The sequence below is a fragment of the Mus caroli genome, unplaced genomic scaffold (assembly GCF_978045245.1).
Source record: "Mus caroli unplaced genomic scaffold, Mus_caroli_1 scaffold_18, whole genome shotgun sequence".
Taxonomy (NCBI): Eukaryota; Metazoa; Chordata; class Mammalia; order Rodentia; family Muridae; genus Mus; species Mus caroli.
In genome coordinates, this window is record NW_028227273.1 from 14,135,824 (window position 1) to 14,379,616 (window position 243,793).

Below are 243,793 nucleotides of genomic sequence, written 5' to 3' on the forward strand. Positions count from 1 at the left end.
TTCTCTGAAGCATCAAGCTTCCATAGGACCAAGCGCCTCCCCTCCCACTGATGCCAGATGAAGCAGCTCTCGGCTACATGTGTAGCGGGATAATGGACCAGCCTGTGTATACTCTTTGGTTGGTGGCTTAGTCCACTTAAAGGTGTTACTAATTCACAGAAATGTTTTTGATATGGAGACAGATATAGGCCCCCTATATGCAAGATCATGCTTATATCTAAGAAAGGCTATTGACACATTTCAAAGATTTATTTACATTTATTTTAAGCCAAGTTCTTACTATGGTGCCCTGCCTGGTCTAGAACTTGCTGTGTAGATCAAATTGGCTTGGAGCTCACAGAGATCTGCCTGCTTCTGTTTCCTGGGTCCTGGGATTAAAGGCATGTGGCACCACAACCAGCTAATCCTTTTTCCTTGAAATTAAATGTATGTCTGTGTGTGTGTGTGTGTGTGTACACACACATGTGTACTTTTGTAAGTTTATAACGCAGTGTATATCTGCAGGAACCTGTGGAGATCAGAAAAGGTTATCCGATGCCTTGGAACTCAATGTTCAGGGGTTTGTGAGCTGTCATGTGGGTTCTGGAAACAGAACCTAGGTCCTCATTGAGACTGTGGAGCCACCTGTCCAGTCCGGACTGACACAGTTTACACAGGAGCTTATCCATTTGTCGACTAACACAAAGCACCAGGGGTGTTCTCATGAAACCCCTTCCTTTCATTCCTAGTTACCATGAGAACACTTACTATACCATCTCAAGCTGAAACTGTTCTGATCATATCAGGTCCTCAGTGGGAAAGTCCATACTACCGGATGAGTCCTCATTGAACACAGTGTGTCTTTAAGAAACTGGAGGATTAGAGACCAAACTGAAAGTCTGGCTCTGATCCCAAGAGGCATGCCTTAGCCTGGACGGGCTTTGCTAGGAGCTCAAGCCCAGCAAATTGGATCAGTTTCCTAAGACAGAGATCTGGGTCAGTTTGAGAAATGGATTACCTTCTCACTCCCCTTGCTCCATTAAGCAGGGAGGAGGAAGAACAGAAAAATGCCTGGGATGATATTCGAATCACGTACCTGCACATTCATAGAAACTCCAATCCCGATGGGAACTGAGTGAATGGGCTTCTTTACGATCTATGTATCGCTTGCTCTGCTATGGGTGTGTGCATGTATGAGTATGCATGAATGCATGGACACATGCATCCTGAGGGATTAACAGCCGTAAGCACAGCTTCTGTGGTAAGCACAGCAGAAGCTCATGCTGAGGCACAAGGTGAGATAATTTATTCTGGAAACATCATTTTGTAACTAACTGTATTTGTTTGCACTCAGCTTGGTGTAGCCCAGCTTATCTGCCTGTGGGTGGCAATCCTTTGGGGGGAGGGTCAAAAGTTTTTTAAATAAGATTGTCTTGGACATCATCCTTCAGGCTCTCTCTTACCCAGTCTGTGATATATCAACACTTTCCAGTTTTTGTTCTCAATTTTCTACACAGCCTTCATCCTCAAGGCATAATTGCTTCCAAAAGAGTTATCAGTTACCCACCATGTGGGCCAACAAGGATCCCTTGAAATCTTGGATTTGCAAAAAGGCAGGTGGCTCTTGTCTAGGCAATTGACCCAGAGCTTCATGCATGCTAGGCAGACATTCTACCGTTGAGATTTACCCCAGCCCTGGAGCTTCTTTCGTGATTGGGAACAGGGACCAGGTTATAATTGAGAATGACATTAGGAATGGTTACTATTAGATACAATGGTATTAATAGATACAATGTAATACAGTGTAATAATACAATAGATACTAATAGGTACAATGAATAACAATTTATAGGGTACATGAGTTGGGCACTATCAGGCTCAGTTTATGGAGGCTAGAAAACAAAGGCATTAAAAATCAAAGCTACAATGTATCAGTTAGATAATAGGTAGTGATCATACTGAATGATAAGCATTGCCCAGAATGAATGTTCAATTCTTAGTCCCAGAGTTTTAGAGAGATAATAACTAACTAAATGTGTCCAGCCGGCGTGTGCTGGTGCATGGGCACCATGAGGCAAGAGAGGGCTGAAAGGGATCTCAGAGAAGGCAGTTACGGAGCACATAATCGAGTATGAGCATCAATGAAGGCAGTATTGACCTCCAAAGACAAATGTTAGGATATGCTTCCACCTTCTTCTTTCTTGGTCTCTCTCTGATATAGCATGTTGGCTTTATCTGTTTTGGTTTTTACTTTTTTACTTTCTTTTTCTTTTTCTCTTTTTCTTTTCTTTTCTTTCTCTTCTTTCTTTCTTTCTTTCTTTCTTTCTTTCTTTCTTTCTTTCTTTCTTTCTTTCTTTCTTTCTTTCTTTTGAGACAATCTAATGTAGCTCAGCCTCGGACTCACTCTGTGGCTGCAGATGCCGGTGAACAACGAATCCACCTGCCTCTACTTCCCAAGCACAGGGATTATAGGAGTGTGCCAGCACACCCAGCACATTGGTATCATTTGCACCACTACAGAAGGTGGTAAAGTTGAATTAGCAGTGCAAGATGCTTATCTGCACCAATGCTGAGAAAGGGATGAGAACTGGGCAGGAATGGGCATGCTCAGTCACTGGCTGGGAGCAGAGAGACCTCTTCATAGCTGCTATGATGGATGGCCAAAACATGGTGGCTGGAGGCTGTGAGCTAGGCTACTCCTCAAAGCAGATGCTTCTCTAAAAGGAGCCCTGAACAGTGCACAGCAATGGGCTGCCACACTGCTTCAGGCCCACATCTACAGGAACCAAACTTCCTGGCCTTCTTCAGTGAATTCTCGAAGGTTCTCCAGGAGCCTATTTTCTGTTCGTACTGTAAAATTTTACTATGAGGATTCATAATAAATCACTATTTGAAAGGCTCTCATTTGGGATAGGTTGATACACCACACATTAATTCAGCCATCATTTTCCTGGACCTGGCCTACAACAGTGACCTCCAAGTTATTACCCTATCATATCTCCACTCTTGCTATCTGCCTTCAATTCATTCTCCAGGCTTGGATGGGCGCAAACCAAATTATGCTATGGCTATGTTAAAACTCATTAGTAATTCCTTTTAGTTCTCAGAAAACCCAAATTATTCTTCATGACTCACATTTTTATTTTTATTTTTAATTTTTACTTCTGAGCTTCTTGTCTTGACCTTGTAAGTTCTTGGCTTATGAGCCTGAGTCATCCTGTTTTGTGCAATGCAGAAGCCTGAACCCCAGGGCTTTGCAGCAGGCAAGCATTTTACCCAGCTTTCACTATGAAGTCTGAAACCCAAGGCTTTGTGGCAGGCAAGTATTTTAAACAACCAGCTTTCGCTCCATTCCCTGCCTTTGCCTTTTCATACACGGTTCCTGCCTTGCACTCCTACCTTATCTGCCACCTCAAACAGAACAACTCTGGGCTCTTTCAATGTAGCCATTCCATTAGTTTTCCAATACTATAACAAAATACCCAAACCAGGAAAACTTCATAAAGGAAATAGATTTATTGAGCTTGGGGTATAGGGGGTGGGAAATTCAAACACTACAGTGCTTGCTCTGGTGAGGGCCCCATGGCAGACAGTGGGAACGGAACCTGTGTAGGGAGAAGTGATCACTGTTTCAAAATGTGAAGCCGGATAATAAAGCATATGGGATTTGAAAGCAAAACAGAGGCTATCACTAAGGAGAGGAAGGGGGACCAGCCAGAGTAGGGGAGGAGTCGAGGGGTGGTGGGGAGAAGGACCAACAGAAACAGTATGCATGAAAACATCATAACAAAAGCCACTACTTTTTATGCTGATTAACAACAATGAGAAAGAAAGAAGAAAAAAATGCATTTTTGTCACTTATGATGTTACCTGCCTGTAGCCCCAACACCCAGGAAGCAGAGACAGGTGGGTCCATAATTTGATCCAGCCTGGCTTCTACAATGAGTCCTTGTCGTTCACAAACAGATAAAGGAGACTATCCTTCTAACATATTGTTTATAATAAGCTACCTACCAAATACACTAGCTATAACAAAGAAGGAATTAAAGTGTAACTGTCTCCTTTGATTAAACCCCAAAAGCAGGGTGTCAGAGAGGCTAGTGTCCCTCCAGGTTTCTGTGGAGTACCCTTTAAATATCCTAAGGACCTTGTGCTGGAGCCCAGATCTTATATAAGGGTCTGTCACTACTCACACCCCTTTCCTCAAGAGCAAGTCTCCAATGCAAGGCTCTTTGGGGAAACACACCACACCCAAACCATAGCACTCCAGTGGACTGGATGCACGTGGTTAAGTCTCTCATTGTCTTTTAAGTGCCCGCTTATAGATATATTCCTCCCTCTCTGAAGACTTCTGTAACTGGCCAAGACCAGAGTCAGTGGTCTCCTATGTGCCCCCCAGGAACCATGTGATAAAGGGCAAGTGAATCTTGGATATAATTTACAGATACCACAGAAACATTACCTGGGTGGTAAATATTGGAAAGATGATAAGGGACACTACTTTACATATCAGAACTTTTCCCAGGGAATATATAAGATAGAGAACTCTGCTAAGCAGTTTGGTGTGGGTGATAATTCTCCCAAGAGAAACAATAGATAAGCATTCTCAATGAGGATACACGTTCTCTTCGGTGAAACCCTAGGCATTTGGAAACAGGTTTGGGTGTGATGTCACTATGCCTGAGAGCACCACTGTGGGATGCAGGGCTGCTATAATACCTGGGGACTAACCCACACAGGGAAACTGTTCCACCCCAAACACTAACAAAACCTTCATTGAGGTCCACTGGGTTAGGAGATATGTAAATCTGGGAGCAGAGCTGCACTGCTTAAACTCACACACCAAAGGCTGAGAAACTCCCAGCCCCACCCACTCTTAGGTAGAGGTCTGCCTCATCTGCAAAGAAAGACTGTTTTTTCCCCACTTTGGTTTTGAGATAAGGTCTCACTCAGTTCCCTGGCTGGCCTAAAACCATACAGCCCAAGTTGGCTTTGACCTCGTCGTGGCTGATTTTTCTGCCTCAGTCCTCCGGAGTGTTAGGATTGCAAGAATGAGCCACCAAGTCCAGGCTGGTAATTTTGTCAGTGTTATCAACAGAACAAAGAGCTGCATGCATAGTAAAGCAAGTTTTTCTACCACTGAGCCACACGCTATCACCTGTAAATAAATGCTAAGCATAATGCTTTAAGGAAAAAAAATTTAAAGCGTACCAGTTTGAAAAAGAACTATGTTCACTTGTTAAAGAGTTTGGCCCACTATGTCTTCCTGATGTTCAGTGTCTTTCTAAGTGACTCCCAATCTCGTCAGAGATCTTTTCTATGTATCAGACCCACATATTTCTCACGCATCATTTCCAGTTGAGCACCTCCAGCTCAACAGATAGGGAGCACAATCACCCACTTTGATCTGGTGTTAGAGCCCTCCCCCAAACACCAGTTCCTCTTGTCACGGCAAGTGTCAATACTTCCTCATCACCCAAGCCAGAAACCTGCATCTACCCAAGCTCTGCCTGCCCTCTCTTCTCCCCAAGCCTGTGAATTCTAGCTCTGGCCTCAACACTCTAGGCCTTAACTCAGGGTCCCTGATATGTCCTAAATATGTCCTGATATGTGTGCCCTAAATCACATCTCTAACCCCATCTTCTTGGCTGTCATCTTTCACTATTCATCCATCCATCCATCACTTTTGTGGCTGGTCTTATTATGTAGCTCAGCCTTATCACACCCTGGATACTTTTCTGCTTCTGCCTCCTAAGGACCAGGATTCTGGATCCCACATCTTGCTATCACTATTATGTTTTTTTTTAACTTTGTAAGTCAATTTAAAATGTATTTTATAGAAAAGAGGACAGTTCAGCAGTTATAAGGACTGGGTAATCTTTCAAAGGACCCAGGTTCAATTCTTGGTGGCTTAATTAATAAATTAATATTAAATTAATAAATTAATATTAACTGGCTTATTAATAAAAATGTTCTATTAATTCTTTGAGAATCCCATACAAGCAGAAGTGTTATATTCACTTCCTGCTCATTCTGTAATACACTCCCTCTCCCTCCCAACTTCATGTCCTGTTTTTTCTTAGTAACCCATCCAGTCCAATCTGTGCTGCCCATACACTCACGGGTGTGGAGCCATCCAAGGAAGCGGAGTCGACCTACCACTTAAGAAAAACTGACTCTTGGCCTTTAATCCCAGCACTCGGGAGGCAGAGGCAGGCGGATTTCTGAGTTCGAGGCCAGCCTGGTCTACAGAGTGAGTTCCAGGACAGCCAGGGCTATACAGAGAAACCCTGTCTCGAAAAACCAAAAAAGAAAGAAAAAAGAAAAAGAAAAACTGACTCTCTTCCAGAAGCATCAGATGTCAATAGCTCTTCAGCTGGGGATGAGGTCTTATGAGCTATCCACCCCACCCCTCCCTTCATGCTAAACCATCGTGGTTTTTTTTTTTTTTTTTCCTCCAGGTGCTGTACAGGTGACCACAGATGCTATCAGCTCAGGAAAGTGGTGGTCTTGGCATGTCATGCCTAGAAGACGTTGCTTTGCTCTAGTACTCTCTAATGCCTGGCTTTTAAAACTGTCTCCTCTTCATGAACGGTCTCTATTTGAGCATTGAGCGGGGAGAAGTGTCAAAGATGCCCTGCTTGCGGTTCGGAGCATGCAGAGGCGCTTGTTCTCTGCACTTTGGACAGTGGTGAATTTCTGTGTTAACCATGGTCTGTCCCACAAAGAAACTTCCCTGGTGAGTCTGAGACAATGTATGAGACAAGAGATGGGAATTAAAGGGCAATTTGATATTATTTCTATTAGCAAAATAATGGTAGTAGGTTCATCCCTGTGGCCTAAGAGTGTTCTGACTACAGATACTGAGCCTCGTTCCCAGTGCTAGGCCTGTTTGTTGTAGAGCAGGCTTTACAACCAATCAGAATGCAGGCTTTACAGCCAATCAGAATGTGTTTGGTTTCCCGTTCATGTCACTATTGCCCCCATGAGCAAATCTTGCCATGTCACCAGTTGCACAGTTTACCGAGTTCACAGTTGGGTAACATTGATGTTTCCCCCAGCTCCACTCCTCAGCAGCCCGCGTAGCACCTTCCAGTACTATGACAGCATCAACTTGATTTCTCTATATTCTGTGACCAAAGTGTATAGTGTCTTGGGCAATAGAGTTCTACCACCAATTTCTGGTGGAAAGACATTCTTACATATGCCCTTAAATAATGGACTTAGTGCTTTGTGGACTTACTCTGGTACTAGACATTGGGTTTATGTTTATCTTCTCTTTAACACTCCCTAACAGTCTTAATTAGGCAATCATTTCCTGAGATCCTTCAAGAATGGAGACAGAAACAAGGTGCAAAGGCAGGTTGTATGGGTCAGCCAGAGTAGAGCTAAGCCACCCCTCCTGGACTTCTCTGCTGCTACAAAAGCTAGTGAGACCCTAATAGCCTCTTCACCAAGTGGTTCCTTATCTTAAAACAAAACCTTTTCCAGCTGGTCTGTGATAATTATCTATCTATCATATCATGCACTGTAAACATACATATTTATTGCTAATTATACTTCAGGAAGACTTAAAAACTATAAGGGTTTTTTTGTTGTTGCTTTAGTTACAAAAGTAAGCTGGGGTTGTTACTGAGTGAAGTGCTTGCCAAGCACATCAAAGCCCTGTCTGCATTCCCGAGCACCTCATGAAACTGGTTAATATGGTACAAGCTTATAGTTCCTGCACTTGTGGTGAGGGTGGGAGGATTAAAAGTTCAAGGTTATTCTCAGCCACAGAGTGGGTACGAAGCCAGCTTGGGCTACATGAGAACCTACCTCACAAATACAGTTCACCAAAGCAATCAGACTTTTCACTCACTGCCCTTGGCTCTTCCTATCCCCATCCTGGAAACATACCGTTCAGCTGGATAGATGGCTCAGTCGTTCAGAGACTATCCTGGGCTTCAAAAGGACCTAAGTTTGGTTCCCAGCATCCACATCAGGTGGTTCACAACTACCTGGAACTCCAGCTTAAAGGGGAATCTAGCACCCTTTTCGGGCCTCCCCAGGCAAGCATGCATGCACATAAGCTTACTTGTATCATATTATTTCACATACAAGTCTGATTTTCCTCTCCAGCGTATGGCCGGGTTACGGTCTCTGAAAATAACTTAAACATGCAGACCTGTGTATGAGTATGTTCACATGGATGTATCAGGTTCTCTGGAGTCAGAGAGACACGTTTGAGAGCCATCCTGTATGAGTGGGGGAGCTGGATTAGAATCCCCTGCAAGACACTATGGATTCTTAATCCCTGGGGCATCTCTCCAGCCTCAGCAGTCTTTTTTAATCTACGATTTGCTAAGTGTTCCTTTTGCAGAGTCACTAGTGTATCGAATGTGAGCGGTCCTTACGGCAAATTGGCAGGCTGTAATTAGTAAGCCACAAAAATAGACCAGTGAAAATGGGAACTGGTACGGAGATCAAGAAATTTCTAAGACAGGGCCCCAGGAGAGCCTGGCTACTCGTCTGGATATGCTGGCGATGACACATGTTGCACAGGGCAGCTTTTTCACATAGCTCTGCTGTGTGCTGCTTACAAAGATAGCGATTTAAGAGCCTGGGGCTGCTGGAGGACACCATCTCCCCTCCTTTGCCTGATTACCCTCAATACATTCTTCAAACTTCAATTTTCGCATCAGTCCCCAACCTTCCAGAGTGTATTTATGCTGGTCCCCTGTGCTTCTATGCTTCTGGTTGTTTTGTTTTTCTATGGCTATATACTGTATGGCAAGTGTATACCACCTTATTACCCCCCCTTCCCTTTTCTTGCCCCTCCCCTTCCTAATCCTCAACTTTCCCCTAGACAACTTCACTTCCACTCTCATTTAATAAATGATTTTCCACATGATTTTCCATGACTATATATAATGCAGGAACTGCAAACAAGAGAACATATACTGTCTGCCTGAGACTGGCTTTCTGTCTCCAGTTGTATCTATTTTCCCACAAATGACCTAACTTCAGTCTTCATTATGGCTGAGACCAATTCAATTGTGTATATAGGCTACATTCTCCTTACCCATTTCTCTCTTGACGGACAGGTGCCATAACTTAGCTATTGTGAGTTGCGCTGCAATAATCAATAAAAATAAAGTATGGAGCCATCTCTGTGATTATGCTGATTTGGAATCTTTGGGTCACATGGTAGACCTACGTCTAGATTCTTGAGAAACCTCCGTACCAATTTTGAGAGGTTGGACTACGCTTACATTCCCACAGCACACAAGGGCTCCCTTGGTGCACATTCAGGCCAGTACGTGCTGTTTCTTTTCTTGCTGACTGACATCTGACTGGGGTAAGATGGAATCTCCATGTAATTTGGACTTGCACTTCTCTGATGACCGGTGAGGGCGGGCGGCCATTTTCTTTCCCATATGTTTATTGGCTATCTGTATTTCTTTGGTCTGTTCATTTCTTAGACCACTTATTGACTGGGTTGTTTGTGATGTTCCACACTGCTGGATGGCAGGTGCTTTGGCTTTTCTTTTCTGTGTTCTTTTACCACCAGAATCGCATATCTATTGCCTAAGTCATTACAGATCAATTTAATTTAAAAAAAAAAGCATCACACAGATTATATATGGTTTATTGTAAGAAGAAAGAGAATATGGTGGAATGTGTTATGGAAACAGAACAGACTGCTGGCTAGGGACCTAGCCTTTGCTATTAAGCAGCCTCTGTGACAGCTGAGCTTTCTTATGTGACCTTGAGTAGCTTAATTAGCCTGGGATGTTATAAAAAGGAGATAATACGCTCTCAGCTATCAGGCTGCTCTGTGAATTAAATGAGATAATATGTGGAAAGTTCTTGGCTCCTCGTAAGCACTCAGTACTGGAAGATACTGTTTCTTTCATGTTGTGAACTTCCACTCACCATATTAATCTACTGATAAGGTGAACGCCTCTACGCAAGCAACAGTAAATCTAAGAGTGAAACCAAGACGGTTTCTAAGAATGTTTCTAATCACAGAAGTGGGAAGCCCTTTCTCTCATTCAAAGCAAGTGTCTGATCATGAGTGATAACTTGTAGCCAAGTAGAGGCCAGGTAGATTGGGGGAAGGGTAAGAGAGCACTGTATTTACCTGTATGGATAGATCCAAAGGAACAAATTATTTTTATTCCTTGTGAGCAGTTAATTACAAAAGACCTTTTTATTTATGGCCTAACCCATATGGCAAATTGAGCCCTTACAAGAAAATCTGTCTCTCTGGAAAAGAAAAAAGAAAAAAGAAGCAGTTAAGCCCTGCCAAAATGGAACAAACAAAACGTGAAAGCCCGTTCCAACCCCAGTGAAATGTCCTTTCCCTTTGAAAGAAGCCTATTAGTGATGCAAACACTCGGTTATCTGCAGAGATGATAATCCCAGCAAACAAAACAGTGAAACCATTAGAACTTTCTGGTGCAAGCCATTCAGTCCTGGAAACTTGGCTTTTTTTTTTTTTTTTTTCTCCAGAAAAGGGCAGAGAAAGCAAGCAGAGCAGGTCCTGCTTTGAGAGACTTCCATTTCCTTATCTGAATCCAGAATTATCTGCCTGTTTAGCCTAAAGAAGACAAACAGTTCTCCGCCCACAGCACAGGCAGAAGGCAGGCCTGCTCCTCAGCCCCTGCAAGTGCCTTCCACTGGGAGGAAGAAGCGGGGAAAACCATGCCTCGTCCCAAGGAGCTCAAGATAGCACAGCCTTAAGGTTTATCCTCAATTAATCCTGTGACGTGCACTCCTGGGGCAGAATTGCAACCCTGTCACAATCTGATGCTTTGGGATAACTAAACACCGTACAATTGGGAGGCTGTGTATGTGGTACAGAAGGGGGCCGTTTCCCAACAGCTTTTAGTCAATTACTCCAGTAAACACACCCGTCCCGACTCTGAAGTCAAGGGTGCCGTTGCACTTGCAGGGGTGCCCCAGCTCAGCTTCCCAAGTGCTTGGATGACACCACGTATGGTTTGGAGCACACAATTTGGGAATTTAGTCAGTAGGTAAGTTTACTGTAAGTAACATGATAGAAAGGTTTTAAGGTTTGATGAGACCAAGTTTCTGAGAAGGAATCAGGCATTAAGGCACATTAGTCTTTAGGTGTGGTCCCTAAAGAGATTAGAAAAGCATTTTTGAAGCAAAATATCCAACAGAACGCCGGAGCGGTCCTCACTGACTCGGCTACAGCTTTTGGAAATGCGTAGTAGTTAAGTTTACTGAGAACCCAACATGACCCTTCCATTGCCTAAGTTCTTTCTTAGATAACTTTTAGCAGTCTGGACGTAATGCTGGCTATCTGGATCTTGTGCTGGGTGGAGCTCTGGGCAGGTAAAGTCGCGGCTACGTAGTTTCCGGGTGGTCACGTGTTTACATTTCAGGTGTGGGAATAGATCCCTGTCCAGACCACACCCTCTGCAACCACCCTCGTCTCAGGGTTGTCAGACAGCTTGCGAAGTCCCCGCCCCGGGCTTTGAAAAATCCAGCCTTCTCCCTGGACAGAGGTCAATCACGGCTTTGGTTCTGCACGGCTTCCCGCCCACTCCCTCCACGGATTTCTCCCCGCCCCTTGTTCTCTCTGCACCCCTGTCAAGCCAACCCCAAGAGCCCAAGTGTCACTGTCCCCCGAGGGTCTTTCTCACCTTTCTGATGGGGACCTCCTCCCCTAAACCTAGAAGAAAGGGTCGGGGCTCTCGGTTGTACTTGCTCTTAGAAAGTTGGGGAATACCGTCTTGTGCGTGGCAACTACTACCTGCTGGGGCTGGGGCCACAAGCAGCGAGTCCAACTTTGTTACCCAGAGTCTGGCGCGTCCCGCGCGTCCCAACCGGGCGCGCGAGCCGGGGGCGCGCAGGGCCCGCCGGGAGCGCGCGGCCTCCGGGATGGCGGCTGCGCAGTGGCGAGCGGGGCCGGGAACCGGAGGGAGGGCGTGCGGGCGGGCGGAGCGGAGCGGCGGGCGGAAGCCATGTTGGAGCTGCACCCCGAGCGAGGGGCTGCGGGCGCGCTCCTCTCCTGGTGGGTGTGACCCGGCTCGGCGCGGCGGCGGGGGGCGGGGACGCCGGGCGGCTCGTCGTGGTCGGCGGCGGCCGCGGCGTGCAGCCGGGCGATTGTGACCGGCGGCGGAGCCGGGCCGGCCGCGGGCGCTCCCTCCGTGCGGCCCCCGTGAGCGCCCCCCCTCCCCGGGCCGGGAGGGAGGCGGGGGGCACCCGGGGCCCGCCATGAACCCGGGCTTCGATCTGTCCCGCCGGAACCCGCAGGAGGACTTCGAGCTGATCCAGCGCATCGGCAGCGGCACCTACGGCGACGTCTACAAGGTGAGGGCAGGGGCGGCCGAGCCGGGGCCTGCGCCGCGGGGGACGGAACAAAGAGGCAGGCGTGGGGACCTCAGCCCTCGGCGTCCTCGCCGGAGCTGTGCCCCGGACGCACGGATCTCTGACCCCCCCCACCCCAGGCTCTCCTGCGTGCAGTCCCGGGAAGGGCTGCGGCCGGAGCCGCTGCGTTCCTGGGAGGGTGGAGCGGGGCTGGACGCTTGTTGCCTGGGCAGGGTCTAGGTGTCGAACCCCGGTGCTGGGGCTTGGCGTTTGACAAACCTACGTGCCTCTCCGGGACCTGGGATCATAGGCCCCGGTGGCTGGCAGCTACTGTCCGCCCGGGCCTGCTGGATCTGCCCTAACGCTGGGCAGCCTCCATCGACAGCTTAGCCTTTAGCCTCTTAACATCTGCCCGTGCTTTAGCCTTTAGCCTCTTAACATCTGCTTGTCAGTTCCTTGTAATTTTCCAAGTAGTCATGTTTTGTAAAAAGAGAGGGGTTTTTGGAGGCAAGACAGCAACTTCGGGTTTTTGGTTTTTTTCCTCCAAAAAGAATTGGATAGTGGTGCTTTTTTTTTTTTTTTTGTCAGTGACACATAGGAATCAGATATTTTTCCTTTTCTTTTTCTTTCTTTTGTGTGTGTGCGTGTGAATCGAGTATCTAGGGAGAGTATTGGTTTGACAAGGTTAGAATTCAGAGCTCCTTAGCAGGACAGAGTTTCTGTTGCAGAGGGATCACTTCTAAATGTGGGAGGATAAATCGTTCTTCCCTGGCCAGCAAAACTCTTGGCCTCGCGGAGTCTGCCAAGAAGGGAGGCGGATAGTGCCAAAGGTGGCAGCAGTCTTGATTTAGTTGCCTATCTACTTACATGGTAACTGAAGTTGGGCTCCTGTTTTCCAGAACACCTGAGGATGCCCAGAGTATGACTTTGGAAAGTTTAGTTTTCACTTTATTCTTGCCCACGCTAAAGCAATGGGCTTTTTATTCTTGCCTCGATGGAAGCCAATACCTCAGGTCTTTTGTGAGTGATCTACTTGGCTTTTGTGAATGATCACATAGCACCACACTTTCCTCTATTGACAAAGGTGTGTGGAGCATAACTCCAGTGTATAACTTAGCAGCCACGTGTTGATGAACTAAAGACAGGAATGGACCCAGATTTATTTGAAGTCTTTTTTTTTTTTTTTTCTCCTGGACAAGAACAGCATTAAACAGCAGTTTCACTTCATTCCAGTTGTATTCTGTGTAGCGAGGACGTCAAGGGTCTGGCAAAGGTTGCTAGCACAGAACAAGAGGGCTGGGTTTGTCCCCCCTCCAGTCTGGCAGCTTCTAGCCAAGATCTGGAAGATGATAAGGCCCTGCTCAGGGCAATGATGAGAGGGGACGAAGCCACATAGAGGGATTGTGATCCGAAGGCCACAGACACCAGTGTGAAGCTGAGAAAGATGGAACCTGAGCAGCCATAGGGATCCTGGATGTGGACTGTGGTTCCTATAGACCTTCTAGCTGTGGGACTTAAGGGAGTCCTGCCAGGGAGGTGAAATTAGATATGGATTTTCCCTTTCTTTCTTAAAAGTGTGTGTGTGTGTGTGTGTTCACACAGAGATGTCCCTGGAGGCCAGAAGAGGGCATCAGATCTCTTAGAGCTGAATTTGCAGGCAGTTGAGAGCCGTCTGACATGGGTGCTGGGAACCAAGTTGGAGTCATGGAAGAACAGCCCGAGCTCACAGCTGCTGAGCTGTCTTTCCAGGCCCCATTTCTTTTTTTCCTTTTTGTTGTATTTTTTTTTAGTATACAGGATTTTGCTATGTATCTCAGACTGACCCGAAAGTCATAATCCTCCACCAGTGTCCCCTGAGTGGGAGAGGTGTAGACACGCCTGACTGCATCCAATTTAGATTTGGACTTCCGGGCTGAGGCTCAGGCTTGCTTGAGTTAGATCTGCAGAACACACGAAAAGTGTAATGAGGATACGGACTTCAGAGTTGTCCTCTGGCCTCCACAGGTGTTAGATGACATGTATCACACACACACACACACACACACACACACACACACACACGCGCACATGAATATTCGGACTTTAAAAAGTTTCCTATCATGATGTCCAGATTGTAGTGGAGGGAGGGAGCAGTTAGGAGGCTTGGGGTATTCCTGGGAATAATAGTGGTCTTGACTAAGACGGTAGAAATATACCCTAATCCAAGAGCTAGAAACTGGGGGAACTCTGATTATTATAGTAGATGAAAAGTTAAATTTTCTGTCTCATAAGTGTCAGTGTGTACAGTTAAGTTTTGGCACACGTGCCTCTGTGTGTGTGTGTGCGCGCGCATGTTTTTCTAGTTCTTGAGAGAGGTCTCATGTTGCCCAGACTGACTTGCAAGTGGTGATATAGCCAAGAACGATGTTTTGCTGAGGTTATAGGTAGGTTCCTGATAGGAATAATTAGCCATGTGTTTACTATATTTAAAAACAAACCTAAACAACAGCAAAACCAAGAAGACAGCTTGGTAGCACATGCCTGTAATCTCAGCCCTTGGGAAGCTAAGGCAGGAGAATGCTGGTTCAGGGCCAGCCTGGCCTACGTGGTATGAGTAATAGAATAAGACTGCCTCAAAGCAAACTCCTTAAATATAGGTGGTAACTTACCTGATTAAAAAGAAAAAAATTAAAGTCTGTAATTCTTCTATCTGAATGTGACAGAAGTCTGGCAAGTTGATGAATCTTGTCAGCCATTAATGCTGGAGTAGCTAACATTTCTGGGGTTCTTGCTATCTGGCACATACTTACTGAAAGTTTCCTCCCTCCTCCTACAACTGTCTTGTGAGGCAGGTGCAGTTGAAGAAGCAGGTATAGGGAGGTTTAAATAACTTTCTAAAGTTGGTAGATGGCAGAGGTAAAAGCTGACTAGTTTGTAGGCTGGGTTCTCCATCAGTGGGAGGCACTGTTTCTGTAAACATGGGCTGGGACAGATTGTCATGCTGAATTTCCCAGGGAGGAAACTGAGGCACGCTTGCCTTGGGCATTTGGACTGTCGCACTTCTGAGTTTTGAGTGGCTCTTTTGGCCGCTCCTTCCTTGATTGTGTAGCCGGCCAGTGCACATCAGACATGAGAAGCTCGATTCTGGCCAGACTCATCACCAGAGACCCTGGTGATGTCTCTGTCCCTGAGAGTCACTGTATGGTGTCTGCATCACACCTCCTGCTGCTTCATCGCCCAGAGCTGAACCTGCCTTCCTTTTTACAGCCAAGTCATGCTGTTAAGACACACCTTTTCCACATGTGTTTGCTGTTCGATGTTTCTGACACGCATGCTCCTGATGAGCTGGAGAAAAGTGATTCTTGTTTGTAAAAGCCAGTGTATGAGCGCTGCTCCTTAAGCTGTCAGTGAGTAGGTGCTAAAAATGGAATGGGTCTATTAAGTAAGTAAGTTAGTCCTAATTATAGTAATTCTTGGAAGGTTGGTGTTTCAAGGGATTTTTATTTTGAAAACTCTCCACCCACTGCAGTGACACAGTTACTGTATTTGTAGCTTGGTTATAGAGCGCTGATCTGGGATGTTGAGGATCTGGGATCCAGCAGCTATGCAGCTTGTAAAACATACTTAGCATCACAGGACTACCTTGTCTGGGACTGTTCTTGCCCTCATAGGTCCTTTCAGTTGGTGCTAAGTGAACGACTTGAGTTTTACCCCCCCCCCATAAGTTTTTCCCCTTTCTTTTCTTTTTCGTTTATTCCTCCCTCCCTTCCTGCCAGTGTGATCCATTTCATCGACACTGTCGGAGAGTACTTGAATATACACTTTTAAAAAGAGAACTGTGCCCAGTCTTTATCAGCCATTGAACATTTGTACAAGGGTTACCTGGGTACTGTGAGACAGACACATGAAGCTATGATTGGGCCCCGAGAGGATCATGAAGTACTCTGAAATTAAGAAACTTTATGTTGTGTGTGTTTGTTCTTTATTTTGCATGTGGAATGGCTCGGCAAGCATGCCTAGTCGTGGGCCCCATTTGACTCAGGAGAGTATGAATGCAGCCCAAACTCAAAATCATATATTTACCTAATAGGTGAGGGGGTGAGGGGGGGAATAGAGAGAGAGATTTTTAGTTCAATTCCATGGTTCTTAAGTGTGAACCTTTTAGATGAATATGCTGCATCACATGTTAAAAGGTAACATGGATGTAATGTAAACATTCTTTATGTTCTCCTCGGTGAGAATGTAGTGAGCATAAATTTGTCATTGGAAGACTGTATTGGAGAAATTGGAAAGTTTTATATAGTTCATACTGTCCACATATAATATCTGCATGTGTTGTACTGACTTTTCATACACAGGACACTTTTCCAGTTTAGTTTAAATTATTCCTAAAGTCTTTGCTTTTCCAGGTTTATTTCAGGAAACCCATTATGTAGTCTCGTTGCTGTCCCCAGCTCTAGCCAAACCCTGTGTTCTCTGGAGTTCTGTCCCTTTTCCTTGCACTGATCTTGTCGCCCACTAGGCGGGCCTTAGTGTGCTATGGCCAGAGTCCTTGGAGTCATCCCAGGTTCTAGATGAAATTCTCAGGCATTAGTCACAGCTCGTACACAGGTGATCTCTAAGCATTGGTGGACGCTTTAGGGAAAGCTACACCGTGGGTTTATTAAAGACACAAGAGAGATCAGCGGGTGAAAAGAGCTTTCTCTAAAGCTTCACAGTCTGCAGTTGATGCCAAATAGTGGTGGAAGGAGGAACCTGACTCCATAGAGCTGCCCTTTGACCCCCCACAAGCATGCCTTACAAAAACAACAACAGCAACAACAACGACGACAGTAAACGGTTAGAAGTCCTGTGTTAAGCCTGCCAAACTCTGTGACCCAGCAAACTTCAAGCTTAGCTTGGTTATGGTGCTCCTTGAACTTCTCCTTGAACTAGTGTTACTTTGGAAATGTTGACAATATATTATTTTTAATCTACGTATGTTTGAAAGTCATTGTCTCAGAAGTAAAGGCTATAGTGTAGTTAAGCTCCAAAGCCCCACTTATGTGGCCGTCTATATCATAGATTTGAAATAGATGGGAAATTGGGCAGGAGAAAACATTGAGACATAGGGTAATAGAGTCAGAAAATCAATGTGTAGTATTTAGAGAAATGTGTGTTAGCTTCCTTGTGACTACGTCTTTATAGGTATCCAGATGTCAACAAAGACTGGTTTTCCCATTATAGTTAGCATTCACCACAATAAAGCTTTGTAAAGCTCTCGGGGTTTTGCTGGTAGATTGTTTGTTCACTTGTTGTTCTTGAGGCAGGTACTCTCTTAGCCATAGCTGCCTCCGGTGTACTAGGACTGCAGGCTCTGCTACCACATCTGGTGGAACTGTTGTTAATTCTCACTTCTGATGGAGAATGAAGACTCGAAGCACTCGAGAACAGCTGGGCTATAGCTGGCTGGGTTCCTGCTCACATCTACTTGTGTGGACAGCAAAGCCTACCACAATAGTTCTCATCTTGTGGGTTGTGACCTCCTTTGTGGGGGATGTCTAATGACCCTCTTATGGAGTCACCTACGACCATCAGAAAACACAGATAATTACATTGCAATTCCTAGCAGTTTGCCTTCAATCTTGTCTCATGTAGTGTCTGTAAATGCCCATCAACTACATGGTTTGTATTGAGATGAGTGATTGGTCAATTGTCTTGTGAGAAAGGATTGGACAGCCACCATACACTGAACAGCTCTGATACAAAGCTGACATAGTAGGAACAGCGAGCGAGTGGTAAAAACGGCAGGGTTTGGCACATAGCATTTATAGGAAAGTAAAGCATGTGTCCACTTTTAGTTATCAAAGTTCGAGACCAAAACCTTCCTGGTTTCCTCATTCAAGATTCCCTCGATGCCTCAGACTCTCCACAGCTGAGCTGTCTGTATCACCACGGCAACCTAAAGAGCAGGTTCTAGAGCCAGGCTCCCTGTGTAATCACCCACTGACCCCCGGCTCCTCAGTGTGCCGGTGATGCCTGCGAAGGTGTTAGGACTGTCATGGCCAATTGCTGCTAGTGTGACTACATCTTTTGTTCTGCTACCCTCACACTCATCTTTGTTTCTTCTGTACTTCCTGTCTCTACTTAGACTCTCTGCCTCCTTTCCTGGCGTCTAGATGGATTGTCTTTCCATTTCCAGCATGTCTCAGGGCATGTGGTTAGTATAATAGAAAAATGTACTTGCAAGTTCTAATATCACTTTTAATAAGTGTGTCTGTGACCCTCCACCCACTGTCTGTCTGTCTTTCTGGAATATTTGTGGGGAGGAGCTTCATTAGAAATACAAGTAAGTTAGAATTAAACAATTTGCCACCAAAAGTGGATGCATATTTATAATGAGAAAAGATATTCCAACAAAGTATTATCAACTAACTTAGAGGAAGGACCCTTTCTCCTGGGGTTTAAGCCTCTGATGAGAATGCTCATGTAAAATGTTCCTGATAGCAAGCTGGCACTGTGCACACAGACCACTCCGTGTGCCCCAGCAGCTCTCAGCAGCCAGAGAAGCCGTTCAAGCACCAGGCTCTCTTTTGGTTACATTTGTAGAGAATTCAGCTCTCCTCATTTTTTCTGAGTTTCTCATTATTGCATGTGTCACTACCTGTCATGTCTTACCAGAGTGTAAATCCAGAGTGATTTTGCTTGATTCAGTGCTGTATCTTGAGGGCCTAGAAGAGTGACTGATAGTAGAGTCTCGAGGACTATCTGGAATGAAGAAGATGGCAACACAGGAGAGTGGCAGCTATGTGGGTGGAGGACAGACCATAGTTTCCGACGGGCAGGGCTTACAGCACAGTACTGCTGGGCCAGTCCTAAGGCTCTGGCATTAGTGGGCACAGAATGTAAAGTTGGGCATTCGGATCTGAAGGCCTAAGCAAGGCTCAGAATTAAATGCACGAGAAGTCACTGTTGTTTTATGCTGAAGATTTAATGGCTATAAGTGGGTTTGATAACCCCCTAACCCAACAGTCTAAATTACAAAATAGTCCTAAATCAAAACATTGTAGTGCTGACTGATGTCCAGTGGGAGATTCAGTCCTGGTCTCAGCAGCCCTGACACAGGTATGCTGAGAAAGCATTAGTAGCATTCTCCTAAGCAGTCTGAGCAGGGCGCATGAAGCAGGTGAACTTCACCTTTAGACTTGGTCCTGAACCCAGATCTCACTGTGCATATGTGATAGCTAAGTGTTTGGAGAAATCAGGAAAGAGTTTGGTTCAAAGTACTTGCTAAGGTCTCGCCTCTAATAAGTGCACCGCGAGGCTCTTCTTCAAATGGTGCTGTTTGAAAATACGATTGCATTTTTAGGAAAAGGACTTTGCTCAGCAATAGGAAAAAAAAAACCCTTAAATTCAAGAAATGGAATTGTGTTTTCTTTTTGCTGTTTGGTTTTTACAGTTCTTTTTTATAATCTGGAAGAGGCTGTGTTTCTGTTGCAACTACCTCAACCGGAGATTCTAGATTAGGGTTCCCAGTGCAACAGTGCTGGCTGCCTTTGTCCTGTAACTATGTGATGGTTTTCAGTAAGACATTCTTGTTGTTATTGATGCTTAAACTCTTCTTAGGAATTTGAAGTAGTAAGTTTTTTGTTTTGTTTTGTTTTGTTTTGTTTTCTGTGTAAATCTTCCACCTGTCTTTGCCTGAACACTCTCTTGGCTGCTTATAGGTTAAAAGATACATGCTTAAACCTAATTCTCAAGGCTCAGTGGTCCCAAAGGACCAGTAAGATTTCGGTAGCGTGGAGGAGGCAGGGAAGAGAGTGGGCAGCCATCCAGGTGAAGTGTAATGATGGGTAAAGGTCTGAGACCTAAGGGAGAGATTGACAAGCATGGAAGGCATGCGAGGTGGAATATGGAAGAAAGGATTTGCTGGATAAAGCAGGGCCAGACCTGTTGAAAGCCAGGGGATGTGGGTTAGAGACAATAGCATGGGCTCCAGGAGGGAGCTCAGAAGGCTTTCCTGTGGGAGTAATGGTGCTAGAAGTGTCCTGTAGTATTCTGACAGTCACAACAGTGGATCTGAGGGGAAGGGCAAAAACACTTGCCAGAGACACACACACACACTGACATTGTGGATGTTAGTGACAGCCATTGCTCTTCACCACAGTAACAAATATATCTGCGAAATAAAAACACTGCTAGTAATAAACCGGTCATATTAGAATAAATCACATTTTAATGAAAAATAACTTTTCTAAACAAAAAATCGAATGAGGGTGGCCTTGCTGTTGTTTTGAAATGTGTTTACTCTCTGTTTAAAGAGACCAGAGTCTCAGTTCTACTTTTCTAGCCTGTGGCAATGTTTGGCTGAAATACATGAAGAAGATCTGGCCTCACAAATATGGAGTTGGAGAAGAGATAGAGATTTTAGGTATTTGTGGCTATTCTTCTCTGATTGCCTGCCTCTTGAGAAGTGGTGACTTCTTTAGGATTAATTGCATGTGGAGCTAGAGTGGGGGCCAGTCTGCTTGCTGTCATGGTCCAGTTGCCAACCCAACACTCCAGCTCTGTCATCCCTGCATGATTGTGCATCATCGTGCTTTGGCCATTTGGAAAAATGCAGGTTTCCTATGTTATCTGGGTCTTCTTCAAATTCCCCAAACAGGCTTTTTATGTTCTCAAATTAGAAAGGTCTTGAACTGTGTTTCCCCGGAGTCTGATTCTGCTTAAAGTGCTAGCTGGATGTATGGCTGCCACAAATGCTGTCTATCAATTGTTTTATTGATGTGACAGATACATTTAATTCATTTTCAAGAAAATGTCTGTAATATACCCAGTCATGAGCAACCCAGGTTATCTGTAGTCATTTTGAGTAAACCTGACATGCCGTGGAGAAGTGGCTAGCTTGGCTTGCAACCCGGGCGAGGAAGAGCTGTGTGGTACTGCAGGTGTGTCTCGTGTATCACATAATGTCATCACATAGGATATGAGATGGCATGTTACAGGGTCAAGATTTAATGAAAATAGTTAATGTCGTACTCCAACAAAGACACGCGTTGGTAAAAACAAGTTTCCCCCTCTGAATCTGGGGCAGTGAAGAACACATGAGTGCTAGTTACTGTGTGTCTACTTCCTTGGTTTGTGCCAAGGCTTAGTCATGGTGGCAAATAGCACTTTTTGTATTGTTCTGAAAATAGTTTTGACTTCCTGGACCAAAAAGAATCTCAGGAAGTTTCAGGGATCCTGGGACTGTGCTCCAAGGTTATCTGAAGAAAGCTAGGGATAAGTGTTTAAGCCTTGTCACTATAACAAAACGCCTGAGAAAACCAGCTTAATGAAAAAGAAGGCTTAAGCGTGGCTCATAGCTTAAAAGGTTTCCATGCCTGGGCACTCAGCCTGGTTCCTCTGGGCCTGTGGAGGTGCAGTCTATCTATCGTGGCTGTGGTAGTGTGTGATAGGAGCCACCAAAGCAGCTCAGAGGCAAGGAGTAGCAGGAAGCCACTGGGCCACAGTCCCTTTGAAGGCTTTGTACAAGGACTGAGGAAATCAGTTTCTTTTGAGGACTGAAGCATTATTAGGAAGACATGTAAAGCCCCTACCTCTTTTCAAAGTACTACAGATTCAGATAGCAATGTCTAAAAGGATTAGTGGACCAGCATATATATCTTATAAAAATTAAACAATAAGAAAAAATAATATTTTAAAATAGATAAATACTTTTAATGTGGCGATATATTTTCTTCCAGTTTTTAGACACAATTATTTTACAAATTTGTTTACTATTGTATATTTTAAAAAATTACAGAGGGCTGGAGAGATGGCTCATCGGGTAAGAGCAGGCACTGCTCTGGCAGATTCCCAGGTTCAGTTCCAGGACCACATCAGGCCGTAGTTTGTCATCTCCGGTCCTGCTTCCGGGTGATCTCACACTCTGGGCACCCAGGGCACCTGCATGTGCACGGCACACGTAAATAGGCAGGCACCCTAAGTAAATACATAGATGACTCTTTTAAAACTTACAGTGAAATACAGATTATATGTTTCAGTTATGTGGTCCTTGACAATATATACAGCTGTATGACCCAGTTTCTTAGTAAGACGGATGGTTCCATACATTTCAGTACATTTCAGGAAGTCCCCTCTTTTGCTCCCCGGCTGAACCACACAGTGGTGCTGCCCCACTTCATCCCATCGTCACTCTTGTGATTTCTGTCACTGTGAAGTGTCTTCTGAACTGAGTGTGCGTGGATCACAGATGAGTGCTTGGCAGCTGGGGAACCACCTAGCTGCACACACTGGACCCTTGCAGGCTTGCCCTCCTCTGCTGGTGTGCACTGTACTTTCATGGCTCCTTCACTGTCGTGGTCACTGTAGTTTTGAAAGTTGAAATCAGATAATGTATGTCTTCTAGCATTGTTATGTTTTTCACAATTGACTTTTCTATTTACAGCCTGGGCTTTTTTATACATATTTTAGGATTAGTTTTCAACATAAATACAGATGCTTGCTGGAATTTTTTTTAAATTAACAATGATTGTAAACTTTGGAATGTGGCAAGAAGTATAGAGCAGTCTCGGGGTGCAGAACTCAACCATCCTAATGGTCAGATCCTATCTGCACAGCTGACTACCGCTCAGGCTGCTTTTACCAGCTTGGGCTTGCACTCATTAAAAAAAAAATCTTTGAGAATCATTATCGTTTTGCAGTATTTTATCACATACATAGCCAGCTGGGATTTTGATTGGAGTTGTATGGGATCTGCAGATCAATTTATGAAGAATTAAGGTCTTACCAACATTGAATCTTCTCATCTCTGGGTGTAATATATCTATTTATTTAGATCTTTTAAAGACCACATCAATATTTTTTGTTTTTTAAAAATTCATAATTTCATAAATTCATTTATCCCTAGCTTATTCTGCCGATACTACAGCAAAAAGGTAATCATGGGATACCCAACGCAGCACATCAACCATTTTTGTGAGCCACGTTTTTATGTCTTACGAGAGTCTTCACTGTGCTAGTGATAGCTGACCTCCCAACCTTGTTCAGTTTTAACCCAGAGCATATGGACTCCTCTTAAGAAATGAGGAGACTAGAAAAATGACTATTTAAGCAAACCTACTTCAGTAATGTCAAAGATGAAAACAATGGCCTTATACCCCCAGCTTATTTTTATAAGTGAGATATTGTTATATTTATATGTGAACATTCTGCAGAATGCATCTTCTTTGACTTTAGAAGGAAAAATGCACTTGAAGGTTGTTTCATATTGACAGGAAAAGCAAGCAGAGAGCAGCACTGGGTTGTTTAGAAGAGCTCACCATGTTCCTTTCTGATATCCAGCAGTTTATGCTCTAATGGAAGGAAACAGGCTACGGACAGAGAGCACAGCTAAGCAGCCTTCCTAAGGTAGAAGTTGAACACTTCAGGGTAACAATGAGGCTTTAGACGAGAAATTTAAGACTTCCTGGAAACACTGATCTTGCTTTAGTGCTTAAAGAAAAATTGGGTCTCTATGTAAAGAATCCCTAGGTCACTCAGAAGGATGTGTGGGCTGGGTAGAGTTGGTAAATTGTTTGTTTGCCAAGTGAGCATGAGGGTCTGAGTTCAGATTCCTCCAGTACCCACACAAAGCCAAGTGCAGTGGCGCACGCCTGTGAGCCAGTGTTGGGCAGGCTGAGATAGAGGATCCCTGGGGCTGGGAGGCCAGTCGGTCTAACCCAGTCAGGGAGCTCTGCAGTGATAGACCCTGTCTCAAAAAGCTGAGGGCAAGAGCGACCGAGGGAGACATACATGCACATGCGATATAAACATATGTATACATATACTGCACACACAGTCACTCCTGTGGGATTGAAGTGGACAGAAATAATCAGTAACTTTTCTTAGTCATAGGCATATGGGGAAATGAGATAGATGATGCTTCAGAAATCTAAGATGCAGGTGAGTACCACTTTAGAATTTGCAGGGCTTGTCAGATGGCTTAGCAGGTAAAGGCTTGTATCACCAGCCTGATGACTTGACTTTGATCCCTGAAATCCCCATGGTGGAGAGAACGGGCCTCTGGCAAGCTGCCTTCCACATCCATAATCATACCACGGCATGCGCCCTCCTCCCACAGTAAATAAGTGGAATGCGTTTTTGAAAAGAACTAGGAACACATTATTTATTTTGTTGTGATTTTCATTAGTGCCAATCTTGTCTTTCTGATGTTTGGAAGCTGTTGGTTGGTATTTGGTGACATTTCTTACCAAATCTCTCCTTCCTACCCACTCAAAGGTTTTGTAGTTTTGAGGCTGCCCATAGAATGCCCGGATGCATGGTGACTCTGGATACTCCCTCTGTTCTGGTTGGCTGTGCTGTCTTACTTTGGCTCATGAATGCTGCAGGTTGCCGTGTGGACCTTTCCTGTCTACCGATGGCTGTCTCTGGTGGCCATCCTCGTGCTGGCACAGTTTCTTGGCTTGCTGACCCTCCTGGCGTCTTACTCCTTTCTGTACTACCCGCTGTTGAAGGAATGTTTGGTGGGGTTTTTTTTTTCTTTAGTTTCTAAAGTGAGGAACCATGTGAGGTAAAGGTGATTCTATCCACAAATCTCCTTCGTTTATCTTTGCTGCCTTTTTGTAGTTGCTGGGACTGAGGTTTGCAGTCAGTTGCCCTGCAGCGTCTAACGCATCTGTCTGTCTGTCTGTTCTCTGATTGACTTGGACATGTCCCCCTTCGCCATAGGTGTCCCGAGGCTTCACAGTAGTGTGTGCACTCGGAAGTGGAAGTGTGGTTCTTCTCTAAGCTTAAGTGTTTGTTTCCTCTTTCTGTTCCTGTACCTCACCTCTCTTTATTATTCTATAGCCTTTGTTTTTTCCTATATTTTAGTTTAACTTTATTATCATGTGTATGAGTGTTTTGTCTGCATATATGTCTATGGACCACGAGCTTTGTGTGCTTGCTCTTTGAGGGTTCCGGAAGGGGCTGTTCCGAGTCCCTCCCTCCACAGCTACAGGAGGTTGTGAGCTGCCATATGTGTTCTGGGACTCAAACCCAAGGCCCTGAGGAAGAGCAGCCAGTGCTCCTAACCACTGAGCCAGGCTTCATTCTCATCGCCACATATTTTGAATTATTGCTTCAACGAAGGATCCTGGAGGGACATGGTATATAGACCATTGCTTTTTACATTGTAATTATTAATGTTTCTAGAAGCTCCTTTTTTTAAAAAAAACTTTTTCAAGTCTATGTATACCTTTTGCATAATTTCTTCAATTTTGACTTTTATGTTTTGTTTTTTAAAAATTAGTCTTTAACATTTTCTTTTGAAGTGTCATTGTATAATTTTAATCTTTGGTAGGTTTAATCTTTGTACTGTGTACTGTGTTTCTGTGTACTGGCTTTTAATCATGGTAGATTTTATTTTATTTCATTTTTTCCCCCGTAAGAATCTGTGACTCAGGTTGGTGGAACACGTATGTTTGTAACAGCTTTGCCTTGCCTTCTGCAGAAACCTCTGTTCTGTTCCTGCTGAGAATGGCTTCGATGTTGGTTTTACAGTGTGGGATTTCTCAGACCTAGTGCTGTCGGGGACTGGAGCTCCAGGTCACAGTGAGCAGTAAGCTCACTACAGGATCTCACTGCATGTGCAGGCTGGGTTATATATGCATCTCAGGCTCTCAAGTGCTGGCATTGTAGACGTGTATCACAATGCCTGGCTTCATTTTAATTCTAAAAAGCCCCTTCACTCCACCCACCTCATGTTCTTAAAAACCCAAGCAGGTTAGCTACCTGTGCTTATGAGTAGCCTTTAAAAAAACCTCTGGTTTTATTGTAATAAGGGTGTGGTCTCTTCTGGGGACCTTTATTTAAGGACTCTGTTCCCTAAATATGGCCTTCTAGACTGGATTTTTTCCGCTTAGCTGGGTGACTTGGATATTCATCTCTGTGTTTTTGTGATGTGGTTTTGGGTGTTCACTTGAGTGGCTTTAATACCTCGGGCCCCTCACTTACCATGTTCATCCAACACAGCATTGGACTGGTTCATTCCGCTCTAGTCGTGCAGTTCCCACCTTGCATTAGTGTGATGCTTGTTAAAACAGATGAATAAGGTTGCAACATTGTTATTACTAACGTCCACAGTTTACCTGGGAGGGACTGTGTTACAGCACAGTTCTGTGACAGACTGTCCCTATCTTACAGAATAGTTTCACTGTCCTAAAAGTGACCAACTCATGGATTAATTTTGCCCTCCCCTCCCTCACAATCCAGTTCCTGGTCTGTATACAGGTATATAAACACACATGTGTATATTCTATATTACGCATTTTTGTATATACATTTTCCCTTCCAAGATGTCATATAACTAGAATTATCTAACATTTGGCTTTCTAGACTGGCTTCTTTCACTTAGCTATGTGACTTGGATTCATCCTTGTCTTTTTGTGACATGATAACTCATTTCTTATATTGATGATTACTAGTCCCATTCAACCTGGACGATTTACTCTTTCACCCGTTTGAAAACTATTTTCGTGCTCTCCAAGCTTTCGCATTGTAAGTAGAAATGCAATGAATAATCATATACAGGTTCTTACACAAAACTTTCATCACGCTTGAGTAACTAGCAAGGACCCAACTATTGTGGGATTGATTATATGGTAAGCCTGTCCTTAGCTTTGTAAGGAGCCGCAGTACCTTCCAGAGGGGCTGTATGCATTCCCACCAGCAGTGACTGAGAGGTCCGGTACTTGACATCTTCATCAGCACTTGGTGTTTCCCGTGTCTTGGATTTGGGCCACTCTACGGTATGCATGCTGATACCCATTTTAATGTGCAAATCCTAACATTATGAAGTATTGAACATAATTTCTACTGTATGCTTTGTTATAGCTATGTCTTTTCTGGTAAGATACCCTATCTAAAGCTTTTTAGAAATTTAATTGTGAGCCAGGCATGGACTTAAGTCTACATTTTAAGATTATATCATAATCTTAGCACTCAGTAGATTGAAGCAGGAAGATTTCAACTTGCAGGCCAGTTTGGGCTTACATAGCAAAACCCCATTTCAAATAAACAATAAAAAATTGGATTGCTTGCTTTTGCTTTGCTGTTGTTAATTTTAAGAGTTTAATTTTGGGTCCATGTCTGTTACTAAGTAGTATTTGCAAAGGTCTCCCCCTTTGTCTTGTCTTTTCATTCTCATAATGTCTATGTCAGACCCGGATTTTCTAGTATGTTATCTCTGTAGCTTTGCATTTTTATCTCTGTAATCTACTTTGAATGGAGGTATAAGATCTGGGTGTGCATTGGTGGGTGGGCCTGGTGTGAGAGTTCTAGGTCCAGAACCATTTGATGCAAAGACTCTCTCTTTGTGTAGCTTTTGTTCCTTTGTGAAGGCCAGCTGGCTGTATTGGTGTGGATCTATTTCTGGGTACATATATTAGTGTGCAACCATGTAACAAATACCAGTGACAAAGTAGCCATGCTTTGATTGAATTGATTGAATGGCTTAAGCAACAGAAAATTATTTCTGGCCAGAATTCCAGAGATGACCTCTTCATAGGGTGGTTTCTTGTGTGGAGTCTTTTGCAGGCATACAGAAGGTCCTTCTCCTGGTGTCTTTGTGTGGCAAAGGGGTAGTGATGTGGAGTTAGATGTAGCCAGACTGAGGAGGTAATGACTGGGAGAAGCCCTTGAGTTTAGTCAAGAGTGTTGTCGCTACTGCCGCCTGTGGAGTTATTTTCTTGGACTGGTTAGCACTGAATAATCAATCATTTGATGGTGATAGGAGGAGATGACACCTTCTGTAGTTGATTGCCAAGGAGTTTGGCCCTGCTGTTTCCTTCCAGTTCCAAGTTGTTTTGTCTTTCTGTTGGTCCCTAAGGTTTTTGTTGAACAATTAAACCTTACCGTCGTTGATTCCAGCTAGATCCCAAGGAGGCCAGGTAAAAGCGGTTATAGGACTTACTCATTTAATCACAGCATTAGGTAATAGGGAACATTTTTTGAATAAGTATTACATTATGTGACTCTCAGTAAACATAAACGATTCTTACAGTCCATGACCATATAAGAAAGGCTCTTTAGGGGAGAGAAGGTGAAGTTGTTTTAAAGTATGGTTTAGATTTAGTGGGTAAGCAGAACATTGTATTAGAGGTAAGCATTGCAGGTGAGGGCCCTCCCTATGAGCAGTGAGCAAGAAGGGCTTGCGCTGGTTGGTACTGGTCAGAGCGTCTTGCAGAGAGTGGATGTGAAGGGCTTGTTTGAGTATGGGTCAAACTAAAGGAAATTATTTGTTTTAGAGAATGGTGACATAAACTGAATATTAATAAGGAAAGTCATAGCAAATACATGTACTGAATACTTAACTGTGTGTCAGGTGTGACTTCATAGGTGTTCTTGCTCTAATGTGCTCCTTAAAGCTAGGGAAGGTGAAGTTGGTGACTAGAGGTCAGGTAGGCGTAAGGTCTCAATGAGAGCAAAGTTGAGCTCCGAGTGAACTTCAGGTCCTCTTTGCTGCAGATCTTAGGTTTTCTTGTGTTGAGCTAGACCAGAATACAGCTTGCCATATAGTTTGCAGGGTATAAATTAGACATGATAAAGAAAGGGACCATTGAAGATGGTTCAACAGAATTGAAGGGAGAGAGCTACTGATAGGCAGGGCCTGTTTATTTCTTAGCTCCTTGGGAGAATGGGTATAGGTGGCAGCCTCTAGTCTTTCAGATAAATTCCATGTTTCCTGGAAGGTGGCACAGCAGGCCAAGAGTTAGATCAATGACAGAGCATTGTTGTCTGATTGAGGCCCTAAGGACCTGGATGGAGAGAGAAACTAAATGAAGAAGATGTGGAGTTAGACTTCCATAGATTGAGGTATGTCTCTGGTAGAAAGCTGCCCTCTTGGGCCGTTTCTCAGGAAGTGCTGTGTGGAGTTGGAAGAGCGGTGAGATGACAGCAGAGAAGACACAGCAAGGGAGGGAAGACACATCTTTGGCCTGAGTTGTCAAGCCTTGGGCCTTTCCTAGCCTTTTTATTTTGAGCGTCCAAAGGAATTTATGACTCATGGATTGAGGTGCCCGTTGCAGTTTTATGTTTGTACCCTGTGCTGTGGGTACACCTGCTTGTGGAAGCTGTAGTGCTAGGTTTGCTATTGCAGGTCACTGTTTCCTGATCAAACAGGGAAGAGAGCGCTGCGTATCCAAGGGAAGTGAGTACAGATTGTGTATCGATGCAGTGCCTGAGGGATGGGTGCTTCACGCTTGTAGAAGGCTGTCCCCTGAACATAGCAGCCAGTAAACTCTGTCTCCTTAGGAAGAAGCTGGGACTGCTTGGGAGTAACCATGGAGCTTGGGCCTGTTGACCTCCCCTCATGAAAAGAGTGGGTCGTACCTGAGGCCTCAGCTACCCCACACTGCACACCTCATGCAGCAGCCGGGTGTGTTTCAGCCTGAATTGCTCAGAGCATAGAGTTAGACAGAGCCAGAGTCCGTAGAGGGGAGCTGAGGAGGAGGCTCCATCTGCTCGGCTCCTGCAGTCCATGCTGTGCTGAGGCTTTGCTGACCGCCCACACTGCTGTAAATGAGTTAGCCCAGTAAACTGGCTGGCTTGCAGAGCTGCGCTGCGGTTGGTGCTTGTTTAGGTCTCCTGTCTGTCTCCTCTCTCCCTTACTCCTGGGAGCCAGTTAAAGTGTGGGCAGCACAGACCCCAGAATTACGATGCTCTCTCCCCTCTCTGCTCCTTGGGGTGTTGGTTTGTTTGCTCGTTTTTGTCCCTCACCCCCATCCCAGTCCTCTGGTCCTCCCATTGCTGAGAACCGAGCAAGAGCGGAAGGCCTGCCGCAGAGCTGTGCTTGCTTTCCAGGCTGTCAGCACTGTCATTTCTCTTCCCCAGCGCTCTGCCGATTCTGAGGACTGTGGCTCTGGTTAGTGCTGGCACATAGTCCACATGCCAGGAATCCGGTAATCATGGAACATGCTTTGATTTTGGATGCAAAGATTTTTTTTTTCTTTTTCCAGTAAAACTGTGGCTACAGGAGGTTTGACAATCTATTTTTTTCTCCCAAAACCCAAAATTGAATGTTTCGGTAAATTGCTGGGCAGGGCTGCTATTTTTGCTTTTTGTTTTATTGTTTGTGTTGAGTTTCTTAAACACTTTCTGTCATATTATGAGGCAATGTTTGAATCAAACTTAGGAAATATTTCCATAACAATTTACATTATTTTTATGAAAAGTGATATAAAAGACCCTTTAGGCAATGTTTTTTATGAATAAAGTTTTGCCACTTTTGGCAGGCTTTGGGGCAGTATCAGGGAAGTAACATTTCACTTCCTGGAGTAAAGATGTATATTTTTTGCAACATTCTCTGCAAAAACTATGCATTTCAGGCACTGTACTTGATCCCAAGGTCTAGCGTGATGCGAGCTAGGCCCCTGGTCTACTGTACCCTGAGCCTCAGAACTCAGGGAAGACTTTGGTGTTTATCTGGCTAAGATTTAAAACATTAAAATTTAAATAGTTTAATTAGGATTAAGACAAGAGATTTTTTTAAAAATCTCTTTTGAATTGTACAGATTGAGTCGCATGTAAGAGATGCTCACTTTATCCGGTGCTCCCTCTCCGGGATTCTTCTTTTGTCACGTTCCCATAATACAGTCCTTACGACCGAGTCCTCACGCTGCTCCTCACTGTTGCCCTGCCCATGCCTCTCTGCCATGCTAGGGTCCCAGCTCCCATACCGATTACAGTTCACTAGCAGGTTTGGTTACATGGACTGCTCTGGCCTGTAACAGTTTTGCAGACTTTTTCTTCTCTGTGTTTTAATGACCTTGACAGATGGCAGGTAAGATGGAAGTCATGGAGCTAGGGTGCCCGCCCGCCCGGTCAGCAGGGGCTTGTCACTCACAGTGTTTACATTTGTCACCTGGCACCCAGTGTTTGCCCAGCCTGTGCATAGCTGTGATTCCAAGGGCGTGCCTTTCACACCCCTTGAAGAAAGTCTCATACTGGGGATGGGCAGTTAGGCTTCAGCCACCACTTTTAGGCCGGGGTGGGGTGGGGGGGTAACTATGTATAGCTGTGCCTTTGCCCCTGTTAATTGTATTTGTTGTTGATGCTGGGGCTGTGCCTCAGATGTCACCTATGCTAAATACATATTCCTGCTGTGCTATTTAGTCCCCAGTTTGCTTATTCAGTTTCTTTATTAGTGTGGATTGATGGCTACAGTGCACGGCTACATACTTCATTGGAATTTAACTGCATCTGTTTGTTCTCTGTCTTTTTATAGGTCCACACCATATTGTTTTTAACACATTCTGGCATTTTATTTTTTTAATATTTTTAGGCATGACAACATACTTAGGCTCATCTGTAAATGCTTTGCTGTGGCCTAGAATCAGGCGTTTCTCAATAAGCCATGGTTCTTCTTACTGGTATCAGACAACCAAGGTCTGCGAGCAATGTTAGAGCGCTTGCCTTCCTTTCATGACGCCCAGGTCTGCGTTACCCCTCCACAAAACAAGCAAGACAAAAACCTTGAAAGTTGTGCTCTGGGTCTGTTCCTTGCTGTTGGACTGCCTTGCTTCTAGGTGCTCTCTCTCAGCAGATTGTGTGTGTGTGTGTGTGTGTGTGTGTGTGTGTGTGTGTGTGTGTGTGTATGAAGTGTCTGAGCCATATAAATACAGGTACCTGTAAACTTTTTGGTTTTTTGAGACAGGGTCTTGCTATGTACACAAGACTGGCTTTGAACTTACAGAGCTCTACCTGCCTCTGCCTCCTGAGTGCTGGATTCAAAGGTGTGCTCTACCATGTCCAGCTATATAAATAGTTCTATATCCATCTCTGTGTATTTTAGCCTAACTGAGTTCATAATAGTCTCTTTATTCTAGTACCTGATGGTTCCTGCCAGCCTTCCCTTTGCTATCTGTCACCCCCATCTTCAGTAGGGAGAAACCTGGCTCCCATATTTGTTCAGTTCCAGTATACATATTCTATATATAACATACAGTTTCCATATAGTAGCTGATTTTAGTGTTAATTCATTGCTGTGAAGTGAGTACTTCATTCTAATTTACAGATAGAGGGATTTGTGGGCAATGTAAGTGACTTCCCCAAGGCCCCACAGTCAGTAAGGAAGTGCACTAGAGTTGAGCCCAGACAGCCAGACTGACGGGAGTGGGTGTGTAGACAGTGGACCTCTGCGACCTGCAGTGTTGCTTCTTGTATATATTTTTTAAAAGGTCTTTGTTTTTCTAAGGAATTGGGGGTTTGGAAACGACCTAGACAGTTCAAGATCCCCCCGGAAGTGAGGCAGAATGGCAGTTAGGAACGGTAGGCAGACAGAAGAAAACTTTTGAAGAGAGGAAAAGTGAGATTGTACTTGCAAGAACAGGAGTTTATGCTTTTGAAAATGTTCTGGAGTGAAAATATAGCCAGTGTTTCTTTTTCTCTCTCTCTCTCTGAACCATTCCACGCTGATTGCCAGATCACTGCTTCTTCCTGGTGGAAGCATGTGGCTGGCACCTTCCTCACGGATGCCTCTTCACAGCGGGAAAGGAGAAGGTCAGCACTGCAGTTAGCAAAGGCATCAGATTGGTGGCTAGTCAAAACCAAATTATTTGAAGGGATTTCGTTATTAATGTACAAGAGCCATCTTATCTATATTCTGTGTACTTGTTTAGTGTTTAGTTTTATTAGCTTTTATATAGAAGACCTTAGTCACTCTGGAGTTTGTTTTCAAACTCTGGAGTTTTGCCCCCTCCCTTCACCTCTTGCAGCATCTGACTTATATTTAATAGTTTTGTTGAGGATACAGCTCAACTCAATGAGTATAATTCAGTGTTGCATCTAAAGACCAAGTGTTGTTCATCTGTAATTCTATTTTTATATTAATTCCTCCTAATTAACACCAACAGTGACCATCATGTCTCATAGTTATGTCTGGGGTGGTGGCTCAGTGGTAGAATGCCTGATTGTGAACATTCCTAGGTCCTTACTCTGAACAGAAACTTAAAAGCAAGGGAGGGCCGGGCAGTGGTGGCGCACGCCTTTAATCCCAGCACTTGGGAGGCAGAGGCAGGCGGATTTCTGAGTTCGAGGCCAGCCTGGTCTACAAAGTGAGTTCCAGGACAGCCAGGGCTATACAGAGAAACCCTGTCTCGAAAAACCAAAAAAAAAAAAAAAAAAAAAAAAGCAAGGGAGAAGAGGGAGGGAGAGGAAAAAGGAGGGCAGGAGGGAAGAAAAGAGAGGAGGAGGAAGAGAAGGAAGGAGGAGGGAGGGAGTGACTGGACTGTGGCTCTGTTGAGTCCCCAGTGGAAGGATGCACACAGTGGAAGGGAGGATGCACACAGTGGAAGGGAGGATGCACACAGTGGAAGGGAGGATGCACACAGTGGAAGGGAGGATGCACACAGTGAAAGGGAGGATGCACACAGTGGAAGGGAGGATGCACACAGTGGAAGAGAGGATGCACACAGTGGAAGGGAGGATGCACACAGTGGAAGGGAGGATGCACACAGTGGAAGGGAGGATGCACACAGTGGAAGGGAGGATGCACACAGTGGAAGGATGCACACAGTGGAAGGGATGCACACAGTGGAAGGGAGGATGCACACAGTGGAAGGGAGGATGCACACAGTGGAAGGGAGGATGCACACAGTGGAAGGGAGGATGCACACAGTGGAAGGGAGGATGCACACAGTGGAAGGGAGGATGCACACAGTGAAAGGGAGGATGCACACAGTGGAAGGGAGGATGCACACAGTGGAAGGGAGGATGCACACAGTGGAAGGGAGGATGCACACAGTGGAAGGGAGGATGCACACAGTGGAAGGGAGGATGCACACAGTGGAAGGGAGGATGCACACAGTGGAAGGGAGGATGCACACAGTGGAAGGATGCACACAGTGGAAGGGAGGATGCACACAGTGGAAGGGAGGATGCACACAGTGGAAGGGAGGATGCACACAGTAGAAGGGAGGATGCACACAGTGGAAGGGAGGATGCACACAGTGGAAGGATGCACACAGTGGAAGGGATGCACACAGTGGAAGGGAGGATGCACACAGTGGAAGGGAGGATGCACACAGTGGAAGGGAGGATGCACACAGTGGAAGGGAGGATGCACACAGTGGAAGGGAGGATGCACACAGTGGAAGGGAGGATGCACACAGTGGAAGGGAGGATGCACACAGTGGAAGGGAGGATGCACACAGTGGAAGGGAGGATGCACACAGTGGAAGGGAGGATGCACACAGTGGAAGGGAGGATGCACACAGTGGAAGGGAGGATGCACACAGTGGAAGGGAGGATGCACACAGTGGAAGGGAGGATGCACACAGTGGAAGGGAGGATGCACACAGTGGAAGGGAGGATGCACACAGCTGCCATCTCACCATCGTACCTTTTCCTTCCTCCTCTTGCCGGCTGCTTTTCTCCCACAGACTTTGTAGCAGCTCTGCTCCCATAGCCTGCTTCCACTACGTCATAATTAAATAGAAGCAAGATGTTGCGTATCTCCTTGTCTGCAAATAGATGAAAGTTCCTTGTATGTACTGAGTGTGGAAGGGGTTAGACTTCTTCTACTGCTTCAATTTTGAAGGAAGCTGACCATACATCCTGATTTTTGTCCACTGTTCTACTGTGAGCAAGTGGCCTATTCTTTGGAGCTCTGAGGGCCACAGCTATCAGATCACCTCTCACTCTGAGGTGTGTCATTTACAGAAAAGAAAACCTGGCTATCAACTATATTTAAGTTATGGATCGTTGCAAGTAGCTCACAGGGTCATAGTCTCTTGAATGTCTCAATAAAAGAAGGAAAATGACGTGGTGAGGGTACATAAGATTACGTTTGAAGCTGCTGTTTAATTTTGGATGAATTACTCCTTATGGGGTGCGTCAGAATTCCCACAGTGCTCGCTTTTCATCAGAAGCGTCTAAGGGTCAGGCTGGTGCCCAGTGTGAAAGAGCTGAGGTGCATTAGATAGGGCAGGAAGAGCAGGGCGGGCTCTGGGCATAGGTTCTAAGAAGCGTTGTGGAGGGGCTGCAGGGATGCTATGGCTGACTAATTGAGTGCTTGCTGTACAGTCGTGAAGACTGCAGTCAGATCCCTGCACCCACAGAGCAAGCTACATGTCCCTCAAACACCGGTAACTCCAACTTCAGTGACAGTGACATCCTCCTTTAGCCTCTGGAGTACACCTACACATACATGGCTACACGTCACACACATGCATGCAGAAATAAATAACATCTTTTTAAACATTACTGAAGCGTTCTGAAGAAAGCGCAATGTTGAAATGTTTGCCTAGCATTTTACAAGCAAAGGTGTTTCTGAAATGTGCGTTTATTTTCCCAGAGTAGTTTCTGCAGAGAGGACGCTAGATTCCAGTCTAAAGTCTAAAACAGTGCTTAGGATGGGCAGGGAGGTGTCATTTAAAGTAGCGGTGGGATATCTTCTCCATCATTTGCTGTACAGATGTTCAAAGAATTATGCTGCCTCTCTCTGCACCTTGGCTTTAGGTGGGGAAGTTGAAGATCTGTTCCTGTCTTTGAGGCTTGCCTGTTTCTGTAGTGGTTAGGATGGAGTCCCTGATGTAAAGAATAAAGGCAGAGGTACAAAGCTGTGTTTACCTCTGACAGTGCTTTGGCACTTGTCCCCTAGTGAGTTTGCCTTGACCCACTTTTCTGAGGGGTTCCCCTTGGGAGAGGGCAGGAGTCTGTGAGTCCCTGTGTTTACTCTTACCTAAAGAGTGGATGCTGTCAGCAGGGGAAGGAATTGTGGGACTGCATCAGTCTAAACCACGGCCTGTAGGAAGCGAGCGATGGAGTGCGCTATGCAGTGACCCACACTGGACACCTTCACAGCAGGCAGGGCTGATGGAGCACTCTCTAGACAGCTCTGAGAAGACAGTTTGCACGTCACCATGGTGGCACAGGTGGGTAGGCTCCTGATCCCCTGATTTGCTTTTCCTGTGACTGTGAATAAGTTTACTTTTCACCTGATCCCACACCTCAGCCATCGACTGTGCTGCTGTTCTGTGAGGAGCCAGGGGAAAGTGGAGCTTATCTTTGTGGTCCCTGGCCAGAACCCATGTTTTGGCTCTGCGTGTTTATTATTTTTTATACTTTTCTCTATTATGGGGGAAGATCTGCCTCTGTGCCCACGTGGAGGGCAGAGGGCAACTCTCATGGAGTCGTATCCTTCCTTCCATACTTAGGTGGGTTCTGCAGATAAAAGCCAGCTCTCCAGATGTGGTGTAAGAACCCTATCTGCTGAGCTCGCACACTGGCCTATTGAGTCTCTCTGGTTCCGCTGCAGCCACACCAGCTTCTAGAGCTAGATGTCCCTTCCAAGTCCTCCTTAGCGTCAGGGTTGGAGCTTGGGTGATCCTATGGTCCAAGGACTTTAGTCCTTTGAAATTTTCTTTATGTGGAAACAAGATTATGTACACACACACACACACACACACACACACGTGTACACTAAGAATGGATCCTGGGAGGAAGGAGGAAGGAAAGGAGGATGGGAGCAAGAGAGGCTGATGGGAAAGAAAAAGAAATGCTGTATACATACATTGTTATATATGACAGTGTTTGACATATACAGCATGAAAGTAGATGAGGAGGATTGTAGGAGGAAAGTGGGTACGAGAAGGAGGGGCGAGCAAAGCGTGAGAGAGGCAAGTGAGCAAGTACTGTGACGTGCGTGTGAAACGTTATAAACGATGTCACCGCGTAGCATGTGTGTGGAGATCAGAGAACACACTGTGGGAGTTAGTTTTGTCTCCCAACCATGTAGGTTTCAGGCATTGAACTTGGGTGGTAAGTGCCCTAACCTGCTGAGCCTTGCTGGCACAAGAAAGCCATTGTTTTACACACTAGCTAAAAACTTAACATCCTTCTTTTATTCTTTGTTTATTTATTTACTTACACATTGCTATTTATTTTTTTAACTATGATGGAGTCTTGTGCTTACAGAGATATTTGACATAGCAGAATTGAGTGAATGACAAAATGTTCGTCAAATAAAAGCTTATTGGTTCGAACCATCAGCTTGAGGCGGCACTCGGAGGAGGGTCGGAGCTGCAGTTGTAGTGTTATAGTCTTACCACATAATGGAGAGGCGTAAAACATACAAGAAACAGCAGGTCTGGTTTTCACAGAATACCTGGCATATCATTGGCTCCTGTAGTGACCAAGCAGACCCTGCAGCCATCTGCTGCTCTCTTCCCTTATGCCATGAAGTAGGCTCTGGTTAGAGAGAATGGAAGTTAGTGCACTCAGCTAGGAATGTGTACTACAAGTTTGTAGTATAATTTCAGTAAGGAAAACATCAGAATTTGTGTACACAGGAGGGAGGGAATGTACTGGCCCTCTCTAGGCTTCCTTTGAACTGGATCTTAAACAGGTTTAACTAAAAATAGAGCCTAGGAAAGCACTCCTGACACAGATGCTCAGTGCCTGCACCCAGATGTAAGGAGCATATGAAATACAGTTAGCAAGATACTCACACATGTGTACTTATGCACACGAACAAACCAAAAAATAAATTTAAAAATAAAAGTTTGGTGAGATGGCTCAGCAGTAAAGGCACTTGCCCCCAAATCCGATGGCCTGAGTTCTATCCTTGGGACTTCCCATGGTAGACAAATAAAACCTGATTCCCATAAATTGTCCTCCGATTTCCACCTAAGCTCTGTGTGTCACACACAGGAATAAATACATGTAAAAAAGATCCTTCTCACCGGGCAGTGGTGGTGCATGCCTTTAGCTTTTAATCCCAGCACTCAGGAGGCAGAGGCAGGCGGATTTCTGAGTTTGAGGCCAGCCTGGTCTACATAGTGAGTTCCAGGACAGCCAGGGCTACACAGAGAAATCCTGTCTTAAAAAAACCAACCAACCAACCAACCAACCAACCAACCAACTAAACAACCAAACAACAAAAAAACATCCTTTTCTAAAAAAAAAAAACGTGTAGTGCTTTAGTTCTAATATGTGAACAGAAACTCACAAATGAAGTAACTGGTGAATTTATAAAAATAAAAACTAAAGTAGACTATTCGGGGCTTTGGATCCCTGGCGCCAGCCACAAAGGGTATGAGTGGAGGAGCTGAACCCTAGCGCACTCCACGTTTCCGGTTCCTTTGTGGAGGCAGACATACATGTCTCTGGCCTCATATGTGTTCATGTGTCTTCTCATCTCCACAGTACCACACATGTGCGTGTTCACTCACACTGTGCACACACACACTCATCTCCACAGTACCACACTCACACTGTGCACGCACACACTCGTTCTTTACACGTACAAACTGATATGCTGTGTTTCAGAACATTGGATCCTGTTGTTTAATACACTTAAAACAGCAGATAGAAGATTAAAATCTTTGGTTTTTCTAAACACCTTGTAATATTTCTAAAAATTCCATGTAGATTGTATGGTATGGATGTGTTTCATGTGAATGAGAAAATAATATGTAGAGAGACCTTTTTAGAGTTCCACAAACAGAAACTACGATAAATGTATTTATACATGTGATGTCCTGCGACATAATGCTTTATACGTTTTGATAAGTTTCGTTTTTGAGAAACTAGCAAACTTTTCAAAATTTGAAAAAATGTCTTTATCCTTCATATTTCTAAAAGTATCTTTAATCAACCATTCAGATTTCTTAAAAATAATCCTTTAAGTGCTGTTTTCATTATAAATAGTTTAACATTTCTCAACACAGCTTTCTTCATACACTTGCATATTTGTTCCAAAAGTATGTAACAAGATCCTTGGCTGTTACAGCAAAGTGATTATAATGGTTTTCACTAGAGTTTGAAATTATTATGTGTGCTCAGAGAACCAAAATTTCCACAGATAGATAGCTTTGCAAAACTGTGGAGATCTTTGCTGTGTTACCCGTTGCTTTGTTATTAGAATGATCTATTATGCCAAGCTTCTAGAACCCTGAATTGTCTGCATTATTTATGTGGTGCAGATTGTTGATAAATATGAGGAGCTGTGAACTCTCAGTGCAGGCTGTGTGTGGTGCAGCCCACCAATCTGTCATGCATTCAGTGCCTGCTAGATAATACAGTGGCCTCTTCCTAGCCCAGAGTCGGTCTGGACAGGTGTGTAGCCCCCCACCCCCTCCGTCTAGACCAGCGTGCTCCTGTTCAGACTTGTGTATAATAGAAACCACTGGAGTCAGGGCTTACACCTGTCCAAGCCAGGCGCATCTCTAGACTCTGCTGTGGGTGTGGGTGCTGGGTGTGGAATGTGTGTGGTTATTTTTAGTCTGTTTGTTTCCACAGTTTCGAGTTTTCTTGTTTGTTTGTTTGTTTGTTTTGTTTTTCTTTTGAGTTTATCTCAGGATCTACTATACTCGATTTTTTTTCTTTTCTTTTCTTTTTTCTCTTCTTCTCTCTACCTACTAGATTGTCCTGAAAAAGCTTGTCGACTGGCTTAGTTTTACTCCTCTGATTCCTTCATGTTCCTAGTCAGCACTTATTCCAAACCTGAAAATAACAACTGTGTATTTGTTGGTTGGTTGTTTTCATTTTAACATTAACATTTAACATTTTATTAACAGAAGGAGGCTGTAGAGATGGTCCTCTATTGACTCAGATTAGATCTCAGGACCCAAAATAAGTAGCTCACAGGCACCTGTTCTAGCTCCAGGGCATCTGTCACCCTCTTCTAGCCTCCAAGGTGTACCCATTTACTTATGTATATACTATACATAAGTAAATATTTTAAAAATTAAACATTAAAATTAAACAATGAATTGAACATATACTTTCTGTAAGCATGACTGCATTTTCTGGGTATGAAAATCCAATAAGACAGTCCAGGACCTCACAGCTTTAACCAGCATTTAGTAAACATAATAAAAGTTACTTTGATGCAGTGTAAATATAGATACCGAGGGTCCTAAGAAAAATTACATTGTGGAAATTCTTTGTAAGTTTGTTTGGTTTTGCTCAAAAAGTTTTTCTAAATTGCTTTTTTGACCTCCAGTAACTTCTATGTAAATGATTGGTATAACCAAATATGGGGCTCATACATGACTTCAATCCCAGCACTCTGGAGGGTGAGATTGGAGAATTTCCACTTTGGGATACCAAAAAATATAAATATATTGTATGACTTGCTAAGTGTGACACATGGACATAGCTGTGAGACCATCAGAGCAATAATAAATAGATCCACGATTCTCTTAAGTTTTTTTTTTTTTTTAGTCCTGTATAATTACCCTTCATTTCTCCACTCACCTCTTCTTTCTTTTTGATTTCTTAAAATTTTCATACAGACATAGTACCTTAGGCATCTCCCTTCCTCCTCCTCCCTTTTCTCACCCCTCTCAATTATTCCTTTTGTTCTGCTAGATACTTCGACCTTATTTTTGTTTTCTACACACACACACACACACACACACACACACATTCTTTTATAAACAGTTCTTTACCTGTCCCTCTGTTGTTAGACACTTAATGAGTTCCTGATGTGTTGACTTGGAGTCCTTTCACAAAATACCAGGAGTGGCATGTGTGGGTCATGTGTGGGTCATAGATATATTTTGTTTTCTGTTTATTTCATGTTGTATGAATGTTTCGGCTGCATGTGTATCTATGCACCGTGTGTGCACAGGTTCCCCTGGAAGACAACCTGGGGTCATCAGGTCTCCTGGAACTGGACTTACAGACGATGATGAGCTGCAGTGTGGGTGCTGGATCCTCTGGAGGAGCAGAAAGTTCTCCTTACCACTGTGCCATCTCTCCAGTCCTGTGATAAACCTCCATTCAGATTCTCATAGAATCTGGACTGGCTCACACTCCCATCCCACCCTGTTGTGCACATTCTGCCAGCGTCGGATTCCCGTGTTCGTAGCTGGCGCTTAGACTGCTGATAAACTCTCACCCAGGGTAGTTTTCACTTGCATTTCTCCGATGGCTGGTGAAGATAGACTTTTTTTTTTTCATGATTTTTTATTTGTAATTTTGAGTACTACCTGTTCATTTGGTTAGCCTACTTATTAAGTGGGTTATTGATTTCTTGTTTTTTTTTTTTTTTTTTTTTTTACATCTTCGTGTGTCCTAGTTTTACCTTCTGTCAGTATAGCTAACAAAGTTTTGTTCGATTCTATAGATCATCTCTTCTTCTATAATTTGCCTTTTCAGCTCCTGAGTCTCATGTTGGATATGGCTCAGCCCCCTTCTCTGCCTGGGCCCTGAGGTATTTCTGCTGCTTTCCCCCACTGCTTCAGAGTTTTAGGGCTCTTGGGTCTTAGAGTCTTTGGCTTTGATTTTTGTGCACAGTGAGTGATATCTTCTATACCTTGAAGAATCTGTCTTTTTTATGATGTGTATTTTTCACTTCTTTGTAGAGAATCTTGTTTGTCACTATATGAGTTTATATCTGAGAAGGAGAGAGCCATCAATAAAACCTAAACTAGCTATCTGAAAAGATATATAACAGAAAGACAGACCTCTGCCAAGATCAGTCAAGAAATAAAAGACATAAGTAGTATTTATTGGTTAATATCGATAATGAAAAGAGGACATACTCGCCAATATAGCAGATACTTAAAAACACCCAAGAGAATATTATGAACAATTTGTGCTAATAAAAAGAAAGCCTGAGAGATAGCTGGCAGAGTTGAGACGTTGCGATATCCCAGAGAAGAGACTGGGACTCCTGTGTGTTGGGAATCAAAGCAGAGGGAAGGACTTAGCAGGCACCTGTAATTCCTTGAATGGAGGGGTGGGCGTGGCAGGCATGTCCAGCCTCTGACATGGCTGCCAGTTGTCATCTATAAAGTTCATGCTGGAGAGCCCCGCAGTCAACTGCAGAATAAGTTAATGATCTTGTGTTGGGCTTCATCCTGGGCTGCACGTGGGATGTGCCTGGAGGGATTTGGCTCCAGTTACTGCCAGTGAATTGCAGTTGGGGGTTGGTGCTGTGTGAACCCCTTGCGCTGATGCAAATCTAGAGCACCTAGAAGTCTCCTCCGCTTGTGTTAAAACAGGCTTGAGTTCCTGTTTTTAAACTCAGCAGCTTGGTTCTGTTTAAGAGTGTGTCTTTCAATGTTTCCAGAAACATAAAGTACCATTAAAAAATCAGATTAAACTCCTCCTCATATACTTATTAGTTATTAGATGGGTCTGAGGTGTGAACAAAGGCCCCACAGTGAGAGGTCTCTTGTAACACACTACAGTGTGTGCTTGTAACAACAGTGCTAAGGTTCTTGGCACAGATTACTTTGAGTGGTAAAGCTGTAGCTTAGCTTCAGATCTCTAGAAGTTCTTGCCAAGCTTGTCTGTGCCCTTAGGCAGCAGGGCAGCCCTCTCTAGAATATGGCCCCGGGTATCCCTCGTTCATGGTGTATTAGGTCCCTAAAGGTCTTAAAAATGATCTGGTGAGGTGCTAGGTGTAGACAGCTCTCCTCCCCACCCATCTCAAACGAGCCCACAGTACAGAAGGAAGGAGGTCAGAGCGTTCTGGGTTTTTGTTCTTTTTAGCAGACAGCTGAGGAGCTGGAGAGATGGCTGAGAGGTGAAGAGCCTTGCTGCTCTCTCAGAACCCACAGTGGGCAGCTCACAGAAGCCTGTTTACTCCAGCTCCGTGGGATCCGATGTCCTCTCTAGTCCTGCACACACAGAAACAGAAACAGAAAGACCTTTGGGAGCCAGTGCTGCAGAAGTGGACCAGCTTTCCCTGTGGTTGCCTTCCCGGGGTAGCTTGATGACCATTGCTTACCCCCCAGGCCTGCACCTGACCATGGGGTTATTACTGAAACTGCCATCCACACGATTTGCCACTTGTCAGGAATTCCTGTTCTTGTTGGCATATAACATAGTTATATCATTTGTTTGTTTATTGTGTGAGACCAGGGATGGGACCCAAGTATTCTACCCCTTCAGTTCCAGCCAAACACAGCTGTGTGCTGAGCAAAGCAAATATTGTGGCTTTTTATTAGTAGTGCAGTCGGCAGCTCCAAAGCACACCGCCTCTTCTAGCGTTAGTGGATTTCTTAGGAATGTGGTGTGATGGGGAAGTAAGTATGATTGTGTTTCTCGTGCAGAGAGTTCACAGTCACTCGTGCAGTTTTGGTTAGTTTAGTGATGAGTACATGAGGTCTTATTCTGCTCTTCCTGCCACCTTTCATTTATGTCTTTTCTAGGGTCTGTCCTGAAATTCCCTCACAGGCAGACAGGAAGAGTCATCTGGAGGTGCGTTCCAGGGGCTGCTGTAGTGCAGCATGTCTGGGTTGCTCATGCTGTGGAACAATTAAATAAACCATCACAGTGGATTTTAGTAAACAGTATTGTGCCTCAGTACCAAACAATGGTGCAAATATTTTATATTTATTCCTCTGGTGACTGTTTCCAGGAATTCTACAGATACCAGTGTCCAGTGATGTTCATAGTCTTTTATGTAAAATAGCATAGTCTTGGCCCAGATTTCTTTGAGTGATGCACCTGTAGCTTAGCTGTGCCTGTTGTCTTCCTGAGCTTTTGAAATTGGCCTAGGTAACATAATACTAAGTTTAGTATTATTTAGTATTTAGTAGGTGTAAGTGTAGCCCCACATTGCTTAGAAACTATGTGCTCAGTGCAGCATTTTCCTCCAGATATATTCAGCCTGCAGATAAAGAGTAGAAGGCCAACTGCAAATTTATTCTAAAGTAACAATGAGAACTGGAAAATGCAGTTTAGTACTGCCCAGCGTGCACAGGCCCTGGGGTCAGCACTGTCCAGCATGCACAGGCCCTGGGGTCAGCACTGTCCAGTACGTACAGGCCCTGGGGTCAGCACTGTCCAGCACATACAGGCCCTGGGGTCAGCACTGTCCAGCATGCACAGGCCCTGGAGTCAGCACTGTCCAGCATGCATAGGCCCTGGGGTCTGCACTGTGCAGTACATACAGGCCCTGGGGTCAGCACTGTCCAGTATGCACAGGCCCTGGGGTCAGCACTGTCCAGCATGCACAGGCCCTGGGGTCAGCACTGTCCAGCATGCACAGGCCCTGGGGTCAGCACTGTCCAGCATGCACAGGCCCTGGGGTCAGCACTGTCCAGCATGCACAGGCCCTGGGGTCAGCACTGTCCAGCATGCACAGGCCCTGGGGTCAGCACTGTCCAGCATGCACAGGCCCTGGGGTCAGCACTGTCCAGCATGCACAGGCCCTGGGGTCAGCACTGTCCAGCATGCACAGGCCCTGGGGTCAGCACTGTCCAGCATGCACAGGCCCTGGGGTCAGCACTGTCCAGCATGCACAGGCCCTGGGGTCAGCCTGGAACCACATAAAAACAAAGGGAAAGTCAGTAAACTGTTGCCCCAATGCATCCTGGGGTCCACACTCAACTCCTCACACTTATGCAGTCCGCACCTTTCCATCTGAGCTGTCTCCTCGATCCCATTGAGCCACTCTGTATCATGCTAGATTCATTTATAATCTTAAAATTCTGCAAAGCTGAAGTCAGTAATGCATCCGCTTTAATCACTGTGACAACATACCTGAGATAATCAAGTTAGTAGGCGAAGGGCTCATTTTGAACCAGTTTCAGAGGTTTCTGTGAATTGTTACTTTGAACTACGGCAACACAATATATCATGGGTAGTAGGGAAAATTCCCATCATAGTACGGCATGATAGCTGAGAAGCAGGCAGAAAGCAGAAGGACCATGGGCCCTGCCCTCTACTTGAGGGCATCTGTTAGTGGCCTCACTTTCATCAGGCCCCAGCTCTTAAAGGTTCCCCACCTTCAGACAGTGCTGTGGCCTAGAGCAAACCTTCAGTACCTGGGACTCCGAACTGAAGCCTGCTCTCCAATCTGGTCTCATTGCTTAGCATTTCTTTTGAGATGTCTGCATGTGGCAGTGGCAGTCTGATCATGTCTAACTCCCAAGCAGCATTTCATTGTGACTATTTCACATTGGGTTTAACCTTCACTTGTAGAAGACACTGGCAGGATTCCACCAGTAGAAGCAATGGCAGTTGATCTCTGATTGGGAAGTTATTGAATTCGCTAGTGAATATCTGAGCTACCAGCATTACACACACCCTGAAACTATTAGTTCCACTATTAGTGATAACAGACTCTGATTTTCACCCAGAGGTTTGTGCTGGGAATTGAACCTAGAACCTCTTGTGAGTTATACAAGTAGTCAATCTACTATTGGTCTCTATCCCCAACCACTCTTCATTTTTAAAATTTTATTTATTTATTTTATATATGTGAGCACACTGTTGCTGTCTTCAGACACACCAGAAGAGGGCATCGGATCCCATTACAGATGGTTGTGTGCCACCATGTGGTTGCTGGGAATTGAACTCAGGACCTCTGGAAGAGCAGTCAGTGTCTTAACCACTGAGTCATCTCTCCAGTCACTTTTCATTTTTTTTAATTTGAGATGGTCTTATTAAAGGTTAACCAAACTAGTCTTGAACTCACCCTGTAGTCAGGACAGCCTGAACTTGGAGTTTGTCCTGCCTCAGCCTCCTAACCCTAAGTAAAGGCCTGATCTTGATTGTCCTCCCCAAGTGTGTTGCCCCGCTTCCTGTATCTGGTGACCCCCACCCTGAGCAGCATCTTTCACAGAGCCTGGCACTTATTGCATGGTTGTGGAGGTGCCTGAGGAAGAGGCACACGTCTGTCTCATGCTTGCTGCCCTGTGCTCTCTGCATCCCTGAACCAGGGAAAACACTCTTGGGTAGAAGTGTGTAAAGCCATGCAGAACTGGCGCCCCGTGGTGTTAGGGTTCATGTCTCACGGAAGATGTGAGAGCTCCATTACTAAGATGCTAACTCTCGGTTAGCATTTGTAATTGTCAGACATAGCACAAAGAGATTGCTGTTTTTCATCTGCTTCCCACATACATTCTTGCTAGAGTGGAAGCAAAGATCACTGAGAGGAGCCCACCTGGTATCAGTGCTGTGAGGCTGATGGGGATGGACCACGGCCTGAAAGCAGTGTTCTGCAGTCACCTGATCCTCCTCCAGTCGCATGAGTATGTGCCTTAAAATACTTGAAATGCTTGCTTCAAAGTTTCAAGACCACTGACCAGGGCAGATGCCATTTATCAAGTTGCATTCTTCATGTAAATATTACAATCTTGTAATTAGAAGTCTTCAGGACCCTGCCCTTTCCATGGAAAACCACAACCCTGAAACTACTTTGACTTTGCTGTGCCAGTTATAGCGTGCATGAAGCTTCTGGAGATTTGGAATCTGCCTGCTCTTAGAATAATGTGACTTGCCTTGTTGGTAGAGTGCATCATGGGTTTCTCTTGTTCACAGGCACATGCACTGAATAATGCCTAAAAAACGTACAGGTTGTCAGAACAACTTGTTTACACAGTTGCTCCCCTTCCTCCAATAATGCTTTTAAAATTAAGTAATAATAATTTAAAAGTGAGGGGCTAGAGAGATGGCTAGCAGTTAAGTGCTCTTGTTGCTCTTCCAGAGGACCTGAGTTTGGCTCACCATGCCCATGTCTACCAACGCATAGCCCCTATAACTCTAGCTTCGAGATGTCAGACGCCTCCTCAGACTCTCAGGCATCCACACACATTGGCATGCATTCATACACACACAGACATAAAGAATAATACACCTTTTTCAAAAATTAGAGAAGCGAGTCCCTTTCTTCTATACAACGTTTCCTCATGACCCATATTTAGCTTCTAGTTACCAGTCTGTTTCTTAATCTGTTTTATTTTTGCACTTCCATGGTGTACATAATTGGATATGTGTGTTCGAGTACATGTGGGAACATGTGCAGGTGTGTGTGGAAGCCTGCATGGTTGTTCTCTACTGAGGTAGGTCCACTGAACTGCAGAGTAGACTCTGGCTAGTCCGGCTAGCTGGCTGGCCCCAGGGATCCGCCTCCTCCTCTGCCTCCCAGGCTCTAGGTTTCCAGGCAGCCCTGAAGCTTTGTTTTTAGATGGGCGCTCGGGTTCCAGACTCTGGTCCTCAAGCTTGTGTGGCCAGTGCTTCAGCCACCGTGCCACATCTGCTGCCCAGTGTGTGTCGCTTTAGAGCGTTTCCGAGCACGCGTGATCTCTTGTATAGCTTGTATGTGCTGCTTTTACTTATGTCACCGTGCAGCTTCCACTTCTAGTCCAGTGCCATGTTGAGGTATCTGCTCTAGGCATGTGACTGTCAAAGTGGACCCTACTATCTTCCCTGGCCATGTTCACGTTGTCCTGAGATCACAGTGGGCAGAACCAGAGCAAGTGAGCCGCCGCACAGTTGGAAGCAGGAGGACTGTGAGAGAGTGGGTTGTACCCCTGCTGGCCGGCCATCCTCCTGTAAAGGTGACAGCAGGAGGCGGGGTCGAAACCCTTGCATGCTACACCAAGAGCATCTCTGTTCTTCCTAGGAGTTTGTCAGATTAGTGCTCATTGGCTTTGACTTTAAAGCTTTGTGTCATGGAAGCACCTACGTATTCCATTGTTTGCAATAAGGGTAGGCATAACTTCAATAGGTTTTAAAAAAACCCTAGATCTAAGAAGGGATTTACAATTAAAAACTGAAGTTTGCTGTTCTATAAACTTTTATGAAAATAGAATTCTTAGTTACTGACAAGAACAGGATTCTGAGATGTGTAGGTGCTAGATTTTATAAAACACGTTTTACCTCTTTATTTGCTGAGTTGTGTTTCAAGATCCCGAGGGGGCGTCAGAACTCTCAAATAGTGTCAGAGCAGTGTGTGAGCGCGGGGAGTGTGTGCAGGGACCCGCCATCCAGTCATAGAGCTGGATCTTACTTTTTCCTAGATATGCATACCTCTAATAAGGTTCAATTTGACACACTAATTACAATATGGAAACATAGAATAATTGTACCAGTGTACAATAATGAAGATTGCCTGATGCATCATTCATTATTTCTGGAGTGTTGCATTTAATATTTTCTGACCATAGTTGACCAGTTGTAACTGAAGCTGCATAAAGTCACTGTGTTGGTGACACTGCTGTCGTTTTTATTTCCATGTTGGTGAAGCCCTCTGATTGAAATGAATGGCTTTTCCAGTGTACTTTCCAGTTTCTCTAGCTGGAGCAAGTGAGCAAGTGGAGGTGGCCCGGGGAAGTGATCTAATAGCTTGATGAGAGAGCAGCAGACCCAGACTTTAAATCAACAAGCAGAAGATCCTGGACCTATTTAGAGAAGTGGTTCTTAAAGATACACTATTAATTTTTAAATTATGCGTATGGAGATACAAAAGGCTGGACATATTGGATGCCCTGGAGCTAGAGTACTGGTGGGTTTGGGTCACTAGTAAAGTGTGTTGGACCATCTCTTCAGCCCACACAGAAGTGGCTTGTTTTATGTTTGAGTGTTTGCCTGTGTATATGTATGCATAGATATCACGTGTATTCCTGGTGCCCAGGGAGTCAGAAGCGGATGCTAGATTCCCTGGGACTGGAGTTACAGATGGTTGTGAGCTGCAGTGTGGGTGCTGGGAACTAAAGCTGGCTCCCCTGGAAGAGCCGCAGGTATTGTAATCACTGAGCCGTCTCCAACCGGATCCTATAGCACCTCTGTTGTTGTTGTGCATAATCTATAGGAAGAAGAACCAGGGTACATTATTTGCAGTGTTTCCGGAACACAGGAAATCCTCCCTGTATAGTTCTATGATGGCTATCTCCCAGTTGCAGGCATTGGTGGAGGAAGGGCGTTGCTCGAGGGAAGAAGGTCAGTGTGGACCGAGTTTTTGCCGTGTCCATGTGTGATGGATTGTAGGCTGCGGGTTGGATTACCTCATTAGTGCAGCTAACAGAAAAGCACTCTGCTGCTGTGCTGTCGGCCTTGAGAAGAGCTCTTCCTGCTCACCTGCAGCTTCTGATTGAGAGTGGCTGATAATGGTCACAAGGACATGATTCCTGAGCCCTGACACCTGTCCCCAGAGCCCTGCCCTTGCTGCGGTCTCTTGGACCCCATTCAGTGCCTAACTGGTGAGCTGTCAATCAAATCAGTCACCTGGGTGACATTAAGATCATGGGTCCTGGAACTCAGCTCACACTACCAGTTCAGGATCTGTGTATGTGCAGTGGAGGTGAGAGCAGCAAGTCATTTTATAGAGTTAACGTCTGTTGTTGAGTTGTTTACCTTCTACTTGTTGGTAGATGCATAGTATTTCCCACTGTAGGACTAGTATTAGCCCATTTCCTACTACTGTAAGGAAATACCTGAGACAGGCCAATATTATAAGAAAGTAAGTTTATTTGATCTCACATTCAGAAGCTAAAATTCAAGACTAGAGGCCTAGGTGACTGTGTTGGCAATGGCCTGACAGCAGCATGGGAAAGGTTTGCAAACCGCAGTGGAAGCCAGAGAACCTGGGCTTTCTTATGTGGACACCCTCCTCCGAGTTAAGGACCTTCCCTGGGCCCACCTCTTACCCTCCACTACTCCCACCCTGAGCATTAAGCCTACAACACATCAGATTTGGGGTATATAGCCAAACATATCCAAACCATTTGCATGCTTTTGACATTTTGCTGAGAGCTGTCATTGTGCAGCATTTGGCAGACTTAGTAGAATGTGTGACATCTTTCCTTTACCTTCTGAATGCCATCCTGTCCTCCAGTTACAAGAGAGCTGAAATGCTCCCGTCTACTACATGGAATGAGGTCCCTCTCAGTGAAAGACCACGCAGTGTATGTGCACGAACGTGGGTGCTACCTATGCCTGTGTGTATTCATGTGGAGGTCACAGAAGGATGTATGGTGTCCTGCTCCGTGACTTTTCTCCACCCTGTGCCTCAGCAATGACCAAACCTGGAGTTAAGCAGGCACCCAACAAGCCCCAGAGCCTCCTGATTGTAACCACCTCACAATTGTTGGGGGGTGGGCGGGTGTAACACGTGGAAATGACCATGCCCAGACCCTCATGCAACCAAATAAGCGCTCCTACCCACAGAGCCATTTCTCCCACCTCAGTCTGTTGTCTTCATCATTCAGTAAGCAGCACCTTTGTACAAGATGGCAGCTTTGTTACTCTGCACGTCCCACATAGCATAAGGTCCTTAAAATGATTTAACTTCATTCCCTACTTTCCACTCATTTTCATAACATATTGCTTATGTTTTAGTCCATCTTTTTTTTAGTTGTAAAAATTAGACATCATTATTATTGTTTTCTGTAGTTATCAGTATTGATTATATTTACCCAAGATTGCTAATTTTTGTTGGAATTTCTTTTATTTTAAATTTTCCTTCTTAGTCTTTTATGAGATATATATTCTAGAATTCATGTTAAGCATCATTTGGTGGTAAACTCAAATTCTACTAGAAAATACTAGTTTTGTCCTATTTCATGAGTACAGTTTTTGCTGAGAATGTAATTCTAGGTAGATGTAATTTTTGTTAATGCACAGTGTCATTCAGCAGCCCAAGTGTGTGTGTGTGTGTGTATGTGTGTGTGTGTGTGTGAGAGTGTGTGCCTATGTGCTTGAGTGTGTGAGTGAGCGTGTGAGAGTGTATATGAGTGTGTATGTGAGTGAGTGTGTGAGAGTGTATGTGTGTGTGTGTTGGCACATATATGGAGGTCAGAGGACCACTCTGGAAGTCATTCAGTCTTTTCGTCTGTAGAAGGGTTCCAGGTTCAAACTCAGATCCACATGCATCTTAGGCGGCAGACATCTCTACCTGTTTAGCATCCCACTAGTCCCTTATTTAGGTGTTTGTAATGGCAGGACTTTTTATATCTTATCTAACATGCTTCCAAGAGACAAGTCTTCAGTGATTCTTGTTGTTTGTTTGTTTGTTTGTTTTATGTGGGCCTTATTCACACCATGCAAGAATGCTACCGAGCTACAGTTCCTGCCTGCGCCTACAGGAGTGGTTGTCACACACACTGGAGTCTGAACACCACTTGGCCACAGATACTGTTGTTTCTGTAATAGGAAGCTGGGGTTTGATAACTGGGTCCCTTATCCTCTCCTAGCCTTGGTACCACTTAAGTTTTATCCTCATTATTAGTTGACACTTAGGATCTGGCAGTTAGCAGGGACTGGAGAGATGGCTGAGCAGTGAAGAGCACTGACTGCTCTTCCAGAGACCTGAGTTTGATTCCCAGCACCCATACTAGATGGCACACAACCACCTGTAACTCCAGTTCCAGGGCATCTGGAGGCAAACCTTTGTCCTCTGCAGGCACACACATAAAAATAAATTTAAAAGCAAGATTCATGATCATGCTGGTTGATTCATGATCATGGGTTGTTTGGATAGAAAACTTCTATTTTTTTTTAAGTGTTGTTGATATGACTCAATTCCATTTTGAATTCCAGAATTCAAAGAAAGTCTTTGAACTTGATCATGCCTGCTGGCTTGTTTCGTCATCTGCAAATGATTTTCCAGGACTACATCCAATCATTATCTGCTAACTGCATTTTTTTTAAAGTTGTTTCGATCATCTCTGTTTTCTCTCTCTTTTTGAAGATCATATGTCTTAGAAACTTTGATCTTTAATTACCTAGTTTCAAGAAGTGAAGAGCCAAAGAGCCATTGCAATCAACTCTAGAAAAGAGAGGCTGTGAAAGAGGCATGCATGACACAGGGCAGAAAGGCCTCAGGGATCAAGGCAGTTTGGAGTTGTGTTCTTTTCTGAAATCTGTTTCCTGTGCACCTCTCCTCTCTTGTCTGAGATTGTTTCTTCAGAACCCTTCCCCCCCTTGCCCTCCTCCCTGTGCCCCACCACCTTCCCAGTCCTGTACTGGCCCAGCCTGATGGCATCGTCACACGGAGTCACTAGGTTACTTGGGGGTGCTTCTCAGCATTTCCAGTGTCACGCTGGCATAAAAAAACAAAAAAACAAAAAAACAAACAACCTTTATTAGCCTTATGTGGCTATTAAAATCTAAACCAGAGGGACCTAGAGAGATGGCTCAGCAGTTAAGAGCACTGGCTGCTCTTCCAGAGGTCCTGAGTTCAATTCCCAGCAACCACATGGTGGCTCACAATCATTTGTAATGGGATCCAATGCCCTTTTCTGATGTGTCTGAGGACAACTACGGTGAGTGTACTCATATAAATAAAATTTAAAAAAACTTTAAAAAAAAAATCTAAAGTAGAATACCGTAGCATCTCTCTGCTGATGTGGTAGAACACTGATGAGAGCCCAGAGGAAACCTAAACATAGCTGCCTGTAGTACTCATGGGTTAGAAGACAGCCTGTAAAAGATATTACAGCCAAATTAATCAGGAGATCAAATATACTTTACATTAAAAAGTCAGTGCGTGTATGTGTATAAAAAAGCTGATTTAAAAATTGTCATGGGAAGCAAAACACTTAATATAAAGAATTCTGAAAAAATTAAAGGAATCAAAACTAGGCTATGTGACATTAGTAAGGGTCACCACAAAGCAAAGGACCCACATAGTGTGCGGTATGAAACTGCACATGGAGAGACCAGCTGCTCACAAGGGCAGTAATGTGGAGGAAGACTGTCTTTTTAATAAGCACAGTTGGGACAGTTCAACAAAAGTGAACTCAAATGTGTCATAAGATAAATGCAAGTAGAGCTGCAAAACTCAAAGCCAGCTGCAGAAGTAAGATGCAGGAGGAGACCTTTGGATAAGGGCTTAAGCAGTAAGGTCTTGGATGACATCAGAAGCACAGTCCACTAAAGGACATTCGACAAATTGGACAAACCCGAAAGGTGCGCAGCTCCTTAGCTTGCTGGACCTGCCACAGCAGAGCAGCATAGGCCAGGCAGACAGGGTCCTCTGCCAGAATGCTGGCGGGGTTGGTTCCCAGCTTGCTGAGAGCTGGCTGCCTTCTTGCTGTGTTTTCATGGGCCTTAGACCTTAGTGTCCCTTCCTCTTTCTGAAAAGGTGTCAATTATATTAATTAGAACTGACCCGAACAGTCTCGTTTAACCTTAGTTATGTGTTTAAACTACTCATCTCCAAATATGGTCATTTTCTAAGGTACTATGAGTGAGGAGTGGGTGGGGATGCAGAAGTTAGTCCAAACTGTATCTAGAATATATAGAGAACACTCAGATGTCAGTGAGAAAATAACTTGGTTAAAACATGGGCAAAGGACTAGAAGACAGACCCTTTACCAAAGGATGGCAGATGGGGGCTTAAATAGGTATTCGGTGTCATAGGCAATTATGAAAATGCAAACTGAGGGCTCCGTGAGACGTGGCTGCATCTGTTAGCCGTCTATTATGATGACTGATGTGAAGACAGGCATCTGAATCCTCATTAGCTGCTGGGCATGCGCAGTGGTCCCTTCACTCTAGAAATAGTATGTCAGTTTCTTAGAAGCTAAACATGTACCTTCTGTGGCTGAGCTCGCCCCACACCTTCGTTTTTGTGTAACTTGCGTACAGTGTAGGAGCTCTGGTCATATTTGCCGAAAGTTGAAAGCATCCCTAATGGCCTTCAGACTGTGGGTGCTGCATATTTGAGGCCCCAAGTTCAGTCCTTGGGTCTGGAGGGGTGTGTGTGTGTGTGGGCACACTCAAGAAAACAACAAAAACACGACTTATTCATGTCAGGAAGTACTCTGACATGGGTAAACAGACAGAATGTAAATTCCAGCAGGAAGGAATGAACTACTAGTGTGTGCAAGAGACAGCTCGAGAGACTGCATCCTGAGTGATTTATATGGCTTTCCAAAAAACCAGGCCTGCAGTGGCACCCAGGGAGGGTAACTTCTCTAGTGGGTTTTGAGGCAGTGGAGCTTTGCCGTGGCCTGATGGTCACGAAAGCAACGATGTATATTTTAAAGCTATATTCTACCTACCACAATTCATGTTACTGTTTGATTTTAAAAATTTAGAACCCCTAGTCTTAAGTGTTTATTGCATATGTACATATAATTGGAAAGTTCACCTTTTCATGTTATTAGCTTACAGTTGAACATAGATACAGGTAGCACAGTGTTCTTCTATTAGACCATGAAGATGCAACATCAGTGCTGTGGAGCAGCAAAAGGTATGATCTGTTTCAGCTATTTATTAGTTCTGCCATTGTATTGAGAAAGCAGCCTTTGACAGTGTTTAAATAAGTGAGCATGACTGTGTACTAATAAAACTTTATTTATAAAAACACGCATTCTTACTTATCCTTAGAGAATCTGGCTATACTGAGGCCTTTGATTATGCTAATTCAAGGTTTTCAAGCAGAATGACCTTAAAATATATCATCAAAATTAAATAAAAATTTAATTCTAAAAGTATGGAAGCACATTGTTAGAAATGATAGACAGTAGACATGCAGGAAGAACGCCCTGAGCAAGCCAGGGATATTTGCCACCCTGTCATTCTCCTGTGAACTGGGTTCCTTTGCGGTGGGTGTGTACCTGGTGCAGTTAGCTGTGGAAAAGCAAACAAGATACTCATTCAGGGTGAGTATGGATCATCCATTTCCTTCTGACAGGGTGTGGGGGCCACGCCCAGTGCTTATCCTCCCCCAGTGCGCAGAATAGCCTGGTGTTTGCCTTGTTTTCCCCGTGGGCCTTTAAGCCTCACTTTCCTCTCTGTGTCCTTTCCCCTCATCCCTTCCCTATGTTAGACACTTCCTGTCTTTCAGGTCTCAGCATGGATGGTGTCATCATCAGGAAGCCATCAGACCCAGAAGCTAAGTGGAACAGGTGTCTGTGGCCACATCCTTAGACCTGGCTGTGCCTCAGAAGTGGCTTGGTGTTAGGGACAGGTTCCTGGGTTCCACTTGGAATCCTTTGATTCAGGGCTAATGCGAATGTTTTGTTTGTTTTCTATTTCAGCATACTGTTTTTGTATACCCCGCCAGCTGGGTCACTATTTGGCAGCTATTTAGAATACATTTGTTGTATACGTTGTTTTAGGAGGAATCTTAGGAATCAATAGTCTCTTCTATCTTGTTTTTGCAGAGTAGAGGGGTCAGGAAAAGGATGCAGTGGCCATTGCTTGCTCAGATCCACCCTGCGGCTTATTGCAATCTTGGCTGTCATTTCACACCCCATTTCCATGTCCACAGTGAACATCCTCTTCTACAGGATAAGTGTTGAAAGCTCTAGGTGCTCAGTACCCAGCAAGGGTCAGTTTTTACAAAGACGGTTGTCTCACTGTGGTACCTGGCCTGCCCCTGGGTGCTTGGTGATGCCTCTTGATTGGGCTGCTTACTTACCTGTATTCCGATGTGCAGAGGACGTTCCTCATACCTGAGCGTGCTCAGCAGTGTGAAGTCAGCTCAGGAAAACAACTTGTCTATACTAGTCTAATCTGTCTGAAAGCCTCACAGGGCTCATTCAAACAAAATCTCAAGCAGATCTGAAATCAAGAATTGTCAATGGGCTCGAGAGATGGCTCAGCTGTTAAAAGCTAGGGTCACAACCAAAAATATAAGAATTTTCAAGAGCGTTTGTAAACTGAGATTATTTCTAAATCTGTAGGATTTTCATCAGGCCCTCTTCAGTTTGAGAAAGATTGCCTAGGGTCTGTGGGAATGTGGGGGTGCTGGGAAGTGCCTAAGTGAAAATAGGTTAAGGGCACAGAGGCAGGATAACCTAAGCCTAGCTCTTAAGCTTAGGACCTAGTGATATGAGGTCTGGGATCCAGGCCCAGGCCTGGGCGCTGTGGTAGAAGTGTGGCTGGTGCTGAGGAACCACAACTTGTTTGGTTTGGCGAAAGCATAAAGTAAAACTTTGGGAGTAACTAGGCAGATAGGTGGGAGCCACATAATAAAGGGGTTTATTGAAGTTAAAAATACTGTATTTCACAACTTCATATTCACATGCACAAGAATGAAATGGGAAACTCCCTATGGTGCAACATCATACAGAAAGTTACTAAAAGTGGATCATTGACCTTAATATAAGGGTGGAAAGTAAAGACCTGTTGGCAAAGAGCTCCGGCACGCTAGCTTTCTCAACTGTCGAGAAACACAGAGGGACAAAACAAGCCACGTTGGACTGCATCAAAATAAATACATTAATGCATCAAGGAGATGAAGACGGGCACTAAGGTGTAGCCCCAAGCTGATGTGCTTGCCTGCTAGGCCAGTGAGATGGGAGGGGAAATGAGAAGAGCTCCTAATGGGAGAGAAAGCGTGCATAGTGTGCAGCTTAAGGTCTAAACATCTGGTGGCATTTTAAGTGGATGCGCTAGGAGTGATGGCGCACACCTAAAATTGGGTTCTAGAGGCGGGTGGGCATCCCCATGGGAGAGCCAAAGGAAACCACAAAGGAACAGATTTCCAAGGCTGTGGGGAACTGAAGCTGTATGTGTTGGTTGCGATAATACAAGACACTAGAGCTGCTTTGGAAAACAATTTGGCAGCTCTTCAGACAGCTTTTCCATTCTAGTGATCCATCTTCAAAGTCATAGGCCTGGAATATTATACAGCCAGCGTTTCTTAGTACATTTAAGGTCTATGTTTGAGAGAATTAGAAACAGGTTTACCCAGACATTTATATGGCTTCATATATAGTAGTAAGTAGTATTTATAACTCACGAATGTAAAAAGAACCCATGTGTTACACGTATTATTCTTGTCACTCTGAGCAAACACCTGAAAAGAAGCACCTTGAGGGGAAGAGGAAAGCTTTATTTTGGCTCCTGGTCGGATGGGGCGTGATTCCTTACGGCTGCGAATGGCTGCGAAGGGAGCTCCGTCATGTTGGAAGTGTGGACCTGTGACTCCTCATGGCATGCCTCAGAACAGCAGGGATTGCTAAGCCGGCTTCCCTCTCCCCTGAGTCTGGGCTGGGGCCTCAGCTCATGGGATGATGCCAGCTACAGTCAGCGGTGGTCTTCTTCCTCACTTCATAATCTCTGCAAACACAGATATGCGCAGAAACTTGTTTCCTCAGGGATCCTAAGGCCAGTTGAGTTGACACTGAGAATTAACTGCCTCCTTCTATATCCTTCAGCGATGAGTAGAAAACCCGATTGTATTTCTCTGCAATGTGATAGTATTTATGAATAAGAACATTCTGAGCAGAAGGAGCACTTACCAGCGACCCCGTGTTGCTCAGTTCCATTTAGTGAAACATCCATACTACTCAAGACCCCAGGGAGAGTGGGGATGATCGCTGTGGGCTTTAGGGGGTTGCTTTTGTTCTGGTGCTATGGTGAAATATTCTAAAATTCAGCAGTGATGGTGCTCCACTAACTCTAATCTATGAAGTGACCGCAGTGAGGCCCTCAGTGAAAGGGAAACTGATGTGGATTCTTCTGAGGGCTGTCAACAACAAGGTGTAGATGCTCATGGCAGGCCACTTCAGTGTCCGCCTTTAAGAAGTATGAAAATTCTATTGCAATACTGACTTTGTTTTTTTTTTAAAAGTTCATACATGCTTAGAATCTTAGAATGTTAACCTTGCTCATTTGAAAACTAAATTGCTTGAGCTGAATCAAAACTGATAAATCCAGAATAAATATTAGAGATAATATTGACTTAATCCTGAAATAAGTGATTTTTTTTTTAAAGGCAGGGTTTTGCTACATAGTCTTGATTGGCATTGCACTCTCATACCTCGTTACTAAAATCCCATGTCTGCAGCCACCCGTGTGCCGCACGATCATAATGTGTTCAAAACTCCATGGTTTCTGATGAGGAAAGGCTCTGAAATAGAAGTCCCCTGACTTCCTTTGGACCCCTACCCCACCCTCACAGAGTGAAATGCCTCAGTATTACCAAGTAAGATACACTGAGTAGCATTTCAGAAAGCAGGAGGAGGAGGAGCTCTCAAGCCGCCTGGCTTCAGCCTCTGGAGAGAGAGAGAGCACCGGAAATTAATTATTCATCCCAAAGAGACTGGGGTTTGGAACTGTTACCTTGTAGCAAGTTTTTGACGACCTTTTGAATTATATTAATAAGTCAAAGAGTAGTGACAGACCCTCTGAAAGCATAGTGACTAGTGGCTTATTTCACCTGCTCACTAGGAGTTTACTGTCATGATTTCTCAGCTGAATATGGCTAATGAGAACTCTGAGTAAATCAGCTCTTAGCCAAGTATTTTGAGTGCAGCAGCCATTTTGAAAAGACATTTGTGACTTTGTCCGTAAAGAGTGTGCCCTCCTGTGGCCTCTGGGAGCAAATTTTCAGCTCTGATCAATCAGCTTCACGTTGTGATGTCACACAGTGGAGTCACCATACTTCTTTTCAATAAACAAGTGAGACTTTTTAACAGGTCTGATTTGAAGATGCACTGAGTCAGGAGTAGCATCTTGTTTTATTTGAGATGCCCTGTGTTTCCCCAGGTCACCATGTCCCTGTTTGCAGATGTTCCACAGCGACATTCTGGGTTCATTGTTTATGTGATGTCTCATCCTGGAGAAAGGAACAGAATTTATTCAGTGCTGTTGGGAGGTTTGTCACACTTAAAAGAAAGGAACTTTGGCTTGCAGTACTCAGATTGGTTTTCTGTTGTCTCCATATGGGCATCTTGAGGATTTGTTAGCGATGAAGATTATAAGTTGAAGAATTTTAAAAGACTTTTTTATATGTATATTTGCCTGGATGTTTGTGTTGTGTGTGCCTGGTGCCCATGGGGGCCAGGAGAGGGCATTGAATCCCCTGGAATAGGAATGGTGGAGAGCCGTCATGTGGGTGCTGGGATAGGAATGGTGGAGAGCCATCATGTGGGTGCTGGGATAGGAATGGTGGAGAGCCATCATGTGGGTGCTGGAATAGCATCCGGTGCTTTTAACAACTTCACCATTGCCTTCAGCCCTAAAGATAAGATTTTTAAATGAGTTTTCCCTGCATTTTAAAAATTTTTAACTTTCTATAGGGAATATATTAGTTACTTTCCCATTGCTTTGTTAAAACACTGTGACTTAAGGAACTTAAAGAAGAAAGTGTTTATTGGTTTGGCTTTTCCAGATGTTGGAGTTTATGAGGAGGGAGCGAAGGCATGGGGTAGAAACAGCTGAGAGACCGTGAGCAGGAGGCACTGAGGGCGCTGGAGATGACCAGAGGCTTTGAAACCTCAACCTCCCCGCACCCATGATACACTCTCCAACAAGGTCATTCCCCGTAACCCTTCCCAGCCAACCAACTGGGGAGCAAGTATTCAAACAACTTAGGCTTACAGGGGGTGGGAATCACACTCAAATACCACAAAAAGAATCTTTTGGATTTAAAAAAAAAAAAAGATTAAGGCAGAGTCTCCCTTTGTGACCTTGGCTGACCTGGAACTAACTTTGTAAACCAGGCTAGCCTTGAACTCGCTTCGACTGACACACCTGCCTCTCCCTCTCATCAAATGAAGTGCTAAGATTAAAGGTCTGTGCCACCACGATGACTCTAAAAAAATAGTGTGTGGCATATGTATATGTGTGTTTGTGCATGTTTGTGTGTGTTGAGGTCAGAAGTTGGCATCAGTGTCACCTATCAACTGCCAACATACTTTCTGGAGCAGAGATCATCCGGATGCTGGGACTACAGGCATGGTAGCCATACTCGATATCTGTGCCCTGCTTTTCTGTGGCTGCCGAGGACTTAAACTCAGGCTCTATTGCCTGTTCAGCAAGCACATTACCAAGGGAACCTTCTCCCGGCCCTTGGAGAATCTTAAGTGGATATTTTTAGTGATAGCTTAACTTTTTTTTCTACTTTCTTGTGTACTTCCCTAGTTTGCTTATGTGTGTTAGTGGAGGGAAGGAGTATCTTTGTTGGTGTGTGAATGCTGCATATGCATGCTTTTGTGTATGGGGACTCAGGTGTGTGCAGGTGTTGAGAGGACATGTATGCAGATGTGTTCAGCGACCCAAGTTTGACGGCTGGAGGCATCTTCAGTGCTCTCATCTTACACGTTGAGGCAGGGTCCCTAACTGAATCCAGAGCTTGCTGTTCCTGCTAGTCTCCATAGCCAGCTTGCTGTGGGGACTCCCTGCCTGGGCCTCCAGAGAGCTGGGTTTTACATGAATGTTGCGAAGCTGAATTCCATTCTGACCCTCAACATCAGCACAACAAGTGCTTTACCCTTGAGCCCGCCCCAGTCCCTCTGCTGGTATCTTAATGCCCTGGTACTCTCATGTTAATTGTCAGATTTTCCCATCTATTACTAAGGGGGTATTGCAGCTAAATCTAATCCTGGCCATATGATAATATCTTCCTATAATCGTGGGATTGCATATGTTTTTCCCTTTAGACTGATATAAAAATAAAAATTAAATGTAAACACTAAAATACTTTGAAAATCCTTATCCAGTTTTATAGCATCTTAAATTGTTAAAGATTTACTGCCATTTTTAAAACTCAAGTTCATAGATATTTTCTACTTAGATAAACAGTTGTAAACACTCAGAGTCTAATATCTGATTGATTTTTGAGGCAGAAAGGAGGGTTGTGTAGCTCAAGATGGTCTCTGATTTTGAACAGTCCTCCTGACTCTTCCTAAGTGCTAGGATTGGCAGGCATGCCCTCATACCCAGCTTATGAATTGGCTAGCTTCTTCTGTCCACCCCTCCCTTTTTTAGATTAAAGATGTCATATAGCCCAGGCTATCCTTCAATTTCTGTAGTAACTGAGAATTATCTTGAGCTTCGGATTCTCCCGTCTCTACCAGTGGATTATAGTGCTGCGGTTAAAGATGTGTGCCATCATGCCTGGTTTTACCAAGTTGGGGGCAGAACTCAGGGCTTCAGGCTGCCATGCAAGTATTCCACCAACTGAGCCACATCCCTAGCTCCATGAATTGATTTTTAAATTAATTTTATTTTTCATGAGTGACTTATTTTGAATACATTGATTTTTATTGGCATCATGTGGATTTGAAGTGACATAAGGGGGCTGCTTTCATAATTAGACTCTAATTAAAGATTTCAGTGCCAATCCACTCTGTAGTTTTCCCAGCCTTTGCATGAAGAGCTCTGTAGTATAATGCTTGAAGGAATTCACTAGGAAGTCTGGAGAAGACTTCCTGGCTTTGAGTCCCAGTGCTTCCACGTAGCCAGTGGTGTGATCAAGCAGGTTTTTCACTTCATTTTCTTATTTGCAACACGGAACAGTACTGGTTTTTACCTTACAGGTCCTGTAAGAATCAAGTGAGTATCAAGCCGCTTAGAACAGTGCCCAGTTAGTGTGGCAGTAAGTTTATACTTAGTGCTGGGATTCATTATGAAGGACTTGGTGCTGGCTGTCTGTAAATTAGATTTAATTTACAGACAAATTTAATTATAATGTAAATTAGATACTGTTAAAATATTTCTGTATGGTTGAAAATAAACAATAAACTGATAAGCTTATTATTATAGCTTTTTTTTTTCATGATCTTTCCTCTTCTTCTTTTAGGCACGGAATGTCAACACTGGAGAATTAGCAGCAATTAAAGTGATAAAATTGGAACCAGGTAAATTATTTGAAATTTGATTTTTTTTATTGCTAGAAAGTCATTGTATATCATAGAGTAATTTTTTTATAGTTCATTTTTAAAAAATGGTCTTTGTAGTTCAGGTTGATCTTAAACTATTGATCTTCATACCCCAGCATCCTACGTCCTGCAATTGTAGGCATGCCTGGCTAATGCTTATTTTGATGTTTGATTACCATTCGCTGGTTTGCTCAGTGTCTCTCCTTCCTTCTTCCTCTCTGAGCCCAGCATAGGCTTTGCTCAGGTTTTCCTAGAGAAATAGTTGGTAGCTCTGGGATGGAGAGTAGGTCCGCAGGGGATGTGACATCAGAACTCCCCAGACTAACTGTGGCAAGTTTATACTAGCTTATTTATTTCCAGATGACATTGCCCTGTTATGAGAGGCAAGTGTGGTCCACTGGGAAAGACCGGCCTAACATTTGGGAAGCTGTATGTAGTCTGGGTGTTTGTGTCCTGTCCTCTTGCCCTGTGTCCTGAGTTTCTCAACAGACCTCATCAGCTCTTAGCACCTGTGTGTCATTAATATCTAAATAGTCCTTCCAACTTGATCAGCCCATTATAAAGCCTCTCAGAGCTGTGCGTCATCGCGTCTGCTCTACTCTGTTCTCCTTTGTGTTCCCCTAAAACCTCCATCTTCCTGAGCCTACTGCTCTCTCATATCCTCCCTCAGAACCGCCTCGCTCTCTCCTTGCTACAGTAAGCAAGCCATCATGCTGATGGGTAGATGCAACCCCCAGTACTTTAGGTTTTAGCTTCAGAGGGAACAGAAATCTATTCAGAGACTTTTTTGTTTTTTTTTTTTTTTAGGGATGGGCCATCTTTTCTCTGAATGACCAATAATATTCTAGATGCTTCAGGCTGAAATATAAAGTAACATTCTGCGCTGCAAAAAACCAGACCACCTTCTGTTAGAGTTGCCCTACCCTTGACTTAGCTCATTGGTAAATTCCTTAGAAGTACCATTGAGATGAAACTTGGAGGATGTGTTGCTTGCTTGTGTAAACCACAGGAAAATACCATGAGCACAGAACACATTTTCAGTTAGATGCAGTTACTGATTCCCTATACTGTAATTTCCTTCCAATACCACCAGTAGGAACTGTTTGCTTCTCTGCTATTCAGTTTGTAAGACCAATGTTTGATGTTGGTGAAATCTGGACAAGAGTGGAGGATCTGGCACGTTCACCAGACCTTTTATTTTTCCTCAGTGAGTAGAAGTTACTTGGTGATCTGGCCAGGAGTCCAAAGTCACCGGGACTTAACGCCGTTCTCCCACATAGGCTGCCTGTCTTCACAGACTTCTACAGCTCGGAGGGGATGAGCCTGCTCTTTCATATTTCCACATTTTAATAAAACATTTTCTCAGCTCTGAGCTAAAGTCCTGGCACAGAATCTACTCAGTGTATCTTAAAATCTCCTTAAAAATCAGACTGGAAACTTAGAAAACTGTCATCCACTCAGTTGTTTTCTGATGTGTGTAGTGGGTGACTTGTGATACTATTTATTGGTCTTCAACATTGCTGTGTATTAGAAGATGCACAGTTAAAGAAAGACGAGGAGGCCGTTCCTTTGCCCTATGCGCCCGTCTTGGGGAATGTGTTCTCTCTGAGTTTGGCTGCGCAGTTGAAATCACAGACTCTGAAAGCAGCTCTTTCCCTGCTGCGCAGGGCTTGGTCCCATTCCCTATGGTTTAAGGGTCTGTTTTCTATTCTCTAAAGGGGATAGTAACAGTAGCTTCGTTTTTAGATTTGTTATGGGAGTTAAGCAGGGCGTGTCTAAAGTAAAGTACTTGAGTAGAGCCTGGCATTCTGCACTGAGTACGGACTGTAAGGAAACGGTTGCTATTGCCACTGTGCTGAAGTTCCCAAAGTGTGACCAGCCTTGTTCTGTCCATTCCTGGTTACCCTCCAAGCGCGCACACACACACACACCACACCACACCACACCAGTTTGTGTTGAATCAGATCTGAAGCATCAAATCATCTCTAAAAATATGTCAGTGTATAAAGGGAATAAAAAATGAAAAGTGACAAAACCCTTGTGTCTACTTCTGGTGGGAGCGTGAGACAGTGCTGCCACTCTGGAAAACATTGAGTTCTGTGGGGTTTTGTTACTGTGCTTGGTTTGTTTGTGTTTGTTTTGGAGATAGGGTCTCACTATGTAGCCCTGGCTGTCCTGGAACTCACTGTGTAGACCAGGCCACCCTTGAACTCAGAGATCCGCCTGCCTCTGCCTCCAAGGTACTGGGGTTAAAGACTTGTGCCATTGTGTCTGCTCTAGTTCTTTCTTTAAAAGTGCCTGTAGATTTGCCACAGTGACTCGGCAGTCACGCTGTCATGTCTAGCCCCACAGCTTGCACACGAGTGTCAGTATTCATAGTGCCCCTATTCTGGAGTCATCGTGACCCTGGCCTGTGACCCGCTGCTGTGGAGTGCAGAGATGGAAGGGTCCCTGGGGCTGCCTGCTCTTCACAACCTTGTCCACTGAGAGACCCTGTCTCGAGGGAATAAGGCCAAGAGTAAAAACCAGAAAAGGCAATGCCCTCCTCTGGCCTCTGTATATATGCATGGGCTTGCACTTGGATACACACAGGCATGTGTATATCACATATGAAATTTCTTTAAAGTGCTCAATATATAACCAAGAGACAACTAACAATATTAATAAGTTTCTTACTAATAAAGTCCCCATATTGGAAATAGTTGATATGTCTTAACTGTCATTTATGTCTGTGTCTCTTTCCTTTTGTCTTTTTTTTTTCTGCAGTTTTTTTTTAATAAGCTAGATAATCTGTCCTATAATTTGTCATCAGGATGCACTGTGCTGGTTTGCCCCTCTGTGTTAAATACCATGTTGTGAATTCTTAGCTGTGAAAGCTGAAGAATCGGGCTTTGCTTGGTGTGGAAAGGGTCTGTCTTCTTGGGCGGTGTAGTACGCACGCCTTTTCAGAATTCTGGTGGTCGATCTCCTTTGTAAAAATAAAAGTTAACTCTGCACCAGTCAAATGCAATGAATGGGATATAGACTTTAAGAATTTGTACTTTGATTTAGTTATTTCCTTTTTTCTTTTTTAATAGCTGGTAACCGTTTTGAAACTAAAGCTAAGTGAAAACTTGAGATACCTTGGCAAAATTGTTTACACGTGAGGTCAGTTGAAAGTGTCTCACTGTGACTTCTAATCTTGTTCACATGACTTTAATTTATATTTCCTTTTCTCAAGTGTTTTGTTTTGATTTTTGCTTAACTATAAGTCTGTCCTTTTTTTGGACTTAAATTGCAAAACCCATTTTGATCATTGTAATGAAAGTAGGAAAATAGAATTAAAGCAGAGGTAGAAATTAAAGCCATTCATCATTTTGACTTGTAAATCCATTGTCAACTTTATTTTCTCTAGATTTTTTGATATTTACATAGACACACTCATACATACACGTGATTATGTTTACAGTGCACTAAGCAGATTGTGAGAGGCTGGTCAAAGGTCAAAGGTAGGCAAGACCCAGCGTAATGTGCTGTTTTCCTCCTAGCCCCAAGTTCCCTGGATAGCAACTCAGACTCAAAATATATCCACAAATACCTAGGCCATATATATAACTAGGCTTTCCCCCTGACTAGCTAATAATTTAAGATAACCCGATTATTAATCCACATTGTGCCACACGGCTGGTTACCTGTCCTCAGCTCAGGCACTATGCTTCTGTGTCTTTACATCTGTCCCAGTAACGCCTCCTGCCTGCCTCTATCCCGGAAGTCTTTCTGCCTGCCTGCCTCCCAGATGTCCCACTTTCTAGTCTACCCTTTCCTGTAGGCCATAGGCTTTTTAATTGACAGGTTATGCATCCATACAATACATGGGTATTCTCTCTACAGGTCAGCTGACTGTTAGCATGATGCATGTAATGGGCACAGTTCTGAGATCTCTGTAGTGCTTGCAGAAGTGGCTCACAAGGGTGCTCAGTACTGTCAGTAATCTCTCTACTGCAAGCGTCAGGTTGGGTAGGGGGAAAGACAGCATCACACTCAGCAGCAGGAATAAGTTCTGTGAGAAAAGATGACGATTTCTGGTATTTTCCCTGTACATCCATGTTTCTTTTTACTGCAGTTCTGGGAATCAGGCCACGGGCCTTGTTCATTGCTAAGTAAGAGTTCTGCCACTGGTCCTCAGCCTGGCTCCATTGCTGACTATGTTCTCAGGCTTGAAGTGGCCATGCCTATCACAGATACCAAACATGTATATTTTTATGGATATGATAATGTATCATGAGTATTTTTCTATGTTTCTATTTCTAAACTGCTATCTTTTCTTTCTTTTTCTTTTTTTTAAAATATTTCATGTGTATGGATGCTTTATCCACATATATGTCTTTGGAGTGCCTGAAATTGGAGTTACAAGTGATTGGTAGCAGCTTATCAGTCCCCAAGTCCCCTAAAGAGCAGCAGGTGCTCAGTAGTAACACAGGGCTGGCTCTCTAGTCCTTAACGAGCCACTAGGGATTTTGTCTGCTTGTTTGTTTTTGTGGGGTTTATTGTTTTTGTTGTTTTGTTTGAGGGAGGGTGTGTTTGTTTTCTTGTCTAAGACAAGGTCTCGATATGTAGAGCAGGCTGGCCTGGAACGCATAGAGCTCTGCCTGCTTGTGGCACCTGAATGCTGGCATTAAAGGCCTGCACACCACACCTGGCTACAAGGACACACTCTGTTTTGTCACCAGTTTTAGAACTGACTGATGGCAGTCTTATTAGGAACATGTATATTAGGGATATCATAGTCAGAAAGGTTGACCTTAATGTTTTCAGGATTTCTTTTTCCTTTTTTAAAAAAGAATTTTATTTGTTTGCTTGTTTATGTACACTGAAGCTGTCTTCAGACATACCAGAAGAGGGCATCGGTTCCCATTATAGATGGTTGAGAGCCACCATTTGGTTCCTGGGAATTGAAGGCAGGACTTCTGGAAGAGCAGTTAGTGTTCTTAACCACTCTAAGCCCACGATTTCTTTTTCTTAAGCCTTTGTGAAAATCATAGTATATTTATTACTGAGCTAAAATTGTTCTCCTATTGGTAATTACCATTCCTTTGGGGCTAGTGGTTGGCTATTTATTCTACCTTTTGGCTTTGTATTCTGTGAAAAATCATTGCTGTCAATCATTTGATTAGTACCTGTTTATTGTCTAGCCAATGCCAGACATAGTAGCTGAGGCAAATGAGCCTGACCCTTGAGAAGCTTAGATTTTATTAACACTGACAGAAACTATGGAATGTATAAATAAGTAAGCTCGTTTCATGAGCCAAAGTGAGATGTCACGGTTGAAAGTGATTGAGGACTACTTCAGCCAGTATCACAGTGTCAGGAGACTGCTCAAAGCTGATGACACTGGCTTGAGATTTGAATGGTAACAGTCACAGGATACTCTTGGGGAAGACCATGCCAGGTAGTCGCAAGCAAGGCCAGTGCTCTGAAGTAAGAACAGGCACCAAAATGAAGAGTAGGGACAGCTGCCATGACTCCATCAGTGTGAACCAATTCCCATTGGAATGAAATGAGCTTCCAAATTAGGACTGGATCATAGATGTCCCAAGGACTGTGATAAAGAGGACCCTATTTATCTTTTAGAGGGCAGTCTACCTGGGGAACCAGATTGTAGAGCCAATAACTGGGATTGACAGTGTATGTTTTGCATGTCTGAGCATGCCTGTGTTGACTAAACAGTGGCCATGCATCTGCAGTTCCAGAAATCAGGCTAGTGGTGCAGTTTCAAGATCCTTAGGATATAACTAGTTCTTAAAGCAAGATATGAATGATAATGTTACCCAGGAAGAAGATAATGATAGAGGAGAAAGGGCTGACGTTGGAGCCGGAGGTTAAATTCTAATGTTAGAGGTCTACTAGAGAAGGAGAACTCAGCAAAGAAAGCTTGAGCATGAGCACCAAAGTCATCCAGCTACTATACAACGTGGAAATATTCTGTCAGACCCCAGGAAAAAGTCTTGGAGGAATGTGGGGATGAAAACCGGCATGATGCTAAGAGGTGTGTGCATCACAGTGAGAACTGTGGGAGGTGTGTGCATCACAGTGAGAACTGTGGGAAGTGTGTGCATCACAGTGAGAACTGTGGGAGGTGTGTGCATCACAGTGAGAACTGTGGGAGGTGTGTGCATCACAGTGAGAACTGTGGGAAGTGTGTGCATCACAGTGAGTACTGTGGGAGGTGTGTGCATCACAGTGAGTACTGTGGGAGGTGTGTGCATCACAGTGAGTACTGTGGGAGGTGTGTGCATCACAGTGAGTACTGTGGGAGGCGTGTGCATCACAGTGAGTACTGTGGGAGGTGTGTGCATCATAATGAATACTGTGGGAGGTGTGTGCATCACAGTGAGTACTGTGGGAGGTGTGTGCATCACAGTGAGTACTGTGGGAGGCGTGTGCATCACAGTGAGTACTGTGGGAGGCGTGTGCATCACAGTGAGTACTGTGGGAGGTGTGTGCATCATAATGAATACTGTGGGAGGTGTGTGCATCACAGTGAGTACTGTGGGAGGTGTGTGCATCACAGTGAGTACTGTGGGAGGTGTGTGCATCACAGTGAGTACTGTGGGAGGTGTGTGCATCACAGTGAGAACTGTGGGAGGTGTGTGCATCACAGTGAGAACTGTGGGAGGTGTGTGCATCACAGTGAGAACTGTGGGAGGTGTGTTCATCACAGTGAGTACTGTGGGAGGTGTGTGCATCACAGTGAGAACTGTGGGAGGTGTGTGCATCACAGTGAGAACTGTGGGAGGTGTGTGCATCACAGTGAGTACTGTGGGAGGCGTGTGCATCACAGTGAGAACTGTGGGAGGTGTGTTCATCACAGTGAGTACTGTGGGAGGTGTGTGCATCACAGTGAGAACTGTGGGAGGTGTGTGCATCACAGTGAGAACTGTGGGAGGTGTGTGCATCACAGTGAGTACTGTGGGAGGCGTGTGCATCACAGTGAGTACTGCTAAGAGGTATGTGCATCGCAGTGCACTGCAGGCTGAACATCTATCTGTTCAGGGAGGTTCAGTGGGTGGGAGGAGCTGTGTGAGAGAATGAGGGGAAATGAGGGGCAGTAAAGTCTTCTCTCAAGGCCTCCTATGAAAAGGAGCAGGCAAGACCCTTCGCTAGAGGGACTTGTAAATTATGGTGGATTCTTGTAGGGTACACAGCCATAGCAAGAAGTGCAGAGAGTATGATGCTTATGCGTCTAGGTTGGGGTAACTGAAGAAGAAGTGAGTTCTGGTCAAAGTGGGGCTGTTTCTTTTTGAACCCATAAGATGTAGTTACCAGCCCAGAATGAGAACTGCAGTATGTGTTGGATATCCAGTGACAGAGATGAACATGTGAAACAGTATGGAGAATGAGAATTGGGGTTTTTTGTTTCTCTCTCCCCCTACATACATGGCTGTATATATGGATATCTGTATGAATTTCTATGGATATGTATGTATACTATCTGACACTGATATGTGGCCAGTAGAAAATCAGATGTGGAAATAAATACATAAGTTTAGTATGTAGCTGTTCCTCACATACAAGTGTGGAGAACTTAGCTCTAAATGTCATTGTGTTGTGCTGCGTGTGTGTGTACATTTATGTATGTCTATGCTAATACTCTTCCCACCTCCAATGAGCACACACACACATGCACACACGCATGCACACACTGGTCAGAGAGAGAAAGGTGCTTTCTCTCTGAGTGGTAAGTGACAAAATGCCAAGCACTGAGCTGGGCCTGCAGTCTGGCCTTGGACACATGGCTGGGTGTGCAATGGAGTTTTGGGGTTTGTACGGTGAGTTCCTAAGAAGTTGGAGAGTTTGGTTGACCTTTATTTTCCCTGTATGTAGCGAGTTGTTTCTATAACGCCATCTGCTGTAAATTGGTGACAGTTTCATTGGCTTTTGCTTAAGATTTTCCTGGTTTTAGAGCTAAAAGCGCTGAATTGCAAAGATCAGCCCTTAGCCGTTATTTGTTTGATAACGGCTGTTTTTGTTGCACACGTGTGGATCAGAAGAATATGAAAGCAAGACATATGAATATATTATGCCAACTATAAATGCCAAGAATTTTAAAAATGCTACAAATACTGAGTGTTGGATTAATACTCTTTCTGGTTAGTATTGGAGTTTTCGATAACAAAACATGATATTGTCCCAAAAGCATGCACTGTCTTGTCGCATGTCATTGAGGAGCATAATAAGTCCATATTCTTAGCATTAAAACCCTTTCACATTAAAAAGAAGAGTATGGGGGCTAGAGAGATGGCTCAGCGGTTAAGAGCACTGACTGCTCTTCCAAAGGTCCTGAGTTGAAATTCCAGCAACCACATGGTGGCTCACAACCACCTGTAATGAGATCCGATGCCCTCTTCTGGTGTGTCTGAAGACTGTAGTGTACTCATATAAATAACAAAAAGAAATCTTTTTTAAAAAGGACAAAGAAAGATACTTATTTTTAAAAAAATTAAAAATAAAAAAATAAAGAGTGTGGTGCCGCAGGTTTCACTAGACTGTCATTACTATGAGGATGACCTTGGTTTTCACGGGATTCCCAGTGTCTCCTAGGCACTCAATAAATACTTGCTAGATAAATCAAGTTAGTGAGGAAGGTATAGAGATAAGCATGGAAGACAGAGATGGGTTAGTGTAAGCCATGGCATTCATAACATTTATTTAAACTTAATCTGTGCCAGCCACTGTACTAAGCGAAGTACATGCGTTGACTCATTTAATCGTTATGTTGTTATCTCTATTTCTTATTGTTACAGAAACTGAAGTACTTTGGCTAATTAATGAAGAGTTAGGATTTTGAATCCTAGAAGTCCAGTTCCACGGCTGGGGCTCTCTAACATTCTCTGGGGTCAGCGGTTGTTACAGAGGACTGGGCTTCACTTACCAGATCCCACTAACTTGCCCATAGTCATCTACAGTTGTAGTTCCCAAGGGACGATGGCTTAGACGTCTTGGCCTCCGCAGACATCAGGAACAAACCATAGAACACACGCAGATTGAAATGAACCTTAAAAGTACCATGGTGCTTGATGACACAGCAGCCATGTCTGTTGTAACTTCATGATCCAAAAGAGAGGACCTTGCCTTTGGTTTGCAGCCCAGTGCGTGGCTTTGTTCTAAGCTTGTCAAAACACTGCTTTGTTTGGACTTCACCTCAGCTCCACTTTTGTCCAAACAGTGTTATCCTGTAATAACGGTTTTGTGCTGCACTTGCTGAGCTAGTCTTACTGTTCCTCCACTTTCCCTCGTTGGCAGTGAGTGCGTCAGTGAGCCCAGTTCTGTGAGATTAAAGGTCTGTTTCTTTGCTCTTAGATTTGCTTAGGCTAGAACACTGCCAACTCTTGAGACCCAGTTTGAACAAATGTAAAGATGGGTCAAGATAACTGCTTCCATTGAGGCTGGCGAGCGGCGTAGAGCTCAGTGCTCGTACACTTGGGCCTTATGCTCAGAACCTGATAAGGGGTGTTCTTTCTGCTACAGGCCTTCTGAGTCTTCCTTCTTTAGCGACTTAAAGTCAATCTCTAAAATTGCGTATAACTACTTGTCATCTATAGCACCAATTACTGTAGTAGGATTAAGTACAGACAGATACATGATTAGCTATCAGCTATAGGGGAAAGTCTCCAAAATGAGAACATTTATCCCTTTCCAACACAGTGAAAGATACTGACAGTGATGAGTCGAGACATTAATGGGGGAGGGGTTAGATTTTTTTTTTTTTTTTTTAATTTTCCTGTGAGAGCAGCACTCATTAAACTGTGGTACAGTACTTGAAAGTGATAGGATTCTGGTAAGACCTCATCTACTTATTTTTCCACAGTGGTATTTTATGAGCATTTCTTCCCTGTCATTTAGTTCTCTATCTCTACAGGTTGTGAGGCACTCTGCGTCCTTATGTTTCATCATAGAGGGACAAGTCTTTAGGGAAAGGACCTACTTGCCACCTGTGTACTTGAGTAGATCCCTGGCCACCACTTGTTTGCCCTGCACTGCCTTGAGTTTATTGTCATTATAAGTAGAGTTGTCATGACATCATTTATGATAACACTATTCAAAGGATGTGCTGTTGCCTAGCAACTCTACTGTCTTAGACCATGTTATAAACTCCAGGCAGACAGTACTGGACAGATGAGGTATTTCCCCCTGATGCTTAGAAGTAAAGTAACTCAGGGGGTTCCTCTTCCACTTCTGATCAGTGGATCATTACTTATTAGCACCTTATTTTCTTTTAAAGATTTATTTTATATGTATGAGTACACTGTAGCTGTCTTGAGACCCACCAGAAGAGGGCATCAGATCTCAATACAGATGGTTGTGAGCCACCATGTGGTTTCTGGGAATTGAACTCAGGATCTCTGGAAGAACAATCAGTGCTCTTAACCACAGAGCCATCTCTCCTGCAGCCCTTTATTTTTTAATGTGACAACTTTGGGGGAAAAAAATAAACAAAAAAACCTTGTTTGTTCTCTACAGTCCATGTTTAAACTTGTGAGTCCGTAGGACCCTCTCTTAGTATAATATATAGCCTGATGCCTGCCCTCTTAACAACTTTAGGCATAAAATTGTTGCTATAAGAAGAATATTATACAACAGAGTTTGTGATCTTGTATGATTGAAGTTTGTACTCTCTGAACAGCCATTCTCCATCCCACCCCCTCCTGTAGTCTTCAGTAGTAACTATTCTGTTTTCTATTAGATTGTCTATGTTAAATTCCATATGTACGTTAGAATTATGTAGAATTTTTCTTTGTGTCACTAGCTTTGCCTTTAGCATATTAGCCTTCAGTTCCAGTCATGTTGGAGCCATTGACATAAAACACAGTTCTCATCTTAAAAGGATTAGATGATAGTTTATTCTGGAGCCATTTGTAGTGACCATGGCTCAGGAACACAAATGGAGGTTACCCCAGTTTCCAACATGGAAGCAGTTTTATAGAACAAAGAAATTCATAAATCAAGACAAGTTTAAAATATTTTAGCATTGGTGAGTACACCAAAGAGGAGGTTACAACAGGATCGGGAGCAATTCTATAGGTCTAAGATGCTATCTATTCTATAGGTTTAAGAGGCTATCTACTCTTTTATAGGTCTAAAATGCTATCTATTCTATAGGTCTAAGATCATATCTATTCTATAGGTCTAAGATCATATCTATTCTATAGGTCTAAGATCCTATCTATTCTATAGGTCTAAGATCATATCTATTCTATAGGTCTAAGATCATATCTATTCTATAGGTCTATCTGATGACATTCCTGGCTTTTTGGCAGAAGCTAGTGGTCTGCTAAGTTGGTAGATTCTGAAAGGTATTTATTACCACAGGATGTTAGTTCTGATATAGAATATGGAGTGATGTTCCAAAACTAGGCCAAGATAAGGGAATTATCCTCTAATCCTATAAAATTCCAATCTCTCCACAGGACTGAATGGCCATTTGGTCCATCAGTCTCTGCGCACAGACTCCTTCCAGTAGTTTTTCATTCACATCCAGACAGAGCTTCTTTTCAGGAATTTTCACTAACAAGGCACACACCAAGGTCTCCTTTTTATTTTATGACTGCATGATACCTGTGTGTGTGTGTGTGTGTGTGTGTGTGTGTGTGTGTGTGTGTGTGTGTAATGCTGTGTATGTGTCGCATCTCCCTCGCCATTTATTTGGCAGCTGATATTAGGATGGTTGCTACCTCGTAGTTACTGTGAACGCTACTGCAGTAAAGAGGAGGCTGTGCATGTACTCAGAACATGTTCCCTATCTTCTGAGTATTTCCTAAAAAGCAGGATTGCAGTATCCTATGGATCTAATGTGGGGAAACCTTAGAATTGTTTTCCATAGTGTTGCAGGGAGCCTACCAGAGATGACCTCAGACACAATTTATAGCAATTGAAAATCTTTATTCCAGGTGACTTGGACTTCACTCAGGTGTTCGGGTCCTCAAAAAAAAAAAAAAAAAAAAAAAGGCCAAAAAGCGTGTCCGGACATCTCGCTCGGCAGCTTCCGAGGGCCTCCGCAGAAGCTGGTAGTTTGCAGAGGCTAAGATAAGTGGTTAGCAGGAGGGGGCTCTGCACAGGCAGTTTAGCAGAAGCTACCTCAGCTGGGGCATCTTGACCTCCAGTTCCTAGAGAGCTTGGTAATTCTCTGTGCAGGAGCCTCTGCACTGTCTTGCCCTGTCACATTCCCCATTGGTTCTATAGCACTGAGTCATGTTCTAGCAGGGATAGGGGACCAGTAGCTTAACTGAGTTTATTCTCTGTGATGTAGTTGGCCATGCAGTTGGGGATGCAGGGTCCATGGTTAGCCCAGTCAGAGTAAGAATCAACCCTTAGGCTAGTATTGGCAGTAAGGTGAGGTCAGCCAAGACTGATAGCTTTTCATGCCAGCTTAAGTGGCCAGATACTCCCTGGTGAGGAAAACATTCCCTGTGGTGGGCAGGCACTCCCCTTGTAAACTTTGTATACTTTATGAACTGTAAACCTTTTAAACTATCAAGGCGCACACATAGCTGTGTGTGTGTGTGTCTCCCCCAAAACCCCCAGACCTCCCTAACAGCTTTAACTGCTGTTCCCAGCCCCAAGGCATGAGAGTAGCCAAGTCCCACCCTACAGGAAAAAATCCCACCAATCCCCAAATTGGCCTCAACATCAGGCCAACATAATCCCTCTAATCCCAAACCACACTGGAAAGTTCCACCCACCCCCACCCCCAACAAAGAAGCCTGATATAAACCCTGTGTTCTGCCTAGTTCTCTTCTGCTGCTTAAATGGAGCACAGGTAGCCAGCAAGCCTTGTGTGAGGTTTGTTGTTTGATGTGACTTTATGGTATTCCTTGGTTCCCAACTACCAGGATGCTTTTTCATCCAAGCTATAGCTCTTAAAATGGGGACCAAGTACATAGAGACTAATACCAAACACCCAAATACCTGAGTGTCGCCCACCCAGCTGGAATGAAGGCTTTCAGTTGACTATAAACTACGTCCGAGTATCTTCTCTTGTGGGCTCCCCTTACCCCATAGCAGCTGTACAGTTTCATATGTTTATCAACCATGCCCAAGGGGTCCAATTTCTTGATATTCTTAGCTTATTTGTAATTTCAAACATTAAAAAATGATAAGTGAAAATTGTATGTATTTTTAGATCACATAAAATGTTTGACTTCTGTACATCATATGAAGATAACATGACCCCTTCACTCTTGATTCAGTTTTAATGGAGTTGTTTGTTTGCTTCTTGTATTTTAGACAGTAACCCCTTACCAGGCGGGTAGACTACAGATCTTTTCCTCTTAGCAGCTGGATTGTCTGCCAGTGTTTGCCTCCACAGTCTAGGAAGCCCTTTCTGTCTCTGTTTCACACAGAGGTTGGATGTGACCTACTCTCACTGGTTGTTGTTGTTGTTGTTGTTGTTTGTGTTTTGGGTCTTGTTCCTGATATCATTTGCTAAGACCAGTGTTACAAATGTTTTTCCTTGTTTGTCAGAGGAACTTGATAGTTTCTGGTCTTGCATTTAAGTTTTAAGCCTTTTCTGAGTCATTTTTGTCTCTATCCATGCAGAGTGCTGTTTCATTTTTGGCATGTGGATATCCAGTTCTCTCAGAACCATTTGCTGTAAAGACTGTCATTTCCCTCTTGTGTAACGTTGGCATCCCTGTGAAAGGGCCTTTGATTAGATGTGTGTGGTTTTTTTCCCCCCTAGCTGTCCCATGGTTTGTATGTCAGTCCTGATTTTCTAAAGGCAAATCTGCTTTCTTGCCTTTTCCAGCTTCTGGAGCAACATCCCAAACTCTTGACCCCTCGCTCCACTCCAGATCCTGTGGTGTGGTGCCCTGCTGCAGGTGTCATGTTGTCTCCAGTGTGACTCACCTGAATGGTCAGGATGCTCTTCCATCTTAGGGTCATTGCTTGTATCATACCTGCAAGCCCTTTTGTCATGTAACATTCACCAGTTTCTGGGACAAAAATCCCCAGGGACTATCACTGAATTTTCATCTGTTAACTATAGTTAACATTTATTGACTACTTCAGGCATACTGTATTCTGAGAACCTCACATGACCTTTTTTCTCCTAATTCTTTTTTTAAAGATTTATTTATTACTATAAATAAGTACATTGTAGCTGTCTTCAGACACACCAGCAGAGGGTGTCAGATCTCATTACAGATGAGATTACAGATGAGATCTCATTACATGATGGTGAGCCACCATGTGGTTGCTGGGAATTGAACTCAGGACCTTTGGAAGAGCAGTCAGTGCTCTTAACCACTAAGCCATCTCTCCAGCCGCTTTTCCCCTAATCCTCAATTCATTCATATATACTCTACTTGTCGACTTGCCTGTTTATCTCAGAGGTTTTGGGGAGGGGTGCACCTTCTGAATGTAAATTCAATTAATAGCTAAAAATGTTATTCAAAACTAGTGTAGAATTGAAAGCGTTTTAGAAGGCTATCTGATTTAACTATGTACTCTTTGGTGCCACAGCTAAGTGCATTAGGAATTTCTCCTTGTTCTTGTATCTTTGGACTTTCATACAAACTGAGGAAAGCCTTCTGAGTCAGCTACTCAACTCCTTTGGGTTACTAATGTATTAATCTGTATTTCCTTTCTTCCTACCTAAATTTACTCACTCCAGTTACCTCTAGAAAGTGAATGTATGGACGCTTTTTTGGGATTTTGAAATGTAGGAGTTAACTTGTTGCTCACAATTGACTTGGAGGTTGACTTGGAGGAGAGGAAATCTATGGTTGGATCAATAGTACTTCCTAGGAAACATTGCTGAAAGCTTAAAGCCACTGATAGAAAAGGAAGAGTAAATGGCTCAGTGTAGAAGCCATGGCAGTTGTTACTAAAACCTAACCCTGGTGCTGGTGTTCAACTGATATGAGGGTCATATGCACTCAGGGGTCAGATGCTGAGGACATGGAAATGAGTTAGGCCTGGTCCTGTCCTAGAGGACTGTGTCCTGGTGAAAATGGAAGCAGGTGTGATGTATGTGGAGATGACTGCACAGGAAGCTTGTTATAGTTAGTAGAGAAGAGAAGGCCTTGCTAAGGTGGCTCTATGATCCAGGAGACCTGGTCTTACACAGGTATATGTGCATCTTAGCAGAGGAGGTAAGGCTCACTTGTCCTTCAGTTATTCCACAAGTACCATCCCTGTACAGATCAGCATTCTTCTGTGATGACCACTAATGACTCTTAGGCTACCCCAGAAAAAGAGCTTCAGCTACTAAAAGTCACATGCTCTGCTGACTAGCTCAACCTTGACCATGTATAGCTCTTGCATTTGACTGCAGTCAGTAATATTCTAGGACAGGTGAAAAAGCAGTGGACAGATCCTGCAAAGTATTTCACGTATCCATGGATCTCGGTTCCAGTCCCATAGTCTTATGATGACTATTTCAGTTTCCTCTTGGGATCCCATAGAGTGTGAAGGGAACTTAAGGAGACTCAGTCGTGTGTAGTTTTGAGACTTCCCTCTCCTCCTTCCAGGGACTTGTGGTTTTGCACACACAAGCTAAATTAAGGTCTTGAGAACTCTGTCTTCCCCACTACTTCTCCCATTGTAATTAGGACTCCGGTGGGGTGCAGTTGAGTCGGGGTTGGCATGGTTCCTGACTAGGCCACTTCAGGTCTCAGCTGCATTTACAATAGGAAGACGCCACAGCCGGAAATGTCAGGACTTCTTACTCTGACAGCTACATGCGTCACTAATTGAGCTGTCTGTGGTTGTAATACTACAAATTGAGTTGCTTTGGCTTCATGGTGAGCACTCACTCCCCTTTGTTCCTTTCTACTGTGTCTCTGGTTCACAACCCCTCGCTGCACTTCTGTGTCTCCCTGACAGGTTACTCTTTGAACATCCCACCCTGTGATGGCACCCTAAGGTTGCCAGGTTTTATTTTGAAGAATTTGGCCAAGAAGGGGGTAGGGCGGATGACTGACCAATAGCCTGGCCGGGTATAGATGGAATGTTTCCTAGCCTGACGCCGTTGGGAAAGGCCAAGTGGAGATGCTTACGTACAGGACTCACCTTAACTCACGCTGTGTGGGCCTTCCAGCGCTGCAGAGCTCACACACTGGCTGGCCAATGGTCTTTCTCTAACTTTAAAAAGGATCACGTCTTTATGTTGAATTTTTATTCAGCGTTATTTAATGATTCTCTTGCCTCTTCCTTTCCAGCCTATACACAGGTGTGTGCCACCACAACCAGCCAAATGTTGTTTAGTAACAGAGGGAAGCAATGGGTATTCCTAGTGAGGACCGTTTTTGTAATGTGTATTTCCTATAACAATGCCCTAAGGTGTGCTGTATTAGCAGGAAATGTTCATATGGAAATTACCCTGCCGGCCATTTTGAAGGTAGTAACTCATTCATTCCTGTGAGGTTATTTTACTGAGCAGGAAATTAGGACAGAGCTAAGTAATTTGTCCAGTGCTTTGTGAGAACAGACTCAGGGCTCAGAAGTTGCATCTGTACTTCTTTCTCACCGAGGTACAGTGCTCCTCAAGCCGGGGCTGAAATGGTTGTTAAAAGTAATGCCATTAAGGCATTGGTTGTGCTGGATATAAGATTCATTAGCTGTGTCATAGTTAATTGTAAGTATAATTACTTTCACGTGCTTTAAAGTAAATGAACATTTTACCTATTGACTGTCCAACATGCTTGCTTTGTGTCCTAGGAGAAGACTTTGCGGTTGTACAGCAAGAAATCATTATGATGAAAGACTGCAAACACCCAAACATTGTTGCTTATTTTGGAAGCTATCTCAGGTACACTGTTCATTTCCCTTTTGAAAAACAATAGTGGTTCCATCACCTAACCATAAAATTGACTCGCGCCTTGCAGTGATTCATGATTCTTGCTTAGAAGACAGAATCTTTTCACACGTGACCTATCATGGTACTTCTGTAACAGTGTCATCCGCATGTGACTTGGGAATTCTGGGTGTGGTTTCATTGAGGAAGCTGCCTCTAAATACACAAGCTGCTGCCCCTTTCTCTTGGGCTTAAAAGAATTCAGTCAGGAGCATCTCTCCCCCGAGAATTTTTTTCTTAATGTTTTGTTTATTTGTTTTTAGTGTTTTGTGCTTCTGGCCTCTTTCTTTTGCTTCATTTTGTTCAAAAGACTAGAACTATAATTATTTCCATGACAGGCTTTTCCAGATTCCAAAGTGAACCTCTGGCTATGTTCTTAGTGCTGTGGAAGATTCCCCTAGACCTGCCTGGCTCCTCTCACTTCTGTGACACCGTGACCTCATTGCTTCTTAAAGTCCTCTACCAGGAAGAGTAGAGAATGTTTGCCGATGTTACTGGGGGAGGCCAGGATGCCTGTTACAGGCTCTGTTCTCACATGACCCACATGCAGAACACTGCTGAGCAGAAGAGATAGAGGAGCCTGGAGTTCTGTTCCTGTATCCTCAGTTTATGCAACAAACCAGACCAGCCCTTCTCCTCACTGTAGTTGTGAGAGGCACGGTAGGTTAGACGCGATGGCAGAGGAACAGGGGTGGGTCAGTGCACAGTCCTGCTTGCATTCTTAACTGTCATGTGATGGTACTTTTAACAAGGAGTGGTTCATTAGCAGCGCAGGAAGTCTGTCTCAGCACCTGTCCATCTGGTGGGGAGTAGGCTCAGCAGGGCAGTTACTGTATGGGCCTGAGAAACAGTCTCCTAAAATCAGTTAAGTTTATGGTACTTAGTGATTGATTCCAGATACAGTAAAAAGCGCCAATCCAAAACGCCTTTTTTGCCTGTTGCTTCCTAGGGCAGGCTAGTCTTGTAAGGAGAGCTGTTGTGCTTCCCTGGGACATGGGTCTTAAATCCTGTTTGTCAAGCAGTGTACAACATACGAAGCCAAAGCTACTTATTCAATACCCTTAGTGGAAAGGTCAGAATCCTGGCTTCCATCGGTAGTTAACATGTGAGTTATGGCAGATTTTTTAGTCACTTAGTGTCCCCATTTCCTCCTCAGTAACATGGAGGTGACAACACCTGTGGAATGGGTACCGATGAGGACTAGACCTAAGAACAGGTGGAATGGAAAGTATGACATTCACTGAATGTTAACGCCGCTGCCAGCACTGTCCTCAGACCATATCAGTGCCTCGGTGATCATTTTAACACCTTAAGCAGCGAGCCTTAGTACATGTTATGTCCAGCTTACCAACAAGGTGCTTGGAAAGGTCTAGCACCAAGTTTGCTTCTGTTTTATTCCTATCCAAATGTAAAGATTATAGTGAATTCTGCCCCACCCTGGACCAAATTTAAAATAAAGTTAGGGTCATTTTAAAAAATACAACTATGTTCCTTTAATGCTGTGGGAATGTAATGTGAGGATGCTGCTTTAGACAGGTGACAGTTCCACCATTGGCATTGCTAATGTCGATGCAACGACGACCTGAAAGCAGACAGAAGAGTAAAAGAACAACAGCCCTTCCTTCCTTTCTGTAGTCTTTATTCCTGATTAAGTATGGACTTGGACCAAAGAGGAGCCATGGAATCCTAAGAATTAGGTTTATATTGTGTTCAAGCTGGAAAGCACAGAGAGATCTTGTCGTGCAGCCCGCTCTTTCAGAGATGAGAAATCAGGACGTAATAGAATCCTTTCTTCTTGAGGCTCAGTTGCTTGTTCCTGGCAGGATGTAAGCCTGGCTCTGCCTGTTCCCTCACTGAGGCCTCTTTGGCCCGCAGTACTACCCAGCTCCAAATGCAGCCAGCTCATTTTATAAAGGTCAAGCAAAGGGGTTTGGATGCACCCCCCTCCCAAATATTGTCACAGGTTCTTCTGGTGTTGCTATTACTGTGTATTATAACAGTATTTGACAAAAAGATGCAGAAGTGAGATGTGGTTTAACGACCTGCCCCGAGGGATCAGGAGCGGCCCACCAGTTTTCTTAGTAGATGCGTAGTGAATATTTAAGGTCTAGAACCCACTTTATAGCAGGCTGTCTACACTCACTTCATGAAGAGATCCTGACTGAGTTCCCCGTAGTGCTGAGTACTTGATGTTCTCAACAAGATGAAGCATTGGTGCGAAGTCCAACAAGGTCCACACAGGCTAAGCTTTCCTCTGGTGACTTAGATTAACTAATAGCATGCTGCATATTTAATGCATATTTTCTGAATATTTGTGTTTCTCTTTAAAAAAAAAAAAAAAACACCAAAGACTTATCCTTTAACCCCATTAGAGCCAAGGATAATTTAACTCCCAGGTCCTTCTAACTTTTTTTTAGACATAAAAAGACTAAAGTTGTCACTGTTAGTCTACAGTTACCTTTGATTTTGAAACTTACTAGATACCGGAGAGTGGAGAAGGCAATAGAGTTCTTTGTGTAGATCCTTCCCTCGCCTGTCCCCAGTGTGAACACAGCCACACCGTATCACTGAGATCAGCCCTGAGCGTCAGACTGATGCCTTGGCACGCCTTACACTTCATTTGGGTCTCATCGGTTTTCTGCTTGTGTGTTCAGATTGCAAGGGCATTGGGACTTTGGAGAACTTGAGGCTGTACTGAGGGATGCTAGAGTAAACGGATCGCTTTCTAGTCCCTAAGGAAAGGACACTGGGTGGGACACCTGCCCTTATGCTTTTGAGCATCTATTTTAAAATGAATCAGGATTTCAAATTTGACTCTGAGTGAATTAGCCCATATGAAAATATCTAGTGCTCGTTGACCTTTGTAGTTTCACACTGGTGACTTAAGATGAAGTTGAATCACTTTGTGAATGCAGTGGTGCAGGGATTGCTGGACAGAGGCCTCTCCCAGGGAGAAGCAGCTGAGTGTGCTGTTCCAGCAGCAGGACCACGTCCAAGTGGTTCTGGTCACACTTTTATTTTCCTGTGTGAACAATGTATAAACCACACAGAGTTTATTGTTGTTAAATCTGTGGTATGTGGGAAGATGAAAAAATATGTTTTAGGAATAAGACTTTGAGATCAATGTAATAGTTGTTAGAACATTGTTTCCCTATAAATTCTTATAAACATCAGCCTGGAGATTAAAGTAGTGGCACACATTTACTTTTATTTTATTTATTTATTTATTTATTTATTTATTTATTTATTTTTGAGTAAGGAAATTTTACAAAATAAGAGAAGGCTTCTAAACATTTATTGAGGCAAGACATCAATACTGGCTCATTTAACATTGATCTTGTGGTTACTTTTATTTTAATTTAGATGCCTAGCCACAAAGACCCATATAATTTGTTGACCTGAGTCAAATGGGCCCATTGGCTTAGCCCCAGTCCTGTTGAACAGATGGCTCAGCGGTGACCTGCTGCACTGCAGAGTTATCATCACAATGGAGACATTTGCGAGCAGATGGAGTCATTTTTCTAAGACATTCTGACTATTCAAGCTTTATTTATTTTTATAATAACGGATTTTAACCAAATGGAGTGTGATAAATGTTAAGCATGTTTAGCATCTTTAAGTAGTATCAGCATATATGGTCCATATTTTTTCTTTGCCTGTATAAACTAAAAAGTCACTGCATAAAGTAAATTAACACTGTATTTAAGTAAGATGAAACAGAGAATGTAGCCTTTTAAGTGGAAGACAGTGGCAGTGAACTGGAAAGACAGCAGACAACTGGTCTCCAGTTCATTTCTCTGCTGTGGAGAACTGTTTTCACACTGGACAGGGCAGGAAAAGCATTACTGCAATGGAGCTGCAGCATTGACAGGTGAGTAGGTGATTACAAGGCAGCTCGACGCCTTCAGTGAATCTAAGCTTTAGATTTACGTAAGCTCGCCCTGAACACTCGGCAGACGTGATTGTCATCCACTGTCCGTAGATGTCCTTTCTCAAATAGAGGGGACATTGAAGATTAGAGATAATGATTAACTTACAAAAGGAAGAAAGATGACTTCTAAAAACTACAATCAAATCAAATGTCAGCTTTTCCTCAGCAAACGTCGTGAATAAATTATTAATTGTGTCATCAGCGAGCACTTAAAAGTGGCAGCCAACCTGGCCTTTGTGGAAAGCAAAACCAAATCAGCCCATCTCATTGGGATGTTCTTATTCTTACAAAAGAAAAGGTAATGACTTCACATTTTATAGTTTACATTGAGTTCTTGGAATAATTTAAGGTGATTTAAATGACTGTAAATTATAATATAAGTAAAGATCAACCTGCAGATAGAGACATCTTTGTTAGATATTGATCCAACAAAGAATTGATAATCAGAATATATCTGGAAGTCCAGGAATGGCAGAATAACTCAGTTGGCTTGCAATCACAATGACCTGACTCCAGCCCTTGAGACAGACATAAAAATACCAGGCCTGTTAGCTAACTTATACTTTCAGTGATAAGGATTCAGAGACAGGAGAATCGCCTGGGCTTTCTAGTTAATTGGAAGCTCAAGGTCAATGAGAGACCCTGTCTCAAATGACGTTGACCTTATCCCCAAGGCTTACACCCACGTTTGTCCTCTGGTCTTCACATACTTGTTCAACGTACCTGCATTAATAAAGGAAACGGAATATGGTGTTTCATTGACGCTGATAGGTGTTGGGTTCCATGGAGAATTTAAAACATGTTAGTGTAGTGACTTCTAGTTGGAAGTGCCCCTCTCACTTTTTTTAATTTTTAAATCTTATTATTTAACATGCTTGAGTACTTTGCCTGTATGTATGTATGTGTACCACATACGTGTCCAGTGCCCTCAGAGGTCATAGATCCCCTGGGACTGGAATTATAGACAGTTGTGACCCGATAGATACATGGGTGCTGGGAATTGAACCTGTGCTCTCAATTAGGCACAAGTGCTTTTAACCACTGAGCCAATTGCCTCCTGCATTTTGAATAAGAGCATAGTCAACTATGCTCTAAAAACATGGCTACTGGGCAGCAGTTGATATTTCTGTGGGTATATATATTTGTTGACATGTACTGTATCAGAAACAACAGAAGGAATATATACATTAGCCATGGTGCTAGTCTACCCATTTTATTCATAAGGCACATGGTAAACTGTCAGTCTTAAGTGGTTTCTGATCTCTTTGGGGCTTTCCTTTCTTCAGCCATACCTTAGAACATGGAACCTTGCTACTCCACACTGTCAGCCTATCTGATGTTTCCATCCTGGTAGCTCATGAGGTTGCTGTATGCCACATGGTCTATCGTACATAACCAAGCCAATGCTTAGGTCTGCCTAACCCACCCACCCCTGCTGGTCCGTTTACTGGTGCATAGCAAGCCAGAAACTCCTTAGCCTGGCTTGGGGAATAAAAGATCTCGTGGGGCTTGGGCATGGCCAGAATGACCAAGGTACCTGCATTAATAAAAGAAATGGTATATGGTGTTTCATTGACCGTGTTACGGTCAATGAAAGTGGTACGCCGCCCTACCCCCAGAGTTGGTGACAGGTGGCCAGATGCTTACACAATGCCTCTGAGAGAAAACTGTTCCCTGGACTGTTACAGTTCAGTAAGACAGGCACCCTCAGATGATCTTTGGTGAAATAACTCATCACTTTATTCCCTGTGGAGAAGAACCTTATAAACATTTTTGGGATGGGGTGGGATCTAGTAGATCTTCCCATTGGCTCAGCCTGAGAAGTTAGGAACCCCCGTTTGCATGGGGAAGGACTTGAGATGTTGTCCCTACATGACTGATTGTCATGGTCCTCCTAGTGGGGTGTTGTTGTCACAAGCTCCTGGATAGAAACCTGACTGGGAGCTCAAGCTCTTGCCGTTCTTAATTATGAGTTTTATTGGGGTTCTGAGCTTTTGCTACAACTTTACCAGTTCTGCCTGGTGGCAGGGTCTGCTGCCCCACACACCACCATATTTGACTCCCTATTCATACCAACAGCTTTGCTTTTTAATGCACTGTTCATGTAGCATCAGAACAGCGCTTGGTTTTAATTTTCTAAGAGATGTTGATAAACTAAAAATTATCCAGGTACTGAGGGGTCCATACCCAAGAATTGCTTTACAGTGTGACCCCAGCCTATTCTAGCTCCATCTGTGGTCATTGTCTCTTCAGGTAGCATGTGTTTTATTAGCCGGTCTCTCAAATGTGGTATCTTCTTTCCAGTTTCATTCTTTTGCCCAGGCTCATCTCTGTCTCTCCCTGGTGAATTCCTACTTGAACGGCAAGACCCAATTTAAATGTTGTCTCCTTACAAGACCTTCCTTGATTTGCCAAGACATTTTCATCCCAGATGTCTCATACTACATAATCCAAATTCAGCAAGTTTTTCTTTATAAATTAGATGCCTGTAACTATTACTAACTAAAAAATATAAATGTATATTACTATTTGTATAACTATTATTTAGTTGTAAAAGTTATAATTACAAATATAAATGTATATTATTTGTATAAATTATTAAGTTTCCCTGTTGTGCTGGCTAGTTTGATGTCAGTTTGACAGAAGCTAGAGTCCTTTGAGAGTAGGGAGTCTCGATTGAGGAAATAACCTCTATAGGATTAGGCTATAGGCAAGCCTGTAGGGTACTTTGTTAGTGATTAATGTGGGAAGGGAAGACCTGTAGCCTCTACATCAGCTCCTACCTCCAGTCCCTGCCTGTTTGAACTCCTGTCCTGACTTCCTTCAGTGATGAACAGTGATGTGAGATGGAAGCCAAACAAACCCTTTCCTCCCCAAGTTGCTTTGGGCGCAGTGTTTCATCACAGTGATGGTAGCCAGCTGTGATAAGACAGTTGTGATATTCCATGATACATGCACAAAGCTTGCGTAGGCCCTGCCCATCCTCACTATCCCCCCCCCCCCCCCCCCGCTCATCTCTGGATCTCTCACCTTCCCTAGCAGCCCCTACTGTAATTTCAAGTGCTTTCGTTTCTGCATGGGAGAAAATACCTGATACGAGCCTGTCAAGAACCCATGTAATGAAATTGGAGGCTTTGTGAGTGGTATGACCTCTGTCACAGCTACTCAAATTTTCTGTCCTGATATGAGGACAGCTTACACAGTGTGTAAGTGAACGAGTATAACTGGATTCTGATGAACTTTATGACGCTAAGTGTCCCACCATTGTCACATGTTAATATGTTCTCCTGCTCTCCCCCAGCCATTTAATTATTTATTGTTTCAGGACAGTGGACTAGATGTGGGTCAGGGGCCATATTTTCCTAGCCTCTGATCTAATTGGTTTGTTATTTCATTCAGTCATACATTCGTTCATCCTTAGAACAGTTAGAGTTTACCAAATCCAGAGACTCCCTATCCCATCTCTGCCCCAGACAACTGTACAACTTTGCTAACTATTTCTTCTATCATTGCATGATTATACCATCTTGGGCTGTGAGTGAGTAATACTATATGAGCAACAGTTTTATAGACTCTGGACATGTTATTCTGGAGTATTCATTGGAGGGTAACATCTACATCTGTTTGTTGGTTAAGAGTGCTGTCAAGCTGGGCAGTGATGGCACACCTTTTAATCTCAACACTTGGTAGGCAGGTGCAGGCAGATCTCTGAGTTCAAGGCCAAGCTGATCTGCAGAGTGAGTTCTAGGACAGCCAAGACTATACAGAAAACCCCTGTCTCAAAACAACAAACAAAAAGAGTGCTATCAAAGTGACATGTTTGGGACAGATTGGCATTTTCTGTGCTAAATCTGGGTAAATGGATGAAGGCTGGAACAGGAAGTTTTTAACTAAAGGGAGGCTCCTTCTGAGTGTGCCTAACGACAGCTTTCTATTCCATAAATGGTGTCTTAAGTAGTGAACCTGGGGTTGGATGACAGCGGTGAAGTGAATCATTCACTCAGGGACGCGTTGCTTTCTAAGAAGATAGCATGCTGCATTTGTAGCATTTCAGTATCATAGCTCATCGGTACTATCAAGAAGCATTTTCATCTGAAGACGTAATGCACGACTTGTCTTTTCACAGGCGAGATAAACTTTGGATTTGCATGGAATTCTGTGGAGGTGGCTCTTTACAGGACATATATCATGGTGAGTCCAGACTTGCTTTGTATACACAAATTAGAGGAACATATACTGAAACCATAGCAAATGCACACACAGGAGATAACTAGGTGTGTAGTTCTGTGCATCCAGAGACTAATCTATGACAGCTGTACTTTGGTTTTAGTGAGTGAAGTCATTAAGTATACAGCAAACAAAAGTAAAGAACAGGTAGCAAGTAGCAGGTAAATAGAAGCTTCAAGTAGACCGCATAGCATCAAATCACGACTTTACAGCATCCAACAGAAACACCTTGGGTAGCCTAATGACAGAGCAGAGACAGCACCATCAACCTGGAGACTTAACCAACACCAAGCAGAAACTGACCAGGGAAACTGCAGTCGCCTGGAAGTTTCAGTTGAACTTTGTCTGCGTGGAGCTTTCCTCCCATGGGCATTTGTATATGGGAGAGGAACAGCAGTGGCCTCTGTTGAAGATGCATCACCTTCCAGCTCTTCTCGGGTGCAGTGTGTTTAACCTCTTACTCTTGCCGGGTCTCTCTCTCCCCATTAAAGAGCTGGGGCCAGCCCAAGCCAGGACAGGAGGCGATCTCTCAGTGCAGTTTGCATTACAACTATGATAAAAATAATTAAGGTTTGTTATTGCTGTAGGGAAATGTCTGTGATTGTGAAGGGGCAGGTTTCAGAACCGTGTGTGTGCCGAGTTAGTTTTTGCACATTTGTATGTAGTACGTGTAAATCTACACTGGTTTAACTTACAGGCTTTTGACTTAGCAATGGAGTGGAAGGCTTATACACTCAGTGCATACCATATGCCAAATTTTGAATTTGAACTTTGACCAGGCTATCCATGTTTAGTTATCATATATGCACTGTTGCTCATATGATTAGACAGTAGTAGCAGGCTCCAGATCCCACTGAGCAACAAGACCCTGAAATAAAAACTGATACTTTATGGTGTCTATGGCTGCTTAGCTGTGATGTTGTATGTTGACATATGAAGTTCATTTTTGATCTAAAATATTGTCAGTGTAAAATGGATTTATCCAGAACATGACCCACAGTAAGTTGAAGATTGTGTATTAAATAAAATGTCTGTATAAAATCAACTTACAGATTAGAGACTAAACTTTTTATCTATGAATATCATATCAGCAAGGTATAAAATAAAAATATAATCATTTTAGTTGTTCAGTTGTTTATAAACATGATAGGCACTGTTCTAAACACTGGAGATACAACAGTGAGCATGTCACGTTTAGAAAGAATTATAATAAAATCTCTGCCTTTTTGGCATTGAGTTGAGTTGAATTGTTTAGGTATGTTGAGTCTATTCTTAATGGGATTTATAAACTTGGTCACTTACTGGAAAACACGTGCTACTTAACCATGCTAACAGTCATTTCTTTCTTCTCTTACAGTAACTGGACCCCTTTCAGAACTGCAGATTGCCTATGTTAGCAGAGAAACTCTACAGGCGAGTCAAACCTAAACTAATATTCTTTACTAAATGTTTACTTAGTATATATTACTGTTAAGAGACAAGATAATCTAGTTTGAAAGCTTTAATACGGTTTTATTCTTTTACTTAGGTGTATTTAGTTTCTGTGGTGCTAGGATTGAACCCATGGCCTCACACATGCTGAATAAGTGCTCTGTACTAACTTACATCTGGTCCTTAGTGCATTTAAGAATTGTTACAAATACAAGCTGCTTTTACAATTAAATACTATTAGTGTAATGATTATAGTATAACCTAGAATTCAAGCACTCTGGGTCTGTATAGTTCTCTTAATGACAGAGAAGGGCTTGCTCAGTAACTCAGAAGAATTGAAATTCATTCTGATTTTAGTGAAATATACCCTTTAAAAGTTCAAATTATTTACAGAGTTTACTAAATGTTATTTTAGAAATATCAGTGGTTCTACCTGAGCTTTCTTTATCTTTCTCTTGACTCTATTGCCTTCTGTAAAACTTTATTATAATGAGCCGACTCTTACTACCGGGTTCTCTATAGCGTGAATAAAGAGTGACTACTATTATTCAGTGTGCTGTGTGATAAATCTTGCTGATTTTTCTATTTTTATTTTGAAACTCTAGGGGTTGTATTACCTTCACAGTAAAGGAAAAATGCACAGAGATATAAAGGTACACATTCTAGTTTTGTCCTGTTTTTCCCTTTTAAATAACCTGCTTTTCACTTGTAAATTCTCTAGATTAATCGCTGAGCAGACTTCTTTAGCTCATTCTACATGATGAGTTTGCTACCTGAAATATAATAATGAACCTGAGTGATGTATGATAAGTTTCACTACATTTTTAGAGTAGCATTGTTGAGTCAGGGTCACATACAATAAAGTCTACCTTTCTAAAGTGTGCGGTTTCAGTGGGTTTTTTTGGAGTTGCTCATTTGGTTTTGGTTTGGAGGTGTTTTGAGACATGGTGTCACAGATCAGGCTGTCCTCAGACTCACCATGTAGCTGAGAATATACTTGAATTCCTTCTCCCTTTGTCTCTGTCTCCTGAGAGCTGGAATTAGAATTCATGAGCACTACCACACCTGGCTGGATTAGGGTTGTAATAGGTTTTTTAAAGCTCATTTGTAACTGTTCATCAAATACAAATTACATCCATAGATCCATGAGCTCACAGTGAATTGTGTGCTTACTGGATCTTCTACTAAGTTTGTCACTCCTCAGGAAATGTATCTCAGTGGTGATGTAAGATGATGTTAGCAATGTACCTGGGAGGCTGAGGTAAACCCTGACACCTTCTGTGCTCTCCTCTCGGGCTCTCGGAACAGAGCAGTGTGCTCTGGACAAGCTCAGTCAGGATTCTTGGTGGTGTTTCTAGCGACACTGCACTCTTCAGCTCTTCAATCAAATGGTTCGTTCTTTTATTGATTTTTCCCTCCCTTTATTTCCTTATTCAATTCTCTCCCTCTCTTATTTTCTCAAGTTTTTCTAGCACACAGCCTATTAGCCTTGTAAGGGGGGAGGTGATTCATGCTGCTTTCCTAGTTCCTGACGCAAGCCCTGGCCTCTGTCCTCAGAGAACCGCCTGTAAACCCGCACACTACTGTCCCCTGGGATGTGAGCAGACTCGCAGAACTGCCTTGGGTATTTTCTGTAAGCCACTTCAAAGGCAAAGGAAAGGGTTTGTACTTCAAAGGTAGATGAGCGTCTGTGGAGGTCAGGGTAGCCGAATGGGACTGGGAAGGACTGGTAGGTTTTGTCAGAAGTAAAGAGTGGCACGCTCTCCAAACTGAAGAGTATGAACAGAAATACGAAGTGAAGGATGAGGCCATTTTGGAGAATATAATATTTGTATTATATTATTAAGGAAGGTTTCATAGGTGATAGGATTGTCTGGGTAATTTTGTGCTCTGTTGTACAAGGACTCATGCCAGCCTTTAGTTTGAGTAAATTCTGGCCATCTGCTTAGCCTATCTCCACCCTTGTCTAAGCCTCCTCCCTCATGCTGTCTCACCTACATCTCTCTGGTAGCCTTCTTCCTGCTCTCACTGCTTCTGGTCTTGAGTGCTTCTATAGTTACCGTTGTGTTTGACAAACAGAGTGGCCTTTCAAAGTCACACCATGTTACTCCCCTGCTTATCAATCAGCTCCATTGATTTCCTGTAGTAGTCACTGAGAAATGCAGGTGCTTGCACCACGGCCAGCAAGGTTCTGCATACCCCAGCCCCTGCACGAGTTCTCTGAGCTTGCCTCCCATGTGTCCTCTTCTGACTTGCTCAGTATGTCTCAGCCACACTGAATTTTCTGTTGCTGGAAGTTTTTTAAGGTCTTTTCTGGTTCTAGGTCTTTGTGTTTGATGTCCCTTCTCCCTAGAGTGTCCCTGTCCTGGATTTCAGTGTGGCTGTCCATCCTTACTTCATTGGGACCTCAGCTTTCAGAGGACTTCCTTTCCATGCTCTGTCTTCAAGGTCCTGCCTGACTTTGAATCTTTTGTTGGGCCAGGGATAATCCTTTGTTCCTTCTTTCTCACCTACATCCACCAACAACCTGTTCACCACTGCACCAGAACCTAAGTGGCTGGCGGCAGTCAGTCGCCTCTCAGAGAGGGGTGAGTAGAGGAAAGAACAGATAGGTCAGGAGCTGTGATGTGTATGCGCAGTGACGGAAGTTGTAACTTCTAAGAATCATCCTGACAGTGGGGAGACAACATAGTAGAAGTCTGGCTAGGGAAAAGGTGACACGAAAAGCCCTGATGTGGCCCTGTAGAATTTCTCCCTTTCCCATGATCCCATAGGTCAGTGGTGTTATGTGTGGGTGCAGCTCATTGCATGGATGGCATTCTTGGTGTTTCGAATTCTCCTTCGTTTCCCTTCTACTCTGCTGCTAGTCTTTCTCTTGTTAGAGGTAGGGATTCCAAGAACTTTCCCCACATTGTAATCACACCAGACCTTGGCTTACTCACATAAAAGTTGTGTGGAGCAGTTCTGGACCCACAGCTGTGATTGAGGTGATAGCCGACTTAAACTCTTGACCAAGAAAGCCATTAGGGTAGAAAGCCTCGCCTCCCGAGAAGCAGGGCAGTCACATGCAAGCCCTGGTGAGTCCCAGAAAAAAAGCTTTTAAAGTATAATCAGAGCCATTGAAGGGCTGGTTTAAAATAACATTCTAATGTAGCAATGGTGTGCCATCAGCCAGGAAGTGGCATTTAGGAACTGTGTTAGCAGTCATACTGTGTTAGCAAGGAGCCCTTTAAAAGGCAGCACATCGGTGAAATGACCTAAAGAGTGGACAGCAGTGTTTCCTACAATTATGTAACGTTTTAATTGAACACTTTTTTTTTTATATTTAAGTATTTCTAAGTCTAAGGCTGTGGTTATTTAATATGTATTAAATATTATATGTTTCACCTAATAAAATGTCTGTTTCCCACTCAACTGAAATGTTCTCACTTTGAAGGGCGCTAACATTCTACTAACGGATAATGGTCATGTGAAACTAGGTAAGTTAATCAAAATTCCATCACACTTACACTCACAGGTCTTTTCTAAAATGTAGTTGGCTTGGGTTTGGTTTTGTTTTCCAGGACTACAAGTCGCAGGTCCTAGCTCATCCATCTCTAGGGATGACATATTTGTTTTTCAGTACAGATTTTATTGCTGAGCCAGTCTCTCTCTGACTTTCCTTACCCTAAGGAAGCATAAACTTACTTCATAATAAACAGATTTTTGCAAAGAAATCATGAAATAATATGCATTGGTAACTCTTTCACCTCTAAACCCAGAGATTGGGCTTCTAGTAGAAAATCTGTATAAAATTGAAATGAGGACCAAAAAAATTAAAAATGTAGAAACTCCAAAAAATCCTACATCATGTTTTCAGCTTTAAAAAGCAACCATGCTATTACTGATATAAGAGTATATTTTAGATGCTAACTGTTGCTTTATGTCAAACAGTAACTTGCAAGGTATGATTAAAACAAAGTGCAAAACCAGTAATGACTTAGCATGAGTTTAAACAGAACAAGTATTCAATAAAGTAACTTTAATAACTGGTGACAAGAAAGTAATGACACATGGAACAATTAGGACAAACCAAATTTCAGACATTCAATTCATTTGTTTTATAAAATGATAGTAGTGCTCTGGGTGTTAGCTCGGTGGGAGCCTTTGCCCAGAATGTACCAGGCTCTGGGTTTGGCCCCAGCTGCACGGTACAGACAGACAGACAGACAAATAAAACTGCTTTCAACTACGGCCTACTGTCAGGCTAATCAGATTGAAAACATGTATCTCATCATTGACATACGAGATAGTTTTCCTCCGCAGCCTGTCAGTGAGAGAAGCAGGAAGGGCTCAGTGCTGGCCCTCGGAGGCCTGCTTACTGAGCAGTTTCTATGAGCACCTGCGTCCGTAGCAGCGTTCTATACCTTCCTTCTCTTAGGATAGGTTTAGAAGGCTTAAATGCACTAGAGAGTATTGGATCTGAGCGTACTCAAGGAAGAGTACCAAGTCTCACTAGTGGTCATTGTTGGCTTCAGAGTGTGCCGCAGAGGGAAGGCTGTGGGGAGGCTGTGTTTTGTGTCTTTTCAGGATAGATAGGTTTACCAGTGTCCACTGAAGTCTGCAGGTGTCAGTCTGTCTGGCAGAGAGCGAGTAAACTATCCAGTTACTTAGAGGTCCATTCTAGTAAGACTCCTTGAAATAGAGGAGAACGAGAAATTAAAATATCAGTGTCAGTTTCAATTTTCCTAAGGCCTTTATTTTTCAATCACAATTATTTCACTTTAACCTTTATTGTTGTTTGAATTGTATGAGTTACGTGGGAATCCACTAGGCTATGCTACATACTACTTTGTGATATTTTAATAGTCCATCAAAGTTAAAAACTGTAACATGTTTGAGATTGTTCCATATTTGTGAAATTGATGAAAATAAGTATTGGAAGTTACTTTTGGTATTATCTTAAATGATTTTTTTTTCTCTCATTCTTTTAATAGCTGATTTTGGAGTTTCTGCACAGATAACAGCTACAATTGCCAAACGGAAGTCTTTCATTGGAACCCCATATTGGTAATTTTATTTAACTCAAATTTTTAACTTAAAATTTTTTTATTATCCTGTCATTATTGTATGCAGTGTTTCTTTTAAAAAAAAAAAAACATGTCAGAAATCTTACGCTTAGGACAAAGGGATTCCTCAAGCTTAGGTTTACCAGCATGTGCTAAATTAAGCATGTGTTCTTATGGACTACTTGTCAAAAAGTATCCTACACACCGGCTTTCATAAAACAGAAAAGGCTATAAAGTTTGATACAGTTGTTAGCTTCCTGATACTTAACACACATTTCAATATATGTTTTTATATCTATCTTTTTCATATCCATATTCTAATTATTATATTATTCACAGTTTTCAAAAACTTTGCAGGTTTTGGAGTTTACCGGGAATTGAACGTAGGGCCTCAATCATTCTAAGTAAACAGTTTCATCCAGTGTTTTTGCAGTCCTGATTGAGTGTGATAAAAAGCAGGTCTCTGGGCATGTGGAGTCTTTATGCCAACCCTCAGTTCAATTCTTTACCTTCTTTCTGGAAGTCTGATCCATAGACTTTCCTTTCTGGCCATACCTGTCCTCTCGGTAGTTTTTCCCGTCACAGAAAAACCATCCTAGCATTCATTGTTTATGCCTTCATTTTGGCCGCTGTGTGCTGGTGGCCTCACTGGCTGCGTGGTAGGCAGGGACAGCGCTGCTTTGGGTTTAATGCCCTGGAGTCTGGACCACACCTTCAGCTCAGTGCTACCCTCCCCAGACATCTCTAGTCTGACTCCTCAGTGCACAGCGGTGCTACTGGGGTTTTGTGTTGTTCTAAGCAGGGAGCATGATAAATACCATCTCTTATATTGATTTGTCTCCATCAAATATAATTTTTTAAAGGCAACTAGAGCTAAACCAGTTCCGTCTTTTGCTGGCCATTATTTGTAGACTTTGTTGTAAAAGTTGAAGATTCCAGCTCATTCACTTGTCTTGCAGTTGTCTTGTTCTTGCAGTGTTCTTGCTGAATCAGTTAATAGTCTGCCATCACTCTTCACTGTTTTCCTGAGTCGTCTTGTTTTTAAATTGCTTAAATCTTCTCTTAATCTCCTGTCAGACATCCCATTCCTCTTCACCTTGCCCAGTTCTGTAAGATGTGCCTGTATGATTTTCTATGCCTGTAAAACCTGCCAAGTTATTAGTCCTGTATGTGTGTGCACAGGAACTTAACTGCATGCCCGGCCAGCACTCTACAGTTGAGCTACATGGCCATGCTTTGCTTCCGGGTGCGATCCCTGGGAGCTCCTTTCTCATATTCTAAGTCTTCTTCTTTGACCTGCTTTGAATTATGTTTTAGTCTCTTTCCGTAAATGGTGTATGGGTGTAAGAGCTTTAGGACTTTGTATTTCTAGCTTCACATTTGACTGGGTTTAAAGCACTAGGTTAGAACATTTGAGGCATTGTCCATGGGCTTCTGTGATGCCATGTGAAGCCATCATGATGTAATGTAGTGCACCCCTCCTCCCATGGTGACGCCTCATATTTTCATATTCCGTGATGGTTCCTGGTGTTTCCATATCCTAGATACTGTGTTTGGTTTTGACCTTCATTCGTTCATGCTTGTCATTTGGTGTTTATTTCAGAGACAGACAGACATCTTTCCCATTCTAGACGGTCCTCCTGGGAGGTATTTCTCTGGTGTTGACATGGTTGTCTCTCTGCTGCGTTTCTTCCTGCTCTCTGGGATGTCTAAAGTCTTGCCTCAGGCCACTTGAATCAACCCACGAGTTTTCTCTTTTTCTCCCACTTCATTTTTTTGGAAGTTTGTTTTTGTTTTGTTTTTTGTTTGTTTGTTTTTCTTTGAGGTAGGATTTCATTATGAAGATCTGGCTGTCCTGAAACTGACTGAAACCAGGCTGGCCTTGAACTCACAGAGATCTGCCTGCCTCAGCTTCCCAAGTATTGGGATAAAAGGCATGACCCACTCCAAACTAACTCTCCCACTTAAAAAAAAAAATGCTATGTTCAAGATTAAGGTGAATCTCTGTGAGTCCAAGGCTAGCCTGGTGGTCTGCCTACACAAAAGATTGAGGTGAGTCCAAGGCTAGCCTGGTGGTCTGTCTACAGAGCAAATTGCAGGCCTGCCAGTGTTTCAGAGTTGAGAGAGACAAAAAAACCTTCATGTTTCTGTGGGAATTTCTCAGCATTTTAGGTTCATACTTGCATGATGGAGGCTTCATCAAAAGTTTAAAATCATGGTATGTTAGTTCATACCAAAGAGCAAGATGCTACAAGCCAGTTCTTGAACTGGGAATGATGTATTTCCTACAGTCCCGGTTTGGGGGAGACTGAGGCAGGAGACTGATTGGAGCCTGAGAGGTTGAGGACAGCCCGGAGCAAATTGAGCCTGTCTCAGACTATGAAAGCAAAGCAGACTGGCATCACAGGTGCAGTAAGCCGAGGCAGGGCCGCCTTCACCTAAGAATAGCGTCTCCCTTGCAAAGTGATGAAGAATTAGCCAGGAAAGCCTGCTGAGGCAGGAGAACTGAGAGTTAGTGGCAAGTGCCCTTGGACATCTCTTGTGTGGTGGTGGAGCTGGCCCTTACTCAGCAGCCTTTGTGGAGGGCCAAAGCCTTCCCTCCCTTTGTGCTGGTCACACTTTCCAGTGTACAGTTCTGTGATGGATGAACATCAAGATAAAACAGACCGCCACCATTGGGAAACATTTTCTGTTCCCTTCCCTCACTCTGGGGACTCCTGTGGCTCTGCTGCCCCTTCCCCAGACATCCTGCGTATGGGGTCCCAGCTTGTAGAGCTGTCACAGTTCTTTGTGACACTTGTGCTCTTGCCTTTGTTGAAGGCATTTGGTTGTCTTTATAAACTTGTCTTGAACAGTTTTCTAAAACTCACTTTCATTTTGGTCATAGCTTAGTCTTCTTACCTTTGTAATAAGGGTGTTCGTCAGATTCACTGTGTGTGTGTGTGTGTGTGTGTGTGTGTGTGTGTGTGTGTGTGTGTACGCACGCGCGCGCGCGCTCGAGTAGTAGCCAGCACACCTGACACATGGCTCTTAGGTGAGTGGGCACAGGTGGAAGGAGAAGCACCACCCGCACGCACTTTGGCTGCTGTGACGCTGGCTGGCAGGCTGTGCTGGGGTCAGGGGTTGAGTGCTGCCCACCCTGTAGGCTCCCCTCTCCTGTAGCCATGGTCGAGCTGCCTGTAGTTAAGCCCCAGCACTCTTTACATCACTGTCCTTGCCATGATTTGAATTTCCAGGAGGGAGATTTTGAGATCAAATTGCTTTTAAGACCAAGTGTTTTGAAAGTTGCCTGGCTTTTTAGTTTTATTGTAACTGAGCCGACTCCCCTGCGGTCGTGCGCATGTAAGGCGCCCACTCGATGCTCTTTGGAACTGGAAGACTCCCATGTTTTTCTCAGTTGTTTCCAAAACTGGTTTGGGATTTCAAAGTTTGTGCATTTGAAAACTGATCATTTAAACAAGTCATTACACTAAAACAGTAGCAAAGTTAAAAGGAATTAAAACGTTAACAAATTTGTAATTTCTCTTTGAACAAAATATTTTTAAAAAGAGGCACGCATTTTGATAACTTTTCCATTATTATAATGTAAACTTTTTAATTAAAAGCATTCAAAAATTTATAGTAAATATAAACTAAATGCTAAATGTGAAAATTCTTGGTGCCCCAAGAAATGGTGAACTGAGAACAGTGGCGAGGCTGCAGGGTAGAGCTGTAGGCGTCGTATGTTGGTTACAAAGGTTCTTTCCTTTATGGAATTTTGGGGAAGTCTCCTGATGAAAACAACTCCAGGGCAGATGACTGTCATCCTGGTAAATTTTCATCAACGTTGTAGTGTAGCTGACTGATGAAGCCGTCACTGGGGAGACTGAGGTGTCTTCCGGGAGACATCAAGAATTTGAGGAAAGTAGGTCTGTTATTATGGTATATCTATTTCAGACATCAAAGGACTAAACAGAATTCAGTGTAGCTGTTAGTGAGTGTGTGCCTCTGGTAAAGAGAGCACAGGAAAGCACACTGAACACAAGATCCGTGTGTCCTGGCTTCTTTCCTGCAGGATGGCCCCAGAAGTCGCGGCTGTTGAGAGGAAAGGCGGGTACAATCAACTGTGTGACCTCTGGGCGGTGGGCATCACTGCCATCGAGCTGGCGGAGCTCCAGCCACCCATGTTTGACCTTCATCCGATGAGGTCAGTGTGTCTACGCCAAGCCCATGCTGACTAAAGCTTATTTACTGTGTCCTGGGTCGGCTTTACCCTTACTGGGAGTATATAGAAGTGTGTTCCTTCCTATCCTGACAATGAATCGGAAGTGTTAACTCTGTGCAAAACGTTTTATGTGTTTTTCAGGGCCTTGTTTCTAATGACAAAAAGCAATTTCCAGCCTCCTAAACTAAAAGATAAGTTGAAGTGGTAAGTAACTTTGTCTATTGACTTTCATAGCAATGTGAGCAAAACGGAAATTAAAATGCAGGAGCCTAATTTCATCTTTCTTAGGTCAAATAGTTTCCATCATTTTGTGAAGATGGCTCTTACCAAAAATCCAAAAAAAAGACCCAATGCAGAAAAGCTATTACAGGTATTGTTTTACCCTGAAACATTCATTTTCTTTCACAAAGTCAGATGTTTAACAAATGTCTAAAGTGTTTTGTGTGTTTTATAGCATCCCTTTGTCACACAGCCTCTGACAAGGTCTTTGGCAATAGAGTTGCTGGACAAAGTGAATAATCCAGACCATTCCACATACCACGATTTTGATGATGATGACCCAGAGGTAGGAATTGTTTTCACTAACTAGTACACATAACTCTGTGTGTGTGTGTGTGTGTGTGTGTGTGTGTGTGTGTGTTTAAACAAACTATTATTTAGTGAGGGTGACCAATTCTTCATCCTGGGAAGTCATATTGGTCACTTGATGACATTTGTGGAAGAAGGCAAAGGCAAGCTCATTTAATACATATAAAGTCACTAGTTACTTCAGAGTGGTCCTGTAGGCTGCTTAGTTATCACATGAGAAGCAACACACTCCCTAGTCTTCTTGGAAGAACCCTTGTACCAGACTTCATAAGATACTGGGAGTTGGCTAAGATAGAATTGATGTGTTAGCAACGAAAACCATGATTCTCTACTGTGGAAATAAAAACAAGCCAGCATGTATGCAGATATAAAGTTACCCTAACATGACAGGAACACTGGTATTAGTGGAAACCCATCTCTGTTAGCTTAAGAAAGCTGTGTGCCTGATCCCAGCTCAGTATATGTGGCACAGCCAAATTCTCTTCCTGCCTTCAGTCTGACTGCAAGGAACTCACAATGGTGCGGGCTTGAAAGGTCATGGAAGGAAAAGAATTCTCTATAAACAGGTAGATGTCAGATTGTCCTCGGGACAGCCTTTGTCAATTCACCCTTGTCCTAGGTCACCATGTTGATACACTAATAATAGGCTCTCTCTTTTTAATAAGTTTTGAAAGGGATTTGGAAGTATGAAAGTTAGGTGTGAAGTATATTTGATCTAATACTTGGGAGGAAATTGGTTTCAGTTATTTTGTGTAATTTTAGGAAACTTGGCTTTATAAATTTAATTAGTCCGACATATGCAGGGTAGAGAGGCTATAAAAGTGACCTCTAGGCCAGGGTTGGGTACATGCTTGTAATCCCAGCACTTGGGGCTTGGGGCTGCTGAAGCAGGAAGACTGTAAGTTCAAGGACTGCCTACAGTACACACTGAGACCCTAGACCATGTAAGCTGAAATCCCGCAGTCTTAATAATCATGGGAATACTTGAGTTTTCCATGACATTTTAAATTTTTGTCAAAACATTAACTCTTAGTATCAATTATATATATATATATATATATATATATATATGTATATATATGGAAATAGATAATATTATGTAGTATTTAAGAATAATAGGAAGTAAAGCTAGTATTAGTGTATTTTATTTTCATTTTGAAAAATAATGTAGACCACTCAGCATCCAGCAGTCTGCTGACCAGTAGCTACCTAGTCTCACCTTGTCCTGTGACTTCATGACACAGAGCAAGAATTCTTTTATGCCATAGTCCTTTCTGCATCTCCTTTCTAGTCACAGTCATGTTGTGATCCTGTGGTTTACATAGCAGTTGATGAGCTGAAAGTTAGGGATGGGGTTTGTTCTTTGTGCAGTTATAGCTAGCATACTGTAGGAACCAAAATTTGAGCCACATTGTAAGGAGCTGGTATCATTAAGAGCATGGTCACTGGGAAGTCATGCATGTCAACCCTGCAGGGCAAGGACCATTGCTTACTGCAGTGCAGGGCATTTGTATTATTGTCTGAGCTCAGCCTACTTGTAACTCAGCATGTCTGTTTTAAACTGTGTCCAAAGACACAGGCACTATGCAGGAGGAGTATCCTAAGTGTACCATGCAGCAGCAAAGGGGGGTTGTGGCATTTCACTTCATGATATAGATGTTTTCTGCAGCAGTGCATAGACCTTTTTAATTTGAGACAAGGCTCCACGTATGTTCCAGGCTGCCTTGATCTCTCCCAGGCAAGCCTCAAGCCTGCAGTCCTTCTTTGGCCTCCTGAACAACTGTGATGACAAGGCTGTGCCACCAGCCTTGACTCGGATCCTATTTAGTCCAATAAGAACTTGAGCTTAGTGTTAATGAATTACATTTTCTTCTCAGAGCTGTCTCTAGCAGTGAGAGCCTCAAGGGGAGCCTTTCCCATATGGGAAACTTGCTAGGCATTGTTATCACCTGAGATGGATGCTACATCCTCTTCAGGTGGAGGATCGAGCTGCTGAGGGTTTCAAACATGGTCTCGTGAACCTCTCCGTTTGTGAGACCCCCGGGATTTCTGTAAGTGCAGGGGCTTATCCCCAGGATGCTTTTCTTAGGGGCAGTCGCTTAGGTTATCCTCAGTCCTTAGCTTTGTCTCAGTTCTAACAGAAGGGAAGAACAGAGGAAAACTGAGTCAAAAGGAGGAAATGTGTCCCCTGACAAACGGATTGTCACGCTGCTTCAGCATTACTTCATGCGTTGCTCTCTTGCTCACTTGGTGGAAAAGGCTGCAGCAGATTTTCTTTAATCACGGGTTTCCCCTCCACCACAGAGAAAGCTGGTCACAGCCTTTAAACAACCACTGGATTATGGAACTGTTCAGTTTTGAATGTTAGTTTATATTCGGCCCAGTGAACATTATTGGGAAGCTACTATGGATGAGATACATTCCCTAGTCTTTAAAAGGTCTGTCTGAGGAGTAAGGGAAGAGAGCAGCCAACTCTCTATTAAGGAAACCAGAAACAGTCTATTAAAGACCTCAGAGACATTTCCTGTGAGAGACCTCAGAGATGGTGTTTCAGAAAAACTGACACCGTTGGGCACAGTGTGATTTGAGGGGGGCATAGGAAAGGAACCTAATGGGGGACTTTTGGGATAGCATTGGAAATCTAAATGAAATAAATACCTAATTTTTAAAAAAAACAGAAAAAGAAAGGAACCTAAGATTAACCTCAGGACCTAGGGTTGGGGATTTAGCTCAGTGGTAGAGTGCTTGCCCAGCAAGCACAAGGCCCTGGGTTTGAGCCTCAGTTCTGAAGACAAAATAACAAAAAAACCCTCGGGACCATTCTTCTAATGATGTGTATGTATGCATGTCTGTGCCCAGAGGTGTCAGGTCCCCTTGGGGCTGGAGTTACAGGCAGTTGTTAGCCACCCAATATGGATGCCAGGAATGGAATTCCCATATCTAAATGCTTGAGTTCAGTGTTTAAATACTCTTTATCCTTGAATAATATCCATGAACAATGATTGCAATCAAGGCAAGCTTATAAGTGATTAAGAAGACATAGTGTGAACTAACACGATGGCCCTGAGGGTAAAGCACCCGACGCTCAAACCTGACCTCCTGAGTCCCATCCCACAACCCACCTGGGAGACCTGACTCCCAAACACATCATACATACACATACTCACATGCACGCAATAATAATAGTCAGCCTCATCACCACCATCATCATCATCTTAAAAGATAACTGTACATGTTTGTTCTTCCATTTGCTGAGTTCCTATGACAGTAGGGGGGCTTTTACATTAAATAACAGCATATAGTAGTACATCATATAAGTATATTTAGAATAAACTTTTAAAGGAAGCTTAAAGATTAATGTAATTGGGGGGTGTCTTAGTCAGGGTTTCTATTCCTGCACAAACATCAAGACCAAGAAGCAAGTTGGGGAGGAAAGGGTTTATTCGGCTTACACTTCCATACTGCTGTTCATCACCAAAGGAAGTCAGGACTGGAACTCAAGCAGGTCAGAAAGCAGGAGCTGATGCAGAGGCCATGGAGGGATGTTCTTTACTGGCTTGCCTCCCCTGGCTTGCTCAACCTGCTCTCTTATAGAACCCAAGACTACCAGCCCAGAGATGGCACCACCCACAAGGGGCCTTTCCCCCATGATCACTAATTGAGAAAAATGCCTTACAGTTGGAGCTCATGGAGGCATTTCCTCAACTGAAGCTCCTTTCTCTGTGATAACGCCAGCTGTGTCAAGTTGACACAAAATTAGCCAGTACAGGGGGCATATTTACTATTATTGCCCATGACCTAGTTTGTTTTTCACTACTGTGACAAAACAGGGACCAAAACCAACATAAGGGGGAAAGGGATTATTTGGCTTACAGTCACACTCATGGTTGATCACTGAGACAAGCCAAGGCAGGAACTCAAGAAGAGCAGAAACCTGGCAGCAGAAGCTGAAGCCGACACCATGGAGGAGCATTTGCTCACTGTCCTGCTCCTCCTGGCTTTCTTACACTGCTTTCTTGTACCACCCAGAAACACCTGCACAGACGTGACACTGCCCGCCCACATAGACTAAGCACTCCCATGTTAATTGTATTTTTTTTTTAAAATGCCCCATAAACTTAACTACTGGTCAGTCTGATGGAAGCATTGCTCTTAGCTTGTATCACGTTGACCAAAAACTAGCCAACACAGCCAGGACTTTTCTGAATGGGAGGGAGGGAGGGAGGGAGGGAGGGAGGGAGGGAGGGAGGGAGGGAGGAAGGGAGGAAGGGAGGAAGGGAGGAAGGGAGGAAGGGAGGAAGGAAAGATTATGCTTTTCATATTTTGTGGATTCCTAGAACCTAAAGGAAAGTATTATTGGGGTAGACACCAACAATTACGGTTGTGGTAAGATGTATGTGCCTTGCTATGTCTTAAAAGGCAGGACCTGAAAGTAAACTTAATGATGTCATAGTGCCAGAATTCACTTGTCTTAGATCAAGATGATCTAAGATGGGTTAGCTTGCACTCTCCCTAGAACTCCAGGCATCAGTGGATTTGACTTAATGACACATGGTCTGTTGGTGCCAGACGTTGCTAGTAAGTGAGCATGAGCAGGTATGGATAATTCATGAAGGGACTTGCTAATGCTCTGACCTTTTTCTAGAAACAGACTGTAGTGGGAATTGACCATGAGCCATAGTTACCGAATCCTTCAGCTAACAGGAGTGATCGGGGCCACCATTACTTGCTTTGTAGCAGGTCTTGTCAGACTGAGTTGCTTGTGAGCAGCCGTAGTGTGAGAGCAGAAGTCTGACATTATTCTTGGCCTCTTCCTTTAAGTTGCCAGTAGCACCCTTTGATTCCACTTGTGAAATCAGAAATGTCCAGTAATGTCATATGTCTCTTGATGTACAGGATTTCCCTCTGGTCACAAAACACTTTGCCAAGCATGGTGGCACTTGTCTATAATCCCAGCAGTAATAGGACCACAAGTTCAAAGTCAGTGTTGCTACATAATGAAATCCTATGTGTATATAAGTAAATAAACAAACTGGCCTATGTTAACTTCATAGTGCTTAGATTGTCTGTCTTTCCTTCATTCAGTATAAACTTCATTTTTATTTGGGTTCATATTTTAAAGGGCCTGTGTTTTGCATTTGTGTTATGTAATAATAGTCAAATAATAATAATAGTCATAGAACCTATGAATAATAATAACTTGAACCAATATGAAATGGCTTGTGAAGGGTAAGATTTTGTATATTTTTCAAGAAGTAATTTTTTAAAATGTCTGCCAAGCATGGTTGTGCAGATCTATAATCTGAGCAATGGGGAGACAGAAATAAGATTAAAGGTTCAACACTAGACACCAGCTACATAGAAAGTTTGAGGCTATTCTGAGTTACATTTAATCTTAAAATGAAATAGTTGGGCATGGTTACGCACATATGTAATGCCGACATTCAAGGCAGAGGCAAAGGAGTAAGGCAGCCAGCCATGGTAGATACTGTGAATGAGGAGACGGGGTTGGTGAGACAGCATAGTGATCTGGGTAAGAGCTTCTGCCTCCACACACATCCCATGACAGGAGGAGCGTCCACACACATAGCAAGCAGGCAAATAAGTAAATAAATATGATTGTTTTAAAGAAAGCAAGAAATAGTTTATTTAACAATAGTTAATACATATTATGTTATGTATTTTCATTCTCCAGGCCTTTTAAAAAGTAAAAAACAATAGCATGTCTTAATGCATGAAAAGTATTATTTAAAGAGAAAATTGGAAGTTACTCCTTGTTTATTTCAGTGCCATTTGGATGGTTCTCCGCCATTGCTTTTGTGAACTGTTTCCTCCTGTACTTACTGACTTGCCACAGCAGGTTTCTGTGGCTGGTACCTGTTACATGTTACATGTTACATGGATTGAGAACCATCATGCTGGTCAAGTTTAAGTGCTGTTCCTTGTTTGAGAATGTGTGCCTGTGGCCTCTGTTCCCCAGCAGCTGGCCTTCCTCAGATTCAGAACTCGTGCTGCCTGCCTGCCTGCCTGCCTGCCTGCCTGCCTGCCCCATCTCTTCCTTGTTGGCTTTAGAGCAGCTTGTGCCCAGTGTGGTCCCCTCCGCTTTTACTTCAGGAGCCATGTCAGGACAGTTCTTTCTCTCAGCAGTCTTTTTCTATGTGCATTATTGTGGGGGAGGCTCTCTTGTACAACCATCAGTCAGTACGTGTGAGTGGAAGATGCCATTGAGGCTTTGGTCCATCTCTATTCTCCATGCTGGGAATACTATGGCCTCTGGACTGTCTCTCTTCATCTAATCAAGTAATTTCTGGGGATCTGATTCCAGACATGCTGGAGATTTCATTCCCAAAGGGTTTCCTTAAGCCATAAGTTGTATTCTTTTGCTACTTTGAGCCTTCAGCAGCTCTCACACTAGGGTATACAGAGGAAGCTTACAAAAGCAGCATCTATGAACAACCCCTTTAAAATCACACCATTCTTATTGACTTATCATTTGCTAGTGGAAATGATAATGGCGTATCTAAAGTCCAGAGAGACTAAGATGGAATGAAGACCATGCTTTTAATGAACGTGGTGGGTGGGACGGTTCTGAGAGAGAAAAGCTAGAGTTGACAGAAACGTGAATGATATCATTGTGAACAGTCTTACTTCAGTCAGTCCAGTTCATATGAAAAATGAAACATGTCATTATCTCCTGTCATCTGCAAGTGAATGTGTACTTAATGTCATTTCAAAATTCTGTAAGTCAAAACATAAGCTGTAAAATCCACCTGAGGCCCAACTAGATGGACGGATGGCTCAGTGGGTACTCACTTGTCCCCCAGCGGACAGCCTGAGTTCCATCCCTGGAACCTGCATGGTGGAAGAAGAGAACTGACTCTCCTAAGCTGGCCTCTGACCTCTACACCAGTGTGTGCCTCCTCGGGCCCCGTTATTATGAAATGCTGTGCAGATCTTCATAGCTCTGCCTTTTCTTTTCTCTTCGTAATGTTTTATTTTCCTTTCATTCTTTCATTTCAAGGAAGTCTCACAAAACTATCCAGGCTGACCTTCATCACCTAGGGTCAATCTTTCTGCCTCAGCCCCCACCCCCAGACTAGCTGGGACTATAGGTGTGTCCCCCCACTGCTCTGGCTTCTCTGCCTGGGTATAACTTGTTCATTCTTATAAAATGGACTGTGCATGTCTATGGTGCAGCAAATAAACAGAACATGGCTTAATTCTATATTTTACTCAATCACAGGAACATGTTCTACCAGAATAAAAAACAATTTGCTTTGACTGGATAACTTAACGTATCCTTATTTGTGCCTTCATAGTTGGACTGGTACTGCGATTAACATTTTAAATGAAACTTTGCTTTAATTTTCATTTTTGTCAAACATTTCATTTATCCTTGCATAATTTTGTAGATAGAACTCTGACTTGATTATCAAGTGTTACATATCAATAGTTTTGTTTTGTTTTGTTTTTTAAGCCTCTTGTTGCCGTACCACATAGAATTCCTTCAACGAGTAGAAATGTGAGAGAAGAAAAAACGCGCTCAGAGATAAACTGTGAGTACAGACTCTTTACCATCTGTAAGTCAGTGACCAAAATGAGATTTTAAACTGTAGTTTAGTTAGAATTATTATCTTTTTAATTTTTAAGGTATATAAACACAGTTATATGTAAAGTTTAAAGAGGACTATATGAATTCTCTCTATCCCTCTGGAACTTTGGGTAACAAGAATTCTACATGTCACACTTGGAAGGAAAAGTAAGACTTCAGCCTAGGGAAGTGGATGGCATCATGGGAATGCACCTTTGCTGCTAAATCCTTGTAAGTGGCCTAGAGACCTTGCTAAGTGCAGCCTGAGGGTCAGTAGAGAGGGATAGAGTGAGTTCCTTCTGAATCACTCTCTCTGTGTGTGCATGCGCCTGTGCTAAAGGCCACTCTGGGTGTGAGCTGAAGAAAGAAGTCTGCAAACCAACTGAGAATCACTTGGGACTTAAAAGTAGTTTCTCAGGCTTCACCCATGCAGAACCTGCTTGAAGGACTGGTCTTGGCCCTGGATAATTAGATACCTGTAGCCTAGCTTTTCTGAGGCTTCTAATGTATTCTTTATGGGTAGGGACAGATAAAATTATCATATTCTTCCGGTGTTGAGGGAACAGCTGGATTGAAGCCTCCACTTTCAATCATTTGACTTTGAAGTCTGATTCACTGTTTTCTTGAATGTTTAAGGTGTGTCTTACTTGGGGTTTCTATTGTTGTGATAAAATACCATGGTGTGATTGTTTCTGGTGTGTCTTAATGGGAGCTTCTATTGTTGTGCTAAAATACCATGACCTGGAATGTTTCAGGTGTGTCTTACTTGGGGTTTCTTTTGTTGTGCTAAAATAACTTGACTTGAGTGTTTAGGGTGTGTCTTATGTGGGGTTTCTATTGCTGTGCTAAAACACTATGACATAAAGCAACTTGGAGAGGAAAGGGTTTATTTTTATTTCATCTTACAGTTTGTAGGCCATCATTTAAGAAAGGCACTTGACAAGACCTCCAGGTAGGGCAAAAGCTGATGCAGAGGCCATGGAGGTATACTGCTTACTGGCTTGCTCCTCAGGGCTTGCTCAGCCTGCTTTCTTGTGGAACCCAGGACCATTCTCTCAGGGTGATACCACTCACTGTGAGGTAGGCCCCCTCATCAATCATCAGTCCAGAAAATCTCCACATGCTTGCCCACAGGCCAGTCTGGTGGGGCATTTTCTTAATTAAGGTTCCCTCCCACCAGATGACTCTAGCTTATTCAAGTTGACAAAATACAATTGTGTAGGGTGTTTTATGATTGTGTATGAAGTTTGCTTTACAGGAGAGTGTTCCATGATGTTACTATAACGAGAGGCATTGGGACAATGATTAGGTAAATTTCTCCTTCATAATGTTATGTTTCCAGCTGCCTGGTTTTTCTTCGTATGACCAGTTCTTAAACGGTGTTCAGACAACAGTGTAGAAAGGCTGTATGTTGCCTTTGGTTTTAAGAAGCCCCCACTGCCTTAAGCTAAATGTCTTCTATCACCTTCCCAGACTCTTCGTAGCCGCCCCACATTATAGGATTGGCATTGACTTGTTAGTGGCTTTGGGGAGGGTCAGCTGTCTTGGAGAAACTAAGAATGTTTCCCCTGGATAATAAGATGGAAATTGGGGCTGGAGAGATGGCTCAATGGTTAAGAGCACTGACTGTTCTTCCGAAGGTCCTGAGTTCAAATCCCAGCAACCACATGGTGGCTCACAGCCATCTGTAATGAGATCTGATGCCCTCTTCTGGTGTGTCTGAAGACAGCCACAGTGTACTTATACTAAAAATAAATCTAAAAATAATAATAAGATAGAAACTTACAGAGAATGGCTTGTGTAAGTACAAGGAAGTGGTACAGGAAAACAGATGCGCCTGATAGACGGGTATAAGCAGAGACTTGGCATTAAAAATTTGTTGTATACCGGGATGGTCATCAGTCATTTAAACAGGAGCTGGAAGAGACAGGCAGAGGCATGTCTCAACATCATAACAGAAGAGCACCATCAGCGTTAGGTGTGAAGAATGAATCTCTGTGGAGACTTTGCTCCTCCTGGGAATATATTCCACTCCATAGAGTGCAGGGACAGGGAGGGATGCTGAATATTTTTAATACCTTGCTGAAAGTTATTTGTAATCTTTGATGTAAGATTGTGCGTGAGCCATAATAGAGGGTCCATTCTTGAGCAGTCTACTCCTCCAGAGGATCTTTTGGCATCTGCTCCATTAACAACCGCCAGTGCACACTAGTTAGTACTCAGATACACTCTTCACACAGAGCCACTGCACACTAGTTAGTACTCAGATACACTCTTCACACAGAGCCACTGCACACTAGTTAGTACTCAGATACACTCTTCACACAGAGCCACTGCACACTAGTTAGTACTCAGATACACTCTTCACACAGAGCCACTGCACACTAGTTAGTACTCAGATACACTCTTCACACAGAGCCGGTGCACACTAGTTAGTACTCAGATACACTCTTCACACAGAGCCACTGCACACTAGTTAGTACTCAGATACACTCTTCACACAGAGCTAGGATGCAGAGAACTGTTTCTCGTCACTTTAAAACCTATGCCTTCTATTGTCAAAGATTCAAATCTCTTGGTTTAGTTGTTACTAGAAAAGTTTAAAAGATGTATTTTTTGTTTTCTATATCTGGGTGTTGACCTGAATGCATGTGAGCCATGTGCATGCAGTGCCCTGCAGTGGGGGGAAAGGAACTAGCGTGTTCCCGCACTAGTGCCATTACCTGACAGGCCACAGGGCTCCCGCCAGGTGATCTCACTTGTGTCTCTCACCCTACAACTCTCTGCCCCATGGGGCCACAGGGCTCCTGCCAGGACATCTCTCTGGTGCTCCCCACCCTCCACCCAGTTCCTCTCACTACCACACCCCATGGTCATCCATCTCAAGACCTAATTACCCGGTAGAATTAAAACTCTTTAAGCTTTTAGTTAACCAATCAGATTTATGTATCAACAAAATCACAATTTACAAGATGCCAATACAATAATTTCAGAGCCAATTGAATATGATAAAAGCTTTATCCCAATATTTCTAACCTTGTGTAATCATATCTACTTGTGGCTGGTAATTGCCACGCGGGTTAACATGGGTTAACATCCGCAGCCATCTTCCTTCCCGCACCCTCTGAGCACTCTGTCTCTCTGCAACTCTTAGCCACACCTCCATTTACCCTGTCCAATCACAGACCTCCTCTGCACTAATGTAATAGGACAGGGAAAATCCTGCAACAGTGCCCATGGAGGCTAGAAGAGGGCATCAGATCCCCCTGGAACTGTCATTAACAGATGGTCATAAGCCACCCTGTGGGTGCTAGGAACCAAACCCAGGTCCACTGGAAGAGGAAACTATGCTCTTAATGACTCAGCCATCTTTCCTGCCCTATTATTTATACTTTATATGTAAAGTTAAAATCAAATTTTTTAGTAATTATGTTATGAGACCAGTTCTTTCCCTCACTTTAGTTGGCAATAATACCTGGTTTGGGCCAACATTCTTAATAGTTAGCTGTGGTATCTTTTTTCCTTTTGTTTTTCTCAGACAGGGTCTTGCTGTTAGCCTAGGTTGGCCTTGAGCCCTCTATATAACCCATGATGGAATTGATTCTTCTGCCTTAATCACCTCAGAAATCTTAACACTTGTGACTAATTTCATCTCCGTGGTCTTTGATACTTTACCCCGCTATAAAAGCAGAGAGCTCTAATGTAAAGGTGGTAAACCATTGTGTTCAGTAGAACATCAAAGAATAAAGATTCTGTACTGTACAGTTCATTGGACTGTAAAGCATACATTGTCTCACAGAGGTCTTGAAGGTCAGAAGTCTAGAACAGCATTTGTCGTAGTTACTGGTCTTCTATTGCTGTGAAGGACACCATGACCATGGTAAACCTTAGAAAAGAAAGTATGTACTTGGGGACTTGCTTACTGTCTCAGTCACTGTTCCATTGCTATGAAGAAACATCATGACCAAGGCAACTTTTATAAAAGAAAGCATTTCATCGGGGGCTTGCTTACAGTTTCAGAGGATCAGCCATTATCCTCGGGGCAGGAAGCATTGGCAGTATGGGTGGTGCCGGAGCAGTAAATGAGATTGTATCCTGTTCCATAGGCAGAGTGAGAGTGGGCCTGGTGTGGGCTTTCAGAGCCCATCCCCAGTGACACACTTCCTCCCACAAGGCTACACCTCCTAATCCCTCTCAAATAGTTCCATTCCCTGATGAGTAAGAATTCAAATATATGAGCCTATGGGAGCCATTGTATTCAAACCCCACGTTTACAGAGAGTCAGTTCCTTATGACCGTGGTGGGGGGCAGAATGGTGCACATGATGCTGGTGCAGTAACTGAGGTCTACATTGTGATCCACAGGCCACGAGGACCTGAGCCTTGCATGGACTTTGGAAACCTGAAAGCCCCTCCCAATGACACACTTCTTCCAGTGAGGCCACACCTACTCCATCAAGGCCACATGCCTAATCCTAATTTTTTCAAACAGTTCCACTCACCTGTGACTAAGAATTCAAATATATGAGCCTATGGGGGCCATTCTTATTCAAACCACCATATTCCAAAGTCTGTTCTGAGACACAGGGGAATCTCTTAACTCTAAGTCAAAATCAAGAAGCAGATTACATACTTCCAACATAAAATGCACAGACTACACCTTATGATATCAAAAGGAGAAAAGGGATCCTAGTGAGGGAATACTGGGCCAAAGCAAGACTGAAGCCCAAAAGGGCAAACATGCATCTCATGTTTCGTGTCCAACCACCCTTCAGATCTCCAACTTCTTTCAGCTTAGTGACTGACTCACTTCTCTCTCTTGAGCTGGTTCCATGCCCGGTCTTCAGCTTTCCTTGTCAGACATCCCAAGATTCTGGCATCTCAAACACAATCCAGAGTTCATCTTCACAGCTTCAGAGAAGTCCTCTCTGGGCGTGCATGCATGGACACCCCCGATACACACTTGGTCTCAAGGCTTCCTTAGCCACAGCTAGAGACTCCGCAGCCCCTGTCTTGTCTCCCCGACTCTAAAGCGAGAACCACGTGGCTGAAGCTTCCCAGTCTGCAGTTGGCTGGGGTCCAGCAAGGACGCACCTGCTCTAACATCTATGCACGCCTTGTAACGCAAATCGCTTCACTCCTGGTGACTAAGCATTGGGAGTTAGTTTTCTTCAAACCACCACAGTGTGGCAGAGTGTTTCAGACTCAGGGCCTCTGGTGACAGAGCTGTCAGGATGTTCCCAGCAACTATGGCCATGGAAGGCTTGGCTAGTAGGTTAGATGGTTTCGTCCACACTCACTTATATTACTGCTAGCTAAAGGCCCTCGCCTTAGGCAGCTCACAAAAGAGTTTCCTCCAAACTAGATGATCCAACAGAAAGACAGAGCCTCACCATGAAGGTCAGCCACTAGGTCTGCCATGTTTGCTTTGTCATCTCCACAAACTCTGATCTGGAATAAGAGAATTACATGGGAATTACTGGGGCTGTCTTGCATGTGATTCACACACCTACTGGCACCAGCTGATGTCTACCTGGCCAGATACCAAGCTCAAAAATCTCTTATGCTGGACCACAGCACATGAGCAAGTTATGTTCTGATTTTAACATGCCATTTTGCTTGGTTTTTTGGTTTTATTTTTTTTGTTTTCTTTTTACAGTAGAAAATAACTAATAAGCAAAGGATACAACTCGGTACAGAATAATTGCCCATGATGATCAAGGCCCTGGCTCAGCCCCCAGCACTGCATGCATAGATTAAAATATCACACCAATTAATATTTACAGGAAGTTCCTGTGTTCAAGGCTAACCTACGCTAAATAGTAAGACCCTGTCTCAAAAATACAAGGAAGGAAATATCCCATACCCTGATGTAACCTCTCTTTCTTCTCAGTTGGCCAGGTAAAATTTGATCCGCCCTTAAGGAAGGAGACAGAGCCACATCACGAACTTGTAAGTGCCATGCTCTTGGAACGTTAGCCTCTGAACATAGATCTTAAATTTGCCTTTGTCATATATTGGTACGGACTAGCTAGGACTTAATATTTTCATATTTGGAAGAAAAAATGGTAACTCTAAATACTGAATAAATAAATCTGTGTTGCTGAAAATGAGTATTTAAAATGACTTGAAGAGATAAGTTTTATCACTCTCTGATTAACTGTTTTACATGCTGGCTTTTTACCTTTGTTTGAGTTTGTGTTTGGTTTTGAGGTGCTTCTTTTGTATCCACTAGGGAAAGTGCCATGGCCTCTCAACATCCCAGCATGTAGAGCACTAACACTCAGGCAGAGCAGGCATGGAAGTAATAGAACACTTGGCAGTGTGCAAAGGCTCATGAGGCTCCAGTGGGGTTCCTGTGTGCTGCTGTTTAACTTGAGTGCTCTGGTCTAGTCTTGGAGACAGAGTGTTCTGCAAATATTTGAGACATTAATATTTTATGGAAGAATAAAGATGAGATTTAAAAATGATTTTAATAAAATTGCTTTGCCAAGGTCACAAATTATTAGTATGATGGGTTTTCCTTTCCCATTTGATAAATTAGAAGAAAATAATGATTAATACATACTGTAGGAGCTTTCTTATGAAGTTTAAATGCATATTTTCACCACTTGACTGGCATAAAGGAAGATATCAGCTTGTCTTCTGATTTCATTACAATGAAGGAAGGGAATGTTAAAATCTTAAAATGATCATATTTTTACATGAAAGCCTGCCATTCCTGTAGAAGGATGCGGAAGATTAGGAACTACAAGTAGTCATGATGTTTGTGAATGCTAATTGTGTTTTGTTAAGGCAGTCTGTAGAGTGGATCTGTCCTAACTTGATAACTGTGTTCTCAAGCACTTGGTGAGATGTTGCTTGTGTGCAAGCCACTTGCTATCATTTGATTTTGCATTTGCCTTAATAAAATTATGTTAGCAGGGCCCAGCTCCCTTGTGAACGTTTTCCTTGTGCATTTGTGGCTGTCAGTGTGAGTGTCAATAACCTGGGTTTCTTGGTCTCTGCTAAACAGCCCGACAGTGATGGTTTTTTCGACAGTTCAGAAGAAATATACTACACTGCAAGATCTAATCTGGTATTTCTCGTCTTCTGATTTTCTTGTCAGCACTGTTGTAGTCTTAACTCTCTTTAGCTCAGACATTGTGACCAGTTCTATTGTTTTATAAACTAAAGCTTGTCAATTAGCAAGCTTCCATATACTAAAAGATATAGAAACCTTTTCCCATTACAAGTCAGATCTACTCAAATGTAAAATTGCAGCAGTAAACAATTTTTTTCTTTTATGAAACAACATGAGTATTTAAATTTCTTACCAAATGTAAAGGTTTTTTTTCTTTTAGAAACACTATTTCCCTATAAAAAATGTCCAATTTTAGTGATATATCTTGTTTCAATGAATGATAAACCATATATATATAATACATATATATATGCATTCATATATATCTTGATGTTTTGTATATAATAGCATTATATGTTATATGTTTTATATTAATATATTTTGTATATATTATATATATTGCATGCATCATATGTAATTTATCCCTAAGTTAACAGTAGAGTAAGATGAAAATTTGAATTTGTTAGCATTATACAATGTCTGCTTTTCTCTCAGGGATGCTGTCATCCCTAAAGTTATACATAGTAAGACTATCTGTCCATTTCATAGGACATCTTCACCTAGTAAACGTGAGATAGCAAGTGCTCCCTAAAATACTAAGTAGTTCTTTCCATCTTTCCATTCACATGACTAGCCGGAACCCCGTTACCCCAACATTTACTCCCAGATTCTGCTGTTTTGCCTCTCCAATGGGATTTTCTTTCTCTTCCTCTCCATCTTGATAGGATATCTTTTTGAGTTCTGGTTAGTCTAAATATTTATATAAGCACTGAAATCCACATCTTATTTATAAAACAAAAGATTTAGACATCATTCTTTTGCTGAGAGAAGTTCTATCTCATTGGATAAAGCAATACTTAGATATAAATTCTTAGCTGTGCAAAAACCATAAGGTCTCTTACCAAAATATGGCCAACTGTCAACTGCTGACCAGTGGAGCAGACACAGTGGGTGTCATGGAGGTCAGGAAGCTTGTCTTGGACCAATGTGACCTAATTGGCTGGTATCAGTGTCATACAAGATCCATTGTGGACTCTCAAGGAAGGAAAGAGATAGCTGTGCCTGTGTATCATGGGAGTCAGTGTCACAGACCACACTTATAAGATCTAAAATTAAGACACTGTGAACACTACTGCTAGAAATGAGAGATAACTAAAAGAGTCGGAGCTGACTCCTCAAAGAGGAAATGATGGCGTCGTGAAGTTCCATGTGTTGCCTACAGTTAGTGTCTTGGGGTAGGAGCAGTTCAGCTGGGTCTGGTGGCTCATGTCTATAATTTCAGTACTTGGGAGGCTAAGACAGAAAGGTGACAGTGAATTCGTCAGCCTGAACTACATAGTGAATCCTAGGGCGTCCTGAACCTCAGAACGAGAGCCTGTAATAAAGAATGTAAAAACTGGCTGTCATACAGAGGCAGCATTAGAGGTCGGGAGGAGGCCGTGAAAAAGCCAAGTGGGTGAACAGTGTGACTCAACGCAGAAAGCACAGGTAAACAAAGGCTTCTTAAAGCAAGAGGAGCGAAGGGCCAGGTGAGAGGAATCCACAGCAAAGAGGGATTTCTGATCAATATTTCTTCAGAATTAGATATGCAGATTAGAATGACATTCGGTGGCTGTCACAAAGGAAACAGGCCACAGACTCAGAAGTTGAAACCAGCCCTACTGTTTACTAATACCCTCATGCAGAATGGATGACAGTAAAATATCAGACATTAGAATAAAACATACTTGACCATGAGGAACCAGTCCGAAACCTGACTGAGCTACCCGCATCCTGCCTCCTTTCCCTAGATGTGCTGAGGCCCCTGCTCCATCCCTGTCCTGGAGTCAGGAGCATCCTATGATGCAGGGGAGGACACATGACAGAGAAGGGCACTGGGGCCTGTAACCTCCAGCTGTGGAAAAAGGACAGATGAGACACTGTTAGAGTCTGCAGTATAGAGTCAGCTGTAAGAACCCATTCCTAGTGATAACAAAAAAAAACTACCATTTAAGTTGACAGTTTTACATGTCATATGTTATTTTAAACACTAAGTATGGTATTATCATCAGCAATGTAGAATATGTTTCTAACAGAGGCCCAGTGATTACATCACCTACTGATGTCACCATCATCTTGGCATCTGCCTCAGTCTCCCATGTGTTAAGATTGTAGGTGTGTTCCACTTCGTCCAGCTAAAGCCCCATGGTTATTGTCAGGAGAGGACATAAGAAGAATAATCCACTCGCCCTTGAGGGAGTCTCTCTAAGGATCAGCATGAAAGTCATGTTCTTCAGATCTGTCCCCTCAGTCTTTGCCAGTCAGCGGCATCACTCATCAAACCACATCTAACTCAGCCTGCTTCTGACTTCCAAAGGAATTCGTTTTGTATTCTCTCTGATTTGTTCCCAGTTTATTTCCACACATAATCATCCATATTAAAAAGGATTTATATTAACCATTCTTAATCTTGCCATAATTTTCTCATTTTCATTATGAAGAAAAAATATTCCCTCCTGCTCTTTTTCTCGTCTGTCTGTCTGTCTGTCTCAGTGTCCAGTGGTCTCAGACCTGTGACTTCCTGCTGTTTTCTCATCTGGTATAGACTGCAGTCTTCCAAAGTGACGTAACATAAAGAAACTACATACTTGTTGAGTATGTAATGTCCTTCCTTTCCAGTGTTTCACAGTGAGCTCTTTGTTCTTTCTTAGATCTTACCATTTTCTTAGAATTGTCACCCTAGATTTAGAATAATCTCCCTTGCCCCTCAGTGAAAGAACCCTGTGAGATCAGAACGTTTCACCATAAAGTTGCTTATACCCTTGGGTGGCTTTCTTGGATTGTTCTTTGAGTCCCAAGTTGAACCTTTCTGAGCTTACTGTATGTTTTCAGTACATTGTTCCTGCTTTGGTATTGCAGTGTAATTAAGCATTATCATTTATTAATTGTTTAATGCTGCTAAATTTTTTGATGTTTGCATGTTCAAGTGCATTCTGATTAATTTGTCACAGAGCCAGATGATGCCATCATCTTGGTTATGTTGAGTGCTTTCTGAACATAATCTTGGTAGCATTTTTCTAATGTAGAATGGCTTCTAAATACTATTTTAAACTTTGTAGTGCATGATGTGGGGGGAGAGGAATACCGTGTTGAGGGTGGAGGTCAGAAGACAATCTTTAAGCATCATTTCTCCTCCCTTGCCACCATGGTAGCCTCCTTGTGTTTTAGCTTTGCTTGCTGGATTGCTCATCAGACTTGGTGATTACCTACTCCACAGCTTACATACTGCACTGGCCTGAGTGCACATACATCTATGCTTGGTTTTTTTATTACAGTATCCCTTTAGTTATTTTAATTCCTGGGCTTGATAGATATTCATTTTCTGGTTATTGCTGTCACCTGCTCTCAATTGTCATCTCTCAGCTGAGTGGCCATTCCTATACATCAACAGAAGCCATATCCCTCTGCACACATGCATACTTATGAAGCTGTTGTTTAGTAAAAGTTTATTAGATTGTACTGACTGAAGCCATCACCTCTCTGGTTCCAGTGCTTGGTTATCTGTCCCTGACGACAAGTTTAAATCTAGAAGCGCCCATAGAGAAGAGTACACTGTTGGCTGAATTCTAGTGCATAAAGTTTAAAGTCGTGACCACTAAAAGTCAAAGTGATGCAATTGTTGCAAGCTTGTGACGTGGTACTGTGGTCCTATTAGAATATGTCACAATTTAAAGGGAACAGTCCTTTTCCTCTAGAATTCCATTTGATACCACTGTGACGGTCAAGTAATCTTTTCCACTTATGATGTGCTATCCTTGCCGTCACTGGTAAGAACAGTTACTGTATGCACGTCTGAACCTAAACATTGAAAGGGGCAAAGTTTGAGCCTTGTATAAATCAGTCTTTTGATTTTCACCGATATTTTTTTGGAAAGGTCTTGAAGTTAATTTTAAAGTACAGTGTGTTGTGTGGAATTGTATTGTAATACTAGACTTAACAGATTCCAGACTTGAGATGTCTGTGGTCCTGCATATCTGTACACTGGGGGAGTGTTTCTCTGTTTCCAGGAAATGAAACAGGTGACATATGAACAAGTGATTGTTACTCAGAGCAAGTGATTGTTACTCAGTCTGTGTGTCAGGTGCTGGGTTACAGATTTGCCTTTTTTGCTGTGTCTAAGGAGTTCATGGCCTGGCTGTTTTAAGAGACTTGTAGACAGATTAAAATTCAGTGTACATGCTACAGGAGATCTGGGTAACTGTGGAAACGTAAGAGCTATCTCTGACTTTGGGAGGTTCTTCCAAGGGGACCTCTGTCAGCCCTGCCTGCTGTGTTTTCATGGAAGATCCTTTTAGTGGTCGTTGGAGTACAGTGGCTTCTTTAAAAGAGGGGAAGGCAGCTTGGTTCTTACATGGTTGGTGAATAGTACATTTCCTCAAGAAGGTGTTTGAGTAGAGCCTGTGCATTGCTCATTCTTCTCAATTGTAATCCTTAGCTCTCTCCAGCGTGCACTATTCAGTCAAAATGTTTTTGTAGGCAAGGAACTCTCAATATTCATTTAAACGTCACTGTTTTAACCTTAAAGATCTTCCTAACACCTCCTTTAGTGCAGTGTCTGGGCTGGTACTAGTTCACTGCATACCTCACTTCTGCAGTAGTGCCCAGCCTTATGTCTTTAAAACATTGATTAATCACTTGCATGAAGAAGCAATAGAAATATGTGAATGTGTATATACACACACGGCCATTCTAGATGCCACACACAAGTCAAACCAAGATGGGTTTTGTTGATTATTCTGTTTGTTTGTTTGTTTGTTTGTTTGTTTTGCTTCATTGTAGCTTGACAATGCTTTATTTGAGCTTTTTTCTTTCTACAAGCTAATTTTTACAAATACTAATTACAATAGATAGCAACAGCCATAAATAAAACTTTTAGATGTCTTTTGGAAAAATTCCCAGAAAAATATTCAAATAATCAAGCTATCATATCTTGTATTGTTAGAAATGCCACCTTGTCTTCTTTTTAAGAGTATATAGCAATACAGATTTATTTGGGGCTTGGGGATTTTCTTTTTAAAAAGATAATATATATTAGCGTATAGTGATTGCTGGACTGTTGTGCTAAATCTTCTGCTTTCTGCCACTAGGATCTGCAATTAGAGTACGGACAAGGACACCAAAGCCATTACTTTTTAGGTGGGAACAAGTAAGTAAAGTTCTTTTGAAACTTAAATTCAAAGTAATTGTCTTCAATATTATATTCTATATTTAATATTTAAGGTAGTAAATTTTATTGAGCCAGTATATGTCGTGCAGCGTGCCCTTGACCTTCCCATAGTCTTTCCCTGGTCAGTAATTGTCATCTGGGACGATCAGCCTAAACAGTCCAACAATCCATGTTGACCTAACCTGCAGCTCTTTCGTTACAGTATACCCCAGCTGTGATGAATCTGTATCTCACCAGTTGATTTCTTTCTAGAGTAGACTTGCTTACCCTCTGCAAAACTTGCCTGATGCATCTCTCAGATATGCTGTCTACTAAGAGCAGCTAAAATTATTTAAAATCATTCACCTGCTTAGAAATCCATGTTTTAACTTTAGCTGTGCTGGTCTTTTTTGGTTTTTTTTTTTTTTTTTTTTTTTTTTTGGTTTTTTGAGACAGGGTTTCTCTGTGTAGCTCTGGCTGTCCTGGCACTCACTTTGTAGACCAGGCTGGCCTCGAACTCAGAAATCCGCCTGCCTCTGCCTCCCGAGTGCTGGGATTAAAGGCGTGCGCCACCACGCCCGGCAGTGTGCTGGTCTTTTAAAGAACACTGGTAAAATAAAATAAAATGCTAGTAAAATAAATAAAAGTAGACATGCATTCATGAAAGCTATTTCATGAGAAAAGTAGATTAAGACACCATGGTGGTGAGAGCATGATATATATATCATATAGATATATGATGAGCATGATATAGATATGTGAGTTCGTCATATGCCAGGGTTAAGAATCCAAGACTGCCCTTCCTTAATTCCTGATTCCATAGATGAATTTTCATTCTATAAGCCAATCGTTAAGGGAGTATTTGAATTACCAAAGTATTCTAAAAAAAAAGTATTCTGGGGACATATATATATATGTACAAAATTAGAACTCAAAATTTCAAACTATTGATTACACTAGAGACCTGAGACATCTATTGCCATACTTCAAATTAAGAAATAATGATTACTGACAGACACCTTAGTTTAATGGATAGTACTGTAAACCATGTCCTTCCCTTCTATAATCTGAACACTTCTTTTTTTTTTTTTTTTTACCTAACTACACTTTCTAGTATAGAGAAAGGGCTTTTAATGAAAAGCTAAAGAAGTATGCTAATTTTGTTTAATCTAAGTTTGTTAGATATAAAAGATTAGGAATTTGTCATTATTTATTAGCCTACCTTTCTTCTTTAATCTTTTTCATTGTTTGTTTATTCATGTATATATTTTGAGGTAAGGTCTCATTATGTAGCCCTGACTGGCCTCAGACTTACAGAGCTCCTCCTGCCTCTGCTTCTGCCTCTACTTCTGCCTCTGCCTCTCGAAGGCTGAAGTTAAAGATATGCACCATCCACAAAACTCTGTCTTTCTTAACCTGGAAGATACGTCTAAAACTCCCTGGTGGAAGATGTAGTTTTACCTGAGCAGTAGTTAATTGTCACTAATTAATTATTCTGATTTTGGTAGACAACAAAGAATAAATTATGTGTCACTGTGTCATGGTGATGTTAAAAATTGAGTGATGTTTTTCTAATGATGCCGTTGGCTTTTAAGGACTCCGTTGCAACCAAATTTTCATGTACCTGAAGAGGCTGAATATTTTGACTATATGTCGCTCACCCTTTCATTTAAAATTAATGTGCTTGCAAAGTAATATAGCCACAAATGCTTTTCTATATTTCCCAGCTCCCGTTGTCTGATTTTTTCCTATTGTTAGACCTTTTCTTAGTATGTATAGCTACTTTGGGTAAAATGTTAATAATTTGCCCACCCTTCATTTTTTGATGAATTGGATCCCTGCTTAAGGAACTGTATTCTATATAACGAGTCATTGGCAAGGTAGGTTGGCCAAAGTCTTAGCTCTGGCTGTTTCCTGTGTAGTTGTGCACATACATGTGATATGAGCACAGATGTAGCACTTCTCTTACTGTATGTTAAGTCTCCTTTATTCTCCAGGGAGGCAGCACTGGATTAAAACTCGGGATTTCCTGCTTTCTCTGTAGGTGAAGGTTGACAGATTCCATTAATGGGTTTCTGCCTCGTTCATATCCCACAGGAACCTTTAAATTAGATTTGTTGCATGGCCTTTGCTTTCCATAACAAAAACCCAACTAATACCTTTTCTTTTGAATTCTGGTATCTCTGGGGCTGGTTCTTCTGACCTTCTTTTATTTTTTAACCAAAGCAGTTATTTTGAAAAGGAAGCTGCACTGTGTCTGGTCTTCTCTGTCGTGTCGAGCGTAGTTGTAAGGATAACTAACTGTCCCTGGATAGGAGTAAAGCGTGAGTCAGACCACGGCTCCCATGGCAGCCAACTGCTGACAGGAATGAGTAGCCATTGTGAACTATCTAGTACCCATGGGACTTAGTGGGCACTTAACTGTTTTTACATGTAAGTAGCTACTTAGTAATTGTCAGTTATGTTAGGAAGTAGATAAACCGTTGTTTAATTTTAGAGAAATACCTGTTTCTTGCTTTTACATACAGTCAGGGAAGTGCATACACAAGTTGTTTTGAGTCAGCTTGGCCACTGTGTGAGCCTAGTAGCTTGCCGCATGGCTCCCTTTGCTAATTTAGATGTGCTGCGTGCTTGACAGTGGCTTCAGACTTTCCCACCTCAGTTTCCCTCCTTGTCACTTAAATCTGTGTTCATACACTGTGCCAATTTAGAATTTTTCTTGAGATTTTTTCCATCATTTCAATATAGTCATTCAGTTCTATTACCAAAAACCCCTTACCAGCCAAGTGCAAGTGGGTGTGAGAAGGTGGCTCTGTTCTTGTGTAGCCTGGAGCCACTTGTTCTCCAGCACTCTCTGCTGTGGGAGTGTAATGGCTCACTCAGCAAACTGAGCTGCATCTCATCTTCTCTGTTGTAAAGCCACAAAAGTCGGCCACATGTCCTTCATGCAACTTTACAGGCTGTATAACTTGTTAGCAAAATACCTTCATTCATAGAAAGACATGAGAAAGCACTGCCTATGCAGGGCTTCCTGTAGGACTCTCACTGCAGAAGCAGTGTGGGAGATGGGCTGTGGCTCCCCCTGCTGTGCACAGAGCCACAGTGCATCCCCAGTACCACGCCCACACAAAACCCAAAAATGTGCTGTTACCCCAGCACTCAGAGAGTGGAGGCAGGTGGATCACAATCCAAGGCCATCTTCAGCTACACAGCAAGTCTGAGGCCAGCCTGGGCCAGAGAAAATATCACACACACACACACACAAAGCCAAATGCCATGTAGATCCCGTTGGTTCTGGTAACAGAAAGTAAAACTATATGTAAACTATCTTCCTAATTATTTTCAAATATTAATGCCTAGAAAAAGCTGTCACGTGCTTAGGGAAAGTAGTTTTTACTTGTTTATGAAAGGCTTGCTCACTATATAGCCCAGGCTAATGACATGATCACAGGCCTTTGCTGCCACTGCTGGCTTATCTTCTGAGAGGATACAAAAGCCCACCATCCCCCAGAGACCATGCTTAACTTGGGAAAGCCACACACTTCTCAAATCTTGGGCCCCTTTGTACCATCACCATGCTAAGGCCTTCTTGTTGCTAGTATAGTATTTTAGGATGGAAAAGTAAACAAAAGGCTTTCCAAATATATTTATTTAATTATTTTTAAATAGTGATACATCTTCATCTTTAATAAAGTACATGTTTTATACCGTTTTTTAAAAAGTCTTGCCCTCGCCGAGCACTGGTGGTGCATGCCTTTAATCCCAGCACTTGGGAGGCAGAGGCAGGTAGGTTTCTGAGTTCAAGGCCAGCCTGGTCAGTGAGTTCCAGGACAACCAGGGCTACACAGAGAAACCCTGTCTCAAAAAAAAACCAACAAAAGTCTTGCTCTAAGGGACCAGCTCAAATGTCTCCTCTCTCTGACACAGTACCCATGTCTGTGTCACTCCAGCTACACCCGTGCAGTCCAGCAAACTGCTGGGGCAATAACAGGCAGTATTCTTATGGAAAGAGCTATTTTTTCCTCTGAGAAAATAATAATAGTAAGGAGGTGGCATTGTTTTCTTTTTTCATATTTTCTTTACTTTCTGCAAGATGGCTGGATTTTCATGTCTGCTACTTCATTTAATCTGTTATGTCATATAGCATATAGTTTCTAGAAAACCATGGGAGAAATGAGAGTAGAAAAAGTTATGTATTCTGCAAACAGTGGGGCCTAGCAGGCCCTCCCGCAGGCGACAGGTTTCTCCCGCTGTAATTTGGGCGAGCGCTTCCCACAGGTGTCCTTAAGAAGGTAGGGGTGCAGTGCTTGCTGTGCCCAGGCCTCTCAAGTGCTTTCCACAGCCACCTGTCACTGCAGGCACTTCCTCTACTGCTGCAATTCCCACTTGCATACCAAGAACTAAAGTGTGCCTGTTCACATTGAAATACCAAGGCGTGTGGTGACAGCAGGACTCCGCAGCCAGCCGGCTTTGTCTTCCTTTGCCATGCTGCTGCAGCCATAAACTCCTGTGGCTTACAGCCCTGGGAGAGCGTCACAGTCAACACGACTATGACACCTCAGTTGTTCTTTCTAGCTCTGGTACTTGGAATTGATTAATTGTTTTTCTGTGTCATTTACCATTTCCGATTCATAACTTGTCATTTGAAAACTTATCAGGCTGGCCTGCTTAATAAACTTGATAGCTAAGCGTTCTGCTCACTGTCTACAGTAGACAGCTAACAATGCCTTTGGGATTTCATGGTATGATAACTGTAAGAAAAGCAATTTAGAGGTACAACCTCACAAGCTTTAAGAAGAGTCCATCTCTCCTCGGGATTGCAGCAGCCTGGAGAAGGCTTTGAGTTTCAGCACATGCACAGTGGCTTAGTAATGTGCTTCCTGAATTGCTGTGTCCAAGAACACCCCAGTCCCTCACATTCCTGAAAATAAAAGCCTTTTAAAACTTAGCTCCTTACAGTGAAAGCCTCACAGCTGGTCTGACCCAGCCTTAGTCTCCCAAAAGTGTAAATGTGTTTGCCCATGCACCACCAGAGAGCAGCCCTCAGGTGAGCGAGTGTCCTCCGGGAAAGCAGGCTGCTCCTGCACTCATTTGTTCACAGCACATGCGTGCGTGCTTCTGCAGAGAGCCGACCGCCGAGTCCATTCTGCAGGATTGCCTGAGAGCATGAGTCTACCAAAGAATGTCAGCCTCCTTACTTTAAGAGAGAGAACTATAATTTCAAATGCCATGTGTAATATTCCAGGTAGGATGTGAGTCCTGGAAATCCCTGCTCTGCCCTGCAGCTGTCTTGTCAGTTCTGTCGTGGCTTTTCATGCTGAGCTGTCTCCTGTTTGAATTAGTCATTCTCAGTCCATATTAGAATGTGTTTCTTTTTTATTTGTTTAAGATATATATACAAAGACAGTAGCAACCAAAAATGGAGGTATCTCATTAAAATAGAAGCTTTGTGACACAGGAGTGGTCAGTATGGTAAATCTACTCAGGGAACTGATGGGTGAACAAGCAGCAACAGAAGCCCCGCACTCGGCCCCGCTTTCCTCATCGCGCTCCTCTGTCTGTCTTTTTAGGAGTCTTCTGAAGTCTGTTGAAGAGGAATTACATCAGCGGTAATTACAACTTTTAACTAAGCTTGAAGTACTTTATGTCAGAGATGAGATAAGCCGTTTTCCCTTGTCTGTCTGTCTGTCTGTCCCATGTGGTTTGTTAGTTTTAGTTGTCACTCTGTCCTGTAAAGATGCAGGCGTAAAGTCCTGTCGTGCAGTGGCCCTCTCCTGCATCACTGCGACTGCTGCAAGGCCCACGTCTAACCATGCTCCACTCTCTCTAGAGGACATGTGGCACACTTAGAAGATGACGAAGGCGACGATGACGACTCTAAGCAGTAAGCTCTTGTTTGACTGGGGTTGTAGTTCTAGCAGCTCAGTAATAGTTTTACATCAGGAACTTGCTGTGCAGGTTGGACCACATTCTCTGTGCTGTTGCTTTTCCATTCCACTTGACATAATCAGCTTCAGATTGGGGTAACAATCTGAGGGGGCTAGACAGAAACTTAGTTCAGGACTAAGCCCTACCTTTATATATAACACATCACATAGGGAATTCTCTCATCAATGTGTTAATTTAAGGCGGTAAAAGTCAGTCTGCAATGCTAATTGAAGATATAGTATTGGGAAAGAAAAAGTCATCAACAAATACCATTTTTAAATGTAGTTTAGACTGTTATTTCTCTCATCACTGTGATCTAAACACCAGACAGAAAAAAAAACAACGTAAGGAAAGAGGTCTGCTGCGGCTCATAGTTTGAGAGAATATGGTTGGTCATAGTGAGGGAGGGCATGGTAGCTCAAGCAGCCTGTTCTGTATCAGTAGGGGCTTGCAGCTTTGAATTCTCATGTGGTACTAACCAGGAAGCAGAGATGGGACTGGAGAGAAGATCCAGTTAGGCTGCGTTTAGCAACCTCCACCACCCAAGCATCATGTCCCAGAGTTTACAGCCTCCCCAGGCCTGATCAGCAGCTAGGGGTTAAGGGCTCAGCATGAGCCACTGGAGAAAGGTCCACGTAGAACCTTGTCAGTCAGCGTCAGTAACTGTTCTCATTAGTGCGTTACTAATTTCATCTGATGTGTTTGAAATAAAATAAATGCTTTGGATATAACTTTTTAAAGAGAGAACACATTTACAGAAGTTCATTGGAAGGGATGAGGCTCTGTGTGAACTGGTTCTGGTTAATAACGAAAGACAATGCAGTCCAACAGTAGACAGCAGCACCAGGCTGACAGGCACACAGCAGAGTTACTGTGATCCGCATCCAGTCACCTTGTCTCTGTGGGCCTCAGAAAAATGTTGTACTTGATCACCCTTTGTTTCTGAAGCGGATTCTGAATTATAGTGAATCTTAGCCTTATTGAGATTCTGCCTGTCACTTCATAGAATGTATGAATACACACACGCACGCGCGCGCACACACACACACACACAGTTTCATTAAAGATGTGTCGTATGTATTAGTAGCAAAAAAGAAAGGTTAGTATTACCACCATGACGGACCCAGAATTGAGTGTCAGACAGGCCTCTGGGTATGCCTATGGTAGGTTATCTTGATTGGCTTAACTGGTCTGAGAAGACCATCTAACTGGGGGTGAGAGGACTCTGGACTGTAAAATGGAGAGAGGAGGTGAACTTAGCTGAGCTCTGACTGAATTCTAGGGTGAACAGCAGTTTCAGGTTCACTGTTTGCTTCCCTGCTGTGATGGAAGGCACCTTGAGCTGTTGGTTTTGTTAGAACGCAATCATTATAGTAGGAGAGAGCACGGCTCTGCTGTGTGCAGTGTATATATACTCTTACCATCCCCAGCCAATGGCTGCCTAGATCCCGATCTACCTTCTGATGGAAATAAAAGGGAGTTGTGGCCATCTTTCCATTTGGATCTCTTACAGCATCGGAAACCAAGAAAATGCACATCTCCCCACTTGTAAATGGGTAGAATTCAATAGAATTTGGACAGTTTACAAAATACTCTGAAGAAAAAAAAAAAAAAACCCTCATGAACCCAGAAAACATTGTCTCTGAAGGCTTTTCTTTTTTGTCTTTGAAAAATAATTGTATTTAATAATTTATTTATCAAATGCGGAGTTCTGACTTTATATTTTCTGTGTTTTCAGTTCAACCATGAAAGCAAAAGTCCCGCCTCCTCTGCCACCAAAGGTAGACACGCCTACTTGCCTTGAGCTCTTGTGTGTGTATATGTGTGCGCGCGTGTGCGTTTTGAGAGTGCGCGCGCGCTCTCCCACCAGTGCTGTCTCGGTTACTATAGCAAATGGAGTTGACATTATTAGCTAAGAACATAATTTTACTTTTGCCTTTTTAAAAATGATAACTTGGTGCTCATTTAAGTAACACATTTTCAATGTTTATACTTTGAAATAATCTCTATCTAGATTGGTGTTGTTTCCACCTAGCTAGAAATCTTACATTTTATTTTCATAAGATTTTTTTTTTCTTGAAAAGTCTATAAACTTACCATTGATTGATTGCTGAGAGTAGACAAAGGATAAACTACCATCACAGACGTTTAATTTTCAGAAAATAATTGTAAATGAAAAATACAAAAATAAGACAGCAGCTTTGGAAAACAACTAAATGACAAAACCCCTCTCTTCCTTGGCTGCACTGGGGGGTTGAGCCTGCGGCCCTTGTGCATGTTAGGCACATGCTCTGCCTAACAGTCCTCATGAGTAGTAAAGTCATCCCAACATACAGGGTGCACACACACAGCATATGTGCACACTCTAAGGATAAAATGAGCCGGGACAGTAGCAGCGTGGCACAGTTATCTTACAGTTTATAGTCAGGACAAGTTTCAGTTATAAAATGAGTTGTATCGTAGTTTGAGTCAGAGCCTTGCCAGTCTTGCCTTCTAACTGTTTTATTTTCATTGTATTACTGAGAACATCTCAGTTCTGGACTTGCTTGTGAAGATTGCTTTGGTTGGCACCTTCAGGGCACACTTGGAAGAATGTATAAATTCTGCAAACCTTTAGCTATGGGAGGAATCGCCCCTGCCTCACAGAAGTTTCCCAGGCATCCTGTCTTACTGTGCTAGTGTGCGCCAATACATGAGCACTGCAGTTCCTTCCTTCCATTCTCCCTAATCTGAAAGATCACACTTTAACATAAACATGTAAGGGGCAGTTTAGAGATTAGCTTCAGTACTTAAAAGAGATGCTGTTAAGTTGTCAATCAGAAAGGTAAGGATGCTTTCACTAGGGAAGGGCTCTGAACCACTAATAGAAGGCAATACAAGCAATTCGTCACCCCATCCACAGCTGCAAAACTCAACACGTTTTCACGTACACTTTTAGGATAATGTTTAAGTAATAAGCTATCCTGAGTCTTAAATACCCTTAACACTCCTCTAGTGAACATAGTTTGAAAGTTGCTGATACATAATAATATTTACTTCAGGAAAGCAAGCTTATATTTAACTACTGATTCCCTTTTCTATGTTATTTCAGCCTAAATCCATCTTCATACCACAGGATACACATTCTGCTGAGGACGGTAATCAAGGAACAATCAAGAGATGTCCCTCATCAGGGAGCCCGGCAAAGCCATCCCACGTTCCACCTAGGCCACCTCCCCCCAGGTTACCACCACAGAAGCCCGCTGTTTTAGGTGAGGGTGGAGGACAGAGTGTCTGTTACAGGCTGTGTTCTATAAGAAGGGAAGGGTCCTGTCCAATCGAGGACTGACTGAAAGCCTTTGTGGGAGGAGCTGTCGAGGGCAGAGGCGTTCGACACGCTTTCTGCTTCCTGCCCCACAGTGCTTTCCGTGACAGGGCTTTCTCTTGTGCCCCAGCCTGGGACAGTTACCCCTCTTACATTCATGTATGTGTGCGTCATATGTATGCCTGATGCCAGTAGAGGCCAGAGGAGGTCATCAGATCTGGTGGAACTGATTGACAGTTGTGAGCAGCCATACATGTGCTGAGATGTGAACCTGGGTCCTTCACAAGAGCAGCAAGTACTCTTAACCACTGAGCCACCTCCACAGCCCTCACGCCATTTAGTCCCCACTTTTGAGACTGCTGTAGGTTATATTTCATCACTAGCTACAGTAGCTAAGTTGAAATCAGGCTTTGAACAAACAACTTGTAATGTAGGCTACTTCATTTTAGGAAAGATAAAGCTGTTTTTCTTTGACTCCTTAATTTTCATTAATCATTTTTAGAAAAATGATTGGTATTTATAGATATTGTCTATAAATTAGTAGTAGAAGGTTCCGTCCAATAACTGAAAGTTTCCTCTGTTGTCCAGGGAAACTTTTTGAAAGAGCTGTTACCTCTTCTTGATAACTATTTGTAATATGGATTGTCCATTCCTTAAAAGTAATTATGAGGGGCTGGTGAGATGGCTCAGTGGGTAAGAGCACCCGACTGCTCTTCCGAAGGTCCAGAGTTCAGATCCCAGCAACCACATGGTGGCTCACAACCATCCATAACAAGATCTGATGCCCTCTTCTGGAGTGTCTGAAGACAGCTACAGTGTACTTACATATAATAAATAAATAAAATCTTAAAAAAAAAAAAAAGTAATTATGAATTTTTCTCTTTTTAATGAAATAAATGTTAACTCAGATAAGAGCTGAATTTAAGTTTACCCAATATACCAAAAATGGGTTGAACTGGAAGAACATGGGATGGATGTTCTCAGTGGGAGATACCAAGTTCAGAATGAACCGCTTTCCGATCTAATAATTGTCCTAATGAAATCTTTCATTTAAAATCGGCCTTTCACAATATTCTAAAACCTATTTTATTGAAGGAAATGGAGTGAACTCCTTCCAGCTAAATGGTGAGCGAGACGGATCATTACATCAGCAGCAGAGTGAGCAAAGAGGCACGAACCTTTCAAGAAAGGAGAAGAAGGACGTCCCGGTGAGTGCTGCTGTCTGCACACTCACTGTGTGTGTTCGCATTGTGCTCTTTCTGCTGTGCAGCAAGAGTCACACTGAGAAGGACTGACAGCAGAGCAGCTGTGTAGTCCATAATTACTCTGTTGGTATTTCAGTCTGTACTGATGGTAGTGATAGTGTTTTATTTGAATCGTGGATGTGCCGTTGCTCTAGGAAGTAAACACTCACCTAGGTGTACATCGCAGGGTTTGGGGAGCAGTGATGGACTCTGGGAAGAATGTGGAAAAACTAAAAATAGCTATGTTTTATTTTCTGGTGATAGTCTGCTTGTGTATTTTATTCAAAGAAATGAATTTGAAAAACAGTATTTTCTTGCCAAATAACAGCAAAAAAATCATAACACTATATTCCTTTTCTAGAAACCAATTAGTAATGGCCTTCCCCCAACACCTAAAGTGCATGTAAGTACTCAGTATCAAATAACTGATTTTTCAAACTAAATACAGTGAGAATTGTTTCAGTGTATGTCTTAGATTGTGTCTGCCTGCTCCCCACCCCGCCCCCAGCACCGACATGATAACAGGCACATACACCGACATGATAACAGGCACATACACCGACATGATAACAGGCACATACACCGACATGATAACAGGCACATACACCGACATGGTAACAGGCACATACACCGACATGATAACAGGCACATACACCGACATGATAACAGGCACATACACCGACATGGTAACAGGCACATACACCGACATGATAACAGGCACATACACCGACATGATAACAGGCACATACACCGACATGATAACAGGCACATACACCGACATGATAACAGGCACATACACCGACATGATAACAGGCACATACACCGACATGATAACAGGCACATACACCAACATGGTAACAGGCACATACACCGACATGATAACAGGCACATACACCGACATGGTAACAGGCACATACACCGACATGGTAACAGGCACATACACCGACATGGTAACAGGCACATACACCGACATGGTAACAGGCACCATCACAGTCGCACTCAGCCTTTCCTGAGTGCCTTTCTTTTTATTTAAAAAGAAAACTTGATGTGTGTGTGTGTGTGTTCTCTGTGTGTATGTGTGCATGTGTGTTTCTCTGTGTGTGTGTGTTCTCTGTGTGTATGTGTGCATGTGTGTTTCTCTGTGTGTGTGTGTTCTCTGTGTGTATGTGTGCATGTGTATTTCTCTGTGTGTGTGTGTTCTCTGTGTGTATGTGTGCATGTGTGTTTCTCTGTGTGTGTGTGTTCTCTGTGTGTGTGTATGCATGTGTGTTTCTCTGTGTATGTGTGTTTCTCTGTGTGTATATTTGTGCATGTTTGCGCGTGCACGTGTGTGTGTGTGTGTTTACACTTCTGTCACAGCACATTTATGGTAGTCATAGAACCACTTTTTGGAATGAGTCTTCTCCCACCATGTGGGATGTAAGAATAAAACTCAGGTCGCACTTAAGTGCCTTTGTGCCTTAAGTGCCTTAAGTGCCTTTGCTTGCTGAGCCGTCTACCTATCCTCAGATTGCTCCTTTTTTTAAAGAGTCTGTATATTTTGATTTTGAAGTATGTGTGGATTTTAAATCAACCCTGCATTTTTTCAGTTTACAGTATGAAAGTCGAGATGATTTTTTGTTGTTGCTGAGGGTTTTTGGTAGACGTGGTGGGTTTTTGTTGTTTCGGTCTTTGGTTTGTGGTGGTTGTTGTTGATTTGTTTTGGGGGGTTGTCTTGCTGTTTGTTTTTGAGAGAGGGTCTCTCTGTGTAGCCCTGACTGTCCTAGAACTCCTTCTGTAGACTGTAGGCTGGCCTCAACTAACAACAAAGACCTGCCTGCCTCTGCCTCCCAAGTGCTAGAATTAAAGCAAGCCTGGCCTCAAAGATGGCATTTTTATCATAACAGCAGACGTTTCCTTTGTGGAGATTATTTTCTTCTTACCTAAGAACATCATGTTGTTTTGATAGAGGGTGCTGATCCTTATGGGCAAGATATTTATTACACAGAATTGATTATTAGGATTGAATTATTTATTGTGAAATGACATAGGAAATATGAGATTTTTTTCTCTCTTGAAAAATTATTGTTGTACCAGGAAACTTTGTGTGTGACTATCAAAAAGTTTATTTTGAGTGTCCAGAAAAAGCTAGTTGGCTGACTATCTGACACATTTATCTCTGTAAATTTGAAGTGATCTTAATTTTAGTGTACCCTCGGGTCTCCCATATAGTTAAGCCTTCCATGTTATGTTAGGGACCGTTGTCTGTCACTGTTGTGTTGACCAGTCCTTATTTTTTCAGATGGGAGCGTGTTTTTCAAAGGTTTTTAATGGATGTCCCTTGAAAATCCACTGTGCCACATCTTGGATAAATCCAGACACGAGAGGTATCACTTCAGTGCCTTCTGGGGTTTTGTTTTGTTTTGTTTTTTCATGTTTGTTGGTGTTTTGCTTATTGTTCTGTGTGGGGGTGTCGGACCCCCTAGAACTGGAGTTATAGACAGATGTAAGCTACTGTTTGGGTGCTGGGAACTGAATGCAGGGCCACTGGAAGAGCAGCGACAGTATTTTTAAACATATTTTATTGAAGGAAATGGAGCTCTTAATTGCTGAGCCATCTCTCCAGCCCCAGTTCCCTGGTTTCTAGCTGCCCTTCAGTGAAGCTCTGAATTTCATTTGACTCATTTTCTTCCTGTCTTTCTCTAAGAGTTTTGCTGTGGGCTGGTGAGATGGCTCAGTGGGTAAGAGCACCCGACTGCTCTTCTGAAGGTCCAGAGTTCAAATCCCAGCAACCACATGGTGGCTCACAACCATCTGTAATGAGATCTGACTCCCTCTTCTGGTGTGTCTGAAGAAGCTACAGTGTACTTACATATAATAAATAAATAAATATAAAAAAAAAGAGTTTTGCTATTTTCTGTAAATTTAAGGTAAATATATTTATCTATACTCTCCTTGTAGTTTGATGTAGCAGTTAGCTGCTCATTGGAATTGCCTGACAGTCATGGTGTCAGGCCTCCCTTACTTTCTGCAGAAATGGTTCCTCTACTACTGCCCAGTGTGCTTACCCTCACATTCATGACTGAAAGACTTGGCCACTAGATATCCAGTGCCTATTGACTGTTTTAGAAGAGCTCTAAGCTGTAAAGGGGTCGTATTCAGAGTAATTCGGAGCTGAGCAAGGGCCTGGTGTTCTCTGTGCACACCTCCTCCCAGCAGCTCCCTTTAGCTGTGTGACACACCCATAGAGTCCTCGCCACACATGCTTACGTGGGTGTGCATAAGAAGACACACATGTATGTATTCTTCTAAAAGTCCAAGTTCCGTACTTTGATTTGACACTGAGATTCACTGCTCCACAGGCAGCTGATGCTCAAGCACTTTGGTTTAAACCCACTGCTGTCTGACCACGGGCCTTACGCCAGCACCAGTCCTCACCAACCTAAACCAGAGCAACCAGCACCAAACCTGAAACAACCCTGCACAGCTTACGAGTTCTCCTACGTTCTAAGTTACTCTTAGCATACTGTAGCTCAGCTAGAGATCAAGATGGATTCCTTTTTATATCTTAAAAGCAATCAGATAAAATGCTCACTACATTTCTCTTATCGCCTAGAAGTAGCCTCACAGATACCCAGGGGTTTTTGGTTTGTTTTTTTTATAATTTTTTATATATTTTTATGTGCATTGGTGGTTTTGCTTGCATGTATGTGTGAGGATGTTGGATCCTTGGGACTGGAGCTACAGGCAGGTTAGCTACCATGTGGGTGCTGGGAACTGAACAGTGATCAGGTCCCAGTCTGGTTGGGTGGGTTTGGGTTTGTTTTAAACCAACTCTTTAGCCCAAGCTGGCTCCAACCTCCTATCTGGTCACTTACGATCACGAACTTCTGGTCCACTTGTGCTGTGGACCTCCCAAGTGTTGTGATGACACGCCTGTGCCATCATGTCTAGTTTGTGTGGTGCTGGATCAAACCCAGGGCCTCTCCTGTGACCTCCGTCCTCACCACCTATTTCATTTAATTTGTTCCTCTGCCTTTCAAGTCCTAGATCCTGTGTTTTAATGATGTTAGTGCTTAAAGTAATGGCCAAAAATATAGTAGACTCTGAGTCACCATTCTATTGCTGTGAAGAGACACTATGACCACAACAATTCTTATAAAAGAAAGCACCTAATTAGAGGCTTACTTACAGTTTCAGAAGTTTAGATCGTTACCACGGTGAGGAGCATGTCAGCAGGCAGGGCACTGGAGCAGTCGCTGAGAACTGCATCCTGATCTACAGGCCAGGAGAGAGTCTCTTAGTCCTCGTAGTCTAGCTCTCCAGTGGTGTGCTTCCTTCAACACGGCCACACCTCCTAATCCTTCTAATCCCTTCAAACATCCTCACCCCGGTGACGCATTGAAATATCGGAGCCTATGGAAACCATTCTAATTCAGATCACCACAGATGTAAAAACAAATTTTAATTTGAGTTCGTTCTTAGCTTTCATGTTGTGTTACTTGCATGATCCTCTCTTTAGAGGACTTTAGAAAAAGTCCCTGCAGACTCTGGCAGTGAGTCTAGCAGCCCACTCCTCCAGCCTCCCGGGCACTGCCTCCTCAGTGCTCTGAGAATAACATTTGTGTATAACTTAGGTTATGAGGGTCTAATTCCACTTTGTAGTAAAACTTTAAAAATCACAATCTTTTTCAAGGGTAACACATTATTGAATTTTAGTTGGTGTAAACCTTTAAAGTATCTTGTTTATTGAAGTCAATTAATAAAATCTCTGTTATTTCAGACCAGTACTTGATATTTGGCGCTGAAGAAGGCATTTATACCCTTAATCTCAATGAACTTCATGAAACATCAATGGAACAGGTAGGCTATTATCTATATTTCTCTCTTGTTGTTTAAGTAGATATTAGAAATAAATTTCAGTTATGATTGGCGCTTCTTTTTTTTTTTGTAAAATATCCACGGAGCATCCATTTGCTACACACTGAAGAAGGCCACAGTCTCCTTTCCTACCCTTAGGAAGCTTACATTATAGTGAAAGACTGCAGCACTCACACTTGGTCGCTCTCTAAAGTTGAGTGTGGAATGTAGGCCACAGAGGCAAGTGTTGCGGCTCCCAAAGGAAAGGCTCCTCTACAGAAATGTCACAGCTCTGCTGTGGTAAAGGGAGGTTTTCCCCAGCGAAAGGTCTGCTCAGAGAGGCATCCTAGCAATCAGGAGCCAAGGAAGACCACAGCACAGCAAACCTCACCCAAGAGATTTGTTGTGAGGAGAAAACCCAGAAGAGAGAGAGCAGGGAACTGAACAGAAGACACGGCTTATATAGGATTCGAGGGTGGGAGTGGGATTCCCAGGGGGTCCTTGGATTGGGGGGTTTATGTGACCTGGTTTTGAAGTTCAGGGACTGGTAGGTTTCTCTGGCAAGCTCAGAGATTTGTGGGTTTTCTTGACCCTTTTGTCCTCCAAGCAGAACCTCCTGTGAGAGGTGTAAACAGTATGTTGGGATGGACCTTAAGTGACAGCGGACAAGAGGGATGAGGATGGAGCTGTGAAATTGTGTGGCATCTGGAGAACAGTGATTGAACAGTTTGGAGTCTAGAATAGTAACAATAGACTGCCAAACCCCAGAGCTTTCTATACCCAGCTGATGGTCAGAACTGTTTTAGAAATATATGTTTGTGGAATAGTGGGAGATGATGAGACTGTACTCAAAGGGTGAAGATGTGTCAAGTTCATACAGAGGGCTCAGTGGTTAAGAGCAGTTGCTACACAGTTGTGAACACTAGAGTCCAGATCTGCACACCCACAGAAACCTCTCAAATAACCTGTGATTCCAGCCCCAAGGGATCTCTTCCGGCTTCTGTGCACACAACCAAATGCCCACGCTTATACATGCACATACACTTATTCAGACACATGACACACAAAAACATAACACATTAATTAATAAGATACTTTTTTAAAGGTGCAAGGCTTGGGATAAGAGCACTTGCTGATGTTGCAGAGGGCCTGGGATTGGTTCCAAGCACAGTCATGGTGGCTCACAATCATCTGTAATTCCAGTTCCATGGAAAACAGTGCCGTCTTCTGGCCTCCCCAGGCACTGGGCTTGCAAGTGGCATGCATACACGCATGCAAGCTGATTCTCCTAAACATAACATTTGTTAAATAATTTAAATAAAAGGATTGTTGCCACTACCATCCATGGTCAATCCCTGAAACCCTCATAGGGGTGAAAGGAGAGAACTGACTTAACAAACGAAGTTGTCTTGTCTTCTGACTTCCATGGGATGTGTACCATATACATGCACCACACACACACACACACACACACACACACACATATACACACACACACATACACACACACAGTATGACAGCAAATATATTTAAGAAGAAAAAATACAGAGATGGAAACATTTTGGACACAGGAGCAGTAAACAATATGCAGAACTTGTAGTAGTGCTGTTGATAATAATGAAGATCCATGTAAAGCTAATGTGAAGTCAGGGCCTTCACTGGTAGAGCTCTTGCCTAGCATGTTCAGGGCCTTGGGTTCAAACCTCAGTGCTGCCAAAAAAAGAGATGCTGGGCCAAACACGGTGCTTACACACATTGTTTCCTCTCTTCAAAAGTCTCTGAGAGGTACATGCTACTTATAATATTTTTTTCTTTTTTGAGGGGTCGTGACCTAAGGTACATCCTAGGCAGGGACTGACCACTGAACTATACCCTCAAAACTATTATATAAGTATGGGTGTCTTTGCTGTGTGTGTATCTGCTCTATGGGTGCCCGGTGCCCACAGAGGCCAGGGAAGGATGTTGGGTCCCTAACTGGAGGTACAGGTGGTTCTGAGTCCCCGTGTGGGAGTTAAGAATCCTGCCCAAGCCTCCTCAAGAGAAGCCAGCGCTCCTAACCACTGAGCCACCTCCTCAGCCCTACATACTCCATCTTCCAGATAAGAATACAATATTAAAGTTATATATTTTATTAAAAATAAGAAGAAGACCATAAAAAATACAAAAGTAAGCTAACTGAAGTCACATAGTATTCAGGAAAGTAGAGATCTAGGCAAAATATTGAATGTACCCTTCTTAACTGCTGTGTTCTTTTATAAAACTGAATATTTTATCTAGAACCTAGCTCACTCACTAAAGGAAGCATTGATGATCTAGAAAACCTTTAGTATTTTTCAAGCCATAAATGCCAGCCATTGCCCTGTGCTGACCATTATGAAAGGCTTTGTGCTTTTTCCTGGCACTCTATATGAGTTCATTGACAATTACAAAACACAGTCCTGGGTTTGACACTAAAAAAGTACTAAGTTTGTGCTTGTGTAAAAATTACCCAGATCAACACTGATGAAATAGCCAGCCTCCTGCTGCTGTCCTCTAGAAGTCATAGCCCATCCTGCCTTGTGTCCTCAAGGCAGTCAGTAAACCCCCACTTTGGTTACAGCTCTTTAATGAAAAGCATAAAGAAGAGATGTGAGTAAAACCTGAATTTAAGACATAGTTGGCTATAGGTTCAGGGTCTAACTTCACAAAGAGGGACAAAAGGGATTTTAGTGTTTCATGAATGTACATCCCAAATAAGAAAGCCTCTACTTTCTTTTGTTTATTTGAATCTTATTGATAAAGATGTTTCTTTGTTTCTCTCTTCTATTATTACATTTTGTTATGACTCGGTGTGTTAATAAAGTAGTCTCCTTAGAGTCTCAACTGTTTCATCATCTCTCCATTCTTCCTATTCCCTACCCTCATCCCAGTCCATCTTGGAAAGACCCATAGGAATTAGCAGAGCAGGCCCAGCAAACAAGCTTGTTACATGAGGATAGAGTTGCCAGCCAGTGGTTAGGTGCAGAGTTTGGCCCACATTCAGAACTGCTTTGCCGGGTGTGAGTAAGGTCTGGGAACTGGCATTTCTAACACTGACCCGGGTGCTGCTGAGGCTGCTGGCCCTGGAGCCACTCTGCTGAGCACTGGTGTTTGTAGGTGAAACGTCTCCATCAGACCTGCTGTTGTCTGTCTTTAAAGTACATTGATTGGTTTTCCTTTGCCCTAATACTCAAACATCAGGCTTCCTAAGCTGTTCCCCATTTCTCACACACTGCATGGACAGATGGGTTCTTACATTTCCTCTCAACTCAGCTTTTGCAGTTTGCAAGTCTTCGTCATGGTCCCTCTCACTCAGCCTTTCTCCTGTGCAGACCTAGCTGTCAGTGTCTCTTGTTCTTCTACACCATGTTCCTTTTTGTTCTACATTATATATCTGCATGTACTTGATAAGTGCATTTCAAGAAGAGTGCATAGGAAAGAGTTAGTCGTTTAACCCCAGGAGCAAAATAAAGGGATGCATGTTATTTAAAATGCTTTTATTCTCTTTGGGGTTATATGGCTCTTCATTACAGACTATGTTGGAAGTGTACTTCTATTGATGTAGTTGTGGGCTGGCCTCTGGACATTCAGCTTACATAGTTCCTGTGTACTTCTTTATATAGCTGTTCCTTCTGTAACTTTGTGTATTTTTGTCAGCTGTTCCCCCGCAGGTGTACGTGGCTATATGTGATGAACAACTGCCTGCTGTCAGTCTCGGGTAAGTCTTGCTTCTGTCATCCTAGTGCACCTTGTTGCTGGTGACTGCTCTCATGCGCTGCTTATCTCTTCACAGGCAAAGCCTCTCAGCTTTACTCCCATAACTTACCAGGGCTTTTTGATTATGCAAGACAGATGCAGAAGCTCCCTGTAGCCATCCCAGCACACAAGCTCCCTGACCGAATACTGCCCAGGTACAGTGCGTCTGTCCCTAGAGGTCGCATGCCTACACAAGCACTTAGTCAAGAGACCACCGGTGAGGGTTTGGGCTGATAGAAAGTTTTCATTAAAAGTTGCCTAATGTATTCTAACAGGACCTTATTCATCATATTTTTGTCCTAGAATTGTTTTAATCTGTTTTCTGATTACATAAACATTTTCTACCTCAACTTTTGTTTCTGTCTTTTCTGCAAAAATAAAACTAATTTTTCATGTAATTATACATTAGATATACTGCCTTTGCTCTTAACATGCTTTGTCAACTTACATAAAGTGAATTTTTTCAAAGCACAGTTTCTAAGCCTAGAAAATCAAACTGATTTGTGGAATTAATGTTGTTTTGCATAGGGAGATAACAAGAGGGGAGGAGTTTTGCTTTTATACTTTGGGCATTTTTAATCATACTGAGCTCTCACATTTGTTGTATTAGTGGTCCTCATCTGCTGACCAAGCAGCCTGTGAAGTCAGATGAGAATGCAGCCAGTCTTCCTTCCTTCTCAGGATAGGCTGTAGAGCCAATGCCGAAAACCCCTAGCTTTCAGGGACCTGAAGATCTGTTGTTAACTGCTACGTTTATAGCATTTGAAGATTTTTTGTTCATTTGTGTCTACACACAAGCGTGGACACAAATCCTGAGAGCACATTTGGCAGTAATGGAACTCACCAATACTGAGGTTTCTGAGGTAGAGGTTAGAGTTGGGAGGCAAGAAAAGGTCCTGTCAGTGGCCACAGTAACAAGACAACTTGAAATTTTTTTCTTTTAGGATTGATTTTCATTTATGAGTGTTGTGTGTGTGCCTGTGTGGGTATATGCACCTGAGTGCAGGTAGCTGCAGAGGCCAGAAGAGGGCGTCAGATCCTGTGGCGCTAGAGTTACAGGTAGCTGTGATGGATCTGACATGGGTGCTAGGATTGGAACTCAGATCCTCTGGAAGCGAGTACATGTTCTTAATTGCTGAGCAGCAGCCAACAAGGCAGCTTTTCACACAGCTGAAGCCATCACATGTGTGGGAAGACCCTCTCCCAGCTTCCAGTCTCTCCCCACTTCTGTCACTGTTCCTCTAGTAAAGCAGAGTTACTGATGCAGCTCACTGAATGCTGTCTGTCTGTAACCTGACACACTAGGGGTGTGCCATGAAGACTGCAGCTACTTCTGTGTATATGTGTAGTTTATTATGTATATACTTATGTGTATACTTGTAGTTTATTATATTATATATAAGATATATATTATATAATAAACTACATATAGCATATATATACTATATACACATATGTGTATATATGTGTATATAGTATATTTATCATATATATAGTTTATTGGCTCTGCATTTAAAAAAAAATCCTACGGTTGTATTCTTCTGAATTCAAAAAACTTCATTGTTTTGTTTTGTTTTTAACTAAAAATCTAATCCATTTGGAATTGATGGGGACCTAACAAAGGAATCCAATATATTTTAACTTTTTAAATATTTGTGTGTGTGTGTGTGTGTGTGTGTGTGTGTGTGTCTCCCATCAGACTTGGTAGTAAATACCTCTCTTTACCATTGAACCATTTCACCATCCTCCTTATTTCTACTTTAATGTGGACTTAACAGCACTCATGTTTACCTCATGCTTTCCCCAATGGCCTGTGGCAGCATCTTTGTGGTGAGCACTTTGCTTGCCTGTGTCTTATTATATTCTTCTCCATTTACATTTAGGAAATTTGCTGTATCAGCAAAGATTCCTGAAACCAAGTGGTGCCAGAAGTGCTGTGTGGGTAAGTAGACTCCAATGCCGTGTGGCTTTCCTGCGTGGCCGAGTGTAAGGAGCCCCTCAAGGCTCACGGTCTATAGGAGGATAGTTGATGGCTCTGATAAATGGAGAGAGACAGTGGGGTAACTTTCATCACAGGAAATAAGCACGCCATGTCCATGCCTTAAGGTTATGATGATAGCAGTGTCCCTGTGCACAGACCTCTCGAGTATATTGCTCTCCCACCTTTATAACAACTCGTTTTCTGTTTACACCTAACAACAACAAAAAGCCCACAGTGTTCCCTGCTGTTGTCAGAGGGAAGCCAGCACACCGGGTACCCTGCAGGTCTGTGGGAAGCACGCTAAACACGGGCGGCAGCTGAGAAGGGAGGGCACCTGGGCTGGGCCTGCCGAGGATTCCCTGTGAGTAACTGGAGAAGACACTGAGCAGGGTGACATAACTATGCAGGGAATGAATCTCAATGAATCGCAGCCGTGTAAGCTGAGTACCGACACTCACCTTAGCTGGATGCAGGCAGCAGAGAGATGGTGCGTCCATCTGAACATACAGGTTGGTAGATGAAGACTAATGTGGACGTGAACCATGTTCACTGTATCACAAGAGCAAGCCAAGCTCGACAGGAGCAGTGCAGAGCCAAGAAGAAGATGACATCAGAGACTGAGGCTGGGTGGAAAGCTCAGCAAAAATCAAAGCAGCTGGCTGGGACAGACGGGTCACAGGGCTGCTGCGGACTTGCTGCCGTGAGTGGCAGCTAACCAAGTACTTGGCCCTGTGTGAGGATCAGGACTTTCTTCTTCCTTGGGCCCACTTTACGATCTGGGCTTCTCTGTTGGCTTTGCCCGGGTAGCATTGTCCCTCTATGTCCCTCTGCCTCATAGCTCTTTAAAACCCAGGTGAAGTTAGGGGATTTTGTCATCGTCCTTTCCATGGTTTTCAGAAACCTCCTTACTCCTATGTATTTACATTAGATCTTAAATGTAAGAAAAGTTCAAACACTTGAGGCAGTTCAATTTTATTATTTGCAAGTTGTATTATAAAATCTTACTAGTGCCTGTAATATTTTCTAGTGTTATGAAAGGGATATAATAAAAAAAAGAGATAAGCAAATACTTTATTTTCAGAAGCCAAAAATATAGCTTCTGTACATTGCTGTGAAAAGCACTGTAACCACCTGAGTTTGCACAGCATCATTTGACAACTTCTCACCAGTCACCTTGGCCCTTTCCTTCAGGATGGTGCGGCCTCGGGTGCCGCTGTACACATGACCCCTGATAGTGACCAGCAGTCTCATTCGTGCATGTAAACAAAAGCTTTTTTTTTGGCTTTTTGAGACAGGGTTTCTCTGTGTAGCCCTGCCTGTCCTGGAACTCACTCTGTAGACCAGGCTGGCCTCGAACTTAGAAATCCGCCTGCCTCTGCCTCCCAAGTGCTGGGATTAAACAAAAGCCTTTAAGTGCTGGGACACTCTCACTATTTCCTGAAGCAGTCTTTCTCATTGACTATAATACCAGATTATTAAGACATGGCAGCCTGCATTTGACTTTTTGTAGTCTGTTTTTGGGCCATAAGAACTGTTATTGTACGGATTTATGTTCTAGGAAGGCTGACGTTTCCTTTTTGCCTTTTCAGTGAGAAATCCTTACACGGGCCATAAGTACCTGTGCGGGGCGCTTCAGACCAGCATTGTTCTATTAGAGTGGGTTGAGCCAATGCAGAAATTTATGTTAATTAAGGTAAGTATTCATGACATCTGTAGTACAAACCCTTTGTTAGACTTGCTCTTCTCTTATTTCCGCTAACTCTCAAGTGTGTGTAGACTGGAAGTTATGCGGTGGCTGCATGGAGGTTCTGAAAGAACCCAGGGATGGTGGTGAGGGACTGGAGCGAGCTCCCTGGCGTTCCCGTGACCTTCGGGAGACTGGGTTTTGTTGAATCTTCTCTAGGATCTTTCAAGGAGGATCTAGGTCTGATTTTGCATCCCTGCAATCCTAGCACTTGAGGGGAACAAGGCAAAGGGATCTAGAGTACACGAGACCCCAGCTCAAAAAAAAAAAAATCACTACACAAAAATGCTTTACTCCAAAGCCTGAAGGAAAGTAGCCTTGTTGATGATGCCTTGTGGAATGCAGCCTACTTATGGCAAAATCCATTTTTTCTCAGCTTCTCCTCTATCTTGCCTAGTGTGAAAAGTATGCCTTTCCCTGGTGGCGCGTGAATATCTATACAGTTGAGTTTTCCAGTCTCCTCCTGCCTTTCTTCCTTATTCTACTTGAGCTCCACCCTTACTGTTCCCTCCATTCTTGACCTCTATAAATCTGTGATGTCAGTTAGCCACACACATTGAAAGGATAGTTAAGCTTTAGCGTGAATAATCTCTGCAGGTCGTTTAATGTTACAGTGTGCAGGATGTCTGGGCTGTGGCTCAGCGAGGAAGATGCTTGCTGTTCAAGCTTGAGGCCCTGAGTGTGAATTACCACTTCCCCTCCCCCTGGCAAGGAAAAGCAGGACACAGCCATATGCAACTGTGTCTGCCCCCAGCACTGGGAGAGTCACCACCCACACACACAACACACACACACAACACACACATAACACATGCAGGAGGGAATGTGTGCTCCTAGATGCAGTAAGCCACAGGTTAGCCCTCTGTGGCTTCTCTTTCCTAAGTGGACAGCACTGGAGAGCCTGGCCTGACTGATTGCTGAGGCCTATGGCCAGCTTTCTGCAGCAGGAGTCAGTGCACACCCCGCTCTCCTCCAGGAGGGTCTCATGCCCCTTTCCTGACATTCTTGAATGTTCCTTGCTCTTTGTGCTTCATGACTTCTGTGCACTGTTCATTTTGTTTGTGGATTTGAATTTATTTAGCTTTCTTGGCGCTTCTATAGTGTGACTGCTTATTAGGTGCATTCAAATATATTCCTTTGCTTTCTATATCCTTTCATCCTCTTGGTGGCATGTTGGACAGTGTTTGCATCATTAGGCCACATTTTTTTTTATCATAAACAAGATTAAATTAAAGATCTCTCCAGCACCTATGTTCTTACTCTAAAGAAAGCTCAGTGCTGTTTGCTAGAGTAAGTCACATGTGAGGGCCACTCTCTAAATCAGGAGCCCATGCTGCTGTGACATTTGCACTCAGCCTAATCATTAGAGGAAGCCAAATGCACACGGAGACAAAACCTGTTGACTTCTTACATGCTAAGAAGAAAGAAAGAAAGAAAGAAAGAAAGAAAGAAAGAAAGAAAGAAAGAAAGAAAGAAAGAAAGAAAGAAAGAAGAAAGAAAGAAAGAAAGAAAGAAAGAAAGAAAGAAAGAAAGAAAGAAAGAAAGAAAAGAAAAAAGAAAGAGAAAAGACCCAGAAATATCATTCTGCCTACTTCATTGATCTTAACTTCATCTGGAAGATTCTTTAAGTTCTTTAAATTGCCTGATCATGAATATGAAACGTTGGGCTGAAGATGGCTCAGCCATTAAGGAGCTCCATGGAATCCAACACCTCTGCCTCCTCAGGCACATAATTAAAATTTAAATTTTTTAGAAAAATATGGTAGGTTAGGGTCTGAAGAAATAGATCAGTGGTTAGGAGCACTAGTTATTCTTCCAGGGGACCCATGTTCAATTCCTAGCACCTCTAGCCATCTGTCTTAGGGCTCTCTAGAGTCACAGGACTTATAGAATGTCTCTCTCCACATTGAGGGGATTTACTGTGACAACTTACACGTTCCAGCGGAAGGTGTGGCCCAGATTAAAGGTGAGTTCCTGAGTACCACCACTCTTGGATCTGGGACCAGTTTTTTATCTTTCCACTTCACATGTGTGTGGGTGGGTGTGTCCCTAAGTGTGACAGTTCATCTTCTGGTAACAGTAAGAAGTAGGATCAGAAAGTAGGTTCAGTGTAGTCTGCTCACGTGCAGCGTTGTGTTCAGTGGCTGCGTAGCTTGTTTGTTCCCTTTCCTTGCTCTTGTTTTATGTTTTGTGTGTTCTGTGTTTTATCCCTGTGGCTGCTGACAGCCAGTTGGATGTTTCTGAGTTCTTCTCACTTTGATGTAGCCTCCTGTGAGTGCCCACCCTTGTCCTGTAGATTAACTCAGGTATGGTGGAGTCATGTGTTCAACATTACTGGCAGCGAAGTGAACCAGAGTGGCTGTTGTGATGTCTGTTCCCACCATCCCTTGCTTGGCTCTCATACCACTCCACCTCAGCCATTCTGGTGTTTTGTTCCTGGCTATTAATGAAGTTCATCTTTTCTTTTCTCTTCTCTTCTCTTCTTTTCTTTTTTTTTTTTTTTTACGTGAGAAAGTCTTATTATGGGGGAAGGGGGCAAAGGAAATGACAGAGACGAAGGGAGAAAAGAAAGAAAAAAGAGGAAGTTCGTGTTTTCTATTTCCAGATCTCCAAACTGAGAATGTATTTGTTTTGGTTTTTTTATAGCAACATGAAAAATAATTTAAAGTTATATAAAAAAAAAAAAGTGTCATTGCATCAGAGTTCCTATGCTGATGAAGTGACTTGAGCTAGGAGGCAGATTTCTTTAGGGTGTTGTATTCATGTTTAAAAGAGGCAGTGTGTGCTGGTGGATGTCGCTGCCTGTCCTCCATGTTGGCTGCAGTGTGTGCTGGTGGGTGTTGTTTGTCTGTCCTCCATGTTGGCTCGTCTGGAAAGGAAAGCGGGTAACTGGAACTGAAGAACTGAGATGGGAGACCAGGGACTGCCACAGGAGCTGGATCACACAGGCCCGGCCCGGCACTCAGCTCCTGGACTTCATTGTCTAGCTCTCAAGAGACAAGGCTAGCAAGATTCCTTCCAAGCACTAAAATACAAAAACTGTGTCATTTTAATGTAACATTAATAAAGATACTTTGAACTTCAGATTTACCTGCACAGCTCTAAGTTCCTGGAGCAAGAAGCAGTCTTGAGAGCAGAAGCCTCTCCTGCATCTGGGGAGGCTCAGACCTCGCTGCTGCTCCCCTTGGGCAGTGTGACCTTAGTCCCTCTGCTCAGCGTATCTGTCTCTCTCCAGCACATAGAGTTTCCCATGCCGTGCCCACTCCGGATGTTTGAGATGCTGGTGGTCCCTGAGCAGGAGCACCCTCTGGTCTGTGTTGGCGTCAGCAGAGGGCGAGACTTCAACCAAGTGGTTCGGTTTGAGACGGTCAATCCAAATTCTACCTCGTCGTGGTTTACAGAGTCAGGTTTGTGATTACTATGCAATTGTTAACAACAATGCCAGAGGTTGATGTAAAAGCAGTGTGTGTTCTATGTGTCCGAGCAAGAAAAGCAGTCTTAAGTGATGTGGCAGGAAGTATCAAAAACCGAGAACCGGCTCATTCTCGAGCTTTAGGAATGAGGACAGCATATGGGTAAGATGTAGCTGCTAGAGTTTCCCACTATCATGGCTGATTTGCATTTTGTCTCATGGTTTCAAACGCTGTCAGACACCAAGGCAGAGAAGGCCTCCTGGAACAGAGCAGTTCCCAGTATTGGGAGCACGAGATGAGCCCCCATTGAGGCCAAGTCAGACCAGACATGAAGTAGGTGCCAAGCCATTACCATTGATGAACTTCCATCAGGGAGTCTCTTGCTTCCTAAGGCTCCCACAGCTTCTCAGAATAGCACCACCAACCAGCTGGGAGCAAGAATGAAACATGAGGGGCCAGCAAGAATGCTCAGTGAGTGAAAGTGCTTGCTGCCCAGCCTGATAGCCAGAGTTTTGTCCCAGAGCCCCACATAGCAGAACACTGACTCCTGCAAGTTGTCCCTGGCCTCCACACCACCACACTGTAACTCTCATGCACACATACAAGTAAATGCATTTAAAAGACATGAGCCTATTGAAGACATTTTAGATCCAGACCATAACTGTACATATTTATTAAATGCCTCTCATAGGAAAACGTGCCTTGCCATAAAATAAGGAGCTACCAGCGTGGTCTTTTGATTTTGAGGATTGTATTACTCAAAGTTACACACTTTAGGTAGCTGTTTATTTCAAAGGCCACAACATGTCTAAGTAAGCTCTGGTTGCTTCTGTAGGCTGCTGGTGTGGCTGGGTAGTAGAATGCATATTTAGTGCACAAAACCCAGTGTGTGGGGCTGCAGAGATGGCACAGCCCAGAGGAACACACACTGCTCTTGCAGTGTGCTCCCTATCACCCATGTGAGACAGCTCACAACTGCGTGTAACTCCAATTCCAAGGGATCCAGTACTTTCTTCGGCCTCCAAGGGAACCTACGTTCATTTATACAGGGTTCCACACATATATGCATAATTAAAAATAAAATATTAAAGAGCACACGTGCGTACAGAGAGAGTGTGTGTGTCAGAAGTTCAACCCCAAGCTCTCTCTTCCTCCCTCAAATACGAAATCACACTCATTCCTGGTAATTTTACTTGGAAATAGCTGTATTAATATGACCAACTGAGTCATGGCTCTCCCAAACCACGGAATCGTTTAGCACATGAGCAAATATTGTTAACATTTTGATAGTGCTGCCCGTCTCTTTCGCACTTAGTTTTAGAGTTTCAGAGGCCAGTTGCTTGGCGCTGCTATTTACATAAGGGCAAGTCTTTCTGAAACGCGTGCTAGTGAGCACTTACAGCTGCCGGGGCAAGTCTGACGGGGTGCACACACCAACAACCCCACCACTTCAGAGGCTGAGTCAGAAAGATGGGATTTCTGGGCTAGCCTTGGCTACTTCACAAGGACCTTGTTTTAATTTTTTTAAAAAATAGACATTTCATAACATTGGTATTTTCAAGCATTTATATATAATTTTAAGTGGTATAGATTTAATTTTTTCCTTATTTTTTAACTCCAGTTGCCCTGTCTGTATCACCAGTTAATTTTATCACTTTAATCTCTGTCACTTTAGTAAGGATGTCAATATAAATGGTCATTGATTGAGCAGTTAGTGCAGGCCAGTGCTTCCCAAATGTGAGCTTACGTCAGAGCACTCCTAGGCTCTGGATCCTGAGTGTTTCCTTTGGTCCGCCCGCAGTCAATGATGCTGAAAAGGTGGTCACCATACTTTAAGAGCATATGTGTTAGAGTGGAGAGATGGCTCAGTGGTTAAGAGAACTGGCTGCTGTCCAGAGGACCTGAGTTCTATTCATGGCACTCATATGGCAGCTCACTGTAACTCCAGTTCCAGGGACTCTCACGGCTTCCTCAAGTACCAGGCAGGGAAGTGGTGTACAGGCATACAGACATATATGCAGATAAACACCTATAACACATAAATAGTAATCTTCTTTCAATTCATGTGTACACAAATCTCAGACTGATAGGAAAGATGCCTTCAGAGGGAAGCCACAGTAGACTGTGAGTGCGGGTGTCTCCTGTAGCTGTGCTCTTGCACTTGATATTGCTAATGAAACTTAAGTGATTTAAAGTTAAGATACTTAATTACTATTTCTGAAGTATTTGTGAGAACTTGTGAAAATGGTTCTTATATAATTTATTTCTCAAATATTAAATGTATGTTGTCAAGTTAGTGAACAGACACTTCCTTTATAGCAACTAACCCTAATTACCTTATAAGTGTTGGGTCCATATAGTTTTCTTACAGAAATTTGATTTTAGCTTGAAACTTGTATTGTACTGTAGCAAAATAATAGAAAGAAAACTTTAGTTTTGTGGTAAATAGATCAGATTGAACTCTCACACTTAAAAAACATGAGCTTCCAATATCTTATCTTTAGTTTTTAAACAACCTATTGATGGTGAAAAGCTCCTTTTACGTTTTTCTCTTTAAAAATACTGTAGAGCCAAGTGTGGTGGTACGTACCTGTAATCCCAGCACTTCGGAAGTGGAGGCAGGAAGATCAGGAGTTCGAGACCAATCTGAGCTACATAGTGAGTTCGAGGCCAGCCTGGACTACATGAGACCTCCCACACAACACACTCATATACTTGAATATACACACACGGACACCTAAGGGATGTTTTGTTATGCAGTAGAGAATGCACACTTCATATGGGAAATGTGAAACTGTTTTCTAGCAAGGCATGTTAGGCATGAGTTTGTGGGAAGTCTATGAAACTATTAATAACAAAAAGAGTAAGCAAAGGCACAATGGCTCACAAGTGTAACCCAGCACTCAGGAGGTGGGAGCAGGAAATTGTTGGAAGTTAAGACCAGCCCAAGCTACATAAGTTACAAGCCAGCCTGGCCTGAAGAGTGACACCTGTCAGAGAAGTGGCTGGGGATGGGGCTGAGGAGGAGGAAGAGGGACAGGGCACAGAAGAGAGAAGCATATCTTCCTCCTCAAAAGATGACAGACGCATTCACCACACATTGGAAGCCGGGGTATCACAGCACACTGAACCTGAGCAGGCGTCCTCACAGACACTGTTGAAGGCAAGTTCTTTGCAGTGGTACGAGGCTTCTCTGTGGCTTTCCCAAAGTCTCTCACATTATCATTCACTGTCTGCCTGGTGAGACGGCTTGACACACCTGCTTCCCAGCTTCATCTGACTTAACAGGAAAAGGTTGCTGGATGAGAAGTAGCTTGCTGTCAGTCCATCTCAACAGTGCCTTAGTTCTCTGAAGTATAATTTTAAACACACTCTAATTGTTAAAAGAAAGGCCTCATTTCCTGACCAGACCTTAAAACAGCTCCTTCCAAGAAACTTCACATGGCTTATTGAAGGATTTCCATAAATACAGAAATCTCTCTCTGAGGTCAGGAGATAAGATATAGGGGATGATTTGGGCTTTTAACTTCTATTACCCCAGATCTCTTACACTCTAACTCGAGAGATTATTAGCCAGGTGCCAGTGTTCCTTAAGATAATTCAGTCTTGGGGATGGCTCAGTGGGTACCCTGCCGCCATGCAAGCGTGGAGACTCGAGTTTGGCTCCCTGGTGCCCACATGTTGTGCATCTGACCTGGGTGTTGAGGAACAGTCAGGGCAGCTATGGGGACTGGTTGGCCAGAAAGTTTCAGGTTCAGTGAGAGACCCTGTTTCAAAAAAATGGGAAAATGATGGAAGACACCCAAAGTTGACCTCTGGCCCACACAGAGCCAAAGCAAGCATAACACACATGCACCATATACATATACATCCCACAGACACATGAGTTTCTGAAAAAAAATGCTTCAAATTTTTAACTTACATATAGTTAAAAAGTAATTTTTTAACTCTTCAGTTCTTTGATTTAATCCACACTGATCACATGAGCCAACACTTACTTACATCTGGTGATGTTCAAAGCACAGCCCAGATGGTCTGAGTTTAAGATGGCCAGAACTGTAACTTACAAGACAGGACTCCTCGTTTCAACTGTAAATGTAAATATCATGCTCATTAGCAGTCTAACTGAAGGGCCGGCTCTGCTGTACCCATTGTCCACATCAGCGTCAGAACACGAGCATCCCAGTGCAGCTCAGCAAGAGATGTCCACCCACTCCAAATGCAGCAGCCCACAGTTCCTTTGTTTGTTGTTGTTTAAGAAAAAATATATCGTAAGTATTGTAGATTTATGTAACTATCCAACTGTATTTTTTTGTGTGTGTTGTAGATGCCCCGCAGACAAACGTCACTCATGTGACCCAGCTGGAGAGAGACACCATCCTTGTGTGCTTGGATTGTAAGTCTCTGTTTGTGGGTGTCTGCTGAAAAGATTGCTCTTCTCTTACTCGTGAGTGACTTCTGGTTTTCCTCTAGGTTGTATAAAAATAGTGAATCTCCAAGGAAGGTTGAAATCCAGCAGGAAATTGTCATCAGAACTCACCTTCGATTTCCAGATCGAGTCCATAGGTGAGGCATTGTTTTGTATTTCTTTACATCATGAACTGTTTAAAAATATTTATGTGATAGTTCCTGACGTTGTAAATGTACACTACTGTTACAGACTTTAATTTGGATATAGTAACTAAGCTGCTGCTTACAAGTTCTTTAAGTGTGTGTCGAAGTCAGATGCACCGTGAGTGTCCCCATCCTTGCGGGAAGGCAATCTCGGAATTTACATTTTCTCCAGAACCCTATAGGTTGTTCCCTGTAAGCATTTAGAATGTGGCGCTTGTCTCTCCGGCTGTGCTGTTGCCATTGCTGCCTGCTGCTCCGAGAGTTCAGCCAGGAGTAGTGATGCGTCCCTGGAGCCCCAGAACTCAGGGGACTGAGATAGGAAGATTGTGAGTTCATGGCCAACCTGTGCCACATAGCAGTTTCTAGTCCAGCCTCAGAAACCTACAAGACCCTGTCAAAAAAAGAAAAGAAAAGTTGCTTGTTGCCATTTTCGCATGAACCTTATGTTCTATGGTGGGGTTTCTGACAGTGTCTTTGTTAGGGCTCCATTGCTATAAAGAAACACCATGACCAAGGCAGCTCTTATAAAAGGCAACATACTTGGGGCTGGCTTACAGGTTCAGAAGTTCAGTCCATTATCATCATGGTGGGAACCATGGCAGCATCCAGACAGGCATGGGACTGGAGGAGCTGAGAGTTTTATGTCTTGTTCTGAAGGCAGACAGAGAAGGCTACTTTCTTCCAGGCAGCTAGGATAAAGATCTCAAGCCCACCCCCACAGCTCCTAATAGTGCCACTCGCTGGGCATTTTCAAAGCATCACAGGCAGGATCAGTAAAGTGCTGAGAAGGTAAAAAATAGCAATGAAGCGTGGTGCTGGGGGAAACGAAGCCGAATGCACTTTACATGCACAAGCATTGAGTTTGGGGGTTGAGGTTTTCGTGTATTTTACCAATGAAATCTTTTTTTTTTTTTTTAAATGTACATTCACTGGCAGAGAGTAAGGCCAGGAGCAAACCGTGTTTGTCAATACAAGCATAAACAGAAAGGGGAATAGGACAGGGGGAAGGGCCAGCACAGAGCCATCTGTAAATGGAAACTTGGGGCTTGTGTGTGCATGAGAAAGCGAGGCTAGCACTGTTCATTTTCTTTAGGAAACAATCAAATTTCTTCCTCACAGTTACACTGTATCAAAAATGTAAATATAAAACTGATGTCTGGACACGAGCCTTCTAGTCTCCATCAGTGTGCCAGAGCTGAGGATGTCCCACAGCCCTCCATGCCCAAATCCCACCTGGAGAGAGCTAGTCTCCAAGGAGTGCTGTCACTTCTAAGTTCACAGATACGACCACAAATTTTGTTCCAATAACTTGCCAAAGAGGAATCTACCAGGAGCCCACAGGACACAGGAATGTTGAAACAGCCAGGGAGAGAATCCTTCCAGAGCCATTCAGTGCCCCGGAGCTAACCCAGTGACACAGCTCTCTACTCCCAAATCCTGCCCAGACAGAACTAATCTCCAAGGAGTGCTGATATACCTAAGATCAAAGGTTCACAGACCCACAGGAGGGACAATCACCAGTCAGAGATAGCAAGACCAGCTAACACGAGAGAGAACCACATGGCAAAGGGTAAGTGAAAGAACATAAACAACAGAAACCAAGACTACCAGCATCATCAGAACCCAGTACTCCCACCGCAGCAAGTCCTAGATACCCCAACACACCGGAAAAGCAAGATTCAGATTTAAAATCACATCTCATGATGATGATAGAGGATTTTAAGAAGGACATAAATAACTTCCGTAAAGAAATACAGGAGTACACAGGTAAACAGCTTGAAGTGCTTAAAAAGGAAACACAAAAATCCCTTAAAGAATTACAGGAAAACACACCCAAACAGGTGAAGGAATTGAACAAAACCATCCAGGATCTAAAGATGGAAATAGAAATGATAAAGAAATGGCAAAGGGAGACAACCCTGGAGATAGAAAACCTAGCAAAGAAGTCAGGAGTCATAGATGCAAACATCATCAATATATTACTAGAGATAGAAGAGAGAATCTCAGGTACAGAAGATAGCATAGAAAACATTGCCATAACAGTCAAAGAAAATGCAAAAAGCTCCTAACCCAAAACATCCAGGAAATCCAGGAAACAATGAGAAGACCAAACCTAAGGATAATACAGATAGAAGAGTGTGAAGATTTCCATCTTTAAGGGCCAGTAAATATCTTCAACAAAATTATAGAAGAAAGCTTTCCAAACCTAAAGAAAGAGATGTCCATGAACATACAAGAAGCCTACAGAACTCCAAATAGGCTTAACCAGAAAAGAAATTCCTCCCATCACATAATAGTCAAAACACCAAATGGACAAAACAAAAAGAATATTAAAAGCAGTAAAGGAAAAAGGTCAAGTAACATATAAAGGCAGACCTATCAGAATTACACCAGACTTCTCAACAGAGACTATGAAAGCCAGAAGATCCTGGGCAGATGTCATACAGACCCTAAGAGAACAAAAATGTCAGCCCAGGCTACTATACCCAGCAAAACTCTCAATTAACATAGATGTAGGAACCAAGATATTCCATGAAAAAAACAAATTTACACAATATTTTTCTAGAAATCCAGCCCTACAAAGGATAACAGAAAACTCCAACACGAGGGAAACTGCCACCTAGAAAAAGCAAGAAAATAATCTTTCAACAAACCCAAAAAGAGATAGGCATACAAACATAATTCCACCTTCTAACTACAAAAATAACAGGAAGCCAACAGTCACTTTTTTACTTAATATCTCTTAACATCAATGGACTCAATTCCACAATAAAAAGATGTAAACGAACAGACTGGATGTGTAAATAGGACCCAGCATTTTGCTGCATACAGGAAAAGCTCCTCAGTGACAAAGACAGACACTACCTCAGAATAAAAGGCTGGAAAAAATTTTCCAGGCAAATGCTTCCAAGAAACAAGCTGGAGTAGCAATTCTAATATTAAGTAAAATTGACTTGCAGCCAGAAGTTATCAAAAAAGATAAGAACATTTCATACTCATCAAAGGAAAAGTCTACCAAGAAGAACTCTCAATTTTGAACATCTATGTTCCAAATGCAAGGGCACTCACATTCATAAAAGAAACATTACGAAAGCTCAAAGTACACATTGTACCTCACACAATAATAGTGGGAGACTTCAGTACCCCACTCTCATCAATGGACAGATCATGGAAGCAGATACTAAACAGAGACACAGTGAAACTAATAGAGGTTTTGAACCAAAGGTATTTAACAGATATCTATAGAACATTTCATCCTAAAACAAAAGAATATATCATCTTCTCAGCAACTCACAGTACCTTCTCCAAAATTGACCTATAATTGTTCACAAAACAGGCCTCTACACATACAAGAAGATTGAAATAATCCCATGCCTCCTATCAGATCACTACGGACTAAGGCTGCTCTTTAATAGCAACGAAAACAACAGAAAGCACACATACACATGGAAGCTGAACAGTACTCTACTCAATGATAATCTGGTCAAGGAAGAAATAAAGACTTTTTAGAATTTAATAAAAATGAAGGCACAATGCCCAAACTTATGGGACATGGTGAAAGCAGTGCTAAGAGGATAACTCATAGCTCTGAGTACCTCAAAAAAGAAACTGGAGAGAGCATACACTAGCATCTTAGCAGCACACCCACAAGCTCTAGAACAAAAAGAAGCAAATACATCCAAGAGGAGTAGACAGCAGGACATAATTAAACTCAGCTGAAACCAACCAGGTAGAAACAAAAAGATCTATATAAAGAATCAATGAAACCAGGAGCTGGTTCTTTGAGAAAATCAACAAGATAGATAAACCCATAGCCAGACTAACCAGACGGCACAGATCCAGGATTGAAATTAACAAAATTAAAAAGGAAAAGGGAGACATAACAACAGAAACGGAGGAAATTTAAAAAATCATCAGATCCTGCTACAAAAGCCTGTACTCAACAAAACTGGAAAATCTGGATGAAATGGACAATTTTCTAGATAGATACCAGGTACCAAAGTTAAATCAGGATCAGATAAACCATCTAAACAGTCCCATAACCCCTAAAGAAATAGAAGCAGCCATTTAAAGTCTCCCAACTAAAAAAAGCCCAGGACCAGATAGGTTTAATGCATAATTATATCAGACCTTCAGAGAAGACCTAATACCAATACTCTTCAAACTATTCCACAAAATAGAAACAGAAAGGGGAGAGAGGAGGGTGTTTTTTCGGAGAGGAGACCAGAAAAGGGTCTTTACATTTGAAATGTAAATAAAGAAAATATTCAAGAAAAAAAAGAAAATGAAATAACAAAAAGAACAATTAATTTCATATACATTCATAACTTGCACATGTGCTTTATTAATTTATTAAAAGAAATTATCAATCTTTAAAAATAGAGTCCTAGGGCTACAGGCCTCATCCAGCCGGATCAGCACAGGGGTAGCTTGAGCGCAGGGTCGCCTGACACCCGCCAGCTACCCACGACCCCCGCCACAGGATTTTGAGACTGCTGGTGAGTGGAACACAGCTTCTGCTCCAGTCCAATCACGCGGGACCTGAGACTGCTCTGGTTGGGGAGGCAGAAATCCGGCCTACATAGGGCCACAAGCCTCTTCCGGTCAGAAAAGCACCGGGGCAGCTAGGGCGCAGGGTCGGCTGACACTCGCCAGCTACCCACAACACCCGCCACAGGATCTTAAGACTTCTGGTGAGTGGAACACAGCTTCTGCTCCAATCCAATTGCGCGCGGGACCTGAGACTGCATTAGTTAGGGAAGCAGAAACCGGCCTGAGTAGGGCCACAGGCCTCATCCGGCCGGATCAGCGCCGAGTAGCTAGAGCACAGGGTTGCCTGACACCCGCCAGCTACCCACGACCCCCGCCACAGGATTTTGGGACTGCTGGTGAGTGGAACACAGCTTCTGCTCCAGTCCAGTCACACGGGACCTGAGACTGCTCTGGTTGGGGAGGCAGAAATCCGGCCTACGTAGGGCCACAAGCCTCTTCCGGTCAGAAAAGCACAGGGATAGCTAGGGCGCAGGGTCGGCTGACACTCGCCAGCTACCCACAACACCCGCCACAGGATCTTAAGACTTCTGGTGAGTGGAGCACAGCTTCTGCTCCAATCCAATTGCGCGGGACCTGAGACTGCATTAGTTAGGGAAGCAGAAACCGGCCTGAGTAGGGCCACAGGCCTGATCCGGCCGGATCAGCACCAGGGGAGCTAGAGCGCAGGGTCGGCTGACACCCGCCAGCTACCCACGACCCCCGCCACAGGATTTTGAGACTGCTGGTGAGTGGAACACAGCTTCTGCTCCAGTCCAATCACGCGGGACCTGAGACTGCTCTGGTTGGGGAGGCAGAAATCCGGCCTACATAGGGCCACAAGCCTCTTCCGGTCAGAAAAGCACCGGGGCAGCTAGGGCGCAGGGTCGGCTGACACTCGCCAGCTACCCACAACACCCGCCACAGGATCTTAAGACTTCTGGTGAGTGGAACACAGCTTCTGCTCCAATCCAATTGCGCGCGGGACCAGAGACTGCATTAGTTAGGGAAGCAAAAAACTGGCCTGAGTAGGACCACAGGCCTCTTCCGGCTGGACCAGCACCGGGGTACCGCCAGCTACCCACGACCCCCGCCACAGGATCTTGAGACTGCTGGTGAGTGGAACACAGCTTCTGCTCCAATCTTTAAACAGTGACAACGATAACAACTAACCCCAGAGATTACCAGATGGCGAAAGGTAAACGTAATAATCTTACTAACAGAAACCAAGACCACTCACCATCATCAGAACCCAGCACCCCCACTTCGCCCAGTCCAGGGCACCCCAACACACCGGAAAAGCTAGACACGGATCTAAAAGCATATCTCATGATGATGGTAGAGGACATCAAGAAGGACTTTAATAACTCAATTAAAGAATTACAGGAGAACATGGCTAAAGAGTTACAAATCCTTAAAGAAAAACAGGATAACACAATCAAACAGGTAGAAGTCCTTAAAGAAAAACAGGATAACACAATCAAACAGGTAGAAGTCCTTAAAGAAAAACAGGAAAACACATCCAAATAGATAATGGAAATGAACAAAACCATACTAGACCTAAAAAGGGAAGTAGACACAATGAAGAAAACCCAAAATGAGGCAACACTGGAGATAGAAACCCTAGGAAAGAAATCTGGAACCATAGATACAAGCATCAGCAACAGAATACAAGAGATGGAAGAGAGAATCTCAGGTGCAGAAGATTCCATAGAGAACATCGGCACAACAATCAAGGAAAATGAAAAATGCAAAAAGATCCTAACTCAAAACATCCAAGAAATACAGGACACAATGAGAAGACCAAACCTTCGGATAATAGGAGTGGATGAGAATGAAGATTTTCAACTCAAAGGGCCAGCAAACATCTTCAACAAAATTATAGAAGAAAACTTCCCAAATCTAAAGAAAGAGATGCCCATGAACATACAAGAAGCCTACAGAACTCCAAATAGACTGGACCAGAAAAGAAATACCTCCCGACACATAATAATCAGAACAACAAATGCTCTAAATAAAGATAGAATACTAAAAGCAGTAAGAGAAAAAGGCCAAGTAACATATAAAGGCAAGCCTATCAGAATTACACCAGATTTTTTACCAGAGACTATGAAAGCCAGAAGATCCTGGACGGATGTTATACAGACACTAAAAGAACACAAATTCCAGCCCAGGTTACTATACCCAGCCAAACTCTCAATTAACATAGATGGAGAAACCAAAGTATTCCACGACAAAACCAAATTCACACATTATCTCTCCACGAATCCAGCCCTTCAAAGGATAATAACAGAAAAAAACCAATACAAGGACAGGAACCACGCCCTAGAAACAACAAGAAGGTAATCCCTCAACAAACCTAAAAGAAGACAGCCACAAGAACAGAATGCCAACTTTAACAACAAAAATAACAGGAAACAACAATTACTTTTCCTTAATATCTCTTAATATCAATGGACTCAACTCCCCGATAAAAAGACATAGACTAACAAACTGGCTACACAAACAAGACCCAACATTTTGCTGCTTACAGGAAACTCATCTCAGAGAAAAAGATAGACACTACCTCAGAATGAAAGGCTGGAAAACAATTTTCCAAGCAAATGGTATGAAGAAACAAGCTGGAGTAGCCATTCTAATATCTGATAAGATTGATTTCCAACCCAAAGTCATTAAAAAAGACAGGGAGAGACACTTCATACTCATCAAAGGTAAAATCCTCCAAGAGGAACTATCCATCCTGAATGTCTATGCTCCAAATACAAAGGCAGCCACATTCATTAAAGAAACTTTAGTAAATCTCAAAGCACACATTGCACCTCATACAATAATAGTGGGAGACTTCAACACACCACTTTCACCAATGGACAGATCATGGAAACAGAAACTAAACAGGGACACAGAGAAACTAAGAGAAATTATGAATCAAATGGATCTGGCAGATATCTACAGAACATTCTATCCTAAAACAAAAGGATATACCTTCTTCTCAGCACCTCATGGCACCTTCTCCAAAATTGACCACATAATTGGTCACAAAACAGGCCTCAACAGATACAAAAATATTGAAATTGTCCCATGCATCCTATCAGATCACCATGGACTAAAGCTGATCTTCAATAACAAAATAAATAATAGAAAGCCAACCTTCACATGGAAACTGAACAACACTCTTCTCAATGATACCTTGGTCAAGGAAGGAATAAAGAAAGAAATTAAGAACTTTTTAGAGTTCAATGAAAATGAAGCCACAACATACCCAAACTTATGGGACGCAATGAAAGCATTTCTAAGAGGAAAACTCATAGCTATGAGTGCCTCCAAAAGGAAACTAGAGAGAGCACACATTAGCAGCTTGACAACACACCTAAAAGCACTAGAACAAAAGGAAGCAAATTCACCCAAGAGGAGTAGACGGCAGGAAATAATCAAACTCAGGGGTGAAATCAACCAAGTGGAAACAAGAAAAACTATTCAAAGAATCAACCAATCAAGGAGCTGGTTCTTTGAGAAAATCAACAAGATAGATAAACCCTTAGCCAGACTCACTAGAGGGCACAGGGAAAGCATCCTAATTAACAAAATCAGAAATGAAAAAGGAGACATAACAACAGATCCTGAAGACATCCAAAACACCATCAGATCCTTCTACCAAAGGCTATACTCAACAAAACTGGAGAACCTGGATGAAATGGAGAAGTTCCTAGACAGATACCAGGTACCAAAGTTGAATCAAGATCAGGTTAATGATCTAAACAGCCCTATATCCCCCAAAGAAATAGAAGCAGTCATTAAGAGTCTCCCAACTAAAAAAAGCCCAGGACCAGATGGGTTTAGTGCAGAGTTCTATCAGACCTTCAAAGAAGATCTAATCCCAGTTCTTCACAAACTATTCCACAAAATAGAAACAGAAGGTACTCTACCCAACTCATTCTATGAAGCCACAATTACTCTGATACCTAAACCACAAAAAGACCCAACAAAGATAGAAAACTTCAGACCAATATCCCTTATGAATATTGATGCAAAAATCCTCAATAAAGTTCTTGCTAACCGAATCCAAGAACACATCAAAACAATCATCCATCCTGACCAAGTAGGTTTCATCCCAGGGATGCAGGGATGGTTCAATATACGGAAATCCATCAACGTGATCCAGTATATAAACAAACTCAAAGACAAAAACCACATGGTCATCTAGTTAGATGCGGAAAAAGCATTTGACAAGATCCAACACCCATTCATGATAAAAGTCTTGGAAAGATCAGGAATTCAAGGCCCATACCTAAACATGATAAAAGCAATCTACAGCAAACCAGTAGCCAACTTCAAAGTAAATGGTGAGAAGCTTGAAGCAATCCCTCTAAAATCAGGGACTAGACAAGGCTGTCCACTTTCTCCATACCTATTCAACATTGTACTTGAAGTCCTAGCCAGAGCAATTCGACAACAAAAGGAGATCAAAGGGATACAAATTGGAAAAGATGAAGTCAAAATATCACTTTTTGCAGATGATATGATAGTATATATAAGTGACCCTAAAAATTCCACCAGAGAACTCCTAAGCCTGATAAACAGCTTCGGTGAAGTAGCTGGATATAAAATTAACTCAAACAAATCAATGGCCTTTCTCTACACAAAGAATAAACAGGCTGAGAAAGAAATTAGGGAAACAACACCCTTCTCAATAGTCACAAATAATATAAAATATCTTGGCGTGACTCTAACTAAGGAAGTGAAAGATCTGTATAATAAAAACTTCAAGTCTCTGAAGAAAGAAATTCTAGAAGATCTCAGAAGATGGAAAGATCTCCCATGCTCATGGATTGGCAGGATCAACATTGTAAAAATGGCTATCTTGCCAAAAGCAATCTACAGATTCAATGCAATCCCCATCAAAATTCCAAATCAATTCTTCAACGAATTAGAAAGTGCAATCTGCAAATTCATCTGGAATAACAAAAAACCTAGGATAGCAAAAACTCTTCTCAAGGATAAAAGAACCTCTGGTGGAATCACCATGCCGGACCTAAAGCTCTACTACAGAGCAATTGTGATAAAAACTGCATGGTACTGGTATAGTGACAGACAAATAGACCAATGGAATAGAATTGAAGACCCAGAAATGAACCCACACACCTACGGTCACTTGATCTTCGACAAGGGAGCTAAAAACATCCAGTGGAAGAAAGACAGCATTTTCAACAAATGGTGCTGGCACAACTGGTTGTTAACATGTAGAAGAATGCGAATCGATCCATTCCTATCTCCTTGTACTAAGGTCAAGTCTAAGTGGATCAAGGAACTTCACATAAAACCAGAGACACTGAAACTTATAGAGGAGAAAGTGGGGAAAAGCCTTGAAGATATGGGCACAGGGGAAAAATTCCTGAATAGAACAGTAATGGCTTGTGCTGTAAGATCGAGAATTGACAAGTGGGACCTCATGAAACTACAAAGCTTCTGCAAGGCTAAAGAAAGACACCATCAATAAGACAAAAAGACCACCAACAGATTGGGAAAGGATCTTCACCTATCCTAAATCAGATAAGGGACTAATATCCAATATATATAAAGAACTCAAGAAGGTGGACTCCAGAAAGTCAAATAACCCCATTAAAAAATGGGGCTCAGAACTGAACAAAGAATTCTCACCTGAGGAATACCGAATGGCAGAGAAACACCTGAAAAAATGTTCAACATCCTTAATCATCAGGGAAATGCAAATCAAAACAACCCTGAGATTCCACCTCACACCAGTCAGAATGGCTAAGATCAAAAATTCAGGTGACAGCAGATGCTGGCGAGGATGTGGAGAAAGAGGAACACTCCTCCATTGTTGGTGGGATTGCAAGCTTGTACAACCACTCTGGAAATCAGTCTGGCGGTTCCTCAGAAAATTGGACATAGTACTACCGGAGGATCCAGCAATACCTCTCCTGGGCATATATCCAGAAGATGTCCCAACCGGTAAAAAGGACACATGCTCCACTATGTTCATAGCAGCCCTATTTATAATAGCCAGAAGCTGGAAAGAACCCAGATGTCCCTCAACAGAGGAATGGATACAGAAATTATGGTACATTTACACAATGGAGTACTACTCAGCTATTAAAAAGAATGAATTTATGAAATTCCTAGCCAAATGGATGGACCTGGAGGGCATCATCTTGAGTGAAGTAACACAATCACAAAAGAACTCACACAATATGTATTCACTGATAAGTGGATATTAGCCCAAAACTTAGGATACCCAAGATATAAGATACAATTTGATAAACGCATGAAACTCAAGAAGAATGAAGACCAAAGTGTGGACACTGTGCACCTTCTTAGAATTGGGAACAAAACACCCAGGGAAGGAGTTACAGAGACAAAGTTCGTAGCTGTGATGAAAGGATGGACCATTTAGAGACTGCCGTATCCAGGGATCCATCCCATAACCAGCTTCTAAACGCTGACACCATTGCATACACTAGCAAGATTTTGCTGAAAGGACCCTGATATAGCTGTCTCTTGTGAGACGATGCCGGGGCCTAGCAAACACAGGAGTGGATGTTCACAGTCAGCTATTGGATGTATCACAGGGCTCCCAATGGAGAAGCTAGAGAAAGTACCCAAGGAGCTAAAGGGATCTGCAACCCTATTGTTGGAACAACATGATGTACTAACCAGAACCCCGGAGCTCTTGTCTCTAGCTGCATATGTATCGAAAGATGGCCTAGTCGGCCATCAATGGAAAGAGAGGCCCATTGGACTTGCAAACTTTATATGCCCCAATATAGGGGAATGCCATGGCCAAAAGAATGGGAATGGGTGGGTAGGGAAGTGGGGGGCGCTATGGGGGACTTTTGGGATAGCATTGGAAATGTAATTGAGGAAAATATGTAATAAAAATATTAAAAATCAAAAAAAAATAGAGTCCTGCCTGATATATAAAGGACACATATAGGTGAATGTTAAAAAAATAATAAAAATAGGGACAGAAGGAACACTACCCAATTTGTTCTATGAAGTCACAATTACACTTATACCAAACACTCAAAGACCCAACAAAGAAAGAGAACTTGGGACCAAGTTCCCTTATGAGTATCAGTGCAAAAATACTCAATAAAATTCTAGCAAACCCAATCCAAGAACACATCAAAACATTCATCACGATCAAGTAGACTGCATCCAGGATGCAGAGATGGTTCAATATACAGAAATCCATCAAAGTAATCCACTACATAAACAAACTCAAAGAAAAAGACCACATGAACATTTCATTAGATGCTGAGAAAACATTTGACAAAATTCAGCATCCCTTCATGTTAAAAGTCATGGAAAGATCAAGGATTCAAAATTCCAACTCAATTCTTCATAGAGTTAGAAAGAGCAATTCTCAAATTCATTTGGAATAACAAAAAACCCAGGATAGCAAAAACAATAAAAGAACATCTGGGGGATAGTGATAAAAACTGCATGGTGTTTGTACAGTGACAGGTAGGTACATCAATGGAATAGAACTGAAGACCCAGAAATGAACCCACACATCTTAGATCACTTGATCTTTGACAAAGGAGCTTAAAAAAAACATGTAGGTGAAGGTTTAAAAATAGGAACAGAAGGAACACTACCCAATTTTTTTCCAGTGGAAAAAAAGAGAACACTTTCAACAAATGGTGCTGGTTCAACTGGTGGTTAGCATGTAGAAGAATGCAAACTGACCGATTCTTATCTCCTTGTACAAAGCTCAAATCCAAATGGATCAAGGACCTTCGAATAAAACCAGATACACTGAATCTAATAGAAGAAAAAGTGGGGAAGATCCTTGAACACATGGGCACAGGGGAAGATTTCCTGAACAGAACACCCATGGCTTATGCTCTAAGATCAAGAATCAACAAAAGGCAAAGGACCCTGTCAATAGGACAAAATAGCAACCAACAGATTGGGAAAAGATCTTTACCAATCCTACATCCGATAGAGGGCTAATATTCAATATATACAAAAAACTCAAGAAGTTAGACTTCAGAAAACCAAATACCCTATTTAAAAATGGGGTACAGATCTAAACAATTCTCAACTGAGGAATATCAAATGGTTGAGAAGCACCTAAAGAAATGTTCAACATCCTTAGTCTTCAGGGAAATGCAAATCAAAACAACCCTGAGATTCCACCTCGCATCAGTCAGAATGACTAAGATCAAAAACTCAGGTGAGAGCTGATGCTGGCGAGGATGTGGAGAAAGAGGAACACTCCTCCATTGCTGGAGGGATTGCCAGCTGGTACAACCACTCTGGAAATCAGTTTGGTGGTTCCTCAGTAAATTGGACATAGTACTACCTGAGGACCCAGCTATACAACTCCTAGGCATATATACAGAAAAAACTCCAACATGTAATAAGGACACATGCTCTACTATGTTCATAGCAGCCTTATTTATAAATATCCAGGAGCTGGAAAGAACCCAAATGTCTTTCAACAGAGGGATACAGAAAATGTGGTACATTTACACAATGGAGTACTACTCAGCTATTAAAAATGATACATTCAGGAAATTTTTTTTAATATTTTTTATTACATATTTTCCTCAATTACATTTCCAATGCTCTCCCAAAAGTCCCCCATACCCTCCCCCCCCACTTCCCTACCCACCCATTCCCATTTTTTGGCCCTGGCGTTCCCCTGTACTGGGGCATATAAAGTTTGTGTGTACAATGGGCCTCTCTTTCCAGTGATGGCCGACTAGGCCATCTTTTGATACATATGCAGCTACAGTCAAGAGCTCCAGGGTACTGGTTAGTTCATAATGTTGTTCCACCTATAGGGTTGCAGATCATCCCTTTAGTTCCTTGGGTACTTTCTCTAGCTTCTCCATTGGGAGCCCTGTGATCCATCCAATAGCTGACTGTGAGCATCCACTTCTGTGTTTGCTAGGCCCCAGCATAGTCTCACAAGAGACAGCTATATCAGGGTCCTTTCAGCAAAATCTTGCTAGTGTATGCAATGGTGTCAGCGTTTGGAAGCTGATTATGGGGTGGATCCCTGGATATGGCAGTCTCTAGATGGTAATTCAGGAAATTCTTAGGCAAATGGTTAGACCTAGAAAATATCATCCTGAGTGAGGTAACCCAGTCACAAAAGAACACACATGGTATGCGCTCACTGATAAGTGGATATTAGCCCAAAAGCTCGGAATACCCAAAATACAATTAACAGACCATATGAAGCTCAAGAAGAAGGAAGACCAAAATGTGGATGCTTCAGTCTTTCTTAAAAGGGGGAACAAAATACTCACAGGTGGTAGAGGGTGGGAGGGACTTCAGTGGAAGAGAGAAGGGCAAAGGGGGGGGGGGTCAGGTATGGGAGGAGCCGGGGATGATATACAGAGGTCAGGAATATGAACAGAATCTGTAGCAATGGGGGGTGGGGAACTGGAGGTAGCCACCAGCAAGTCCCAGATGCCAGGAAAGCAAGAGGCTCCCAGGACCCAACAGGGATGAGAGTAGCTGAAATGCTCAACAAAGGGGAGGGAGAACCTATACAGACCATATCCAAAGGTCAGGCAAAGCCCCCCAGTTGGTGTATGGGGCCACCTACTCATCTCCAAATTTTTAACCCAGAAGGGCTCCTGTCTAAAGGAAATACGGTGACAAAGTGTGGAACTGAGACTGAAGGAAAGGCCATCCAGAGACTGCCCCATCTGGGGATCCATCCCATATAAAGACAGCAAACCTAGACACTATTGCACATGCCAAGAAGTGGTTACTGACAGGAGCCTGCTATAGCTGTCTCCTGAGAGGCTCTGCCAGAGCCTGACAAATACAGAGACAGATGCTCACAGTCAACCATTAGACTAAGCATGGGAACCCCAGTAAAGGAGTTAGAGAAAGGACTGAAGAAGCTGAAGGGGTTTGCAACCCCATAGGCAGAACAACAGTATAAACCAACCAGTACTCCCAGAATTCCCAGGGACTAAACCACCAACCAAAGAATACACATGACTCCAGCTGCGTATGTAGCAGAGGATGATCTTGTCTGGCATCAATGGGAGGAGAAGCTCTAGGTCCTGTGAAGGCTCTATGCCCCAGTGTAGGAGAATGCCAGGTCAGGGAGGCGGGAGTGGGTGGGTGGGAAGGGGAGCACCCTTATAGAAGCAGGGAGAGGGGGGATGGGATATGGGGGTTCTGGAGGGGAAACTGGGAAGGGGGATAACATTTGAAATGTAAATACATAAAATATCAATAAAAATAACTGAAATCTGCCTTATGTATGCCTCTGCCCTGTGTCCCACTGTTTTTCTAATGCCATATCTTAGAAAATATTGTACAGGTTTTCAGAATTATCCACAAGAATGTCTGTTGTGCCATCATTTATAATAAGGAAACGTTGAAATAATTATTGATGATTATAAATGGATGACAGTTGGAAACTTCAACATAAAGCTTTCCTTGATGGTGTGAAACTAATTAAACACATCTGAGAATGATAAACGCAGGAGTGAGTACAGTACTGTCCGAGAGAGGCAGAATGGTGGACAGAATGAGGTCAGGGTTGGGTTGAGAGATCCAGCTGGTTTTCTTTGTTTGAAGCGAAAGCAAATGAAGTATTTAATCTGGTAATTGAAAAGAGTGTGCATGCGTGTGGCTTCTCTGCTGTTGTCTGTGTACTTCTGTGTGCTCTATGGCTTTATTTTTTTAGTCACTTTAAGAAAACAAACTTCAGTAATTTTTTCCTATTAAAAAGATGAGTGTACCATGTATATAAAATGTTTTAAATTCAGAGGTATCAGTATGCAATACTGAGATTATCCACGGAACCTTTGCTGGGCAGGGTAGGTGGAGATGACAGGATGCTTGCCTCTGAACTTCTGTACTTACAGTAACTGAGCTCTTCTTGTCTGCCAGTTTGTCTACAAGACAGTGTGCTAGCTTTCTGGAAACACGGGATGCAAGGTCGAAGCTTTAGATCTAATGAGGTAAGTCATCTTTTGAAGCGTGCTCATTATGCAGTCATATGAAGCCAGGCGTGGTCTCTTGTGCCTGTTGTCTTAATGTTAGAAAGCCCAGGCAGGAAGATCATTTGTACTTAAGAACTCAGGTCCAGCCTAAGCAACACAGTGACACCACCATAGTGACACCTATGTTAAATAGAAGGCACAAAATCTGTTCAAAGCAATTCTTTCAACACTATAAATTTCTGGTGATCCTGTAAGTGTGTTGAGTGCAGTGGTAAGGTCAGCACGCGCTCTATGCTCGAGCAGAGGATCTCAGCCTTCTGATGCTGCGCCCTTTACTGCAGCTCCTCCTGCTTTGGTGACCTCCAGCCATAAAATTATTTAACTGCTACCTCAGAACTGCAATTGTACTACAGTTATGAATCATAATATAAATATCTGTGTTTTCCAGTGAATTTTTCCAGTGGTCTTAAGCGACCCCTGTGAAAGCAGCCCACCAGTTTAGAACCGGTGTTCTTGAGCCTTCTCAAGCCAATAGACTTCAATCCATACCTCCCATTCTTCTATATAACTACCCTAGGACTCCAAACAAGAGCCTCTGACACTACTAAATAATTCAGTGGCCTTCTCTGCTTCCCAGACCTGGGAAGCCCTGTCTTGCACTTAACAACAGTGGCATCCACACACAACAAGTAACAGGCTTGCCTCCTGATTCTGCTGTCTTCTTTAATGAGACGGGATTGTTGGTCCCTTTGTCTGAGCCCTTTCTCCGGTACAGAAATTACGAGTGACATACTTAATTCAGCTCAGCATTTCTGCTGGCAGTGCTTTAGCATAAGCAAGAGGAATGGTTGACCCTAAAATGTTATTGGCAGGTAAAACCATCAAAAACTTCCCCGGGATTCCCAAGCCAATCTCAGTACCCTGAGCAGGTTAGAGTAGAAAGGGGCTCAGGAGCAAGAGGAAGGAAAGTGTCCAGGAGTTACTTGGAGGCCATTTCTAAACTGCACACTCATGCGCCTCATGACCTCCACACCCTTCTAACTAGCAAGGCCCTGCCTCCCCTGTAGGTACAGAGCCGCCATTGCTGAAGTAAAGGCGTTTCCTTCACCAGTTCGGCATCACGTGACAGGTGACAGAACACTCGTGTCTCTAGAACAGCTCATTAGAGGGTTTTGATGGAATAAATATTTCAACATCAAGTTGAGTGTTTCAAGTTTCAGCCTCGCTATTGCTAGAGGCATAATTTGGGCTATGTTGTATTTTATAAGCCATCAACACTGAGTTCCTCTCCTTTGTTTGTGGTCTCAATCTTTATTGCTCAGTGGTTAGAGTCGGTTGGTCACACTGAGGATGCATTCTGTCAGAAAGTGGTGCTGAGGAGAGCAGGAGAGAAGTGGGAAGGACGCGTGTTCATCGAGAGCACGGCCCAGACATTAGACTTGCAGGAGTACTGGGAGGCCCATCCTGCCCAGGCTACAGGAACCAGAGCTGTTCCCACAGAGTGTGCATCTTGTCTGAAATCTCAGCTCACAATCCAAACACTGTACTGACCTCTAAATGTTTACTGCCATACCACATAGCAACCACTCAAGGCACAAAACCAGATTTGAGTGGCTGGATGGTGTCTGTGGTCTTGCCACTCACATTAATGTAAATGACAGGACATTTTGAATGAAAAAAATAATAATTTTGTGCTTTTCATTAAATTTTACTCTGGACATCTATACTAGCAAGTAATTTCCCTTCACCAGTACTTGAGGATTCCAAATTCACCCCATTTTCCCTGAACTAACAAACTGATGTGATTGCAAACTTACAACACATAATGATGAAGGGCAGGCCTTTCCCATCCTGCAAATTGTGGGAGTTCACAGTGGGCCTGGGTTTTTGCTGTAATGTTGCCCATAAACTATCCAAACAAAAGTTTGCATCTCTGGAGTCAGCTGTGCTGCCACAGGCATGTAATCCCCTCAAGAGACTGAGTCAGAAGGGCCCAGAGCTCAGGGCTAGCCTAGGCTATAAAGCAAGACTCTGGCTCAAAAGAAGAGAAGAATTTTAAATGTGAGTAATCTTTAATTTGAGTAATTTTTTAAAATTGCGTTTTAACTAAACAGGTAACACAAGAAATTTCAGATAACACAAGAATCTTCAGACTCCTTGGATCTGACAGGTATGAAGTTGGGCTTCACAAAATGTCTGGCACTGAATGGGCTCCCAACCCAGTGGAAGGCTGCTTACTTTTTTGGAAGAATTGAAATTTCTGCATGTTCAACACTTGCTTGTTTTTTAACTATTGAAAATTAGTCTTCCATGTACTGGAACCCATAGTTCTGACAGTGCTGTTAGCTATACTGTTGATAGCAACGTACAGCAGAAGACAGGCATGCTGGATGTCAGCAAACACAACTCTGAGCAGGCTAATAGTCTTGATGATGATGATGATGATGATGATTTTATTCTGAATTACCTTTAGGTTGGTAAACAGACTGTTTTAGGATTAATAGGATCAAGCCCACCCCCTTGCCCCCATTACTCCTGTAGAATTGGTTTCTCCTTAGCCCTTGCCCTTCACACCCTCAAGTCCTAGAAGAATACTGATCTAGAGGTAGGCAGTGGGCACCTCCCAGGGCTGGAGTCAGAGTGACTGGGAGTAGATTCTGCCCATAAGAGCAGCGCTTAGAGCAGTGTCTAAAAGAAGCCATGCTTGGCTGCTTGGTTTGTTTGGGGTTTTTTTGCTGATGTTAGTTTTCATAAATAAATAACTTTGTTCTGTTATGTGTTTCTTATTACCTTTAGGGTTGTGGTTTTGGAAAGTAGGCCAACTGATAACCCAACAGCAAATAGCAATTTATACATCTTGGCGGGTCACGAAAACAGCTACTGAGATACGGTGTTCTTGACAGTGACCTGTGGGAGAGAGTGACCACAGCTGCTGCAACGTTAGTGGATGAGTGAAGCTATGCAGACCCTGCAGGAACCTAGCTTCTGTTTCTTATAATTTATTGTGGCATGAGACAGATGGGAGAACATTTTGTTTTAAGTGGTATGGATATATTTAGCATATTGAACCACACAAGTGCTTAATTCATTGTTATGTAATCTTTGTACATATAAGCAGTATTTTTCTGTGAAACTTCATATTGCTGAAGGCATACACTAAGAATTTATGTAGATAATGTACTTTTTTGAGATGTAAAAGTGTCTTATCTGTACAGATGTAAATGTTGATTAAAATGCAACTAGGGTTAATATTTTAAGAATTCTTTAGTATATTCTTGGGTGTGGTCATATTACGAAATGGGATGCTGGCAATGAACCAAGACATTAACACTATTGTATTTTTATTATATATAATTTAGTAATATGGGCATAAATCCTGTAACTTTTAAATGGTAACGAGCTGTAGTCATTTTATAATCTTGTTTTTAATTTTAATGCACGTGCACTGGTGTTTCTCCTGCAGAGTATTGACATGTGACGTGTTGTCACAGAGAGGCTGTGACACCCACCGTGAATATGCATTTGGTCTACAACATCTTTTTTACATGTATTTGGGTTGTTTTCTATGTGAAACAAACCAATTAACCACCTGTTGTAGTAACTGATCTTTTTATATTTAAGGAGAATCGTGTAAGATAAGCTTGTCTGTGCTTAGGATACACCTTCTCGAAAACTTAAATCATGGAATGGCGGTACCACGGTAGAACACTGCAGCTGTCGCCAGGGTTACAGTGTGCATCAGATCAACTAGCATTGCTGAGGAGTCCACACTAGACATTTCACAGTCTCACTGAAGAGCTGTCACATTCCAGAGTGAGGTGATCAAGTTTCTCGTGGGCTTTTACTTCTGTTGGCATTAGTTTATCACTTCCATATTTCTTTTGATTTTGAGTATTAATACATGGCCAAAATAATTTAGTTACTACCTCATACAAACATTATAATGGTTACTACAGATCACAAGAAGTTAGTTTGGTTAAAATCATTGTTGATTGGTTTTTTCCAATGGAGTGTATCTGTCTTATCAAGATAGATATCAAGTTGTAGCAAAGTGCACACCTCTGACTCTCTTTGGTATATGTTCATATGTTCTTTATATTTTGATGTGAGTATGTATACACTAAGAACAAGCTAAATTGTGATTTATGCTTCATTTATTTTAACTGATAATGGTTTTAAATACGTTCCTGATTGTACATACTGTAAAATAAACATGTTTTTTAACATGCTGTTGTGTAGTTGCTTGTCAATCGACTTAGTAGCACTAGAGGGAAATGCTTCGTGTGCAGTCAGATCGTAAGCATCCAGTTCTCCCATGACCATCATTGTTTGATCTACATTTTAAATATAATAATTCCCACATTTGAGAAAGAGGGCATCTTTTGTAGGATCTTGAATTCTTATCAGGAAAAACAAACACTCATAGAGTTTTGGTTGAAGCGGGAGTAGGCAGTTTATATCTTAGCCAGGTATAGCCCACCTCCTCTTTTTATTAATAAAGTTGTGTGAGAACACAGCACCACCTATGTACTGACCTGTCACCTAAGGCTGTGCCTGTACTTCTGTGTCACACTTGAGTGGTTTCAGAGGAACAGACCGGCCTGAAAGCTCCCGTGTCTGCTCTCAGGCCCTTTACAGAAAGTAGGCTGTGACAGCCTGGGAGAGCACAGCCAAGGAGTGTTGGGGATGCCGTTCTAAGGGCAGGGGCAGGAAGAGAAGTGGGAAGAACTGACTGAGTAACCAGAACACACTGTTTCTATTGAGCCTTCCACTGTCTCTTAGGGTGACCTTGGGTCATTTAGTCCAGAACCATTGGTTGCCTAAGAATCAAAGCAATTTTGGATGGTCCTTTCTCTAATATGAATAATCAATCAACATTAATTACTAATGACACTTTTTTTTTAAATCCACTTACATGAGAATGAGATCACTGGCTGAAAAAACAAATTTGGGGGGAAGTTTTTAAAAAACCAGATTCTATTCTTAGCACTGCAGGGCAGTTGGTGCTCTTAAAGCCCAGCTGATGTTCATTCCACTCCAGTCTGTACATTACATCTCAGAAATGGTCACATTGGACTGTCACGCACTTAGAAATACTGCCCCGCCCTGAAAAATGTACATAATTCATTGCTTAGTAACCATACGTCTTACAAGATATCTTTGGACTCTTTAGGGAGTAAGGCCCACTAGTTTTTGTCTCTATGGAGTATGAATTATTCTGATAAGCCCCACAGAGTAAGAGCCACTGGCTTAAGACTGCATTGACGTCGACCGACCACTGGTTTTGAAGAACAACTTACATGGCAGTTTCAAGTGCAAATTCCTAGGTTCCACATAAGTGGTGGGAACGATCTTATTCTGTCTGCTTTCTTGTTAACTGTGTCCTTACTGGTTTTGAAAGCGGCAGTTGCTTAACAGGCGGTTTTGGTGGATGTGTGAGTCGTGTTTTAGTAGAGACCACAAAAATAAAGGTTTTAGTCGTCCTTATCATTACCAACACAGAAGGGAAAGTACGGGTAGGAAAAGGTAGCCTAAAAACCCTGAAAGGTTTTCTAACATTTGTTGGTGATCTATTGAGGGACTTCTGCAGATTGGAGGGAAGATGAAGGTAAGCAGTGCAGTCAAGCTCGGCTCTAATCCCAGCTGACGTGGAGGGTCATGAGTTCAAAGCCAGGTTGGAACTGTAGAACAAAGTGCTCTCTTGTTTTTTTCTGTCTCCCTTTTCCATATAGATGTACACACACATATATAAAAGAACATAAGCATATATATGTGTGTGTGTGTGTGTGCATTTATATGCACAGCACACATGTAATATGTATAGAGAGAACAAACAGTATCTTGGATATGCTTTGGGGAAAGAGAAACTTACATATAGACAGCTGTAGACATCCTAGGTAGAAGAAAAGGAACTTGATATGCAGGGATGGGCTGACGGGTGATGCTATAGTTGAGATGCAAAAATACCACATGTTCAAGGAACAGTGATGTTAAACGCAGTAGAGCTTAGAGTGTGGACAAGGACCTGGCACAGAACCAAAGTGGGCCGGTGAAGAGTCTCTGTAAATGAGTAGCTTGGAGGAATGGGGAGCGTTCACAACTGTGGAGACAGGAGACTCAAGTTCAGAGTCTTGGCTACGTAGCAAGTCCCAGGTCATCCTAGGCAACATGAGATCCTATCTCACAAAAGGTCGAGAGGAGCCAGTCCTTGTCATCTTTAATCCCAGCACTTGGGAAGAAAAGGCTAGCAAATCCCTGAGTTTGAGGCCAGCCTCTTGTACATAGCAAGTTCAAGGACAACCACCAGGACTGCATAGAGACCTGGTCAGGCTGGGGAGACAGCTCAGTGGATAGAGATCTCCATGCAAGTGGAAAGACTTGAGTTTGAGTCCCTAGAATCCCTGTGAAGCTGGACTCCATCTGTAATACCAATGCTCTTGGGGCAAGATGGAGAGACAGGAGAATCTTTCAAAAGTCACAGGCCAGCCCCCCTGTCATACACAAAAGAGGACAAAGACCCTGTCTCAAGGTGAGAAGCACCTTGTGTGTAACACACACACACACACACACACACACACACACAGAGTCCAGTAAAGATGGAAACAGGCCAACATGTTTTTATGTACATAAAGTGGACTACTGCACGGTGCACCTGATGAGAAATGTTTTCTAGCATAAAGGCAGAAATTATATAAAAATGAGTAAATGTGAATTCTGGTCTTGAATGAGTGAGGTAAATGTGCTTCCAGATTTCATTCCGTTTAAAATGTGATCCTTGAGCATATTCCTGAGGAAAAGAGGAGGTGAGGTACAGGGGGAAAGGAGACACCTATTAAGAAGGGAAGATCAGACAATACATATACATATATATATATATATATATATATATATATATATATATATATATATATAGCATATGGTATGTGTGTGTGTGTGCGCGCGCGCGCGCGCGCCTTGGAGTTCGGTTTATTCTGTGGGTAAAGACTGAAATTCAGGTTAACGTGTTTGTCTCGATGCCACATTCAATGACATCTGCCTTGCTTTCTTCCTCACTGGGTGACAACCTCCCTCCCCCCACCCCCCCCACCCCCGCCCTACTCTGAATCTGCCCAGGGTCTCTGGAGCAGCGTCTCGCTGAGTTACAAAAATGGCGTTAATGAGCCACGGCTGACTCTAAACAGCACAAGGAATAAGGTAAGAGCTACGAGTGATAGATGGAAGGTAACCCTGGCAGGGAACGAATCGAGCGAGCGAGCAGGTCGTGTGGAAGCTGCGCAGCCTGCGCGTCCTGGTTGCCCTGGAGACACCGCAGCGGCTCGGTCTCTCGGGAGTTCTGGGGTGGCAGCAGACTGCGCGGGCTGGGGCTCCCCGAAGCTGAACACCACTGTGTCACCGTCGCCGGAGGCTATGCCGTGTAAGTGCAGGTTCCCTGGCCCGGGAAGGCGGAGAGCAGGGTCTGCGGGGCTCGGGAGGGCGGGGATGAGGGGGCGCACCCGCGGAAGAAGGGGCCACCCGTGGTCTCACGGGCCGTGGGGGTGCCAGAGAGGGACAGGGACGCACCTGTGCATCTAGAGACCTCTTGTGGCCTGGACGCAGGGGAAAGTGAAGGCTCAGAGGCTTGGAAATAAAGTGAGTTTTTGCCAAACTTCCAAGTCTTTTTGTCACACGCTTGAAGCGTGGGACATAAAGAAAATGAGTTGTATAGATTGTGTAAGTTACGTGGTGGGTTTAGTTTCTGAGAATCTAACGAGATCGATTTCGTTGACAGGAACACCTTCGTGCACAGGTGTGTGCTTTTAAATTGTAACTCGCAAAGACAAGTCTGAATAATCCGTAGAATCCATTTTCCGATCAAGTTTATTAAACATAATGCATGTTTGGTTTTATTGGAAACAGTTAACTACAAACTGTGGGTAGCATCCTGAGTGAGCTTCCGGGCTCTGAAACTGTCTCTGCCCCTCCACATTTCTAAAGCCAGGGATTGGTGGTGGTTGGTTTTTGGTTTCCTAGGACCTCTTCCGTTAGGAGAGTTCTTTGTCCACCCTTCCTCGCCGTCCATCTTGATTTTGTTTGCCTTTGTATTCCTTGTGCTTCTTCAGCCCCCAGGACTTAGTTTGTGAAACAGTCTTGAAAACTAACCGAGTGTTCTTTTCTCCTGTGTACTTTATTTTGTAAATCATTAATAGTGTGGAAATTCCGTAGCAACTTTCTTTTTTTTTTTTTTTCGAAATTCTTTTTATTTTTTTTAATTTTTTTTTAATTTTTAATATTTTTATTACATATTTTCCTCAATTACATTTCCAATGCTATCCCAAAAGTCCCCCATAGCGCCCCCCACTTCCCTACCCACCCATTCCCATTCTTTTGGCCCTGGCATTCCCCCGTAGCAACTTTCTAAGGAATTTTTAAATCCCGCTATTACACTTAACCTCAGCCCCTGTCTGTGGGTCTTAAAATCACTGGTGGCCCCCAGCCTGCTTCTGTCCTTGGCCATTGTAGATAGAACTCCATTAACTCAGGGTCAAATACTTATAAATTCTGAAGTTAAGAAGGTACACCACTTAAAACTGAAGCTGACTGATAACTATGGCAAATATTTTCAACCCACTGCTATAGTCATTTAATCGTGCCCAAATACAGTGCTAATAATAAACATATTCTTGCAGGTTTTGCTTTTAAAAAGAAAATTAGAAAATGAAACTGTAATAAGGCTTAGCTGACTGTATGCCAGAGAATAGGGAGGCAGTGCAAGCCTGGCGTGATGAACGGTGTTGTATGGGGAGCGGGGCTGGGATTGGCACTGTTAGTGTCATCTGTGGAGAAAAGAGCCTGCCTTTGGGGATTGGACATTTGAGTTGGACTGTGAGAAGTGGAGAAAACTGAAATATGACCCTGAAGGGTCAGACTGTCCAGGCCGAAATATAAGCAGAGGAGACGGAAGGTGTCTAGGCTCTGAGAGACAAAGTAGGACAGGTAAACGGGGCAGGGCGGGAAAGATTAAATATAGTTTAAAGGCTATTACTGCAGCCTTTAGAGGCTATGATGTACTTTAAAAACAAATTGTACTGGGGATCGAGACAACTCAGTGTCTAAGAGTACTTGCTATTCTTCCAGAGAGCCTGAGTTTGGTTCCCAGCACCCACACTGGGAACTGAACAACCAACAGTAACTCTGTGTTCTAGGGGATCTGACTCCCTACTCTGTCCTCTGTGCAAATGTCACACGCACACTCACTCACTCACACACACACACACACACACGCACACCGCACATGCACACTCACTCACACACACACACACACACACACGTGCACATACACGCACACCGCACATGCACACTCACAAATACAGATAAATCTTTTAAAACATCCATTATTAATGTATGGGCTACCACGCGTGTGCAGAGGTCCGAGGAGAGCTTTGTGAAGTTGAAGTTGGTTCTTCCACCTTTACAGGGACTCCTGAGACTGAGCCCAGGTCCCTCAGCTTGTCTGACCAGTGCTGTACACAGCGACTGAGCTAGCATCCTCCTCCTCCTAATTGTCTTTTCTTCTTCCTTATTTTAACATAACCACAGTAGACGTTACCAAAATCAAGAGTTTAAAGCCAAGAGCACATATGGAATTTAGGTTTTTCCAGTTGCCCGAGGATAGCTCTCTACAGATCTTTCCCCTACTGCAGGAGAGGGCTGGCTGCATTTTCCTCTTCAGTCTCCGGGAATCTGGAGCATCGACCTTTGTCCTTCCTGACCTTGGCATTTCCTAAGAAGAGTCCAGGCCAGTAGAAGCCATTCCATCGTGACTAGGACCGTTGAAAAATAACACAAAGGGGATGCTGTATCCATCTCAGTATTTTGTGTTTTCTAGAAATTTCATGTATATAGAATTATATAGTAAGTGTGAATCTGGTGTGCACTTTAACCTAGCTTTACGTTCTTAAATTCTGTTGTTTTTGTTTGTTTACTTCGTCTTGTTTTTCCCATTTGTATGTGTTTTGTTTATTGTATTTGGAGGACTCAGTGTTTTGAAATAGGGTCTTGCCAGTGTAACCCAGGTTCACCTCCCAAGTGCTAGAGTAAAGTGGGACCTCTGCATGCCCTGTGACATCACTGTCTCATGGGCCCATTTACTGTTCCTTTCATACGGATATGCATTTGTCCTGACGTCATTTGTGGAGACTCTTCTGTCCTTCTTGAAGCCCTTTGGCACCATTATCAAAAGACAATTAGCAAGACTTGAAGTTGCTGCGACTCTCTCAAACTCATGTTGAAATGTAATTACCATCGGCTGTGTTGGGAGATGGGACCTTCAAGAGGTAATTAGGCCATGAGGCCTCGTGGGTGGGATGAGTGGGTTATTAATAAATGCAGGACTTCAGCCCTCCTTTGCTCTTAGCTCCCCACCTCCCATCATGCATTTGACAGAGCAAGAAAAAGCCAGCATCTTGATATTGGACTTGTAAGCCAGTATATGTATATTCATTACAAATTATCCCAGTAACAGGTGCGGTATTATAGCATTAAAGGCAGACTAAAGCAAACATAAATTGAAAAGGTTAATTCTTGGCTCGGTGTTGTGTCCCAGTGATACACACGTCTCCGTGTCAACATCTCACATCACTGAGAATAAATTTGTTTTCTTCATTATACTTTCAAGTTGTTGCCAATATAGAAATCCAACTGATCGTAACGGCGTGCTGACCCTGAATCCACTGCATTGCAAACTTGGTCGTTAGGTCTAACAACTTTTCTGTTTTCTTGTTAGCATTTTCTGCATATGATAATTGCAAATTTGCTTTTCATTTCCAGTCTACACGCCTTTCTTTGGTTGTGTCATTAGACGGGCAAGGGCTTCTGATGGCTTATTAGAATAAAATGATATAGCTGGGGGGGGGGGGTCATGCAATAGAATAGCAGAGGTAGGGGGATCACTGTGAGTTCCAGGAATACATAATGAAACTTTGTCAAAAGAAAGAGAAGAAACAGAGACAAGATAGACAGCAGGAGGAAGGATGGAATGCTTGCTTAGTCCTAGGACCAAGCATTCGGAGCTCTATCACTAAGCACAGCACTGACTGCAGGTTTTACACACACACCCTTGACATTCCTTTCTTCCTCTTCATAATTTGTTGAGACACTTTTCTTCACTGCTGAGTTTGTCAAATGCCTTTTCTATATCTACTGAGATAAGTATGTGATTTTTGTCTTTTATTCTTTTGGTACTACCACTTTTTTTTTTATAATTGACTTTCAAATATTAAACCAGCCGTGCATTTCTGGGGTAAATTCCATGTGGACGTGTCATATAATCCTTTTCATATGTGTCTGTAGTTGGTTTGAGAGTTATTTTGCTGTGAGCATTCTTATGTGTGTAGTGATTTCTTTGTCTGATTTTTTTTGAACCAGGATGATATTGGCCCTGTGGAATAAATTGAGAGTGATTTCTCTCTCTTTAGGAATATTTAGGAAGAATTATATTTGCACTGATTATTCGTTGAATATTTGGTAGAACTTATCTATGAGCCATCCCATCCTGGGCTGTTCTTTGTACATAGATTTGTAAGTATTAATTTGCTTTTTTATATAGTCAGAATTCTGGTTCTTCTTGAGTGTTTTTGTCTTTCTAGGTATTTGTCCAGCCAACTTGACTGCTTTGGGGTTCCGTGAACATGTTTGTTCTGTTCCCTTTTTTTTTCGCAGCATCTGAAGGGTGTTTGTTTCTTGGTCAATCTGGCTAATCTTGACCTAGGGCAAGCCTTGTTTGGCTGGTTTCCTAGTTGTTCTCTGACCAGCTATCAGACAGCTGGCTCTTTTCTGATGTTTTATTGATGGTCTCTGTCTGTGGTTTGCAGCAGTGTGCCATGAAGGAATGAACATCATGTTTGTCCTACCTGCATTTTTTTTCTTGTTATAATGTATTGAACTTTTTGAAAGTGTAGACCAATGTTTGGCCATTATTTTATCAAAAAAAAAAATCCTTTTTTCCACCCCTCTGTCTCCTCTTTTTTTAAGAAGCTTTTTGGCCAGGCGTGGTGGCGCACGCCTTTAGTCCCAGCACTCGGGAGGCAGAGGCAGGCGGATTTCTGAGTTCGAGGCCAGCCTGGTCTACAAAGTGAGTGCCAGGACACCCAGGGCGACACAGAGAAACCCTGTCTCGAAAAACCAAAAAAAAAAAAAAAAAAAAAAAAAAAAAAAGAATCTTTTTATGTGCATGCTGACACTGCTAATTTTGTTCCATGGGTTTCTGAACCTCTCTTCATTTGAAAGTCTGGGACAGTAAGCAGATAAAGAAAGGCACTTGTTGGCACAAGCCCAGCGACCTGAGTTCAATCCCAGGAACCCTTGACAAAAAGAGAGAACCGGCTTTACAGAGTTGTTTTCTGACCTTCACAGGCAAGCTGCGAGTGCACACACACAGGCACACTAACTAATTAAATGTGCAAGAAAGACCAAAGACGAGACTCTGAGAGGGCAGACAGATCACCTCAGTTTTAGATAATGTTAGTCATGAGAGGGAGGTTTATATGAACTTCAATTTCAGGATTTTCCTGTGTCTTGTAAAATCCCAACTGTGTCCACTTGATCCTTTTCTCTTCACTTTTGAGGTTCCCATGGGCACCTGCCGCCTCTGCCTTCTCTTCTGGCCCCAAAGCGTGACAACTACAGACTGGCAGCAGTACACATGCACTTGGTTTTGAGTCTGTCCTGGGCCCTTTTGTCCCCTTCTGTCTCCCAGACCTCCCCCCATTCTGCCATTTACTCTGAGCAAACTCTTTAAAAGGGCCTCTTTCAGAGATGGGCTTTTGTCTTAGTCAGGGTTTCTATTCCTGCACAAACACCATGACCAAGAAGCATGTTGGGGAGGAAAGGGTTTATTCGGCTTACACTTCCATATTGCTGTTCATCACCAGGGAAGTCAGGACTAGAACTCAAGCAGAGCAGGGAGCAGGAGCTGAGCAGAGGCCACGGAGGGATGTTCTTTACTGGCTTGCTTCCCCTGGCTTGCTCAGCCTGCTCTCTTATAGAACCCAAGACCACCAGCCCAGAGATGGTCCCACCCACAAGGGGCCTTTCCCCCTTGATCACTAATTGAGGAAATGCCTTACAGTTGGGTCTCATGGAGGCATTTCCTCAATTAAAGCTCCTTTCTCTGTGATAACTCCAGCTGTGTCAAGTTGACACAAAACTAGCCAGTACAGCTTTGCTTCCTGATGTCTGTTGTTGAAGCACTGGATGTATGTGGTCTGTGTGTACTGGTTGATTCATACAGCTTTGTGCACTCTTTATAAAGAGATCACATTGTGTCATCTCTAAGTTATTTCGATGTGATGTAGAGAATGCTTGTGAGCCTTGGAGAGGAAGAGGGCCAGAGAGCAGAGCCTGCATCACTGTAGTACATCCCTGTGTCAAGGCAGCCCTGACCCCTCATGTAGAGATGCTCATGGCGCATTGGAGAGTCAGCCTGGACCCCAGCTAAAAGAGTGGAAATTACTGTTTCTAGAATATGATAGAGTTAACTAAACAGGAATTCGATCCATAAAGTCCTTTGTGAAACCCTTGCCTCTTCTATCTAATTCCTGCTGAGATACAATCAGATTCCTTATATAAGGGAAAATCATACTGAGAAATTCTATAAAGCACTGTTTTTTTGAGACAGGCTTCACTGTGTAGTCCTGACCGGCCTGGATGTGCTATGCAGATCAGACTGACCTGAAACTCATAGAGATCTATGTGCCTCTGCCTCCGACTGCACTACCATGTCTGCCTGGAGCTTTATTTTATTGAAGTCGGCAATTTGGTTGCCTGATCAGGTGGAAATATCAGTAAGCAGCGAACAAACCTGCTGGACAAAAGTAGGCGCTGTAGATAATTAATCTATGGGATAACTTACCTAGAAGTAAATAAGAAAAAACACATAGACGACGAAAGCCAAGCAATATTTTAAAAACCAGGTGCCACGGTGCACACCAATAATCACAGCATTCAAAGGGGCAGAATTAGAAGTTCGTCATCCTCAGCTACATAGTGAACTCAAGGCCAGCCCAAGTGTCTTAGGTAGAGTTTTATTGCTGTGAAGAGACATCATGACCAAGGCAACTCTTTTTTTTTTAAAGATTTATTTATTTATTTATTTACTTATTATATGTAAATACACTGTAGCTGTCTTCAGACACTCCAGAAGAGGGCGCCAGATCTCGTTACGGATGGTTGTGAGCCACCATGTGGTTGCTGGGATTAGAACTCTGGACCTTCGGAAGAACAGTCGGGTGCTCTTACCCACTGAGCCATCTCACCAGCCCACCAAGGCAACTCTTATAAAGGGAAACATTTAATTGGGCTGGCTTATAGGTTCAGAGGTTAGCCCGTTCTCATCATGGCGGGAAGCATGACAGGGTGCAGGCAGACATGGCGCTGGAGGAGCTGAGAGGAGAGTCCTACATCTTGATCCACAGGCAGCAGAAGGATTCCACACTGGTGGAGTTTGAGCATATATAAGATCTCAAAGCCTTCCCCCACAGTGACACACTTCCACCAACCAGGCCTCACCTACTCCAACCAGGCCTCACCTCCTAATAATGCCCCTGCCTATGGGCCAAGCATTCAAACACATGAATCTATGGGGGCCAAACCCATTCAAACCACCACACTGAATCTGGGTACAGAAGGCTCTCCAAAAACAAAAACAAACAAGACAGTTTTATTTTAAACTTTGGGTTATGTTCACAGGCCCCCCCCCCCCAATAGCTGTAGTGCTCATAAACTAGGTGAACTAGTGAATCTATAAGTTCTATACTAATAACCTTCAAAGCTAATTTGGCAAATGTATACACGCTACCTTTAAGTCAATGATAGCTCTGTAAAGAATACAATGGAGGGCTGAAGAGGTGGCTCAGTGGTTAAGAGCTCTGGCTGCTCTTCCAGAGGTCCTGAGTTCAATTCCCAGTAGTCACGTGGTGACTCACAACCATTTTTTTAAATATTTTTTTATTACGTATTTTCCTCAATTACATTTCCAATGCTATCTCAAAAGTCCCCCATACCCTCACCCCCACTCCCCTACCCACCCACTCCCACTTTTTGGCCCTGGCGGTCCCCTGTACTGGGGCATATAAAGTTTGCGTGTCCCATGGGCCTCTCTTTCCAGTGATGGCCGACTAGGCCATCTTTTGATACATACGCAGCTAGAGACAAGAGCTCCGGGGTACTGGTTAGTTCATAATGTTGTTCCACCTACAGGGTTGCAGATCTCTTTAGCTCCTTGGATACTTTCTCTAGCTCCTCCATTGGGGGCCCTGTGATCCATGACTCACCACCATTTGTAATGGGCTATGATGCCCTCTTCTGGCCTTCAGGTGCACATGCAGATAGAACACTCACATATATTAAATAAATAAATAAATCTGAAAAAAAATACAATGTATAAAGTAAAGTTTTCAGGACTTAATATCTGTCATGGATTTTCCCTGTTATTTTTTGCGAGGTTTATTATTTTCCCCCTTTAATAGTGGTTCAACTTCACTATTTAAAAAATTTAAAAATTGGAAACAACACTATATTACTAATCATTTATCCAGCTAAACATGATTTTCCATAATATAATTTTTTTTTGTCTCACTGTATAGCCTATTGTGTATATTGGTCTGATAGTATAGTGTATAGCTACTGTATAGTGTATAGCTACTGTATAGTGTATAGCTACTGTATAGTGTATAGCTACTGTATAGTGAGTGGTCTGAAGCTCACTATGTAGCTAAGGGTGACCTTGAACTTTGTGATCATTTAGCCTGTACCTCTCTCCAGGGCTGACGTTAGAAGTATGCACTACCATGCATTCAAACCCAGACCTTCAACCATGCTAGGCAAGCATTCGGCCAGCTGAGTCACACATGCATCCCTAGTGTGTCCTTTTATGTATCAAATAAGGGCAGATTACTTCTCTCTCCATTGAGATAATCTATGAATGAGAAAGATTGAATATCATTTACTGTCTTAAGTGCATATTTATTTGTAACATGAGAAACTTTATGTGGTTAGTGCTTTATAAAAAAGAGAAGAAGCCGGGCGTGGTGGCTCATGCCTTTAATCCCAGGACTTGGGAGGCAGAGGCAGGCGGATTTCTGAGTTCGAGGCCAGCCTGGTCTGCAGAGTGATCTTCAGGATAGCCAGTGCTACACAGAGAAACTGTCTCAAAAAACCAAAGAGAGAGAGAGAGAGAGAGAGAGAGAGAGAGAGAGAAAGAGGCAATGATATGTTTAGTAGAGGTGTCAAGTATGGTGACATGGAAGTGGGTGCCTCTGTGGGCCCATACTGAGGCATCCCTTCCCCCTGAGGGACCAGCTATAGACAGATATAGTATGGAATAGTTTATTTAGGGCATGGGAAGGGGAGTTGGGAAGGGAGTAGAGACAGAGAGAGGTGGGGAGAGGGGGAGGGAGGAGAGAAGAGGAGAAGGAGAGAGGAAGATAGGCTAGCCAGAAACACATGGAGAGAGGTGGGGAGGGGAATGGGTAGAAAAGAGACAGAGAGGGAAGAGAGTAAGAGGGTAAAGGAGACAGGAGGGGCAAGCTGCCTCTTTTATAGTAAACCAGGCATACTTTGGATGTTGCCAAGTAACTGTGGGGCGGAACCTAAAAGGAATGCTAACATCCCTCCATTTTGGTTTAATTTAAAGGGGAGGAGGGCACTAGAAAGAGGAGATGGTGCAGCAACAATAGGGTCATCATGATTTTTATACTTCCTGCTGACTTGGGGTGATATGTCTCTGGGAAACCTAAGAAAATGGGCATGGGGGTGTTGGTCCAGTCTTAGGAGAGTTGGCTGTTTCTTTGCTGTCCAGGGTCTGTGGGGCCATCTGTGGGTAGGAAGACTGCAGCATCTGTGGGCTGCTTCTCTGGAGTTGTCCTGGATGTAGATTTTGAGTAAACACCTGCACTTGACAAAATGCTCACACACACACACACACACACATTTGGGGAAAAAGGTTTTTATCTTAGAGCCCTTAGGGCCTTGGTGGTTGGGGTGAGGGGAGTCCCAGTCCCAGGGCACAGGACAGGAATCTGACCCTCTGAAATAGGTAGCAAGTGGGAACTTGTCGCATCCACCCTCGACCAGCAAGAACGACACGACCACCAATTCTTCTATCAGCAGTTTATTCAGCCATTTTCAGTCTTCATCTCCCTCGAACCCCAAGCCTCTCACTCTTATATACTCTCAGCCCCCATCCACTCACGGCAGGCCACGTCACCTCACCAGGCATGCGGCTTCAGCCAATCAGGGCGGCAGGGGCACGTCTCCACCGAATATGGACTTGTTTATATCACCAGCTCTGCATCTGGCAGGCGCCATCTTTAAGGTGCGTCTCGGGCAGCCTAAAGGGGAGGCTACAGCCTCCTACATCTCCCCCTATTTTATTTTATTGCTGCAAGCAAGCCTCATGGGTGAAGGTAGAGGTCTGATCCCCAGTGTGCAAGCATAGGGGGCCCTACACAAAACCATCCCTCGGGCTCATCACCCAGAGAGGTCTTGGCCAGCTCCCGTGTCGTTTTTCCTGGGGGAAGGGAACTAGGACACTGAACCTTCATGCAATCAGACGTGCCTTCCACAGGATACCAACAGCTCACAAGCTATCCTCTGTGCAGTGCATAGCCTCGCAACCCATGGCATAACGCAGCATTATTTCTTTAGGGCAGCAAGCCAAATCTGAGGAGATTGTCCCGCCTCCACTGCGGCAAAGGCCTGCGCCACCATGGCGGAAGTGTGGGCCTGCACGCGCTGCACCCGACACATGCACCAAGCACACAACACACACTATTACAAGCATACATCCCAGGGCTCCCATTCCCGCCCATTCCTTCAGATGATTCATTGCAGAGGTGCAGCCCTGAGGCAAGGGATAGATCCACTCGAGTTGGGCAGGACTGCAATCCAAATAGGCCGAATCCACCCGAGAGCCGTTAAAGACCACAAATAACGTTCCATTGCAAGGTGCCATTGCCTACTGCTCCTCCAGTGATCATGGCCATCGAGGTCATCCAATGATCAAAGGGATTGGTGGCTCCCCACTGGGCAGGATTTTGATATGTCCAATTATAGCCAGAAAGCCATGATCTAAACCAGGCTTATCAAACCAAGCTGCAGACTGATTATAAAGCTGAACACAATCACTATTTTCATTAATCTGATTAACTATAAAAAAACACAAAATACCCTTTAACTTAATACTAACATTGCCTTCTTTAGGGGCTATCTCTTTATCTAATGGCAAATAAGGGGTATTCGGGGATCTATTGGTAGCAAAAAAGCGTGGAAAAACTTGAGCATCATGTCAAACTGGCATCGGCTTCGGGAACACTGAAAGGATCCCCCATCTCAGCTCCATCGTTTGTGCTCATGGGATCATCCACCACATCCACAGGGGCAACTGGACCAGGAGCCGCATTCTTGCAGCGTCTCACCAACCTCTCCGGCACCCAAAGGGGTTCCGTCTGGTCCTGTGGAAACACACAAACAGACCCTCTCGCCCATGCCAGCACGGGATCCGGTCCTTTCCATGTGCCTGTAAGCACATCTTTCCACCTGGCATATCCTTGTAGGCCAGGCACTCTTTGAACATGTCTATCCTCTGCTGCGCGGCCATCTTTATTCAAATTTTTAAAATTTAAAGTATAAAGAACTAAAGAAAGTCTCATCTTAGGGGTGTGGCTATGGCCTAGTCCCCCTTTTTGTTTTTGTAACATCTACTTTTAACACGATTTGTAACTCTACCAATTGGGGTGTTCCAGGTTGATATTGCCTAAGAACCGGTTGTTGAGATTCAATAAGACAGGCTCCACATCCAGTTTTGGACCCATCTGTAAACACATTCACCACTCCTGAAATGGGCCTTTTCTGCACTATCTTAGAAAACACAACAGCATGAGCTTTATAAAAGGTAACCAATGGATGTTTAGTGTAATGATTATCTATTATGCCATTAAAGCTGCAAAACAGAATGGCCCACTCATCCACTGTGGCTGCCAAAACCTGCTGATGACTATCATAGGGAATAATCAACATGCCCGGCTGACATCTAAAATGTTGCAAACATTGTTGAATTCCCAACAACACCAAATTTGCTACTGCAGTTGGATAATGTTCCACGGTCTTACCCATGGATATTCTTGGATGAATCCAGAGCAAAGGTCCTTCCTGCCAAACTAAGCCAGTGGGCTGCATTTCTGTTTGCAGTATCAAAAGATTGATGGGCACTCCCTCCTTACATCTCATTAATTGTGCTTTACTCAGCTCCTTTTCTACAATGGACAAGGCTTGTCTAGCCTCAGGGGTCAGACTCCGCACTGAATTTAAATCTGGATCTCCTTCCAATATCTTAAACAAGGGCTTTAATACAACATTGGGTATCCTTAAATATGGTCTAATCCAATTGATATCTCCCAATAACTTCTGAAAATCATTAAGGGTATGTAAAAAAATCTAATCTTAACTGAACCTTTTGTGGCTGCACCCCAGTAAGAGAAATCTTGGCACCCAAATAGGAAACCACTTGATCTTGTTGAACCTTTTCAGGTGCTATATACAGCTTCCACCTTTGTAACTCTTTTACCAAGGCAGTATAGGCTGAATGAAGATATTCTTCTGTCTTTGCTGCCAACAGGACATCCATTTGGGAAAGGCTTTTCTAATTGGCTCTATGGCTTGACTAACATATAACTGGCACATGGTGGGACTATTAGCCATGCCTTGGGGCAACACAATCCACTCATATCTTCCATCAGGCTCCTCGTGGTTACATGATGGAAGAGTAAAGGCAAAACGCTCACTATCCTGGGCACGAAGTGGAATAGAAAAGAAACAATCGTTAATATCTATCACTATCAGGGGCCAATTCTGGGGCAAAGCAGACAACAATGGCAAACCTCTTTGTATGGATCCCATAACCTGCATCTGTGCATTGATGGCTTGAAGATCATGCAACAATCTCCATTTGCCTGACTTCTTTTTTATTACAAAAATAGGTGTGTTCCATGGTGAAACAGAGGGACGAATATGGCCTAATTGAAGTTGCTCCTCAACCAGACTTTTAGCTGCCTGTAATTTTTCCTTAGACAAGGGCCACTGAGGTACCCACACTGGGTCCGTCTTATTCCAGGTTATGGGAATGCCCTCCTCAGTGGCCTCTAGGAAAAACCCAGGTCTTCAGTATTCATTTTCTTCCTTTGTATCATGGGGGACTTTCTTCCTTGCAAATATTTCCCTAACCCATAGGAAGGGTGCCACCCCATATCCTGCATCAGATGTCGAGAAGTAGGTGAAGATTCATTGGTAAGTCTCAAGCCTAAATCTTTTAATAGATTTCTTCCCCATAAAGAAATGGGGAGCTCCAGCACCTAAGGCTGAATTTCCCCTGAAGGGCCCTCAGCACCTTTCCATTTCAGGCTCCGTGCACTCATATCCGGAGCTTTTGCATACCCTAGGCCTCGCAGCATCTGATTAGAACTTTGCACTGGCCATCCCTGGGGCCAATCCTTATGTGCTGTGATGCTGCGATCAGCTCCAGTATCTAGGAGCCCTAGGATGGCCTTGCCATCCACCTTCAACTCCAGAACTGGACGCTGGTCCATCTGGAGAGAGAGACATGTCAGGTCTACGCCCGAGGCACCAAACCCTCCTTTTCCTCTTTGTTTACCAGCAGAGGGGAAGCGCCCATGAAGACTAGGTAAAAGGACAATTTGAGCTACTCGATCCCCAGGGGAGATGGACACAATACCTGTGGTGATGAGACCATAACCTTAACTACCCCTTGATAATCAGGGTCAATAACTCCTGGATGGACAATGAGCCCGCGTAAGGCGGACGAGGAGCGGCCAAATAACAATCCTACAGTGTCCTCTTGTAGAGGACCTTTAAAATCTGTCTCGGGCCGGGCGTGGTGGCGCACGCCTTTAGTCCCAGCACTCGGGAGGCAGAGGCAGGCGGATTTCTGAGTTCGAGGCCAGCCTGGTCTACAAAGTGAGTGCCAGGACAGCCAGGGCTACACAGAGAAACCCTGTCTCGAAAAAAAAAAAAATAAAATAAAATCTGTCTCAATCACCTGTGTGCCTATCTGGGGAGTCAATACGAGTCTGGTGGTAGAGCGGAGGTCCAATCCTGCTGAACCTTCAGTGGCTTTCCACGGTTGCAGGGATGTCTCAGTGTTGGCCAGGTCTCCTCCTCCCCCTGGGAGTTGTCCACTGCCCCATATATTTGCGGGCCCTGGGAGTGAGGGCCCCGCTGTCCGTTTTTTGGCCGCGCACCTCCATATCCAGGAGTAAGAGGCTGGCCATGGATGTCTTTGACTGATCTGCATTGACTAGCCCAGTGATTCCCTTTCCTGCACTTTGGACACAACCCAGGGGGGCGAGTTCTGCTTCCCCCAGAGCCCCTTCCTTTTTCAGGGCAATTCCTCTTCAAGTGTCCATGTTTGCCACACCTAAAGCCAACTCCAGGAGGCACATCCTTCTTCCTCTTTTGCAACTGCATGACAGCTGCGGCAAGACCAGCGTTGGTCAATGGCCCACCAAGCTCTTGGCAAACCTTCATCCATGCTTCGATACCCTTGCTTTTTAAAGGCGTAATGGCAGCCATACATTCTCGGGTACATTATTCATAAACCAACTGCCTTATCAAGGGCATTACTTCGAAATCTAGAGGCTCATGATATCTCTGCCCTGCTTGGTCGGGGAAAATAGGACATCCCAGCAAGGAAGATCTAACCTCTCTCCAAACCTCGGGACAGAAGGTCCACCCATAGGCTGCTGCCGAGGAGGCATAGGGAGGGTGCTCGGAAGCTAATTCGTCTTCCTCCTCCACCTCGGCTCTTTTGTTTTGTCCTTTTTGTCCACCAGATGGCACTGTGTCTCCTTTCTTATTCTTCCCTTTTCCTTCGACTTCTCCCGTTTTAGCTTAGTCAAGTCAGGGTACAATTTGGTTTTCTCCGCACTCTTTGCTAACCACTCCAGTTCCTCTTCTGTTTCACTTTCTGAGCTGCTCGACAATGTCTCAGCCTTCTCAGATTTTAATGACCTCTCCTCTTTCAACTGCTCCAGAACTTGCTGGCTAGCTTCTAGCGCCTTGCAACAGCGTTCATCATCCAAACAGCTCCTTACCATCTTCCACACTGCCCTCATGCCTCCCTTCAATATCCCCTGCTCCCAGGCAACATCTAAGTCCCTGCCTAGCTTCTCCCAGCTAGCGACTGTGAGGTCGCCTGAGACGGCGAACCAAGGCGCGACGGCATCAAGAAACTTTTCTGTGGTTTTTCTTTGAATTTTTAAACCTTTGGACTTAAGGAGCTCCTGAAGAGCTGAAGAAATCGGATGTGATGAGGATGCTCCCATGGTTTCACTTTTACTTTGTGCCTGCTTCCTGGCAACTTTATATTCGCCTCTGTTTTATCTGAGGTCCTTCCCAAAATTCCTGGGGTCGTAAGTTTCACTTACCGTGAACTTACCCTGCCGGCAAACACTGACTGCTGAAAGTTCTGAACTCTTTGGTGGGGGAGTTGGTTCCCTGTACGGGCCACCACTTGTCGCATCCACCCTCGACCAGCAAGAACGACACAACCACCAGTTCTTCTATCAGCAGTTTATTCAGCCATTTTCAGTCTTCATCTCCCTCGAACCCCGGGCCTCTCACTCTTATATACTCTCAGCCCCCCTCCACTCACGGCAGGCCACGTCACCTCACCAGGCACGCGGCTTCAGCCAATCAGGGCGGCAGGGGCATGTCTCCACCGAATATGGACTCATTTACACCACCAGCTCTGCATCCAGTGGGCGCCATCTTTAAGGTGCGGCTTGGGCAGCCTAAAGGGGAGGCTACAGCCTCCTACAGGAACTTAGTGATTGGCAGGTGTACTTACCTGGATAGAGTCTGTTTGATCCACAAGAGGTCGATCTGAGTGGGTTTCCTGGAGATTGTAAGTTTACAGGAGAGATAAGTATGTTAACAGCATGAACAGTCTTTAAGATGAGCCCAGGAAGACAAAAACCCTTCATGGAACAGAAATCATAATGAGAAACAATTTTAAGTTTACATTAAAGGAATTAAAGACAATTAAAGACAATTAAAGAATTAAAGACAATTAAAGGAATTAAAGACAATTAAAGGAATTAAAGAATTAAAGACAAGAATTAAAGACAATTAAAGGAATTAAAGACAATTAAAGGAAACTCAAAACCTTGACCTTGTGAATATAATAGATGATCATATAGATTTAAGAAATACCTTAAATCTATAATTAGAAGATAGCCAAAGGAAATCTATATTTGTAACTATGATAGCTGATAGTTTAGATGTAGCACAAGAAACATTTTAAGTTTATAGTTAAAGGACAATGAAAGGAAACTTAAAATTTGAACCTGTGATTATAAAAGTTGGATCATATACTGGAATGTTTTATTAGAGTTAGGCTAATTTATAAGAACTCTTATTAATGTTAGGACAGTGGCATAACAAGGGAAAGGAATTCGAAACAGTCGCTGGAAGCTGAGTTTAGGTAAGGAAGTAACAGAAGGCTACCTCTCTGAAAGCTCGCATCTGAACTTGTGTGTCCTTTATCATCAAGTCCGTGAGTTAGGCAAACCTGTCTAACAAGCTACTAGGGTGGTGGATCACCCTGGGGCAAGGAGCTAGAGGTCTGTTTCTAACTGTCAAGCTGCAGTTAGCTTAGCTGTCAATGTAGTTAGGAGTCTGGGAAGAATGTGTTACAATCTAGATGTCCTTAATTAAAATGACAGAGGTTGGTTAATAGTCCACTATCTAAGTAGTTCCCAGGTCCCTGTGGTCTCCATAGCAACTTGAGTCAATCTGACCCTCAGGCCCAGAAGATGAGACGCTTCCCCTCCCCACCCCACCCCACCCCGTGGAGTAGGATCGTGGGAGAAATGACTCACCTTGTCTTAGCCGGTAGGAGACATTTAGCTCTCTGGGTGTCCACTGTTTGTCCATGGTGTAGGCCAAGCCCTGGCAGCAGAAAGGCAATGGAGCCGTGTTACTCAGTGGTTATCATACCACAATCCAGGTAGGATCTTGTCGCTGTGCCTGTATCTTCTTGGAGACCTCGGCGGGTAAACTGTCAGGATTTTGGGGGAAGGGGCTCTTCTATCATATTGAGCTTAGACATGTAATGTTTCATTTAGCAGATTTCTGACAAGATTGAGAGCTTAGTATCTATCAAGCATGTCTGAGTTAGACAAGGAATGGCAACTGTTAGCTCCTCTACCAAGACCTAAACAGAGCAGTTCTTTAAATTGTGCTATGCCATTGTACTGGCTAGTTTTGTGTCAACTTGACACAGCTGGAGTTATCACAGAGAAAGGAGCTTCAGTTGGGGAAATGCCTCCATGAGACCCAGCTGTAAGGCATTTTCTCAATTAGTGATGAAGCGGGGAGATCCCCTTGTGGGTGGGGCCATCCCTGGGCTGGTAGTCTTGGTTCTATAAGAGAGCAGGCTGAGCAAGCCAGGGGAAGCAAGCCAGTAAAGAACATCCCTCCATGGCCTCTGCATCAGCTCCTGCTTTCTGACCTGCCTGAGTTCCAGTCCTGACTTCCTTGGTGATAAACAGCAGTATGGAAATGTAAGCTGAATAAACCCTTTCCTCCCCAGTTTGCTTCTTGGTCCTGATGTTTGTGCAGGACTAGAAGCCCTGACTAAGAGAGCCATGAATTAACTCGGAGGCAGGGCAGTGTGGTGGTTTCAGATGTGCAGTGTGGACCCCAGAAGACCGATTGTCACTCTGCACTTGCTTCACTGCGTTTCCATTTTCTTACCTGTACAACTGGATCAAGCAGCCCTAGCATACTATATGTAAATAAGCAATGCTGTTTCAGGGTGAGCTCCTACAGTTATTAGATTATACATACAAGATTCCTCTGGATAAAGAGGTGGACTTTCTGAGGCTCATTACAAATTTCTATAATGTTAATTCCTACCCTGATTTGATTAATCATTTTGGTATTATTTCTCATTGAATGTTTAATCTAGTCACAATTATAAATGTAAAACAGTGCAAAAAATAATAAAAATGAAAATAATAATAATAATAAAAATGAGATCTAGTATTTTCCTAGAAGTCCTGTGGATATGGAACGACTGCAGGGAAATTAGAAAATTTGACCTTTTTGTTGTATCATTGTAATTATTTTATTTAGGGGTGGTCTAAGAATTGGTCACCCTAATCCAAATAAAAGCTAAGAACAAGAGTGCCTTGCCAGGTGGTGGCAGCACACAGGAGGCAGAGGCAGGTGGAGGTCTGAGTTCAAGGCCAGTCTGGTCTACAGAGCAAGTTTCAGGACAACTAGGGCTACACAGAGAAACTGTCTCAAAAAAACAAATAAACAAAATGAAAGAAAGAGAGAGAGAGAAAGAGAGAAAGAAAGAAAAAAGAAAGAGAGAGAGCGAGAGAAGAACAAGAAAGAAAGGATAACTGTGCCTTGACCAGCAGGATGGAACAGATTATAAAGGCACTTGCCAGGCAAGTCTTACAACCTTGGTCACATCCCCAGGACCACATGGTAAGAAAGGACCGGTACACACCAGCTGTCCTCTGACTACCACACTCTAGCTGTCTCTCTCTCTCTCTCTCTCTCTCTCTCACACACACACACACACACACACACACACACACACACACGATCTCACATCCGTTCCAAATTTACCGCCTTCTACACAGACATATACACCTCACCTTTATATCATATCCATACACATCTCATATATCTCATATACACAACAACAACAACAATCAGAATAAATGTAATCCAAACATTTGAAGGAAATAGTGTCCTGATTAAAGCTGCCTTGTTCAGCGACCATGGTTTTCCCTCTCCTCTCCACCAGGTGGGGGCGCTGAGCTTTGTAGTCTGCCTTGTTGCGCAATTCTTCCCCTTCCCGGTGGGGTTCCGGTGAGCTAGCTAAGAAGGCAAACGCCTTCCTTATCCAAGGGTATGAAAGCCCAGCCCCTTTAGCTGCATTTTACAACCCTGTATTTTAATCATTTACTCCAGGTAATAAAAGCAATAAATCGGACAAGGCTTCTTCCCCGAGGTTGTGTTAACTAAATGTGGTCAGCACAGAGCCACCGTCAGAAATGACCCCAGAAGACTAGAGAGCTGTGCTAACAAAATACCATTGAGGTTCACTTCTACTGCGCACAAAAAGCAAACATTAAAGTGTGGAAATAAACCTTGGGCCACCCAGGCAAACCATCCTGTATCCGCTTGATTAAGAAAAGCCGTTCTTATTTTCCAGGTGCAACGCTGAACTTCAAGTCGACCCGTACACTAAATTAAGTCGCTGTAACTAAAATGGAAAAGTATGAAAAGCTAGCTAAGATCGGAGAAGGGTCGTATGGCGTTGTATTCAAGTGCAGAAACAAATCTTCTGGTCAAGTAGTAGCGATCAAAAAATTCGTGGAATCTGAAGATGATCCTGTCGTTAAGAAAATAGCCCTGCGGGAAACCCGTATGCTGAAGGTAGGTCCCGCTCTGCAGGCGGCATCTGCACTCTGAAGATGCTGCGTGAGGCAGTCATGCTAAAACGACTGAGAAGAGACAGGGTTTCTCTGTGTAGCCCTGGCTGCCCTAGAACTCACTCTGTAGAGCAGGCTGGCCTCGAACTCAGAAATCCGCCTGCCTCTGCGTCCCAAGTGCTGGGATTAAAGGCGGCTCCACCACTGCCAGGCAACAAGTCCGACTTAACTCCTGGGGTTCAGCCACTTTGAGAAGCATTGTTGGACTTTGGCTTCTGACTTTAACTGTATGTGTGAGTAGGGAGTTAAAACATGGAAGTACTGGCCTTCAGTACACCACATCCTGATTTGGAAACATCCACCCAAGTGTCCTGACCCCGCTATTTACCAGATGCCTGCCTTGTCTTCTGGACATTGCCCCCACACACTTTCCCAACCAACCAGCAGAACTACAGGAGCACTTCCCTTCCCGGCAGAGAGGGGCCCCAGTACCCGTGGAGGTATCAACAGGTCCCGCCTCTGCCTAAGAATCACCCAGCCCCCTTCATGGTTCTTACATTGTTTCCTTTTGTTGCCATTGTCTTTGATGGAACTCCATGTAGAAGTTTCATGTGTTCCCAATGGAAATGTTTGCCCAGCCTAAACATCCTTACATTTTTTTAAAGAGCTATCAGGCCTGGGGTGTGCTTCTCCAATGTGAACATCCGTGGAACCCCTAAATCTACTGAAATACAGAGTTTGGAGGTAGAGGGATCTGGAATGGGTTCCAAAGTGTCTCATTTTTAACAAGCTCCCAGTGGTGGAGACACCACTAATGGGTGAACACACATTCATTAGCAAGACCCTACAGTTTGAAGAGCACACAGTCACTTTCTAAGTATCTCATGTTATTTTTAATGGACTTTCAGCTTGTAAATGTGAAGAACAATTAGATTGTTTCTACTTTTCAAGTATCATATGCATAAGTTTTCCCCATCAGTTGCAGTTTTATTTAAAATAGAATTTGATTTAAAAAAAAAAAAAAGTTCGATCTTAACACTTGGTCAGGAGAGGGCGCTAGTGAGCCAGCCTGGTCCGGCCGACATTGCTGGGCTAAACTGCAGGATCTAAGACCAAAAAAAAGCTGCTAACTTAGCCTTCTCCGGCGCCCTCTCTGGTCTTTAGATAAATCTAATACTTAGGTTATTGCTTGCAGGTTTACCTTCTAACTTTAAACAGCCCAAATCTAAGGGTGAGCCCTAAGACGCAAAGTAGCCCAAGCTTCGTCCCCTCCGCCAGGCTCAGAACCTTCTTTCCTGCCTCTTGCTGTTGCTCCGTTGCTAGCTGGGAACACAACCTTCTTTATGTTTCTCACACTCTCCTCCTATTTAACTTGGATTGGCCTTTCCTTCACACTACCCTTTACACCCCAGGCAACCACAGTACCCGCTAAGTCAAGGTCATTTGCTAAGGAGCTGTGAATCACTGGCCGGCCCATGGACAGTTTGGCCAGGTTACGCTCGGGCACGGCGTGGAGCTGCAGCGTCTGGGAATCCCTTGTCCACCTGGCAGGGAAACGGTCCAGTTTCCAACCCGTGGTTTTGCTAGAGCTCTCTTGCAGCGCCTGTCTCGTGAAAGTACCCCTGTCGCCCTTTGACCTTCGGCTCTTTCAGTCCTGGACATACACTGAATGCCGATTGACCCGGGGCTCTGGACACATTTCCTTCCTAGTTAGAATAGATTCTCATTTCCCCAACTATTGAGCAGCAGCTGTCAGGTGATTTTGTTGTTGTTGTTGTGTGTTGATCTGTTTGCTAGATATACAAGGGAAAGGAGTTACAAACAGGTGAGGTCATATGTCCTGGTTTGTCCCAGCTTATAGTTTTTGCCCTAGCTTCCTGTGTAGCTAATACCCCGCCACTCTCAGAGGTGAGATACTGTGAACCCTAAACTATCTGGTGTCTTTCGGCAGAGGCAGAGTAGCCATGTTAGCTAGCTTGACTACAGCTGTTCTGGCTTCTGCCTGTTACACTGACTTCTACACTAAGATTTTATAGTAACCCAGGGGATAGGTTACCAAACTTCATTAGCATTTTACTTTTGGTTTACAATATTGAACAAGGGGCTGGGGAGATGGCTCAGCAGCTAAGAGCACTTACTGTTGTTCTTACAGAGGACCTGGGTTTTGTTCCACAACTATGTGACCTCTCTGGGCACCAGGCACATACATACATACATACATACATACATACATACATGCATGCAAAACATTTATTCATATAAAACATTTTAAATATATATATGGATATAATATTATATTGCACAGAAAAACGAAAAAGAAAGAAGAGAATATAAAAGACTGCTTTCTGAACCATTTCCACATGTCAATAGAAGCCACAAATAAAACATCTGTACATCAGAGCAAGCAGCAGCCTCAACCAGAGGACAGAGCCCAATGAAAAGCACATCTAAATGCATGAACCTGGGAGAGTCCTAAGAGATGCAACAGAAACTTAGGGGCCGAGAGTGGACACTAGAAACCAGCCACCACTGACATAAGTCGATGGTAAGGGGACTGGGGAGATGGGCTCAGCTCAAGAACACACGCTGCTCTTGCAGACCACCCTTTGCTCCCCAGCACCCAGACAGGGTGGCCCACAACTCCTCTAACTCTAGCTCCAGGGGATCTGGTGCCCTCTTCTGGACACTGCGGGCACTCACGTGTGTGTGCACATGCACATACAACATACAATTAAAAATAAAATAAACCTTTTTTTTTTTGGCCATGATAATGTGTAAAGTATGTAAACACTGATCATTTTATAGTCTTTTGCATAATGACTCGGTTCTTCATTTACGTTGTACATTGTGTGTTCCTGGTTTTTGTACACTGCACGGTGCCTACGCATGAACACGTTGCTTACACTTGGCCCTCACCAGGGGGATTTAAACAGTTTAGCTACTATCACTACTTACTTGTTACAGATCTTCAATTCATTCCACATTGAAGCTGATGGCTCGAAGAACGAGCAATTGGTCTTAAACACCATAACAAAATTCTGTATGAGAGAATGGAGAAACCACTCAGCCAATAAAAGCCCCTGCTGTACAAACCTCAGGGGCCCCAGTTCAGATCCCCAGCACCTATGTCAAACACTGTGCTAAATGGAATGTGTCTGCAACCCCTGGTCTGGAAGGCAGAGGCAGGAGGATTCCTAGGGCTTGCTGGACCACACCCATCTCACTGAGTTGGTAGGAGCCACATCCCAGTGAGAGACCTTGTCTCAAAGATTAAAGGGAGAGGGGAGACAAGATTGCTCAGCAGGTAGATGCTTGCAGAACCAGTCCCCACAAGTTGTCATCTGACCCTCACAGAGGTGACATTGCACATCCATGAGTGTGCATATGCCCATGCACTCAGACACACATATATTAATTAATTAGTAATAAAATGTTAAAAGGGAGAGCAATTAACACCTGATGTCAACCTCTAGGCTCCATACACCACACACACATGCACACACACACATACGCCAACACACAATAAAAGAAAGAAAGAAAGAAAAAAAAAAACTTCTGCCCAGGAGCTAGAATGATAAAGGGGCTTGTCCTCCTAGCATCAGAGCATATCTGGGACAGCTGTGAATGGAAACCCATCACTAACCTGTGCACTTCAATTCTTTTGCAGCAGTTGAAACACCCAAACCTCGTGAACCTCATCGAGGTGTTCAGAAGAAAGAGGAAGATGCATCTAGTTTTTGAGTACTGTGATCACACGCTGTTAAACGAGCTGGAGAGAAACCCAAACGGGTAGGTGATCCAGACCCTGGAGTTCTTTGGCCAGTTCTCTTTCATTCTATGTGTAGCCCCAAAAGGATCCCAGCCCCAGCCTCCTAGCCCCACCCCAACCCCCACCCCATCACTGGCTACCCTGATGCTTCCCCCCCCACCCCCGCTACCAACCCCCAGCTTCAAGTAGGATGTGCTCAAAGGGTAATGGCTTTTAACCTAAAGTGTAAGCAGAAGAAACAGGAAGCCAGTATAAACCCCAGTGTAGCTTGGTGGGAAAGCATACACAGGGTGACCTGACCTCAAGGAGCGACCATAATTCAGTGTGAGGAAATCCAATCATATGGCCCACCAGCAAGTCAACACGTAAGAGCACCCACTGGGGCTGGAGCGGCAGCTCTCTGGTCAAGAACAGCAAGTGCTGCTCTTGCAGAGGCCCCAGGTTCGGTTCCCAGCACCCATGTGGTGGCTCACAGCCATCTGTAACTCCAGTTCCGGGGGATCCGATGCCCTTTGCTGGCCTTCCTGCACATGTTGCAGACATACATGTAGGTGAACAGTCAGACACGATAAATAATAAATAACTCTTTAAAAGAGACAACTACAGGGGCTGGAGAGATGGCTCAGCAGTTAAGAGCACTGACTGCTCTTCCAGAGGTCCTGAGTTCGAGTCCCAGCAACCATATGGTGGCTCACAACCATCTGTAGTGGGATCTGATGCCCTCTTCTGGGGTGTCTGAAGACAGTTACAGTGTACTTGTGTAAAATAAATAAGTAAGTCTTTTTAAAGAACACAACTACATATCAGACTGAAATGATTAAAAGATTTCATTGAAATGAGCATGTTCCTAGATGGAAATACCTACTATAGAGTATAAGCATGTTGTCTCATTGGGGTTTTTTGTAGCAGAATTCTAACTAGAGCACAAATCGGATATTTTTTAAACTTGAAAAGTGAGAGCCAAGAAATTTCTTAAAGAAGGAAGGAAAAAACAGGGTTTAAATACAGAAGTTTTGGCAATTGCTTTCTTTAAAAAATAAAGCCATGACTAAAACTGAAAAAGAATTTCAATAAACTATTATCACCACTAATAATTTTTCAAATAGTGTAAGATGAGTGCTGTGGTATACCAGAGGCTGAGATGGGATGATTGCAAGTTGGCGATTAACCTGAGCAACTTAGTCAAGACCTGGTCTCAAATATATTCAAAAGGGTTAGGGGTGTAGCCCAGTGGTACAGAGGTTGCCTGGCGTGTGCAAGGCATAGGGGTTCCATCTGAAGCCACCACAAACAAAACAGGTATGCAGGCCTCTCCACCTAGACAGGGTGTAATCATTTGGCAGTGAGTATGAACATTTAGAAAGCTGTTGTCACACTTAAGCGCAAAACTCCACTTAGAAAAGATATACAGCAAGGTATTATTCCCATAAGGGCAAAATTATACATATTCTGAAAGATATTTAGAGCAGAGAAGATTGGGACTGACCTGATTTTCCAGTAGTAAAGAACTGCTGAGCTGAGACATGGCTGTCCCTTGACAAGTCCATCCCTACCTCCTTTTGGCAGTTTATTTTCTTTCTTTTAACCCCGTGGAAAGTTAGGAGCGGCTGGCTGCGCACGCCCATAACCTCAGTGCTGGGAAAGTGTCAGCAGATCCCTGAAGCTGGCCAGCTACTGTAGCTAAACCAGGGGGTTCCCGGTCTAATGAGAAACCTTGTCTCACAATAACAATAGGTTTGGAGAGATGATTCCACTATTTAGAACAGGTACAGCTCTTCCAGATCTGAGTTCAATTCCCAAGTACACACGACAGGTGGTTCATCGCTGACTGTGACAACAGTTCCAGGGAATTTGACACCTCTAGCCTCCAAGGGTACACTTGAATTTACACACACATACACACACACATGCGCACCTGAAAAATTAAAGTTATTTTGTTAAAATTGAAATAGAAAATATTGAAAATAAAATAAATCATTAAAAGTAATAATTAGGTGGATAGAAGAAGATCCCAAGAAACCAACCTCTGGAATTCAACATACACACACACATATGTACACACATGTATGCACATACAGAAACACCTACACATGCATCTCTCTTTCACACACACACATGCACACACAAACACACAAGCACACACACATGTATGCACATACCCAAATACCTATACATGCATCTCTCTCTCTCATGCACACGCGCACACGAGCGTGTACACACACACACACACACACACACGAATTTGTAAGGTCAGAGTCATCTTCAGGTGACTAAAACAGCAGTTTCTGAGCTGGGTAGCTGAGACACCTGGATTTTAGCTTCAAGCTTTTCACTGTTGCTTTTAGTGTTTGTCTCTACACTCTCCCGAAGGATAATACTTAAACACCACGTATCTACCGATTTCTACAGAGGGCGCTATTTCACTCTATAACGCTTTGAAAACTGCTGCCTGCGGCAGAACAGCATTGGCGTGCTCTCTCTCCGGTCTGGACCTGGCGTGTCTGTCTACGGTCACTACAGTTCCATCTCCTCTGTAAGATCAATGTGATTCATCCCTAATGCATATCATCTTCCCAGCAGTGGACCCTGCCTCCTTGGCATCTGAGCCAAGTGAACAGAACCATGGCGCCCCAGTAAGAAAGCTTTGCGTATCCTATTGACGACGGATACTCCCATTGAACTAGCTCTGCTTGGTTTCTCGTTAACAACGTTAGCAATCAGGGTTCTGAAACATTTCTGACACTTCATACCTGCCTTGTTTCCTAGGTCTCCTCACCTGGAGTCTCCGAGTACCTATCCAGAATCCTATGTCTTTTGATATAGTTGCCTAGTGCCGGTGCCTCTTCCCTGAAGGCTGAAGCCACCCCTCCCCCCACTACTCTCACCGGCTCTGTTGTCTGGGTTGCTCAATCGATTGTTGCTCAATCGATTGGCTTCCTAGTCCATTTCTCCACATTTACCTCCTAGCACTGTATCACTTCTTGCTTGATTCTTTCGATGGCTTTGGCTTTAGAGCCAGGTCCAGGTTCTGGAAGGTTCTGTGGGACTCTACCTTATTTCTGCCTAAATTCCCCACACTCCTGGTTCTTTGTCAACCCAGAGCATCTTCTACCTTTGGGACCTCTGGTCACTGTGCCTGGAATGTGGTCATGTCTACTGGCTTCATCTGACCTCAGACCTTCATCTCCTGAACACAAGTGGAGGTTAGGCCGAAGTGTTTGGGTGGTAGCTTTCTCAGTGAATTTAGGGTGTTATTCCATTTTCACACAGGAGAAAATGGAAGCTTCCACAACTCTCTGAGGTTATAAAAGTGGAAAGTAGCATAGTGGATTCTGAAGTTGAATATTCTGCCTCTTAGTGCCCAGGGTGGCTATGGTCACCCTTCCACTTTATAAAAGAGAAAAGCTGTCACTGCAGGTTTGACTAGGAAAGGGTGGACATGGACAAAATCATAACAAAATGCAGTTCGGGAAACAGAAATAGATATTTCATACAGAAAAGAATTTGTGCTGAGAATTAGGTCTCTCGTAATATTCACGATTAGGAGTGGAGGTAAAGGGTGCCACCGTGTACCTAACTGTCAAGGGCAATGCTACTATAATCAGGCCCTAAGATAAGGAACTGCTCTGAGAGAAATCCCCCCTGCCCCCCCCCCCACACACATACATCCATTTTTCTGAATAGAACAGCCTCCCATGCCAGCATCTTGGTCCTGGAGCTATAACTGATGACATGAGTTCAAGGCCAGGGATCCGAAGGATGGAAGCAGAAGGCTCACTCTCTCAAGTTGTCTCCATGACTAAACTATCAATCTAAAATTTAAATATACAAATTAAACCTTTGGGTCTCTAGTTTCCGAAAACAACAGTCCCATGTACATCAGCAGAACTGAAAAGATCTGCAGGGTCTGTAACAGAGCAGGACTGAGCAGGTAACTACTAAGACAGTAGAGACCAGCACTAACTACCTGATTAAACACAGTAGCCACAAAGAAAAAAAGTCTAAGTGTGTGTGTGTGTGTCGGGGGTGGGGGTGGGGGGTGAGGATAATTAGGAATATGTTATCTAAGTGATTTGATGTGTGGTGTGCATACAGATGTGTGTGTATACATATATGTGAAATTGTATAAGAAAAAAAATTATAAAAACAAAGAAAGCTGCAAATGAGAAGAAAAAGGAGGAAAGGAAGGAAGGAGAGAGAGAAGAAGAGAGAAAGAAAGAAAGAAAGAAAGAAAGAAAGAAAGAAAGAAAGAAAGAAAGAAAGAAAGAAAAGAAGACGAAAGAAAACATCCAGAAATGATAATGGATAGGGAGGGGCTGGGAAAATGACTTAGCAGTTAAACACTTGACATACGAGCATGTGGACCAGGGTCTGAATCACTAGAAACCCGTGTAATTACCACAACCCACCTGTAATTCCAGCATTAAAAGGCAGAGATGGGATCGCCCCAGCAAGCTGGCTAGCAAGACTAGCCGTATCAAAGAACCTTGGTTTGATAGACAGACTGTCTCAAGGTAAAAACAACCAAAGATGATTGCCGACACTAACCTTGAACCACCTTATGTATGTACACACTTATACGCACACAGTTGTGTACACGCACACACACATGCAAAGCCACGCATGCACGCCCCATAAAAAATGAATAAGGAAAAGGGAGAAAAGACGTGAAGCAGAAATACACCCAGGAGGAAGCGTAGTGCCCAGTAATCACATGAATATCGATTTAACTTGAGGCAGTCTCATGTAGCTTAGGCGAACCTCAGTCTTGCGATGTAACTGAGAATAGCCTTCGACTTAGGAGGTAGAGGCAGGAGGATCGCTCCCCAGTTCCCCAGTAAATAATAACCAGCCAAGTAACTTGTCAGTACTCCGCACCTGGAAGGCTGGTTCTGCCAGGAGCTAGCTCATAGCCTCACGTTCTTACGTGACCTTTATTCTCTCCGGGCTCCTCCTTGGGTGTCGACCTCTCTCTCCCTGTGCAGGCTGTGTGGCCTCTTACACAGTAACACAGCGCATGCTACGCTGTTTCCGACCAGGCATATATGTGGTGCACAAATGCGCAAGCAGGCAGAACAACGATACACACCATTTCAAAAGCGATTCTAGCGCCCCCCTCCCTGACCCTGCGCTCTGTGCCCCTCCTGCCCTGGCCCCGTTCCCAGCCCTTGCTCCAGGGACCCCCATCCCAGGAGTTTTCATTTCTATTTTTGATCTTTCTCTCCAGAGTTTCTGATGGAGTGATTAAAAGTGTGCTATGGCAAACCCTTCAAGCCCTTAGCTTCTGTCACAAGCACAATGTAAGTACTATTTTCTAATGCTAGGAAGTTCTCTGTACGCTTCTGGTGGAGAGAAGGAAAGACCCCGAGGCCTAAGATCAAAGCAAGAACCATGGAAGGAGCGAAGTTCCATCACTTACAGCTCGTCTCCCAGTTCCATGAGAACCAAGTTATGATAGCTTGTGAATTCAAAATTGTATGGACTTAATGTTTTCCTCCACCACAGAATTGATTCCTAGAATTGTTTAAATTGGGTTAAAATATTATTTATAATCTAATATATACTGTTTACATATTATAGCTGGACACATCATGGCATTTGTTTGGTTTTCTTCTTACCATAGAACTTTTGGGCATCCATTAGCACATGTGCGCATATATATAGTACGTGTGTGCGTGCATGCTTGCGTGCGTGCGTGTTTGCGTGCTTACGTGCGTGCGTGTTTGCGTGCTTGAGTGCGTGCGTACGTGAGTGCGTACGTGAGTGCGTGTGTGCGTGCGTACGTGCATATAAGCTTGCGTGTTTGTTTACGTGCATGCGCGCGCGTGCGTGTATGTGTGTGTGTGTGTGTGTTGTTGGGTTGAGGGCACAAGCATGGGCATGTGTGTGAGAGTTGGGTTCATGGGGGCACATGCTGTGCGTGCATGGGAGCATGCATGTGTGCATGCCTGCCTGTGTTGTGTTGTGTTGTGTTGGTTTGGGATCACAGGCATACGTGAGTGCAAGTGGTTTGGTTTGGTTTGGGTTTTCGAGACAGGGTTTCTCTGTGTAGCTCTGGCTGTCCTGGAACTCACTCTGTAGCTCAGTCAGGCTGGCCTCTAACTCACAGAGGTCCTCCTGCCTCTGCCTCTGCCTCTGCCTCTGCCTCTCTCTGCCTCTGCCTCTTGAGTGTTGGGATTCGAGGCATGTGCCAACACTGCACAGCTAACAATTATAGTTTTAATCTCTTTGATAATATGCTGACATTTAGATAAAATTTTTCTTTTACTTGGTAAGGTGATATCTATTTGGTTTTCAGTTGTAAGCCATATATCTAACACTTAGACTAATAGGTACTGTTGATTCTTTGTCATTTTGATGGCTCAGAAAATTTATCAAATAATATCTTACAGTGTATTCATCGGGATGTAAAGCCTGAAAACATCCTAATAACCAAGCAAGGGATGATAAAGATTTGTGACTTTGGATTTGCACGAATTCTAAGTAAGTACAACCCTGCCTTGCCTATTTTGTCTAATTCATTGTCTAACTCACATGACTAGAAATTGGTATCATTCATAGGCTTACTTAAGCTAATGGATAGATGCTAATAGTCTTGTTATTCAAAGAGGGAAACATCTCCTTTTACCCTTTCAGAGTCAGTGGACAATTCAGCTAGGATGTATCAGGTGACATTTCTGCGTGTTTTGGCTCCACGGGAGTGGAAAGGAACTGTAAGATGCTTTTCTGTTCTACAGGCGCTCATATCCCAAAGTAAATGAGATGAAAAAATAAAACAAGATGGTTAGCCATGAAGCACTAAAGCAGATGGCTCCCTGGAGAGAGAGAGAGAGAGCAAGATGGGCTTGAGTGATTGGAAAAGTTCCACAGAGCTGGTTGTGCTGTAAGAGTCAACTGGAAATAAAGAGCCTATAGGATTATGAGACAAAACATATCAGCCCAGGCAGTGAGGGGCCGGAGGGAGCAGAGAGAGAGAACTAGTTCTAAGTGTATAGGCACCTGTGTTAGCAGCACACACTTTACGGTGGGGTTCAAGAGTCCTCGGCACTCCAGTGGCACCCAAAGGTGACCTGAAGAAGGGCCAGGTTGAAACGAAGCTAGCCAAGTTCCCTGAAGTTGCTGTGCTTTGTGGTGCAAAGCAGGAGGACCCAGATGGTACCCAAGTCTTGTCCTGTGCCTGAGAAGAGAAACTGACAATCGGAGACACTCCTAAGCCAGGAACTATGTAATAACTGCTCATCTCGTGGAGTAGAAGATCCTGGTTAGAAATGATGGTCACAGATTTGTCACTGGCACTAGGAAATGTTTATGGCTCAGAGTAGAGCACCTGTCCTAACTACGTAGGGAGTTTGAGTCAGCCTGGGCTACACAAGTCTGAGGGCCAGAATTTGAATTCTCAGAAGTCATGTAAAAGCTAGATGCATAGCACGCATTTGTAATCTTCGTGTTCCTGGGATGAGATGAGAAACTGAGATAGGAACTCCACATAGCCTCAAGGATGCAGCAGAAAAGCCAGAGACTGCCTCAAACAGGGAAGGATGAAGGGCTGATGCCTGGGGGTGAGGGTTGGGGGGCGTTGTCCTCTGGCCTGCACACTTGTGCATACACCTGCTGCATACAAATACTCAAACACACATACCAAATTTAAAAAGAAGGAACCTGTTCAAGACACCATAAGCATAGACAGGCAATGTGAGCGAAACTGCACAGGAAACACAAGGCAAATGGCGCCGGGGCTCAGTCGGCAGAGTGGTTGCTTAGCATGCCCGGACCCCTGCGCAAACTGGGCATGGAGGAACAGAGTCGTAATCTTGAAGAGGTAGAGACAGGGGGATGGGAAGTTCGTGGTCAGTCGTCATCCTTGACGACATAGGAAGTTTGAGCCAGCCTGGGCTACATAAGACCTTGTCTCAAAAAAAAAAAAAAAAAAAAAAAAAGCTTGTATCGTTTTATAAAAGAGTCATAGTCGTCCAGGTTGTTTTTTGTTCTTGCTATGAGGACTATTGATTGAAGAACTTGCAACCCTTGCATTCTGAGCTGTCTTTTGTGGTGGCCAGACTGTTATCTGTGTGTCTCTTACTAAGAAAAACTGTCACCCAGGTATAATGATGCACACCTGTGTACAGACGAAGCGGCAGGATCCAGACCGCGAGGCCGGCATTAGCCACCCAATTAAATCTTGTCTCAAGCTGTAGTGGCTCAGCAATCCCGAGCTTAGGAGGCAAGGCAGACAGATTTCTATGAGTTTGAGGCCAGCCACGGCTATACAACAGGACCCTGTCTCAAACACACAAAACAAAACTGCCTGGCATAGTGGCACATACCTTTAATCCCAGCACTCGGGAGACAGAGACAGGCAGATCTCTGTGAGTTAGAAACCACCTTGGTCTATTTAGAGAGTTCCAGGACAGACAGGACTATATGAAGAAACCCTGTCTCAAAAAGGAAAAAAAAAAAAAAAGAAAGAAAAAAATGTATTTATTTAGAGTGCATGCACCCCACAGAGCATGTGTGGGGCTAAGAGAACAGCCTGACGGAGTGGGTTCTCCCCTACTACCATGCAGTTCCCAAGGATAGAATTCAGGTGGTCAGGGTTGGCAACAAGTACCTTTACCCACTGAGCCATCTCACTGGCCAAAACAGGACTCATTCCCCAGCTCCTGCAAGCCACTATTTGACCAACTTTTCTCCCACGTGACTCCTGCCACTGAAAGGTCTTTTGGAATTGACCATCAACTTCCTCCAGGCTCAGAGGAGAAGAACTGAGACTCTAGGACTCCCAGCTCACGCAGTATGGTGGGACTGGGTTCCACCCACCTGACCATGGGCACTGCAACCTTCAGGGCAGTAGGACGAGTCCAGCCAGGGAGATTTCCCCAACTCTCCATAGTCTGTCCATCAGACAGGCATGACTTGTGGTCCAAGGAGTCAAACCAAGTTGTCACAATAGTTCCAAAAGATGAACATAGACAGAGAGTCACTGGGTGTAGCCATCCAAGATGGAAGTAATCTCTATGGCTGCCAGAGTGGGCAGCCATAACCCATGGGGCTTAAAGTGACAGAACATGATCTCTCGGTCCTGTCCTGTCCTCCGCCCGAGCATATACATCCCTCAGCATCTGCTCTAACTCACCGTTGTCTGTCTCTGTGTCCCTGTGAGGCCACCTGGTAAGAATACCAGTCCTGGGACGGGGCATGTGGCTCAAATGGTCAAGTGTTTGCTCTACATCCACGAGGACCTGAGTTCAATCCCCAGAACCCACATTTTAAAAAATGAAAATCTAGATAACTATGTTTTACGCTTATTTTACAACCTTGGTGCTGTGGAGACAGAGACAAGCAGATGCCGGAGTCTGTGCTGGTCGGACAGCCTGGGCAGGCTGGGGAATTCCAGGTAAAGGGGAGAATCTCTGTCTCAAATGAAGGTAAGGGTTGGGCATGTGGCTCCGATGCTGAGTCGTCTGCCTAGCACACATGAAGCGCTACATAAACCAGGTATGCGGCTCCCCTCTAATCTCAAGGCCTGGAAGGGAGAGTTCAAGGACAGCATGGATACTTGAAGTCCTGTCTTTAAAAATACAACAACAACAAAACAAAACAAAAGGGACAGTGGGCTGAGGAATGTCACCTGAAGCTGATCTTTGGCCACACACTCTCATGTATGTGTGGAATCCTACCAGTTCCTGGATTCAGGGTCCACCTTACTTCACTATGACCTCACTGTAACTCAATAACCCCCCATAAAAACCCTGTTTCCAAACAAGGTCAGATTTATAGGTACCGGAAACTGGGACTTCAAATCTATGGTTTTTTTGGAGTCCACACAGTTTAGCTAACCACAAGCACTGTGCTAATGGAAACAGAAGCAAGTAGGCATGAAGAGATGGCTCAGGGGTTAAGAGTCCTGGCTGTTCTGCCAAAGGGCCCAGGTTTCATTCCTAGCACCTTCATTCATAGCAGTTCACAACTGTCTGAAATTACAGTTATAGGGGATCTGACACCCTCTCACACAGACATACAAGCAAAGCACCAATGCCGTAGTGAAATCTGACGCCCTCTTCTGGAGAGTCTGAAGACAGCTACAGTGTACTTACATATAATAATAAGTAAATGAATCTTTAAAGAAAAAAAAAAAACAAGTTAAGTGTCGTGACAGAAATTCTCACACCTGCCTGGGACAGTTTTTCCACGTTCTCCAACTAGGGTGCTATCCGTGCTCCCTGGGGCCTTGGTTCAGCATCAGGAGGAGCACTGCCTCTGACTGAGCTGCTGCTCCGGGGAGTGGGTCCGAGGCGCTGGAGCCATGAGATGATGGCTCGCTCAGCTGCCTGATTCTCTTCCTTCACAGTTCCAGGAGACGCCTACACAGACTATGTGGCCACCAGGTGGTACCGAGCCCCCGAACTTCTCGTGGGAGACACAAAGTACGGTTCCTCTGTGGATGTGTGGGCCGTCGGCTGTGTTTTTGCAGAGCTCCTGACGGGTCAGCCACTCTGGCCGGGAAAATCCGATGTGGACCAACTTTATCTGATCATCAGGACGTTGGGTATGAGTTGCGTTTTGTGGCTTTCGTGTTTGTTGTAGCACCCGTATGATAGATACCGGAAGGAAAGCAAGAAGCACATTGCTTCTCCAATGTTCTGCAGGGACGTTCTCTGGGCTGCCCGTTGTAGCAGAAGCCCAATCTAGTGTGAACACACAGCGCCAGCAATGAGTCTGCAAAGGCCTTGCCAAGAAAATCCAGTCAGTCTGACCTAAATGGCAGCCAACGTTTAAAGTAATAGTAACGTAATTCATTTGTATAATACTTTAAACGTGAATTCTCAGTTTTAAGAAATAAATCCCTGTAGTCCTGAGAGATGGCTCAGGGGTTAAGAGCATAGATTGCCATTGCAGAGCAGCACTTTGGTTCCCAGCACCTGATGCAGGTGGCTTATAACTGCCTCTAACCCCAGTTCCAGGGCTTCAGTGCCTCTGGTGCTACACGTGTGTGTAACCATCCACTCCAACATACACATAAGTGAACTAGAGTAACTCCCTTTTCCCAAACTAATCTTTTATTATTTTCTTAATATGTTTTAATTGAAGTAGAATTATAACACATTTCTCCTCCCTTTCCTCTGTTTAGCCTCTCCCATTTATCTTCCTTCCAACTCCTCAACATGCCCTCCCCCACTCTCAAGTTGATAGCTTATTTTTCTTTGATGATATTGTTATATACATACACATATATGTATATGTGTGTGTTGGCTGGTTCTGTGTCAGTTTGACACAAGCTAGAGTCATCAGAAAGGAAGGACCCTCAGTTGAGGAAGTGCCTCCATGAGATCCAGCTGTAAGGCATTTTCTCAATTAATGATAAATTGGGGAAGGGCCCAGCCCATGGTGGGTGGTACCATTTCTGGATTCTAAAGAAAGCAGGCTGAGTAAGCCAAGGGAAGCAAGCCAGTAAGCAGCACCCCTCCATGGCCTCTGCATCAGCTCCTGCCTCCAGGTTCGAGCTCGCAATGTAGACCATTGCAGGCAACCACAGCAGAACACGACACAGAACTCCATCGATGGATACACAGGCACACACACACATACACACTTTCATTATTTGTGGGTATATGATTTCGGAACTGACCTTTCTGCTCTGGACAGCCGGTGAGGGGCTTACCCCCGACCCCCTGATGAGGCTGACTCTCCTCCCAGCAGCCATCAGAAGCCTGTTGTTCCTTTTCAGGAGTGAGACCCCAGGAACTTCCTCCTTCCGCATTAGCATGTCTGGCGATGCTGCTGCTGTTTGCTTCAGTCTTTTTTAGGAGACTGTTTGCAGCAGGCTTCCTGGAATTCTGGCCCTTACAATCTTTCCACCCCCTCTCCTTGACGTAACCTGAACCATAGATGTAGAAGCTGTGATGTAGATGTGTGTGTGTGCCTGTGTATCCATTGCCCGTGGGCTCCCCGTGATCGACGGAGTTCTGTGTCGTGTTCTGCTGTGGTTGCCTGCGATGGTCTCCATTTGCCGTAGGAGAGGCTCCTTTGATGAGGGGTAGTAGCTGTACTTCCCTGTGGGTGTAAGCGCAAGATTTAGAGTATGTAAGGCATTATTGCTGGTCTAGAAAAGTGGTTGTAATACATTCTTTTCTAAGGTCCGTGACCTCATTAGGCCAAGGAAGCTGGTTCGGTTTCTAGTACCCTTCCACTGACTTAGAGACTTCCCTCCCATCAAACGGGCCTTCAGTCCAGCCAGACCGTGGTTGCCTGCCACCTGTGCATCTCTTGCCATGCTGGTAGTTGTCCTGGTTCGCAGATGTTGCAGCTGTTCAGGACTGTTAAACTGTTCCTTCCTTTGGCAGCTCGCATTGTGTTTTATATAAGTAAAAAGATATATATATTAAAATAACTTTTAAAAACTGTTAAGGAAGTTATATTTTTATTTAAAGATTTGCTTTATTTTGGCCAGGTATGGTGGCTCATGTGTTTAATCTCAGCTCTGGAGAGACAAAAGCAGGAGGCTCTCTGGGAAATAGAGGTCAGCCCGCTCTCCATAGTGAGCTTCAGGCCACACAAGGCCATGTAGACAAGACCCTAGCTCAAGCCAGGCAGTGGTGGCGCACTCCTTTAATCCCAGCACTCGGAAGGCAGAGGCAGGCGGATTTCTGAGTTGGAGGCCAGCCTGGTCTACAAAGTGAGTCCCAGGACAGCCAGGGCTACACAGAGAAACCCTGTCTCGAAAAAACCAAAAAACAAAACAAAACAAAAAATAAATAAATAAATAAATAAATAAAGGAAAAGAAAAGACCCTAGCTCAAAAAAAAACCAAAGCAAAGCAAACAGAAATCCAACAATAACAATAAACAATAGATTCTGTTAGTGTTTGTGAGTGTGTGTGTGAGTGTGTGTGTGTGTCTGGTTCTGGAGATGGAACCCAAGACCTCTCATGTGTTCTAAGCAAGCCCTCGTCCACGGAGCTCCCACCAGCCCACTTGGAAGCTTGTTTTATGAGCTTTGGTCACTGTGTTCTCCTTGACAGTCAGAACTTAAATCTTCTGTGTCTGGAAGGAGATCTAACCCATGTAGACCACAGACCAACTCTAGGATCCACGGACCAACTCTAGGAGCCACAGACCCACTCTAGGAGCCACGGACCCACTCTAGGAGCCACGGACCCACTCTAGGAGCCACAGACCCACTCTAGGAGCCACAGACCCACTCTAGGAGCCACAGACCCACTCTAGGAGCCACGGACCCACTCTAGGAGCCACAGACCCACTCTAGGAGCCACAGACCCACTCTAGGAGCTTGCAAGTAAAGTGTCTCTCTCTCCACTGAATGAATACACAGAATCTTCCCTGAAGCTGCTCTGGCTTTCTGCCTGTTGGTCACTTCTCTGCTTCCTCTCTAGCTCATTCTCCCAGGCAACAAGAATGGATAGGGCAGAGCACCATTGCAGGTCACACGGTCTGTGTGTGGGTCTGTTTGCTACGTTCCCTAACTCCTTAGACAGACCTGAGTTGAATCCTGTTCATGTGACTGACTGATGAACCTCCCTCAGCCTCGCTCTCCTCACTGATACAATGGAGATGGAAACTAGCTATTCTAAGGCTGGGCTCGAGTGGTATAGTACTTGCCGAGCACGCATAAACGCCTAGGTGATCCTGGCAGTGTGTGAATCAGGCATGGTGTGGCCCATGCTTGTGATCCCAAGACATGGGAAGCAGAGGCAAGAATATTAAAGAGTTTAAGGTCAAAATCAAGGACACCATAGGAAAACCTATAGAACCAACTAACCTGAGCCCATAGGGGCCCACAGAGACTGATCTGCCAGCGTGGAACATGCATGAGTCTGACCTAGGTCCTCTGCACGTATGTAACAGTTGTGTAGCTTGGTCTTCACTGTGGGACTCCTAACTGCGGGGGCAAGAGCTGTCTCTGACTCTGTTGCCTACCTTTGGGATCCTCTCCCCCTATTGGGCTGCCTCATCTAGCTTCAATAGGGGAAGATGTGCCGAGTCTTACTTCAACTTGAAATGCCAAGGATGGTAGATACCCATCGGAGGCCTGCTCTTTTCTGAAGAGAATGGAAGGAGGAATGGATGGGTATGAGAAAGGACTGAGAGGAGAGGAGGGAGGGAAACTGAGGTTAGGATGCAAAGTTAATTAGTTAAAGAGTTCAAGGTCATGCTTGGCTAGGAGGCCAGCCTGGAATAGACAAGACCCTGTCTCAAAGGAAAAATAAAAAGAACTAAAGAGGAGAGGGAGGGAAGAAATGAGGTAGGAAGGAAGCTAGCAATTGTGTTGAGAGATCATTAGGAAAGCAGCTAAAGAGCCCAGCAGTCCTCTGTCACGTAGGCTTAGATGGAGGCTGATTGGTATTGGAGATTGGTGCTAATGCTAATCTGTGTGTCCAGACGCTGAAGGTCCTCGTCTCCAATTGGTTTTTGATCTGTCAAGAGCTTTGTACAGAGAGTGGTCCTCACCTGAGCACAGGGGCCTCTGCCCAGGCTCACACTGCCCCTGTCTGGAAGAAGCATTCAGGCACAATGTTTCCTTAATACCCACATCTTCGGGGATTTTTATGATATACTTTATGATTTTCTAACCCAAGTTATCATGAGCTATGTGGTTTGTATTTTACAGGAAAGCTGATCCCAAGGCACCAGTCTATCTTTAAAAGTAACCAGTTTTTCCGTGGCATCAGTATACCTGAACCAGAGGACATGGTAAACGGCTCTGTGTCGGATGGTTTATTACTTGTGCTGTTTCTTTCTGTAAGGAGGTGGTGGTTTCATGTGTGTGCTTTAGGCTGCCGCTTTCCATACGAAACACTGATGCAAAATTGAAATAAGTCAGTTTAAAATGTAATTCAGTAGGACACTGCAGAATTCCCAACTATTCAAAGTGCTGGATCATTTGAGCTCAAGAGCTCCAGGCCTGCCTGGGCAGTTTTGAGGTCCTGACTCAAAATTATTTATAAGAATCCAGGCATAGTAGCATGGCTGTAGTCCTGACACTAAGAAGGTTGATTAACACAGTTTGATGCCAGCCTGGGCTATGCAGTAAATTCTGGAATGCAGCAGCCAGAGCTACGTAGTGAAACTGTCACCAAAACAAACAAACAGTCAACAACAACAACAAAACAGGGACACAGATGCACACAGGATTAAGAGTGGTTGTTACACAAGCATGAGGATCCAGTACTCATGCAAATAGGTGAGTGTGGCTGTGCATCCCCATAGCCCCAGTGGTGGGAGCAGGAAGCTTTAGAGATTGCTGACTGTCGGCCCAGCTTAAAAACAGATCCAGGTTCAGTGATAAACCCTCAAGGGAGTAAGGAGGAGCACGAGAGACTCCCAGTGGTCTCCTCTGGCTTCCTCACTCAGGTATGTGCAAGGAGGCACACATGTGTACCTACTCCTCTCCTCACATAATATTAAAATAATAATAATTACATAAAGATGACAGGAGGAAAACAACAGCTTACGTGTCCTATCTCTTGCATAATTCAAGCCCATTTAAATCTAAATCATGCTTAGTATCCAGCATAGCACCTTAAAGTTTTTGGTCAAACACTGAAGTTAGCATTCCCTCAAATAATTACTTCTGCATAAATAGTACTTCAAACCAATTTCTTTATTTTGAAGATAGATTCTGTCTTTGTTATTCTCCAGCTTATAGAACAAAGCTGAAACAGAAATAAATTAAACACATTTTCAAGTCAGACTCAGTTTACCTATTTAATCCTTGCACCGAGGAGACAGTAGCAGCAGGGTCGTGAGTTCAAGTCCAGCCTGAAACAGAGAGGAGACTCTGACAGCTACCTATCACCCTCCACAAAACAAAACAACAACAAAAACAAACAAAAAAAGTCCCACCCCTTTTGTTGCAGGGTATTTGATCACACTGTGAACCCTGAGGTTGTGTTATTTACTTAGAGGGAGAGGGAGAGGGAGTCAGGGGACAGATAGAGAGACACACTGGAAGTGGAAGGGAGGGACATTGAGTTGGGAGAAGGTTTTGTTTTTGTTTTGTTTTTTTTGTTTTTTTTTTTTTGAGACAGCATGAGAGAGAGGCATGGCTTCTGGGATGTTGGCTGAGGAGGAAGGTCAGTTGAGTGCTTCCTCTGCCTCTCTGAGTTACCAGGCTTTCACCCTAGAATCTAGCTCCCGAGTCTTCATTAGTAACATCAAGCAATTGGTTTTGTTTTGTTTTGTTTTGTTTTGTTTTTTCGAGACAGGGTTTCTCTGTAGCCCTGGCTGTCCTGTCACTTTGTAGATTAGGTCACATTGTAGACCAGGCTGGCCTTGAACTCAGAGATCCACCTGCCTCTGCCTCCTGAGTGCTGGGATTAAAGGTGAGCACCACCATGCCCAGCAGGATTTTTTTTTTAAACAGCAGGGAGATGGCTTAGCAGTTAAGGCTGTTGCTCCACTTGTTTGTTGTTGTTTTGGTTTGGTTTTTGGTTTTCCGAGACAGGGTTTCTCTGTGTAGCCCTGGCTGTCCTGGAACTCACTCTGTAGAGCAGGCTGGCCTCGAACTCAGAAATCCGCCTGCCTCTGCCTCCCAAGTGCTGGGATTAAAGGCGTACGCCACCAAGCCCGGCTGTTGCTCCACTTGTATGTGAGGAAGAGGGTGTGGAGCCCCCACATCCATATAAAGGTGGCTAGCTGTGGTGGCCTGCCTAGAGTGCTAACCCCAGAGAGTGGTCCTAGAGAGAGCCGGCTAGTGAGCCTAGACTCACTGATGAGCCCGCAGCCCGCAGATAGAGCAGTAGGTGGAGGATGTTCTCAACATCCACCTTTGCCTCTGTGTACACAAACACACATGTGCACACTCACTCACACAGGTGCAGAAGCATGAACACCTGTGCACACATGCACACACACACAGGAAGATGGAAAAAGGTGGGGGAAAGACCCCCAAGAATTATAATGTGTTTAATGTAAAGAATAAAGCGTAGATGGCTCCTGTGAGCTCTGCAGTGTCGTCTCCTCCCGTCCCTGCTCTTCTGAGACACTGCTGCTCCTGTTTATTGCTGCAGTGTTTTCCAGTGTGGGAGTCAGCATGCTTTCAGGATTGCCCAGAGTGCTCTCTTTGACATGACAGCTCCAACCGCCAGGCTGCGTGGCAGGATTCCAAGTGGGGTGTTTTCCTATTTGGATCATCCCCGTCCCCTTCCCTCGCAGGAGTACTAGCACCAAGAATAAGTCATTACAAAATTAAGGAAGCACTCTGGTTTTATATTTCTTGAACCTTTATACTATACTAGGAAATTATATTAAAAAACATTTTTTGGTTTTTTAAAAGAGCTTCAAACGGGTCATCAAACATACTAAGGGATATTTCTCTAAAGTGTTCTTATTGTCAGGTATGCACACTGGGGGTGGGACTATGAACTACATACATACATACATAACACATACATGTACATATCCATTCCTTCATGGTTATGTGACACTGAAATTCTTTATTTTCCAGGAGACACTTGAAGAAAAATTCTCAAATGTTCAGCCCGTGGCTTTAAGTTTCATGAAGGTATGTGAGAATTAACTATTAATTATAATTGTCAGACCTGGTCATTCAGCATGGTGGTGGGGAGAAGTGTGAGGAATACAGAGCCAAAGTAGGGAATGGTAATTTAAGATGATAGGAGGGGGAGGGGTGATGATGGCTAAGGGAAGGCAAAGGCACATGCACGCGGCTGATGACCTGATTTTAATCCCTGGAACGCACATACAGTGGAGAGCACTGGCTTCCCAGAGTTATGCATTGACCCCACACCCCCACCCCGATATGTTCCACAACATATGTGCCAGGTATATGCATCCTCTCGCACACAAACAACATTCAAACCACCTTTTAGAAAGAAATGAACTCCACCTTGGGCGTTGCGGTCGGTCTCTCACATCCTGACTCCAGACCTTTTACCAGGTTTGACCCTTGCTTGCTGAGAGGTGCACTTCCAAGGACTGATCCACATTGTCAGTGCTCAAATGATTAGTTAAGCAAGACACTTCTCTCAGTCTGAAGCTCTGGAGACCTCAGAATGGCAGCTGCCTCTTAGACTCCGAAAATGCTCTTTAAATAAACACAACTCATTTAGTGGACTACATCTCCCTAGATTGGAAATCCCAGATAAGAATGTGAGTGAACTCAAGGTTTATTTGAAAGTGTGGTGGTTAGCTTTAATTATCAAGGCGTTATAGCCTAAAATCACCTGGGAAATGAGGGATTTTCTAGATTAGGTTGGCCAATGGGCAAGTCTGTGGGAGATTCCATTGATTAAATTCATTGAGGTGGGAAGCCCTGTCCACAGTGGGTGGAACTATTTCCTGGGCCTCAGCTCAGATTGTGGAAGAGTTGAGAATGTGAAGTCTGGCACTAAGGTGAAGCTCTAATTCACTGATGTCTGCTCTTTTGGATGTAATGTGGCCAGTTGCTCCAGAGTCCTTGGTTTTTTTTTTTTTTTTTTTAATCTCTTCAACAACATCGATACTAGTATCTAACATATAAAAGGTACTTATTATTTATCACTGAAATAAAGTAAATAAATGTAAATAAAGTAAATAAAGTAAATAAATGAACCCACATGGTAATTTTCAATTTACCCGAGGTTGATGGTTGATAGATTTTGTGTTTACTCAGTTGTCCATCTTTGGTCTAATTTTGGGTCATTTATCTGATCATTACTGTGTGTGTGCACACACATATGTGTGGAGGTCACAGGGTAGCTTGAGGAAGTTGGTTCTTTCTTCTCCCATGGAAACTCCTGGGATCCAACCCTTGTCAGTTTTGGCAGCAACCACCTTTACTCTGAGCCAGACAACCAGCGTAAGCATTTCTGGGGATCAAACCCAGAACCTCATGTGTGCTAGGCGAGGACCGGACAACCTACATCCCAGACTGGCCACTGGCTTTCTTAAGCCATGTTTGCCAACCCATTCTCTAGAGCTTTGGGTGCACAGTAACCAAATAGGCCAACCTCTTAAACCTATTTTGCTTTTCCTCCCTTCCCGAAGGGATGCCTGAAGATGAACCCTGACGAGAGGCTGACCTGTGCCCAGCTGCTAGACAGTGCCTACTTTGACTCTTTTCAAGAGGATCAAATGAAAAGAAAAGCCCGCAGTGAGGGGAGAAGCCGAAGGCGCCAGCAGGTACCTCTCAGTTCCCAACTTGAGGCAAGAGACAAGTATTTTGGTTTTCCCCTTTTCTGCTTTTCCACGTGAGGCAGGAGGAACACCAACACTTTTGTTGCTGCTGTTCCGACTTAGTTGTATGCATCTCAGTAAATATTGATGATTGCTGTAGTAAGACCTACAACTGTGAGCTTGTCGAAGTATCTTGCTCTAATCATACATGTCTACAGTAGGGGCTGTCAATCATGTTTCCCAGGTCAGTCTCCAGTTCTTGGGCTCAAGTGACCCTCCGGTCTCAGCCTTCCAAGTAACTGGGGTTAGAGGTGAACAACATTGTGTTCGCTTTGCATTTGAATCAAATATTGAATGCTTTCTGTTACACTGACTGGATAGACCACCTGCCAGATGATGTACCTAAAACCTAACAAGGGCACCCACAACTGGATTGAATTTTGCCACCACTGGGACAGACTCCACCCCTTTTGGTAGCCTCTATCTGCCTGGCTCTTGCCCATGTATTCAGCCAAGACTGTAGGCTTTTTCTAGAAGCCAAATACTAACTTTTTCAGATCAAAAGGAAGAAACTAGGGCTGGGAATAGCTTGGTGGTGGAACCACTCACTTACCAACCAAGAACTGCCATACAGTGGGCTAGTATTAAACAACGAGAAGGCAGACTCTCATGAGAGGCGTTGGCTGCAGAAAACCTCAAAGTTAAAACATGAACTTCATGAGACTAGGCTTGTCTTAAATTTTTTTCTCCTCATCAGTATCACAAAAATAAATATCTAACATATAAAAGGCACTTAATGCATATCACTGAAATGAATTAATAGATGAATGTTATTTATTAATAAGCCTACATGGAAACTTCCAATTTATCAGTGGCTGATGAATGATATATTTGTGTTTCCTCAATCTTCCACCTTTGATCTAATTTCTGATTTGTTCACTACCATGTGTTCCATAAAGGAAGTGTAACTAGCTGTGACAAAAGGTCGTGCCCACCATCCCTGAAAGCATTGAGGTGCCTGGTGAACCCCTTTTTTCTAGGAATTGCTCTGCAGATCATAAGAGTGGTTAAACTCCCCTCTCTCTTTTTCTCTATGTCTCTTACGTCTCACTCTTAGACCACTTGGCCATCCCGACACTGCTATTCTCTTAATAAAGTCCTTTCCAGGTTTTATGAGGAAGTCTCTCCTTCCCTTGAAGGCCCAATCATATTTGTCTCTTACACGTATCCTACCAGCTCTGTCTAATACTCTCCCCTGACCCCCCACCCCACCCCAAGGCCGAGTCTCAGTCTCTAGGCCCTTCCTCCTAATCAACCTCCCTCCTAAAGGTTACAGATCAGCATCCTTTCCCAGATGGATGACCGCCATTCTGTTTTCATTATATATAAAAGAAAGGACAAGGAGGGAGGAGGAAGGGAAATAGGTCACTTAGGTGTCTGTTTGCTCCTGTTGTTTGACCTCACGAGCTCAAGTGTGAATCGAGACGTAGACTCTGGATCCTTCTGTAGAAGCAACAACTTCCTTAAGACAGGTGTCAATAGATCTAGGAAAAGGTCTCATATCATGCTTTAAAAGGTCTTTTAAAGCATGATATGAGCAGAAATGTTATCTCCAGGGGTGGTTCTAGAATAGCTGAACCACACCTCTGTTCAACTTCCTGACCCTCTGTACATCTCCTCCATCTCCTCCCATACCTGATTCTGCCCCTCTTTTCTCCCTCCCCCTCTTCTCTTCCTCCCAAGTCCCTCCCACCCTCTATTTCCTTTGATTATATTGTTCCCCCTTCTAAGTAGGACTGAAGCATCCACTCTTTGGTCTTCCTTACTTTTGAGCTTCATGTGGTTCATGAGTTGTATCATGCTCTTTGCCTAATATTCACTAATCAGTGAGTGCATACCATGTCTGTTCTTTTGTGACTGAGTTACCTCACTCAGGATGATATTTTCTAGATCTGTCCATTTGCCTGCAAATTTCATGAAGTCATTGTTTTTAATAGCTGAGTAGTACTCCATTGTGTAACCACATTTTCTGTATTCATTCCTCTGTTGAGGGACATCTGGGTTCTTTCCAGTTTCTGGTTATTATAACTATGGCTGCTATGAACATATTGGAGCATGTGTCCTTATTACATCTTGGAGCATCTTCTGGGTATATTCCTAGGAGTGGTATAGCTGGGTCCTCAGGTAGTACTATGTCCAATGTTCTGAGGAACCACTAGACTGATTTCCAGAGTGGTTGTACCAGTTTACAATCCTACCAACAGTGGAGGAGTGTTCCTCTTTCTCCACATCCTCGCCAGCATCTGCTGTCACCTGAGTCTTTGAATTTAGCCATTCTGACTGGTGTGGGGTGGAATCTCAGGGTCATTTTGATTTGCATTTCTCTGATGACTAAACATGTTGAACATTTCTTTAGTGCTTCTCAGTCATTGGAGTTTCCTCAGTTGAGAATTCTCTGTTTAGCTCTCTACCCCATTTTTTCATAGGGTTATTCGGTTCTTTGGAGTCCAACTTCTTGAGTTCTTTGTATATATTAGATATTAGCCCTCTATTTGATGTAGTATTGGTAAAGATCTTTTCCCAGTCTGTTGGTTGCTGTTTTGTCCTATTGACAGTGTCCTTTGCCTTACAGAAGCTTTGCGATTTTATGAGGTCCCATTTGTCCATTCTTGATATTAGAGCATAAACCATGGGTGTTCTGTTCAGGAAAATTTCCCCTGTGCCCAGGTGTTCAAGGCTTTTCCCCACTTTCTCTTCTATTAGATTCAGTGTATCTGGTTTTATGTGAAGGTCTTTGATACACGTCGATTTGAGCTTTGTACAAGGAGATAAGAATCAGTCGATTTGCATTATTATACAGGCTGACCACTGTTGAACCAGCACCACTTGTTGAAAATTCTGTCTTTTTTCCACTGGATGGTTTTAGCTCCTTTGTCAAAGATCAAGTGACTATATATATAGGTATGTGGGTTCATTTCTGGGTCTTTAGTTCTATTCCATTGATCAACCTGTCTGTCACTGTACCAATACCATGCAGTTTTTACCACTATTGCTCTGTAGTACAGCTTAAGGCCTGGGATGGTGATTCCCCCAGAAGTTCTTTTATTGTTGAGAATAGTTTTCACTATCCTGGGTTTTTTGTTATTCCAAATGAACTTGAGAATTGCTTTTTCTAACTCTATGAAGAATTGAGATGGGATTTTGATGGGGATTGCATTGAATCTGTAGATTGCTTCAGCAAAATGGCCATTCTTACTATATTACTCCTGCCCATCCATGAGCATGAGAGATCTTTCCATTCTCTGAGATCCTTACATCAGAGACTTGAAGTTCTTGTTGTACAGATCTATCACTTGTTTGGTTAGGGTCACACCAAGGTATTTTACATTATTTGTGACTATTGTGAAAAGTGTTGTTTTCCCTAAGTTCTTTCTCTACCTCTTTATCTTTTGAGTATAGGAAGGTTACTGATTTGTTTGAGTTATTTTTATTCCCAGCCACTTTGTTGAAGTTGTTTTTTATCAGGTTTAGGGGTTCTCTGGTGGAGTTTTTGGGGTCACTTAAGTATACTATCATATCATCTGCAAATAGTGATATTTTGACTTCTTCCTTTCTAATTTGTATCCCTTTGACCTCCTTTTGTTGTCTAATTGCTCTAGCTAGAACTTCAAGTACTATATCAAATAGATAGGGAGGGAGGGAGAGGGCAGCCTTGTCTAGTCCCTGATTTTAGTGGGATTGCTTCAAATTTCTCTCCATTTAGTTTGATGTTGGCTACTGATTTGCTGTATATTACTTTTACTATGTTTAGGTGTGAGCCTTGAATTCCTGATCTTTCCATGACTTTTAACATGAAGGGATGCTGAATTTTGTCAAATGCTTTCTCAGCATCTAATGAAATGTTCATGAGTTGTTTTTTTTTCTTTGAGTTTGTTTATGTAGTGGATTACTTTGATGGATTTCTGTATATTGAACCATCTCTGCATCCTGGGATGAAGTCTACTTGACCGTGGTGAATGAACATTTTAATGTGTTCTTGGATTGGGTTTGCTAGAATTTTATTGAGTATTTTTGCATTGATACTCATAAGGGAACTTGGTCCCAAGTTCACTTTCTTTTTTGGGTTGTTGAGTGTTTTAGGTATAAGTGTAATTGTGACTTCATACAACAAATTGGGTAGAGTAACTTCTGTTTCTATTTTGTGGAATAGTTTGAAAAGTATTGGTATCAGGTCTTCTTTGAAGGTCTGATAGAATTCTGCACTAAATCCATCTGATCCTGGGCTTTTTTTGGTTGGGAGACTTTTAATGACTGCTTCCATTTCCTTAGGGGTTAAGGGTCTGTTTAGATGGCTTATCTGATCCTAATTTAACTTTGGTACTTGGTATCTGTCTAGAAAATTATCCATTTCATCCAGATTTTCCAGTTTGAGTACAGGCTTTTGTAGTAGGGTCTGATGATTTTTTGAATTTCCCTGTTTCTGTTGTTATGTCTCCCTTTTCATTTCTGATTTTGTTATTTTGAATACTGTCTCTGTTTCCTCTGGTTAGACTGGCTAAGGATTTATCTTTCTTGTTGATTTTCTCAAAGAACCAGCTCCTGCTTTGCTGATTCTTTGTATAGATCTTTGTGTTTCTACCTGGTTGATTTCACCCCTGAGTTTAATTATTTCCTGCTGTCTAATCCTCTTGGGTGCATTTGCTTCTTTTTGTTCCAGAACTTTCAGATGGGCTGTCAAGCTGCTAGTGTATGCTCTCTCCAGTTTCTTTTTGGAGAAACTCAGAGCTACGAGTTTCCCTCTTAGCACTGCTTTCCTTATGTCCCATAAGTTTGGGTATGTTGTGCCTTCATTTTCATTAAATTCTAAAAAGTCTTTAATTTCTTTCTTTATTTCTTCTTTGACCAAGTTATTATTGAGTAAAGCACTGTTCAGCTTCCATGTGTATGTGGGCTTTCTGATGTTTTTGTTGTTATTGAAGACCAACCTTATTCTGTGGTGGTCTGATAGAATACATGGGGTTGTTTCAATCTTTTTGTATTTGTTGAGGCTTGTTTTGTGACTGATTATATGGTCAGTTTTGGAGAAGGTACCATCAGGTGCTGACAGGAAGGTATATTCTTTTGTTTTAGGATAAAATGTTCTGTAGATATCTGTTAAATCCATTTGGTTCATAACTTCTGTTAGTTTCACTGTGTCTCTGTTTAGTATCTATTTCCATGATCTGTCCTTTGATGGGAGTGGGATATTGAAGTCTCCCACTATTGTGTGAGGTGCAATGTGTGCTTTGAGATTGAGTAAAGTTTCTTTTATGAATGTAGGTGGCTTTGCATTTGGAGCATAGATATTCATAACTGAGAGTTCTTCTTGGTAGATTTTTCCTTTGATGAACATGAAGTGCTCTTCTTTATCTTTTTTTGATAACTTTTGGTTGAAAGTTGATTTTATTCGATATTAGAATGGCTACTCCGGCTTGTTTCTTGAGACCATTTGCTTTGAAATTTTTTTCCAGCCTTTTTCTCTGAGGTGTTGTCTGCCTTTGTCACTAAGGTGCATTTGGCAAAATGCTGAGTTCTGTTTATGCATCCAGTTTGTTAGTCTATTTCTTCTTATTGGGGAATTGAGTCCATTGATGTTAAGAGATATTAAGGAAAAGTGATTGTTGCCTCCTGTTATTTTGTAGTTAGAGGTAGAATTATGTTTGTGTGGCTGTCTTCTTTTGGGTAGAAGATTGCTTCCTTGCTTTTTCTAGGGTGTAGTTTCCCTCCTTGTGTTGGAGTTTTCCATCTGTTATCCTTTGTAGGGCTGAATTTGTGGAAAGATATTGGGTAAATTTGGCTTTGTCATGAAATATCTTGCTTTCTAAATCGATAGTAACTGAGAGTTTTGCTGGGTATAGTAGCCTGGGCTGACATTTTTGTTCTCTTAGGGTCTGTATGACATCTGCCCAGGATCTTCTGTCTTTCATAGTCTCTGTTGAAAAGTCTTATGTAATTCTGATAGGTCTGCCTTTATATGTTACTTGACCTTTTTCCCTTACTGCTTTTAATATTCTTTCTTTGTTTTATAATTATTTGATTATTATGTAATGGGAGAAATTTCTCTTCTGGTTCAATCTATTTTGAGTTCTGTAGGCTTCTTGTTTGTTCATGGCTATCTCTTTAGGTTAGGGAAGTTTTCTTCTATTATTTTGTTGAAGATATTTACTAGCCCTTTAAGTTGGGAATCTTTGCTCTCTTCTATACCTATTATCCTTAGACTTGGTCTTCTCATTGTTTCCTGGATTTCCTGGATGTTTTAGGTTAGGAGCTTTTTGCATTTTGCATTTTCTTTGACTGTTATGTCAATGTTTCCTATGGTATCTTCTGCACCTGAGATTCTCTCTTCTATCTCTCTTTTTTTTTTTTTTTTTTTTTTTTTTTTTGGTTTTTCGAGACAGGGTTTCTCTGTGTAGCCCTGGCTGTCCTGGCACTCACTTTGTAGACCAGGCTGGCCTCGAACCCAGAAATCCGCCTGCCTCTGCCTCCCGAGTACTGGGATTAAAGGCGTGCGCCACCACGCCCGGCTTCTCTTCTATCTCTTGTATTCTGTTGGTGATGCTTGCATCTATGACTCCTGGTCTCTTTCCTAGGTTTTCTATCTCCAGGGTTGTCTATCTCCCTTTGTGATTTCTTTATAGTTTCTATTTCCATTTTTAGATCCTGGGTAACGGTTTTGTTCTATCCCTCCACCTGTTTGGTTGTGTTTTCCTGTAATTCTTTAAGGGATTTTTATGTTTCCTCTTTAAGGGCTTCTACCTGTTTACTGTGTTCTTTAAGGGAATTATTTATGTCCTTTTTTTTTTTTTTAAATCCAAAGTCTTTACAATTAAAAGTTTTTTTTTTAAAGATTTATTTATTTAATGTAAGTACACTGTAGCTGTCTTCAGACACACCAGAAGAGGGCATCAGATCTCACTACAGATGCACAACCATCCCAGCCACCATGTGGTTGCTGGGATTTGAACTTCGAACCTTCGGAAGAGCATTCGGGTGCTCTTACCCACTGAGCCATCTCACCAGCCCCTATTTATGTCCTTCTTAAAGTCCTCTATTATCATCATGAGATGTGATTTTAAATCAGAGTCTTGCTTCCAGTGAGAGAATCTCAGGTGCAGAAGATACCATAGGAAACATTGACACAACAATCATAAAAAATACAAAATGCAAAAAGCTCCTAACCCAAAACATCCAGGAAATCCAGGAAACAATGAGAAGACCAAATCTAAGGATAATAGGTATAGAAGAGAGCAAAGATTCCCAACTTGTGTTCTTTTTTTTTTTTTTGGTTTTTCAAGACAGGGTTTCTCTGTATAGTCCTGGCTGTCCTGGAACTCACTTTGTAGACCAGGCTGGCCTCGAACTCAGAAATCCGCCTGCCTCTGCCTCCCAAGTGCTGGGATTAAAGGCGTGCGCCACCACGCCCGGCTCCAACTTGTGTTCTTTAAGGGAATTATTTATGTTCTTCTTAAAGTCCTCTATTATCATCATGAGATGTGATTTTAAATCAGAGTCTTGCTTCCAGTGTGTTGGGGTATCCAGGGCTTGCTGTGGTGGGAGAACTAGGTTCTAATGATGCCAAGTAGCCTTGGTTTCTGTTGTTTATATTCTTGTTCTTGACTCTTGCCATCTGTGTATCTCTGATGTTAGCTGGTCTTGCTGTCTCTGACTGTGGCTCTTCCCTCCTGTAATCCTGTGTGTCAGCACTCCTGGGAGACCAGCTCTCTCTGGGGGGAATTTGAGTATGGAGAGCTGTGGCACAGGGTCAGCTCTGGGGTGCAGACAGAAACCTTAAGGATCCTGTCCCCAGCTGTTCCTTGGTTCCTTGTGTCCTGATGGCTTTGCGAGGGTCCCTCTTGGGCCAGATATTTGAGCAGAAGTGGTGGTCTTACCTGTGCCCTCAGGTTTGTGGGCACTCTTGGGAGACCAGCTCTCTCAGGGAGGAATTTGGATACGGCGAGCTGTGGCACATGATCAGCTCCGGGGCACAGACGTTGAAGGATCCTGTCCCAAGCTGCTCCTTGGTTCCTATGTCCTGAGGGCTCCAGGCAGGTCCCTCGGAGCAGAAGTGGTGGTCCTGCCCGTGCTCTCAGGAGTGTCAGCACTCCTGGGAGACCAGCTCTCTCCCGGTGCGATTTGGGTATGGAGAGCTGTAGGACAGGAACATGCTCAGATGGAAACTGGAAGCAAGCATAATTTTAAAATTGGTGACTTTTGACATCTTCGAGCTGTGTATGTGTTTTTTTTTCCCCCGTCGTTATTTTAACACTTTTAACCCAAGTGGTGCCTATGGCTGTGGTTTTCATTTTACTCTCTCATATTTGTCTTGTTCTGTTAGAATCAACTGCTGCCTCTTATCCCTGGAAGCCACATCTCCCCCACACCTGAAGGAAGAAGACAAGTCGTCCAGTTAAAATTCGATCATCTTCCAAACATTTAGGGAACTCATTCTTCCCAGCACATTCTTTTAATATGTCTACATATGAATAAGACAGGAATCCTCAGCGTCTTAAGTGCAGTGAGCGATGTGAACGCCAGGGCACCTCTAATCACCACGGGCTCCTCCCCTGTGCTTTTTCCACGCCAGCTCCATCTCCTATAACATTCTCTTTAAACGTTGCAGTGTCAAAATGGCACATCCGAAAGATGCTTCCAGTTTCACCGGAGCGGGGCTTCTTAGGCAATCGGTACTGCGCATCTGTGGACTTAACGCTTCGATCTAGGGAAAGATTTCCACGTAGCCGTCTCACTTCAGCGGACCAGCCGCGACCTGAAGCAAACCCAGATCTGCTGGCTGCTGTTTGTGGAGGGGATGGCCCTGAGCCCCCTCACTGGAGTTTCTTCTCCGTGCAGCCGGGTCTTACTTTTAGACTGCATTTGGGTTGTTGCAGCATGGCGATCGTGAAAGGTGGTCGAGGTTTACCCCTTGACTCCACAGCAGATGCTAGTCTCCTCCTCGTGAGGAGCCGACAAGTCTGCTTCTAAAACAAGCTAGAGAAAATTCCGAACGTGACCAGTTAGTGGACAGACTACAAGGAATCGACCACCATACCACAGTAACGCCCCTGAATCCCTGGCTGCCCACCCACTCTAAGGCTATCCTGGTTCACCATGGTTTTTCTTTCTTTTCTTCTTTTTAAATCTATTTGTACATATGAGAAAGAGGAAGAGGGGCGAGAGAAAACTCGGGTGTGAAAGTCAAAGGACAAGCAGGAGGCCAGCCTAAGCGACATAGCAAGGCCTTTTCTCCACACCCACTCTCTAAGGTTGCTTAAACCCAAGTCCCTGCTGCTGACTGTATAAATTATGAATAATTCCTACATATGTAGGACACCATTGTGGTCATTGTTGAAATATCTAAGGATCCTGGTAGAAGCAGACGTGTTCTAAATGTTCTCCACGCTGGCGAGTATCTTGGTATTTCATTTCTGACCTCATCACAGTTAGATTAACACATCAAAGGATGAGTATGTATCACTCTGCATCTTAGAATTCTACCTGTTTTAGCTATGTTAAACCTTGTGAAAGGGCGGGGCCATAACTGAACCTGTGGAGTTCTTGCCTGTGTGCAGGAAACCCTCTGGTTTTGTCTCCAGCATGGAAGAAAACAGCTGTAGTCACACCACACCTACCTGAAAGCAGAAATTCAAAGTCACTGTCCTTGACTACATATGAAGTCCAAGGCCACGCTGGGCTATACTTCTCCAGGCAAGAAGGTCCGTGTTTGTATGAAGAGGCAGGAAAGGAGAGTCCAAGGTCAAGGCCAGCCAAGGCTGCATAGTGAGTTGAGGCTCTTCAGCAAAAGAAAAGCAAACTAATAGGAGTTGTTGACGGCAGTCACTGGCCATTTCTCTAAATATCATTCAGCTGAAGAGAAGGCTTAGTTTAGTTTAGAATGCATTAATGTAGAAGCTGGGCTATTTCAGATCATTTGAAATTGTAGCTATTGTTAATTAGCACTTAATAACTAGCATTATGGTTGTCTTAAACTATTAGAGTTTACTACAAAGACGTTTTGATTGAATTATATTAAACATATAATATTTTGATTTAAAAAATTTAACTTAAGATGTTTAGGAAAGCTATTTAAAGATTAAACATTTTTGTGACTGTATATTTGTGTATATACCTTGGTTGTTCTTTAAATTATTTTAATAAAAGCCAGAAACATTTCTGTCTCCTAACTTTTATTCAAATCAATGATTAGGGGGAACGCCAGGGCCAAAAAGTGGGAGTGGGTGGGAGGGTATGGGGGACTTTTTGGGATAGCATTGGAAATGTAAATGAGGAAAATACCTAATAAAAATATTTTTAAAAAATCAATGATTAGTCTATTATCTAATGCTTCATACTTAACTGAGAAAAATTGTTCTCTCTCTTGTGATTTTCACCTTGTGTTTCCAACAGGTTGCAATATCTGAACAGCTGACTCAGCAAACTGCTCTTGAGGGGATTTTTGTGTGTGTGTGTGTGGTTTTTCTAGACAGGGTTTCTCTGTGTAGCCCTGGCTGTCCTGGAACTCACTTTGTAGACCAGGCTGGCCTCGAACTCAGAAATCTGCCTGCTTCTTCCTCCCAAGTGCTGGGATTAAAGGTGTGCGACACCACCCCCCCACCCCAACCCCACCCCCGCTTGAGGGGATTTTTACAAATGGGAAACTAGCAAAATCTCTCCCAGGCTGACCAGCCAGACGCTTAGCCCTGAGAACATCTTGGCAACTTTAGCTTTAATAGCTTCGCAACTTTGGCTGTGAGAGTCTTTCTATTTTATTTAACAGCATATTTCTACATAGTTTGCAGGGCAGCTCAGGCACACATCCGGGCACCATAGAGTCTCAGTCTCTCCACTGCAATTCAGCGGATTGTGTTTTGATTTTTGTTGTCTGTCCTTAGCTGCTGCTGCTGCTGCTGCTTTGTTTTGAGACAGGCTCTCTGGTTGCCCAGTCTGGTCTTGAGTTTGCTCTGTAGACAAGGCTGGCCTCCACCCCTAATCCTCCAGTGCTGGGATTGAAGGTATTCATCACCACACCAGCTCCTTTGAACTCTTTGTGGCTTGAAGTTGAGCAAACCCAAAACTAATTATGACCTACTAAATGGCTAGCCTAAAAGAATTAAAAAAAAAAAAAAAAATTGCCCCCAGCATTCTGCTTTAAATATGCTACATGAAAGTCTATCTCAAGAAAGAAAAAAAGTGGGGGTTGGGGAGAAAAGAAGAAAGAGAAGAGAAAAAAAAAAGAGAAAGGAAGAAGGAGAAAGATGAAAGAAAAGGTTTAAAAATGCGTGGAGAACAACAAAGCGAACCACCAAGCCAGAGCTAAGTGCAAAACCACCGTGCAGCTCCTAGATAGCTTTTGTTTTCTCAAAAATGAAAGTTGAAAGTTGTTTTTTTTTTTTTTTCTTTTGTAAAGCAACCATTTGAAGAACAGGAAACCCCTGGATTCACAGGGGTGACAACTAACTACTCTGTATATAATTTTTTTTCCAAATATTTTCTCACAATCTCTCTCAAGAAATTATCAAATTAAATGTTTAATGAGTGTTTTGTCTAATCATCCTTTAATAGTGTTTTGCAGCCGGATTGAGTATTTTACAAATTTTCGATGATGAGTGTTAAAAATAGCACTGCCTTTTCTTCTTCCATAAATAATATAGATTATTCGTGGGCAATCTGAAAAGTATAGATAAATCCAAATTTAAAAGAAAAGAAAAGAACCGAAGAAAACCAATGTAACAAAGAAGAAAGTCTCACTCATGACTTGCAGAACTAGAGAGGATAATGGCTGTTTATATTCTACACATGAACATGTTAATCTGTTTGTACAGACACCTGTGTTTCACAGAAATAAAATCACACTGGCCTAGCACCTTAGTAACACCTCCTGTCACTTTGCAATACTGTGAACATTTAAATCTATTACATAGCGGCAGCCAGAGAGACCGCTTGCAGAGGGCTTGTATTCCATTCCCTACCACCCACTTATTGTCTCACAGCCATCCATAACCCCAGTTCCAGGGGCTCCAATAGACTTACACGTGGTACACATACATGTAGGCAGGCCAAACATCCATATACATGAGGTAAAATAAGTACATTTAATTTTTAAATAAGTATTCATAATTTTATAGGCATTCAGTTATTACCAGTTTTTGCTTTTTAAATCGATGCCTTGAATGTTAGTATGGCGAAATCTTTGCACACATCTACTGGACAAGATTATTCATCTAGATAAACAGCTCCGAATGGAACTGCTGGGTCAGCAAGCCTACGGAGTGTTACTGCTCACCGCGCACATTGCCAAGACACTCCTCAGGAGGGCAAGGTCTCTTCCCAGCACTGGGCTGAGTGCTCGTTCTCCACACTTGCAACAGGGTCACATGGCACTAACCTGGGCACTCACTGTTTCTGTGCTACCGAAGAGTGGCAAGGCTCTGGTGAGGATTCAGGCTGCACTGGTGGCCACTCATTCTCTCTGTCCATTTCTCTGTCCTGTATAGACCAGATGTGCACATAGTTTCTTTTTTTGTTTTTTGAGACAGGGTTTCTCTGTGTAGCCCTGGCTGTCCTGGAACTCACTTTGTAGACCAGCCTGGCCCTGGACTCAGAAATCCGCCTGCCTCTGCCTCCCTAGTGCCGGGATTAAAGGTGTGTGCCACCACTGCCCGGCCACATAGTTTCTTAATTTGTTAAAATTACATAAGAAGTGATGGCTAACAGTATAGATCAATATGACTGTGGTCCAGAGCCTCATCTTCATAGTCCTATATAATATAGTATTGTCCCTATATAATATCTATTTTGGTTTTGTTTGGGTGATTTTGTTTGTTTGTTTGTTGTTGTTGCTGCTGCTGTTTTGAGATAGGTCTCACATAGCCCACGCTGGCCTCAAACTTGTTATGTAGAGGAGGGTGATCCTGAACCCCCTCCAGCACCTTCTGAGTGTTAGGATGACTGGCGTGTGCCAGCAGTCCCAATTTCTGCCGTGCTGGGGATCAAAGCCAGGGCTTAATGCATACTAGGTCCTCACTGTTGGCTGAGTTACCCTCCTCTCTCCTTTTGTTTTAAATCTGTTAGCATACACTATGATGATGGCTTCCCTTGTAGCATTTTCATGCATACCTCCCATTATATTTTGTCCTCATTGGACTCCTCCCCCATGGCCATCCTCCATGTCCCTTGACCCTGTCTTACCCTCTCTCCTTCCCCAAATATGTCCTCTTCTTTTTGTGCCTCATGTGTTCCATTGCCTGCTCTTTTCCCTTCTCCCTCCATGTTTTAGGATTTCATCCTTGTTCTTCCAGTTCCCCCTCTACTTCGATGACCTACACACACACACACACACACACACACCACACACACACATACCATACACACACACACACCACACACATACACACACACACACATACACACACACCACACACACACATACACACACACACACACCACACACACACACACATACACACACACACACACCACACACACACACACATACACACACACACACACCACACACACTACACATTTAAGTCCCATCAATGAAGGGAAAACATCCTGCCTTTGTTTTTCCAAATTCTGTCCATTTTCCTGAAAACATCATTATTTCATTCTTTATGGCTTGAAAGAATTCCAGTGTGTATACCATACCACATTTTCTTTACCCATCCCTCCACTGATGGACATCTAAGCTATTTCTTAACTATTATATTGTAGCAATAAGCATAGATAATATAGTATCATTTTTAAATGTTTTTATTTGTGTGTGTGTGTGTGTGTGTATCCTCACATACCATAGCACACATGTAGATACCATAGCACATATGTAGATACCATAGCACACATGTAGATACCATAGCACACATGTAGAGGTCAGAAGACAACTCCCAGGAGCCAGGTCTGGTCTCTGGCCATCGGCCTTGGCAGCAAGCCCCTTTACAGGCTGAGCTATCTCACAAGCTTCAATATCCATAGTTTTAAAATTAAAAATGTCAAGAGATTGTAAATGAGGAAAATACCTAATAAAAAGTATTAAAAAAAAATGTCAAGAGAAATTAGATACCTGGCCCTGGGCAGTCGAGCTGATGTTTGGGTGTCTGTTCTCAGAGCCCTTGTTCTAACACGTCCACTAGGCACACTCCGAGGTGGACCTCTGTTCACCATCTATCATTGAGGAAGACCAGCTTCACTAAAGACAGAACATGTATCCCTACACAGAGGAGTATGCATTTAATGAAAACTATGCTTGTGCATACAATGAATTAAATAACTAAAAAGATGGGGGAAAGAGAGGAGGGAGAAGCAGAAGCAGTTTTGCTAGTAAGCCATTTCAAATAAAATATGTGGACACACCCCAAGAGTCAGGGATCGACTCCCTGCCCTTTGAGTATGGGGTGGGGCTGGGGGGGGAGGGTGCTTCATGACTCTCCTAAGGAGCAGACCATGGGAATGAGGAAGCAGTGATGTTTCAGTGGAGGGACCTCGAGGCACCACCGTCGCCACGTCATCCAGGTATCACCATTGAGAAATCATGATGTCCTCTCTTTGACCTGCGGTCTCAGCCCCGTAACCCATAACCTCAGTCTAACCATGAGAAAAGTGCATCAGATGAACCCAGGTTGAGGGCAAGATCTGCTAAACATCTGGTCAGTACTCAGCAAAAATGTCAAGGACAGGAGCTGGAGAGATGGGTCAAAGGTGAAGAGCGCTTTTGTAGGGGGACCTGGGTTCTGTCCCCAGCACCTGCACTAGTGGCTCACACCTGTCTGGGCATCTGTACGTAGTGTCCATATATACTCAAGCATACACTCATATACACTGTCCTGCTTGGTTGGTTTGTTGATTTGGCATATGCTAGAGTTATCTGGAAAGAGGAACCTCGGTTGAGAAAATGCTTCTGTCAGGTTGCCGTATGCAAGGCTGTGAATTGTCTTGACTAATGATGAATGTGAGCAGACCCAGCCTATGGGGGCAAGGGAGGCAGGGGAGGCAGGGGAGGCAGGGGAGGCAGGGGAGGCTCCCACCCCAGCAGGTGGTCCCGAGTTGTACTGGAAAGCAGGCTGAATAAGCTATGCATAATAAAAACATTAAACAGTATTTTTCCTTGGTCTTTGCTTCAGTTCCTACCTTGAGTTCCTGCCCTGGCTTCCCTCAGGGATGGAGTGTGTGTATCCTAAGAGTTATAAGCTGAAATAACCCTTTCCTCCCCAAGTTGCTTTCGGTCATGGCGTTTTATCACAGCAATAGAAACCCTAAGACACACATAAAACAAACATAAGTGAATCTTAAAAATGACATACGCTTATTAGAGCTGGGGATATGGCTCCCCACATAAACCACATGTGGCTGTACACATGATGAAGCCAAGAGGATCAGGAGTCCAAGGTCACCCGTGAACTAAAAAGTTAGTTCAAGACCAGCCTGGGTTTACAGGACACCATCTGTCAAAAGTGAGCGTGTCTGAGCCAAGCAACTGTTATCTTGGGTCATCCCAGCTGGGCTCATTGTCCGTTTACATCTCCGCCCAGGGGGGCGGACTAGGGCAGGAGATTCTTGCCTTGAGAGTCCAGCTGCTCCATACCATCTGGCACTGCTGCAGATAGCCTGGGGGAGGTGCTAGAGTTTATAGAGGAAGATTTGAATAGTGGGGCTCCATCTAGGCAGCTGTGGGGAAGGCCTCAAGCCTGCAGCATAAGGCTTTTCAGGTACAGCTGTCTGAGGAAGGAGTGTCCACACCTCTGTTGACCTCTCACCTGAGCTCCATAATGAAGTCCAGTAAACTCACTGGCTCCCCAGAGCAGGTGAACTTTGGCAAAATTGCGCCTCAACTTGTTCAGACTTTGGGAGGAGGGATAGACAAAACCCTTGGGGATACATCTCAGTCAATCAATCAGTCAATCAATCAATCAATCAAACAAACAAACACAAAAACTGTCAAGGTTGTAAAAAAAGAAGGACCAAGAAACTATCACAGATAAGAATAAAGAACACAAGATCAAGCCGGGCGTGGTGGCGCACACCTTTAATCCCAGCACTCTGGAGGCAGAGGCAGGCAGATTTATGAGTTCGAGGCCAGCCTGATCTACAAAGTGAGTTCCATGACAGCCTGAGCTATACAGAGAAACCCTGTCTCCAAAAAAACAAAAACAAAAAACCCCACATGATCAGGGAAGAAATGTGTGGTCCTGGAGTGGACAGTAGGACTGGAGAGGGGGAGGAGCAAAACTGTTTTTTGGGGGGTTTTTTGTTTGTTTGATAGAAAAACTAGAGAAATCCATTGTTAGTTTCTGTGCCACGGTAACTTGCAAAGTTACCATTAGATAAACGTCATGTATCATGGACAAATTGCCAGCATTATCATGGTAACTTTTCTATACGTCTAGAATCATTCCAAAATGGATGGGTTTTGTTTGTTTTTAAGGTTGCTTGTTTCCATATGATCACTGCAGTAACGAAAGAGACAGCTGCACTAGGCTTTTAGGACTATCAGGGCCTGAACCTGTCTCTCCTCTCCTTGACATTGTTTCCTGGCAATGACAGAAGGGAAACTCAGACAGACGGGACAGACAGAATGATCTCGAAAGCCTGTTCCTCCAGCTAGGACTGGCCTTGCAGTTCCCGCAGGACCAAAATGAAAGGACCATGGTGAATTCCTGTACCATGTTTCCAATTGTTGGCAAGCGAAAGAGATATGTTATGGGTGGTGTGTGTGTGTGTGGGGGGGGTGATCCCACAGTGGAGAAGAAAGGGGAGTTAAGATCCTCACAGTGTAGGACCTGCCTCTCGTCTTCTGGTGGCCATTTCTCCAGTATCTCCTGGGATCAGGAGCCAAAGCCAGACTGCTCTGGTTCCAAAGGCCAAGTCACTAGGACAAAGGGCACACTGGTTGTGTCATTGCGGGAGCTTGTAAGAGCGAAGGGCAAGCCTGCATCTGACTCTGAGTATTTCCTGCACATTTGAGAGAGGCTACTCACAGATTTCAGGCTGGCAAAGCTCTCCAGCACTGGTTGGTCGGTCATCTGGTAGATTAGTTTCAACTGATAACTCGTGAACACCTATGCATGCTATTATTCTATAAATCGTACACAAATAAGATCTCCTCAAAATGGCTAGATAAGGGGCACAGCAAAGGGATGACCACAGGTTGCTTAAGTAAACAGACGTATTTATATTGAACAGTCTCAAAGAAGTATATAAAGCCAAGGCCAGCAGAAGCATGAATGCATATGTGCATAGGCACGCATGTGTGCATGCCTGTGAATATGTGTGTGTTGAAATATTGTTTCTCCCTGAACCCTGCATTCGTGGATTAGCTAGACTGACTAGACTTTGACCTCCAAGGACCAGCCAGTCACTGCACTCTTACTCTAGGCTCACAGAGCAACCAAGTACATCCATTTTGTTTCTCACGCAGATGCTGGGCATATAACTCCGGTCCTCATGCTTGCCCCGTTGGGCACTTTGCTGACTGACTTTATTTCCACAGACTCTTGTTTTTTTTTCTGATTGCATGACGTACACAAGGGATGTAGGAGTCTGTAGGCCTGCTAAAGCTAGGATTCCCTCTCCTTTCCTCCTCCGTTTGTTTTCGGTCACATTTATTGAGAGGGGTGGGAGACATAAAGGTTAAGGTCAGAAGACAGGGCAGCGGGAATCATTCGTCTCCTTCCACAGTAAGGGTTCCCGGACTAAAACTCACAAAGTCAGGCTAGGCGGTAAGCACCCTTCCTGGCTGAACCATCTTTCCCTTCTGGAAACTTCTGAAGTTTGGACTTCACTGAGTCTTGCTGGACTCTACAGCACAATGAACTCAAAGGTCTTCCCTGTCTCCAGCAGCAGATGTTCGTGTCCTGCTGCTGTTTGGGGTCAGTTTCTGTGATCTGGCTGCCTCAGGTATCATCCAGGTTGCAGGTTGGGAACAGGTCTGAGTGACTTATCAGGGACTCAGGCTACACTGAAGGCCCTGACTGGGACAGTCCTTTCTTGGGTCAGAGGCCAGAGGGCCAAACAGCTCAGTAGAGAGTCACATTGCCTCCAGATTGTTGTGCTCAGCTGTGGCAGGCTGTCACGTCTGCTTACAGCAACTCACCTATTTTCCCAAGTAGATTGAACGCACCCAAGCCTGGTAAATTCCTCCAAGCTGTAGAGTCTTCGGGAAGGTGTAGAATAGATGTCCTTAGAACATCTTTGCTAGGACATGTCATTCATAAAGTGATGTCATAAATTTGATTTCACAAAAATATGACCAAGGACTGATGGACTGGTTTTTTGTTGTTGTTGTTGTTTTTAATCAATTTGACACAAGCTAGAGTCATCTGAGGAGAGGGGACCTCAGTTGTGGTAATGCCCCTGTCAGGTTAGTCCATACACAAGCCTGTGCAGAATTTGCTTCATTGAGGATTGTTTGGGGGAGGGGGAGGAGGGAGAGGATTGTTGTGGAAGGGCCCAGCCCACCATGATCGGTAGCATCCCTGATCAGGTAGTCCCAAGGTATATAAGAAAGCAAACCAAGCAAGCCAGGAGGAAGAGGCCAGTCTCCACCACCTCCACTTCAGTTCCCACCTCAAGTTACTGACCTGACATCCCTTAACGGTAGGTAGGATACAACTGTTCGCTGAAACAAGTGCTTTCCTCCTTTTTTTTTTTTTTTTTTTTTTTTTTTTTTTTTTTTTTTTAAGATTTATTTATTGTTTATACGTAAGTACACTGTAGCTGTCCTCAGACACTCCAGAAGAGGGAGTCAGATCTCTTTACAGATGGTTGTGAGCCACCATGTGGTTGCTGGGATTTGAACTCTGGACCTTCGGAAGAGCAGTCGGGTGCTCTTACCCACTGAGCCATCTCACCAGCCCGTGCTTTCCTCCTTAAGTGGCTTTTGGTTGTGGGACTTATCGCAACACTAGAGAGCTAACTATAACAATTAGGAAGAAGGAAGACAGAGGCATAAAATAACAATGGCATAAAACGAAACTTTCACATTGGAATTTCCCCTTAGAGATAATAAAAGCCAGCCAATGCCCCAACCACGGGGGATCTTTTCCTCTGGGTTCACCCTGTGCAGGGAGAGCTCTTCTCTCCCTCACTACAGACCTATCTCTCACCTCTTCAGCCCTTCTCTCTCTCCAGTTCTTGGAATTTTGGGATGGGTGTTCTGGAACTTGAGCAGGAAGTGGGTGACCCAACAGAAGATTAAAAAACATGCTTGGTTCGGTTATCTCTGCTTACATAACAACCCCAAACGTGAGGGCTAAAACCAACAGCCATAGCATTATCTCCCACAGTCCTCTGGTGTTAGTGGGGTTCAGCAGCCTGAGTCTTCGTGCTGGCTCTTCAGACCCTGGAACTCAAGCGGCTGCCCTCAGATAACCCGGGACTGGCTGCGGGCTGACCAGCCAATGGCATCACCCCGGTCTCTACTAGAAGATGGAGAACGGCTGATTCACTTGGACAGTCAGTCTTCTCTGTCTCTCTCTCATTTAAGCTCATTACATAATTACCTCATTTATATGCTTACAGCCCCAGAATGTGTCAAAGCAGAAACGGCCAGGCCTTCAGACTGAGGCCCAGAAATGGCAAGTTACCATTTGTGCCACTTCCTATAATTAACGTGAGTCCCAGGGCCAGTCTTGAGGTTAGTGGAGCAGGGGGTTGCAGGAGCGTGAAAAAACGTAGAAATCTGCCGAAGCCATTTGGTGTTGCTCATTAACCACGTGTTTAAGACTGACCACTTGGGATCGCTTTTCCCTGGGGAAAACGGATTCGTCCTCTCACAATATTCATTGATATGCTGCAGCTAAGACAGTGGTGCTCACCCTGTGGGTCGACACACCCCTGGCCAACCTCGGTCTCCAAATGTATTTACATTACAGCTCATAACATTAGCAAAACATAATTTCATGGTTGGCAGTCACCACGAGAACTGTCTTAAAGGGTCACAGCTAACATTAGGAAGGCTGAGAACCATTGAGCTAAGGGGTGACGCCTAGGAAAATTTCCCCCATCTACATGAGCCTGTTGACTAGTGTGGTCCTTAGGCAGGTCTCATTTGTGCAATCGAATTGTTGAGATGTTGTGGGGGTAGCATCTCTGCTGTATCTAGAAGGCAGTCTCTCAGATCTGGTAAACTGCTCCTTTGGCTCTTAAAATCTTTTCGATCCCTCTTCTACAATGTTCCCTGAGCCTTAGATGTGGGGGTTGTAGAGTAGACATGAAAACTGAGGCTGGGCTCCCTGTGTTCGTTCATTCTCTCCATTTTGACCAGTTTTACCGATCTCTGCAAAAAACGATTCTTTGATGAAGAGTGAGAGCTACACTTTTCTGTGGGTATGGGGACACATATCATACGTATTTAGAATACAGTTAAAAACTCTATTGATTTTAGGGAAATGACAATGGCAGGGTCCCTCTGTGGTCTATGACTTTTCCAGCCCAGGTAGCTGGTTAGGTTTACAATACCAGACATGAATACCTTTATTGAGTAGGCCTCATGTCTGACTAGACAGCTGTTGGTTACCTCCAAAATGTACGTGCCACTATCGCACGATTGGAGATATCTTGCCTGGCCAGTGGTTGTCCTGGGTTACAGTAACTTCAGGCTTTATCACCGGGTAGGACTACTGAGTCTTTTCTTCCCTGGCACTTGAGAGGCCCCTCCTGATACAGCGGGAGCCAGTTGCTGGAGGGGTGATCCAGTCCTTAGAGGCCAAGGCTTACAACCAACAAGTTAAGAGAGCTAGGCCTGAGTGGGGAGGCTCCCAGGTGCGCTGTATCTCGGTCCCTCAGTCCTGTGTCTGCAGTATGTGCAGTCTTCAGCGATCTTACCTGAAAGCTCTGGGAAGCAAGCAGCGCTAAGAGCCTCTATTGTTTGGGGTGCCTCCTGGACCACCCCGACCAACCAACCACTAAAAGAAAGGTTTCCCATGCCTGCCACTGGGGTTACAACAGCCATCCTAATGGGCTATAAAGTCACACCCTCTTTGCTTCTGACTCGCATTTCCCTAATGCCTGATGATGCTATTTTCCCACATATTTTCTATGTAGCCTTTTAAAAAATTTTTTTTCAACTTGACACAAACTAGGGTCATCTAGGAAGAGAGAATTTCAACTGGGAAAGTGACTTCATTAGATTGTTCTGTAGGCAAGTCTCTGGGGGACTTTAAAAATTAGTATTAATGATTGCTATGAGAGGGGCCAGCCTACATGGGCAGTGCCACCCCTAGGCAGGGGTTCTGGGACATGTAAGAAAATTAGTTGATTGTGAGCTGGGGGAATGAGCCAGTTAGCCGAATTCTCCACAGCCTCTTTAAAAGTCCAGAGCCTCAACCCTGGGCTGCAGACACAGTTCCTGGGAATGGAGCCTGAGGTTATATCAGGCCTTGACACAAAGAGAGAGGGAGAAGGTAAGGCGATTTTGTTCGCTTTCTTTTTTTTTTTTTTTTTTTTTTTTTTTTGGTTTTTCGAGACAGCGTTTCTCTGTATAGCCCTGGCTGTCCTGGATCTCACTTTGTAGACCAGGCTGGCCTGGAACTCAGAAATCCGCCTGCCTCTGCCTCCCAAGTGCTGGGATTGATTAAAGGTGTGTGCCACCATGTCCGGCTTTGTTTGTTTCTGGATAGGGTTTCTCTGTGAAGCACTGGTTGTTTTTGGAACTCTCTCTCAGACCAGGCTGGATTCAGACTCAGAGATCCACCTGCCTCTGCCTTAACAGTGAGATTAAAGGTGTGCACCACCCCCACAGCTGAGTTTTCTGTTTGCTTTTTGTTTCTTTTTCTAAGCAGCGTAGTCTCGGGGCCAACAGGCAGACACAAGTGTCAGGTCCTTGAAGAGTTAGGTTGGTGTCAGACTTTTAGAAACGCGCCCAACAGTTTGTTTCTTGCTTGTTTGTTTTGTTCTGTTGTTTAGCCTTTCTGATTATTCTTTTTAGACATTTATATATTTTCTACTCAAATTAGCTTAATTCTGTTGTTTTCAGACAAGAGCACTGGTAATTGCAAGAGACTATATTTTCATGTATGAGGCTATAACAAAATACCTTACATTGGGTGATCAGAAACTGGTTTTGTTTTTCAGATTTTATTTTTTTAGAGTGGGCATTTTGTCTGTGTGTCTGTCTACCACATATGTACCTATTGTAAGAAGAACCCAGAAGAGAACTTAAGGTTTCCTGCAACTGGGGTTGTGAGCTGCCATGTGGGTGCTGGAATAATACGGGTCCTGTGGAAGAGCAGCTAAGTACTTTTTTTTTTTTTTAGAGTAAAGCTAAGAGCTAAAGATTTAAAAAAAAAAAAAAAGATTTATTTAATGTATATGAGTACTCTATAGCTGTCTTCAGACACACCAGAAGAAGGCATTACAGATGGTTGTAAGCCACCAAGTGGTTGCTGGGATTTGAACTCAGGACCTTCGGAAGAGCAATCAGTGCTCTTAACCACTGAGCCACCTCTCCAGCCCCAGCTCTCTTCTTCCTGCCTCCTTTTCAGTTTTTCTTTTTGAGACAGAGACTCACGCTGTCTAGGCTGTTCTTCAACTTGATTGGTAGCCAGGGATAACCTGGAACACCTGACCCTCTTGCCTTGACTTTCTGAGGACTGAGATTACTTGTACCAGTATTTTCCTTTGTAGGAAAAAGTACTCATGTGTTTACTGTGTTTTTTAAAAACAAACTGAAGCTAGGTGGTCCTAGCACACAGGAGACAGAGGCAGATGGCTATATATAAATTCAAGGTCAGCCTAGCCTGGTCTACAGAGTGAGTTCCAGACCAGCCAGAGCTATAAAGAGAAACCCTGTTTCAAAAAAGAAAAATCACTCAATTAATATAAAAAATAAAAAAAACAAGGGCTGGAGAGATGGCTTAGTGGTTAAGAGCACTGACTGGTCTTCCAAAGGTCCTGAGTTCAAATCCCAGCAACCACATGGTGGTTCACAACCATCCGTAACAAGATCTGACTCCCTCTTCTGGAGTGTCTTAAGACAGCTACAGTGTAGTTACATATAATAAATAAATAAATCTTTATAAAAAAATAAAAACAAACTGTTTGTGGCAGCACATGTCTGAAATCACAGACCTGAAAGGCTGGCAGGAGAATTGCCACAAGTGTGACATTGGCCTTTTGGAAAACAAATTAAGAGTTAACATCAGCTGACACAGTAGCTGATCTTTAAAAACATAGTGAGTGATTTCTATGACTTATTTATTAATTCATTTTTGAGACAAGGTTTCACTCTGCAGCCCTGGCTGGCCTGGAACTCACAGAGATCTGCCTCCCTTTGCCTCTGGAGTGCTGGGATTAAAAGTGTCCACAACCTTCCATGGCCTTATTTGTATTTTTAAGTGTGTGTGTGTGTGTGTTATGTGTGTGCACATACTCATGAGAGTGAAGATACTGCAGGAATATTGAAAAAAAGGCATTGGATCCATTGAAGCTAGAGTTACAGACAGTTGTGAACTCAACCTTTTGTCCTCTGCAAGAGCAATGTGTGCTCTCAAGCACTGTGCCCTCTCTCCAGCCTCCATGAGTGATTTCCTACACTTCTACAAAGAATTAAAATTAAAGTGGAAAAGATGCACTTGTTCTTTAACCTTCTTTAAATAAAAGATTTATTTTTTATTTTATGTGTGAGTGTTTCACCTTCATGTATGCATGCACATTCGCCGTTTTTGAAGAGACCTGGTCCCCTGCAAATGGAGTTTGTGACAGAGGGTGGTGAGCCTCCCGTGGGAAGGGAACCCAAGTCCTCTGCAAGAGCAGGAAGTGTCTCACATCAGTGAGCATCTCTCCAGCCCTCCTCGAGCTTCTTGTCAGAGTTCCGCCTTCATCCCTGGATACCTCTAAAAGGCTCCAGCGAGCCACCACTGAATTTGGGGTTAGGGTTCAACATAGGAGTCCCAGGAGACCGAAACATCCAGACATTAGGAGGCCAAAGGTTCCCTGATTATCTTGAGACAAAGTCCTTACTAGACTCCTCCAACCTGGGAAAGCATTATCTTTTTAGCAAAGAGATAAGCATTCCAAACAAGTTGACATCTAAGCCATGATAAGAGGCTTTCAATAATTTACAAGCAACCCAGCTTAAACCTTTTGGAAAACAAATTAAGAGTTGACATCAGCTGACACAGTAGCTGATCTTTAAAAGTAATCTATACTTTGGGGAATTGATCTTGCACACTCATGCTTGGAAAGGATCTTATGATTGTCAGATGTTTAAAATCCTCAACAGTATAATCACGTGCCAAAACAAAGCATCACATTTCTGCACAGTTAAAAAAATATATTAAAACAAAAACCAAGCCAGGCGTTGTGGCACACGCCTTTAATCCCAGCACTCAGGAGGCAGAGGCAGGTGGATTTCTGAGTTCGAGGCCAGCCTGGTCTACAAAGTGTGATCCAGGACAGCCAGGGCTATAGAGAAACCCTGTCTCGAAAAAAAACAAAAAACAAAAAACAAAAAAACAAAACCAAAAAACCTTGGAAACAGAATTTCCCAACCCATTTTTTTTCATTGACCAACATTTAAAAATGAACATTTATTTATTTCATGTGCTTGTATGTGCATGGGTGTGCATGAACCATCATACCTCCTGTGAAGGCCAGAAGTCCAGAGTTCCTTCTCTCCCCGAGTCATGTAGGATCCATCAATCTCAGGCTACCAGGCTTAGCCAGGAAATCTTTGACTGACTTATCCTTCTAGCTGGTAAGTCTGTGGGTGACTTTTTTTTTTTAATTAGATATTTTATTTGTTTACTTTTCAAATGTTATCCCCTTTCCCAGTTTTCCCTCTGCTACCCCCCTATACCATCCCCCCTAACCCTGCTTCTATGAGGGTGCTCCCCCAGTCACCCACTCCTGCCTCACTGCCCTAGCTTTCCTCTACACTGGGGCATCAAGTCTTCACAGGACCAAGCCCTCTCCCCCGACATTGATGCCAGATAAGACCTCTTCAGCTCCTTCAGTCCTTTCCCTAACTCCTCTATTGGGGTCCCTGTGCTCAGTCTGATGGTTGGCTGGGAGCATCCGCATCTGTTTTGGTGAGGATCTGGAAGAGCCTCTCAGGAGACAACTGTGTCAGGCTCCTGTCAGCAAGCACTTCTTGGCATCAGCAATACTGTCTGGATTTGGTGTCTGCATGTGGGATGAATCCCCAGGTAGGGCAGTCTCTGGATGGCCTTTCCTTCCGTCTCTGCTCCACTCTTTGTCTCTGTATTTCCTTTAGACAGGAACAATTCTGGGTTAATATTTTGGAAATTGGTTGATTGCCCCATCCCTCAACCAGGGGAACCATGCCTAACCTCTAGATATGGTCTTGACAGGTTCTCCCTCCCCTTTGTGGAGTATTTCAGCTAATGTCATCCCTGTGAGGTCCTGGGAGGCTCTTGCTTTCCTGGCAACTGGGACTTTCTGGTTGCTACCCCCAGTTCCCCATCCCCCACTGCTACACACCTCTGTTCAATTTCCTGACCCTCTGTACTTCTTCTCCATCTCCTCCCATACCTGATCCTGCTCCCCTCTTTTTCCCCTCCTCCTCCTCTCTTCCTCCCAGGTCCCTTCCACCCTCTACTTCCCTTGATTATATTGTTCCCCCTTCTAAGTAGGACTGAAGCATCCACACTTTGGTCTTCCTTATTTTTGAGCTTCATGTGGTTCATGAGTTGTATTGTGAATATTCCACATCCTTTGCCTAAAATCCACTTAACAGTGAGTGCATGCTATGTCTGTTCTTTTGTGACTGGGTTACCTCACTCAGGATGATATTTTCTAGATCCATCCATTTGCCTGCATATTTCATGAAGTCATCGTTTTTAATAGCTGAGTAGTATTCCATTGTGTAAATGTACCACATTTTCTGTATTCCTTCCTCTGTTGAGGGACATCTGGGTTGTTTCCAGCTTCTGGCTATTATAACTATGCCTGGGCTGGCGTTTGTGTTCTCTTAGGGTCTGTATGACATCTGCCCAGGACCTTCTAGCTGTCATAATCTTTGTTGAGAAGTTTTACATAATTCTGATAGGTCTGCCTTTATGTTACTTGACCTTTTTCCCTTACTGCTTTTAATATTCTTTCTTTGTTTTATAATTATTTGATTATTATGTAATGGGAGGAATTTTTCTTCTGGTTCAATCTATTTGGAGTTCTGTAGGCTTCTTGTTTGTTCATGGCTATCTCTTTAGGTTAGGGAAGTTTTCTTCTATAATTTTGTTGAAGATATTTACTAGCCCTTTAAGTTGGGAATCTTCGCTCTCTTCTATACTTATCCTTAGGTTTGGTCTTTTCATTGTGTCCTGGATTTCCAAGAAGGTTTTTGTTAAGAACTTTTTGCATTTTGCATTTTCTTTGACTGTTGTGCCAATGTTTTTTATGTATCTTCTGAACCTGAGATGCAGTATGGGGATGGAGAACTGTGGCACAGGGTCAGCTCCAGGGTGCGTATGGAAACTGGAAGGATCCTGTCCCTGGCTGTTCCTTGGTTCCTGTGTCCTGATGGCTCAGGGTGGGTCCCTCTTGGGCCAGGAATTTGAGCAGAAGTGGTGATCGTACCTGTACTCTCAGGTGTGTCAGCACTCCTGGGAGACCAGCTCTCTCCTGGCCGGATTTGGGTATGAAGAGCTGTGGCACAGGGTCAGCTCTGGGGCGTAGCTGGAAACCAGAAGGATCCTGTTCTTCCCAACCCATTTTAAATGTGTCTGGTTAAAAGTTTAAAAATTGATTGTGAGACTATGCCAGGGCCTAGCAAACACAGAAGTGGATGCTCACAGTCAGCTAGTGGATGGATCTCAGGGCCCCCAATGGAGGAGCTAGAGAAAGTACCCAAGGAGCTAAAGGGATCTGCAACCCTATAGGTGGAACAACATTATGAACTAACCAGTACCCCGGAGCTCTTGTCTCTAGCTGCATATGTATCAAAAGATGGCCTAGTCGGCCATCACTGGAAAGAGAGGCCCATTGGACACGCAAACTGTATATGCTCCAGTACAGGGGAACGCCAGGGCCAAAAAGTGGGAGTGGGTGGGTAGGGGAGTGGGGGGGAGGGTATGGGGGACTTTTGGGATAGCATTGGAAATGTAAATGAGGAAAATACGTAATAAAAAATATTAAAAAAAAGTTTAAAAATCGATCAACTAAAAATTCATGCTAAAAATTAGCTGGCCTCACAAAAATAATTTTGTTTTAGCTAAGAATGTTCCAAGAAAATGTACAATCAATGACAGGATTAAAATGAGTAATATGATTTGATAATCTCAGTCAATAATAAATCCATAGATGTTCTCCTGTCCTGCTAGCATAGGTATGTACCACCAGCCGAACCCCCTCCTTCCCTTTCTCCTGCCCATCTTTCTCTTTTATTGTTTAGCATTCACAACCTTTACAACAGCAGTTCTCAACCTTCCTAATGCTGTGACCCTTGAATACAGTTCTTCATGTTGCAGTGGCCCCAAACCATAAAATTATTTTGTTGCTACTTCATAACTGTAATTTTGCTACTGCTATGAATCATAGTGTAAATATCTGATATGCAGGATATGTGATATGAGACCTCCAAAGGGGTAGTGACTCACAGGTTGAGAACCACTGCTATACAAGAACATGTTTTTAAACTTTATGCACATGCACATGTGTGTGTGTGTGTGTGTGTGTGTACAGGTGTGTACGTAGGAGTATATATAGGTGTGCAACAGCCCCAGGATGTTTTTTACAAGTAGGTACATTTTACCCATAGTGGCCATATCTCCGGGGTCCACATGTGGCCAATGCCTCTGTATAGACAACACAGCTCTAGGGAGTTGGACTTTAAATGGGATTTGTCTTCCTTATTTCCAGTGTCACTCCTAACAAGTGCAGTTTCTATGGGAATAGTGTATTGAGAACAAACAGTCATAGAATCTTTTACCCACAGGTCAGAAAGACACCATCAGTGAAGATCAGCGTTCTATGGGGTTCTGTTGAAAATAGGCTGGAGATTTGGGGGTTTTGCTACTTCAAAATCCTTCCTCTGTTTTCTTAGTTGGATGAAGTCTGAAGGAATCTTGAAGCAGATGAAATAAGTCCTACCTTCCAGGAGCCAAGACCTTAGAAGTAGATTGTCACCAGAACCGCGCTCTCCCGACCAACTTTGATGTCACTTCTCGGAAACTAAGCCAACTGCACCATCATAGCCCTGCTGTTGGCCACCCAGACCGCCATGCTGTGCCTACCCCACCATCGCCCCTCCCGGGGCCCCCTCTGCTCTGACCTAAGCTGAGTAAGTTGTTAACCCGGGAGAATATGAGGACGGGTACTCATCAGGTTCCAGTTCTCATTCAAGGGGAGGCTGCTGGCTTTACCCTGTCTTCTTCCTCCCTTTTGGCTTGAATAGGGATGACTAAATTAACCTTGGAGGGCACCCATCACTAAGCTCCCTCTGCTGAGGATGTAGCTCAGGGGTGGTGTGAGTCCATCACTTCTATCACCAGTGCTACAAATGAACATTGAACATACGGGACCCATGAATGTTTATGGATGCCCACTCATCTAGACTTTTTACCTTGGACTGTTGGTTTGTTACATGACAGAGAAGAAAACATCTATGTAGCTTGAATGCCTGGATTTGGGAGTCTCCAAGGGATAAATGTTTTTACTCTGATTCAATCACTTCAGCTACTCAGCATTGACCACCGTTTCCTTAGGTACACTGCTACAGCTATTTGAAAGCTCCTTAATGTGTCATGAGACCTGAATACCAAGCCAGACTTCAGTGAGTCACTCTGGGAAAGGAAGGAAATCACTGGGAGGCCAGTATTAGCAAGGAAGTGTTAGCCTCCTCACCAGCCTTATCTCTCCACTGCTCACCTGCTTCATCTGCCCAGGGCTTCAGCCTGTAAGGAAACCCTTTGGGCTATTGTTTATCTGATGGCTGGTCTACTTTGCTTTCTGTTACCATGATAAACACAGCAACCAAAAGCAACTAAAGAGGGCAGGGTTTGTTTCTGTTTACACTTTCACAGTCCATCATTAAGGGAAATCATAGCAGGACCTGAAAGAGAAATGACAAAGGAATGCCACTTACTGAATGCTCACTCTCAGCTATCTAGCTTACACAGCCAAGAACCACCTGCCTAGGGATGGCACCGCCCACAGTGGACTGAGCCCTCTCACACCAATTAGCAATCAAGAAAATGCCCCACAGACATGTCACAGGGCAATCTGATCTGAGCAATCTCACACTTGGCAACTCTGTCAGATAACTGTGTCAAGTTGACAGCTGAAGCTAACTAGGACAATGGCCAATAGTGGGGATGTTAATTTCCTTTATCAGAATTTTGTCTGCCTGGGCCTTGTTGGAGTTTGACTGCAGAGCTTTGCATATTGCTAGGCAAGAGTTCTACTTAGCTGAAGTAAATAATTTCCTTTCTTTTTCTGAGGACAACCTATAAACGTTGGTTCTCTCCACCACATGGCTCCCAGGGATTGAACCTGGGTCCTCAGGCTTGGCAGCAAGCTGGTCCTTGGCAGCAAGGACCTTTATCTGCTGGTCCACCTTGCCAGCCCAGAAAATCTTGTTTCTACACAGAATGCTAGAAACAAATGACAAAAATATTTTCAACATCTGAGTCATTCGGCTATAACAGATGCCACCCACAAGGCACCAAGGGCAAGTGTTAGCTCAGAGCAAGCTCAGTTCTTACCAGGCTCTCTCCACCACACATTTCAAACTTCCTAAGAGCTAGTCCCTCACCACTACTTATTACATTACTTCATGACTATTTCCTTTTCCTGCATTCTGAAAACGGTTATCCTCACTTGGAGTATAAAATGGCACTCAGAGTGGCTGATGGTAAACTCTTTGTTTTAGTTTCATTTCTGGTCTTGTGATTAAAAACATTCTGATCTCAAGCAACTTTGGGGAGGAAAGGGCTTATTCAGCTTACAATTCCGGGTCGTAGTCTATCACTGAGGGAAGTCAGCAGGCCCCGCTAAGCAGGAACTTGAAGGCAGGCACGGTTCTATTCCATTCTGACCTAGGAATTGACTTTATAGCCAAAGAAATATAGAGCAAGAACCATGAAAGATGCTGCTGGCTGTCTCACAGCCCAGCTTATACCCGCTAGCTTTACTACACAGTTTAGGACCACATGTAGGGATGGCTGTGCCCTGCAGTGTGCTAGGTCCTTCTGCATGAATCAACTGAAGGCAGTCCCTCATAGACACAAGCACAGGGCCAATCTTACCTAGGCAACTCCTCAGTTGACTCTAGGCTGTGTCAAGTTGACAGTTAAAACTAACCAGGTCACTGTGCATAACCCTTTGCATATATGTCTGTGGTATATGTGTATGTATGGAGTTTGAAT

At 43.5% G+C, this 243,793-nt stretch overlaps 2 protein-coding genes and 1 long non-coding RNA gene across 14 annotated transcripts; 2 read left to right on the forward strand and 1 right to left on the reverse strand.

Annotated features, from left to right (window-relative positions):
* Positions 1 to 11,933: 11,933 nt before the first annotated feature.
* Positions 11,934 to 168,260, forward strand: Map4k3 (mitogen-activated protein kinase kinase kinase kinase 3). Of its 6 annotated transcripts, none has more exons than XM_085833253.1 (35): positions 11,934 to 12,306; positions 61,475 to 61,532; positions 78,252 to 78,342; positions 86,445 to 86,509; positions 87,903 to 87,958; positions 88,582 to 88,629; positions 91,413 to 91,455; positions 92,953 to 93,025; positions 97,079 to 97,210; positions 97,370 to 97,432; positions 97,517 to 97,598; positions 97,683 to 97,793; positions 105,294 to 105,372; positions 111,300 to 111,358; positions 112,422 to 112,484; positions 117,656 to 117,714; positions 123,285 to 123,323; positions 123,545 to 123,598; positions 125,381 to 125,423; positions 126,734 to 126,893; positions 128,042 to 128,154; positions 128,552 to 128,593; positions 130,472 to 130,556; positions 132,953 to 133,032; positions 136,705 to 136,765; positions 136,841 to 136,958; positions 138,687 to 138,745; positions 140,374 to 140,477; positions 143,764 to 143,935; positions 146,510 to 146,599; positions 148,269 to 148,337; positions 148,415 to 148,507; positions 163,979 to 164,049; positions 166,146 to 166,201; positions 166,828 to 168,260. In XM_085833253.1, the coding sequence occupies exons 1-35, from the start codon at positions 12,211 to 12,213 to the stop codon at positions 166,913 to 166,915; spliced, it is 2,775 nt and encodes a 924-aa protein (XP_085689379.1). In that variant the 5' UTR covers positions 11,934 to 12,210; the 3' UTR covers positions 166,916 to 168,260. The 6 variants fall into 6 exon arrangements, with proteins under 6 accessions (XP_085689379.1, XP_085689380.1, XP_021041817.1 ...); XM_085833254.1 differs by having other exon boundaries at positions 126,758 to 126,893; XM_085833256.1 differs by lacking the exon at positions 11,934 to 12,306 and adding an exon at positions 78,726 to 79,047.
* A 2,893-nt stretch (positions 168,261 to 171,153) lies between these two features.
* Cdkl4 (cyclin dependent kinase like 4) lies at positions 171,154 to 241,595 on the forward strand. 6 transcript variants are annotated; one of them, XM_029470845.2, is made up of 10 exons: positions 171,154 to 171,225; positions 190,319 to 190,542; positions 194,206 to 194,327; positions 199,535 to 199,607; positions 200,700 to 200,790; positions 204,656 to 204,853; positions 208,933 to 209,015; positions 211,771 to 211,827; positions 213,312 to 213,470; positions 221,815 to 223,648. In XM_029470845.2, the coding sequence occupies exons 2-10, from the start codon at positions 190,375 to 190,377 to the stop codon at positions 221,914 to 221,916; spliced, it is 1,053 nt and encodes a 350-aa protein (XP_029326705.1). In that variant the 5' UTR covers positions 171,154 to 171,225; positions 190,319 to 190,374; the 3' UTR covers positions 221,917 to 223,648. The 6 variants fall into 6 exon arrangements, with proteins under 6 accessions (XP_029326705.1, XP_029326706.1, XP_085688834.1 ...); XM_029470846.2 differs by lacking the exon at positions 171,154 to 171,225 and adding an exon at positions 171,294 to 171,445 and having other exon boundaries at positions 194,209 to 194,327; XM_085832708.1 differs by lacking the exon at positions 171,154 to 171,225 and adding an exon at positions 171,299 to 171,445 and having other exon boundaries at positions 194,209 to 194,327; positions 213,312 to 213,446.
* LOC115029701 (uncharacterized) lies at positions 186,339 to 197,154 on the reverse strand. Of its 2 annotated transcripts, none has more exons than XR_015045844.1 (4): positions 197,084 to 197,154; positions 193,494 to 193,576; positions 187,962 to 188,031; positions 186,339 to 186,976 (listed from the first exon to the last, which is right to left on the reverse strand). It is a non-coding gene; the product is annotated as an uncharacterized LOC115029701 (long non-coding RNA). The 2 variants fall into 2 exon arrangements; XR_003835246.2 differs by lacking the exon at positions 197,084 to 197,154 and adding an exon at positions 194,182 to 194,309.
* Positions 241,596 to 243,793: the final 2,198 nt, after the last annotated feature.

Excerpts from the sequence above, each read along its gene's own strand:
- Cdkl4 (XM_029470845.2), top strand. The coding sequence starts at position 190,375 with ATGGAAAAGTATGAAAAGCTAGCTAAGATCGGAGAAGGGTCGTATGGC. Across the intron at positions 199,608-200,699 it reads GCTTCTGTCACAAGCACAAT|TGTATTCATCGGGATGTAAA; the intron begins GTAAGTACTATT and ends AATATCTTACAG. Across the intron at positions 211,828-213,311 it reads TGGCTTTAAGTTTCATGAAG|GGATGCCTGAAGATGAACCC; the intron begins GTATGTGAGAAT and ends CCCTTCCCGAAG.
- Map4k3 (XM_085833253.1), top strand. The coding sequence starts at position 12,211 with ATGAACCCGGGCTTCGATCTGTCCCGCCGGAACCCGCAGGAGGACTTC. Across the intron at positions 91,456-92,952 it reads TAATGGTCATGTGAAACTAG|CTGATTTTGGAGTTTCTGCA; the intron begins GTAAGTTAATCA and ends TTCTTTTAATAG. Across the intron at positions 148,508-163,978 it reads TTTCCAGATCGAGTCCATAG|TTTGTCTACAAGACAGTGTG; the intron begins GTGAGGCATTGT and ends CTTGTCTGCCAG.